Here is a 288,358-nt window from a genome sequence, read left to right as displayed (position 1 = left end):
TGTTTCAGAGAAGAGAAATGGCTTTTCAGGCAAAGGGAGGCACACAGAGGTATAAATAATATGGCTTGTTAAGGAATATCTGACTACACATATGGAGGACTGTTGTGGAGATGGGGTAGCTAGATTGGATCCTAAACACTAAGCTAAAGGCTTTATCCTATTGTTAAAGAAGGCAGTAAGTATGGAGAATGGACTGGAAGGAACAGGAAACTGGAGAAGCCATGAGGTAACTGATCTGGAAGTCCAAACATGATGTGACAGGGCCATAATCCTCACATCTTCAGGTCCCCCCTTGGCCAGAAGCCAGGTTTTCTCAGTGGGTCACTGTGGTTCCCTCAGATACAGAAGAGATCCCTCTTAGCCCCACACTCAGTTACAGACTCTGCTTCCAAGACCCTTAGCCTCACTCGGCTATGAGAGTGGGAAAGGCAGGGAGGGAGAACAAGCTCTCCTGGACTCTCACCCATGCGCATCACATAGATGCATTACAAGTTCTCACGGCAATAATGAGGTTAGTGCTGCTGTGCCCACCTTACAGAGGAGAAAAAGCAGGCTCAGAATTCACTAAATTGCCCAATTCTCATTCAGCTGGTTTCAAAACGCAGGGCTGGGAGGGTGAGAAGAAAAGCAAGGAAGGGAGAGAAAAAAAGTCTAAACCTAGAATTAGAACTAAGACCTTTTACCTCTGCCCTAGGCTTCTTCATTCCCAGCATAATTTTTTCTATCTAGTAATGTTCAACTCAATACTTCAATAACATTTTCCTAAATGCCATTTGTTTTCCCTCTTCCCTCCCATTTTTGTCATAGAAAATATATTTTATTAATGTCTGCCCTCTAACCCAAAGTCCCATAGTTTCTTTTTTTTTTTAAAGAGAGAGAATTTTTTTAATATTTATTTCTTAGTTTTCGGCGGACACAACATCTTTGTTTGTATGTGGTGCTGAGGATCGAACCCGGGCCGCACGCATACCAGGAGAGCGCGCTAAGGCTTGAGCCACATCCCCAGCCCCCATAGTTTCTTTTAAAGAGATCCAGAGTCCTCATTCAAGAGGATCCATATTTAAATGCAGGGCAGGTGTATTGTGGCCCCGAGTGAGGGTAACTCAGCCTGACTCACAGGCCCAGGTCAACTTCTCTTAGATATCACAAGGAGGGGAGCCAGGCTTTGGGCCCAGAATCCTCCAAAGAAGCCAGACATCATGGACTTCCCAGCCCAGAGTTCTCAGGCAGCAGTGATTAGTCTTAACTTAGTTACTCAAGACCAGGGTTTCTATGGCCCACTCGTTGCTACACAGAAAATTATCAACCTCTAGCCAGCAGCAGCCTTACAAGCGCTCTACTCTTGGCTGGATTTCAGGCTCTTCTTGCCCCTTGGCCAGGCACTTTTGAATGCCACCAAAAGCAGCAGCCTTCCCCTAACACAGCCACTGACCTGAGATCCTGAATCTAGAATCTATGTGTTCCTAGCTGGCAGGATCAGCCCTAGCCCCACAGTAGGGATGCATTAGCTTTTGTCTCTGGATCGATCCTTATCAGGCCCACGGAGCCCAGGAGGTCTATGAGGATTTGTCGCAACTCCTGATTCTGGACTTGTGCTCTTGGAGCACTGGCACACCCACTGGCCTAGAAAGCAAACAAGGATCCCTACCCTCAAGTCCTTCTCTTTCTCACATAAAGCTCTGGACTCCAGGGTCATCTTCCCCTTTAGGTCTTCTCTCACTGATAATTATTGCCATCACCAACTGGCCTTTGGAAACCCACTGTTCATTTTCAGGGTTCCAGATGAGCTCAGCAACCATTCCCTAATGTCAGCTACATAGTAGATGTAAGGCTGCAGTGTTTAAATCAGGCTTTCAGGCAGGGTTTCTGAGTAACAGCAAAGAGAATGGTAAGTGCAAGGGTTACTGAAATGCAAAGTAGATCTTCCTCAGTTCCAGCCTGGGGTCCTCTTAGTGGCACCTACCTGAATCCAGGGTTCATTTTAACTTGAAATGCTGGGGATCATCCTCTGGATCACTTTGATTCCAGGAAGTCTCAAATCAAAACAAGTGAGTCAAAAATGGCAGGAGTGTCCCATCCTGTCTAAGACCTACCTTTGAGTTCTGAATTTTGTAGGATCTCTACTTCTCCAAGTGATTGAAAATGAAACAGCCATTCAACAAATATTTATTGAGTCCTAGTACATTAGCAGAATAAGATGATGAACAAATGGACTCATACCAGCCAACAGGCCAAACTCCATGTCCTAAAACCATCCTTCAATTTTAATACATAAGTTTGAGCTTTTAAAACAGGCACACAGAGTAGCAGGAAGGGCACCATTCCCTTTTGACAATTTCCCAATGCCTTGACCCCAGAGAAACTTGAGTCTAGAGTCCCTGGGTAGAGAGAGCTAGTATCAAAAGACAGTCAGGAGGACCTCTGCCTTGTGGCCAGACACAATGTAACCACTGAGGGCAGAATATAACAGTCCAGACCTTACATAGTGTCAAGTTATTATCTAATGATAGGAATCTTGTAACCCATCCTCTTGATTCCTGAGTCTCAGTCTTGACCCACAAATCTATGGGGAGTTCAGCAATCTTTAGTTTGGCAATTCTCTAGACGACTCACATGCCCTGACCCTTATTCTCCCTTTTTGCAGGCATATAAAACCCCTTTTCACAGAACTGAGTCCTCAGCAGCTCAACTAACTCAAGGTCTCTTTGTCTACCGCCTACACAGTCCTTGGCTGAGTCCTGGGGCCATGTAAACCTGTCTTATACATGGAAAAGCACCTTGTACCCAACAGGCCCAAGTCTGTATCCAAACTATAGTATCACTTTTATAATCTCCATGAGATTAGGTAGGAATATTAGTAGGAAACCCAGGCAATTGCCAAGTCATGGGAAAGCTGACTTTCTAAAACAGCAAGAATACAGCTGACTGGCAGGCTAGGGACTCAAGTTAGACACCTATTTGGGAAATGGAGCTTGGTTTCACATGAATATTCAAGTAACAGACACTATTCCTCCTACCTCATGGGGAGTAGGAGTAGAAGGTAGGTGAGGGAATAGATGGAGAGGTAAGCATTGCAACTGAATTCTATTCAAAGTGTGGTCCACGGACATGCAGCATCAGCATTCCTTGATAGCTCATTATTAATGCTAATCCTCAGGGCCTACCCCAGATCTACTGAATTAGATTCTTGGGGAAGGAAACTTGAGGATGAGGGGCTGAGAATTTTTTTTTTTTAATCCACCCAGGTGATTCATAAGCAAGCATAAGTTTGAAAAGTACTGCTAATTACACTTAGTTCAGGCTGCTATAACAAAAATGCCTTAGGCTAGATAATTCATAAATAATGGAAGTTTATTTCTCACAGGCTAGAAAGTTCAAGATCAAAGCCAGAAGATTTGGTGTCTGAAGGTTTAGCAAAGGCTTGCTTTCTGCCTCACAGCCTGCACCTTGTAACTGCATCCTCACATGGCTGATGGACAAAGGGGCTAATAAGCTGCTTTAGGCTTTTTATGAGGGCCCCAGTCCCATTCATGAGGGCAAGCCCTCATGACTTAATTACTCCCCAAAGGCCCATTTTCTTAATATCATCACCTTGTTAAATTTCAACTTATGAATTAAGGGAGATACAAGAATTTAAGCTCTAGCACCCAATGTGCACATGTGATGGGCTAATATAATTACTACAGGAAAAAACAAAAGTCCCAGAAGCTTCCATTCTCTGGACACCTACTATGTACCAGACACTTTTAAACTTTTATCTAAGTTTTAATATTATATCACTTCATCCTCACAACACTATGAGGGACTTTTATTACCCTGGTTTTTATAGATGAAGAAACTATAAAGATACTTGCCAATTTAACCTTTTCAATGCTCAGTTTCCTCATTTGTAGCTTGGGGACAATGATGCCTTGCTTTTTTGGTTGTTACAAAGAGGAGAGAATGTGGAGGACCATTCACATCGGTTGGGAGCTCAGATCTAGCTACCGGGTACAGGTCAAGAGACTGGCCCACAGAAGGGAAAGACTGAGGCAGCACTGCTAGCTAAAGCCAAACACAAAAATCTATTTCCAAATTGTGGCTCAGAGAGCTGCCCAGTGCCTGCAGGCCCCTGGGCTTCCCATTGGCACTAAGTCGGCTTCACCTGTTATCAAGTTCTATGTTTACCCCTTCAGGGAATCCATGCTCTCATCTCTGGTTCTATTCCTAGTTGATGACAACAAAATCTATGTTTAGAATGACTCGGGATTTTGAAAAGGCAGCTGTTCTAAAGGTTGGGGGTACTGGGATATGATTCCAGTAAGTCTGGGCTTCCAAGGAGAAAAATAAATACATTTCTCTTAGATAAAACAGAAAAAGATGACTTTGGTTTGAGCACACAGTGAGACCCACTGCTCCAGGGACCATCACCTTTAGCTTCTTACCAGCTGCTAAATGCCCACCTTGCTCCAAGGATTTAGGCAACACCACTCTGCCTCATATCAACCTGTGAAGTAAGCATCATCCCACTTCTGCCTCTTCTTTGCTGAATGACCAAGACAGAGGTTTGGAATCAGTTCTGTCTTCTCCACTTACTGGGTGTTATACATTTCTATCTATCTCTAAAAGAATTAACAAGAGAATATATAACTCAAAGCATGCAGTAGGCACTTTACAAATGTTATTCTCCTTGCACCTTTCTTTCCTATAATATGCTGGTCTTCTAATAGGCATACAGGACAGATGAGGCAGACCAAGTCCCTTTCTGACTACTTGTGGCCTCTTCCATACCTAGATTAGGTAATTCCTCATAGTAAGGAAGCAAAAGATACGGAGAAAAGTCAGGTTGGTCAAAACCATCAGGCCTGCAGTTTGCCTTTCAGTGCCCTCCTCAGTGGGCCCCGCCACCCTCTCTCCTCTGTAAATCATTCTTAGCACTCAAACAACACATGCTGCCAGTGCTGAGGGTCATGGAGACCAAAGGTCGGATAAAGGCAATTTATCTTTCTGTTTATATAACATAAATTTCAGAATTTACTGGTCTAGCAAGTGCACACAATCCCTGGTGAGGCAGGAGGATATGGATGTGCTCATGCTATAGTTAAATAAACTGCTTTCCAGTGAGAGCCAGTAACTCACACAAAGCCATACAGCAGGTTAGTGGCTAATTCTAGAACAAGGATCCTGAGCTCCTTGTTCCTCCAAGTAAGGTCCTCTGCAGTCTACCTCAATGTCTTACTTGGTAACATACCTTTTACATAATACTGTCAAACTTTAGTAGACTGTATTGACAGCTAATTACTTATGGCTTATATTTCATCTTCAGGTAGTGACTAACAGGTCATGGTACCAAGTAATCAAATTTTCAGTGAGGATGGATATTTAAATTCTTTGGGTTGCAAGTTATATATATCCAACTCACAGTAGCTTAAAAAATAAAATAAAGGTCAGGGGGTCATTGGTTCCCACAACAGTGAAGGGCCCAAGTGGATGGCATCAGGATGCTTCCTGACTCTATTCTGTTTCTAATGCATGCAGGCATTTTTCCACTGGTCAAGGATATTTGTCTGTGGTTCTAGGCCACCAACTTACCAATTCAATGTGCCTACTGGACAGCTTATCTAAAATGGCAGTATTCTTTTTCTATGGTACTGCAACTTCCTAAATCCCTAGGAAGGTGAGAGTAGAGAGACCCTAATAAAGTTACTAAAAACCTGGGGAGGTTTAAAAATTCGAACTCCCTAAATGTAAAAGTAAATCCATGGCATCAACTCCTTGTACTCCATTTTGGTATAAGGGTATATTTTATGATAACTGGATTAGTTATATTTTATCTATTTTTAGATAAAAAGGATCAGCTCTAAGCCAGGTACAATGGTGCATACCTGTAATCCCAGCAACTCAAAAAGCTGAGACAGGATGGTTGCAAGTTCAAAGCCATCCTCAGCAATGGTGAGGCACTAAACAATTCAGTGAGACCCTGACTCTAAAATATAAAATAGGACTAGGGATGTGGCTCAGTGGTTGAATGCCCCTGAATTCAATCCCCAGTATCAAAAAAAAAAAAAAAAAAACTGAAGGATCAGGTCTACTTAATTTATAATTGGTATTTGTTTAAGGCAGTTTTAATCAAATTTGTTACTCTATAAATATTTTAAAGGTTTTAATATTTTGATATGAGTTTAATAATGTTCATTACTAAAGTTTACATCTTTAAATACTAAAGACTTGAGTATTCCTCTCACGCCCCAAAGCCCTCCAGACATTAAGCCATCTAATAAAACACGTAAAAATAAAACAGAGCACCAGATTTGTAAATGATCATATAAGTAACTGCTGTAAACTACTTTAAGAGGTAAATTAGTAGTTCTCCAAACTTTATTTGTTTGATCGTATGAGACTCTCAGTATTATGGCAAAAGATTTGCCCATTTGAAGCCTTTTCAAAAGTGAATTTAATAGATTGATCTGACAGAATATAAGAAGTTGTGCTAAAATATACAGCCAAATCCAGTAGTGCCTTATAAGCATCCCAATGGAACTAACAGAAAGTTGGGTTAACATCAGAAGTTAAAACTAAAGCCCATTCATTACATTTAGGTAAATATTTGTGGGCTTTTCAGCTACAGCTTGATAATAACTTTAAAGTGTTTTGAAATACATAAGACATGCAGTGATGAGCACTGGAGCTGGGGTCATTGTGACCCTGTACACCCTGAATCCTCTATTTAAATAGCCTGCTATTGAGTTAGTCATGATAAGCCCCTGCCCTGCTTCTCTTCACAGTCAACTATGTTCAAATGGCAATGTGTAAAGGCACAATGGATTGTTATTATTAAAGTTTTCTAAAAGTAAAAGTTCCTGTGAAAAGAACTGCCTCAAATTTATTTTTTAAGTTGGGAATAGATAGTAGGTGATCATCATCTCAGTTTCCTTAACCAAACAACAGTGGTCAACAAAATTAAGTTTTTTACTCTTCTTGCTTCCAAGAGTGGTGGTAGTTTTATGATACAAGGAGTATTTTTGGTACTTGGCATCATAAAGCCAAGACCACTCAGAACATGCCGAGTTTCAGCATCTTCCTTGGAGTTCTAGAAAAGTGGCAATTACAGAAAATCTAATCAGGGACAGACGGGAAATACCTGTGAAATGAGAACCCTGAATCATAGCTTGGGTTTAGGCTTGGGCTATAATTTGGAGAACATCTGGCAGGACCAAGCCAAAGAAAAGCCCATTCCCAGGAAATACTATGACTAACATGGAAGCAGGCCAGGGCAGAGAACACTCATTTAAGGTGAGCATTCAGCAGGTTTTGAATATTGTGCAACTATAGAGAGACATAATATCCTCCTTGTAGCAGAACTCCCTCTGGGCCTCCTTAGTTAGTTCCAGAAGGCTGACTCATTCATTCACTTAGCCTGTCTTTTTCTACTGTCTACTCTTTTCCAGACCCTATACTGGGTTCAGAGGACAAAGACAGCAATCAAACAGTCCTTACTTTAAGGAATTCCAAATGTAGTAGAAAAAGTATGTATTTATAGATAAGTCATTTCACATATATTTTTTTCAAGGTAAAAAGGACAGAGTGTAGTCAGACAGACTTGGATCTCAGAAGTCTCCAGCCTAGCAGAGGCCTAGAGAGGTATATACAGAGCAGCCTGTGGAAGAATCGAAAAGAAACTCAAGAGTATAGCCTCTGACAGCACAGAGATGAATGACATGACATCTCTTCTAATAATGCAGTAGGGAAACTTATAACCTACTGGGGAAGAGAGCAGCCAGATCCAGGTGGAGATATCAATCCTACAGCCTCGGGTTGACCCCTATGGGTCCTTTGGATTACCCAACAGGTAAAATGAAAAGTTTCTTATCTCTGGCTATAGTCACAAACATCTTTGGCCACCTGAGGGGAAACTGGTCACCAGGAAAAACAGGTACAAACAAAGCACAAAACAACAAGGACCTGAGATAAATATTAAAGAGCTGAGGAGTTAAGGAACATGAGTAGGATCAACAGTTTGAATGGGTGGGCAGTTGATCTGGGTGCACACCTAGTGATGGGTCGTGTGTGCTGGATGCATCCATTCTCTAAGGAACAGGATGGTGGGCTTTGGAGGGCAAAGGATAATTTGGTCCCAAGAGGTACACTTCTGCTTTCCTCTTTTCTTCACAGCTGTCACCACTTTCCCTATCTTTTCCACTCTACCATCCAAAGTGTGGCTGAAATGGGCTTACTTAGGGTAGGTCCCAGGGCCCTGAAGGCCTTGGGTGATTGGCACCAGCACTGGAGTGCCTATAGCTATATTTATTGTTCACTTAGCATGGCCAAGTTAAGCTAGCTTGGTATAGAGCTGGGTTGGCCCTCCTCTCAGGCCAAGCTGCAGGCCTGTGCAGGGTTTTCTCCCTTCCCATGGGTTTCAGGAAATATCCCCAGCCTTTTGTCATTTCTTCTTCACAGCAGCTACCACCTACACCATCTCTCCAGCCCAGGCTTCACAACTGGGCCACATTCTCTCTCTTCCTAAAGGTGACAGACTCATATCTGCTGATCTTTTTCTTCACAGCTGCCATCACCCACTCTAGGCCTCATTCTGGATTTCCTCATTCCTTAAGTAAGCACATAAGCCCTTAAGCCATTAAGGAGAACAAACTTGAGGTAAGGGAGGAGTACAGGGTGAGGGGCAATTAAGAGATGGATATCTTATGAATACTGATATTACACAGCTTTGGCCCATGCTGGCACATGACCAAGATCCCTTCCTTGACTCCTTTAGACAATCCTAAAGAAGTTTGGATGTTCCTTTATCCCTGGTTTAGAATTAGCCATCCTTCCAGTTCCTATTTAGTTGGGGTTAGTGCTCAGGAAAGCTTTGCTGAGCAAGGCATTTCTACCTCTTAGGAGGAGGTAGAAATGCTTTTTTAACTCTCCTCTTCCTCAATTCCTCCCTATACCACCAACTCTGCCCACCCCTAGGCCCCTGCCGCCCTTCACTTGTCCAGCTTGACAAAAGTCTTCCCTGATAGTGGGCTTCATATAAGGAAATAAAGGGAAGTAGTAATGTATTATTTTTATCCCCAAACTGGAAGGTCCTGCATGTCAGGCTGTCTAAACTTTAGTAAGCAATGGGAGCCACAAATGATTTTGAACCAAGAAATGACAACAGAAGTACCTTGCATTATGCAGAGCCACTCAAGAAATATTTAAATAAATGTACACACAAATGGATGAAGATCATAATTGTACTAAGAAGATTACTTTGGCAAATGTATGAAAGGCTAAGTGGATTTTTAAAATCCATTCAAAGTTACAGTCTTAAGTAATATGCTCAAGTATGACATTTCTTTACCTGCCTTGTATAACTACAACTCTAGCCTCCTAGGCTGCATCCCAAAACTAGGCTTACTCTTCATGGTCATTACCTAGCACCAAAAAATATTTAGCTGAGTTTAAGGCACTATCCTCCTTAAATAGGGAGAAAGAGACAAAAAATAAATCTAATGTTAAAATTTCTGTCATAATAACAGCCTATTAGGGAAACAATCTAAGATAGAAGCAACTATTGGAATATCATGTGAGATACCCATGACTGACTAAGTAAATTCAGCCCCAAAAGTCTTAGATGGAGAGTCATCCCCACTTCAAAAGTAGTGATTCCAATAGGTCCCAACAAATAGGCCTGATTTAGAGGTTTACAGCCCATGACCTTCCTAATGGGTGAGGACCTTCCTCAATGATAAAGGAGAGGCTGTGCCACAAAAACCAACTGGGGAAAACCCAGCAGCCTGGACAAGCCCTTGGACAGAGGACTCCAGGTATACTGAAGATGCAATTAAAACAATGACATCAGGAGTTACCATCATCCCAATTTAGAGCCCAATATCTACCAACTATCCACCATCAGCATTTTTTTTCTCAAATCTAATTCCTTTTCTAGCTCCATAAACTGTGAGCTCCTTAAAGGGACCATAGGAAGTTTTGTCCATTTTTTTGTTTTGTTTTTAGAGACATGGTCTCTCTATATTGCTCAAATTGGCCTTGAACTCCTGAGTTCAAGGGATTCTCCTGTCTCAGCCTCCTGAGTAGCTGGGACTGTAGATGTATACCAACATGCCTGGTTTGTCCAGTGTTCTAATATCCTAAACACATGTCCTTTTCCTGACAGGAATCACTCTGATGGGAAAATGAACATCAGGCTCATTTTCATCAAGATAATGATATCAGAAGCAGAAAGCACCATCATCAAGGGCTGATGGTTTCTCATTTTTCTCCCAGGAAATGTTTTCTGGATAAGGAAGGGAAGGTTGAGCAGAGCTGCAAAGCTGGAGAAAGTAGGCGACCTCATGATTCTGCTGTCTTGCTCAATTCCTCTAGGATGGACAGCCTGCAAAGCTTGGAGCATGATTAGAAGGGTAAGGGTGTTTTGTTATTAAATATGAAAAACAAATCCAGGTCTTTCTTCTTGCCTCGACCCCTGTGTGTAACCTTAAAGGATTATTAGGGAAGAGTCATTTGAAAAGAAAGTACTCTGACGCCCATTCTGAGCAGAATCCTTATGAAGCCAGGACTTGCTAATCATGGAACATATAGGTTCTCTGCTTCTCCTAGTAATGGGAAGACAAGAGATCACAGATTCAATTCTCTCATTTTACAGATGGACACTTGAGGCCCAGGAAGTTCAGGTAACAAGTCCAGTGTTCTAAATCCGGCCAATTCAGTGATCTTTGACTGAAGGAGCTATGGAAAATTTTTCATTTTGCTCTTTGGAGGAGAAATGAAAAAAAGGTCGAGAGTAGAATATTAAGGGTTTGATTCTCTGTATACCTCAGTAACCTCTATTATCCTGGCTGTGGCTGCCATTCTCTTCTATGGAAAAGTCAGTAAATTATTTGTCTTGAATTGGCTCAGGTTCCTATCAGGAATGGTGCAGATCCCCTATATGCAGCTCAGGATCTCTTGTTCTGAAAACAGACGGAAGGCTATTTGCTCACACTCACACTCGGTCCCACACTCAAACAAACATCCAAATAAGCCCTCCTCCTCCACAGCAGCCAGATCAGAGTAGCCACAGGGCCCACAGTGCAAGATCCAAGGGTGAGACCAGTGGGCAATCTCCAAGGGGTTCTGGTTGAGGTAGATGCCCAGGTCAACTCTTCGTTTCTTACTAGTTGGGTGTGAGTATAAGAGCCATGTTTCTGATGCTGTTCCAGCTCCTTCCTCCAGCCTCAGTGAATTGTCCAGCAGAGGGCTCTCCTGAATGGTAGGAGCATCTTTGCCACCTGTGTGCTGGCATCTACGTGTGTTCTCCAGGGGCCGAAAACTCACTACACTGCCTTGGCAGCCATGTGGGGGCTCACAGAGCTGTGGGCTCAGAGTCTGTTTCTGAAAACTTTCACCATGATCAGTGCTGAGAGCCTCTGCTCGGTACCTGTTTGGTGTCCGGGAACTGCAATAGAGCACAGGATGAGCAGCCTTCCTGGTCACCTCTGCCACTTGGCACTCCACTGTCACCAAAGGTCTAATGAGCTTACCATGATGCCATGTCACCCCGAAGTCATCACTATAGATCATCAGGGAATGAGGCTTTGTTTTACATGGTAGTGTGAAGCAAAGGTACCGATAAGGGAAATAGTAGGCATATGCAGGGATGACCAGCCTCCCTGATTGCAGCTGGATGCCATGCCCTGGGCCCACAGCAAATGTGGCCCAGTGCTTCAACTCTGAGCCGATGACATCTTCAGTCAAGTCCCTCACCTCACTCCACGAGCATCCAGCATCCTGACTGCAGACAAAGCAGAGGCGAGCAGCATTCTTGCCTAATGCAATCTGTTGACATTCGGTGACATGGTTCCGCACGCAGATGAAGAACAGATACACACAGCCACTCTTTTGCTCCCACACAGGACAAGGGTTCATGGTCCGATGCCCAGGTAAACTGGCTTCCACCAGTGGCTTCAGGGGTCCCCACTAGTCAAGAGGAAAGGAGAGACAGGGGGAGTAAAATGCTAATGTAAGATATGAGGCTCATTAAAAGCATTGGTACTTTTCATAAACAGAAAAATAAATAATATTGAAATATACAAAATTATTCTTTTTTTGTAGTACCAAACATTGAATTCATAGTCTCATGCATGCCAGGAAAATGCTCTACCACTGAGCACATCCCCAGCCCTAAAATCTACAAAATTCTAAAGGCCCAAGCAGTCCTCAAATTCTCAAGTATTGTAGGATGACCTATAAAGTTGGAAAAAGACATGGCTAGATATCATAAATGTGGTCCCTTCTGTCTGAAATGCTGTTCCTTGCTTTCTCTGGACTTCCAAATCATCCTCTAATACCCAACTCAAAAGTCACCTCCTTTGTGAAGCATTCCCTGTAAGTTACAGAAATTATAAAACGTTGCAAATTTTTTTGTAACTGTCTCCCTGCCTAGATTATGAGACATGGGAGGGTAGAATCCAAATTGTACTAATTTTGTTAAGTCTAGTGCCTGGCACATGGCAGTAACTAAATAAAATTTTACAAAAAAGACAGGCAAAAAAGGAAGGAGAATTGCAAAGAGAAGGAAAGAAGAGGGGAGAGAAAAAGAAAAGGAAGGAAAAAAGAGAAAAGGAAGAAAAGCAAGGCTAAGTGTAGTGGCACACACCTATAATCCTAGCTACCTGGGAGGTTGAGCAGTAGGATCCCAGGTTTGAGGCCAACCTCAATTAATATAGCAAATTCTATCTCAAAATAAAAATAAATAAATAAAAGGGCTGGGGATATAGCTCAATGGTAGAGTTCCTGGGTTAAATCCTCAGTACCATAAATAAACAAACAAACATATAAATAAATAAATAAGGGGGCTGGGGTTATAGCTTAGCAGTAGAGCGCTTGCTTCACATATGTGAGGCACTGGGTTCGATCCTCAGCACCACATAAAAATAAATAAATTAAATATATTTGAAAAAAATATACTCTAACATAAAAAATCTATAATTAAAAAATAATAGAAGTAAATAAGAAAGGAAGGAAGGAAAGAAGGAAGAAGAAAAGAAAGAAAGCAAAGCAAGGCCAGGCAGGAAAACAGAGAAATTTTAGGTGAATATAGGGAAATTTAAGACAAAATTTTTTTTTTCCTTCCTGTGCTACCCTGGGGAGGCAATTCACAACAGCTTTATTAAAAGCTCAAGCACAAAATCAGAGATATCTCATTCTAACCCTGCTTGCATTGCCACTGTGAGACATTGGGTGAGCTGCTCAGTCTTATTTTCCCTCAATGTTTTTACCAACTAAATGAAGAATTTAAAAACATCTATGCAGAGGAGTATTATAAGGATACAATGAGATAATGCCTAATCAGACATATCACAAAGAAAGGCCTAATCTCCTTAATATATTTAAAAAATAATACTAGAAGTTTGTAGGAAATTTTTCGGAACCCTAATAAAAATGGGCTAAGGACAAGATAATACAACTGAAAGAAAGAGGGAAAAAACTAAAGAATGATCAAGTTCACACACAAAAAAGAAATATAAATTAAAATTAAACTGTCACAATATTTTCATATCACAAAATCATATGGCAAAAACCATTCAGTTTGATAATATTCTATTGGTAAGAATATGAAGAAACAGGCACACTCATGTGTGTAATCATTAACTATCCAAGACAAAAAATAAATTTTCAAAAAATTTAATTTCTGCATGAATGGGCAAAGTTCAGCTCAGAATCTCAGTCATACTGGACCATAAGAGTTTTCTAGTGCTACTCCCATCCTGCAGAGGGATCTACTCTAAGACTCCTGGATTAAAAACCCTTCCTTGAACTAGGTTAGAGACAGAAAACTCAGGATTCTTGGGCAGCCCCTTCTGTATTCAGAATACCTTGCACACTCTAACCAACTCAAAGGTAAGGGATAAAGTCAACTTAATCATCGAGTAGCTGGGGAGTCAAAGAAGCTCAGTCATCCTTGTTGGCTAAGAAAAGAAAACGATTTGGGCCAGATATGTCTAATGCACAGTTGATACAAAAGTAGAAACAAAGCACTGAAACTTTAGAATCCAAAATGATCTAAACAACTGGAGCAATGAAGACATAACAAACAAGCTAAGGCTTGACAGATAAAACAGGTTGTGAGCTCAAGGACTGGGATAAGAAACTTGATTAAAGAATAGATATAGGGTCTGGGGATGTGGCTCAAGCGGTAGCGCGCTCGCCTGGCATGCGTTCGGCCCGGATTCGATCCTCAGCACCACATACAAACAAAGACGTTGTGTCCGCCGAAAACTAAAAAATAAATATTAAAAAAAATTCTCTCTCTTTAAAAAAAAGAATAGCTGTAAAGGCTAAAAAAGCATATAAAAAGATACTTACTGGAAAAAATGGAAAAAGGAAAAGAAAGATGGGGGGAACCTATAAAAATTGAAGGAAGAATAGAAGGGAAGAAAGGGATGGGGAGGGAGGAGGGATGGAAAAGGGGGAATATTGGGGAATGACATTGGCCAAATTATATTGTGTACCTCATTACATACAACTATAATGTACCAATAAAAAGTGGGGGAAAAAAGATGCTCACATCACTAACCATTAGGGAAACAAATTACATCCACACTATGGGGTTGTGGCATAGTGGTAAAGCATTTGCCTAGAAAGCACGAGGCCCTGACACAAACAAACAATAACAACAAAAAAACCAATAAGATCTCATCTCACACCCATAAGAATGGCTACTATAAAAAAAATAAGTTTGGGCAAGGGTGTGAAGAAACCAAAACACTTTTACACCATTGGTGGGAATATAAAATATTGTGGCCAATATGAAAAACAGTAGTTACTTCCTCAGAAAATTAAATATAGAATTATTTTATGTTCTAGCAATTCCCTTATGGAAATATATCACCCCCCCGCAAAAAAAACCAGAGTCTCAAAGAGCTATCTGCACACCCTTACTCAATGTAATGTTATTTATAACAGCCAATAGGTGGAAACAACTCAATGTCCTTCAACAAATGAATGGATAAGCAAAATTATACTACAATGGTATTTTATTCAGCCTTAAATACAAAGAAAATTCTGACATGGATGAACTCTGAGGATATTATTATACTAAATGAAATAAGTCATCACACAAAAAAAATGAACATTGTATGATTCCACTTATGTGGGGGTATTTTTAGTAGCCTAATTTTTAGAAATAGAAAGTACAGTAGTGGTTGCCAGTGGCTGGGGAGAAGGAGAAATGGGGAGTGTTTAATAGATACAGAGTCTCAGTTTCAAAAGATAAAAAAAGTTCTAGAGATTAGCTGTACAGTGTAAATAAAATTAACACTAAAATGGTTAAGATGTAAGTTTTATATTAGATATCTCTTACCACAATTAAAAAATGAAAAAAAGGAAAGAAAAAGACTTAAGAAGTTTCAGCTGACCATCTATTCAATATTAGTCAACTGTGTCATGCAGCTGCCAAAACAGTAGATGCAATTTTACCTTAGGCTGCATTAAAGGATTCAAGGTAAGACAGATATGAGGTAAATAGTCTACCTCATTGCTGAGCTGACCAGTCTATACTTGAAGTTTAACTTCAATTCTGAATACTACACTTTTAAAAAAAGACACTGACATCTCAGACCAGATCCCAAAGTCAGTAAGAGATTAGAAGTCAAACTAGGACCACTGCCTAAAGAGCCACTAAAAGAAATAAAGCTGCTTATCTCAGAAAACAGAAGACTCAAAGGGCATGAACACAGCTTCCAGGTACTTCAAAGAGTAAGCTCTCTGCCAAAGGGACTTTATCTATATTATGTATAGATACTGACCGCTCTAGAAGGCAGAACAAGATTGATGAATAATTATAGAAGAGATTACCTCATTTAAAAGAAAATTTAAGTTGTCACAGGATTAGAGTCCTCATTTGAAGAGTTATGCAAGCAGACAGCTAAGAGTGAAGTATTTAAGGTCAGAGAGCCAATAAATGTAGGTCTTTACTGACTCCAAAGAAACAACTTAACCCACTAAGCTATTATAGTTATCAGTGGAATACATATTTCCAGATTGGAAAAGACATTGAGATAATGATTTTTCTAACTTCAAGACTCTTTGGTTAAGTAAAACAGAAGATGAAAGTAAATAAAATAAGAGAGAAGAGTTAAAATGGACAAATTTTGTGAATATATTTGACTACTGTGCAGTGAGGTTATATAACAGATATGGTTTGATTACAAAAAAATGCTTAACAGTTCTCTGGCTTTGATAAGAAAGCAGACAACATCACCACAGGTCATGGCTGTCCGAAAGAAAATTAAATAGCTAGATATCCACATTCCGCTGGGATGCAGAAGTAGGCCTCTTTGGAGGCCAGTTATTCAAGAAAGGAGCCTTATCCTGGGGAGCCATGAAGACAACTCAAGATTTCAGGGATTGGAAGTTTGAGCCAATGACACCAAAAGCAAGAATATGGTTGTTGGCAAGGCCCATTTTAAACACAATAACATTTGCACCGTAACAGAAGAAGATATCTGCTATAAATCTGAAGGTTTAATGGTAAGATTTCAGATATCTGTAGGTAGAAAAGTAGGGTATGTTAGGGAGATTAAAGTACCTATTATGGGCAGAGACACAGTCATACATTTTTTTAAACAAGACTCTCAAAGCCATTATCTCCTCTGATCCTCACTTCAGCCACTCTGGGAGTAAGGAAGGCAACAAGAAGAAATATGGGGTCTGAAATAACTTTGGAGCTTCCATGCCAAAGAGCAGCAATTATTCTTTATTCCCTATATTTTTGGTAAAAATGTGCTACTTAAGGGCAAGGGTTCCAGCTTCAATTATACCACTTATTACATGTGTGCCCAAAGCAAGTTGCTTTAATTCTTAGGCCCAGTTTCCTCCAATGAAATGAGAAGAATAATACATACCTCACATTAAGCATTTAGTAAAAGTAATAATATGGCTAATATTGTTATTTACTAACTGTGGTCTCAAGTTTAAGTCACTTATTTTAGGGAATAGCAAAATTGGACTAATACTGTTTATTTCCTTGGGTGATTTATACAAATTACTGGAAATAGAAATGAAAAGCTCACCATATGTTAGCTGAATCTGAATGAGCCATGGAGGCCTCTGGAGTTGAGACTCACTTTGAAGCCTCCTCCTACCACTGTATTATAGCTGCTTGGCCTTCAGCAAAAGGCAACCTCTCTAAGGCTCACTTTCCTTATAGGTGAACCATGACTGACAACAGTACCTAGGACACAGAATAGCTGTGAAGATCAAATGTGTCCCTGGCACACAAAAAGCACTCAGTTGAGAGACACTATTTTTACTGTTTCTCCCTCCTCAGCTCCCCACACAGGGTTTTTCTAGCATTGATGGGAAAAGGCACAAATCCCAAAGTGCACTGAGATCTGTGGAGAGAAAATAAGGCCCAGGCCTAGATCTGGGATGAGTCACCTGTACTGAGTGCCCAGTCCTCAACCCTCGCCTCAGCACCAGGTAGAGTGCATCCACATCCCTGCTTGTTGAACGCCTCTCTGCAAAGGCCAGGAACGTGCAGGTGGGGGGCACATAGAGCAGGGCCGGGATCCGGTAGGTAATCCCTTTCTTGTCTTCCTGCTGGAACAGAGGATTGTTGAAGGAGGATGATGTCACTTCTTCCATGATCTCTGTAAGGACAGGAAGCAGCTCAATGTGTGTGTCCATATATAGATGCTGGCCTATATGCAAGTTTTCTTTCATTCACACAGATGAACTGAAAATAAGCAATATGCTTGCTCTGACGTTTCTGTTCTCAAAACTCTGTAGGAATCCTATGTAGCCTATGTCAAGAGTGTCTCTCCCCAGAGACATTCTGCATTTGTTCTGCTCAGAATCCAGGGGTCTTAACAGCCTGAGATGGTTTTAAATGTCAATTTCTTGGTGCAGGGTTTCTAGAGTATTGGGTAACATAAATATAAACCCAAATCCATTTGAGTGAATGTCTGTGATTAATAATTCTACTGAGAAACTTTCTCCCTGTACTGGAGCCTAAGATAAAAGGCAATCTTCTCTTCCCTTTTTTTTCCTTCTCATTTTTTATTGGCACATTGTAATTATATATAATAGCAGGATGCACTGTGACATATTCATGTATGCACATAATTTGATCAGTTTCCTTCCCTCATACCTCCCCTTACTCTAACCTCCTTCTTCCCAATTCCATTCTTCAACCCTATTGGTCTCTCTTCTTTTTTTCTTTTTTTAATTTTTCTTTTTTTAATTTGTCCTTTATAGATATACCTTCTATTTTCACAAGATCCATTTTTTCCTTTTCTTTCTCTAGCTCCCACATATGAGAGACAACATATTAAAACAGAGAGCTTCTGAATTTCTTCATGCTGAGGATAAAAACTTCCTCATACAAAGAACAGAGGCCAAGAAAACTGATAAATATCTAGCTAAGCATAGACTAGCTAAAATCTACATATGCATATCACTTAGCTTTTATTCTTTAATTTGTTTTATTTAGTTATACATGACAGCAGAATGAGTTTATACACTTTGATATATCATACATAGATGGGATATAATTTCATTTTTCTGAGTGTATATGTTACAGACTCATATTGGTCATGTAGTCACATATATACATACAGTAATAATGTCTGTTTCATTCTATTATCTTTCCTATCCCCATGTGAATTAGCATCCGCATACTGGAGAAAACATTCAGCCTTTGGTTAGAGAGCCTACAGACTGGGAGAAAATCTTTACCACATGCACCTCCGATAAAACATTAATCTCTAGGATATATAAAGAACTCAAAAAACTTTACACCAAAAAAAAAATAAATAACCCAATCAATAAATGGGCTTAGGAATTGAACAGACACTTCACAGAAGAAGAAATACAATTGGTCAAGAAATATATGAAAAAGTGTTAAACATCTCTAACAATTAGAGAAATGCAAATCAAAACTACTCTAAGATTTCATCTCACTCTTGTCAGAATGGCAATCATCAAGAATACAGGCAACAATAAATGTTGGCAAGGATGTGGTGAAAAAGGTACACTCATACATTGCTGGTGGGACTGCAAATTGGTGTAACCACTATGGAAAGCAGTATGTAGATTCCTCAGAAAACTTGTAATGGAACCACCATTTGACTCAGCTATCCCACTTCTTGGTTTATACTCAAAGGACTTAAAATCAGCATACTATAGTGACACAGCCACATCAATGTTTATAGCAGCTTAATTCACAATAGCTAGACTATGGAACCAATCTAGGTGTGCCTCAATAGATGAATAAATAAAGAAAATGTGGTATACATACTCAATGTAATATTACTCAGCTTTAAAGAAGAGTGAAATTATGGCATCTGCAAGTAAATGCTTAGAGGTGGAGAATATCTTGCCAAGCAAAATAAGCCAATCACTTAGCTTTTGTTTCTATAAATTGTATTCATTTCTGTAGTGGATTTACCTCGTTAGCTGTAGAATCCAGAGAGCAACATTCTAGCTGATTTTCCCCATTTTGATCAAACTGCATAAAATTAATTTTTGTTTGTACATCCATTGCCTATTTCTTATGCAGGCAGGTGGCCAACAGGGATCCAGGCGGTTACCTTGGTTTGGCTGCCAGTAACAATACAATCTTTGACTTTGAGTCTGGTTTATTTCACTTAACAAGATGCTCTCCAGCTCCATCCATTTTTCTGTGAATGACATAATTTGTTTTTCTTTATGGCTGAATAGAACTTCATTTGGTACATATACCTCATTTTCTTTGTCCATCTGTTGACAGATACCTAGGCTGATTCCAATTGTGAATTGTGTTGCTATAAACATATGTATGCATGTATCTCTATAATATGCTGACTTTAATTCTTTGAATAAACACCAAAGAGAGGTAAAGCTGGGTCACACAGTGGTTCTATTCCTAGTCTTTTGAGGAATCTCCATATTGATTTTCAACTGTATTTAAGAGGTAAATGGCAATCTTTGTCATCAAAGAAGACTGGAGATTTTTCCCTAGTTCACCCTATCAGAGGGTGTACACCCAACAGTGTGGGCCAAGTAACCTCCTGCCTCATATAGTTAACATGCTCTGCCTGGAGCTCTTTTTCTGATAGCCACAGAGCTCATTCTCTTATCTTCTTCAGCTCTATTTAAACATCATCCAACCAGTGAGGACTTCCCTGACAACTTCCTTGTCTTCTCTGTCCCTTTTTCCTGCTCTTTTCTCCATTTCTTTTTTTTTTTTCAGTTTTTTTATTGGTTGTTCACAACATTACAAAGCTCTTGACATATCATATTTCATACATTAGATTGAAGTGGGTTATGAACTCCCAATTTTACCCCAAATGCAGATTGCAGAATCATGTCGGTTACACATCCACAATTTTACATAATGCCCAATTAGTAATTGTTGTATTCTGCTACCTTTCCTATCCCCTACTATCCCCCCTCCCCTCCCCTCCCATCTTCTCTCTCTACCCCATCTACTGTAATTCATTACTCTCCTTGTTTATTTTCCCATTCCCCTCACAACTTCTTATATGTAATTTTGTATAGCAATGAGGGTCTCCCTTCATTTCCATGCAATTTCCCTTTTCTCTCCCTTTCCCTCCCATCTCAAGTCTCTGTTTAATGTTAGTCTTTTCTTCCTGCTCTTCCTCCCTGCTCTGTTCATAGTTGCTCTCATTATATCAAAGAAGACATTTGGTATTTGTTTTTTAGGGATTGACTAGCTTCACTAAGCATAATCTGCTCTAGTGCCATCCATTTCCCTGCAAATTCTATGATTTTGTCATTTTTTATTGCTGCATAGTACTCCATTGTGTATAGATGCCACATTTTTTTTTATCCATTCATCTATTGAAGGGCATCTGGGTTGGTTCCACAGTCTCTCTTTTCTCCATTTCTTACCCTCTGATAGCTCATATATTACACTTGTTCAGTACATACTACAGAAGAAAAGATCCAAAAAGAGCAAGGATATATCTATTTTATTCACTGTTATACCTTCATACCTAGAACCAGCCCTGGTACATTATAGGAACTCAAATATATGTTGAATGAACAAATGAGTTAAGTGGATGTTAGAAGAGAAGGAGAAGGGCAGAGCGAGTGGACCTGAAAAGCCTATAGGCAACAGAAAACAGCAAAGAGACTTTCAATAGTACAGTAGGATATAAAGACAGAATGCAAATGCTATGAGCAGTGATGGGGCTGAAGAGGTCAGCAGACTCCTGATCCTGGGAGGCTCTGATACCTATTAAGGTATTTATCCCATAGATAGGGAGCCACTCTAGAGCTTTTGGCAAAGGAATGGTGTGATTATTTTAAACCAATCTCTCAGGCAGCTTTCTGAGCAATGAACTGTAAGACAAAGTAGTACTGATTTTAGCTACAGTCCTTTAGTCAATTAGGAAAAATTTCCAATAGTGCATGAATGATTCATTTAGTCACTTGATTTTAACTTAGGAACTATGGATCACTATCATGGGAGTATGGGAGTAGGGGAGATGGCCTCATTGAGTCAAAAGAAAACCTACACCCCCCCTCCAATCTTGGGCTTTCAACAGTATAAAAAAAAAACAGGCCAAGGTAGAGTGTCTTCTTTATGTACCTCTCTCCCCCAGTTCAGGCCCTCCTGCCAGGGAGGGTCAAGCTTTCTTCTAAGTACACATCTATCCCTGAGCCAAGCTGGTGTAATGGTTAAAAAACTATTTGAACCAAGAGGACTACATACCCTTGGGCATGTTACTTAATTTCTATGCTTCTCTTTGCTTCAGAATCCATGTTACCTGTCAGCAGTCTCACAAATCTCATGTTTACTGAGTCTTCTGATTTATACCATTTTCTTTTATATTTGATTTAATCTCATGTTTTGTTCATCATAGCTCTAGGAACAATAGGCTACTGTGTGTGTGTGTGTGTGTGTGTGTGTGTGTGTGTGTGTGTGTATCTATCTCCATATCCCATATAGGTCATTCAAATATAGGTACCATATAGCCTACTGCTATTCCATCTAGGTTTGTGTATATATAGTCATGATGTTTACAGAACAAAACTGCCTAATGATGCATTCCTTCGTAGGTATTGCCATCATTCCATGATGCATCACTGCAATAACAACAATTATAATTCCTCTTCTTAAGAGCATTTAAATCCTTCTTCATCTCTGGGAGAGATACTTCAAACTCTTAGAAGTTAATTCTTTAATAATGAGTTATATCTAAGTATTAATCATTTAGCTAACATGACTATTAACATCTAAAAAGGATTTCTCAAGGTGATAAAAATGAAGCACTGGATGACATGGAGTGTGATAGAAGAACTAGGAAAAGGAAAGGGAGAGGAAGTGGAGAGATGACCAAAGGAAAAGCATTTGTCGTCTGCCTGCATTCATGTCCCACCTCCACTTGGTACTGTGACCTAGTGCTGGTTACTCAATCTCTCTAGGCCTTAGATTCCTTGTTTGTAAAATGTGGATAGTACCTACTTAAGACAACCCATATAAAGAACCACTCAAAAGTGACTTTCAAACTTTAAAGCACTATACAAATAGAAGTCTTACTACAAATTTAGATATCTTTACAATTTCATTTGTGGGTCTATCACTATAACAATTAGTTATTATCAATAATTTTTTATTTATTATTATATTGATCACGTTAGCAGTGTTAATACAGATAGTGACTCTGGCATGGACATCTAAAGTATTTCATACAATGTGCTTGGAAGTAAGGATGGAGAAGAATCTGACACAGGAATGCTTTGGAACTGTTCATTTTAGCAAAGAATTCAAATTAATGTCTGCCATAGAATCCTCTTCCTATGAAATGCTCCCTGCTCTTTTACCTAGAAATAGTACAGTGAGGAACAACAATAAAGTCTGACCTGGCTTTGGGGGTGGGGGGAGCTTATATAAGGACATTCAGTAGCAAAACATGGACCAAGCTCCAGATCTCCTAAATTCCAGCTCACAACTGTTTGTGCCGCCCACAGATACCTCTGTAGTAAGAGGGATTTTCCTTGTCTCAGTTCTCCTTCATCTCCACAAAGCTCATCTAAGGTTGAAGTTTGGCTTCAGTGGGAAGAAAACAAAAATAGCCAAGATTGCTCTCTGATTGTCAGGTCCTAGCCAACCGCATGGCTCTAACCCAACATTTCCCAAAGGCTGGATTTCCAAAGCGCAGATGGTGCCTTGGCATCTGACCCTACAGTGACAGGGCCCCATTTTCCTGCGGGATGGGGTGGCTTTCCTGTCTCCCAACCTCGCTCACCTGCGCGGGACCCAGGCTCCTCGGTGGCTTTGGAGGCTGAGGTGGGAGCGAGGGGCTCTTCCATGGGGCGCAGGGCAGGTCCTCAGGTCTGGACACCGAAGCCCGGGAGAATGGCTGGCACCAGGGATGGGGAGACGGTGAAAGAGAAGGAGAAAGTGAAAACCTGGAGACGAACCCCGAGAAGCGAAGAGTGAGGTGCTGACCGGAAAGAGGACACCGGAGACACACACAGACCCAGGACTGAAAGACGCTCCGCGGAGCTAGCCGCCGCAGTCCCCAGCCAGCCTCTGGCGGTTGGACTGGCAGTTGGCATCAGCCCCCGCGGGGCGGCCCCAGCCTCGGCCACGCCCCTCTTCTCCACCCACTCACCGCGCAGTCTCGGTCGTCCCTCCTCCCTTCAGTCCCGCATTCCCACGCTGGTGTCTATTGGTTGGACATTTGGGAGGTCTCACCGCTTAAAACTTCCCCGGACAGCCTGAAAGTGGAGCAAAGGTTCCAGGCTTCAGCGGGAACTGCAACAAGGACGGGGGACCAAAGGGTTGGGCACTCCTTGCAAAAAATACATGTAAAAAGATACAATAATACAATATATACGTGTCTGTATAAATACATTTGCATACTTGTATTTGACATGGAACACTAAGTTGATTCTCTTGTTTCAGTCATGGAAACTAAGGACACCCTCCCCTAAGATGAAAAAGACCCCTCCAAGGTCAGTTTTAGTTGGAGCCAAGAAAAACATAATGGCAAATGCTAAAAAAAGGGATAGACTGCTAACTTAGAGGATGTCAAAATTTTAAACTTCTGTAAGTTTGAATTCATGATGCAGAGAAAATACAGGATGTGCCTGGGATTTCCTCTGGTGCCATAAAGAACTCACAAAAGGGTGGGGTTTTCTCAAAAGAACACAAGAGCCAATCTGATGTGTTTTTCTTTTAAAAGGGGTGGGGTGGGGGGCACTAGAATCAGAGACCAACCCAGTCAGTACCATTGAGCTCCAAAATACTATTTCCACATAAAAGGAACTGGGATTCCATTGGAAGAAAAGGCTGGTTCAGATTTGGGGACGAAAATGCACTAGATTAACCTACCTTTTGTCTTGCCAGAAAGCAAAGAAGCCATAAACTGCTACTGAGATCATTTCACAAGAGTCAACCTGAAAGTGATCCCACTGGCTAAATACTGAAAAAATTGAGCATCTAAAAGGATGACTGGATAATATTAAATGTTAAATTTCATGAGTTCATCTTGACATGGAGAATAAAGTCTCTGGTCACCTCAAAGGTTGCTAAGGAAAGAATCAAGCGTTTATTCCAAGCCCTTTCTTATACAAACCATATTTCAGGGATAGGGAAAGTTTTTTATTTATAAAACACACAACTAATGAGTGCCAAAAGAATGATAGAACGCCTTCACTTTGCAGCCTCTAATGAAATAATGAATCTAGATAATAATTATCAGTGGATGTTAACACCATTAGATGAAAAGTTTGGTACAAAATTTTATAATAGATCAGGTCAAAAACACCAGAACACATTGAATAATTATAACATCACAATGCAAGGCAAGAAGATAATGTATGACAGTAAAAATTACACAACCTCCTCTGAAATCTTCTTGCCAAAAAAATCAATGAATTGAGTGAAAAACAAATGACGCCATCCTGATGCAAGTAATCAGATCTACCACCTGGTAATTTCTACAGGAAAAATGACATTGTTTCTCAACAAACGACAAGGGAAAAAGGAGGGGACTGTTATAAATTAAAATTTTAAATGTTATGATTTAGATATGAGGTATCCTCCAAATGCTCACATATGATATGATGCTAGAATTTTCAGAGGTAAAAATGATTGGGTTATGAGAGTCTTAACATAGTGGATTAATCCACTGATGTAGATTAACTGGGCAGTTAACTGTAAGCAAGTAGGATGTGGCTGAAGGAGGAAGGTCACTGGGGGTGTAACTTTATATTTGGTCCCTGGTGAACAGAGCTCTCTCTCTGCTCCTGGTTGCCATGTCCAGAACTGCTTTCCTTTACCATATCTTCCTGCCATGATGTTCTGTCTCACTTTGGGCCCAGAGCTATGGAATCAGCCAACCATGGATTAAACCTCTGAAACTGTGAGTCAAAATAAACTTTTTCTCTTCTATGTTGTTTTTTTCAGTTTTTTTGTTTGTTTGTTTTGTTCTGTTTTGTTTTTGTTCACAGCAATGAAAAACTGACTAAAATAGAAACCAACTAAAGAAAAACTGAACCTTGTTTGGATCCTAATTTGAATAAATCAACTCTAAAAAGACATTGAAACAATTGAGACAATTTTACCATTGACCAGACTTTAGGATATATTCAGGAATTGCTAATATTTTTAGGAGTAATAATGGTAACATAGTGATATTTTAAGAAAATCTTCCCAAGTACCAACAAGTCTCCAGTTTCCAGATCTTAATTTCTAACATTGTTCTTTTTAAAAAGAAACCAGGTTCCCTTGGGGAAATAATTGATTCTCAAGCTGGAACAGGGAAAAAGACGAGGTGTGGAACATTACATGATTCCATAAAGTATGAAAGAACTCAAAAAGGACATGCCTTTCTCACACAGGAGCCAACTCAAAGGATCTCCTAAAGGCCAAAGCTAGAACCAGTTAGGTGAGAAAATATTGGCAGTATTAGATTATAACCCATAGACTAAAATAAAAAAAACTGAACCTTGTTTGGATCCTAATTTGAATAAATCAACTCTAAAAAGACATTGAAACAATTGAGACAATTTTACCATTGACCAGACTTTAGGATATATTCAGGAATTGCTAATATTTTTAGGGGTAATAATGGTAACATAGTGATATTTTAAGAAAATCTTCCCAAGTACCAACAAGTCTCCAGTTTCCAGATCTTAATTTCTAACATTGTTCTTTTTAAAAAGAAACCAGGTTCCCTTGGGGAAATAATTGATTCTCAAGCTGGAACAGGGAAAAAGACGAGGTGTGGAACATTACATGATTCCATAAAGTATGAAAGAACTCAAAAAGGACATGCCTTTCTCACACAGGAGCCAACTCAAAGGATCTCCTAAAGGCCAAAGCTAGAACCAGTTAGGTGAGAAAATATTGGCAGTATTAGATTATAACCCATAGACTAAAATAAAAAAAACTGAACCTTGTTTGGATCCTAATTTGAATAAATCAACTCTAAAAAGACATTGAAACAATTGAGACAATTTTACCATTGACCAGACTTTAGGATATATTCAGGAATTGCTAATATTTTTAGGGGTAATAATGGTAACATAGTGATATTTTAAGAAAATCTTCCCAAGTACCAACAAGTCTCCAGTTTCCAGATCTTAATTTCTAACATTGTTCTTTTTAAAAAGAAACCAGGTTCCCTTGGGGAAATAATTGATTCTCAAGCTGGAACAGGGAAAAAGACGAGGTGTAGAACATTACATGATTCCATAAAGTATGAAAGAACTCAAAAAGGACATGACTTTCTCACACAGGAGCCAACTCAAAGGATCTCCTAAAGGCCAAAGCTAGAACCAGTTAGGTGAGAAAATATTGGCAGTATTAGATTATAACCCATAGACTAAAATAAAAGCTGATTGTATAACGATATGAATAATAGAATAAATAAATCTGGGAGAAAGCTTTGCTCTTTCTTATAGTAGAATTTCAAATAATAAAAATAGAAAATTATCATTAGGTTCCCTCTAAAGGCTTTCAAGAAGACTTTATTTGCCCTAACAAGATGACACAGAAAATATAATTGCATTTATAAAATACCAAAATAACTCAGACATTTTTCAGTGCTTCATTCTGAGTCTGAGGCTTTGCCACCAGGATGGATTGATTCTACTTTCCTTTGTGTGATGGACGTGGGGACACATTTCCCAAACCCTTCCTCAATGAAGGTCTGTGGCCACCACACCTGAGATATGCTGTTAGGAGTGTTGTCAGAATAATCAGCTGTCACATCTTCCAGGGATCTGCTTACAGCTGCTTCATCCAAGGTCATGTCCTTTTCCAGGTGGGCCCACACCCAACATTGCATAATCAACGCTGGGGCATGAAGGTCTGGCTTTTCTGGCCCAAGTTAGCTCCAGAGCAACCCATGAAGTCAGTTAAGATTGTCATTGGGGCCAAGTGTGGTGGTACATGCCTGTAATTACAGGCCCTCAGAAGGCTGAGGCAGGAGGATTGCAAGTTTGAGACTAGCCTGTGCAACTTAACAAGACCCTGTCTCAAAAACAAAATTAAGGGGCTGGGGTTGTGGCTCAGTGTAGAGTTCTTGCCTAGTACCTGTGAGGCACTGGGTTTGATCCTCAGCACCACATAAAAAAATAACTAAAGTTTAAAAATAAAAGAGGAACTCTGGGGAATTTAAAAAATTTAAAGTTAAATAAAAAGGAATGGGAGTGTATCTCAGTGATAGAGCACCCCTGGATTCAACCCCCACCACAACACACACACATACACACACACACAAATTGTCATTAGGCCAGCATATCTCAATTCCCTCTGTCCCTCTATACTACCTTGCTTGCCTATCCCTCACTTCCACAAATGATATCCTGGCCCACTACCACCAATGAATGGGTACGTAATAAAATGTCCAAATCTTTTCTGCTGAGTCCTCCAAGTTCTTTCTTTGGAATTGAAAAGCAATACACTGGGACATTTGCAGCCCTGGGATTGAAAAATTGGTATAATGGGCAGGATGCCAAAGAGAAACTTGTCAAGTTGACTTCAGAGTTGTGAAAGCGCATGGAGTCTGGGGGGGGGGGGGGCGGAACTCCGGGAGCCACTTAGGCTCAGCTCCAGGGAGTATAGGAAGAGTTAGGAACTAGAAGGAGGCTCATTTTGTACAGGTTGATGGCAAGGATGTGCTGTCAAGGCATTTAGAACAGACAACTTTCTACAGGTCATGGCTTGCCATTAGGCTAAACTGAGGGAAATCACAGGCCCAGAGTCCAGGGAAGGGCATTGGTGACTAGTGAAAACTGGGACTTCAGTGGAACCCACTCAGGAAATCCAGTATTGCCAGTCATTCAGAAGTGGCAGTAGAGGACCAAACAATAGTGGAAGCTAGACCTGTAATGGTTCAAAAGTTAAAGACCCAGCGGAAGCAGGCTGAGGTTTGAATCAGATCTGCTCCTTGCTCCACAGAGAGATTTACATTCCCCCATGAGACCATATACTCCTGCAGAGCTGGTAGAACTGGGGTCCAAGTTCAGGCAAAAAAATGAAAGGAAGTGTACCTGCATGGCTGCTCCACCTGTGGGACACTGGAGCAGATGGCATAATGTTGAATGGTACAGAATTGTCTAAGATGGCTTCAGTAACTGCTCACTCTGCTTTATGTCAGTGGCACATCAGGGACGCTGATTGAAGAGTAGGGGTCATTACTAGCTTGGCTTCTTCTTGCCACAATATGTGGCCAAATTCAGGAGCTATTTCTATGCTTTATGGGCCTCAATGGAAGAATCACAGAGCTATTTGTGAGAACTGGGAATGAAATATGCTATCTATGTGCAGCCTTTCCCAGGACCAGACAGTGTGGCTTTTACTGCCAGAGTGAAGGATACAGTGTCACATGCAGCCCTGCCATCCAGTTATGGTGCCCTCATGTCAATATTATCTATCCCTGTTAGTAGGGCAGCCCTCCAGCAAGTAGCATGTGATAAAGCAGATCTAGGAAAGACAGAAAGATTGTGACAGAAAGTAGGAGTCCATAAAACCCAGCCCAAATTGGCACCTCACAGAGTCTCCAATAAACAGATATGAGTAGAATTAGTATCAGCAGGAGTAGATGAAAGGAAAATAGATAACCTAATCCCACCTTGGTACAGTTGTGAAAACAATTGCCAAAGGATAAGTTTCCAGCCATTACCTCTCAATAAGGAGACAAAAGGGGAGGCAATCAGAAAGGTAGAATGGATTCCTACTGTAAAAAAGAGACAGAAACAAGCTTCTCCTATTAGGAGATCTAATGAAAGCAGAGCCCATGACTACTCCTGAGAAGTCTTTGAGTCCTTGGGTATGAATGACTATGGACCCAAGCCATGTCTTTGGACTAGAGGCTATATATAAAATTGGCAATACTTTGGTCTTCCAAAAATTTAGAGAGCGGGGCTGGAGTTGTGGCTCAAGCGGTAGCGCACTCGCCTGGCATGCGTGTGGCCCAGGTTCGATCCTCAGCACCACATACAAACAAAGATGTTGTGTCCGCCGAAAACTAAAAAATAAATATTAAAAAAATTCTCTCTCTCTCTCTTAAAAAAAAAAAACTAGAGAGCATCAGTGAACATGGGAGCTAAGTGAACACTGACATATGGTAATCCTGATAAATTCTCAGGTAGGTTAACTGCTGTTGATGGATACAAGTCGTAAACAGTGAGAGTCCAAGCCAAAATGAGTCTGTAGCTTGGACACCGGTCACCCACCCTCTACCAGTGTTCCTGAATATATAATAGGTGTTGATAGCTTGTGGGGTAAATGCCTGTAAGCTACCATAGGGAAATTCCATTTAAGCATATGTCAGCTGTAAAGCCAATATTGAGAGGGCATGCTGAATACCGCCTCGAGGTTTTACCTGTGATCCTGCCAAATTGTCGCCACTAAACAATCAATATCCACTGGCTGGTAACTATCAGAGACATCAGAGCCCATATACAAATTGGCTAAAGTAAACATAATTTACCCAATCCACAGCTCTTTTAACTCTCCTCTGTGGCCAATAACAAAGGATGGGGGTTGGGGCTGTAGCTCAGTTGCTAGAGCAGTTGCCTAGCCATGTGTAAGGCACTTGGTTAGTTTCTTAGCACCACATAAAAATGTAACAAAATAAAGGCATGATGTCCTTCTACAACTACAAAAAAAAATTTTTTTAAAGTAGGATAGAACTTGGCTTTATGACGGCAGGGTATAGAAAATTAAATAAGGTGATCCCTCCACTTATGCAGCTGTTCCTAATATAGTCAATATTCTAGAAGAGGTAGTACACAATAGGGAACATATCACTGCATGCTGGATCTTGCTACCCTTCTTCATCATAGATAAAGTCCTTGAGAGTAAAACCTCATTTGCCTTCATATGGGAAGGCCCACAATGGATGTTTTCGGTGTTACTTCAGGATATTTCCATTGCCCCATCTTGTGTCCTGGTATGATAACAAACCTTCACTAGTGAAAATGTTCACATAATGATCATATCTGATCCTTTTTCAGTGCTCACCAAGGCTACCCCCATTCTTTGACTCATTTGCAAAGACGGACCATAAACCTTGACAAAGTTCAGGGCCATAGCTAATTGTGAAGCCCTAAGCAACTCAGCAAGACCCTGTCTCTCTATAAAATACAAAAAAAGGCTGGGGATATGGCTCAGTGGTTAAGAGTCCCTGGGTTCAATCCCTGATACAAAAGGAAAAAAAATTCTTGGATATTGACTGGACAAGTAAGACAAAAGTTATATACCTCAGGTTGTAATAAAGTTCAAGCATTTTCACTTCCCAATACAGTAAGGCAAACATACGTGACTGCATGACCAATGTAATTCTGCAACCTGTACACTCAGAAAAATGAGAAATTATATCCCATCTGATTCAAATGTATGATATGTCAAGATCATTGTACTGTCATATGTAACTAATTAAAACAAATTAAAAAAATAAAAGAATTTGTGGGACTACTGGGTTACTGGAGGGCTTTAATCCTTCATTTGGCTCAGTTATTACAACCCCTATTGTCGTGAACCTGCTATGTCATTAACATAACAACCAAACACTTTTGTCTTTCCACAATGTCAGAGTTTACTAAATAACAGTAAGCTCACAGGCTATCTATCCCACTTTCATCAGCAGCGGTTCACTGAATATTTGTGGGTAACCTGGTAATCATAAACTGGGAAAACCCAAGTTCTTTTGTTCTAATCTTTCTAATATCTATAACATTCAAGACACACATACTTCACACAATGATATCTAAATAGGTCACAGGAAGTTTAAGAAAGGGTTCAAGCGACCACAAGGTTACAGAGCACAGGTAAAAAGAGAGAGAGAGAAATACAAAGAGTCACTATATGTGGTCAGATAAGGATTTTAATAAACCAGTTTCACAGAGTTGTCCAAAGCAAAGGGTTTAGATGGATGATAGTTTCACAGTGTCAGTTTGGTGCGTCAGTTGGGAATGGCTATGTGTGGTCATCACAGGGAGGAGAATGAAGATCGATGAGGATAGGAAATCAGAGATTTGTCACTGTGGTGATTTTACTGAGCAAGGCTCATGATGAGTGACCAGGTGATTAAGATGGGGCTCAAGATTCCACCATATTCAGTCTCAAGGGGATCCTCCTTTTATGGGTCTTGAGTGAACGGTTCTCATCTGGTGAGGTTTTATAGGCTCCCGTGTCTAGTGTTCCTGATATGATTTGGGACGTCCACGTGTCAGGGTGCTCCTTGATTTAGTTTGATACATTGGCATGTGTAAGTTATTAGTTTATGCCTTATGGTAGTGCCAGGCAGATGGTGGCTGTTTACTGTACAAACAGTTCTACCTTGGCACATGTACTAAAAGGGAGTAACTCAGGTTTGGCATAGCCTGAAAACTGCTTTATTCTACACATCAAAGAGTAATTCGGAGCAGAGCCTGGCCTGCTCTCAACACCTATATATAATTTGTGTAGCGGGTACAGTACGGAACTGGACTTACCAGCATACTGAGGCATTTAATCAAGCCAAATGAACAATAAAACAGGCACAAGCCCTTGGGACACTAGACACATCAAAACCTACTGAGCTTACCATTTATGTAACTCCAGATAGCTTTTATGGATTAAGGTACATAAGACCCCATTGGATTTTGGTCACAGTTATGGAAGGGGACAGAGGAATGTTAAAGCTTAGAAAACACCTGTGTGCCAGAAAACATACCTTTACTCCTTTCACCTGTACAAGAAGGCCATCCTTCAATACTCCCAGAGTCAGCCTGGTACACTGATGGATCAGGAAAATGGAACCCCCCAGAGTGGAGAGCTGTAACCTATCACCCAGGGACTGAGGCTCTAATTGACAAGGGACAAGGACACAGCAGCCAGTGGGATGAATTGTGAACAGTATGGATGGTTCTTGCTCAGGAAAGTGGGCCATTAACTCTCTGCACTGACAGCTGGGCCATACTTAGAGAACGCACAACATGGTGACAATGGCAGATGACTGATGGCAGGCTCTCTGCTATGGGAGAATATATGGTGTTGTAGTCAAACCAAATTTGTCACAATGTACCATGTGACTGTTTGTTGCCCTTTCCAATTTCCAGGATATGATGAAGCTGACCAACTGCAAAGGTAAGCTGCTAGGAGACCCCAGCAGAAAAAATTGCCAGTTGACTACGTTGTAAATTAAAACACTATGTGGATAACTGTGACACGCTGAGGGTGGCCCATAAATATATCTGATGTTGCTGCTGTCTACCAGAACTGTCTTGCCTGCTCTCAGCACTACCCGTGACAAATGGATGGCCACCAAGGGGCAGATGATGTTCCTTTTCAGCAATGGCAGATAGACTATATTGGCCTTTTCCCATCATCAGAAGGGGCCAAAGCAGTGGTTTGCCTTTTGAATACAGCCTTAGTTGCTCTGAGGCTTATTTTTAAAAGGACATGTGTTTTTTTCTCTCTCTTCTCCCCTTGCCATCTCCCCAAGAAGATTAGGGAGGTGGTATTTTCTTCCCTTAGTTATCTTTTTCTTGAACATACCCTCCACAGGAAGGAGATATTTGCCAGAGGATCTAAGAAGTGAATATCTAACATGCCATCAGGGCACCCTGTGACCCCCTACCAGAGCACACCTGGAATGCAGCCCTTGAAGAGCTTCTTTAAAAGCCCTCTGTTTTCCCTGATGGACCGAACCACAGCATCTGGGACTGGAGCCCCCTGTGTTTTCCTTTGCCAGCAAAGCAATAAACCTTCGTTTTCCTTTTTTCTCAAAACCATGTCTTCATTATTAAATTGGCATGACTTGGCACTGGGGACAAGGGCCAAGCATTCAGTAACAAAATTGGCACCCAGATGGGACCTGAGAGTAGCCCCCACTCCAGCTTTCTTGGGCAGGCCTGGCACTCCAAGCAACTGCACTCCTCTGCTGAGGACATAAGGCAAATTTTTTAAAAAAAATATTTTTAGTTATAGTTGGACACAATACCTTTATTTCTCTATTTTTATGTGGTGCTGAGAATCAAACCCAGTACCTCGTGAAAAGTGAGCGCTCTACCGCTGAGCCACAACTCAGCCCCCCACCTTCCCCCCCCACCCCAAGGCAAAATTTTTGAAAGCTGACTGCGGGAAAGTTAGAAGACAGTGTTGCCTTGGGTCAAACCAGCGGAGCTATCCCTGTTAGTAAAGGGAGGGACTGATGGACTGCCCCGGCAGCTGCCAAAATCCCTTTTGCTTCAGGGAATTCCCACCTTCCTTCCCTGCACCTTATGGATCGCTCCATCTTGGTCTACTTTGAGAAAATGGAAAGTCAATGCAGTGAAGTCACAATACCTTGGCCAGTCTGTAAGCTCCCCAGATGTGCACACCAAGACGGTTGATTTTACACATCTGGTTCCCCTTGTAGGATCATGTGGTCCCTCTCTGAAGATATCTGTGGCATCCCTGTTAAATGGGAGTTGGGAACTTGGGGAGATTTTCCCCTATGTGGTCTGTTTTAAAGGTGCCTGTCAGCCATAATGTGGGGAATCCTCTGTTTGTCTGCCTCTATGTTTTTGTTTTTGTTTTAATTTGTATCTGTTTCTGTCCTTTTAAGATGTGGGCAATTCTGTGTTGATCCTATAGATTGTTTCTTGGTGAAATCCTGGTAGAATGGGCTACCTATGGATATAAACCCGTCTAAGAAAATGATGATGTTTTACTGTAACAATCTGGTCTTTGAATGGCTTTCTGAATTGTTGTACAATCTTGCAGTTGGAGTTAATCTGTCAGATAAAATAAGTGAAAGATTCTGCATGTACAGACATGTATGCAATTACATTATGAGTCTAAACAGCCAAACACTAAATTGGATGCAAAAAGTTGCTGCCTCTAATGTGCAAGTAAACACAAAAAAGATTTTAAAAAAATTTTTTAATCATTTCAATCCAATGCTGACTGTCCGAGTATTGCTTCTCAGCCTGGCCCAAGGCAGCTGCAAATCATCCTGCTGTGGGTCAGAGACACCAGCCCTGGGATAAAGGAAAAAAAAAAACAAAATCCCAAGAAAACTGCTTGGTCTGTAGAGAAGCTTTAGAGGATCTGGCCTGTACCCTGCTTTCTAGCCACTCTGCCCATGAGAATAAAATTGGAGTTTGAGAACAGGGCTCAGTTCGCCACTTCTGGAGACAAAATGAAATCTCTGTGGGCTGTAGGCCTCACTGATTTTCTGTCTGGGTTTTTGTCTCATGGGTTCAAAGAATGAAATCCATAGGTGACAACAAAGGACAAAAGAAATAAAATTTGATTTGAATGAGAAGAAAATAAGATGAAACTCCCCATTATGGGAGGAGAAAACTGCCAGAAAGCTTTTCCATTTGAGGATACTAGTGTAGGCACTTAAGGCTTCTGGATAAAGGCATTGATCAGAGTCCATGCAAAAAGACATTTAAAAGTGTTGGGGCTGCCTTTTTTTTTTTTTTTTGCAATGGGTTTGCTGCCAGAACACAGGCAGAAGCTGCTGAGATGGGAAAGGGTTTCTTCAAGAATGCTGGGGTCTTGGATAAACTGAAATCTGAGTGTGAGTGTGGTATCACCATTGACATCTCCCTATAGAAATTTGAAACTAGCAAGTATTAAGTGACTATCATTGATGCCCCAGGACACAGAGACTTTATCAAATACATGATTAGAGGCACATCTCAGGCTGACTGTGCTGTACTGATTATTGCCACTGGTGTTGATGAATTTGACCTGGTATCTATCTCCAAGAATGGGCAGACCTGTGAGCATGCCCTTCTGGCCTACACATTAGGCGTGAAACAACTAATTGTTGGTGTTAACAAAATGGATTCCATCGAGCCATCCTACTGTCAGAAGAGATACAAGGAAATCATTAAGGAAGTTAGCACCTACATTAAGAAAATTGGCTACAACCCTGACACAGTAGCATTTGTGCCAATTTCTGGTTGGAATGGTGACAACATGTTGGAGTCAAGATCTAATATGCCTTGGTTCAAGAGATGGAAAGTCACCCATAAAGATGGTAGTGTCAGTAGATCCACACAGCTTGAAGCTTTAGATTGCATCCTGCCACCAACTGGTCCAATTGACAAGCCTCCAGGATGTCTCCAAAATTGTTTATATTGGTACTGTCCCTGTGGGCTGATTGGAGACTGGTGTTTTCAAGCCCAGCATGGTGGTCACCTTTGCTCTAGTCAATGTCACAACTGAAGTACGGTTCATTGAAATGGTCCATGAAGCTCTGAGTGAAGCTCTTTCTGGAGACAATGTGGGCTTCAATGTCAAGAGTGTGTCTGTCAAAGATGTTCCCGTGGCAATGTTGCTAGTGACAGCAAAAATAATCCATCAATGGAAACATCTGGTTTCACTGTTCAGGTAATTATCCTGAACCATCCAGGCCAAACCAGTGCTGGCTATGCCCCCATACTGGATTGTCACACAGCTCACATTGCTTGCAAGTTTGCTAATCTGAAAGAAAAGATTGATTGCCCTTCTGGTAAGAAGCTAGAAGATGGTCCTAAATTCTTGAAATATGGTGATGCTGTCATTGTTAATATGGTTCCAGGAAAGCCCATGTGTGTTGAGAGCTTCTCTGACTATCCTCAGGGTCATTTTGCAGTTCATGATATGAGAGCATAAGAGGGTCTCCTTGGCAGCTGTATCTGGAGTCTGGATGTTGCTCTTTTTTAGCCCACGACCACTTCGGCTTCATGAATGAAGGTTCGAGACGTGAGAAACCGCTAAGGGTTTTGAATTAAAGAGACATTCTAATTACCTTTAAACCAGCTCCAGGATGGCTCCTCCTTGCTCCAGCCGCCAGCCACCTATTACAGTAGCGAGATTTACTGAAGAGACCCGTGATCGAGAGAGAACACACCAGGGAGTGGACTTTTATTGGAGAAAAAAAAAATTCTGGGGAAAATCTCATCCAATGAAGATTAAGGGGGGCAGCATCCCAAGGTCAGGGGCGACGACTGGGTCTTCGGGGCAGTGGCCAGACACGACTCTGCACGGACAAGCCCTCGGGACTTGAAAAAGGTGGGGAAAGCTCTGACACAGCTGTGCCTAAGCACCTCTCACCCAGCCAGGGAGGTAACTCAAATCACATGTGAGGATGGCCTCCCAAACTCTTCAAAGACATTTAATAAAATCTTGTACAAAGAAAAAAAAATGGCGGGGGGGGGGGGCTAATTGTTGGAATCTATGCTGTACAAATGTTGAGAAGGTACCAAAGCTATTGTATTGGCTCATGACTTTCTATTTGGCTATGTGCTTTTAGTCCTTAAGTCTGATTTTTTATAACTTCCATTTGGGTTCCTCCCCATTTCCATTTTCCCACCACTTTGGGACAGAGGAGTGAACTGGAATGCTTAACCTCACAGAGTTGCCTTTACGTTTGAAAAAACAAACAAACAAACAAACAAATGTATCTGGGGCCCATCACACTCATTGTCTGATGATTAATAGCCTTTATTTATTTATTTTTTTATTTATTTATAGTTGTTGATGGACCTTTAATTATTTTTATGTGATGCTGAGAATCGAACCCAATGCTTCACACATGCTAGGCAAGCACTCTACCATTGAACCACAATCCAACCCTAACTAGGTTATCTTAATGGAGGTGGGAGATGAAAGCTGCCAGACACAAAGAACAGGTCAATGGGTTCCAATACTATTAAATTACGACCCAGTGGAAAAAAATTCTCTCCCTTTTTAAGACCTGACAGGATTTCCCATTCAGACAGGGGACACTTCTGGGTATAGCCCTGCCTGTTGCACACAGAGCTAAAAGACAGGGGCCTCCAAGAGTCCACACATATGCAAATGCCTGTGTCTTGGCCCTGCTGATATCTGCAGAGAGAAGTCCCTAATAATCTCTGTATGGTCAATGTGAACTTCATTGGACAGAGGACTCTAGATACATACTTATTTAAAGAGAGAGCCTCTGGGTACAACTGACAATGGGGGACCCACTTAAAGTTGATGATGATAAGGGAGACTGGCCAAACAACAATACCCTATGCTCCAACCCTTTGAGTGCAAAATGAAAGGAAAAAAAAGATTAAGGCTCAGTTTTTATTATATGCCAGACTGTGATCCCTCTTCTGGGATAAAATTTGTTGAGTAAATTAAATGTATAGATAATGTTCTCACCCAAAAAGCAACAACTTCATTTGCAAGTGCCTCTCAGGAAAAGAAAACAGAACCTGCTCTGTCAGAAGCCTTCTAGAAGTGAGTAAAGTCCTTTTAGGCCAAAGGGACCTTGAGAAAAGTGAACAATGTTATCTTAACCAAGATTTGTTTTAAGAGGAAATAGCTTGCCCTTATGGCGAGTGGGTGCACATTAAGAAAAAGGCATTAATTCTCTTCTGGACAGTTATTTAAAATGTGAATTGAGTCAGCTTTGCCATATATCTTCTGTGTAGTAGAACTATAAAATATTTATTAAAGTGTGATGTCCATTGCTTTTAGGATTTTTCTTTGTCAGAGAAACAGATAACTTAAAATTTTGACCAGGCTTGATTTTCATGAATAACCTAAACATATGTAACTATATATATATATATATATATACATCTGAAATATGTTTGTCTGAGCCTTATCTAAATGTTCTGTAAAAGTTTATAATGTGAAAGTTTATATAGGCTTAACCAATAAGTGTTATCTTTTATAAGTTGCATCTGGCATAAAAGGGCCAACTGCCATTTGAAAAACTGGCTTATGGGGCTGGGGTTATGGCTCAGTGGTAGAGCGCTCATCTAGTGTGGGTAAGGCACTGGGTTCGATCCTCAGCACCACATAAAAATAAATAAATAAAAATAAAGGCATTGTGTCGACTTACAACTAAAAAAAATTAATTTTTTTTTTAAAAAACTGGCTTTTAGGAGCTGAGGATGTGGCTCAAGTGGTAGGTAGCTAGCTCGCCTGGCATGCACGAGGTGCTGGATTCCATCCTCAGCACCACATAAAAATAAAATAAAGATGTTGTGTCCACTGAAAAACTAAAAAATAAATATTAAAAAATTCTCTCTCTCTCTCTGTCTTTAAAAAAAAACTGGTTTATATCTGTCTGCTTTAACTAAGTCTAGTGCTGATCATTAATACTGTTCCCTAAATGTATAAGAAATTTAAAGCTATCCTTGATTTTTGCTAGTACTGCTAAACTCTGCAACCCTGTAATTATCTGTGGATTCTAAATTTTACTGTGAATATTAAACCTGGTTGGTATGGGGATATCTGAGTAATCATGTTTTAAAATATAAAACTTGGATGAGGACTTTACCAAGCTGGTGTTCTCCATATTAAAGTTGTCTTTAATGATAATTTTAGATTTATAGAAACAGCAAATTTAATTGGGGATTTATTTACTCATTAATATTCTGTAACTGGATCTATTATCAATAAGATGTATGTACAATTTTATGTTACCTTTTACACTAGGGTGGAAATTTAAATGTATTTTTTGAAAGATAATGAGAGTTTGATTTGTTTAAAGGTTAATATTATGAAACATGGAAACATTTGGCACTTTCCCACAAAAAGAGGTTAAAAGTTCTCTTATCTTTTTTCTGATTCATGTTCCAGATATAATGTTGTATTGTGTTATCGAAAAATAAACAGGAGAGAGCTAGGGTTGCAGCTCAGAGGTAGAATGCTTGCCTAGCACATGTGAGGCACTGGGTATGATATACAGCACCACGTAAAAACAAATAAACAAGCAAATAAATAAAGGTATTGTGTCCATCTACAACTAAAAATATTTAAAAATAATCAGGAGATATGACTAAGTAAAATTTGGAATTATGAAAAATTATGTTTCTTTGATCATAAATTGAATATGTTTTTGCTCTTGTTAATTTCATTTTAGGTTCCTTGTGAACTTTAACCATTATGTTAGTGCCTTACAAAGGTGTAACTTCTAATATATAACACCTGAGTTAATTTGTGATAATAACCATCACCTATAGACAGACAGGATGTAAGGCTAACTCCCCATACTAATACAGACCCAAATTAAATAAAAGGAGTAAATGACTGTAAAGTTCTAGACTTAAGTTAAAACCCTGTATTCTTAGTTTAATAGTACAAACTGGTAAAACTGGCTTGTTGGATGTTTAAGACCAAAACTTGGAGACTAAAGTTAAGGAAGTAAAAAGGTCAAGAGGGAAAATAGCCAATATTTGGCTGTTACTCTCTGAGACAGCTTGAAACTAGGGAATAAGGCGCAACTTCTCTAAGGGCTTTACAACTCTGGGCCACATGCCCTTCTGATGATGGGGATCACTGAGACGCTGGAGAAAAGAAAGCTGTCTAGTGCACATTCTGCAAAAGAGGAATATCATTGGAAAAGGGACACATCCCTGATGCTTCCAAGGGAAGCCACATGGTCAGCAAGACCCTTTTCCTATTCTGACAAATGGCACTAAAGAGGCTAAGAGGCTGCTCTCAAGTTCCCCATGAGTGACCCCCTGAGGGAACACAGCTATCTCTCTTTTTTAAAAATATACCTTTATTTTATTTATATGTGGTGCTGAGGATCAAATCCAGGGCCTCACACGTGCTAGGCAAGCACTCTGCTGCTGAGCCACAACCCCAGCCCCCTCAGTTGACTCTTAACAATAGATAGGAACTAGGTCAATTTGATCAGCTTAATTTTGGCAAAAATAGTTATAACCAAAACACAGCCATCCTTGGACATTTAAAAGAAAGACAATAGTTTTTCTAATGTAACTTAAGATGTACACTTGTATTAGCCCCACCAAGAGTAAGAAAAGCTGGGGACTGTTAAGAAAAGGGATTTAGGGACCAGGGTTGTGGCTCAGTGGTACAGCACTTGTCTAGCATGCGTGAGGCACTGGGTTCGATGCCTGGCACCATGTAAAAATAAAATAAAGGTATTATGTCCATCTAAAACAAAAAATTATTTAAAAAATAAAAGAAAAGGGGTTTTATGGGAACGCCTAATATTTAACTATCACAAAGAGACTCTTAGAGACACAAGCTTGTCCTGTGTTTCAGAGACTGGTTGAAATACTAATTGCTTTTGTATTAATTGTTTAAAACAAAGTAATCCTTTCCTGTCTTGTTTATTGTTGTCCTAGCATGAACTTTGCCCTATGTATAAAGGTGATGCTAACTATTAGTTCTTGGTATATTAGGTATACTCATGTTCAGTCACCTGCCAACTGCTACCATGGACCACTGGACTACTGTGATGCTGAATACCCCTAACTGTCCATTTCCCACCTGACAGAAAATAAGAACTTTGGGTCAGCTCCCCTGCAACTTCACCCTCTTTCAGCAGGAAGCAGCTTGGAGATTTCATCACCCATTTTTCCATAGAAATGGAATGTAAAAATTGACAATGAAGAAATATATTAGTAGTTCACCTTTTGAATACAGCCCTGGTTGCTCTGAGGCTTATTTTTTAAAGGACCTTTTTTTTTTTTTCCTCGATTCTCTGCTCTCCACCTCCTCAACAAGATTAGGGAGATGGTGTTATCTTTTCTTTCCCTAGTTATCTTTTTCTTGAAAGCACCCACCACAGGAAGGAGATATCTGCCAGAGGATCTAAGAAGTGAACGTGTAACATGCCATCAGGGCACCCTTGAGACTACCTACCAGAGCACACCTGGAATGCAACCCTCGAAGAGCTTCTTTAAAAGCCCTCTGTTTTCCCTAATGGGCAGAACTACAGCATCTGGGACTGGAGCTCTCTGTGTTTCTCCTTTGTCTAGCAAAGCAATAAACTGTCTTTCCCCTTTTTTCTCAAAACCATGTCCTCATTATTAAATTGACATGACTTGACATTAGGGACAAGGACTGAGCTTTTGATAACAGTTTGATGCAAGTCTTCTCCAGCAAAAGAGCCAATCAGAAGACAACTACTAAGGGACTGATCTTGCTGAGTTCCATGTATGGCAGACCACAGGTAATTGAGTGAACAAGGAACTCATTTATAGGCCATCAAGTGGGTTTAAGACCATGAGATATTATGGATTTTCCATGCCTTGCAATCCAACAGGAGCTGGATTCATTTAAAGAATGAATGGCTGCTGAAACAAGTGTTAAGGACTGAGAATAACTATGCAGGGATGTCTGTTCATCTGCCTGAGGCACAGAGGACACTAAATGAGAAACTCAGACATCAGTAGCCTATAGTTATGTCAATTATCTCCTCCATGACCACCAGCATTAACATTATAAATAAAGGACACTTCTGCTGAATATTTTTTTAAACCAGCCTGGGGCACAAGGAATAATTTACTGCTGCCAATTCCTTGAGACATCACATCATAGACAAGAAGTCATTAGTTGGCCATTGACTGTACACCTCCAGTCGTATGCCTTATTGACTCCTTGCAGGGAGGGAATATCTAGATTTACAAGTAGAGCCTACTGTATTGGGAACCTGGCCCTCACAAGTACAGGTGATGTTACCCTAGGGTGTCATCACCGAGGAACACTTTGTATCAGTTTATGGCATTTACATATTCCCCCTAAAGAGCAAATAGAATGGTAGGGTACACTTGCCTTGGCAAGCCTATTGTGCAGGCTGCTTTACTAATACAAGATCATACAATAGCCTATGTACTGCCTCATAGAGCTGATCTGCCAATATTTTTGTCTATTAGACATTTGTCGTATTCTCCAAATGTTAGCAACAAGTACCCTGAATTGGGCAACAGAAGTTGCACATCATACCAACTAGATTGATTATTGGTTCTACAGAGAACTCCCGGTGACTGCAGTGCAAAGACTTCCCTGGGTAGTTTGAACTGGAAATGAGGTGGAATGGACTTGGATAAAACAGAACTGGACTAAAACAAGATCTCTTATCTATGCCAAGTGTCTAAACAAATTAATACTTTCTTAATTACCTGAGCATGCTTGCTGGTAGGTTCTTGCTCTTTGTACATCTGTTGTAAGATGTGGATAAAATGTGCCTCCAGAGCCCTGTCCTTGTGAAAGACATGGGATAGTCTGGGATTGTGAGGGACATGAAGGGGCTTCCAAGGGCAAACACTAATTGGTGCCTATCAAAGCTTGCAGTGAAATAAGATCTCTAAAAGAATGTGATAAGAAAATGAAAAGGTGGAGCTGGCCATTTTCCTTCTCTCCAATCTTTAAGAAAGGATCTAAACAATGACTTTGATTGTAAAGTAAAAGAATATACTCATAAAATATCTGAAGAATCCACCTGTGCAGTGGGCATGCAACCTGTCCTATATATTCCCCCTGCTTGTAGGCATAACATGAAAATGCAACTGAAAATGGAAATCATATCCACCAGCGGTGCTGATCCAGTGTCTCATAGGAATTTGAGCATCTGATCACATCAGCTTCCTCAAGTCTAATAATCTTCATTCAAATATTTTGTATCCTGGCCCACTGCCACCAAGGAGTGAGTAATGAAATGTCCAAAACCTTTTCATTCTATTCTCCAAGTTCTGTCACTGGAATTGGTAAACAGTATTCTGGGATGTTTGCAGCCCTGGGGTTGCATACACTAAAACTGAAGGTTCAAACCTATTAAAGTTCTGCAACAATCTGCCTGTTGTTCTCATACTAAAGATCACAACTTAGGTTGAAAGAGAGGAAAATCCCCAGTGGGCAGGAAGTGAAACAAACAGGAAACAAGAAATGATAAGGGCTGAAGCCACAGATGCCTAGAGACATTGCTGGTCCCCTAAAAGTAAAACAACTTTGTCAGTCTCTTATAGATTATTCTTATATTTTAACAACCATTTTACTATCCTGAAATGAAATTCATAAATAAGAGTCTACTGGGGCTGGGGATGTGGCTCGCCTAGCATGCGTGAGGCACTGGGTTGGATTCTCAGCACCACATAAAAATAAAGATATTGTGTCCACATGAAACTAAAAAAAGCAAATATTAAAAAAAATAAGAGTCTATATATTATAGACTATAAACTATAAATGCAACTGAAAATGCTGAAGAAATCATATCCACCGGCGGTACTGATCCAGTGTCTCTCAGGAATTTGAGCATCTGATCACACCAGCTTCCTCAAGTCTGATAATCTTGATGGAAATATTTTTGTACAACTCTCCAGCAAAATTGAGATCCAGTTCCTCATAGTGGTAAATTTGCTTGATAATGTTCCCTTTATTGACCACCTTCTCTTCCCTCTCACTTTTTCACTTCCTTATGGGGCTCCCTGCATATCTCATAGACCATTTGTACTCAAATCATTTTCATGAATCTTGCTCTGAGAATGAGGCCTCTCTGTAGGTATCTACATGAGACCTAGACATTTCAGTTAACAGCTGAAATTCATTTCCAGTGTGTGGATCCAAAAAAAAGAATTGTCTTTGACAGTCTTTTTAGTCTTCCAAGTAGCAAATAAGATTAAACCACTGGCAATGGCCCAAGAGTCAATAAAAACAAAACCCATCTGGTCCCTAGGAATACTAAGGCAAGGATAGCAGCTTTTAATTTAGCCCATTGTGCTTATGTTATTATCATGGCTGGTCTTGCAAATTGTCACAGGACACCATTGGCTTTTAACTTATCTGGACCATTAGTGAACCAGACCAAGGTATTTGGTTAGAGAAGTTTCTGTAAACTGAGGGCTCTGTTTTGTCAGTGGTTTTAACATGGTTGACAGATTGGGAAATACATGTTTTTTCCAAAGGAGTAGCTGTCACTTCTGAGACAGGACCTCACAATGTTGCCCAGGATAGCCTCAGACTTGTGATCCTCCTGTTGCCTTGGGCTTCTCAGTAGCTGAGATAATGGGCATGTTCTGCACATGGTTTAAATTTTGGTTTTGGTTTTTATCTTTGGAGATGAGGTTTATGTTGCCCAGGCTGGCCTCCAACTCTTCAGACTCAAGCCATTCTTGCTCTCAGCCTCCCTAGTAGCTGGAACTGTAGATATGTACCACCATGCCCAGCTTATTACTTTTTCAAGAAAAACTAAAATGACCAGGCTAACTATATCCCCACATACACCATTTTCACCTGACTAGGGAAGCCTGCTGGATCTTTTGATTAAAGTCTGCATTAGCCTGGCCCAAAATAGGGATGTTAGACCAGAGTTACAAGGTTAGATGTTGTCTCAACAAAAGCTCAATAGCAACCTTTCTTAAAAGGCTTATATAGTGACTGCAAAGCACCAAGTAGCCCCTCCATACTGTGAAAGATTTGAGTACTGCAGGAGTGGCTGAGTTTTCAACTAAGTTTGATTTTTCTCTTTTCCTCTTGGGATTCTATATTATTTCCAATAGACTACACCAACCTTTGTGCAGTAGTCTCTGAATGGAAACTGAAAGCATTCCATCAAATGTATAATTGGTATCAATAGCACACTTTGATACAAAAGCCATAAACCAGCAGTACATTAAACAGTTTGGTGACTCTAGGCACAAGTCATTTTAATTTCCCTTCCTATTACAAACTGATCAAGTTTAGAAAATCTATCATTGAATTGAGGTGTTTCTCCAGCATGGGAACCCAAATCAAGAAACTGACAATAGGTATGCTGGAGGCCCCAGCCAGGTACGGGGGGCACATCAAGGGATAGGAGGGCTAGCCTGTAGGGGACGGTTGTGCTAATGGGAAGGCCAGTGCTGCCTCTTCCTGTTTTGTACCTGAAACAAAGGCCTCAGAGGCTCCTTTTGTTTTTTGCTCTCCTGTATGACACACTGAGCATCTGCCCTATAGTTGTTGGCTTTTTTTTTTTAAATCTCCCCAATGCACAGGGCTTCCTACCCCCATGAGATCAAGTAATATGGTGACTTGAACATTTATATTCAACAGACAGAGCTTTAAAAGGAGTGAAGTCTCCACCCCCCCCCCCCAAAAAAAAACCAACAGAAAAAGGGATCAGAGATACAAAGGGAGAGAATAATTTTGTCAGTAGGCAAGGCCCTGTATTACCTGCTTGGACTCAACTGTCTCATGTTTTTGGTCTGGGGCTCTAAATCCTTATTGAGGCAATCATTTACTTCACTTTGGGTAACACTTTACTTATTAGCACAGGCCTTTCAGCTGGGCCCTTGGGCTTGCTGCCTCACTATCAGAACATTCTTTCCACCTCCTGCCCAGAAGCTGGGGAAGAAGGCTGAACTATTTGGGGAGTGTTTCAGTCCTCCCTCTTTCTGCTTAGCCTCAAGAGAGTAATTGGACAATGCGGGAATGGGGGGGGGGGGGTTCTTACTGCTCCCTTCACTTGACAGCATATGCTACCAGATCCCAAAAATCCTTATATCCCCTAACCTGGCCTATGAAGACATTTGTCCTTTCTCCTTTTGAAAACCACATGTTCTGATACCATTTTGTGGGGGAATGGGGAAGTGTGCCAGGAATTCAACTCAGGGCACTTGACTACTGAGCCACATCCCAGCCCCATTTTGTTTTTTATTTAAAGACAGGGTCTCATTGAGTTGCTTAGTGCCTTGCTGTTGCTGAGATGGGTTGGCTTTGAACTTGCCATCCTCCTGCCTCAGCCTCCCAAGCAACTGGGATTACAGGCACGTGCCACTAACCAGCCAGATACCACTCTTGTTAATAAAACTTTCAGAGGTTATAAAGGGTCTAGAATTTTATCCTACTTGCAAGCTAGTAAGTTAGACTGCTATTCTTTCATGATATTAGCAGAAGACAAGAGACTACTGGATCAGACAAAAAAAACTTTATTACTTATAGTACAATAAGAAACATGAACATAATGTTTGTGCCAGTTCCCCATGACTCCCATTCCCAAAAGTGCCACAGATGGGCCTAGATGAATTCCTCTACGGGCAGACCCTGATGTTGTAGACTCAACCCTTTTATAGTAAACAGTGCAAAACCCTGCTCACAAAGTAGTTTACTGCCAACAGAATACAGAGGAATGGCCTAGGAAGACAGTGACACGTTGCTTTCATACAAAGCAAGACTCTTCAGGGACATTCAGGCCTCATGCATTACCTTTCTCAGTTCCTTTTTCTCCAAGGTCACATAATCCAGTATTTGGTGACCAAATACTACTCACTCCTCATCAGTGATTTCCCAGAAAAGTCTGTTTCAGAGAAATCTCCCTGTAAGGCCCAAAGCTCCTTCATGTCAACCAAGATCCACTGCCAAAAATTCTGAGGCCTTTACTATTGTGTCTGCACAGGTCTGAGGCTGGCATGATAGACTATAGGAAGCTGGCTGTAAGACAGCTCAAAGTTGCCATTCTTTCTTACATACCTAGTTTCTTCCCTTCTTCTTAGGCTCATGTAAGTGCATGTCTGCATCTGTCTTTTTCCTCTCTCTATATATATGTAACTAATTAAAATGGGGCAGAAATGAGGCTGGTTGCCAGATTAATCAGGAAGTCCTCCTAATCAGAGGAGTTAAAAACAAATAACAACAAAAAGGGGCATCTTTTGAGCAATTATCTTTGATAGTTTTCTGTGTTGTGATAAAATAACTGATAAGTCAAACTTAAAGAAGGAAATATTTACTTTGGCTCAGTTTCAGAGGTTTTAGTTCATGGTCATTTGACACTGCTGCTTTAGGTCTGTGGCAAGGCAGAAAACCATGGGAAGGGAACCGAGGGAGCAAACTTCTTCACAAGTTTGGGGCAGGGTCCAGTATCCCCTCCAATTAATCACAAAGTAGTTTACTGCCAAAAGAATACAGAGGAATGGCCTCTGTAATAGCCTAATAGCCTAACTTCCTGCCAGTAGGCGCCACCTCCTAAAAGTTCCACCACCTTCCAATAATAGTAATATAGGTTGGGGAGCAAGCCTTCAACACATGAGCCTTCAGCGAACATTTCAGATCCAAATCAGAGCGATCTCTCAAGTTATTTCCCACTATTCAGCCAGTAACCAGTTCTCTAATTCCTCATTAACATGCAATGTTAAATTTAAGCATTCAAAACATCAGTCTGATAAGTGGACCATAGAAAAGAATATCAAGAAGATCCATGGCATTAAAAAAAGTTTATAAGAATCTCCGTTGATTTTTAAAGTAGCATGGACATCAGAGGAGTTACCTGCACATAATGTTCTTTCAGCTGGGTTTTCTATTTAATAGCAGAGAAGATTGATAATGGGGACAGGATATATTCAATAAAATCAGTGACAATGCAGCTTTCTTAGATGATTTCCATCAAGGAGACAATGGGATGTACAATGTGGTTAGTCTGGGTGGATATAAGGTAGAGTTGGTGAGAGGGCTCTAACCGGAGAAGGAACTCAGTTCAAAAGAAATACAACTTTGTGTGTACGCAAATAGAATCTGCATCTTTTATTTCCCAAGGTTTTTCTGAAGCAGAAAATACTGTTTCTAAAAAATAAACAAAAATATTACAAACACTAAATATGCATTAGCAACTGAAATTTGTAAATAACGAAAAACACTGGTAACCCTCTCCTTAGTGGTACTAAGTGTAGTTGGAACTGCACTTTTTTAAAGCTGGAGGAACAATATTCCTAAAGGTCATAGGATCTAGGAAAGGCTGAACTCTTCTCGAACTAGGTTGCAGAAATACTGCAAAAAAATTTGTTTTGTGTGTGTGTGTGTGTGTATGATGGAGAATCAAACCCAGGACCTCACACATGCTAGGCAAGTGCTCTAGCACCGAGCCTTTTTATTTTGTGACACAGCCTCACTAAATGGCCCAGGTTGATCTCAGATTTGCCATCCTCCTGCCTTAGCACCCCGAGTAGCTGGGATTACAGGCATGCATCAATACTCCCTGGTGATGCTCTTTTGTTATAGTAGAAACACAAACTCTGGTGCTACAATGGGATCTATTAAGTGTTGTGTGACAAATAATTCAAGTTTTATGTCTCAGCTTCCTCATCTACAAAACAGAGATAATAAAAGTACCTACCTCTTAGAAGTACCGTGGGCTTTAGTGAGTTAATACATGTAAGGTACTTGGAACACTTCCTGGGACCAAGTAATGAGTGTCCTTATTATTCTTACCAGAGAGCTACGAGTTTCTCAGTTATGAGTTTTCAGGGCTCTATGAATAGTTAAACAGCCTGTAAATGAAAAAAAACTCTACAGTAGTAGAGAAACTAATAACACTTGCTGCTCTGGTCCTTCCATCAAGACTATGACTCATTTTTTCACATCTTCTTTCCTTTTATTGAAAAAAATTTTAGAAAATGGCAATTAATAAAGGTCGCAAACAAATCAACAGGGATATACTATGGAAAACAGACAATATAAAATTAAAAATGCCACTGGCTTCTTCAATTGATTAAGAACACAAAATGTTTAACAGGCAGGTCTTTTTAGACAAATTTAAAAGCTATATTTTGTGGGTTTTTTTGTAGTTTCCCCAAGTCAGATATATACACACCCACAAAAATGGTGTGTGAGGAAAGCTGTCATACACAAGAAGTTGCATCCTGAATTCTTCAGGAAACAGTTGTTGAAACAGAAATTAACATGAAGTCAGCAACAGGTTAACAATTTTTTAAAACTGAGTCTTCAAATGCTGCATGGCACAAAGCTATACTATAGAAAGTACTACTACATAAAAAAAAAAAAAGTCTTATACAGCTTTTAGCAAGAATGCTTTTCCAAAGCAAGTCAAAACAACACAATCAGCAGACCAAGGAAGCTACAGCTAGAAATAAGAGCTACAACTTCTCATATCTGTGCTAGAAAATCCTATTTTTCCAGAAGAGACTAAAATTTCAGAACAAAAAAAGGGACATTTTAAACATTTCTTACTTTACCCATTTTAAGTTCTGTTTCTTCCCCCACCCATCCAGTAATTCAGCATGATCCAGCAGAAAGAGGGCTGCTTTTAGAATTGGCTATTTTATTTTTCTTTCTGTGGCAAGACTGTCATGGAGCCTGGATATTTCAGGCTCGTATGCATCCATGACCAGTGTCCCGCTGTGGTCAAAAAACTTGGCGATAGACTTAGTGAATTCGGCTTCCCGCTGCTGCTTTGTTCTCCCACTGATGAAGGTCAGTTTCAGTGTATATTTATCATCAAACCTAAGCATCAGGGCAAAAGACAGAATATCAAAAACAAACACATTTTAGAAGATATTATAAAATATTATGCATACTTCTAAGTGTGATGGTAGTATTTTCCTAAAGTTATTTGTGGATGACTGATTATGATATCCAGGACTTGTTTCAAAATATTTCAGTAAGAGAAAAAAATGCTACGTGCTTATGTCACAAGACTGGAAAATGCAGACAGTTACCGCAACTGGGAAATAAGCACATGGGAATTGTGTTATTTTGACTTTTCTATATATTTAAAAACATGTATAATAAAAAGCTTTAAAATTGAAGAGAAAGGGAAAAACAAACAAGAGCACAGATGCAACCAGTAATAATGGAGCACCAAGTATTTCTGAAAGAACAAGGTGGGCACTGGTGATATAGGGAACATGCAAATACTTTATACTTGGGCCCAAAACTATTCTGGAAAAGCCTTCTCAAACCCTCATCTGGGTTACACGTGTCTCTTTCTTCTTCCATAGCACCATCAATTAATATTCAATTCAAATACTAAATGCCTATGATATTCAGTTTTAAAGATAGCTTCCATGCTTTCAACAAAATTATCTGTACTGAAATGTGTATTTGTGTTTTTCACTAGACTGGGAGATTCCTGAGGGCAAGGATTTTTGTCTTAACTGCTTACTATCAGCATGGTACTTGGATAGGCAACCACATTTTTCTGAATAAAAAACCCTTGCTATCAAGGAGGCTCCCCAATTCTAGGGTGCTTAACCCTTGCAATCTGTAAAAATTGAGCTCTTGGTTCTACTGACTCCATACTCACTGCTTTACTACATGAACTCCAGAGATTCCTGTTATACTTTAAGGTACCAGGAAGGTCTTTACTATTTCCACCCATTAAGAGGATTTAATGATACCATTTTCTGGTAGTCTGACACCCCCTCACCACCTGCTTCTGTCCACTTATTAGGGCACATTCAGTGGATTATCATGCAGGTATTATCCTTAGGTGAAGAAGTTTCTTATACACCTATTTCTGCATGCTTAAAACAGAAACACTTCCACTTACTTTAAGGATTACTATCATAGTCAGAATGGTACCTACTATTTGACCATAGCCTCCCAAAAACATAAGTCTTCAATAAGTCGTTGAACGTTATCCCAACTTGGATAATGACTAGTGAAGTCCCTTGAACTATTTTAATCACCTCAAAAGATTTTTCTCAAGCTCCATTCACTTGTTGTTAACTGAATCACAGTAATTTTTTGACTTCTGGGCCCTGTTTTATTAGCAGTTACATTCCTTTGATGGCAGGACATGATCTGATGCGTTGTAACCTGATGCATCTTAGAAATAGCTATCCTTAACTCAAACATTTATTGAACACTACCTAGTTTTAGATACTAAAAATATACAGCAATGAACAATATATATAAACCTCTGCCTTTTGGGGATTTTCATTATAGTGTGTGTGAGGGGACCAAAAAAAATTTTTTTCTTTTAAATATAACAGGGGAGGAAGTTTCATTAGGCAAATGTTTGAGCAGAACCCAAAGAAGGCAAGAGAATGAACTATCAGAGAAATTGATATCCTGTGCAGAGGAAGTAAGTGCAAAGGCCCTTAGACAGAACATATCAGGAATAAAGAGTAGAAAAGGGTCTTGATGAACACAATGATGTGGGAGAGAATGACAACCATTGATTAGGGGTACAGACAATAGATACATATTAACTTCTAAACCACAGTTAGAAAGTTAGCTTTTTCCCTGCATAAGAGTTTTGAGCTGAAGACTAAGGTGATGTGACGTTTCAGATGGATCAGTTTGACTAGTTCAAGTACATTTCAGTCATTCACACAATAAAGCTTTCTATACATCTAAATTGTGCCAGACCCTAAGCTAGCTCTGAGGACCTAGAGATGGGACAATCCCTGCCTAGGCTTAAGTATTTAGTATGTAGTGAATGGTAAAGGGGCTCACACTGCGAAGGAGGAGGGCCTAGGAAGAGACAAAGATAAACAATATAGCTCCAAAGATGGCAGGGAATGCAGCTGCAGAAATTCATTATTACAGTAACTTAAGTGGGAAATGATGGTAGCATTGGAGATGGCAAATGGACAGACTGAATACATTTACACAGTAGGGTTAACAGATTTGTTGACAGACTGGAGAAACTTGAGTCAAAATGATCCAAAATTCTTTTAGAATGGAGATGCAGAAGAACTTAAAAAAAACAAAAACCAAGAAGCACAGGTCAAAGAGTAGAATATTTAAAATGGAAATTATTGAAAGTAATTAGTTATGGAAATTTCTAGGGCATATCCATGGAAATAAGTGTTTAAGACACGGTAGAAAACAAGGTAATTAGTGGAGAAAAGTAAAACAGAGAGGTCACAGTACTGGAAAAAAATTTACCTATCTGGACACAGAGATCACCAAGACCTAGGAAGGGACAAAAAGTTATCATCAAGAAAGAGTAAGTTTGCATTTAACTGCAATGAGGAAGATAAGAATGGGCAAATGTGAGAACATGCAGTTAAAGCTGGTGTTTTAGGGAGGGGGACCAAGGATGAATTGAAAGCAGCAAAGGGAAAACCTGCTCCCTTCTCTAGCACATGGGTAACAAATGCTATGAAACATCAGTCACCACTTGTAGCATGCAGGAGAAATATGTCTTCAGAGGTTATGGTCAGGTTTCATTTAGGGCCAAAAAGAGAAGGGAATGTTCAGAGAGGAAACTAGACATAGGGGATTTGTGGGTGCTGACAATGACTTGGCTGCAGGTTAGGAGGTCAAGGCTGCAGCCAAGTTCAAGTACATTTCAGTCATTCACACAATAAAGCTTTCTATACATCTAAACTGTGCTAGGCCCTAAGCTAGCTCCGAGGACCTAAAGTTGAGACAATCCCTGCCTTGGCTTAAGTATCTAGTATGTAGTGAATGGTAAAGGGGCTCACACTGCAAAGGAGGAGGGTCTAGGAGGAGACAAAGATAAGTAATATAGCTCCAAATGACCAGGGTAACAGAGATAAGCATAAGACACTCAAGAATACCTAGGTGTACCTAACCAGACTAAGCTATGTCAGGGAAGACTCCTTAGGAGGATAACAAGTAGGAGGCAGGTGACAGATAATCAACCCAGAGAAGACAATCTTGATTGAAGGCACAGGGTCAACTGGAAAACTCAGCAAATTAAAAACTCCATGATATTGCTAGAGTAAAAATACATGTTTTGAGAGGGGCACAAAAAGATATCATGAAGGACAGATACTGAAAGACTGCACATGCTAATGGAGTTCAGGGTATTTAATAAATGTGCTGAGAAGCAAGTAAACTGCAGAATTCTTACACAAGTCACAAAGCTTGTATAAATTTGAAGATGGCAAATGGTGGTCTGTGAAACCTTTCACTGCCATTCCATAGGGCAGTTATGGAACAAGATGTCAGAACCAGGAACTATTAAACTACTAGAAGAAGTTGGGAGGACAGAGAATGTTCTCCACCAACAATATGGCAACTGGCAAAAATGAGAAGGGAGTACAGAAAAATCAGAACCTTAATATAGTGCTAGTGGGACTGTAAAATGGTGCACTTACTTTGTTAAACAGGTTGGCAATTCCTCCAACAGTTAAAGAATTACTATATGATTCAGTAATTCCCCTCCAACAGAAATGAAAGCATATCCACACAAAAATTTGTACACAGATTTTACAGCAGAATATTCACGATAGCCCAAAGGTGCTGACAACCTAAATGTCACCATTAATTGATGAATGGGTAAACAAAACGTGATATATCTTTGCAATGGGATATTATTCAACCTTTAAAAAGAAATGAAGTACTGAAGAATGCTACAATGTGCCTAAACCTTGAAAACATTATGCTAAATGAAGAAACTAGTCACAAAAGGCCACACAGGCTATACATTCTAAAATTTAATTCACATTAGATGTTCATAGAAAATATTTACATAGTAAGTAAGTAATCGGATATTGCTTAAGGTTGGGGGGAAATGGAGAAAAAGGAGATAATAGCTAAAAGTTACAGGATTTTGTTTGAGGTAATGAAAATGTTCTAGGGTTGACTATGGTAATGATTGCAAATAATTGTAAATACACTATAAACTAATAAAATGTACACTTTGGGTGAACTATATGGAGGTGAAGTATATCTCAATAAGGCTGTTAAAAAAAAACATGTCAGAATAAAAATAATGAAATCAAGATGTTGCCAGATTCTAAAATTATGCAACTCTTCTTCAGTGGCCTGGGAAGAAGTTAAGATTCACAGCTGAGTAAAAAAAGAGCTAGAAGCCCTGCTCCAAGGATAAGCAAGAACTCAGCTATAACATCAGAATGAAGGTCTGTTCCCCTTCTTCATAGACATCTTCACAAATCAGCAATGAAAGAGAGCATTTATTTGGTGCTGATGCTGTTATCTTCATATATGTGAATAATTGTAACTTCAGGAACTACTTTTAGAAAGTATACCATGTATTTTTAGTTAATGACAAAGGCATGACTTCTGGATTACATGATGCTAGAAAAATTAATGTAACCTTTGGACCTGTGTTCTTATCTATAAACATATGTTTTAAAGTCTATTTAGCACAATACCTGAAAAACAATGAATGTTTAATAGACATTTGCTATTATGGTGACTGGTATAATAGACATTTGCTATTATTATAACTGCTATCATATCTTCCCAACAACTCTAAGAGAGTCCTTTTTGACTTCACTAAAGGCACATCGTTTACATGATTTATCAAAAGTCATACATTGAGAAACAGACTGAGCTGGCACATGGACTCCATTCTGGATACTTACATGGACTCTGGACTGTATTTTATAAAGTCACACAGAGCAATGTTCCAGAGATTCTTGACAGCATTTAGAGTGCAGTCAGGATCATAGAAGGCACAAAAACTAAACAGAGGTTTTTCCAAAGATAACTGATTTCATACCTTTGTCATTTGTTAACTTGTCACAAAGGATAAATTCTTTATCCTTTCACTAAAGTATTTTCTTAGTTTATCCTCAGAGGATTTCTGTGATAACCCAATCTCAGAACTGCAATGTTAGGAAAAACCTTTTAGATCATTCACATCCCTTTCTTCATTTTACATCACCAGCACTATGCATGATCTGCATAGAACACACATACAATATTTGTTGTTAATAATGATGACACCATGGGGCAAATACAACACCAGGATTTAAGAATTTATAAGGACCGTCATTACCTTTTGAGACTGGAGGACAGCTGCCAAATATCATCAGGATCCATCCCAGTAGGATCTTTCCTGTGAGCCACAAGAAAGATGCTCTTCTCCTTATATGAGGTATAAATGGTCAGAATCCCCATCATCACAAAATAGGTTCAAATAAAGTTAAGGGGAAAATACATAAACAAAAGAGAAGTAACACAAACTGACAAGCAAGAACACAAAAACTTTCATGATAGTTTCTTTAATTTTTTTTTTTTTGTAGTTGTAGATGAACAGCATGCCTTCATTTTGCTTGTTTATTTTTATGTGGTACTGAGGATCAAACCCAGTGTGCCTTACATGTGCCCTGCCACTGAGCTACTACAGTCCCAGTCCCTCATGATAGTCTTAAAGAAGATGGTCGATTTTGCCTTACTGCAAAAACACTTAAAATATAACTGTTTCATTTTCATCCTATGTTTATGTACGAAGAGATGCAAGGCATTCTCTGATAAATCCTCCAAACATCTCAAAGTCTGTCAAGACTTTGTCATAATTTGTGCTATTTCTGTATTTAAAAAAAACACAATAATCACAATGGACTTGACCAGGTTCCATCAATCTCAAAGGTAACTAGAATAAAAGTGACTTCAAATTAGTTACACTGTACAATTACTATTACATTCAGTTAACAGCATTGCCCACCATATCTGACAGGTACTTGCTGTACCTGGCCCAAGAGTTTTGTGTGCATTGTAATTAAAATTTCAAACACAGAAGTCATGAAAGTATAGTGCAAAGCATATAGACTCTAGAGTGAGGTGATCCTAAGATGTGAATCTTGAAGGCCTTCAACAAACATAACTGTGATAAATTATTTTTTCTTCCCCAAGTATTCTCACCTCTTTTAAAATGGGGATAATAGTGACTTTTTCAAACTGTCATGAAGTTTATGCATAAATATATACATATATATTGCGTCTAGCAAACAGAAGATACTTATAATAGTAGTTACTACTATTATATATAAAACTGACTTGACCTTGCTTTGTTTTAAACAAATATAACCAAAGTAGCATCAAAACAACTCTCCTGGAAGACCATATATTTGTAACATTTCTGTCACTGTTCAAACTTCTTTGGAGTTCCCTTAGGAACTGTCTACAGAACCTGAGTCATAATTCTTTTGAACTGCCTTAATAGTCAAAAACTCATATCGAGATCATCATACTGTCATATGCAACCAATTTAAACAAATTAAAAAAAAAAGACTGAGCAATAATAAAAAACAAAATTCATATCGAGATGATTGATCTGGTTACTAAAAGGGGTCAGGGATCACATAGTGCCAATTCTGCGGACTATCATTTGACACCAATTATAATAATACCATTTTTGATCAGGGCCTGCTTATAATATATGGCTTGCTAACTACCTGTGGGGATAGAACCTTTTAAAATATTTCAGGTAATGGCAACCGTGTTTAATAATTTGTTTGAACTAGTACAATGATAGCACACAGCAGACATACAGTGACAATTAAAAATCATGTAAAGATAGGAGTGGTGGCACATGCCTATAATCCCAGAGGCTCAGGAGACTGAGGCAGAAGGATTACTAGTTCAAAGCCAGCCTCGAAACTTAGTGAGCCCTTAAGGAACTCAGTGAGACCCTGTCTCTAAATAAAATACAAAAAAGGTTTGTGGTCAATGGTTAAGCGCCCATGGATTCACTTACCCAATACAAAAAAAAAAAAAGATATAGAGATGCATGTACTAGCATGGAAAGATGTCCACTATACTTTTCTTAAGTTAAAAAATAAAGTATAGAACAAATATACAGATGGTTTGGGTGAGGGGACCATATTAAAAAAAAAAAAAGTTTCATGAATATAACTTTTGTAGTAGTAGTAACAGCACAATAAAATTTCTTTGTTTTCAACCTCTGAGAAATAATCAAGCTGGGTAGGTAAGGTCACAACCATAATTCTAAACTTATATTAAAAAGGAGAGGGGAAATACTCCTCAACTGACGATGGAATTATGGAAACACTGTTAGGTCAAAAATGCATTTAATATCCCTAACCTACCAAACATCCTAGTTCAGCCTAGTCTACCTTAAATTTGCTCAGAACACTTACGTTAGCCTGTAGCTAGGCAAAATCATCAAACACAAAGCCCATTTTGTAATAAAATGATGAGTATCTTGGGTAATTTACTGAATACTGTACTGAAACCATTAAAAAAAAAATCCTTTCTTTTTTGCTATTTGTTTCAGCTATAACTTGAAAAGTCAAAAAATCTTAGATTGCAGGCTGGGGTTGTAGCTCAGTGGTAGAGCTCTTACCTAGCATATGCGAGGCACTGGTATTAAAACCTCAGCACTACATAAAAATAAATAAACAAAATAAAGGTATTGTGTCCATCTACAACTGAAAATAATTAAGAAAAAAAGGAAAATCTTAGATTGGACCATTTAAATTAGCAACTATCTGTATTCGATACCAAGTCAATTATAAAATCTCTCATTTAATTTTCATAATTCTGAATATTAACCATAAGTGAGATAAATTCAGTATCAAAAATTTAATTTCTTATTATCATAAGATTTCACACACATAAGATTTCAAATTATATTCTGCAGTTTCCCCCAGGTTCTTAACTCTACTGTAACACAAGTCAAGCTTATACCATAGTCAGTAGCTCCCAGTCCAGCCCCTCAACTTCAAGGAAACCTGACTTCTGACTCTTCAAACTCTGATGCTTGTCTAATATTCTGTGTAAGTGGCTTAAAGCAGCCTAGTCTAATGGGGAAAGTTTTGGGCTAGAAGTGAGACAAGCTGGGTCTCATTACTCCTGTATGTACTGCTATTAAGTGCTTATATTACAATTATAAGAATTTCTACATTAATAACTAAAATGAATTACAGATAAAACAACATATTAAACCTAAAATATCAAAGACGCTAAACAAATTTAAATGCCCACAGCTTATTATTTTAAATTCTAACATAAGCAGGTACCAAGAAGGAAAGTTTTTATGGGGAACAGAGAGGAATATCTCTCTGTAATATGTAAAGACTGTTATAAAGCCATATGTAAAGACCGTTAGTAGAAAACAAACCTGATAAGTAAAGGATATGATATGACGCACAGGGCTAAAACTGGCTTGGACTCTGGAAAGGGGTGCATATAATCCCAAATCAAAGCCACTATGGCAAAAAAACAGGAGATGGTACAGATGGTGAGGCGACCGTCAATTAGCCCAAAATTCTCCACATACTTGTACTTTTCCAGAAGTACCTAGTGAGAAGAAAAGGAATCAAGCTACCAGGAATGTTTTCTTCATGCTATGTGCTTTTATTCTTGATTTCTATGAAAAAGTTGTTAAAAATTATATGAATTAACAAAAAGTTCTCTCCAACAGGTATTTTACCATTCTAAACAAAGACAACTTAAGACATTTATAAAGGATCCTAGGAAAAAAGTCCATTAACTCCTTACAATATATATATTTTTTAAATCCTCAACTTTCCCCATAGGATACAGTTAAAACTTTTCTTTTCCCTTTTCAAATGGAGAAATGACTAACCATGGATAAATGACCAATCTTCTCTCAATCTTTTGTGCTCTAAGGGAATTAATCTCAAAAACAATAAATTACCAACTTTTCTGAGCTAGCCAACATTTAGATTTTAAAAAAAATTTTTAGTTGTTGATGGATATTACATACATTTATTTATTTATATGTGGTGCTGAAAATCAAACCCAGTGCCTCACACATGCCAGGCACTGAGACACAGCCCCAGCCCCAGCCCCAACATTTACATTTTAACATACACCCCCATCCCCAATTATTCTGTAAGAGTTCTGGAAACTGCTGTATGCCTTATTTTCTAACATTGAAAATTAAGGATACTTCAAGTTAACAGAGTAAAAAGATCTTCAGGAAATGGGCTGTCATCTGTATACATGCTCATGGACCCTCAAGAAAGTACCTTTTTGGCAGAATCATCCAAAGAGTTTTTCACAGCTGATCCATCCCATTTGTCAATTTTTACAGGCTTATCATCAATTTTCCACTGTAAAACAGAGAAAAATTGTTCATCAAGAAACCCGACATCTCAATTAAAATAAAACAGGTTGCTTTCTTAAGAGTATCCTCAAGTATACATAACATTTATTCTTTGCCTTTTGATGATGGAGAGCTAAAATACAAAACAAAACAAACAAAAAAAAGAGGTTGAAGAAGAGGAGACTAGGCCATTAGAATCAGTCAGTACATGTGATGTTAACAGACTCTAAGCAGAGAAGTCAAAATCTTGTACAAGCCCAGAACCAGAACACTTACACAGGCTAGTCTCTGTGAGTGTGTACTCATATTCTCCATCCCCATTTCACACAAATGTGAGTAAAGAAAAGAATTCCATTTGTTCATCCTTTCATTCTGTAACCACAAAACTCAGAAAATACATGCAGGAATTTATACAGTAAACAGAATGGGCAGGGTTTCCTTTAATAAATACTTCTTTGTCAGGGGTGGTAATACTTGCCTAGCATGTACAAAGCCCTGGGTTCAATTCCCAACACCATCACAAAATATAGACAAAAACAAGTAAAAAATAAACAACAAAAAAACCCCATTAGTTGTCCACTAACAACTTTTACATTTTAACAGGATGTCTTAATTTTAATTTTACAGCATATACAGTAATCTAGTACAATCTGTTAGAGCACTAAATTTTCAATCACAAACTAAGTCCCTGACCCAGTCCCAACATCAATTAGTTATATGACTTCGGACAAACCTGCTTTAATTTCGCTATAAACAGAGGTTTAGAAAAGTTTCCCACATATTGCTTGCTATTCAGAGATAACTGATTTCTCACATGTTGTGAGCAGATGTTAAAAATATTATAAGATCCACAAGTGAATTTAGCTACCTGGACTCAACATCCACTTCTGGAAATTTTTCTATAACTACACACATATGAAATAATATATAAAGCTACTCACGGCAACATTATAATATATAGCTTTATATATTACTTATATATAATATAAATAATATATTTTATATTATATAAATATATATAAGTATTATATATAAATATTATATATTTTCATATATATAATGTAAATATTATATATTTTTTTCATAGTAGAAAAAAAAACCTAGAAGTAACTCAAGTACTTATCTAAAGGGGCTGATTAAACCAACTATGGTACATCCAGATATTCTACATGGGTAGAGAGAGGAAAACGGGTGAAGAATGAGCCACTAAAACTTTTAAAAACATGTGAATGTAGTATATGGTTAAAAAAAAAATCTCAAAATTCAACTGATTAAGTGAATGCAGCTTAGGTGAAACAGAGCGTTTATAAATAATGAGAAATCTTGGATAGATCACATTAGTCAATATTTATTCTTTTTTTCCATTTTTTATTAGCAACTCTTACTTTAGATAGAGTGAACAAATATTGTATTTCATAAAAATTCGAAATTGATTTGGCTTCAGAATGGATTAGTTTACTGAAGAACGGAAAACATTTATATCTCATCAACTTTTTAAAATTGGACTGTGATTCTATACACCAGTACACAAAAAGAACTGTTCTATAAAACTTGTTGAGGGAAAACACCCATGAACTAGAACAGTCATGCTTAAAAGTGATTAAGTCAATCAAAAATTTTCCCTCTGGTGCCTTATAAAAACAAAATTTTTCTTTCAGAACATTACTCATGATAGCATGCTGCAATACTGATTCTTATAACCTTCCAACCTACAAATCATACATATATCAAATTCTAAAAATACCAATTGAATCATGAATTATAGGGTTTTCTAGCTACATAGCTAGATCACATGCACTCAGTCAAGTAAATCTCATTTTGATAGCCACAAGCAAAAGAAAGACCTTGCAAATTCACAATAAAAATTCAAAATAAAATTTATGAAATAAAATCATTTAAAAGTTTTAAGCAGGGCTGGGGTTGTGGCTCAGCAGTAGAGTGCTTACCTAGTACATGCGAGGCGCTGGGTTCAATCCTCAGCATCACATAAAAATAAATAAATAAATAAATAAGAGACCAACAGACCCTGTACTGTCAACTAAAAGACAATATCATTGCCTGCAGTACATCCCAGAAGAGAAACTTGCCTCTACAATTTATAGGATAATTTCTTAACAATGTTCAGGGATAACACAGAAGCAGGAGTGCTGCAGCACACAGCTGTAATCCCAGCTACTTGGGAGGCTGAGGCAGGAAAATGCCAAGTTCAGAGCCCGCCTCAGCAACTTAGTAAGATCCTGTCTCAAAATTTATAAAATTTAAAAGGGTTAGGGATGTGGCTCAGTGGTAGACCACACTTTGGTCTAATCCCCCAGTGCCAGGAAGGAAGGAAGGAAGGAAGGGAGGGAGGGAGGGAGGGAGGGAGGGAGGGAGGGAGGAAGGAAGGAAGGAAGGAAGGAAGGAAGGAAGGAAGGAAGGAAGGAAAGCAGCCATTTCAGCATGTGCTGAAATAGCCTCAGCACTAATTCCACTGTCTGGTACCTGGAAACAAGCAAAACAGTAATATTTCCAGTAAATGGCATAAGTTAAAGAAAGATTATAATTTGATTTCTGAAGAGATGGTAGCATCAGCCATTTTGTATGCCTGAAAAACTTAGCCCATTTCAAAGTAAATAAAGAAGGCAGTGACTGACGCAAGATGCTTATTTTTCTGACTGTTATTTTCCATCATTCTCAAAACTACTTTTTTTTTTTTTAATAAGGAAGTGAGTTACTTTGGAATTCACACTGTTCTTTTTTTTTTAATATTTATTTTTTAGTTCTCGGCGGACACAGCATCTTTGTTGGTATGTGGTGCTGAGGATCGAACCCGGGCCACACGCATGCCAGGCGAGCGCGCTACTGCTTGAGCCACATCCCCAGCCCCTCAAAACTACTCTTAAGACTAAAATATATGGTATTCTCCCTGATCTCTCTGCTGCTATTCAGAGTTATTTTAGAATCACTTTTCTTCACTCTTGTCTTCCTTCACACTAAGTTAAAACTGCAATAAAAAGGGAAAAACTCAAGTTGGGATTGTGGCTCAGTGGTATAGTGCTTGCCTAGCGTGAGTGAGGCACTGGGTTCAATTCTCAGCACCACATATAAATAAACAAAATAAAAGTCCACTGACAACTAAAAAACACTTAAAAAGGAAAACACATATGACCTCAGAGGATAAATTAGTGGAGGACAGTATGCAGAAAAGAGCATAAGAATGAGCCTGCTACCCTTAGAAAGGTCTGTTTGCAAAGTTGGTCTTGGAATGGCATCTGATAATAGTCCCTACAGTAATATAAAACATTCCCCAAATAAGAGTGGCTTGTTGTACATAAACTATTTATATAAATAATTCAACTATGCTGAACACTTTTCCTTCTGGGAATTTGGCAAACACCAGGCTGAGGGTTGCCTACTTAATCAGCCCTAATAAAAGAAACCCAGACAGAATCCCTAATAAACTTTCGGTGCTGACACTACTCCACAGGTACTGTTGCCATCTCGCTGCTAGAGGAAGTAAGCATGTCCTATGGGACTCCAACAGCAGAGGACTCTCAATCCTGTGCTTGCTTTCCTCTGCATTTCATTTGTGCAGCTTTTCTTCCTTTGCTGATTTTGCTTTGAATCCTTTTGCTGTATTAATCTTTCCTGAGTAGCAGTATGTGCTGAGTCCTATTAGTGCTTCTAGCAAATCACCAATCAGGGTAGTCTTGTGAACTTCTGATGGAGACAGTACTGTCCTGTGTCACCTAAAAGACAAATTGTATGTTGTGCTTCGTACACAATTCCTCTTCCCTCATTACCTCCAGTATATAATAGATACATGCATACTGGGCATAACCAATGATCAAATGTACTTACTTAGCCATTATTTGTACCAAGGTGATATGATATATGCACATGGTTTAAGGACTAAGAGTTCTTAGTTCTTAAACTTAGTTCAAGTTAGTTCTTGTGGAAGGCACGCAAAAACAAATCAAACCAAATAAAAAACCAACAACTAGCAATCTCTGCTTTGCCATAAGTCCATAGTCATTTCCTACTTTCCAAAGAGACACAACTATTCTCATCTCCTATAGTTGATATTTTGGGTTTTACCTCTAATATCCTTTCAAAATATATCACTGTGGTGCACCACCTGTGAAGCTACTTGAGTGGTCTTTTACTGGGTACTGAGCCATGGGGGACTTAGGTCTCCCCTTGGGGACGATCCCTGGCATTCCCATGTGTAGAATGCCCAAGGCGTGAGATCTCTGCCCCTGCTCTACCAATGGGACAGCCCACCTCCTGCCTTATTTGGCAAAGAACATTCTGTAGAACACCTTTGAAGTTCCTTTGTATAAATAAACCAAACTTGGGCTCCCACTCTTTTTTTCCATTGTGGAAGGTGGACCCCTAATGACAGAGCTGTCCTACCCTTGCTTTTCAAAGTTACTTCCCTGTCTTGTGGTCTTTTCGTCACCTTCTTTTTCTCAGCCTTATTTTGCAGCCAGTTCACTCCACATGGAGGAACTCGGATCCAACTGCCTGTGCCAGATGTGGGTGGGATATTGCTACTAAATTTTTCAGTTTTTTTGGCATTATATCTACTGATTCCTCACTACGAAAAATGAAATTTAGCCCCCTGCTACAGTTATTCTTCCTGCCCCTTCCCACCATCTTTTTGATACAGTCATAGATCAATATGGATTTGGTCTTATATAACACCTTAATTTTTGGCAGATCATGAACTCAGAGTTTACAACCATAAATGCTATTAACAAATGAGTCATATAGAATACTAGATTTACTTTTTATTTCCTGCATAGCTTTTTGTTTTATTTTTCGCTAGTTTGTTTTTACTATACAATATATTTATCAACAATTTATTCTTTAATTCTATGCCAACTGTTTAAAATAACCCCACAATATATGCAAATAGATTCAGCACTATATGAATTTCCTCTTCTTCGAGAAAATTCTTGGAGACTTCAGACTGGCTTCAATCTAAATGATGCTGCTCTTCAACATGCTGCATAACTATCATCCTGGACTCTCCCTTTACTACGACACTGGGGTTTTCCTTAATCGCTCTTGGACTGGATTGCCTTTTCTTATAATATCTTACTCTTTCCTTGGTTCACTATTCCCTTGATTTGGTGAAGCACAAATCTAGTGGTTTCCTTAAAAATGCATAATGGAAATAAAGTATGTATCTGAAAATGTCTCTTCTACCCTCTACACTTGAAAAATAAAAAATTATTTCTCTTTAAAAAACTGCACATAAATCAAAACTAAGATTTCATCTCACTCCAGTTAGAATGGCAATTATCAAGAATACAAGCGTAATTAGTGTTGGCAAGGATGTGGGAAAAAAGGTACACTCATACATTGCTGGTGGGACTGCAAGTTGGTGCAACCATTATGGAAAGCAGTATGGAGATTCTGCAGCAAACTTGGAATGGAACCATCACATTTGACCCAGCTATATACTCAAAGGACTTAAAATCAGAATACTACAGTGACACAGCCATGCTCAATTCACAATAGCTAAATTATGGAACCAACCTAGATGTCCCTCAACAGATGAATGGGTAAAGAGAATCGGTTTATATACACAATGGATTATTACTCAGCCTTAAAGAAGAATGAAATGATGGCATTTGCAGGTAAATGGATGGAATATAGATTATCACTTTAAGTGAAATAAGCAAATCCCAAAAAACCAAAGGCTGGATGTTTTCTCTGAAAAGCAGATGCTGATCCTTTGGGGGGTAAGGGTGGTAGGGAAGAATGAAGAAACTCTGGATTGTGCAGAGGGGAGTAAGGGGAAGGTGGGGCTGTGGGGATGGGAAGGACAGTAGAATGAGACAGACATTATTACCCTACATACATGTCTGTCTCTGTCTCTCTCTCTCTCTCTCTCTCTCTCTCGCTATATATATATATATATATATATATATATATATATAAAAAATATGATTACACTGCTGGTGTGACTCTGCACCATGTACAGACAGAGGAATGAGAAGTTGTGCTCCATTTGTGTACAATGTGTCAAAATGCATTCTCATATATCATATATAACTAATTAGAGCAAATTTTAAAAAGATAAAACATTCTAACATTTGATAGGATAATGACTAGAATACATTTAAATCTACCATCTATGTATTAACACTGAGTTGCATTTATCCTAAATAAGATAATCCCTTTGAAAGATAGTTGTAAAACAACTAAATATTGTCAAATCTGGTAAATAAAGAGAAATAGTCATGTTTTTTTAAAAGTTATTCATTTATTTATTTTTTGCACAGTGGCACACACCTGTAATCCCAGCAGCACAGGAGGCTGAGGCAAGAGGAACTGAGTTCAAAGCCAGCCTCAGCAACAGCGAGGCGCTAAGCAACTCAGTGAGACCCTGTTTCTAAAACAAACACAAACACACACACACACACACACACACACACACAAATAGTCCTTAGTCATTATTTGTACCAAGGTGATATATGCACATGGTGTGGCTCAGTGAGAGTGACCCTAAATTCAATCCCCAGTACCCCCACCCCACAAAAGAATTTCATTTTTGAAGTGCTTGAGAAGGATGTTAAATACAACCCAGGCTTAAAGGATAAATAAATAATGCAGGGAGTCATTTTCTGAATTAACTGATTTGGGGATTACTGCTTTCTCCTATTCCCCATGCACCTTTTGGCTTTAAAAGATTTGGGGATGGGGGAGACAGACAAAATCTTGGTCATTAGAGCATGCCCAGCAAATTGTCTTGAATTTAACATAACAGCATTTACACTTTCTATTCTTATTTTAATAACAGTGAAAACAGAAGTTCTGTAGTGATATCAAGGACCTCAGTGGACTATTTCATGAATTTTCTTTGCTTGACATCAGTAGTAAAACTCAAAGAATTCCTCAATTCACACAGGAGAGGTAAAGAATGGGGGCAAGAATGAGTGGTCAATGAAAGGACCCCATTCTGATTTAAAGAAATGTGCACGGCTCTAAGAGAAATAAACTTTTCCTCTTCCCTTCTTTGGTCTACCCATTTCAGAAATGGATATAAACTACAAGAGGGAAAAGTAGTAGGAAATGGGGCATATGAGAAAGAGACCATATTCTTCTACACAGTATTATTTACAAGGCTGAACAATTTGAACTTTATTCTGAAGTAGACAATGGACAATATTTTAAGCAGGGAAATGACAAACTTGTTTTTTTAAAAAGTCATTTAAGTGGCAACCTGGCAGATGGTCTTCAGAGGAGTAACCAACACAGACAAACACATCAGATGGTGCCTGATGTAAGTATAAAACCTGAATGCTCAACAAATAGCAGCAGGGGGACAAAAAGGGAATACTTACAATGTAGAACTGGCAAAGCTTAGTAACAGAACAGTTATAAGGAACGTGAAAGAGAAACAGATGACCACCTATTCAGAATTAGGGCCTGGATGACTTGTCTGAGTCATGTGTCATTTTCCAGGAAAAGGAACATAGGAAGAAAAAGGATAACTATCCCTTTCTATATATGGAACTTGAGATGCTTTAACTTATATTTTTCTTCCTTTTGATCTCATAAGGAGATAATGAAAACTAACTAAAAGTAGTCTCAGAAGCCGAGATTACTATTTTGAGCTATAAATATATATGAATCCCTACCTCCTTCACATGCCCACATTTAACAAGAAAAGATCAGTAGTAGTAAGTTGTTGGCAAGGACTTGCCTCGAACATGTGAGGCCCTGGGTTCGATCCTCAGCACCACATAAAAATAAATAAAAATAAAGATATTGTATCCATCTACAACTAAGAAAAAATTTTTAAAAAGAAAAAAATGTTACATTTGGGAAGAAAATGTCTATCTTGAGGATGTGCAGTCACCTTATTTAGATCTCAATTCAGAAAATGTCATGATAACCCAACAAAGCTATTATAGCTCTGAGCAACACACCAAATCTTCAATTTCAATTTTTTTAAATAAAAAATGGCCAAAAAATAATACAGTAAAGGAAATCACTGGCTTACTAGTGCTTATTAGTGGTTGCATTTATGATTATAATTAGTTGGAAGTTAAAATTACCATGTGGCAATTAAATTATGAACATACACATTAGTGGCAAGTCCAGAGAAACTGACTCAGATTTTTTTCATTTCTCTGCTCTGCCACAAACTATATTAGCAATGACCAGGCTGCTTCTACACCAGCCTGACTGTAACTTAACAAGCCTATACTACTACAGTTCTTTGAGAGCCAGCTCCAGATACTGAATCCATGATTTAAACATCTCACCACGGATTCCAGTATATATGAGGTCTAAGACTAAAAATGACTCAAAGTGAAACAACTGCAGTAAGGGTGTGAGATGAGTCCTTATTCTATAGAGGGGGCAGATCATATGTTCCAAGAACGATATTAATCTGTTCAGAAAAATGTAGCTGTATTGTAAATTCCTTCAAACATTCCTAGTAGGGGGGAAAAACCCAACGATTCCTACTGGGAATGTAAAATGGTTGAGCCAAAACAGGGGAAAACACTTTGACAGCTGCTTTCAACACCGTTATCTTTAGACTCAGTAATTTTACTCATAGGTTTATTATCAAGAGAATAGAAAACGTATAGCCGCACAAATGTCTACAGCATAGTAATCAAAATAGCCAGAAGGTAGAAACAACTCAAAAGTCAGTTGATAAGGGGCTGGGGTTGTAGCTCAGTGGTATAGCGCTTGCCTAGCACATGTGAGGCACTAGGTTCAAGCCTCAGTACCACACAAAAATAAATAAAACAAAGGTATTTTTTAAAAGTCAGTTCATAAATGGGTAAACAAAATATGGTACATCTGCATAATGCATTATAATTTAGCCATAAAAAAAGAATGAAATAATAATATATGATACAATATGCATGAATCCTGAAAACGTGCTAAGTGAAAGAAGAAAGCCACAAAAGGCCAAATATTTTATAATTCCATTTATATGAAATGCCCAGAATAGACAAATCCCTGGAAATAAACAAACAAAAAAGTTCTGTAGGGGCTGGGAGGTAGAACTTAGTGGCAAAGTGCTTACTTAGCATGTGTGAGGCCATGTGTTCAATACCCAGCATCACTTAATAAAAAATCAGAACTGGAGCTGGGGTTGTGGCTCAGTGGTAGAGCGCTTGCCTAGCAAGTGTGAGGCACTGGGTTCGATTCTCAGCACACATATAAATAAATAAAACAAAGGTCCATTGACAACTTAAAAAAAAAAATCAGACCTGTGGCTGCCTGAGGCTGAAGGAAGGAACAAGATATGCTTGCTAGAGTATAGGGTTTCTTTGGGGGGATTATAAAAATATTCTGAGAGCTATGGTTAGTGGCACACACCTATAATCTCAGCTACTCAAGAGACTGAGGCAGTAGGCCCTCAAGTTTGAGGCCTGCCTTGGCAACTTAGCAAGATCTTATCTCAAATTAAAAATAAAAAGGCAGGGGTGGGGGGCTTAAGGAATTTGGAGAATATAGCTCAATGATAGAGCTCCCCTGGGTTCAATCCTCAGTACCGCAAAAATAAATAAATAAATAAATAAATAAATTCTGAAATTAGATAGTAGTAATGGTTGCATAACCTTGTTGAGTATACTAAAACATAAAACAAAAAAAGGTGAACTTTAGCTTCTAGGACACGACTTGCCTTCCTCTCTCACTGAGGTCTGTCTTCTTTATTTGATTTTTGTCTTCTTCCTGATCTATAAATATTGGCAAGCTCCTAAGCTCATTTTAGGTCCTTTTCTCTGCCTATACTCATCCGAAGGTGATACCAAGTGTTAGGGCTTAAGTACCATGTACAGGTGGATAACTTCCACATTTCCAAACTGGACATCTCCTATACATCATTTGCCCTCTCCACTTAAATAGCCAGAGTCCAATTCTTTTATTTTGCTGGTACTGGGGATGGAACTTGGGCCCTCAGACACGCTAGGCAAGCACTCTACCATTGAGTTACATCCCCAGACTTTTAAAATGTTTTCTTTTGAGACAGGGTCTCAGTAAGTTGTCCAGACTGGTCTCAAACTTACAATCCTCCTGTCTCAGCCTCTTGAATAGCTGGGATTGCAGGTGTGTGTCACTGTACCAGGGAGAATCAAATTCTTGATTTGAGGGATCTGCTTATCCCTCAAAAGTGTTTTTCTCCCAGTCTTCCTCATTTCAATAAAAGACATCTCTACTCATCCAGTTTATGGAACAAAAACATGTTATCCTTGATTCTTTTCTCTGCCTTGTATTATACACTCTTACCATCCTTATATATTTTTGGCCATACATTCAAAATATACCCAGAATCTGACCAGTATTTCTCAACATGAAGAACACTGTTAAAATGCAGAATAAATACAAGATATGTGTGAAAAATGCAATGTCCAGGCCTTGACTCAACAGGATCTAATTCATGTGAGAAAAGGTCCAGAAATCTGTTATTCCTAACTAATACCCAAGGGAATTTCATGTAACCAGACCTCACACTGTGATGTTTATTTATCTAAGGAAGCTGAAACCCAGAAGAACCAGCTATAAGTGGGAATTATATATATTTGTACACGTGTACTTTTTTCTTGAGTGTTTACTTTGTGCCAAATACTAACTTTTAAGGCAAATATTATTATTATCCCCATTTTACAGGTGAGGCAACTGAGATGCAGAGAGATTTATTAACTTGCCCAAGAAGCACATCTGGTAGGTGGCAGAGCCAGAATTCAAAGCTAAACAGACAAGTTTAGCTCCAGAAATTAAGCTCTCAACTAAGATAGAAAATCAGGCTGACAGCTCAGCCAAAGACAGACTCTAAATATGAGGTTTAAAAAGCCTGGATACAGCTTCAGGAAAGCATAGTTTAACAAATCAACGTTAATAGCCAAAACAAATTATGCAAGCAGTTTTTATTTACAGCTGCCACTCAGAACAAAATGCCTTGATGTATTTTGGGTGAAGCAATTTTGTGCAGTAAACTAAGTCAAGTCATTATGTAAAGGGCACTGGAAGACTAGATTTGCATACTTATTTTAAAATCAGGAAACAAGAATTGTTGTGTTCTTAAAAACAGTTTCAGAAGAGCAGAAATTCACATCTGTTTAAGAGAAAACTAGAAGCATGTGCCTCACTTTATGACAATTCTTTATGGCAAATGAAACTTCAGCTGCAGAAATCAAAACCCTCCCCCACAAAATCAAGATACATCAAAATAAAGGACTATTAAAGGTACCAGTCTCTTGTTCCCTCAAACCAAAAGCTTCTCTATTCATTCCAATCCTGCTCCACTGAAAACAATTTTCTCATGCTCTCTCTCACAGTATTCATACAATTAAATACACCATCCTCTAAGCTGTTTCTGAACACTTACGTAGTTTTTTTCTCTGCTAAAATCAATGCTATAAGTAGTTACTGTCTTGAGCACTACAGAGAATCCTTCAAAGGAAACTGAACAAAACAAAATGAGTGAAGAAATAAAATACAGTATGACATATTAAGTGACAGCTTAATTCCCATGTGCAGTAAGTCAGCAAAAATTAGAATTCAATGTAAGGCTGAAATGAAATTTTCCAAGAAAAAGCACTTAAACAGTACCTAAGTACTCTCTCTCTTCTGTTTCTCGCTTATTGGTTAAAACTTTCAAGTGCTCCTGTGTGAGGCCTTTTTATCTATTTCTACTACTCAAGTTGGCGTTCTCATCACTTTTTATGTAGCCCTTTATAAAGAACACTTATCGATATTATATAATTTAATCTTTACAAGACTATGTACATCCACAATACTTATTGTGATAAGTTATATATTAACTTGAATTTCCTTATCTAAGGCTATGTGGCTTTTAGCATGCTACACAAGAATTCAAACTTACTTTTCTTTCCATGAAATCACTAGTATGGCATAGGTCCTTTGTTAGAAAACTTCTAATTTCTACCTCTCCAAACAATGTGAATGACTTCCTTTTAAATCACTTTATACAGTCTCAAAGACCATCAACAACTTCTACTCCAACTTCAAGCAAACCATGCCCACCCCAATCTGATTTTACTTGTCACTATAATCCCCTTGGAGAACCTTCCAGTTAACTTACTACCTGAGAAACCTAAGGGACCCTCACATTCTGATCATCTTCGCTCAAGGAGACTTTCTTAGCTGATATGCTTTTCCTCTCTCCCTCAAATTAAGGTCTGATCTCCACTCTCAGACCTAAGAGGCCTTCCTCTAGAGCCCTCACCCTTATCAATTAGATCTAAGGATTATTCTTTCTCACTTAAATTTCTGCAAAAGGTATACATTTGAGGCCGGACGCATCGGTGCATGGCTATAATCCAGCAGCTCAGGAGGCTGAGATGGGAGGATAGTGAGTTCAAAACCTGCCTCAGCAAAAGCAAGATGCTAAGCAACTCAGTGAGATGGTCTCTAAATAAAATACAAAATAGGGCTGGGGATGTGGCTCAGTGGTCGAGTATCCCAGAGTTCAATCACCAGTACCAAAAAGAAAGTATACATTTGAATACACCATATATTTCTTAAATATATTTAACATTTTGACTACCCCATCTCTTACATTCAGTTATTTAGTATTCTCTCTCTCTATCTATCTCTTTTTTTTTTTTTGATATCAGGGATTGAATCCATAAGCGCTTGAGCCATATCCTCATCCCTTTTTATTTATTTTGAGAGAGGGTCTTTCAAAGTTGCTTAGGGCCTAACTAAGTTGCTAAGGTTGGCTTTGAACTTGCAATCCTCCTGTCTCAACCTCCCAACCCACTGGGATAACAGGAGTGCACCACAGAAATAGTATTGTTGATGTATTTATTCCTCCACCATCACACATCTGTACTGGACATTACAGAAATCAGAGATTATTAATGTATATTGTCATATTTAATTCTCCCAAAACAATCTGTAGTGTAGGTGCCAGAGACCTAATATTTCTGATGGAGAAAAGAAACTTAGTGAGATTAACTGGCTTTCCAGTCTTCATATTATTTCCAAGGAGCAGATATACTTCAATCCAGGTTCTTCCCATAATATAATGATGCCATGTAGTACCCAGCTGGCCCTCCAAATCCAGACTCTATATTCACAGATTAACCAACCATGAAACAAAAACATTCTATAAAAAAAAAAAAAAACTGTCCTGAACAGGTATACTTCTTTTCTTGTCATTATTTCCTAAAAAATACAGCACAGCAACTATTTACATACCACTTACATTATATACTATAAGTAATCTACGGGTAATTTAAAGCATATTAGAGATGTGCAGCTCATATATAAATACCACACCATTTTACCTAAGGGACTTGAGCATCCTCCAGTTATCAAAATCCACAGGGGCTCCTGGAACCAAATCCCAGCACACACAAAGGGACACCTTATTCAGTAATCTCTGCCTCAGCAGAAGGCCCATGCTTAATATTTGATGATACAACTGGAAGGTAGAGGAAGGCTAGTGGGGAGGGGGGGAAACAATCACTAGCTGTGAGGTACTCAGAATTTGTATATAAAACTGTCCATCAATTCCCAATGCTCTCACATGTCTTGGAAAAATTTACCGTGCAGGCCTCCAGAATGCATTCCTGTCTTTAAGGGTTAAAAGTGTTAGAACCATGTAATTCAAACCTGGAAACTCAAAAAGACAAAAAGTTCTGGATCTGAGCCTCTCCACACCATCATGTATTCATTTCTTAAGCACATACTATATATTAGGCACAGGAAAATCTGACAGTTGTTGTACCCAATGAAAGTAAAAAATCTTGTTTACTAGATGAAAGAGACCCTAGGGTACATTTAGGTTAAATCCCTCGTTTTGCAGAATAAACGTAGGAAGAGCAAGCAAGATACAATCAAGGTCACTGAGCTAAACGCAGAACCAATACTAGGACTCTTGCTTCCCTGAAACTATTTCTTCCTGCATACTGTACAAAGACTAAGAAAAGACAACCCAGGAACAGTTCTACCTGCCCCCCCCCCCATTTTTCCCTTAAACCCTTGTTGCTGAGTGTGCAGTTAAAAAAATAAACAACAATTAAAAAAACAAACAAACAACTGGGAGGGCACAGAAGGAAAGAGGCAAGCAATAGTATACAGTAGGGCACTCGCTTGCAAACAGGCAGAGAAAAGAGGGCAGAGGGTAAAGAAGACATGAAGGGAAAAATCTTTCCTTTCATCCCAGCAGGTTAAGTCAACACTTAAATGTTTTCATTATTAGCGTGATAAAAATGCCCAGAAACTTCAGCAAAGACAGAAGGAGCGTTTGGAATCTGCAGCAGCACACAAGGGTGATGTAGTGAGGAGTTTGGGTTTACCAACTTCGAGTAGATTCCTTAATTTCTTTGGGCTTCAGTTTTCCCTGTCTGTGAAGGGCACTTTGTACGGGGGACACCAGAACAAGGGAAAAGTGATGGCCACGTTGATGTGTGGGAATAATCAAATTATGAAAAGCTGTGGTGGCCAGCATTAAGGACCAGGTACATTTCTGACAAAGAAACCCTGAAGAAGTGAAAGTTCGGGCTTGAAGTGGGGAACGTGCGGGCTACAAGCCCGTGTCGGTGGGCTAGACGAGGGTTTTCCTCAAGAGGCCGCAAAAATAAGGGGGCGGGGATGGGAAGGTGGTCTCGCCGCTCCCCAAGCCTCCCCAGGATTTGACTGTCCCCAGGAACTGACTCCTTACCTTATCTAACAAGCCGCTGCGGCTGCTGCCTGTCCCGCAGCTAGGGCCACCACTAGCCCCACTACTCCCTCCGCCACCACTTCTCCCGCCCTGTGCCGCCGCCGCCGCCATCTTGTCTGCTTCTGCGTCTCCCTCCCCTCCGATTTGTCCGAAGCCGATTGGCTGAATTTGCCGGCGTGACGCGCCGCTCGGAGTCCTTCGGGATCCGTAGTTCGGGGCGAGATGACGCGAGGTTATAAGCGGAAGTGACCGCGGAGCTTGCCGGGACTTGTAGTTAGAAGCTCCGGCTGCCGGTTGCTGCCTACACGGCCAGCCGCGGCGTCGCGGTTACTAAGGAGTAAGGAAGGTAGTGGCAAGCGCCACCGTGGAGCAGCTCCGAGATTTCCGCGAGCCTCGCAGGCGCGCGTCCCGCCTGACCCGGTCGTCGCCTCCGCGGACCCCTCGAAGGCGGAAGCGACGGCGGAGGCAGGTGCGGCTGGAAACTTCATTTGCGTAACTTAGTCTTCCCGCCCCAGATGTGGAGTCTCCAAAGGAGCGAGGATAGAGCTATCCTTCATCCTTTCCTACCTGTTAGGGCACTTAACCGATTATTCTCTCAAGCGACTGTCATTTTAGCTGTAAGCAATATTGCATGTAGAATTCACATTTCGGAGTGATAAATGTTTGCCAGGCCAGAACCACCCTGTCAGATGAAGAAACTGTATGTATCAAAACCCAGTTTGAAGCCAGGTTTTGTTGTTGTTGTTGTTGTGTTTTGTTAGAGCTTTTACAATTTTAGGATATAGTCATATTCTAGATTTTAATCAATTATCAATTTATTTTTCCACAAAGGTTTTCCACAAATATTTATTGAGCACCAATATTACCTGGCATTGTACTAAAGAATACAAAGGGAACACAATACACCTGGTTGAGCCAGCTTGGTGATACACACCTGTAATTCCAGTGACTCAGGAGGTTGAGGCAGGAGGATCACAAGTAAAGGCCATCCTCAACAACTTAGGGGGCCCCTCAGCAACTTGGCAAGAGCTCGTCTCAAAAAAAGTAAAACAAAAAAGAATTGGAGATGTAGCTCAGTGGTAAAAGGTCCCTGGATTCCATCCACAATACAAAAGGAAGGAAGGGAGGAAGGGAGGGATAAAATCAATTACTACTCTAGAGACCTAGAGTTATCACACAGTAGTATTACATTATACTCTGTTACATTTCATTGTACCTTTTTTTTTTAATCCCTGTGTCCCTGTCATAAGTATCCAAATGGAACAAATTCTTAATGAATTGCTTAATATGGAGCATGCCCTGTTCTAGTCAGTCAGGATACATCTCTGAATAAAATGGACAAAAACCTGTCTTGAAAAAGTTAACATTCATATGAAAATAATGACCATTAAATAATATCAGATTAGATTTCTTCACCTCTGTTGGGAGAGGAAGGCCACTTGGATGGATTCTTCTGTAGCTCTTTGTTGTTGCTGTTCATCTTTTGTAATTTCTCATTTTTCACATTTATTTCAGTGCAATATAATTGTACATAACAGTGGGATTTGTTTTTACATATTTGTGCATGCATACAATATGAATAATTTGGCCAATATAATTCCCCACTATTTCCCCTTTCCCTCCCCCCATTTCCTTTAGTCTACTGATCTCCCTTAAATTTTCATGAGGTCCCTCCCCACATTTCTTTTCCCTTTTTCTTTCTAACTTCCACATATGATGTCATTTCTCATTTTTAAATATCCAACTCTAATGTCACTTGCTTTGTGAAATCTTTCCTGACCTTTGTTTTTCCTTTTTTACGTATAGAATGAAGTGCTCCTATAACATTTTGTTTGTGGCTCAGTTAAGTACAGTTAACACTCATTTAGACTCCTTTGTAGGCCAAATCTTGTATGAAGTTCTGGGAATAGAGATAAGTAGGACCCAGGCCAGGTTTTGGAAGGACTCAGCCTGAGGTTGGGGGAGAGGAACAGTCAAGGAAGCAGGCTGTTATAATACAGTGTGGCAGAGTCCCATCCTATGGATCCCACACTATTCTTCCTTAAGAAGTGGGCCTGAGGCGGTACACTGGCAAACATTTGTCACTCTGAAAATGTGAATTCTACATGCAATATTGCTTACAGCTAAGATTACAGTGTGGCAGAGTCCCATCCTATGGGTGCCATCCTGTTCTTCCTTAAGAAGTGGGCCTGAGGTGGTAGCACAGAGAAGGGTCAACCTGAGACCTAGGAGGTACACGAAAGTTGTCTATGAGCTGGACAAAAAAATAAGCATAGAAGTGTGATGTCTCAAAGAAATTAAACAAGAACATATGTGCAGAAGCAGATGAGAATATTCCTGCCTCTTTGTATGTGTGCACATATACCTGCACAAGAGAAAGAGAATATATATTTATGTTTTGAAGACAGGAGGTACTACAGTCAGATTAGCATGAGTTTCAAGTTTGAGATAGAGACTGGAGGTAACTGACTTTAACCAGACAGGCAGCCTCAAGTCAGAAACTTTTGGTTTTCTACCATAAAGTTCACACTTCCCTTAGTATTACTTTCTAGCAAATCTCACCTGGGAGTTATGTCCCCCCTTGGCCCATTAGTTATAGATCCACACCTTCTCACCTAATAGTCCTTATAGGAAATTGGAATTTTTATTAGTTATGTCTGGGTCTGTATGCTTGAGTTTGATTTTCCTTTGCATTATATGCATAATAGTATCTGTTCCCAGACCAAATCTTATCTTTCAACTTTGACTTCACTATTTTTTTTAATTCAAGAGAAAACTGGGACTTTATTCAAGGACCTAACAGCAGAGTACAGTGAAAGTGTTGTTACTGAAATGTTCATTCACTTAACACCTATTTTATTGAGTGCCTACTAAGAAACAACCATTGTGCTGGCTACTGGGAATACATTAGCAACAAAAGCAGTTAGTCCCTGCCCTTGAGGGAGACTTCACTATTTTTATCTTATAGAAATTTGTTTCATTTAAATGATCATGTAAATGATCTCCTTTGCGCTTTTTATATCTTATTTAAACAATCCAGCCATACTTCATTGTCATTAAAAACTATCTTTCTATTCCTCTTCCCATCTGTGCCTCTGTCTCTGTCTGTATCTATATCTAGCTATTTCTTGAATCTTTTATCTTATGGTTTTTCCCCTAGGCCCTTGCAAGACAAATTTTGGACCAGAGGATCACAGTAGGATATAATTTATAACAAAGTTCAAAAATTCTGAATGACAGGGCTGGGATGTGGCTCAAGTGGTAGCATGCTCGCCTGGCATGCGTGCGGCCCGGATTCCATCCTCAGCACCACATACAAACGAAGATGTTGTGTCTGCCAAAAACTAAAATTTAAATATTAAAATATTCTCTCTCTCTCTCTCTCTCTTTCTCTCTCTCTCTCTCTCTCTCTCTCTCTCTCTCTCTCTCTCTCCCCCCCCCTCCCTCCCTCCCTCTCTCTTTCTCTCTCTCTAAAAAAAAATTCTGAATGACAGACTAAGAGGAATTATAATATCTATTTTACAGGTAAAGAAACAGGTCAAGAAGCACAAAAAAAAAGAAGTCAAAGGGCTATTCCCAAAGTCAAAGATCAAGTAAGTACTGTGTAGACCTGAAGCCAGGTTCAATATTCTAAAAGTTACTGGAAACTTCTCAAGCAGTCATTATCTTTAACATTTCTTGGCCAGTGATTTACTCATTCATTCTTTTCATTTATCTTTCTAGCAGATAGGTGTAGTTGGTCACTAGAGAGATTTCCTGAAAGACAGATTGAATCTGAATCTATTCCTATCCATTCACCTACCCATTAATCTTCCCAACATATTTTTTGTGAGTTCTAGGTTCTGCCAGGTACCAGAGTGACATAGGTGAATAAGTAATTAAAGGCCCCATAAACAAGTGGGAAATTGATGAGGGGAGTAAACAATTACAATAAAGTAATAAGTACCATATATACTAGTAGAAGTATGGGATATCATAAGAACACATGAGAAGGCGCTGGGGATGTGGCTCAAACGGTAGCATGCTCGCCTGGCCTGTGTGCGGCCTGGATTCGATCTTCAGCACCACATACAAACAAAGATGTTGTGTCTGCCAAAAACTAAAAAATAAAAATATTAAAATTCTCTCTCTCTCTCTCTCTCTCTCTCCCTCTCTCCCTCTCTCCCGCCTCCCCCTTCCCTCTCCCTCTCCCTCTCCCTCTCCCTCTCCCCTCCCTTCTCTCTCTTAAAAAAAAAAAAAAAAGAACACATGAGAAAAGCCTCCAACCCTTTGCCAGGGAGGTTAGGGATTAGAAATTTTATAGTGCCCCATAGTAAACCAAAGGAAATACCAACCTTTATTCATTTCTTCCATAGGTAGTTATGGAATATGTTATGTGCCAGATGCTGTATTAGGGATAGATTATTGAATACCATATATATGTTGTCCTTTCCATTAAGGAGCTTGAGAGTCATACACCCATGAGTCCCATCCTATTCTTCATTTGGTTCACACATGTCTATTGGGTACTTTTTATAAACTAGGTTCCAAGGGTGAAGAGAGACCATTGGACATGTTTGGACATGTTTCCAAACTTGGTTTGTAGTCCTTGAAGGACCTCCTTGTGAATTTTATTAATCTTATGATATATAAATCTCCCAGTCTATGAAATGTGAATAATAAGTAAACTGAAGAAATAACACCAGAGCTTAGCAAAAGCACAATTATTTCCCCCTAGAAATGTCAGTGAAAGCTTTATGGAAAGGATGACAACTGAACTGGATATAGAAATATGCTTTTTTCTATTCATGTTATTCATTATTTCATTTAATTCTTACTACAGTTCTCTGAGACACAGAATTTTTATTCTCATCTGAGGTACAAAGAGGTAAAAATGATTTTCCCAATTCATTGAACTTAGTCTTGGAAATTAGATTCCAACTTAAGCTTCCTACTGCACCAGTTAACTTTTCATATCAGTCACTTCCAGGAAACTTTTTCTCAGGACACCTTGATCCCACTTTTCCACCCTGCTCCTGCCTTGTACTGAACTAATAATCCCAAATCCTCCATTTCATGATCCTACATTTTTCATATGGCCTCCCTTACCCCAGCCAGGAACTTGCAGATTTCTAAATCTTTGCTATCTCAAATTGTCTGAAGATGTCCCATAGCAGATTTGGGAATGGCTAGAACCCTCTAAAGAGAAAACTGTAAGAGCTCAAAGTTTAAGAAACTTAGGTTTTTGAAGGTGGCACTGGTACTGAATGTTAAAAGAAAGGATCAGCCAAGTGGATAAGAAGGAAAAGGATTTTAAGGCTGAACAAACATCAAGAACAAAAACTGTGAAGACCAAATGTGAATGGTGTGCTTTGGATATTGAAAATGACCTCATAGGGGCTGGGGTTGTGGCTCAGGCCGTAGAGCGCTCACCTAGCACATGCAAGGCCCTGGGTTCGATCCTTAGCACCACATAAAAATAAATAAATAAAGCTATTGTGTCCAACTAAAAAATAAATATGTAAAAAAAAAAAAGAAAAAGAAAATGACCTTAAAAGCCCGAATTGGGCAGGACTGACAGGAACTGAAAAAGTTAGGACTCTGGACACCAGGGACCTTCAAGACTAGGCTCAGAAGGGGGTGTAACTCCATAGTAGAGTACTTGCCTAGCTGCATGAGACCCTGAGCTTAATCTCCAGTATTGGGGGGGCAGGGGGAAGGCTCAGGGATCTGCCCTTCTACCCAGTGGGCACCCAGTCAGAAGACAGTTGCAGTAGTCTAGTTGGATAAGCTGAACGTGGAGATGGAGAAGAGTAGAACATGACAACAGCATAGGAGTCAAAACAGTCACAGCTCAATGACCAGTTAAATGTATGGGATAAAAAAGCCAGGCGCTAGGTCTAGGATGATGTCCAGGCTGCCCTGGATAGTGCCCAAGTGTGCATTTACATACAAAAGGAAATGTTTGTTACTAAATTTGAAAAGCCAAGTAATGGGAGTTTTGTTTTTTGTTTTTTTTTTTTAAATAAGACATTGTTTGATTCCCACACTATGAAGACAAAAAACCTTCAATTAGAAAAAACAAAGTGAGTTGAATCTCATTCCCAGATATGTTTGGTTTGGCTGCATGTTGTTTCAAATGGCAGATTAGTTGTGGACACTCAAATAATCAAGGGATATCACATAAAAGGCAGATGTCTCTGGAAAAAATGGGAAGATCTGGTAACATTGACTTACATTTTTGCATAGCGACCATTGGTGCCAGCTGAACAGTAGCTGCTTCTAGGCATGTGCACACTCACTCCCACTTCCCCACTTTCCCTCCCTTCTCCCACATCCAGCTTTCATCACTTTTCTTGTGGCCTGGCTAACTCCTCTAAATGTAGGGTTTTGTGAGATCTGATATTAGATTGTTGAGGGGAAGGAGAAAGGGAAGGAAAGGGAAAAGGGAATGAGATTGATCAAGTTATGTCATGTACATGTACAAACATGGCATAATTAACCTCACTATAATGTATAATTATAACACACCAATAAAATAAACTCACAGTCTGTAGCAAAGTTAAATTTTTTCTTAACAAATTTGTTGACTTCATAATCCTTAAATGACAAATGATAAATATAATTATGTTTGGGGGTATTTACTTCTTTGAAGAATTATTTTTGTATCCAACTCTTTAAAGAGAAGAATATTTAATGAAGAAAAGCTTGAGTCAGGCCCTAGAGTCAGAACCATACTCTCTTCTCAACTTCTGTGCATGTACATGTGGGCACATGCATACATAGCAGATAGGAAGTGAAAAGTTATTTCCTTTGTGCCCTTTTTATTCTTGAGGTGTAAGGAAATAGGGCAAATGGGATATTTGAAATCTATTCCCCATCACACTGTCCCTGAGGGAGCCTCGCCTCCCTCCCTTCCACCAATGGAGGTACCCCTCCCCTTCCTCCTTCTCCTTCAGGGATGGCTCCATAGGCCTGCCCATCTTTCCCCTATACTCTGAATATTTCCTCCCTTACCACTTCTTCTTCTCAGTCTATAGATGTAGACTGTTAATAACCATCATAATAAAAAAATTATCAATATGTGCTAGCTATGTGCAAGTTACTATTCTAAGTCCTTTCACAAGCATTTTCTCATTTAATCATCAAAATAGCCTTATGAAGTCGGTTTACTTATTGTTTACATTTCAAAGGCATAGAGGAGTTAAGTGACATGCCCAAGGCCACACAGCTAGTTAAGTGGTGTAGCTGGATTCGAACCTGTGTAGTGTAATGCCAGAGTCCATGCTCTGTAGTGGTGCTGGCCAGGACAAGGGTGGAGGCAAGTGCTGACATTGCGTTTATCCCCTCTGAGAGAAAGCAAGTGCCTCCTTAAAGGCTCCCAAGGCACCACGCTCACTTCCTCTGTCTTGCCCTGCTGTCTACCCATCTCTTGACTTTGCCTTCCTTCCCAGCTGAATCTCTTCTCTCTCTCTCTCAGAGTCAACCTTCTTGGAAAACTTACACTCACTTTGTGCACTTCTTCACCTTCTACTTACTCTTCCATACATAGTGAAAGTCAGACTTTAATTCTATCCTTCCCTGGAAACTGACCTCCTACATCCTCACAGCCTCACCTTACCCAGCTTCTTAGCTCTTCACTTCCTTTCATTTATCTGACTGCTCCCTGCCCACCTTCTACCTCTAGGTCCTTCTACTTCTCTAAAAATTTTTTCAGAATCCTCCAGGGACTGCTCCTCCTTAGTGCTCATACTTCCAGTTGCTCTTATTCCTCTTTTTCCTTTCCCTCTCTTCCTTCCTTTTTTTTCTTTTTCTTTTTCTTTCTTTAGTTCTTCAGTTGTCTACATGGACCCTCCTCAGCTCACCCTGGAGTTGCCATAATCCTCCCCTACCTGCAGTCACAGTTGCCAGTCACTTTACTACTATTTTTGTCAGGCCTTTTTTGCTAAAAGCACAGCTTGAGTCATGGCTCTATTCAGCTCAGAAATCATTCATGGATCTCAGTCACCTACAGGATAAAGCCTGAGCTCCTAGCCTGACATAAATGCCTGTCAGGAGCAGGCACAATCCTTTCTGTCCAGCCTTACTGTCCAACACTCCCAAACACACATCCTTGCCCTTCCTGATATTGGTTGTTTCTTTACTGCACACCACCATGCTGTCCATCATATGGCTCTTTCTGTTTGGAATATTTATCTTTCTATCAATAAACTCAATTCATTCCTCAAATCCTATGTATTTGTTTCAAATCCCATGAACATATCATCTGTTATTATAATATGAGCCCCCTTTTCTCTCAACTCTGTTAAAACATACGCTGTCCATCATATGGCTCTTTCTGTTTGGAATATTTATCTTTCTATCAGTAAACTCAATTCATTCCTCAAATCCTATGTATTTGTTTCAAATCCCATGAATATCATCTGTTATTATAATATGAGCCCCCTTTTCTCTCAACTCTGTTAAAACATAGATAAGTTCTAGTGATGACTTAAAATGTGTTGGGCACCTTTCTTACTTGACCCTCTCATATCTCTATTATGGTAGGATTATCACCCTTGTTTTACAGGTGAGGAAACTGAGGTGCAGAAGGATAAGAGTAACTTGCTCAGTCATAATAAGGTTAAGACAGAGCTGGGAATCAAACCAGGTCTGTCTGAGCCTAAAGGCAATGCTCTTTCTACTATCTGTATTGGGACTGATTTGAGGTGGGAACCCAGGGCCTTGTCTCCCTCTTCATCTAAATGGCCAGGCCATTTCTAAAGCAGGGCAGTGGGCCTCCTGGGCCTCAGATGGAAGACATGGTGGTGGGCTCATAAGTTACGTTGGGGTGAGAGAGCTCTGCTGCCCCTTCTTGCTCTTCTGATTCCTTACTGTCCTTGCCGGCCCTCAGGGAGATGGCCTCCTCTGGAGTCTACAAGCTGGATGAAGGGAAGCCTTACGTCAGCAACTGCTTTCCAGCCAAAAGTCTACTTCGGATACCAGAGGAAGGTCAGGTGACTCTCAGATTGGTACCTTTTCCTCACATCCGCTCCTGCTTCACACTGCTCCTCATATCATGTCCTCCTTTCCGGCCTTTTTACTCCTTCCTGCCCCTCCCCGCCAGCCTATACCCTCTCATCCATCTTTTTTAAAATATTTTTTAGTTGTCAATGAACTTTCTTTTATTTGTTTTTATGTGGTGCTGAGGATCTAATCCAGTGCCTCACACATTCTAGGCAAGTGCTCTACCACTGATCCCCAGTCCCAGCCCCTCCTATCCCATCTTTCCCAGTGAGACTTCTATAGCGTGCATTTAACTACAGTGCCCACTTTTGTTCAGTGGCTCTCCTGCCTGACTCCTTTAGCAGGTATTCTGTCATTCCCAGCATAACCTGCCCTTACTGTCTTCTATGAACCCATTCCCATACCCTATTCCACAGTGCTATTTTCATGTGGCTTTTTTATTTTCCCTGAATGTTCTAGCCTTCATTCCAATTAGCCAAACTCTTTCCATCCATGAAGCACCATCCTTCTCCTACTTTTTCCAATAAGTTATCTGACTATCCCAGCCTTCATTCTTTCTTGTGTGTATCTTTCTGCCTTTGTCTCTTATTGATGATATTCTACCCAGTTTCTAAATAAAGTGGCTTAAGCTTGACTTCTGCTGAATAGAATTTCAAATGTTTATGTAGTTAAAAGCTCCCCATGGAGCAGGAACTCTTCCTAACAGTGAGCAGAAACCTGTAGATGGACTATGGTCATATAAATGAATTGTATTTGTTGCTTTGAAAGGGTAGGACAAGAGAGAAGTACATCTTGTTTATGCTAGAGTAAGTGACTTATTAGTCACTATAAGTAGAAAGTAGTTCCCTCTTATCTGTGGGGGATATGTTCTAAGACCTCAGTAGATACCTGAAACTGTGGAACCCTAGTTTGGTTTATAAAAATTAGATATAATATGAGATTAACATATACATTGTTATAATTGTCATACAGAACAATTTTAACAATATAGTATACTAAAAGTTGTTTAAAACTTGTGAATTATTTATTTCTGGAATTTTCTATATAATATTTTCAGAGTGCTATTGATTGCCAGTAACTGAAACCACAGAAACCTTAGACAAGGGGAAACAACTTACATAGAATGTTGGAAGAACTTTCTTCTCCATTTTTTTCTCCCCACTTCTCTTGAATATTTTATTTTTCACATAGGAACCTTCCCTGGCCCCTGCTTCCAATGGAGCTTATCAGTATAAATTCATGGTTGGTCTCTCTTCCTCTCTCTCTCTCTCTCTCTCTCTCACACACACACACACACACACACACACACACACACACACTCACTACAGATGGAGAGATACAGAAATAAATATAGGCATATATCTATGTGTGTTGTATAGATATGTTTGTCCACTGAGAGCAACAACACCTCAGTAGTGAAGAACGTAACTATTGCTTAGATCATGGTTTCTAAATATTGTCTGCGCTGAAAGGAACAAGGGATCCTCAGAGAAAACGATGTTTGCAGGGCTGGGGCAGGAAAAAATACAAGTTGAGCCTGGAACAGCTTGTGATGCCAGAAAATAAAGAAGTACTCAGAAAAATGACAGGAGCAGGTTGAAAGGAAACAGGAACCAAACAAGAGAGCTTATGGCCAAAGCTGGAATAATCTGGGCAATCAAATAAATAACGGTAGAAGTATATTGTAAACCATAGGATAAATAAATATTCATGAGTCCACACTGATGCAAATAAGTATTTGAATAAGTAAATGGGGGAGAAGGAAAAGCCCTTCCTTACAATATAATCCAATTAATAAATGTAGAAAAAATGAAATAGGAAATCACTATTCAAACATAGTAATTTTTTGCAGGTAACAACCATGGATGTTGTCTCAGAGTTCTCAGAGAATCAGGACTAGTTGGTGGGGGGGGGGGAGAGAGAGAGATGGAGAACCTCTGAGAAAGAGCTAATGCTATAGTTTTGAGTTAAGATTTCTTTTTCTTCCAGGAAAACTTGAAGGAGAAACCTCAGCTTTTGCTCATAGGGTCTTTCAATGGATTGAGTGATAGCCACCTCCACTATCAAGTACAGTCTCTTACTAAATACCAAGTGATTGTAGATATTAGTTACACCTACAAAATATCATCACAGCAATTCCTAGATTGATGTTTGACTGAATAACTGTATATTATACCCTAGTGAAGCTGACATATAACTATCGCAAATGATAAAGTAAGTTTGATGAGAAACAGGACATTTTATTAACCTTAATGTATATTAGTTAATTTTGAAGGGAAAGATAGTAACTTCTCAGTATAGAGACCAGGCAGAGACCACTTTAACTGATCAAAATTAACATCACCAGAAATAGGGTTCAGTGACCTTATGAACTCTCTGAAATGATGCTCTGAGAAAGGCACAACTTTGCTTCTGTGGTAGCTTTGCCAAGTGCAAAGCCTTAATCTAATCTTGCGGGAAAAAAACATCAAACAAGTACAAACTGAGAGACATTTTACAAAAATATTTGACAAGTACTCTTCATAAGTGTCAAGATTACACAGGAAAAAGAAAGACTGGGAAATTGTCATGAATTAGACAGAGTAAGGAGCCATGACAGCCAAATGCAATGTGAGATCCTGGATTGGACCTTGGAGCTGATGAAGGACATTAGTGAGAAAACTGGCAAAAGTCAAAGAAAGGCTCAGATTAGTAACAATACTGTACCAATGTTAATTACTTGGTGTTTAGTCATCTTTTACATTGCTATGACCAAAATACCCAACAAGAAAAACTTATAGGAGGAAAAATTTATTTTCATTCATGGTATCAAAGGTTTGCAGATGACTGACTCTAATGTTGTGGGTTCAGAGTAAGATAGAACATAATGGAGAAAGGGCATGGCAAAGAAAGCTGCTCCTCTCATGACAGCCAGGAAGCAGGGGAAGGGCTGGGGATGGAAGTGGTCACAGGGAAGATTCCTTCTTCCAGGCCATACCCCACTTGCCTGCAATTACCATACAGTCCACTCATTTCACCTCTGAATATTCATGCAGAAACACAGGAGCTTTGGGGGGACACCTCATTTCAAAACCATAATATTCTGCCCCTGCCCCCCCAATCTCAGTCTATCTCAAAATGCAAATGCATTTAGACCCCAAGAGTCCCACAGGGATTAACAGTGTCAGCATTGCCCAAAGCCCAAGTCCAAAGTCTCCTCTGAAACTCAATGTAGATAAGTTCTTTGCCAAATGTAATACAAATGGCCTCGAGTCCAATTCCCAAGAGAATCCTCATTTCCCTCTGAAACTCCATGAGCAGAGTCTGTATTCCTGTTGGCATTTTGGTCTTCTGTACAACCATAGGGATTGCCCATTAAGCTCTGTCTACAATGTGCTGAGGCTTTTCCAGCCTGCATTTCCAAACTTTTCCAAATTCATCCCACAAACCATTTCCAAAGGCTTTTGTACCACATGGTCATGTTAGTCTCAGCATTAACCCTGCTTCTCAGAATCAATTTCTGTTTGAGTCAGCTCTTTTATTGCTGTGAACAATATACCTGACAAGAATAACAGTAGAGGAAACGTTTATTTTGGCTCATGGTGTCAGAGGCCTCAGTCCGTAGGTTGCTGATTCCATTGGTCTGCATCCAAGAGGAAGCAGAACATCGTGAAAAAAGAGCAGCAGTGGAGGAAAGCTTCTCAGCTCACAGGCAGAGTCAGGAAGCAGAGAGGGTGGGGAAGGAGCCACAGGGAAGATGCCCTGAGTAACCTACCTCTTTCAACCACACCCTGCCTGCCTATAGTTACCACCAGTCCATTCAAACTGGGTGGACTGATTAGGTTATAGTTCACATAGTCCAGCCATTTCACTTCTGAATGTTCCTTCAGAAACACAGAAGCTTTCGGGGGACATCACATATCAAAATCTTAGCACTTGGTTTCATTATCTGTGTTATGAAAACATTAGGGATGTAAACATTAGGGAAACTGGGTAAAGCCTGCAAGGGAACACTGTATTATTTTTGAAACTTTTCTGGAAGTCTAAGATTATCTCAAAATGAAAAATTACAGAGGAACAAACAAATCAAAAAAGCTTCTCTCTGGATCCCCTTTCTGCTAGAAGCTACCCCATTCCAACCCTTTACCGGGCTTAGGGGACTTTTCATGACTCTGCTGACCTCTCCAGCCTCATTTCTTTTTCCTCATGTTGATCTCCTGACACACTTCAGGCCTTACCTTTTGGCCACATTGAGAATTTTGGCACCAACTTAAAAGTCTCCAGGAGTCAAGGATATGAGGATAGGGTAAGGGAGAATCAAAGTCCATACCCAGGACTTTAGGGGCAGCTTGTGAAACTGGTTACTTGGACTGCCAGGCCCAGAGTGACTCACAAAAGAAGCAGGATTGGCACCAGTGATCAGATTGGGGAGGGAGCCCCTGAGGCAAGGTAGGGGCTGCTTCAGAAAAGAGCTGGTGTTAGAGGCACCACACTGTTTTCCATAGCTATGCTGTTCTGATCTTTCATACCTCTAGTTATTTCTTATTCTTTTCGCTCTGCCTAGACCGCCTGTTTTGTTTTTTTTTTTAATCTCCATTAGTGAACTACTTTCAATTTACTAGATTCTGCTTATGTTCTGGGCTTCCAGAGCACTTAATATATTATTGAGTTTTGGGGGGTCAGGGCTTCTGTTTTATTTATTCATATAACCCTAGCTTCCAAAATAATGTAGATGCCCATAAAAGGTATAAATAGATTATTGTATTGTATTGCTATGTCTCAAGAGTTCATTAAGACACTCATTCAGCAACAGTCACAACATGATAAGCTCTATGCAGGTCTCAGGAATACTGAGATGAAGGAATCCGGTTAAGTCTCTGCTATTACAGAGCTTCCACTCTAGGAGGAGAGATGGATACTAATAAGCAATAAATAAAACAATCACAAATTGCAATGAAGGCCGTCAGTAAATAAACTGCTAATATAAGAGAAAGCAGGTTTCTGGTAGGTGGACTTACCAGTAAACTTCATACTCTTCTTTTTGCATACATAAATTTCCCACTTCTTTTGATAATGAACATTTATTGTTTATTTGCTTGTTTGTTTTAAATGCCAACTGCCCTGTCATTTTTCTATTTTGAGTTCCTTACACAGTCTTTCATGATGGTCTGGGAAGATGGACACCATTAAGGTCACACATTGGTTTTACCCAAGAGATGACAATAAGGGAGTAACTGGGACCTGTTTTCCTAAGAGGGGATTGGGAAGACTTTACAGAACAAGAAATACTTGATCTTGGGTCTCAAAGAAACAGTAGAGTTTGGATATAAAACACATTATGTAAAGAGTTGGGCAGTTTATTCTACCTCTTTTAGTCTAAGCCCTTTCATCTTTGAAATAAGGGCAGTAATATGTCCCTCACTGGGCTTGTGTGCCAGTTAAATGAGATAAATATGTAAACACCCCTACCCAGCAGTGGTGCAGAGTCTGGTGTATATTATGTAATCAAGAGCTAATTTTTATTTTAGTGTTACAGATAACTATCTTGTAATTGCACTCACAGCTTTGGAGGAGTGTACCCCTTCTCACTGAACTGATCTTCCCAACAGGACTAGGACATTGGTTAGTGACTCGGAAAGGTAATCTCAAGAAGAAGCCCAAGGGAATGGTTGAGGCACCCACTGAAGGTCAGGAATGCTCAAAGAAGGTTTCTTTTGATGGTGTGGGGAAGAAAAGGATTCAGCGGGAAAGTCAAGGGGACGTTCCTGGACATCTCCTGGATCGTGCTTTTCTGGTGAGAGCAAACACATCCTGGAGTGGCTGGCAGCATCAGCTGAGGAAGAGGGTGGAGTTGGGGGCAAGGAGTTGCTCTGCTCTGGTACAGCTACCCACAGCCTATTCCAAATTATGAGAGTAGTGTTAGCAAATACAGCCTGAATGATGGGGGGACCCAAAACTTCTTTAGATGGGAAGCCTTCTTTATGTTCACCCCATGAGATAGACACAGTATTGTCATCCCTATTATTGTTGTCATTGGGCAGATGAGAAAACTAAGGCCCCAAGAGGTAAATTGCTATTGCTGAGATACTATGGCCCGTAAGTAGCTGGGCCAAGATTAGAAATCTGACCTATACACTCTAAAATAAAATCTCTTGTTTGAGTTGGAGAGACAAAGGAGTAAGTTGTTTACAGGGAAGGAGTCCACTGAGAATCCCATTCCACACCTAATAGGTAGAAAGATTCCTGTTCTGTTCTGACATGCAGTGATTTCATCAGGACCAAGTGGGATTGGGAGGGCCTCCTTTCCCAGTCATTGTCTTTGGCTTTCATGTCTTGCTGAAAGCTAAGAGTTGACTAGGTATTACTTGAAGCCTGGGCCAGGCTTTATGAAGACAGCAGGGAGGCTGTATGGGAGACGGAGCAGGTAATTTCACATCTGCTTTCTGCAATGCTTCAATGGAGTTACAAAGAAAGACACATTTTGTATGTCAATATTAATGGCCAGTCCAACACTCAAAGCTCCCTGAGAAGAACTCTCTGGCAGCAACTTTGTTCCTAGATTCTACTTACGGTTCCCAAGAGATGGGTGTCTGCATAGATCAGAGGTTGAAAGAGATTTTGTTGGTTTTGTCTTTCCTCAGTTGGGTAATACCAGCTCTTTGCAGAACGTATGGAGTTTCATTATTTCCATTTCTCATTGAGAATGAGGAAGACTGAAACAGCAGTACTGAGGAGGGACAAACACTTTCCATAGTGGTCTTTCCCCTCCTCATATCCAAATACAGTTGGCCCTGCATGTCAATAGTTTCCACATCCACAGATTCAAAACATAAAAACAAAAAACAAAACAAAAATGTTGTCTGTATAGAACATATGCAGATTTTTTTTCCTTATCATTATTCCCTAAAAAGTTCAGTATAAACTATTCATCTATCATTTACATTGTACTAGATATTATAAGTAATCTAAAGATGTTTCAAGTATGTAGGAGGATGTGCATACATTATGTATGAATATTGTACCATTTTATATAAGGGACTTTAGCATCCTCCTGGAACCAATATGTAGCAGATACTGAGGGACGACTATACATATACATTTCCACATTTAATCAGTATAGCTTGCTACCTGAGTTGCCACTTTGGGTGGCAGAAGCAACATCAATGCTTTTTAAAGTAATGAGGTATCCACACTACCTATTGGATAGTTTCACTTGAGTTTTTCACTGGCAATTCATATTGAACTACCACACAATTGTCATACTCCAAGTCCAGGAAATTGCTTTTTCCATTATTTACTATACTATCTCTATTTTGGCACTACTGTCTACTCAAGTTACCAAGCCAATAACCTAGGGTTTCACTTTATCCTGGCCTCTCCTTCCTATCCAAGTCCTGGCAGTTAATAAGGAGTTATCAGTCTGTGTTTTCATCTCTGCTGTCATTATCCTTTACTTGGTCACCATCATCTATTATTAGGATAATCCAGTAACTTTCTAACTAGTTTGAACCAATTGTGATGCTTTTTTTCCATATAAAAACAAGCCAGAGACATTGTTTAGTGTAGACTAATTTACTGGTTTCATAACATCTTCCAAGAATCATGTTCCTTCCATCTTTCTGCTCTGCCAATCTCAGGACATTGATATGTCCTTTGGGCTAATTGACTTCATGGTCCCAAGATGGCTGCAGCAATTCCAGTCATTACATATAGAGGATAATATTCAGAGTAGAGAAGGGATGGTCATTGCTTTATGTCTATTTTTAGAAGTATTTTTCTGGTTACCCACCCCTACACTTAGCAGCCAGTATCTCATTGGCCAGACCTATATCACAGTCATCCATTAGAGGAATGAGACCTCTGACTGGCTTAGACAGATTAAAACTTATCCCTTGAAGCTGGGGCTTAAGAACATATCCACTTGGAGAAATGTGAATAACATTGGTGTTTGTAATAAGGAAGGTATAGAAAAGTGATTACTGGGAAGGTAACAATGCCTGCAACAGTGATGTTTCCTGTTCTTTCATCCTTTCAATGTGTATCAGACTTTTTTCCTTTTCAATGTGTATCAGACTTACCAATTTTTATAAAACTACTATAAGTCCCTGCCAAAAAAAAAATCTCTGACAGCTTTCTATTGGTTATTGAATAAAACCCACACTTCTTCACAGAGCCAACATGGACCCACATGATCTAAGGACTGCCTCTCTAACTTTGTTGTGGTTTTCATCCTCTCAAAAGCACCTCACTTTCTCTTGCCAGTCCCTACCACCCACTCTCATGGGACCAACTCCTATTTAGCTTTTAAGTCTCAGCTGAATTTTACTTTCTTAAGTATTTCCTCATTTTCAGGCTGAAGTTAGGACCTCCTGTTACTGTCTCCCATAGGATCCTGAATTTTTCCTTTAAAATATTTATCACATTGATAAATGCTTGCTTGCTACTTTGCTTCCCAAGAGATTGTAAGCTCCATGAAGTCATGACATGTTCCTGCTTTTTCTCCATTGTCTTCCCAATACTTAGTTCAGAGACTAAGTATAACAAAGAGGTATCATAATTAACAGAACAAAGGATTGAGGTTCCATTAAACACATATAGAAGTTCCAAAGCTAGGATTTACTTCTCTTTATTATGTAGTGTGATGTGGTAGGCAACAGAGCATAGTGTTTAAAGATTACAGATTTGGATTCAAATCATAGATCTATCAATTAGTAGCTGTAGGATCTTAGGCAAGACACTTTACATCTCTTAACCTCATTTAAAAAGGAAGATAATGCTACCTATGTCAAAGGGTGTGGTTAGGATTAGAAGAAAGTTTGTTAATATATTTAGCATAGGATATGGCCCAAAGTAGTGCTAAGTAAATATTTGGTGAATGAATAGATAAATAAAGAATTTTTATAGTAGAGCGCTCACCTAGCATGTGTGTGGCATTGGGTTTTATATTCAGCACCACATAAAAATAAATAAAGTCATTGTGTCCATCTACAACTTAAGAAAAATATTTTTAAAAATAATGAATGAATGAACAAACTAACAAGCAAATTATGACAGACTATGGGATTTTCCCAAATAAGACAACATAGAACAAAAATAGCTTAATTAATTACATTTTATTGTGGCCTCAAGAGCTGACTTTCTGTCCTGTGTCCCAGCTGAAGCACCACCATGTGAGGAAACCATCAGACCTGTGCAGCATCAACGTGAGTGGATTGAAGTTATCCCAGGTGAGGCCAGCAGCAAAGATGTTGGATGAGCCAGATCTGAAGTGGCACTTGCTATTCTAGTTTTATTTGTTATGCCTCCGAAGTCCCTGGGGGCTGAAAATATGGTCATGTGGAAGGAGGGCAGAAAAGGCCAGCAAAGACTCAATGAATGAAAACAGTACTCAGAAACAAACTTTTTTTTGGGTGGGGGTTAATGAGGATTGAACTTAGGGGCACTGGACCATTGAGCCACATCCCTAGCCCTATTTTGTATTTTATTTAGAGATAGGGTCTCACTGAGTTGCTTAGCACCTTACTATTAATGAGGCTGGCTTTGAACTTGCGATCCACCTGTCTCAGCATCCTAAGCCCCTGGGATCACAGGTGTGCACCATGCATGGCACCCATCCAGAAACAAATTTTTTGTTTGCTATCAATTCAGTATTGTCATTGTCTCATTTGATATGAATTAAAGGAACTTACCTTATGAATCTGGTTTTTTAGTTTGCCCTGTAGAATTTTGATCCAGTGCAATTCCTTGTATAACACTGAGTTTCCAACACAAGAGTAATCTGATAGGAGTATATCATTAGAGAAAACAATTATTAGAGAAACAATTATTGTAATAATGAAAAATTAGAAATACATTAAATGTGCATCCATTTGGAAAGGATAGCTTTTAACATACTCAAATAATGGAACACTATCAAGGAATTTAGATGGATGGACTAGGGCTACATGTATCAACACAAATAATGTCAAAAAAGCCACCTGTAGGGCTGGGGATGTGGCTTAAGCAGTAGCATGCTCGCCTGGCATGTGTGTGGCCTGGGTTCGATCCTCAGCACCACATACAAATAAAGATGTTGTGTCCGCCAAAAACTAAAAATAAATATTAAAAAATTCTCTCTCTCTCTCTCTCTCTCTCTCTCTCTCTCTGTCTCTCTCTGTCTCTCTCTCTCTCTCTCTCTTAAAAAAAGCCACATGTATCAATACAAGTCAATCTCAAAAACATATCAGTGAGTGAAAAGGCAGGTTGCAGAACAGATATCTACCATATGATTTACTTAATAGAAAGTTTTAAAGCATGAAAACAGTAATCCCAGCGGTCTAGGAGGCTGAGGCAAGAGAATCGTGAGTTCAAAGCCAGCCTCAGCAACAGCAAAACACTAAGCAACTCAGTGAGACCCTGTCTCTAAATAAAATAGGGATAGGAATGTGGATCAGTGGTCGAGTGCCCCTGTGTTCAATCCCTGGTACAAAAAAAAAAAAAAAAAGCATGAAAACAGCACTATTTATGGTTGCTGAATCTACCCCCATATTTGGGTATTTATACATAATACAACAGGAATGGGAATGATGATCATCAATTCAAAATTGCTATTATGGGATTGGGGAGGGAAACTTGGAGGGAGGTTATGATGGCAATAGTCACCCTCTGTAATGTTTTCTATCTTTAAAGAAATTTCAAGCAAAAAATTCATGTTTATTAAAACTGGATAGGTCTTTGGAGTATCCATCACTATGCTTTTCTTACATTTGAAATATTTCAGAATAGAAAAAGCATAGCAGAAAAGCCCTCACAGCCCTTAACACATAGCTGCTCTGTACTAAGGGTGGCTCTTGTCCCTTTAGGTCTTTGTTCATTCTGACAGCAGCTTTGAAGCTTCAACAAGGTTCTCTTTAGGGAACTAATGTTGTGTTTTTCCTGAAATGTCTTCCTACAGGTGAAGGAAAAGGACTTTAAGCACTTTACTTCTGTGATTTATATCAATGCCTCAGAAAACCTGCTCCCTCTAGGTGAGCTCTTTCTTCTTGAAAACTGTCTCCTACCTCCTGGCTAGCATAGTCAGTTACTTGTGTTAAGATTTGTGTCCATCCATCCATGATTGGCCACTTGTCTGTTTTGTGGAATGCAACATTCTGGGTGCGGGGAGAGCACACAGACCTCGAGGGCAGCCCCATATCGGTGCATTTCTCTGTGAGCTGCTGCCTCTCTCTCTGTAAATGGGGATAATTCCCTTCTTCCTCCCTTTGCAGGCTACCTTGCAGACTGAGATGAGATAGATGTTTCAGCCTGTAAGTGCTCCTAGAGGAACAGAAAGCCTTCTTAGTTATTTAGCAAATCCACAGTGACCCCTGCTGGTGAGTGCTTGGCCTTTAGAAGGGAGCGAGTTTCTATTCCAATGAACTTGTCTGGTGGGAGACATGGGCTTAAATATAGCCAGAGCAGTATACATATAAGCAATGATAGAGGGAATCAGGAAATGCTACACAAGCATATAAGTGGGACTTAACCCAGGCTGGAGAGTTAGGAGGAACTTCTGAGAAGAGGAAGAATGAATTAGGGCTATATGAATGAATACAAATGAAACTGAACTAAGACAAACAGACGGGGAAAAAAAAAAAAGGAAAGGAAAAAAGAAAGGGCAATAAGAGTGACTTAGGAATTTGAAGACTTAAGAAGGTGTCAGGGACTCTATCCTCAAGAGCCTTGAGTGACTCGGATTTAATCTAGCAGAGAAAGACAGTCTTGGTAGACTTTTAAATAGAGAAGCTCTTGGTGGCTGTCATCAGGATGGACTGCAAGAATAGAATATGAAGGCCAGGAAACCTGAGAGATGAGACCTGAGCCAGGGTATGGCAAGAGGAGTGAAGGGAATTGAAAGAGAAAGACTCAGGAGGAAGCAGAAATTATAGGACTTGACAGGCAGTTGGAGTGTGAGAGGATGGAGGGATCAAGGGGATACTCACTGAGATAGCATACTTGGAGGAAGCAGATTAGGAAGACATAGGATGAGTCCGTTTTGTCACATTGAGTTTGAAGGGTATTTTAACAAAACACCTAATGAGATCCCTGCCCTTGAGGAGACAGTGTAGTCTCTTGACTTACAAAGTGTGGGCTTAAAGTAAAAAGACCACCAGGCATGTGATTATCAGCAAGGCTGATAATCAAAACAACTCCAATATGCTATTATCTGCCCATCATATACTGGCAAAAATGAAAAGGACTCACAACTCATGTTGGTATGGAAATGGATATTTGTATATTCAACTGGTAGAAATATAGTACATCGTCATGACATTCTGGAGGTAGTTTTCCAGTGTCACTCAAAATTATAAGTAGGCATTGCTTTAATGAAATAGTTCAGTTCCAGGAATTTATTCAACAGAATCACTCTTGTGCAAGGAAGTTCATTGAAATACCCATAGAGCAGTCATTTATTAGGCCTTGCTGAACCTTTTGACTCACAAGCCTATTGTAGGCCACCCTGGACACTAAGCTCACTTAGAAGGCTCAAAATAATACTACACAGTTGTGTAGTTCTCTGTTGTGGAATCCTTGTAGCCATCCATGAAGCTGTCCCCATGGCCATCTTGAGTCATTCTCTAAGGCCTGCCCCAGGTGTCACTTCAGGTGTGAGACAATGAGACTTTTATTGGGTGGATGCAGGGGTCATCCTGGCTTAGAAACCTCATTACCCCTGGGTGCAGTGGCACACACCTATAATTCCACCTACCCAGGAGGCTGAGGCAGGAGGATCCAAAGTTTGAAGCCAGCCTGGGAAACTTCATGAGATCTTGTCTTGGAATAAAAAATTAATAAATAAAAAGGGCTGGAGATGTACCTCAGTGGGAGAGCACCCCTGGATGTAACTCCAATAGAGGAGAGAAAGAGGGAGAGGGAGAAAGGGAGGGAGTGGGAGAGAGACAGAGAAAGCTAGCTAGCTTATTGCCTACAGGAGTCAAAATATTCCTTGTGATACTCCATAGGCATAGCTAGACCCCCCCACCCCCACAAAGGATATGTTACAGAAGTCACCACGTACAGGGAAGCATCTTCTTCAGGTATTTATAGTTTATTCATAGTCTCTCCTGCTTCAGATGCAATATACCAATCTGGAGGCATTTTTACCAAAGCATTATTGCCTAGTAACACAGTTACCATAGCATTTGTTTCATGTTACCAGAGAAACGGGCAGAAAATTAACCCAAGGTCCAGTTCTCATGCAGAGGGAGAAAAGCTCAATTACCTTTTAACCACATAGCCTAAAGCCTATCAGTAGGAGAATTACAGAAAATAATTAAAGCATTAGATAGATCTATGTATTTTAATGTGGAATAATGTTCACATCATACTATTAAGGGGGAAAAAAACATCAGAATACAATGTGTATGGTATGATTCCATTTTTGTAAAAAGAAGTGTGTGTATTTTTTTGGTAGTTGTAGATGAACAGAATGTCTTTATTTTATTTGTTTATATTTATGTGCTGATAAGGATCAAACCCAGTACCTCACACATGCTAGGCAAGTGCTCTACCACTGAGCTACAATCCCAGCTTAAGAAGTGTATGTATTTTAATATATGCATGAGAAAAAGTGTGTGTATTATACATGAAAAAGTGGTGTATTATACATGAAACTTTTAATCATTATCTCTGGGTATTGAGATTAAAGGGAACTTTTGTTTTTCTGTGATGTTTGACTACTTTGGGTAGACATGTTTAACTTCTGTAATCAAATAATAGAGATGGGCTCAGTGGTAGAGCACTTGATTGGCATGCACAAGGTCCTGGGTTTGATCCTCAGCACTATAAAAATAGGTAAATAAAAAAATTTTAAATGGATAGACTTAGATTCAATTCTTGTTTTTTCCATTTACCACCAATTCCATTTCTAGAAAATTATTCATCTTGTCTGAGTCTCCATTTCCTCAGCCATAGAATGGAAGTAATAATCCCTGTTTTTGAGCGTTATTAGAGATTTAGAGGTTGTATACATAAAGCACCTTCCACAGTGCTTGATCTGATCCAGGGGGAACCCAGTGAATGGTCATTACTAATACATTTCTCCTAAGTCCTTTACAAGCTGCAGATTCTCTCTTTCTTTTCTCCCATGTAGAGGCATTTCACTCATTTCCAGCCTTAAAGGAACTGGAGCTCGCATTTAATGGCATCAAGAGAGTCTACGTGAAATATGGAGACTTTAAGTTATTAGAAGTAAGTTGGAGGTAGGGAGATTTTGGTGTCCACCTATTTCCCTGTAAGGTATGAATATGGGGTTCTCTACTAGTTACGGCTTTGCGAAGAGACTCTCTGGGCCTTTACATCCAGACCTTTGCTTCATGGCTGGATTCCAGAGATGATGGTGGTGATGGTGGGGCTATAGGTGTGGTGGTGATGATAATGGTAGTGGTGATAGCAGTGAGGAAGATGGATGATACCTATGGCCATTAGTGTGTGGTCCTAGAAAATAAATGCTAAGGGTCGTTCATGTTCAAGAGAGTCTGTGCAGTAAAGTGAATTTAAACTGAGTATCATAGGAGGAGGAGTTTGAGGGGAGATCTGGATCCAGCAAGAGTTGAAGAGCCATAGAGGTTAAAAGCTAGGTGCAACATATTGGACCAGCTAAAATGGTGATATTATGGACTGATGTCAAAGACCCATCCTGGGCTGAATGAGCTGGATCATAGTGGCCTGGGGTAGAGCAGTCTGTAGGCCTGGTTCATAGGCCCAGAGATAAGGATGAAACAAAATAGGACTCCTGTGAGTTCTGCAGCAGACTCTAGACATATGCACATCTGCAACTATTCTCTAAACCCCACATCAAAAATATAGAAAATTTTGTTTCTACTCTTGTTTTTTTTCCTAAATTAAATTTCCATAGTAAGACATTTTTCATGCATGTCATCATACTTCAAGTTAATTGCTTTTCAACTTTCACAGAGTCACGAGGGCCACTTTTCATGAAGGAATTCAATTTTTGTAACTACCTGTTGGTCACCGCACATAGAAAATTAAGAGCAAGAGCCAGGATTAGGGCCGGGCACCTGGCCAGGCTCATTCTCACTCACTGGGTGGCCTCTTCCCCACATGCTGACCTCATGATAAAGCATTGCCAGTTCACACCTTAGAAACTGCCTGCATGTCATGATCTTAGTGTTCACCTAGGAATTGGTAATTTCAATGATTTAACCTGAAATCATCAAGGGTCAATTATATACACAACTCTCACTTACCTTGGTCTTATCAGAGAGAAGGACCTTCCACCTTCCACAAGACTGACTTTTTTCAGTTGATGGCCTTTGTATGCCAGAGTTTTTTAAAAGTTTTAACCTCTTGAAATGGCCATCTCCTAAGTTGAATTTTAACCACTGAGTTACATTCGTAGCCCCGCTTTTTTTTTTTCCATTTTATTTTGAGACAGAGTTGTGCTAAGTTGCTGAGACTGGTCTGAAGCTTGCAATTAGCCTCCCAAAGAGCTGGGATTACAGGCATGTGCCACCATGCCTGGCTGCATTCTTAAAGAATGCTATATTGAATGTAATGGTAACTTCTCCCCCATGACTTCAAGCCACATTTAAGATAGGAGTGATTGACTATGTGTTGAGACAGGAGTGGCCCTCAGACTTGTCCTGGAAGTCAAGCTCTGGAAAGTCCAAAAAAATCAAGAGAAAATAAATTTACTACAACTTATGCAGTTTGGTGCTATGTTAAAAAAAATTCTTGGTAGATTTTAGTGTAGAATGGGAAATGGGTCCTAGATGCTCTAAAGATACAGGAAGCTATTTCTAGCACTTTAGGCCTGGGGGCCTCTTAAGACTTTTCATTTATGCGTTTTACTTTTTCAGAGAATAGTCAGTGAGCTCTTATGTGATGGTTATTATGCCAAGCATCATGCCTTCCTTCATCCCACCATTCCAAACCCTTGTTTGAAGTGCCATTGGCCAGAGTGGGGGACTCAACCACAGGCTCTGCAACTGGCTAGTTTGGGATCTAATAGTTGCTCATGGTTGAGTTTTTGGGTAACCTACTTCATAGTTTGATAGAATCTGATGAAGATTATTTAGCTAGCAGATCCAACCTTACCCAAGGGCATTTATTTATGAGAGAATAAACCAAAGTTAGGGTATAGAATACAAATGAGAAAATGAAATCTCCAGATTAGTCATTTGTTTTCTTCTCTGTATGATTTGCAAGAGCTCCCCAAGAAAAAAGGATAAACCTGTCATATATCATGAATTTGCAGCTCACAGTAATGAATACTTTGATGTATAATAAAACTTGATGTGACTCAGCAGATACACTAGCCAAGTTAGGAATCTTCTGTCCTTGTTTGTCAGAAAGGCTGCCCAGAGTAGATTTCTTTTTTTTTTTTTTTTCAGTTATAGTTGGACACAGTACCTTTATTTCACTTATTTATTTTTATGTGGTGCTGAGGATCGAACCCAGGTCTTCCACGTGTGAGACAAGTGCTCTACCGCTGAGCCACAACCCCAGCCCATTTAGGAGTTAATTTAGAAAAACTCAACTTTACCATGATTTGATTCTCTGCTGACATATCTGAAAACAGTGCAGGTGGATCCCTCCCCAAGCAGTGAGAAGACCTTGTTTCTAATCAGTTCTGCCAGTATTTTGACATGCTTTCTTGACCAAGTAACTCACCTTCTCCAGAACTATTCTGTGTCAGCTCTGAAATTCCATGACCTGTGATTTTAAAAATGTTCATTTCTTTGAGCTGCCCTTAATTTCATGGAGAGCAAATTTGGATCCAACATTAAATCACCAAAGCAACTAGAACAGGAGTCCACAAACCTTTTATGTATGAGGCCAGATAGAAAATATTTTAGGCTTTGTGGTCCATGTGGTCATAACTAAGCATACATAGTCATACCTGTCATATCTATCAGTTCTGCTGTTGTAGAAGGAAAGCAGACACAGATGATAGGTACACAAAGACCATGGCCATCTTTCAAAAACTTTATTTATGATGCTGAAATTTGAATTTCACATAATTTCTACATGTAACACACGGCTCTTCCTTATTTTAATTTTTTAAATGTAAAAATCGTTCTTAACTTATGCCATGCAAACAGGCATCAGGCTGGATTTGGCTCACAGGTGTTGGCTTGCCAGCTCCTTTTGACTTGGAACACTGATGAAACAGCTCAGCCTGATTGGAATGGAGAGTGAGACACAGTGTAGTGTAATGACAGAAGTGCCTGGAGAGGTGGCAGAAGAGAGACTGTGGAGAACATTGGAAACCTTGCTAAGGAGCTAAGACCTTATGGATAATAGGGACCCATTGGAGAGTTTTAAGCTGAGGAGTGGCATGGTTAAAACTGTATTTTAGGAAAATCATTCTGACTCTGTTCTAGGAAGAATTAGAGGGAACAAGTGGGAGGGGTCTTAAGGCAGTTGATAAAATCCACAGGTCTTGATGACTTCACATATGAGTTATGAGGGAGAGAAATTCCCTCACTTTTACCTGGGCTGATCTGAGCCAACTTTCCAGGCCTTCCTCCTCTCTTTGCTTCAGCCAAGTGGGAAAGGCCTCTTGTGTGAACCCTCAAATGTTCAATTTGCTGATGAGGGTGCTTGGTGCTTTCCATGGCCTGATGTATCTTATCGAGCCTTGTCTCATCCTAGTAGCTCCTGTCATACCTCAACCACTGCAGCTCTCAGAGCAAGCCAGGCGGCCTCCTGCTTTATGCTGCTTCCCAATCCAAATGTCTTTCTGCCCTTTACAATATAGTGAATACCTACTAGTCTCTGATGACAGCTCCGGTGACACCAGCTCTGTGACACTTGCCCTGATCCCTGATAGACCTGATCATTTTTTCCTTGTGCCCTATGAGTCTGTGTCCAGACATCTGTCCCAGCAGCATTGCTGCTTAACAGACATGTGCGTGTGTATAGCTGCTCAAGCCATCTGAGTGCTCCCAGAGGGCAGGGAGTGGTCTGAAGGAAGCCTTCAGCATATAGTTGACCTTTGAAGGGATGATGATGCAAACCAACATTAATTAAGCACTTACTATGTATTAGACTCCAGGATACAGGCTATAAGTACTCAAGAACCACTTATTTCCACACTATATAGCTAGGAATCACAGGTTATGTAATTTGTTCAACTCACATAGACATGACTTACACCTTGATTTTCAGAGCCAATCAGTCAATTACTGCAGCAGAATCAGACCAAACCCAGTGACCTGCAGCATGTCTGACTGACTATGTGACACTGATGAGGCTGATTAGAGACCTTGCTTGTGCTCCAGTTGCATAAGATACCGAAACAGCCCATTCCATAGGCTTCAATGTGGAGGGGCCATACAGGGATGAGCACAAGAAAAGGGGTGGAGGGAAGGAAGCGAGCTTGTATAGAAGAGCTGAAGTAAGTATCTAGAGAGGCTCAGGAGAGAGAACAGAGATTGGGCACATGTCATTTATCCTACTAGCCTTTATCTCTGTGGAGAGAAATGAAATAGCTTCCCAGCTGGCCCCTGGACCCCAGGCAACCATATTATGACTGGATGTGGGCAGTTAGAAGGCAGTTGCTACTGGGGTGACCATTTGGGGACTTTATAAAACAATTTCAGATAATTTTAAGTATTTATCTACTTTGTGCCAAGTCCTGTGCTAGATCACAAGAATATAGTGATCCAGTGGCCTGACCCTTGACTTCAAAGGGTTTCTAGTCTACCACTATGTGCTAGACATTATATATGGCACATCCATATGTCTATAGTATAAAATATTCCTATTATACAATGTATAATTGTATCATTATTCCCCATACATATATTCAGCTGTCTCAGATGGCCAACGTTGATAAATAACTGGAGCAGTTCAGATAATACACTCAAAATCAGGGGAGAAAGAGATGCCATCTAGCTGAGGAATTAGGAAAGGTTTTTTTTTTTTTAATTTTATTTTATGTAAGGAGGCAGTTTTCAATTGGGGCTGGGGTTTGGATATATGGAGGTTTCAGTGAAAAGCACAAGCCAGGAGCTGTAGGTGGGATAGGTGGGGCAAAGAACAGGGAGGGATCAATCTGGCCTGCACCATAGGATAAACAAAGGTTTGCAGTCACAGCTAAGGCTGGAAAAGAGGCTGGGAACTGGCTCTAGTAGGCTTTGAACATTAATCCAGAGATGCTTTTGATCTTGTGGGTGGTAATAGTGCTTTCCAGAAAGGGAAAAAATGTAGCTAGCTCTCACCTCATGTAAGAACATTATGGTTATGCACAGTGCTTCTTTCCCCCCACCTTTTGTCTTCACATGGTAGTTCTTGGACCTTTCCTTCAACAGCCTGACTTCAGAGGCCATCTGTGATCTGGGGATTCTGCCACGCCTCCGTGTCCTGCTCCTCACAGGCAATGGGCTCACCTCCCTGCCACCCAATTTGGCTGTTACCGAACAGTAAGTTCTATATCCTTGAGTCTATCCTGTGTGTTCCCTCAGGAGCCTTTGTCTTGGAAGTGCCAAAAGACAGGCCATGAATGCTCAAAACAGGGAAGGCCACTTACTGAAGCTCCCAGGGAAGGACTTGGATAGGTTCCTCCTCTTTCCTGTGTAATGTTAAGAGAGACCCAGGTGTTTGGTGAGCTGCTTCCTTTGCCTCTGCTGGTCATTTGTAAACTGTAGATATTATTCTTGCCAGACACTTCCCCTTAATGAGCTCCAGCTGAGTAAATCTATTTACTAGTTTCTAAATAAGCTTTGTATGTTTCTACTTTGCACTTTTGTTGAAGACATTCCTTCTGGCTACAATGTACTGGAACTTCCTCTCTTAATAATAACACATATGAGGTGTTTGCTATGTGCCAGCCACTATCCTCAGCACTTTACATATGTTAGACCATTTAATCCTCATAGTGACTATAAGGTACGTGTACTATTGTCATCCTCATTTTTTAGATTTGGAGATTGAAGCACAGACAAGTTAAATGATTTCCCCAAAGCTACAAAGTTAGTGACAGAATCAGGATTTGAATTAAATTCATCTGACTTCATATTCTCTCTTTATTTTTTCAGTATTGGGGATAGAACCCAGAGCCATGTGCATGCTAGGCAATACACTGCCACTATGCTAGATATGCCCCCCTGCCAGCCCTTCTCTTATATAAATTCTGTTCATATTCTAAAGCCGAGCTCAGATTCTCCTACTTTCCTTGCCAGAAGCCTTTTCTGATTGCTTCAGCCCTTGCCACTTCCTCCCTTCTCTAAGTATCAGGTGAATTCAGTGTTTTCCCAATTAGTCTAGTCCTGAGCATGCTCTTTTGTGATTTATGTTTCATAAATGTGTGTGTATCTTTTTTAAAAAAAATTTTTTTTGTAGTTGTAGATGGACAGCATGCCTTTATTTTATTTATTTTTTACGTGATGCTGAGGATGGAACCCAGTACTATACATGTGTAAGGCAAGTGCCCATCTGTGTATCTTTATACTAGATAGATGTGTGGATGGTATATATAGCCTCCCCAAGAAGGTTAGGAGTTCTTCAAGGGCAGGGGCTCTGTCTTGCTATCTCTGATATTCAGCTCTTAGATACAAATCCAGTGCTCACAGTAGCTAGCCAATGAATGCTGATGTTGATAGTGAAAGTCATGTAGTGTTAATATTCATAGCCACAATGGAAAATTTGATGGAGATGATAGTGATAATGGTGGCTGGTTAGTTGCTTAAAGGGGGTTGGGATCATTATATTCAGATTTCATTAGATTCATTCTTTTGTTTTAAGTGACATGAGTCCAAGTCTAACTAGTGTAAACAGAAGGGAATTATTGGATAGTATCTGAAAAGTCCTAAAATGAACCTGCTGAATTCATTTAGCTAGATATGAGTGGACAGAATGTTGTCAGGACTCTATGTACATCTCTTGTCTATTTCTTGGTCATATGTGCAACTTCTTTCAATCTGTCACCTGCTCTCTCACACAAATGAACAAGTTTTTATTTTCCTTTGTGTTGGCTCTATTTTTAAGCAAGCTTTCTCCCTGACAAGACATGTCTCAGTCAGATTCTACCACTCAAGGTATTACAAATAGCAGGATTTCTGCTTTCTTAAGGAGAGAGATAATAGTTGATATTTTAATATGAAAAATTCAAACATATATAAAAGTAGAGTTAATATTAAAATGAATTCCCATGTACCTATCACCCAGTGAGTATCACTTGACAGTTATGAAGTCATAGCCAATCTTGTTTTATCTGTGCCCCATCATAACTCAGTCTAGATTATTCTTAAGAAAAATCTGGAATGTAACAAGCCATAAATGAATCCAGCTAAAAATGAATTCAGCCATAAATGAATCAGTAGATTAATAAAATTTTGTGTATAAATGCTCTAGCAGATGTCCCTAAAAGATAAGGGCTCTTTTAAAAATCATACCCAGTGGGGTTTGGATTGTGGCTCAGCAGTAGAGCACTCGCCTTGCACATGTGAGGCCCTGGGTTCGATCCTCAGCACCACATAAAAATAAAGGTATTGTGTTCAACTACAACTAAAAAATAAATATTTTTTTAAAAATTACACCCAGTGAATCTTTATTTCACCTAAAGCATCACAAATGATAAAGGAGGGAGTTGGTTACTTAGTGTTAGAAGGTCTGGACAAGCAATTAGAGAAGAGGGGCATGGATGAACAAAAAGAAAGAAGGATTGATACCTAGAGATCAGAAGCCACTAACATTGTTGAATTGGAGCCCACAAGTCTGTACCTGCTGCTGTGTTTCTAGAGAGGTCATTGCTTTAATTCTAGATATACTGAAGATGTGCTGCCTTGACCTCTGCCAACACAGTTGCCACTTTAGTACTACCACTGGGGTCATACAGGAAGAGATGCCTCTCCGCTGCTCTGCCTTCCAGTCTCTCTCCAGTCCCTTCCATTGACAATACCTAACTGGAAACCAATTGGACAGTCAGTCTGGGAAGTATAGTTAGGGGGTATCTCCATATACATAGCAGAACATAGAGGAAGGGGTAATAGCTGAGAGCATATAGTCTGATGACTAGCACCACTGACCCCTAGGAATCCTAACATCCACTCTCCTTTTCTCCATGTTTAATTTCCACACAACAATAGTAACCACAATGTGCTTTGACCTAACCTAAAGAAACTTTTCCTCTAATACTAAAGACCTCTCTAAAAAGGGATGAGACAAGGTTTCATCAGTTACTGTATTCATCTCTGAATGACATTATGTTCTCCTCCAAATAAATTTATGGTTATTTTATAACCTAAAAACTAAGTTGTAAAATCAATCACCACTAACAATTTATATATGCAGTATTTACCCATATGCACATACATATGCTTACAATAAAACTAAAAAAGAAGAAATGCATATGAAAATATTCCTACTTATTGCAATAGTTTCTTCTTAATTGATCAGGAAACCACAATGGATATTGGTGAAGCCTTCCATCACCCATTCAATGCTCCTTTGCTTTCTCCTACCACCTCAGCTGATTAGGGTTTTTTTTACTGGTTTAGTATTCTAAACCTTCACTCCTGAAGGGAGTCCTGCTTTTATTGGGTTGCTTATGGCTCTTTACTTTTAGCAAAGGACATGGAATTGAAGGTGAGCACCAGATAATTCCCTAGATTTCAGGTATATATATATTACCTTCCTCAGTGTATAACAACAATCATGTTTACTTTAGGAATATGTATCAATCACCCAGCAAATACAGTAAGCCCTTCTTTGCCTGACTGTTAGTTTAGTGAAATAAGAGACCTAAGTGTCCAGTAACAATCTCAATTTCCAGTTCAGGTAACCATTCTTGTGTCCCTCGGAACTCTCCTCTTGTAAATTAAGACTTTTAAATTAGAAATGCCTTAAGTTGCAGAAATGAAAAGCAGAAATTCTCCAAGTGGATTATTAGATATAATTGTAAGAGGAGCCACTTCCACTTTTGTTAACTCCTAAGTCCTTGCTATTAGAAAAACAGCATCAGTATTGGTTGCTGGTTTATGTGATGCACTATTCTATCTGTCAGGGCCCCAACTTCCCCATTATAGATACTTGGTGTAGTAAATAAATTATCAAAGGCTATTTCACCAGAAGATTCTGGGAAGATGGTGAAGTAGGAAGCACCAGAAATCTGTCTCTTGACCTAAACAACAAATGCATTGGTAGAATCTGTCTGATGAAACAATTTGGGGACTCTAGAGTCTACTTAAGAATTACATCTTCCAAAGGAATCCTTGGACAGCAAACTGAAGATAATTTCAGTTTGTAGCTTATCCCCTAAGCCCAGTCACATGGCAGGTAATCATGCATGTATTCTTGAGGTAACTCATGTGCAGTTTGTGGAAACAGGTGGAAAGAAACGTCTCTCTTCTCTAATTGTTGTGGATCTATATTCTGATCATCGATTGCTACTTGTGATCATTAGGTGCAGACACAGGTTGGGCAGCCATTGGGACACACATGCACAGCTGTTGTAAGCCCCTTCTTTCCCAGCTGAAGACACTTCCAGAGAATTTAAAGAACTGACCAGTTTTCTTTATCCACCTTCATTTGTCCCCTCACCCTTGGGAGCCAGACATTAAAGTCTAAGACAATCAAAAACAACATTATGTATGAAATACAATAGAAAGTTACCACTAACATAGAAGGAAAGGCACAGATTTAGAAGAGACCTAAGACCTTAGGTTTTTATCTTGGAATGATTCTTGGCATGGAAACAGCCTACAACAGTCAAAAACAAAAACAGAAGACAGCCAATCTTGGTGAAAGAGGAGAATCTGACTTCAGAGTTACCATATTAATAGATTCAAATACATTATTTGAGATCAGTCTCCAGCAGGTCTGGAAAAGTTTTGAGAATACATGACTCAAATTCCAGTGGCACCTATCATGATTTTGCATGATATGCTGACATCAACCAAAAGTGAACTACTGAATTATTATAGCCCCACACAGTAGCAATCTAAAAGACAGGGTAAGATAAATCCTCCAGGTAGGCAAAACTTAGAGCAGTATATATCTGACTGTTATATTTGTTGGTTGGAGAAATAGCCAAAAGCACAGATCTGTGCTGATTCATGGGCAGTGACATAATAGTTTTGTTGAATAGTGAAAGCTTGGAAAAAATGAAAAATGCTAACAGGGAGGTCTGGAGAAAACTTACATGAATGGACTCTCAGAATGAAGAGAGAATATGAAGATTTAATTGATAAAGAGAATTCATCTGACAGATTCTTAGCTGTATCCCAAGTGCCAAGAACTGTGTTGATTTAAAAGATTAAAAAGATTCCAGGGGACTGGGGTTGTGGCTCAGTGGTAGAGTGCTCGCCTAGCACGCACGAGATGCTGGGTTCGATCGTCAGCACCATATAAAAATAAAATAAAGGTATTGTGTCCAACTACAACTAAAAACTATTTTAAAAAAAAAGGATTCCAGGACTGGGGATATAATTCACTGGTAGAGCATTGTCTAGTATGCATGAAGCCCTAAGTTTAATCCCCAGCAAAAGAGGAAAAAAACCCACTTCTGAAACAGCAGCTAAAATTGGAATTAGTGCATGATTAACCTCGTAGAAATCTACAAGTATTCTATAAGACTTGTCTTCTGCCAGATGTGATGGTGCATGCCTGTGATCTCAGCAGCTTGGGAGGCTGAGGCAGAGGATCTCAAGTTCAAAGCCAGCCTTAGCAACTACCAAGACTAAGCAATGTAGCAAGACCCTCTCTCAAAATTTAAAAAAATAAATGAACAAATAAATAAAGGGCTGGACATGTGGCTCAGTGTTTCAGCACCCCTGGGCTCAATCCCTGGTACCAAAAACCAAAAGTTTTCACAAGTTAAATAAACACTGGGTATTAAACAGGAATATCATAGGAATCACTATCCTTCCATCTTTATTTATTTATTTATTTATTGTGTGCTAGGGATTGAACCCAGGGCCTCTACCAACTAAGCTATATCCTCAGCCATCTTTCTAATCTTTAGTGCTTGTAGTCATCTCTGTAGTTATCTAGGGGCTATAGTATTATTTTTGATTTACTGTTGGGGAAGAAAAGTCCCTGGGGTTTCAATTGACACTTTCTTCTACCTCTCTCACTTCGTTGGTCAATAAACAAATACAGGTATTCTACTGGTTGTTTAGTATGTCTGTTTCAATTACACATTTAGGAACTGAGAAATAATTACAAAGAAGGTTTTTGGCTTCACTGGGTCTATTGTGAAACTGACTCAGGCTAAACTTATGTTCTTTTGTCCGACCTTCATCCCCCGCTTTGAGTGATGGACCACCATGCCATTCATATCCCCAGACATTAGTACCAATTTGCAGATATTGTCTGGTAAATTTTATAATCCTAGTTTAGCACTGCTCAGTGGAACTTTCTGCAACATTGGAAATGTTCTATACAGACATTGTTCAACGTGGTAGCTACTTGCCACATTGCGTAAAAAATGGTTAGTGTGAGGGAGGAGCCAAATTTTCAATTTTATTTAAACTTAATTGGTTTAATTTTAATGTAAAAAGGAAAGTGACTGAGAGGCCTCTCCTTGTGGGCAACTTGGATTACTTTTTTCCTCACCAGATTAAGAATTTCTGGTGTTCTACACTAATAACTCCAAGTCCTCTTAATCTCTATAATTAAGTTATAGAGATTGAAATTGTTGGGGCTGGGGTTGGGGCTCAGTGGTAGAGCACTCACCTTGCACATGGGAGACCCTGGGTTCGATCCTCAGCACCACATAAAAATATATGAATAAAATAAAGGTATAAAAAAAAGAAATTGTTTGAAGGTTGCCTTCAGCTTCTGAAAGGACTGCACAGTTTCTAGTGCACACTTCCTCCCAGGGTATGTCTTCAGTCCCCTGAGAGCATGGCCATTTTATAATGCTTCCATTCTGTGGCATACCTTGGACTTCTGTTTTTGGCCCTTGGACTAGTAAAGTTGTTAGAATCTTTGCTCAACTTCTCAGCCTCTCTGCCACTTCTTGAGACAGCAGACAGCCCTAGGGAAAAGTGGCACAAATGTGTCACAAACTCCTTTGGATCTCCTCCTCCTTTCAAATCTTGGTCCAATAATTCTTCATAGCTCATTATTTCCCAGGTAATCTTAGAGCATATTGCTTTAAAGTATATTTTTGGCCTGGTTTTTCTCATTTTTATTCAGGGGAGAGATAGCCCACATTTTGTAGTTTGTAGTATCATAAACCTTTCCATTTATTTTGGCCAAGTGTTTAGGGGCACTCACAAACTAAATTTCTGACCAGTATTTTGGTGATCACTCTGACACATTTGGGCTACAGTTTTGCAAGAGGACCAATCTCCCCAACTCCCCTTCTCTGTTCACTCTAAGATAGTTTTTCCTAGCTGTGGGTTAAGGGGAATGGATTCATTTCTGGTTTATGCCATCCTGAGGTTTATTGCTTTAAGATCCCAGATTCATGTTGGTCGTCTCTGATTAGATGCCCTACCATCATTGTGCCCCGGGGCTTTCATTCTTTGGCCCCACTAGACTATTAAGACACAGTTCAATTTCAATAGGATCAGCAAATTCCTCTGAGGCCCAGCTGACTTCCTATGCCTTTTTCTCTCTGGCATACTCCTTCTTGCTGTCTTCATATCTCTTACATCTTTTTAAATTTTATTCATTGTTCTAGTTACTGTCAGTAGGTAGCCTTGTTGCATAAAGTGGGGCAAGTCTCCACCACCCTGAACTTCTATTTCCTTGTGTAAAGATGGGGAGAATAAACATACTTCTGTCTACACAGAGTATCAACTGAGCTCATTGTGCTTTGAAGGCAGGTTTCATTGTCATTGTTTTCTTCACAGCCACCTGTCCTTGCTCAACATGCTCTGAATTTCTCTTCTTCTGCCAGCCTCTTGTATATTAGTGCTCTGCAGTTTCTACCTTTACCTCTACTTTTTAAAAGTAATTTTTTTCATCCTTTGCAGGTATATGGCTTATTTTTCTACTTCACTTCTAAGTGAACTGAACTCTAAGCCCATATTGCCCACTTATACCAGGCTCATCACACACACCCCCATGCCCAAATCTCCTCCTCGTCCCTCCCTGGCCCTAGTGCCTGGCACTGCTCTCTTATCTGCTATGCCATTGTCCAGGCTAGAAACCTGGGAATCCATTTGAGCACTGCCCTCTCTGCCCCCAACATGCATTTCATCACCAGATACTGTGAAATGAACTTCATAAATGTTTCTGGAGCCTGTTCATTTCTGTTATCCTCCTGATTGATCTCAGTCTCTAGCTTCTCACTTCCCAACCCATCCTTCCTCCTGTCAGCCAGGGTGAGCTTTCTAAAATGCCCTGTTTAGGGTCCTTCCGCAGCTTCCCAATATCCTAAACTCCATTAACATTGCTCACACAGCTTTTCACGGCCTGCCTTTTTTATCTTCCTTTCTCTTCACTAATTTAAGCTAAAACTCATCTGTTCTGAACTCTTTGCAAGTTTCTTGACCTTAAATCATGCTATCATCCTTGTCTGCGTGGGTTAGGGGAATAGTATCTGACCCACTCCATCTTTAGACTGCTCTACTCCTTGTTTTGAGCCCAAATCTGCTCTCCCAGTAGGCCTATTGCCTTTCTGCCTTGGACCATGTAAGGTTCTTGGGAGTGGCCAGTACAGAGTAGAAGGAAATTGTTACCTCCTCTTTTCTAATCATTCTATTCCTAATAATGCCTCATAAACAGCATTGGCTTTTTAGCAGCCACATCATGAGTCCTCTTTTATGCAAATAGTCTGTTATGCTGTGTTTCCTTGTCCTGTGTTTGCATCCTGGTTTTCTGTATCTTCACACATTTATACTGATATTAGAGGTTTCTCAGTTTCGTTTTGCTTTCTGCAGTGCTTAGCTCCGTTCATTAAGCCAAATATTTTACCTAATTCAAACTTTGAGAATGTAAAATTTTAAAAAATCCCCTTTGCCATGTACATAGAGGATCTGAGCCCAGAGATGCTCAGCACCAGCTAGAAGTCATGCAGCAAGCAAAGCAGCAGCAGCACCAGAGCCAGAGCTCAAGGCCCCTGATCGCCATTGCCTTGCTTCTTCTCATGTGACATACAAATTCCCCTTGCTGGATCCAACCACTGGATATACTCTTGGCTTCTTAAAAAAAAAAATTATGTTAAATCTGTCACATTTTAATTGGTATTAATTCTGTTTGCTGAGAGAAGGGATAATAAAAATCTATCCCTCTGAACAACTGGAAACATCAGCTTCTCTACCTGGCAGGCCCTGTCACTTCAAAGAGTTCTTCTTGCGAGAGGCTGCTGCAGGAGAGCCTCTGAAGCCCGCAGCCTCGTTTTTTTAAGACACCTATTTTATAGACAAAAATGAACCTTTCCCATGTTATAACTAGGGCAGAACTTTCAAAAAGCAAGGCAGTGTAACTTATCACAGAGACAAGACAGAGCTAGCATCTCCATCATAGAGTTCAAGAGGAATTTTTTTTAATCTTATCTCTTTGCTGTTTCATTGGAGTAAAATAAAGATTGGCCAACTATCATAAATCTACAGAGCTGCTGCACAGTGTTCTGTTCTTGTTCTCAGGCAGAGATTTAAAATTCAGTATTAAAAGTTGGTCCTTCCAGGAAGGGGAAAAGCTCACCTGTGACCTTGAAATACCATGAACCAAAGGCTCCTGCCTTCCCTGTTGAGTGTTTCTGTCCTTGGACTTCAAGCCTATTTCCCACACTGCTGCCAGGGCTCTTCCTGAATCCTTTTCCACCCTGCCCCCTTTTTTTGAGTTAGATCTATCATGTTTATCATCTATAGAAGTCAGAAAGTTTTACAGAAAGGGAAATTCCTTATAAAAACACTGGGGAATCTTACATCCATGTATGAGAGACATATTTAGAGAACGTAGGTCCTAAGTACTGTGGAGCAGCCTGGAAGTCCTGTCTCTCAATCTCACATCTGCTCTTTTCTGTAACTTGCCCCATTTCTCCTCATTGCTGGGATGTGTTTGTACTTCTGAGCCCCATGGTAGGAAAGATGCCTGCCCAGCACTTCTAATTATGTTACAGATCCAGCCATAAAGAGGTGATTTTCTCTTCATTCTTTTTCACAGTGGTTAAGAGCATGGCAGATTCCCTCTCATTCTTTATGGTCTAACTTAAGTATTGCCTTCCCTGAGCCTTCCCCACCTGGTTCTGTTAAAGCACTTGTCCTACTATGTGCAGCGTATCTGTCTCCTCATGAGACTGTAAGCACCCTAAGGGGAATAATATATTATTTTTCTTTTTGTATTCTTAGTACCTGGCTGTACAAATGTATGTTAAAGAGACTCATGAGTGTGAATGAATGAATAAATGAATGAATGATTTCTGTTCCCCTTTATCAGTGAACTCTCTTGATTTCTGTGTATGTTCCTGTGCTAGGTTTTGAACACTGTCTACCTTTGTTAAACTCACTCTTATCTAGCCCAGGCAACAGCCGCCCCTCCATATCTACACCATTTAAACCCACATGTGGTTTGAAGATTGGCAACTGTGATAAGTGGACAGCAGGAATGGAAAGAGGCTGGGTTTTGGAGTCAGGGAAAACTAGATTCTAGTTTTCATTCTACCACTTTCTAGCTCTGAGACTTTCAGCATGTCACTCTGAGCTTATGTTTCCTGATCTGAAAAGCAGAAGAATAATATTCATCCTCCCCACCGAGATTCTGTGATAACACATAACATCTAACACAATGCCAGGAATATAGCAAGCTCTGAAGGAATGTTTGTTTCCCTTCTTCTTCTTGTATTTGTGATTGTGGCATATATAAATATATATATATTTATATATGTTTGTGCCTTGTCTCATGTCCATGGGTGTTTTTATCTTGGTGTGTGGACAGGATTGAATCTGGAAGGAGGAATGAAAATGGGATTTGAGTCAACTGCCTGTGTATTTACATTGAGTTACCCAGGCCTCATTCAGCTGGAACACAAGATCACATTAATAGTTGTACCTAAAATGCCTGCCTGTGCAATTCAGGACCTCAGCCTCTTAAATCTCATTCTTAGGTTTTTCTGGAATCCTCTGAGAGTTGAGTTTAAAAAGACACTTCTCATCTACTAACATGTAAATTTTATAGAGTCACTCGAGAGGAGATCCTCACTACAGCCAGGCACAGTGTCCTTTATCTAGACTCCCTTAACCCCACTTGGTGGCAAAGCTGTGGTCCAAGACAATACTAAAGGTATTGTCTCCTGGTGCTTATATGGTTACCAGTCCTTGGGGTGACACAGCATTCCCAGGAGTCAGCTCTGAGCCACAACTGTGCAGTGTTCTACCTGCAGGATGCTTCCCACTCCTTGGCCATCCATACCTTGCTGACCCAGGTATCTTCCAAGAACACCACCAGTGCCCCTTACCCTTCCCCAGCCTGGCCTCATGATGTGTGTAAACTTTCTCCACACAGAAGATTTTGTGTACAAGTGAGGCTTGGGAAAGGGGTCAGTGGGGAGGAATCTCACCTGTCTATCTCTATAGGGACCTCTCTTGGGAACTAGAGAAGTCCCCAAGCTGGTTAGTCCTCCCAGGTTATTCCTTGTCCTCCATTTCTTCCTGGGGATGGTAGAGCATGTGTCCCCTGCTCTGCTCAGTACCCAAGATCTTTACACTCACAGGGAAGCACCAATAACATCGCTGACAAGCAAGAAGTATATCCTGAGGTTCCCGGCACTGGAGACACTGATGCTGGATGACAACAAACTCTCCAACCCCAATTGCTTTGCCAGCCTGGCAGGGCTCAGGAGGTAAAGCCACAAGCCTGCCTCCTTAGGGCCCGCCCTCTCTCACCCCAGCCATGCTCATGCTCTGAGTGCTTCTCTGCAAACCCAATGGCCTGGTTTAAGGCCCAGCTCCTCCACTTATCTCTGCTGTGTGGCCATGGGTAAGTGATTTCTCCCCTCTGAGCTTTAGCTCATCATAAAATATATATATATGGCATCAGTAAGAACATTTATGATCATGTGACTGGATGAGAAGCAGCAGAGAGAAAGGAGGGTAGGAGGAGGTATTACCCAAGACAGCATCCTGACCCAAGGAAGAGAAGGACAACAACAACATCAAATCAGAAAGAGAAGTATAACTGCTGAATTCTATGTATTTGGTTGAAGTAAAGAAAAGTCTAGCATTTAAATAGCTAAGTTTTAGATCCTTAAAAATTTCCTTTGGATTCAGGAAATTTTCTGACTTTGTGCCAGGACACTTACATATTATCTCATTTAATCTTCACAAGAACCTTGGAAGGTTAGAAGTATTCTCCCCATTTAGAGAGAGGGATATTGAGACCCAAAGAGGAGAAGTCACTGGCTCAAGGTCACACAGAGAAGGAGGTATCCAAGATGGATTCCCTGTTCTTTCCCTAAGTTGCTCGGTGCATATCCCTGAGGTGTCATTACTGCTGTGATTCTGTATTCACTTTCCTTAATTGAAGACTGAAGAAGTTAAGCCTGGACCAAAACAGGATTTTCCGGATCCCGTACCTACAGCAGGTTCAGCTCCGTGATGGGTCAGGGGACTGGGTTGGAAGCCATATAAGTCCCCAGAAAGAGTCCCAGTGCACATTACAGCCCAAATCGTGGATCTATGAGCCCTCAGATGAGCATCCGGACTATACCATACTGCCCATGAAAAAGGATGTTGACCGGACAGGTGAGTGATGCCCCTGTTCCAGTCGCTAGCCCCATAATGGGAGTAAATGTCTGGGAGTTTATCCTGAAAGTCTGTGGTTTCCTGGGGAACTGCTGCATTTAAACTGAACTAGTTGATGACTCCCCAACTGGTTCTGTCGGATAAGGTGCTTTTGAAATCCAGTGAAAAGTGAATAATTTCTTTGAAATCTGAAGTAACAAGAACTCAGAAGAAAGGCTTTCCAGAGATGGTTAATTCTATGGTGTGTCAGTGTTCTCATAGAACTCGTACCTTCTCTGCCATCCTCAGCCTGCCCAGTTGTTCTTTCTTTTAGCCTTGTTTCCATTGAGGTCTCAAGGTGGCTACCACAGTCCCAAGAATCACACCCACATAGCAGCATTCAAAGGCAACAAAAAGAAATGTTACCTGTATTATAAACCAAAATCCCTTTAATGTAGGAATATATTTCTGGATTATATGTTTTGTTCCACTGATCTAGTTATATGTTATTGCACCACTACCATGCTGTTTGATTTTTTATATCTCTTCTAAATTGAGAACATAATTTACTTTAGGTAAAATACAGAAATATTGTGCAGGGCTTGAATTTTTACATATATCCTTTTTGTACTCCCCATATTACAGTACAGAACATTTCCAGTGTCCCTTCCAATCAGTACCTCTTCCAAGAATAGCCACCATTCTGACTTCTAGCACCATAGATTAATTTTCCCTGATTTGAAATTCATGTATATGGAATTGTATGGCATGTGCTCTTTTATGTCTAATCTATTTCACTCAGTGTTTTACCTGTGGGATTCATTAATGTTGCTGCATATATAGGTAGTACAGTCTTTTTTCATTGTTCTTGTTTATTCCACAATTTAATGACCCTTTTTACTGTTGACAGACATTCTGGTTATTTCTATTTTTGCTATTATGGTAAAGCTGCCGGAGCATCCTCTTCATATTCTTTGGTAGACATAAGCACCAAATTAGTGGGTCATGGACTATAAAAGTATGTTGAGCATTAGTAGATACTGCCAAATGCTTTCCCAAAGTTGTGCCTGTGTTTACTCCCACATTGATCTAAGATATTTCCAATTACTCCAAATCCTCACAAATGCTTGGTAATTCAGTCTTTGTAATTGTAGCTGTCTTGGTAGCTATACAATAGTATTTTGTTGTGGTTTTAATTTACATCTCAGATAGCTAATGATACTGACTACCTTGTCATGTGTTCATTGGTCACTTTGGCACCCTTTCTTGGAATTGACTGTTCAAGGATTTCTATATACATATTGAGTAGTCTGTCTTTTTCATGTTGATTTATTGGGTTCTTTATATATCCTGGACACAAGTTTTTCATAGATGTGTATATTATAAAACTCTTCCAGTGTGTGACTTGTTTTTTCATATTCTTAATGGTGATTGTGTGTGGAGTGGAGGATACTGGAAATTGAACCCAGGGGCATTCTACCATTGAATTATACCCTAAACCTTTTTAATTTTTATTTTGAGACGGGATCTTGCTAAGTTGCCAAGGCTACCCCGAAACTTGCAATCCTCTTGCTTCAACCTCTCAAGTTGCTGGGACTAGGTAGATGCCACCACACCTAAGTTAATAGTGACTTTTAGTGAACATAAGTTTTAATTTTAATGAAGTAAAATTTATCAGTCTTTTATTTTGTGGTTAGTGCTTTTCCTTTCCCATTTGAAGAGGTTTTTTGTTTGTATTTGTTTTTGTTTGTTTGTTTGGTACTAGAGATTGAACCCAGGGGTGCTTAGCCATTGAGCAACATTTCTAACCCTTTTTATTTTTTATTTAGAGAGGGTCTCCTAAGTTGCTGAAAGCCTTGCTAAATTGCTGAGGCTGATTTTGAATTTGGGATCCTCCTGCCTCAGCCTCTGGAGCCACTGGGATTACAGGCATGTGCCCACATCTGACTATAAACAATTTTTGATACTTAGTAGTAAAGTCTTTCAGCTAGATCATTGTCCTTCAGAATTACTGTGCATACTATAAGGCTTTTGCATTTTCACATAAATTTTAGAATCAGCTTTTCAGTCCCCATATAAAATTCTGCTGGAATTTGATTGAAATTTCACTACCTTTTAAGTCAATTTGGAAAGACTCAACATCTTTGCTACCTGGAGTTTTCTAACACATTAAATAACATATCCCAGGAGTTTTTAGATCTTTTCTCAACAATACTTTATATTATTCAATGGTGAGATTGTACATATCTTTAATTAGGTTTATTCCTGGGTAGTTGTTTTGTTTATACTGTTGTCATTGATATTACTTTTTTAACATTTTATTTCCACTTATTTATTGCTAGTACATAGAAAGACTGAATTTGTATCCAGTAACCTTTCTAAATTCATTATTTATTTTTTCTAATCATTTGTAGGTTTTTATGGATTATCTATGTTCACAACCATGATCTCTACAAATGATGATCTTTGCCAATCTTAATACCTCTATACCTGTTTAATGCCTTATTTTGCTGGTTAAGACTTCCAGTACAATGTTGAATTGAAGTACAGGGCATAGTGGCATACGCCTGACTTGGGAGGTTGAGGTAGGAGAATCAAAAGTTCAAGACCAGCAATACTCTCAGCAACTTAGTGAGACTGTGTCTATAAATAAATTAATAAATAAATGTAGCTCATTGGTAGAGCACCCCCTGGATTCAGTCCCTGGTATCCCCTGCCTCCAAAAAAATGTCAAATAGAAGTGATGATAATGAATATTAAAGAAATTTTCATGCATTCCTAGAGAGGTTTTTTTTTTTATTGTGAATGGGTATTGAATTTTGTCAAATGTTTTTTCTGGGACTGGGACTTTAGCTCAGTGGTAGAGTACTTGCTTAGCATGTATGAGGTCCTGGTGTTGCTTGACTGCTGATATCATGGGAGCTGAGAACCAGGTCTCTGAGGACAGAATACTGGCTAGTAGGTCAAAATCAGACTGATTTATAAAAGTGAGAAACATGCCAGGTGGACTCAGGTGCTGCTGGGGTAGAAGCATGACTCGGCCAGCATTCATAGGAACTGCCAGCAGTCAGGAAACTCTTGGGAAGCAAAGGAGGAAGCCAGCCCTTTCTCTTCTAACTCTGCAGTCTTCCTCTCCAACCACCCTATTGTCAGAGTCTAACAGGAAACCAACTGGCAAAAACCTGGCTTTCAGGTTTTCTAAGCCCCAGCCAGCATCCCAAAGCAGAATAGAGAAGAGTTGATTTGCAAGTCAAACTTGGAAATTAATAATTGACATGATTATGTTATTCAATGAGTTTTCCAATAAAATTTTTCAGCCTACTTGGTTTGTTAACTTTGGAAACAGGCATACTAAAGTCTCTCACCAGCCAGGCACAGTGGTGTACACTTACAATCCCAGCAATTTGGGAGGCAGAGGAAGGAGGATTACAAGTTCAGAGCCAGCCTCAACAAGATCCTGTCTCAAAATAAAAAATATTTTTTAAAGGGCTGGGGATGCTGGACATGGTGGTGCATGCCTATAATCCCAGCAGCTTGAGAGGCTGAGGCAGGAGGATGGAGAATTCAAAGTCAGCCTCGGCAATTTAGTGAGGCCCTAAACAACTCAGTGAGATCATGTCTCTAAATAAAATACAAAAAAGGGCTGGGGATATGGCTCAGTGGCTAAGCACCTCTGGATTCACTCCCCAGTCTCAAAAAATGGGAAGGGGGCAGGGGATGTGGCTCAGTGAGCTCCTGAGTTCAATCCCCAGTACCTAAATAAATAAATAAATAAAGTTTCTCACCACTTATATGGATTGTCAATCTGTCTTTGAATTTCTGGCATTTTTTTACCATGAAGTTAGTTATCTGTTATTAGGTTTACAGCTTTTATCTCAGTAGATTGTGCCTTTAAATCACTGTAAAGTGTCACACCTTATCTTTTTTGGCCTTGACTTGGCTTTTTATTTGATATGAATACCTGTGTTAATGTATCTCAAAAACAATATGGCATTGCACACTCAGGGGCACTTTACCATTAAGCTACATTCCCAGCGCCCCCCACCCTCTTTTTTTAATTTTTTTTTTTTGAGAAGGGTCTGTCTACATTGCCCAGGCTGACCTTGAACTTTCAATCTTCCTGCCTCAGTCTTCCAAATTGCTGGAATTACAGGTGTTCACACCAAATCTGATTCTATTGGTCTTTAGTATATGTTTCTATGTACCTTAAGTATTTTTCTTCTTTTGTGCTTTTTTGTGAGCATTAACTCTTCTTTTAATTCCATTTTTCCTCAAATTGTTAAAGGTAATACATTTAATTTCTGTATTTTTAGTGGTTATCCTAAGATCCTATTTATATATTCAAACTTACCTTTGTCTGTCAATAACTAGAATCAACCAAAAGTAAGTCTTCCCTTTAATAAGAAGAAAATCTTAATGTGCTTTTATCTGCTAAACCCCACCCCTGTTGCTTCCCATAATGTAATAAACTCTAATAATAATTTATATTGGTTTTGATTTTTTAATTATATATAAACTATTCTTTAGTTGAGATATTTAACTGTTAGTTTTACTTCTTTCTTACCCCACTGTTTGTATCTCAAAGCTTCCTCTGTTAGATTCTTTATTGTGTGTATAACTTAGGTGCAAAGTTGAGTCTTTATGGCTGAATAAAACTCCACTGTGTATATACACTACACTTATCTATTCATCTGTTGATGGACACCTAGGCTGGTTTCATAGTTGGGCTGTTGAGAATTGTGCTGCTATTACAGACATGAGTATGCCTGTGTCACTACAGTATGCTGACTTTAATTCTTTAGGACAAATACTGAGGAGTGGTACAGTTGGGTCATATGGTGTTTTCATGCCTAGTCCTTTTTTTTTTTTTTTTTTTTTGGACTGGAGATTGAAATCAGGGGCACTCAACCATTGAGCCACATCCCCAGCCCTATTTTGTATTTTATTTAGAGACAGGGTCTCACTGAATTGCTTAGTGAGTTGGATAGCCATTGCTGAGGCTGGCTTTGAACACTTGATTCTCCATTCTCAGCCTCCCGAGCAGCTGGGATTATGGGCGTGCACCACCATGCCCGGTTCCATGCCTAGTCTTGTGAGAAACCTCCATATGGATTTTCATAGTGAAACCACACATCTTTGAATTCTCAAAAATGAAATTATATCCTTTGCAGAAAAATGATTGGAACTATAGACCATATGTTTAGTGAAATAAGTCAAACTCAGAAGGTAAAGGGTCCTATTTTTTTTTTCATATGTGGGAGCTGGAGAGGAAATTAAGGGGAGATCAGTAGAGGAAAAGGACCAGGGGCAGGAAATGGGGAGGGAGAGGGGAAGTGCTGGGGAATGATAGTGTCCAAATTATATTGTTATATTGTGTGCATGTATGAATATATAGAACAAATCGTATCATGCACCAATAAAATAATGTGGGGGGAAAACAGGAAAAAAAATGTGTGGTTTCCTTCATCTTGGAGAAAATCTTTTTATTTCCCTCTTGATATTCTCTATATGGTCTTCCTCTGAAATTCTCTCGGATTCCACAAGTTTTGGCCTATCTTCAGCTACTGTTTTTTCTCATGCTTTGAATTTCTTTGCATTTTGTACTGTATTCTGAGAGAGTCCTCAGGTCCATCTTTGACTTTGTGAATTAGCTCTTTAGCTGGGTCTGTTCTTATATCCAGCATATTTATTCAGTCCTTTATTGCATTACCATATTTTAAATTTATGAAAGTGTTAGTAGATTCACTTCCACAACAACCTACTTTTATTTTAGAAATGAAATAACTTTTCAAATTTCTCAGAGGATGCTGATTATTCTATTTTAAAGTTTTTACTCTTTTTGTTAAACTGTCTGTTTTTTTTCCAGTGCTAGTTTCATCTATATTTCATGATTTTGTTCTCAAGGTAAATTTTCATGAAATATTTGGAGATTCTTGATTGTTCCTTTTTTCACATAAGAATCCCCAATCAGAAGCTTAGAATGCAGGTTCTGACATCCAGAGTCACTCTTGACGATTGTGGGAAGGGGCAGGCTTGTATGTAGGCATGGTGTAGCCCACCTTTCTAGAAGGAGGTGCTCTCTGTTTATCAAGGGATTATTGCTCAGGACCCACACTTGCCACCATGGCCCATCCACCTACAAACTCCCAACTTTGTTCATTGTACAGACCTTTCCCACATGGCTCACAGACCCTCATCTATGGCAGGCATTGTTTTACTTCTTACTATTTATTTATATGTGACCTTTCTCATTATAATATCATTAATGTGGGGAAGGGGTCTCCTTCACCCGGGTGAAGACAAGTGACATCTACACAGGACCCAGTCTCAGTGATTATTTGTTAGGGTGAACTCAGCTATTTATTGGCACATCTTAGTCAGATGGTCCCAAGAAAGAAATCTTTCCACATCCTCCTCATTTGGCCCATGTGGCTGACTGTGCTGGCTGTCTCTCCTGAATTCACTGACTTAACACATTCTATTTCTACTAAAATGACAAAGAGTATTTTCAAATCCTCTGCCAGGATTTTTATACATATATATTTCTCTCTCCTAAAACAGCTGGTTAGCTTTTTGCTCAGTGTGGACTCTAATAGCTCTGAGGCTAGAAAGAGCTTGCATGTTGCAAAGTCAGAAAGAAGGTCAGTGTGGTTGAGATACAGTAATGAGGGCGAGGTAGCATGGTATGAGATGGGAGGCAGGGCGGGGACCGACCTTGTGGGGCCTCCCAGGCCTGGTGAAGGAGTTTAGGGCTTCCCAGGCCTGGTGAAGTCCTAGTGCAAGGGGACTTATTTCCTGATGGATATTACAGCTGTTCCTTTTTCCAGTTAGCACTGGAACTGGTCTAGAGGGTATCCTGCTGATGTAGTGGGGGGCAGATGTAGACCCTGGCCTCTCTGGGAGTCACTCTGTGCTCTTACCAACCTTCATTCTATTTCTCTTTTGTTTCAGAGGTTGTGTTCTCATCTTACCCAGGATTTTCAACCTCAGAGGTAGGAACTGCCTAATTTATATTTGCATACTTGAGTTAGAACAGCATTTCTATTTATTTAATTACAGTCTCACATATGCTAAGTAAGCACTCCTCCACTGAGCTACATCCCTAGGCGAGGAACATTAATTTTAATAGGAAAAAAAATGTTAAAAAAATAAAAGGAAACGAAAAAAAATGTTTTTTGGTCCCTGAGAGGCATTTCTATAGACCACACTGAGAAAGGCCATTCGTTGAACAGATGTGTGCTAGGTACGAGGCACCGTGCTGGCCCCTAGAAGGGCAGTGGTGAGCTGAGCAGACAGGCCCTGACCTTGTGGGCCCACAGTCTAGTTTTCGCTGTCCTCAGATGCCATTCAGCATAACATACTAACAGTGGCTGCTTCAAGTGACAAAGCTTGCTGAAGTGTGGCTGCCACCAGCATGAAGCCCAGAAGGTCTCTAACAAGAATCTCCAAGAGCTGGAAAAGTTCTTGCCAAATATACCACTACCCGGATCCAATCCTTGTTGTCAAAGGCTTGGATGCTTGATTTTTGTCAGCACAGAAAATTGGTTTTTCTTTCAGGGCAGATGTTCACAGACCAAGCTCATGGAGACTCATGTACATAAACTAAATATTGATTTGTTCACTTAAAATAAGAAGTACAACTCTACATTTACCCAGCTAGTTCCTTGAGAGGCAGCTCAGTACACTGCCTCCCCACACAGATTTTTTAAAAAAGTATGTGAGAGATTGTACCAGTTTCTAGAATAGAAATATTAACTATTAACTATTGCTGCATAAGATACCCAAAATTACTGACTTCAAACAATCAGTTTGAAGGCACTTATTATTTCTCACAATTATCTAAGTGAGTTGGGTGGTTTTACTGGTTTCACCAGCTCATTCATGCAGCTACATTCAGCAGGCAGCTTAGCGGGGAGCTGGACTCACTCAGGTGGACAGATGACGTGGCTTGGCCTTTCCATGTGGTCTTTTCCTTATAGCATGGTGGCAACTGGGTTTCAGGAGTGCACAAGAAAATTTCAAGATTCTGAAATTCAAAGAATGTCACTTTACCACATTCTCTTGGCAATATAATAAGATTACATACAATACAATTCTGACACTGACTGTATCAGAATTAGTACAGAATTAGTAACTGCTCTCAGTTTACATACCAGCTACAAATTTGGGGGTCCCCAAGCTGTCCACAGATGAGCTGAATAAAAAGACACATGAAGTGAGATTTAGAAGGGCAAAAATACAGAGCTTCTACACTCTCTCCCATGGAATCAAGATACCTCACCCTCCCAGAACATGGATGTGCCCACCAACCAGGAAGGGCACCTGAGCCTGAGCCAGAGCTTTTATTTATATATGTATGTTTCTCTCTTCTAAGACAGCTGGTTAGCTTTCTGCTCAGAATGGACTCTAATAACTCTGAGGCTAGAAAGAGCTTACATGTTGCAAAGTCAGAAAGAAAGTCAGTGTGGTTGAGATACACTGATGAGGGCGAGGTAGCATGGGATGAGATGGGAGGGGGGGAGGGGGGGACCAACCTTGTGGGGCCCGTTGACTTCATGCTTAAACTCAACCTCGAGCTCCGTTTTCCTTGCAGGTTGTTCTTTCAAGACTGGTTAGCCCCCATCCTGAGTCATCTCATCAAATTCTGGTGTGATAAGTAACAGAGGCATTCCTGTCACTTAGGAAATTCCAAAGGTTCTAGAAACTATGTCCCAGGAACCTGTCACAAAGATCAGACAAATTATTTATATATAGTCACCAGTCAAGGAGGTAGAGATATGGATTCCCCTTTGAATGAGAGGAGCAGCAAAACCACACTGCAAAAAGGTCACGCATCTGGGGATGAGGGGCTTGTGAACACTGAACTGTGTCCCATGGAAACTGAAAATTGGTAGGATTGTTCAGTGATTAGATCCCAGCTGTCTGGATCTGAGAATCTGGAGGATGAGTTAGATGGTTGCATCAGAGAGGTCCAGGACAGGGCCCTCTCTGTCCTCGGGAGGCCAGTCATGCCCTCATGTCAGGAAACTCCGGCTTTTCTTTTTCTGTGCTCTAGTAGGACTTGCCCACCTTCAGCTCACCCAGTTCCCTCTAAGCAGGGAGTCGCATGGAGCTGGCTGCCTTATTGTTACTGGATTCAGGTCTGGGCTGCTTGCCACTTGAAGGCCAATATTCAGGAGAGAAGAGTTGGTAGGAAGGAATCAGGTTTTTTTCAGTGGCTGGCACCTCGGAAGATTGGGAGGGGTGTCATCCTCAAAGCTCCATCTTGAGGAACTCTGGAAGGGAAATGAAATCCAGGGAGACAGGGGGCAGAAGGCTGTGTGCTGAGCAGGGTATTCATCCTCCGGGCCATTTTATTTTTTCCATTAGTCAGAATGTCACAGTGGACCTTAGAGTCTAGGGGCCAGTTCCTATATTTTCTTAAAACAGATATATTATTTTCCTGCAAGTTAAACCTCACAGTAATTTGCATGCTTTGTGTTATGTTAGTTGATGTATACAAGTAAAGATTAAGGAGGGGATGACAAAGGTCACCAGATGTTCTGGGTTCTGTAAATCTAAAGAAAGATTATTTATCAGTTAACATCTTATTAACATTTTAAGAATTAAGAATTGAGAATTGAGAATGCTGGGGAAAGGCAGGGTATAACACACTCAAAAGGACCAGGGAGAGGAAACAGCCTTGCAGAAGGGCACAGGGAGGCGGCCACTCTCACATGAGCAGACTGTCACCACAGTCGCTCTCTCAGGGCTTCATGTTGGGATCACCTGGTCAGGGGAGTCATGTACATTTCCAAACAGTATCATTAATTTTACTCTTTAGCCCATGACTGATATCTCAATTGTATGGCTTCACAAATTGACTCAGAAGGACAGAAAAATATTTGTCCCAAAGTGGGTGCTCCACAAACACTTATTGAATGAACAAATGAAAATTGAAAATTTGCCCAGGATTATACAGTGGTTAATGGAGCTCAGGACAGTATTTAGTTCCTCCTAACCTTACCATCAGCCCAAAACTTACCCTGTAATGTCTTTTGGTCTCATATAATTCAGGGCATCAGTGAATGAACTGAGTTAGTAGGCATGATTAATCTAGCAGTTTCATTTTTCTGCTTATCAAATAAATATGTTGGCCCTGAGGCAATCTGAGTTGTATGAGAGACCATGCCCTCAGGTGACTCAGATGGACCAGGCCACATTCAGACCCTAAGGCCTGACTCAAGTCATTCAGGATTTAACTGTTGTTTCATCCTTGAATGAAGAACCTCCACTGGGGGTTGGGACTGGCTAGTCAGACAAGTGTCAAGGCTGCTCACTCCTGCTCTCCCTCTCTCTACTAAGAAAAAGGTCCCTTAACAATGCAAGGGGCTTCTCCAAAATATGAGCCCAGCTGCATAGAAAGGCCAATTCAGGATCAAATGCTGTCGTCAGAGGGTGGGCATGAGGCAGAGTGCTAATGAGGTCTGCAGGGGTTCACTAGTGTCCTGTGTGGCCCCAGAGAACTTTGAACTGGGTGTTGAGAGTTTTCCACGTGTGATCTCAGAGAACTCAGAGCCAGAATTCTAGGCCCTTGGTGACATCTGCCCTTGTGACCCTAGAGGTGTCTATGGCCAAGCCTCTCTAGGAAGGTTGTTCTTTTTACCTCACTCAATAGGAAGGTCTTTGGCCATTGGCAGCCTCTACTTCCTTATGATTAGGGCACTTTGACCTTGACTTTTTTTTTCCTTCTAAGACAACCAAGGTATGTTCACTTCCACCCATATTCGAGATTCTTCCAGTGAAGTCACTGAAGGCCAGGAACCAGACACTGGCCCCACCCTTCCCGGAGCTGAGGTACCTTAGCCTGGCCTACAACAAGGTGACTCTCTGTTTCTCTACCTGCTTCCTTAGGGGCATAGATGGGAGGTGGGATGGAGAGCATTATGGCCTGAGGGCGAATCCTTCCATTCCCTGCTTCCTTCAATTCCACAGTCCTTCAATTCCAAGGAATTCTCAAGGTGGGGAAAGTAGACAGAGTGCAGCCAGGGCAGGAATCCCTCTATCCAGTCATGGATTTATACTTAGCGATTCCCATGTGCCAGGCCCTGAGCTAGGCATTAGGGATATAGCTGTGAAAACAAAGTCTTGACCTCTGATCTTTTGGAGCTTATCAACTGAGGGGAAGATGGGTACTGGACAGTCAGTCATTATAATCATCAACATAAACATGCTTAGTGTTATAAAGAAATTCCCAGTCATATGATGAGGGAGGGCAACCTCATATTTGGCATCAGGGAATTTTCTCAAGGAAAAATGGTGTTTGAGCTACGATCTGAATCAATAAGTATAGTCAAGTGAAGAGGGTAGGAACAGCAGATATAAATCGCTGGGACAGATATCACAAGTTTTTCCTGTATTTTTCCCAATATTCATAGCCTATTTGTTTTTCTGTAAAATTCCACTTATTCATTTATTTGGGGGTACTGGAAATCAGATTCAGGACCTCGTACATGCTAATCACATGCTCTATCACTCAGGTACATGCCTGGTCCATGTTTTTATTTTAATTTAATTAAAATATTTTCAGTTTTTCTTGTGATTTTGTCTTTGACCTATGTGTTGTTTAGAAGTCAGTTAATTTTAACATCTTATATTTGTTGATTTCTTTGATTTAATTCTCTTGCAGTAAGATAACATAATCTGTAAGATTTCTTTCTTTTGACATCTATTTAAATTGCTTTGTGTTCCTCTTTATGGTGACTGTCCCATATGCATTTAGAAAAACTGTGTCTTGTGCAGTGTGAGGGGAAAACATTGGTGAATGTCAGTCAAGGGGCAGCTGGTGTGGCTCAGATCTTCTGTGCTGAGGAGAGTGTTAAAGTCTCTGGTCGTTAGTTTGGCTCTCCTTGCATCTCATCTCAGCTCATACCCAGAACCTGCTTTCTCTCTGCTGTTAGTCGCAATAGCCTTCTTTCAATTCCTCAGCCGAATGTGGGCCTCCCACATGCCATTCTTCTTGCCTGTGTTACAGTAACACTATCTGATGCAACAGACTTAACATCTCCATCACATAACGTAACGCAATAAAAGTTTATCTCTTGCCTTTACAAAGTCCACTGTGGATAATCCTGGTTGGCAGGTGGTGGCCTTCCATACGATTATCCAGAGACCCAGGTCCCTCTGGCTATGGCTGTGTCATCATGTGGGGTCTTAAGAGTCCCTTCCTGGTCCTGTGTATCTGGTAGGTAGATGGTCGGTGGTAGGAGTGTGGTGAGAAAGCGGAGGCTCTGCGGGAGGTTTGGGTGTGGGCTGTGCCTGACTTGTGTCCACATTGCACTGACCACAGCTGAGTCACATGACCACACCGAGGGGCCCCAGAAGCTAGCTGCTGTGGGCTGGGGGCCCAGAAATGGTTTTGATGCAGATGTGTCTCCGTGATGCACTCTATCCTCCACTGCACTCACTAGTAACCTCCCGCCCTCCTTCAGATCTCAGGGTTGTTTTCTCTTACCCTCTGGCTGGGTCGAATGGCCCTAGCACTTGGTGCCCCTCTCTTTTGCGGCACCATCACAGTAGTCAGGCCACTCTCCTTTGTGTTACTGTTCCTCCCGCACTGGTTTCTCAGTACACAGCGCTCTTTGACAACAGGCTTCCTTGCTGTCTCACTCACTGCCAGCACAGTGCTTGGCACACGGTAAGTATTCAGTAAATATATGTTGGTTGAATGAATAAAAATGGACATGAACATATAAGTTAATTGCCCCGTGGAAATTCAGGGTCATCCAATGAGGCTCCGGAGGAGTCCAGCTCAGGCGTGCTCTCTTTCCTGCCCTTGGAACCTTAGTACCTTTGATGGATCCTGCACCCCACCCAGCACCTTGCAGTATGTCCAGGGGTCTGAGAAGCCACTGCTCCACTCCTGGCCCCTTTGATATCCATTGCCCCATTACTGCTTCAGTGCTGGTAGATAGCTTCCCCGAGGTAGTCCCCAAGTGTTGCAGTCACTCTGCTCAAAAAGGAGTTTGTAATTTTTGTCTTCAAGGCTGGTTTGGCCAAAAAGCACTTTCTTAGGAGTAGAGCAACCTCTGGGCCCCAGATAGCCATGAGATGTCCCTCATACTGGCTCTGCTTATCCCTTAGTTTGGGTAGATTCCCTGACAGCCTGCCCTCTGCCCTCCCCAGAGCAGTACCTAGGACTGGCCTCAGGAAAGAAGCCCTTGGGAGTGCTATTGACAGGCTGGGTGGGGTGGGGCATAGGGGGTGGAGGTCTGCCTTGCGGAAGGTGAAATGTCAGGTTGTATACTGAAATCAAAGTCAGTGCCTTTGTCCTTCTGGACTCTGTGAGACAAGTATTCTGTGTGTGTTCTTATTATTTGTCACCGTCATCCCTAAGACTTGTCATGGGCTACATATCCAGTATGATGAAGAGGGAACATTCATAACTCTAAAACATGAAACAGGGATGGTGGAACTTGAGACGGAGGGCAAGGTGTTCTGAGCATGAGCGGCTGATAGTGCAAGAACAGGCACTTCCCAGAGTGAAGTCCAAGCACAGCAGTGTCTCCTCCTGACTCTGCCCCCTTCTGTCCCTGCAAAGCAGGGCCTATCCCCTGTATCCTTGGGTGGAGGTGAGGAACTGGTCCACCTAATGGTCTCCTCCTGCATTTGTTACAGATCGCAAGGGAGGATGCCATTCTGCCAGTAGCTCTCTTTCCATCTCTCTGTGAGCTCATCTTTCATAACAACCCTCTGGTGGCCCACACACGAGGTATGAGGCCTGCACACTTGCCCCCAACTCAGTGTTAAGGAGCAGTGGAGGCCAGGCCCGGGCCCTGCTCAGTGTGTTGGAAAATGGAGAAAATACATAGCTATGCTGCTGTCTACTGGATATCCAGCAACTGTGTGATGCTGTCATTATTGTCCCCATGGACTTTGGTGGAAACTGAAGCCTAGGAAGGTTCATGATCTGCCCAGGGTCACACAGCAAGAAAGAGTTGGGAATCCAATATTGGAGGATCCCCGGCCCTGCATTAGCTCTCTAAGCTACACCCTGGTTTGCAGAGCAGGTCTGTGTGGCCTCATTTCCTACTTCCCTTCTAGGGAGGGGAGTGGGCCAAACCGCAGTGCTCTCCCCTCCCACAGCACACTGAATGCCGCAGTGCTGTGTCATAGGGGACACCACTGTCCAAGATGTGTCAGCTGGAGACATGCGGTCTTGGGCCTGGAGTGATACCTGGGCAGTCCTAATCCTTGCTCCACACTGTTACCCTGGGACTATTCTGTGCCTCAGTTTCCTTAACTACTGAATGGGAATGATATGGTACCTACCTCCTAGATAAGAGAATGAAGTAAGTTACATAAACACACATGAAGCAGTTGAACTGCCTGGTACATGGCAGTCCCCAGGAGATGCCAGCTAATAGTCATCTTATTTTCCCATCATGGCACCAGGTGTCCCTCCACTGCTAAAGAGCTTCCTCCAGGAGCGACTGGGGATCCACTTAATTCGAAAGAAGGTATTAAAGGCTAAGCATCACATTTTGATGCCTCGGAAGGAAACGCGGAAGGTAAGTCTTCCAGGACAGGACCCAGCCCCAGGGGAGGCATAGCCTGTTTTAATGCCTGCGGACTTACCTGGCAGCAGAACCCCCCCCCACATGCCTGAACCCCTCCACTAGATACAGGATTGCCTCCTCCCTGCCCTGCTCTGATGAATAGGATAGAATCAGGAGAGAGAAGACGGTCAAGAAAAACCCCAAAATGTAGGCAGAAGCCTCGGAGATTATTGAGTCAGTGACTCCCTAGTTTTACAGAAAAAGTAAGGCCCAGAGAAGAAGCGGGGAGGAACCTGCCTTGAAGTTGGAAAACCCAGGGCCTGGCTCCGACACCTCCCGCAGCTACCTGATCCTGGGTGACAGTTGCAAATTCTGAGCTTCAGGTTTCTCAACTCTGAAACCTCCCAGAGTTTCTGAGAGGACTGGATGAAACAACAGACATGAAACCATATTATAGACTCCCCAGACTCATCCCCATGCAAGTCACGTCCCTCCAGCTGCTCCAGGACCAGAGTGCCTCTCCTGCCCATGTCCACTGTCCAGGTCGGCCGCTTCCTCTGCAAGTGTAGCCAGAGCTCTTAGGCTTGCCTTCTAGGGTGCCATGAAGTCAGTCAGATCTCTCTTTCATCTGAAGAATCTCAAAAAGTTCTGTGAAATGCTCCTCCCTCCTGAACTTTAGCTTTTATACAGTCAAAAGCTGGACTAGTTTGCTGATTCCCAAAGCTACATACAGTTGGCCCTTGCCCTGCCCCACACCCTTTCTCTGTCCAGCCACGTCTTGTCCTGAGAGGACAAGAGCAAGCATTTAAAGTCAGAAACAGACAAATTCCAAGGATTTCCATAATCTTCCCCCAACTCTTGCCTTCTCTAAGGATTTCCTACCTCCCAGCCCATCCACCAGCTGGGAAGGAGGAAGAATCCAAGAGAGCTGAGTGCTGAGTACACAATCCTCTCCCCACTTTACAGAGCACCCAGCCCAGCACTCTGCTGAGCACTTGCACACATGCTGTCACATGATACTCAGCCTGTAAGGAAAGATTCAGAAAGGTACGCTAAACTACTCATTAAATGTTAGTACTGGCAGCGGCTAGGGAGGCTGAGGCAAGAGAATTGCAAGTTCTCTTGCAATTCTCAGCAACTTAGTGAGGCCCTAAGAAACTTAGTGAGAGACTATCTCAAAATAAAAACAAAAGAGTTGGGATATGGCTCAATGGTAAAGTGCCCCTGGGTTAAATCTCCAGTACCAATAACTAAATAGATGATAGATGGATGGATGGATGGATGGATAGATAGATAGTATTGGGATCCAGAGACCTCTCCTCCCATCTGAGGTTCTGAATAGTAGAGTTAGATAAACACAAACTTCAATGGCCAAATGGGAAACAAATCAGTGCTTTATTACTTTGGACAAATAACCTCTAGGCTGGACTGCAGACCTGGCTTAGGCTGGGGCCCACCTAGGCATACTTGTCATCCCCACCATGCTAGGCCATCTCCTTGGACCTAGGCATGGGCAGGTCAGGGGAAAATGGAGAACCTGCTGGGGCAGGCCTGTAGTCCAGAAGTGGTATGGGCCCTTTGCTAGTGAGAACAGAAGTGGAAGATGGAACAGCTGCTGTTAATGTCAGGCAGTCCAGCCCAGCACGATGCCAGGCCAGAGACTGTCAGCCTCTGACCAATTACAGTATCCATTCTTCCTGTAACCGTGGGCTGGGAGTAGTGGAGGGATAGAGAGTGCACCATCCTACACTCCTCCCCAGTCCAGGAGAGAGAGATGAGTATTTTTTTTTTTTTTTACTCTGCATGCCTTAGACTTCATTGAGGTTTTATGTATTTTCAAAAAGAAAAAAAAAATTATTCGCACCAGGGATTGAACCCAGGATGCTGAACTAGATCCCTACCCACCCCAGTCTTTTTTTTTTTTAATTTTTTTATTTTAAGACAGGATCTTGCCAAGTTTCTGAGGGTCTTGCTAAGTTGCTGAGGCTGGCCTCCAACTTATGATCCTCCTACCTCAGTCTTCTGAGTCACTGGGATTACAGGTGTGCACCAAGATATTTTCTTTAAAGAGAAATTTATTAAAATGACATCCATCATACTCCTGTCTGTTGAGTAGCCTTGCATATATCATCCCACTTGGGAGGACTCTGAAATTTGGGCAGTGTGGGAACTGTCTCTCCTTCATGGGAGGAAGTGGAAGTACAAAAGGTAGAGCTATACTCCAGCACCAATGTTCCTGACTTGAGTGCTTGGGATCTTTCCACCACACTACTCAGACTGTAAAGGTATACATATAAGTGCACCAGATACCTTTGAAAAAGAATGTAAACAACCTACCATGTTACAGGGAAGGGAGGAGCACAGGGGCCTCAGCTTGGAGTCAGAGGAGGAGAGGACGGTGACAGGCTTTTGCTGGTTAAGGAAAGGGAGCAGTTCAACAAGAAGGAAATTATTTTGGTCCTAAGCCCTGCAATAGATTTGCCTTTTGGATCTTTACATAAGGTACACAGGTCTGGTGCTGCCACCTTCCAGAAAATGCAGGCCACCCCTCAAACCCCACCTGGGACTCCCTGAAGAAAGTCAAGGGCATGGTGGTAAATGTTGATTTGAAGAGTAAGGCTGCTGAGGGCAGGGATGCACAAGGCCTGGAGCCAGGCTGGAATTAGTCAAGCCGGCCACTCGTCACTCTGTGACCTTGGCCAAGTCATTTCGCCTCTGTGTTCCAGCTTCCTGATCTATAAAATGAGGATAATTATTCCCTGGATGGTTTTGAGGGGTACATTTTTGGGCATGCAGCAGATGCCCAATAAGTGTGACCCCCACCACCTCCCTGAGCCTTTACCTGGTGCTCTGGCCACTTGTGTAGTGCCCAGAGGCTGGCGACGCTCAGGAGCAGAGACTCCTCACTTGCAGAGCAAATCCAACCCAGTCTTTCTCCCTCGGCAGGTGAAAACCCAAATCCCCAAGGTGCCAAAGCAGCCTCTGGTGCCCCGTCACCAACCTTTGACTACAATCAAGTCTCTCTCAAGGGACACACCTGAGGCAGAGCTGCCAGAAGAGCTGCACCCCGCCAGGAGCACCTCTCTGAAGGCACAGATAGCCATGGAGGGGCTGGAAGGCTCCAACCTGCCCTGTCGGACTTTTGTGCCTCTGCCTCCCATCTGCTCTGACTCCACTCTGCATAGCGATGACTCGAGGTCCCACGTGAGCGATGCAGCCAGCCATCCCAGCCCAAGTCACCTGTCAGAAGAGGACACCAAGAGCACAGAGTCCATCTTCCTGACCCAGGTGCCTGTGTCCAGCTGCCTATTGTCAACAGCACCACAGGCTCCTGCACAGCCCTCAACTGGCTGGACGGCTGCGGGCAGTGGGGGCAAGCACAGGGGGGACTGGAAACCAGAGGGCAGCATGTTTGGCATGGCCCCAAACCTCCTCTGGGAGATCCATTGATCTGAGGCTACTGGTGGGGACAGCCTGGGGGACATGTAAAGACCCTGTGGCCCAGACTGTATGTGGGATCTGGCTAGGGAGTGCTGCTGTCCAGTTTTTAGAGAGCTTTGTCCCTGCCTCTGCCTCCCTGCTTGAAGTCCTCTCACTTCTGATGCTGCCTCTGGATCCTGGGCAGATGGCCCAGATGTAGGTCCTGCCTGAACATCGAGGCGTTCACAGTCTAATGGGAAAGATGGACAGGGACAATACCTGTGATCAGTGCTGAGACCTGGGGAGACCCAGGGCCTGGAGCTGGAGGAAGGAGGGATGCCTCTGCCCCAGACAGGAGGGCTTCCTGGAGGAGGGGAAAATGAGCTGAGTTTTGCAGGCTGCGTGGTCAGCAAGGGCATTTTAGGCAGAGGGAACGGCAGGAACAGGATAGAGAGGAGAGAGATTGGAATGGAAGGGGTAGGAAGCATGAGTGTTCAGTGTCACAGATGCAGAAGGGGAATGTGTAGGGGAAGGGAATTACAGGTTGAGCACCCCTGACCCCAAACTGAACTCCATCATGCTCCAAAATTTGAAACTTTCAAGTGTTGACATGACCACAAGTGTAAAATTCCATACTGTGGAACTTCGTTTCATGCATAAAATCATTTAAAATATTGTACCAAGTTGCCTTCAGGCTGTGTATATAAGGTGTTTAAGAAATGTTAATAAATTTTTTGTTTAGACTCAGATTACATCCCCAACATATGTTATTGTGTATACGCAAATATGCCCCAATTCAAAACACTTCCGGCCCCAAGCATTTCAGAGAAGGGATGCTCAACCTGAGTAAGGCTGGAAGAGGACTCTGTTGTTATTCCATAAATTTCTCCGATCTCCGATCTCCCTGGCTCCAGTCTTGCCCCTCTAACATACCCACTGCCAGATCTTTTCAAGTACATATTCATCCATACATTCATATCTCATTCTCACCTGCCTCTTTCTTTACTCCACACAGGACGTGTAAATTCATTCAGAATAAAAGTACTACAACTCAGACTATAATCAAATAGTATTAAAAAAATAAACCACCTAGTTTAGAGGAAAGGAAAATATGGACAGGAAAGGAAATAGTCCAATGGTAACCATCACTCAAACATACACTTCCTACCCTGCTCTCATAGTATGGGTATTACCAAAAGGCAGTTCTGAGCTTCCTAGCAGCCAGAGCAATACAATCACCTGAGTCAACATGTTGTTTAAAAAAAAAAAAAAAAAGTCTTAACTTTTTCTTTTCTTTTTTTTTTTTTTTTTTAAGAGAGAGTGAGAGAGGAGAGAGAGAGAATTTTTAATGTTTATTTTTTAGTTCTCGGGTGGACACAACATCTTTGTTGGTATGTGGTGCTGAGGATCGAACCCGGGCCGCACGCATGCCAGGCAAGCGCGCTACCGCTTGAGCCACATCCCCAGCCCTTAACTTTTTCTTTGCCTAATTTCCATGGCTATTTTCTCCAGTTCAGTGTTGGGTAGAAGTGGCAGAAGCAGATATCCTTGTCTTCTTCCTGATTTTAGGGAGAAAGCATTCAGTTTCTCACAGTTAATTAGGACAGTAGATGCCCTTGATTGGGTTTAGGAAGTTTCTTTCTATTTCTAGTTTATTGCATATTTTTTAATCACGAATTTTGTTTTCGTATGAGCTATTGGAGTAATCATATGGTGTTTATCTTTTATCCTATTGATACAATGTATTGTATTAATTGATTACTAGACGTTAAGTAACCCTTGCATACCTGGGATAAATCCTGCTTGGCATGGTGTTTAATCCTTTTTACATGTTGCTGAGTTTGATTTGCTAGTATATTTTTGAGGATTTTGGCATTGATATTAATAAGTGATGCTAGCATCTGATTTATTTTCTTGCGATGTCTTTCTGTAGTCTGGGTTTAAGGGTAATACTGTATGAGTTGATATGTGTTCTCTCTTCTAATTGCTTGGAAGTGTTTGTGAAGGTTTGGTGTTAATTCTTTCAGTGTTTGACTTACCAGTGAACCTAGCTTGTGGGAAGTTTTTAAATCATTAATTCAACCTTTTAAGTTATTATAGGGCTATTCAGATTTCAGCAGAGGGTGTAACTACATCCCCACATTAAGTACAGGTTCTGTCTGATAAGACCAGTGGGGTAGGCTCAGATCCTCCATAGCTTGCTACAGAGTAAAGACAAAGAACATGCAAAGCAAAGAAAATACCCTCGATGTGGGATTGAAAAGTCCTGAGCCTTGCTTACCACTATAGTCTGTCGCTCTCCATTGTTCTCCCACTGGACCCACCTTCCATTCCCCTAAATGCACTGTGATGTGTCCTCCCTCTGCACCTTGACATGCTGCTCCTGGCCTGCTACATTCATCCTTTTTGTCACCTATGGTCCATCCCTTTCCTCAACCTTGCCTGGAGACCCCCCTTCTGGCTTAAGACTTAGCTCAGGCTAAGGAATTACTTCCTCCAGCAAGCTTCCTGGCTGTGTTACCGCCTCCTCTAGGATCACCCAAAACCACCATTCACCCTTCTGTTAACGGCGGTTATGAAGCTGTTTGGTCCTCACCTCTTTTCCTATCTGCCTCCTTCACCTGTGTCTTAGTCTTGCCTGCCACACGGGCCCAGCACAACACGGAGCTTGGAAGCATGCAGGGAGTGAGTGAGTGTGTTTTCTTCCTGGCACAGGTGAGTGAGCTGCCTTCCCACATGACCCACAGGGGCGATTTACAAGTGAAGGAGAAAGACCAAAGGAGACCAGCCACAGCACCCAGAGAGGTGAAGAGGACTCGGAGGAAGCTCCCCTCTACCTCCATCCCCAGCAAGTACCAAGGCTATGAGGATCTGCTGACAGCTCAGCCGGATTCAGCCTTCATTGAGCCAAAGGGTATGTGAGGGTCGGGGCCTTCTTCACTGCCCAGAGAAGGCATGGCCAAAGCAGGACTGGTGCCAAGCCTTCTTTTCTCAGCCTGGTGCTGTCCTCTGTCTAAATGTCAGAGGCTCCTCAGGGTGTCTTGGCTTGCAGCCCTGCATGTCATGACCCCTGTCCTTTATTGGGCTTTCACTGGCTTGGGGAAGACACTACTCATTGGGAAATTCCAGCCAGGTTGGCCCAGCTGCTCTGGTAGGAAGTCTTTCCTCAGGAAGGGCTTCAGGAACAAACACCAGGACTGTCAGACTGAGCTTGTCCCAGTCCCCTTAAATTCAAAAATGAACATCCCAAATCCTCTTTGGTTGGTTTGAGGCAAGGGAAGCAGCTCCCTCCCTGAGCCCCTTATTTCAGTCTGCTGTGTTAGAATATCTGTGCTTCTAAAGGAACGGCTCTTGGGTATCAGCCCCCACAGTGTGATGCCTGAGGTTAACAGTCCACTGGGGTGGCCTTTCCTCCACACTAATGCAGTGTTTCCATTAGGATCTGTACTCATAGGGGACATATTTACCAACTGAATGATGGAACTTCAGAAGTTGGAACAAGATGAAGGAGGTCTGGGAGTAGAGCTCTGAGGTTGGGGAAGGCAGGAGTCAGGAGCTGTGTCTCTGTCTCCCCTTTTTGCCCTAGGCATCCAGAAGAACGCACAGGCCCTGCAGCACATGCTGAAGCACCCTCTCCTCTGCCACCCCTCCAAGCCCAAGCTGGACACTATTCAGAAACACTATGTCCCTAAGGAGAAGCGGGTAAACATTCAGCCTACTGAATATGTGCATGATCCCGGAGGACCCCCACAGGCACAGATGTTGCTGTCACTTGGGATCCTCTGAGGCCCCAGTACTCCCTGCCTGGTGCTGTGATAGCATGAGGTGAGGCCAGGAGACCCTGTGCCTGAGCCTGAGATAAGCCTCCTGCCTACCTTCTGGCAGGCTCAGAGGATCCCAATCCCAGCCCAACGGAAGACTCGAGCCCAGATGTTGGACGACATCCTCATTCGCATGCGGGACCCCCGGAACGTTACGGAGGCACCACTAGGTATGGCTCTCCTCAGCTGCCAGCACCCAGTCAGCAGTTGCTCATCTGCTGGTGTGAGGCGGAGAGCGAGCTTATGTCAGAGCCAGAAGGGCTCTTGGAGGGCATCTGCGCCAACCATTCTGTGTGCAGATGGAGAAACGGAGAAGCGGTGTGAGGCGGGGAGTTTCTCAAAGTCACATAGTGTGACAAAGACCTGAATCAAGGCTTGAGATAGAGTGGGGGTGGCGGTGGGGGATGCCGCTGACTTCCCACTGCCCCAGGCTGCAGAGGCCATTTTCAGTCCCTTTAACCTCCTCTCCCCCGCTCTCGTCGGGGCACCCCGGGATGAGAAGCCGGCGAGCTGGGCGCTGATCACTGCTTTTGCCCCCGCAGGCGCGGTGTTGCGCCGGCGCGCAGACCAGCGCCTGGTGAACCAGAAGCAGTACCTGGAGGCCAAGCGGCTGCTGAAGGAATACCGCGCGCGCTACCGGCAGCTTGTGCGCGGCTCGCTGCGTAAAGTGTTCCGGGCCACCCCGCCGCCCCAGGAACCCCCGGCGCTGCAAGAGAGCCAGCCCAAGTTCGGCCGTTTCCTTGAGTTCATGGATGAGTTCTGCCAGGAATCCACGGCCAGTGACTTAAAAGGCTAGGGCTGCGCACGGGCCCATCCCGAGGGCTCTGCGCTCCGGATTGCCGAGGCTGCTGGGTAGGGCGCAGGCCTGGGGCCTTGACTTGCCCTCGCTGGTCTCAGAGCCGGGAGCTCGCGGGAACCTCCTGCCTCGGGCCAGGCAGGACCTGAAGCCTAGCTCAGCAGTAATAAAGAGTGGGCACATAGCGCAATCGAGTGGGTGCCAGGCTTTCTTCCTTGGAAGCCGGCCCAGGGTCACAGCAGTGTGGTCCCACTGGAAAAAAAATCCGTTGGTTCATGCATCCCAGCAGCTATGATTGGTGCTAGGAGTGTTGAAACAGAAGTTAATTCTCATGTCCTTTACCAATACAAGGCAGAGGGGCCAAAACCAAGGTCTCTAAGGCCCAAATTATGTGCTTTTTCTGTTGGGCAGCTTTTCCCGTTGTGTAGGGGCAGGGTAGAGAAGATTGTGTTCCTTTATTAGATGGCTATGATTACAGAGGTGGGATGAGCCGAGAGAGAGGGTTTACATGGAGTTTCCCAAGGTTCTTTAATCCAGAGCACAAGTTGAAGGCACGAATACAAAAACATGGAGCTAGGGCTCCAAAATACATACTGGGGCTATGCAATCACTGGGCTCCTGGTAAAGTAACGCTCTGGCAAGGTACCCTGTGGGTTGCCCCATTCTTGATGGGTACAGAGGAGCATCTGGAGAGGGCCCCCTGGGCTGGATTGCAGGATGCACATCTGGGATAAATGCTGAGTGTAACATAATCCCCTGGGCAATCCTTCCTCCCCGGGATTCAGACATGGGTAACAGGGGGTTTCCAGGACCTGGGAAGCAGTTATAAAGATTAATAGCTTCAGCAAGGCAGATTCCCATAACCTAAACTGCAGCTAAATATTTACATACTATTACACTCAACTGCACAGTCTTAACACAAGTGGCCAACTGTTTACTCCTAGATACACACACTCATCATCACAGCATACTATACAGGTCACGCCAAGTGACCTGCATCTTGCCCATTCACACAAACATCTGAACAGATCGGAATGCAAACACACTGTGACCCACCGCAGTCTTGTACTGGGGCATAGTGCTGACTCACCAGCTTGGATCTCCTGCCCCCAAATCACCCTTCCTCTATTGTTAGGAGAATCCACCCCAACAGTCACACTGTCAACTTCACTGGTTCCACCTGGACTACTTCCTTCAGTCAGAAATCCCATAAAGTCATAGGCTCTTGGGCCTAAAAGGCCTGCAGGCACGTCTCTGTCACAACACCCATGCCAACAGCTTTTTGCAGTCTCCCCAATAACCAAGCTCCTGTTTGCATATCTAGTGATAGGGAGTTGTGAGTTGTGTCCTCCAAAGGGTGACCCTTCTTTCTCAGGAAGGCTGTTGGTGAGTTCTAGCACCTGACTATGCTATCTAAGTCCCTCTGCCTTTTTTTTTTTCTTGGTCCTGGGGAATGAACCCAGGGGTGCTTAATCAGAGCCAGGTCCGCAGCCTTTTTTTTTTTTTTTTTTTTTTTTAATCGAGAGAAAGGTCTCACTGAGTTGCTTAGGGCCTTGCTATGTTGCTGAGGCTGGCTTTAAACTCACGATCCTCCTGCCTCAGCCTCACAAGTGGAGGGATTACAGGAATGCGCCATTGTGCCTGGCAGCCCCTCTGCTTTTTGGCGAAGAGTATATCTGCTCTCTGCCCTCCCAGACCAACCCTTCATTTATATGAGAAAATCCTGAAAAGGTGACACCTAGGTGAGCCAAACAATTAACTTTTCAGTTAAGGACTGTCACCTCTCCTGGACTGTGCTAAATTTTTGACGATCATTCTGAATTCCTGATCTGATTAGCTTCCCCATCTTGGAGAATTTTTAGCGAATAGTAGAGAACTGGCTCCTTCTCCCTTACATATACCCAAATGTCATCAAGAGTGTCCCCCAGAAGGGGGGCCACCATGAAGTACAGTGACTGCTATCCCTCTAGTAAGACCATATGGCAGCTCATATTTTTAACTCATCCTTTCAGCTTCAGCATGAACTATTTTTCTAGTCACTTGTCCAAGTTGCCAGTGAGCACCATGGGAGTCAGATGTGGCCAAAAGAGAACTAAAGTAGGTACAGATCATGCTTCACATCTCATGTTGCCTCCTAAAGTGGGGGTGCAAAAGGAAAACAGCCTGGTCTCTAGCCCCCCAGTTCCAGTCCAGAGGAGGGGACACCTATCCCAGAAAGCAACCAGTAACACAGTTAAGGCTAGAGGTAGAAGGTGGCAGAAAAACAAATTGGTAGCTTTGGACTGAGATGCTGTCAGGGCCAGTTTTCATGTGTAACTGAAGACCTCCCTGCCTGCCACACCTGGCTATCAAGGAATTAATGAGTGGTGTGTAGAGCATTTGTTACTCAATGGGCCAATAGATATGTGAGTCCTGTTTCCTAGCTACAACTAGCTATACTGTTCATTTTAACCATCCTACTTTTGAAGGTCTTGGCCAGATAATTTAAAAAATCCCTCACATGCTGATTTAATCATGTATGACACCAATTCTTCCAACAGTCTTCCAAATTGGAAGAAATGAAACAGGATACGTTTGTTCACTGTTGGAAAAGAAACTGATAAATTCCTGAACAAAGATTCCAAAAATGGGGTATTTTTAAAAATCAGATTTGTAAGTACAGTCCTAATATGACAGTGTCATCTCATATATTCTTTCTTTACTCACACTTTTTCTTGGTGCCTTCATTAGGCGTATGAATGTGAGGATGACAGTAAATTGTAAATTGGTGATAACTACATCATGAGTTACATCCGAAGATATAGCACCATGGAAGTCCCATCCCAGCTCCTAATCTCCCCATCATTGTGAATGGCCAGCACAGAACATTCTAACATAAGGTATCTCCCTTTGCAAAGGCAGCAACAAAAATCAAATAACACGTAGTCTAAGCATAGCCCATGTTTGCTGAGATTACTCTCCAGAGACAAGACTTTGATTACAAAAGAATACTCAATTTCATGAATTTTTTTTTTTTTTACTGTAGTCTTAACTTGGGTCTTGCCTCAAGCATACATACATTGAAAGATGCACTTTGGTACTGTGTAAATAAACACATCATCCCACTTGATTCCACACCATTTTGTTGTGGCAGAAGCATCCCTGATGGGATATGCCCTGTTTGAGTCCTCTTTGTCAAAATGCTCTTTATGATGAGTTGGAGGGGGAACAGCCAGCAGTAGCAGTCCACAAGGATCCAGGTTCCCTCTCCAATTGTAGACAGCAGGTTGAATAAATTATAATCACTGGACCACCAGGGAGCCACAGCAGGTTGAATAAAATCAATAGATAATGCATTTCCTGTTTTTAGGTGGGAGGGGAAAAGGCCCTTAGAGCAATTGTATTTGTACAGTTAAACAGCACAGCAGTTGCAAAAAGAAAACCCATTGGTTGGCATTTAAGATAATAATTTCCCCCCTTTGCATAATACCTACTCTGTTATTCCAACTTTAACTGCTCTGCTGGGAGCTCAGGGTTAGTGATGATTAGTTTGATTCAGACGTGACTCTGAGGGACAGCTCTATTCCCATCTGGCATTATGGCTTGATAGATGGGTGGTACCAACCAGGGAGAAATCTGGCTGCCACCATGTTAATTTGGAACCAGGGTCAATAGCTACTCTTGAGCTCTAACAGCATGATATTTGAAGAGTGCATTTTCTGGGTCTCATTAAATGAAAGAAAAATAAACAAGCCTTGACCTTGGCTTTTTCTGGTGTCTTAAGACACAGGAAAAGGTAGGGAGAGAGCCTGGCCAGAGTTTGAGGTTGCCTCTCACTAAGAGTTACCACTTTCCAAGCCATTAAGAAAGCATTTACTTAACAAGGGGTGCCCCCTAGAAAGGAAAGGAAAAGAAAATACTGTAATACATAGAGCAGTCTACACATTCAGTCTTGGCACTTTTCCTTGTCATCCAATATGACTAATCACTAAACTGATGACCTCTGCATATATTTAAGTCTCTTTTCTATAGAATAATTTTCCTCAGAAAGCTACAGTGGATAATAATTGTGCAAAGATGCACTTCTGGATCATCTTCAGAAGAAAATCAGTTCCCCTGCCTCTTTCCCTAGAACCTGTCCCCCACTGGCCTACTTTCTCATCACCACAAGAATTCATAACCAGCTATGCTAGAGCTAAAGACCTGGCCAAAAGATCACTCTGTGGGTTGATGGATAACTAAAAAAGATCTAAGACCCTAAGGAACTTCTGATTTTGAAAGACAAATGAAGGGCTGGTTAGCTTTTAACCCTTAGTAATTAAAATGACAATCATCCCAACCAAAACATATTACTTCCCAAGATTCCCCATTTACATTACTCAATACACTGTGGGGAAAGTTTTCCCTACCTCGTATGTATTCAGGAGATATAGGAACATTTTCATTTTAACTGAAAACATCAAAACAAAAAACTATTATAACTTTCCACATCATTGGCGTATCCTCCTCATTCCTGAATTATGTGTGCATAGACATCTGTGTGTAATTTTAAGGGTTATTTATTCAGGTCCTAGAAAACTAGAGGATAAAATAGTATACAGGGCACTGAATCCTCATTTGTTAAGAAAAAAAGGGGTGGGGGGGGCTTTAACTTGATTTGCATGCCTACTCCAACCACATTTTAGAATTATGATCCACCCTCCACCCCCATCCCGGCACTCTCCTGCTGGCCCTCCACTTTAGTGAGAAGCCAGGTAGGAAAAAAAAAGAATCCCAAGTTGCCATCAGCTCTTGATGAGAGGTTGGGCTGGGAAGACATTAGGATGTTACTGAAGCGAGGGGTGGGCCACTTTTGACCACATCAGTGATCCACAACCTACCTCATTTCTTGGCTCCTGAGCTAAAAGCTACTAGTGAAGAGAGGCCATTGTTCTGTAATCACAACAAAGATGATTCATTCTCCCCTTGTAAAATTACTTAGGAAATGGAAAGTAGTGTTACAATCAAATTCATGAATCTGACTATCTCTAAAAGTTCCAGGCAGCCTGCTGGGTGCTGAACATCCTAATGAGACCTTTGAAGAGCACTGCTATTAAAAAAAAGGAAAAGAAAAAAAGAGCCTTTCATAAGACCATTAACATAGTCTCCAGCCACACACACATTCAAATACATTCCACTGGACATTGAACTCCTCAAGAGCAGAGACTGTCCATCATTGTATTTCCAGCACAGGGTTGGCACGAGTTTAAGAGTTCCGGAAGCATCTGTCAAATGAGCAGAAAGGATGAAGAGCACAGCCTTCACCAGACAAGCATAGTGGCAGCTTCCCATTTAGGCAATTTGCCAGTTTATAATAAGACAGCAATTAATTAAGCAGCTTTTAACCTCCCAGAGGCATTTTTTCCTTTAGGTAAAAAAGAATAGAAACCTACAAGGCATTATTTATGATTAATTCTTCCTCCAGGCAAAAATTTAAAAATTAAAAATCGTAAAAATAAAGGAAGCCACTTAGGAAAGGTTTCCTGGGCAAGCCTCAGCTAAGACTTACCAGTTTTCAAAAAGAAAGAATAAAAGGAAAGGGACCACAGGCTGGGTACGTAATCCTTTGATCTGTTACCAACCCAACAGACCCAGATGACTTCTACTACTTGATACAATCAATGGTTGTAGAACATGTTCCCAGTCTTTCCTTCTCTGCAGAAACAGGCTGAGAGCCCTCTTCTGAGGGGGCCACATTTCTTGGATTTCCCGTCAGAATGACACCTACTCTCCCACCTCTCATAACTTACCCTTAATAAGAAAAAACAGAAAGCCTATACACAGGAACACATTGGTAGGATGTGGGAAATCTGTATGAGTTGGACTTCAATAGTAAGAACATATGTTTTCTGAAATACTGTGTGTCTCATTCAAGTTCATTGCCCGATCATTCTATTCTCCTTCCTTGTCTTTTTTCTCACTTCTGTCCCCTAAAGAATTCATGTCAACGACTCTATTTGTGACCAACTTCATAGGCAATAAGAAATGAAATTTTTTTCAGAAAGAAAAAGTGTTCAGATTTTAGTTTAAGTACGTGAAGCATCTTAAAATACAGATAATACCTTAGTAGTTTTTTTTTTTCCTCCTCCAAAGCCAAGCAGATGAAAAATTAATAAGTCTCTTCCCTCCTTAACCTAACCTGCTATGCCTACATTTAAAGGACTACTGCTCAGCAGAAGTGTACAAGGCAGCTGTCATACCATCCTTGGCATCACAGTAGGTGCACGGGGGTGGTCAGAAACTGGGACTGAAATGTCCGCCTAACAAGAAATAGCTTTTTACTCTTCATCTGAAGTCTAAACTTGTTGCTACTGCTATGCAAGTTCTTAAAATCAAAGTATTAACTTGGGGAAATATTTAAAATATATATTTTTCATCTATTAAAAATATTTATCTTTTTTACCAAAAACAAAAATCAATTCAAACTGAAAATGTTTTTCAAATTATTGGTGCTATAGAAAAAGGTGGGAAGTGGAAAAATAAGTATCTTTACCACTACCAATAAGACTAGCCTTTCCAATAATATTTATGAAGATCAAAGAGGAAATACATCAAATGGCAGTAACTGAAAAGTTTTCTCTATGGGCATTTAGTAAGGTCACCGTCCCTGTCCTCTGCAGACCAGTGCCAGCTCTTTTATTTTGGGCACTAATTCCACAAGTTACGCAGGACCTAGAACTGAAGGGGTGTGAATATAAAGTCACGAGATTGATGTATGTTTTTTAAACATACATCTGCACATGTGCGCACATGCAGAATACATACATTCAGGTGAGATGCTCCCCACCAGAGTTGTCACTGAAGAGGTCCCATATATATCAGTAATGACCATAATGCTTCAGTCATCTCTGGAATTTCTCTTTGGGAACTATTTGGGAACTGTGAGCTGCACAAGAAAATGGCTCTGTTTTTCAGTGGTACCTCATTTATGACTCCAAACCCTATTCATAAATTTTCTTTCCCAGAGGCTTCAAATAGCTTCTGGCTAGTTTCAAACTTAAAATTCTCTCTCCTGTAACTCCAAAAGATTTAGGATCTGTCCTGAGAAGAAAGTACTATAAATTACTTCCTTCAACAGTGAGTCTGATCTGGACCCCATTTTTTGCCTTAGTAGAAGGAGGCTGGAATACATGATCATTAAGGTGCCTTCCAGTTCTCACATTTTGGGAGTGAATCTATGTCTCTAGAAATTTCTAGACTTTGAAGACAGTTTTCGGAAATGTTTCACCAAAGACAACATCATTGGAAAAATTATGCATATGCTGTGGGGGCTAGTCAAAGGAGATATCATATATGGGAATATATAAGCTCTGGAAGGTTTGTTAAAATGCCAGTCATGTGACTATAGTAACAGCTCATACATACACAGGGAATGCCAGCCCATCTGAGATTCCCTAAAATTTTCTTTATCTCTATTCTCAATGAGCCCAGATGGGCAGAAGCACCAAGCACCACCAGGGATGCAAAAGACACATGGTGTCAGCTGCTAAGGAAAATAAACCCCAAAGGTCCATGGGACTGAATTTACCAGCTGAATCCAGCTAGATACCTTGTTTCCATAGTATGGAGTTTCAGCATCATTCTTTACCTGACTTCAGGGAATTAAGGATTTTAGATCAACATTGCAGATAATCACTGGCCATGAGGAAAGTGTTAATGAGGCCTCACTACAGTTGGTCTCACGGGCTGAAACCCCTATGAAAACACAACATGTAAACCGGGGGAAGGAGAGGATAATGGCATATCCTGTCAACTTAATTACTTGCATATGGATTTTTCAATGTTCAATGTGCAGCCTGCTTTTCTTCAGTGCCCCTGGGTTGCAGTCTGTTTGGACAACCTGTTAGTATAGAATACCCATGGGACTTGTGGTCAGTCTGGGCAATGCCACTTAGTTGCTGAGAGAATATGAACATCTGCACTTCAGTTTCATTATCTGAAAAAAGGTACCACTTTTGAGTTAGGTCTCTTAGGAAGACCAAATTAAGCTGTTTGGAAATGTCAACCATGCAGCATTAATCACATTATTTTTTAAAAAAGAGAACGTAAATTAATTTTTGTAGAAGCACATGCTCAACTGATTTAGGTAGGTAAAGGTACTTGTAGCAAAAGCACAGAGAAAGAGGGATATAGCAATATGATTTTGGGTCTTCCAAAGTACTACACTGCTCCACTTCTTTGAAAGACATGGAATTAATTTTTATCTGCAAGATTGATTTAAAACAACACCCTGTTGAAAGACGTCAGGAGGTCTATCAGCTTGAGAAGGTATCTCCTCTTTCCTCTACCATTTCTAACTGTGTCAATTATGCTCCTAAATGAGGCCATTCCAAATCTCACTCCAAGTGGGTGCTGTTAGATTTGGCCCAGAAGCCCTCAGAGGTGGTCACTTCAATGAGGATGGTTTGGCGGTGAGGAGTGCTTCTGGTCTGGGTCCCAGAGAAACAGACACAGTTCCCTTGTACTTTGACTACCAAGGTCCTGGACCCTCTCAGAACCATATTAGACAGTGTTTTGCCATAAAAGAAACCCAAATGAGAACACTCAGCTCTTCTGGATAAATGATCAAGGTCAAAGACCTCTTAAAAATAGGTAACACTGTTCATTAAGTGCTACTTGGCCCCAGCCATGCTGCTGGACCGTAGGAGATATTGATCCACGCTTCCTTTTCGACGACTCACAGTCCGCCTCTCACTGTCAAACATACGTTGCAACTGCAGAGCCAGCTGTCGGTCCTCTTCCTCCTGCTGTAATTTCTGCTCCATCTCTCGCAGTGCTGGGTCTGTTGGGGCCAGACCTACCTCACTGCTGGTTTGTCGCAGTTTCTTAAGGGAGCCATTTTGTTCCAAGTGTTTGGTCTTACAGCGTCTTTTTCGACCTCGCCGCAAGGAAGGAAGTGGCTCTTCACCCAGGCTGTCTACCAGAACACCATTAGCCAGATCAAAATGATTTAATGTCTTCAGCTGTTTCTTTGTTTTGAGGACTCCACCCAAAACATTGTTTTTGGGTAGCAATGAATTAACTGTTGAGATTTTCACAGCTGTGCTTATGTAAGTTTTGTCTAACCTGGTATCTGGGATTGACCCTGACCCCTCAAACTGTTCCCCCTCCAAAGTCCCACTGGCTCCCCCTTTGAGTTCTGAGGAATAGCAGGTTTCCAGTGGGATCTCAGTGCTCCTTTTACCATCACTGTCCTCTTCAGCTTTTGTTTGGCTAACTGAGGGGAAATACTCAAGGTCAGTGGGAGTGGGTCCAGTCTCCTCAGAGAGTACCTGCCCACTGCGGAGTCTTGTATTTGAATCCAGAAGTGGCTTTTCCTTGCTAGAATGGATAATTTCAGAACTTAGTAAGTCTTCGCCTGTTTCAAATGCCAGGGAAGTTAGAGTGGCCTTTGAAAGGGTCTTTTTGATTTGCCGCTCTTGAAAGATCTGTTCCCACTTTTTGAGGATCCGGGGACTAGCCTCATAAGAAGTCTGCTTCTGCAGGCTTCTGTTTAGGTTGCGAGGTGTTGACTTGATGATGAGGGGACTTAGCACACGGCCATCAGGGAGTCTCTTAGGAGGAGTACATGGTGAGCAGACAATGGGCTTGAAATGGTTCAGTTCTTCAGAGATGCTGTCATTGCTCTCAGGACTGATAGAGCGCTCTGGCTTATGTAGGGAAGCCAAGGAAGAGAGGGAGCTGAAGGGCAGACGCTTTTCGATGGTTAAGTCAGGGGCTGAGAGACAGCGGTTATTTTGAGTGGACAAGAGGACACCAATTATGGGGTTGGAGGCTGGAGTAATAGTTGTGACCTGAAAAATATTTAAAAAATTACATAGACATGTATTTTTTTCCACATAATTTTTTCAGGACAGCAGAGAACAGGGACAGAGAAGGAAATAAAAAGAAAATCAAGGAAGAGTGATGTGAGACCAAGAAAAGTGCATTCTATTTAACAGAAACTTCTATGCACTTGGATCAATTAATAACATTAAAAATCTGAAGTAAAGAAACATCTAGAGCTTTTAAAATGCTTCCCTAATGGTTCTGATATCACTCATGTGGCTATTAATTGAAACCTTCTTTCACATCTGTGTATAGAAGTTTCCAACATAACTAATATAATATGCCTGGGACCCATTCCCCATTCTGCCTATTCTCAAAGAAATTGTTTCTTCCACATGCAGAGGATGCTACAGAGAAGGACTAGAGAGCCTCAACAGCCTGTGGCTGTGATTGTACCTTGGCTTTGATGGTTGGAGCTGCTCTGAGTCTGTTCTTCACTCTATCCTGAGCTGTGTCACTACAGCTCTGACTCCTCTGCACCTTGGAGTTTAGCTTTCTAAGAAAATAAAGAAAAGACAAAAAGTGAAAATTAGTTCACACTAGCTTAGGAAAAAAGATGACAAGCTCTTTTGTGCATTCTAAACCACTCACCAAGAAAGACAAATCTCTTGGGCAGCTACAATAGAAAATGAGTTAATTTATTAACAAAACACATTCCAAGAACAAACCTATCAAAAGAGAAGGAATGCTCCACAGAGTACATCTGGTTCAAGCTTTTGTTTCTAAATTAGACCCTGCCTAAATGAGGCAAGACCAATGGCTATTTTAGAGACATGTAGGGATACTTTCCTTAACATACTACATTCAGCATTAAACCACCTTTACAAACAAAGTTTCTTTTTATTAGACCCAAACCCCTTGTCAAGTAATCTAAATCAGCCATGATAGAAATATTGAAATATTTCTAAAAATGCAGAGCGGCACACTATATTTTTATGTAGGGAGTCAAAATTAAATGTAGTCCCTCCCTTAACCCTTTTACATTGAGCTTTCTAGTGACTTAAGAGACTTCAAGAACACATGATTTTCTTTCTTATTTCCTTCCTTCCTTCCTTTCTTTTTTGTAGCATTAGGGACTGAACCCCATAGCCTCACACATGTTAGGCAAGGGCTCTCTATGACTGAGCTACATCTCCAGCGCTTTTTTGTTTGTTTGTTTTTAAATTCTGAGACAGTCTCTAAATCGCCCAGATAGGCCCTCAGATTTGCAATTCTCCTGCCTCAGCTTCCAGTGTAATTGCAATTACAGGTGTGTACCACTACACCTGGCTAAGAACGGATTATTATTCTCTTATATATTACATCATGACTTTACAATACAAATCAAACTCCACAGTACCTGTATTGTATACTGAAGTCTACAACACTAAATTTTGTATATAATGTGAGAGTGGGGTCTACCTTCATACCCAGCACTATATATGAATTTTACTCTTAGAATCACTTTCAAGTAACTGTCACCTGCCCCACAGACTATAATTGCTTACCTTCTCCAACTCCTCCCTAATATGTTGCTCATCAAGCTTTTGTCATATACTTACTATATGCCAGGCACTGATGAGCACTATCCAGGCACTGGGAATACAGAAAATAACAAGTCACAGTCTAAAACTTCAAAGAATCAAAGTTCAGTGGGGCAGATGATTAAATAAGGGAATACAATACAGTAAACGGGCACACACAGAGGAAAAAGTATGCTTGAGGGGCAGAAATGGCATTAAAGAGAAGGTTATTAATAACCTATGATGGAGTAAGAACAAAGTTGGAAAAGTCTTTCTGTAGCATGTGCATTCTGTTGGATAAGTGTTTGCTGTAAGTCAAGAGATGATCCCAAAATACAAATTGTCTCCTCAAGTGACTCTATTCAGCTTTGGAATGAATTGCATCTTATGTAGCAAAATATCTGCTTTTAAATTTTTTACTATGTCAGGATTAGCTCAGGAAAAACTTATGAAGGAAGTAAGGGATAACTCTATATAGAGTTCCTCTCCTCTCTTGCATCTCTAGTCAAAGTCAGCTACACCTACCCACAATGGCTTCTATTCCAACATCTCTGTGATGTTCCTTCCATTAAAAATCCTCCCATCCTATGTCTCATGGCCACATGATATTGTCAAGAGAAAGGGAGGGCCATGCGTAACCAAGTTCAACACTTAACCCAACCCAAATGACTAATATGAAAATTGTACTACTAATGGAAGGTACATTTGAAGCAGATGGAAATTTTCAATGTCATCCTATGAAGGCAGCTGCTTAGAAGTCAGCCTGATAGGTATTTCACTTAGAAAAATATTAAAATTCATTTGCATTCCTAGAAGTCACACTAACTGCCAGCTGTGTAAGCAACGAAAAAGTACACTGGATGACATATTAAAATACTATGGTGAAATATATATTTCTGGTCAGGAGAAAGGGATATAGAGCTTGAGACAGGCAGCATTATTTCAAACATATGAGTTTTTGGTGAAAATCCCATGGAAAATCAAGTACACAATATGAAGAAGAGATTTTCTGATCAATGTAAGAAATATCTTTGTAATTTTTATAATCAGACTGATTGCTGTCCCAGCAGATACTGGGCTTGACTCCATCAAAAAGATGTTCCAGCTGAGGATGGACCTAACCTTAAGTTTCAAATACTCCATAATTAAGAACTAAATTAATATAATTTTTAAGAACTTAATATAATTTATGAGTCTATCTTGTTAAAGGTAAGAAGGTAAAAGCCACTGGTTCCATGTCCAAGCTATTGGGTACACAAATGACAACTAATAGTAGCTGGGAGAACCTGTTCACATGCCTCCTGAACTTCACTGTGGTGAAAGAAAAGACCCAAACTCACACTTACAGTGACCAAGCACACACTGAGGACACCCAAAGAGTTTCAAAAATCTTTTTGGTAAACCTTAGTACAGCACATATTATCACTGTCTCTTCCATTCATTTGGTTAACACACTTTACAGAGCACCAATTCTATACAAAAAAATAGAGGTTGATAAGAAGATAATCTTGACCCAGAGGAGCATGAATCACTGAAATCTACTACACTATAAAAGCTACAAAAAAGACACAGATAACACATACAGCTAACCTCTCCAGGTATTTTCTCTTAAGAGTTTTATCGAGTTTTAGCTCTTATATTTAGGTCTTTGATCTATCTTGAATTCCTTTTTGTCTATGGTGCAAGGTTGTAGTCCAATTTCATTCTTTAGAATGTTGATATCCAGTTGTCCCAGCACCATATGTGAAAAGCTATTTCTACTCCCCAATGAATGGTCTTGCCATCCTTGCTGATAATCAATTGACCACAAATATATAATTTATTTCCAGATTCAATTTGATTCCATTAATCTATATGTCTACCCTTATTCTAGTGTCACACTGTTTTGACTGTTACCACTATGCAGTGAATTTTGAAATAAAATAGTATGCGTCTTCTACCTTTTTCAAGATCACTTTGCATATTTGGGATCCATGCAAATTTCATACATAAATTTAAGCATTAGTTTACTGATTTCTGGAAAAAAAAAAGCCCATCAGAATTTTAATACACATCACATTGAATCTGTAAAACGTTTTGGGGAGTGCTGCCATCTTGAAAGAATTAAATATACCAATCCATGAACACAGGAGGTCTTTCCCTTCATTTACATCTTACATTCTTTCAACAATGTTTTGTAGTTTTTAATGTTCAAGTCTTGCAATTCCATGGTTAAGCTTATTTGCAAACATTCTACTTTTTTGATACTAAAATTATATTTTTAATTACAGTTTTGGATTGTTCACTGCTAGTGTATAGAAATGCAACTGAGTTTTCTGTGATGCATCCAAGGAACAGGGCCAAACCACAGACTGAAACCTCTGAAACCATAGCACACCCCTATAATCCCAGTGACTCAGAGATTGAGGAACAAGGATAGCAAATTCAAGGCTAGCCTCAGCAACTTAGCAAGACCCTGTCTCAAAATTAAAAATTAAACAAAGGGGCTAGGGATGTAGCTCCAGAGTAGAGTACCTCTGGGCTCAATCCTCCAGTGGAAGGAAGGATGGACAGAGAGACTGAAGGAAGGAAGAGAGAGGTAGAGGTAAGGGGGAGAGAATGAGAAAAGAAGGGGTAGTGGGGAGGAAAGAAATCTCTGAACCTCTGAAATTATGAGCTCAATAAACATTTCCTCCTTATATCTCTGCCTCCTAATTGGTGAAGTTATTCAATTTACATTTAACACAATTACTGATAAGGAAGGGCTTCTCCCATTCTGTTATTTTGCATTTTTCTTTTTGTGTTGTGGACCAAACTCAGGGCCTTATACATACTAGGCAAGCACTAGCCAATCCCTCATGTCTGTTTGTTATTATACTTTTTTGTTCCTGAATTCCTCCATTAGTGCCTTCTTTTTTGTTAGATTATTTCCTAATGTACCATTTTGATTCTTTCTTTTATTACAAATGCTTTTATATTTTCTTGGGAACTATAATTAACATCTTAATTTATAACAATCTATCTTGAATACTAATTTGGTTTCAATAGTACACAAAAACTTTGCTCCTACAGAACTATGCCTTCTTCATGTTGTTATTGCCACCAACTTATAACCTGTACCTATCAACACTATAATCAGGGGGATAATAGAGGATAGGAAAGGTAGCAGAATACAACAGTTACTAATATGGCATTATGTAAAAATGTGGATGTGTAACCGATGTGATTCTGCAATCTGAATTTAGGGTAAAAATGGGAGTTCAAAACCCACTTGAATCTAATGTATGAAATATGATATGTCAAGAGCTTTGTAATGTTTTGAACAACCAATAAAAAAACACTATAATCACTATTTATGCATTTGCAGTTGTCTTTCCCCCCCCTCAGTTCAAATATACGATAGTACAAAAAATCATTGGGTTGATGCCCCACTACTTGTACAACCTACACATCAGATGGCTTGCTCCACAACACAGCTCAGGCTATTCCCACCAATGGAAAAAAATCTGGCCTCCCAATCCCTGTAGAAAAGGCATGTTTTGATCCTCACTGCATCTTGTGTTTTAAACATGAACAAAGTACAAAAGGGTTTTTTGTTCCTTTGGCCACCCACTGCAGCCTGGCACTAAAATAATCTAGCACTCACTTCTGCTTGGAGAAATATTCTTTGCTCTTTTGGTCATCCGGCTTGATTGATATCACTGCTAGGCTTTCAGCTAGCCAGGTACACTTTCTCATATTTGTCAGTGAACTGGAAAGCCTGAGTCTTATCCACAGAGTGGTCCACATGAAAGTCATTTACATTGATCTGCTAAAGAATATCCTTATTATCAATGTCAAAGAGGCACCTGAATGAGATGCCTTCATCAGCTTCTAAAAACCCCATAATCTTGAACAAGAGTGCATTTTGTGTCTGATACTATGGGAATATTCATTGGTCTCAGTCCTCCTTGTTTCTTGCTTGGGTGTGTTAAAAGCAGACCAGATGTTAGAGATGAGAATTCACAGAAACAATAATTACTTAAAAGCTGAGTTTCTTAAATTCACCTGCCCTATCATTGAAACTAATGATCAGTGGGAGGTATACACAGGTGAAGTCAAGAGTGTAAAACATACACCATACTTTGCTCTGTAGTTAGGCTGATATCCTGGGGATGGTGTGTTGTTGTTTTGGGGATGCCGAGGACTGAAAATGCTAGGCAAATGCTCTACCACTGAGCTACACCTCCAGTGGCTGACATCTTTCTCTTGTTTTTCCTCCTTCCCCCCTTCCCTCCCTCCCTCCCTCCCTCCTTCCTTCCTTCTTTCCTTCCTTCCTAGTGGGGGGAGGATTGGAGAACTGGGGACGGAAATGAGGGTGCTTTTACTTCTTTCTATATTTTATTTTGAGATAGATCTCAGTAAATTGCCAAGGTTGGCCTCAAACTTCTGATCCTCCTACCTCAGCCATTCCTGGAATTATAGATGTGCACTATCACACCAATTTGATTGATATCTTTGAACTGACCATCTGGGATAACAGTTGTGACTTTGAAGTTAGAGGTTGGGAGCCCAACTTTGGCATTTCCTAAAAACATCTTGCTACAGGCAGTACTGACACAGAAAGAAGAAAGACATTAAGACCAGCCAATAATAGTATTTTTTTTTTAAAGTTACATACTGCCAGGTGTAGTGACACATGCCTGTAATCCTAGCAGCTCGGGAGGCTGAAGCAGGAGGATCTCAAGTTTAAAGCCAGCCTCAGCAACAGCGAAGCACTAAGCAACTCAGGGAAACCCTATATCTAAATTAAATACAAAACAGGGCTGGGGATGTGGCTCAGTAGTTGAGTGCCCCTGAGTTCAATTGTAAAAAAAAAAAAAGAAAACCCTCTTGGCCTCTTAGCAGTGGAAATTTTAAGCCAGTAGATTAATATATTTATAATATTTCACTGAAGGATTTCCTTTTGTATTTCTTGTAGGCAAGTCTACTCATGACAATCTCTCAATTTTTGTTTATTTGGAAATATTTTAATTTTTCCTTAATTTTTTTGGGGGGGTCTGGTACTAGGGAATGAGCCCAGGGCCTCACATACACTAGGCAAATGCTCTCCACTAAACTATACCCCCAACCCTTTTTATTTGTGACAGGATCCTGCTAAGTTGCTCAGGCTGGTCCCAAACTTGCAATATTTCTACTTCAGTCTCCTTAGTAGCTGGAATTAGAAGCATGTACTACCATATCTAGCTATTTCTTCTTAAATTTGAAGGATAGTTAGTCTGAATACAGAATTCTTGGTTGACATTTTTTCTTTCAGTCCTTTAAAGATGTCATACCACTGCCTTTTTGCATCCACAGTTTCTGGTGAGAAATCTGCTGTTTAGCTTATTGAAGCTCACTAATAGGTGGCGATTTGTTTCTCTCTTGCTGTTTCCAGGATTCTGTTTGGCTTTCAACAGTTTGATTATGATGTGTGTTGATGTAAATGTCTTTATCCTACTTTAGGGGTCTTTGAGCTTCTTGGATGTGTAGATCTATGTCTTTTATCAAATCTGTAAGTGTTTGGTCATTATTTCTTCAAGTATTCTTTTGCTTCTTTTTCTCTCTTTTCCTTCCGGGAATCCCATTTTGTGTGTATTGGTATACTTAATGGTATTCCTCAGATTTCTTAAGCTCTGTTCATTTTTATTCATTCATTTTTCTTTCTGTTTCTCAGACCAGACCATCTCAATTGACCTATCTTCATGTTTATTGAACTTTTGCTTGCTCAAATCTACTCTGTTATTGTACTTTTCATGTCCCGAATTTGTATTTGGTTCATTTTTATAGTTTGAAATTCTCTATTGCTCTCAGAGTTTTCTTTAGTTCTTTGTTCATGAGTTCCTTTAGCATTTGAGCATACAATCTAAAGTCTGTATTGGAAAATCAAATACCTGGGCTTCCTTCAGGAAGTGTTTCTATCCATTTTTTGGTCTACATATGAGCCACACATTTTTCTTATCATGCCTCATTAATATTTTGAATAGTTATGCATTATTTAATGACAGGGGTATAATCTGAGAAATGTATTATTATGCAATTTCATCACTGCAAAACATCATGAGTGTGCTTACCCAAATCTAGATGGTATATAGCCTAATACAAACCTAGGGCTATATGGAAAATACAGTCATACATGTGGTCCATTGTTGACTAAAATGTCAACTGTACATTGCATGACTACATCATAACATGGCAACTATGAAAATCAGACTCTTTCCCCTTCCCTGAGTTTGTTGTTGCTGTATGCTGTTGTTGTTTGCTTGTTTACTAATATTTTAAAAACTGATTTTATAAGATCTATCCTTTAAATGTCAAAATGCCAAGATCTGCATTTTTTGCTTAAACATGACTTATTTGCTATCAACTTTTGATTAATTTCAAGAGTCCCACAAAAGTTAATTTTGACTGTTTCTGCCAAAGGGATAGGCTTCTGGAGTTCTCTATTCTGTCATTTTTGTTAATATCACCAAGCAAAGTATCTTTTTTAAAAAAAATTTTTATGGGGCTGGGATTGTGGTTCAGCGGTAGAATGCTTGCCTTACATGTGCAAGACCCTGGGTTCGATCTTCAGCACCACATAAAAAAATAAATAAATGAAATAAAGGTGTTGTTTCCAACTACAACTAAAAAATAAATATTAAAAAATTTATATATATTTTTATAGTGGTAGTTAGACACAATTCCTTCCTTCCTTCCTTCCTTCCTTCCTTCCTTCCTTCCTCCCTCCCTCCCTTCCTTCCTTCCTTCCTTCCTTCCTTCTACTGAAGATTGAACCCAGGGCCTTGATTGTGTGAGGTAAGCGATCTACCACTGAGCCATGACCCCAGCCCCACATAGTATCTTTTAAAATACAGATAAGAGAATTATAGGGTAAGAAAGAGGTATTACCATGGCACTGCTCTGAAACCCAAGAAGTACTTCTACAGATATGGGGTTGTGAATTCTGACACTAAAACTCTCAAAAATAAAGAATGTAGAAACACTATATAAAACAGAAACATATTTTACAGGTAACATCAGTATATTATTTGTAATATTATAACTATTAATACTATTATTGTTGGAGCATTTGGTTAGATCAGAATCTTCAAAATGCTGGCTCAAATAGTCAAGAAGAGTAAACTCAATTTTCCTAGGATTCAAAGAATTCAAATAACAGCCTCACTAAAAACTGAGGAAGGGCCGGAGATATAGTTCAGTTGGTAGAGTTCTTGCCTTGCATGCACAAGGCCCTGGGTTCAATCCTCAGCACCACACACATAAAAGAACAATAACTACTACTCTGTCATTTATGTACATTCATTTTGTATCCCTAAACCCAAAATATATTCACAATAAATATACTCAATAAATTTCTTATAAATGAGTAAAAATATGTGCAGAAATGTCTCTCTCCCCTTGGGAAATACTTTAACATTAATCAGACCCTGTTATCTGTCAGGCACGTTGCTAAGTGTTTTAAATATATTGTACTGCATTTAATCCATACTGAAACTCTATGGGATAGGTATTATCATCCCCAATTTATAGAAAGGAAAATGAGAGACATAATCTTCCCTTTAGTACACACATAACTGAAACAAATATTTAAACCCACAATATCTCTCTGATTCTAAGTCCTGTGTTCTTACTGCCACAGCACACTGACCTAACATTTTTACTCTGCTCTGTCATAGAACAGACCAAACACATCTAGGAAAGCTCTTTCTATTTGAACACAAAATGAGTCATAAATAAGAAAAAGCAGCACTGTAGGAAAGTCAACTGGCTTAAAATTTCCACTGCTAAGAGGCCAAGAGGGTTTTCTATTTTTTTTTTTTTGAGGGGTACCAGGGATTGAACTCGGGGACACTCAACCACTGAGTCACATCCCCAGCCCTATTTTGTATTTTATAGAGACAGGGTCTCACTGAGTTGCTTAGCACCTCACTTTTTTCTGAGGCTAGTTTTGAACTTACAATCCTCCTGCCTCAGCCTCCTGAGCCATTGGGACTACAGGCATGTGACACTGTGCCCAGTTCCAAGATGGTTTTCTGGGATGTTTAGTGAGGCTAAAAAAGCCCCTCAATTTCAATAAGTCTGACTTACAAAGAAAAGAGGACCAGTCAGTATAAACATTCATCTGGAAAGCTAGAAGTTTTAGTAGTTATAAAACACTGTTAAAAGGGTTTCAAATGATAATACATGATATAAAATTTGGCTTATGCTCTTGATTGTCTATTTATTACTCTGTCTCTCACATACTTATGCTACATTAGCTTCTTAATCATATCTTGAGGGGACACATACACACAAATGAACATGTGTTATATTATAGGATTATAACAGAATCTCACCCATTTCTGCCACGTACCCAGAAATGGGTGAGATTCTGTTATAATCCTTCCCTGTATATATATCATCTGGTTTACCTACTTTGTCCATATTACCATTTTTTCTTACAAGTGTACAATTAAATGGTTTTTAGTATCTCCATAGAGTTATTTTTTTTAATTTTTTTAGTTGTAAATGGATACAATACCTTTATTTTATTTATTTTTATGTCGTGCTGCGGATTGAACCCAGTGCCTCACACATACTAGGTAAGTGCTCTGCCACTGAGCTACAACCCCAGCCCTTCCATAGAATTCTTTTAACAATCACAACAATCTGAAAATATTTCCCTGACCTCAAAAAGAAAGCCTATAACCTTTAATTATTGCCCCCAAATTCCCCTCCTCCAACCTTAAGCAATCGTTAATCTATTTTATAACATATAAATTTGCCTATTCTGGAAATGCACTAATATAGTAGTCCCCCCTTATCCATGGCTTTGCTTTCCAAGGTTTCAATTACAATGTGGTCAACTGAGGTCCAAAAATAATAAATAGAAAATTCCAAGAAAAAACAGTAAATTTTAAATTGCTGCCATTCTAGTGGCAGCAATTTAAGATTTTGTTAAAAATCTCATGCCCTCTAGCTCCATACCACCTGGGATATGAATTGTCCCACTGGTTAGCATATTCATGCTGTATATATTATCCTCCTGTTATGGTTTAGATATTAGGTATTCCCCAAAAAACTTATGGGTGAGATAATATAAGAATGTTTAATACGGTTATAAGAGGTTTAACCTAATCAGTGCATTAATCCCTGGTAGGGATTAATTTGGTGGTGACCTTAGGTAGGTGGAGTGTGACTGGAAGAGGTTGCATGCCTTTGGAGTTTATATTTGTCCTTGTTGACCACAGTTCTTTCTCTGCTTGTTGAATGTCATGTCCTTAGCCACTTTTCTCCACCAAACTCTTCTGCCATGATCTGCCTCACCTCAAGCCCCAAGGAATAAAGCTTGCTGTCTATGGACTGAGACCTCAGAAATTGTGAGCTTCAAAATAAATTTTTCCTTCTCTACAATTATTCTTGTCAGGTTTTTAGTCACAGCAGTGAAAGAAGTGACTAAAAAACTTCCTATAAGTCACTTTGTAGCTGTCTTGGTTATCAGATTGACTACTGGGGTAAAACAGCGCTTGTGTTCAAAAAACTGTTATGCACTACCCCAATGCACATCATAATGCCTGTGCCATTCATCTCATTCTGTGTTGTCACGTAGGCATTGCTCGTCTCACATCATCATGAGAAGAATGAAAGTAAATAGTATAATAAGATGCTTTGAGAGACAGAGACCACATTCACGTAACTCTTATTATAGTATATTGCTAATTGTTTATTTTATTGTTATTTTTGTTAATCTTTTGCTGTGTCTAATTTAAGCTTTATCATAGGTATGTTATGTATAGAAAAGAAAAACAGCATATATAGCATTCAGTACTATCCACAGTTTTAAGCATCTACTGGGGATCTTGGGATTTATCCCCAGCAGGCAAGGGCAGAGGGTCTACTGCATTCTCCTTGTGGACCGAAAAACTCTGTGTTTTTATAGCTCTATTTCAAAATTCCTAGCATAATGCAAAAGGATTTATTCATACCCTGGCCTCACTCCCTACATCCTTTAAAACTGTGCTCTAAGTCACTGTTAAGGTTTAGATATGAAGTATCTCCCAAAAGCTCATCTATGAGACAATACAAGAATGTTCAGAGGTGAAATGATTAATTAATTGAAAGAATTAACTGGATGGTAACAAATGGGTAGGGTTTGGCTGGAGGAGATGGGTTGCTGGAGGCATGACTTTGGGTTATATAATTTGTTTCTGGTACACAGAATCTCTCTTTCTGTTTCCTAACTGTCATGTTCTGAGCTGCTTTCCTACGCCACACCCTTCCACCATCATGCTCTGCTTCACCTTGAGCACAAAGCAATGGAGTCTGCTGTCTATGGACTGAGTCCTCTGAAACAACTGAGTCCCAAAATGAACTTGCCCTCTCTAATTATTCTTATCAGGTCTTTTGGTCACAGAAGTGAAAAAAACTGACCAAAACAGTTACCTATAGACATTTTGATTTTGGAGATGACAAGAAAGAAATCACTGAATAAAACCATCAACTTAGCTTGCAGGTAGGTCACAACAACCTACATTTTACATAAATGAGACAGAAAGTCAACGGATTTCATTCAGGGTCCATCTTCCATAACCTCCCCTAGGCCAACATACCCTTACCAACTCTGGCTTTGCTTGCTTTTATCAATTCTACAGATGGTTCTTCAAAATCATACCACTTCCACATCTGCTTGTTTTGTGCTACCTGAGAGTTTCTGTATTCCATTTGTTCATTTTAAGGAAGCAAGATATACTTCCAAGAGGGTGTGCATATTTTAATGCACTTCAACACTGAATGGGCATGCATTTGGTATCACTAAGATTCTCAGTCTCTGTTTTTCTCCTTATACACACAATTTATAGAAAGTACAGCTCCTCCAGCTCTCATATTGCCACACTGTGAAGCACAGGCTCAGGCTTAGAGTATATAGATATTAGAAAACAAAATGGTACAGCTATAGTTAATTTCTGCTAAGTGGAATACAAATCATTTTTATAAGACTATAAAGTATCATCAAAACCACTGCTAATGCATTAGAAGGCTATAAGCAACTTCACAATATAAAAGTTTTATCAATGTGGTCACTAGACTCCCCCTCCCATCCCATATTACTCCTATAAAACTGAATCTAGAAAACAGCCACTAGCCAATCTATCTTTCCATGTTCCCAGAGCTCTCCTCCTAGAAGCCCTATGCTACAACTTTGACAATCAGTTCTGACAAAGTCCCAGAAACTCAAGGCCTAGCTCACTCAAACATTCCACAATATTTCTGAGGATCCCAACTATATGCCAGCCACTATACTAATACTGGAATTATAATGATGGAAAAGATGTTGTTCTGCCTGCAAAGAGTTTAAAGATTAGTTGGGGAGATAAGCAGAGGCAGCACAGGGACCTACACAAGAAGGTTTGGGCACAATGGAGTGCAGTGGAAAGGACACTCAACAACAAGAAGCCTCAGTTTTAACTCAGTTTCCTACTATTCCAGCAGTCTAAGATTGGCAAACCATGTTCTCTCTTTGGGCTTTAGTCTTCCCATCTAAAACAAACAACAAAAAAGGGGTTGATAAGGGCTGGGGCTGTAGCTCAGTGGCAAAGTGCTTGCCTAGCATGTGTGAGGCACGAAGCACGATTCTTAGCACCGAATAAAAAATAAAAACAAAATAAAGGCATTCTGTCCATTCATAACTACAAAAAAAGGTTGAAAAAGTTTATATGTCAGATCCTTTTTGATATGTCATGAATCCATTTTTCAAAAAATAGCAGCAGCACCAGCAATAATACTAAAGGTTTATCATGTGCCAGAAATCTTGCTAGGTACCATTTACTTATGATACACTTTTTGTGTGGCAGTATTGTCATTACTGTATCACTTGTTTTTCAAACTAGAAAGAAGATGGCAGATTTGACTATATTTCTTTTTATGGTTACACCATATTTCCAAGAACAATTTGAATTTATTTAAAGTAAAAGATCTATAAAGACTAAATCTCAGTGGAGTAACAGAGACCACTTAGCAAATATAAAAAGGGTACATAAAAAAATACATTTTTTAAAAAATTGCAGGCCATGTTGGAAAGCCACAGTGATTGAACTAATCCCAATACTAAATTGACAGCCAAAGCAATGAGAAAAATGCAACTGGATATGGAGCTCTTGTGGAATAGAAAAACAGTAACTCAAAAAGATTTTCCAGGCTGAGCCTTAAGAAGAATTTGCCCTCTTGGTTTTAGTTTGATTCTGGTTGAGAAGATAGGAATGAGGCAAGAAGGGAAATAAATTTTTTGAAATGACTTAATAAGCTAAACCAGTTTTCAGTTAGCTAAAATGAAAATTTAATTTTACAATTATAAACCATTTACTATTCAAATTAATTTTTTCAACTAACAAATATTTTGAGATTAACCTAGAATTGATCCTGGATTAACTATAATTCTACTGGCCTATTTAAAATAAGTTTCCTTTTCAAAGGGCTACAGAACTTTATCAAGTGACTACAAAGCCCTCTTTGAATTTTTAAAGTAAAAATTAGCTGATCTGCTGGCAAGACTCACAGCCAGAATCTACTGATGTACTTTTTCAAAATAATATTCCTATCATTCATGCCTATTCACTATTACCCTCATGCTTTTATGCTTAAGAAAAGTTCATAAAGTAGGTATGAAAACAGATGGTAGGGATTGGGGCTGTACCTTAGTGTAGAGCACTAAATAAACAAATAAAGGCATTCTGTCCATTTACAACTATAAAAAAAATTCTTTTAAATGGCAGATTCATTTGATTCAAATACACTTATTAAAAACTTAAGTTTTTTACATATGATCTCTTTTCAGAAAAAAAACTTGCAGAGAAAACTTATTCTTTGGTTGTTGCTTAACAGAAAAAATATATTTGAAATATTAAAAACTATGAACAGTGCTTAACTTTTATTGTGGTAAAATACACATAAAATTTACCGTTTTAACTATTTTAAAGTTATAATTACATTATTGTATAACCACCACCAATTGAATTATTTTTAAATATGTCTATAATGCTGGATTTTCTTGTCAGCACTAACAATTCCATATTGTTCTCCTAAAAATAATTTGTAGCTGAAACTTAACATTTTCTTATCTAAGGAAAAAGTACATTATAAATAAGAGATACAATTTATAGTATTACCATAATTGATTTTCCCACCTAAAGTTTCTATGACATCAGCAAACTATTTCACTAAAGGATAACTCTACCAACTAAATTCAGCTATTTTTTTAAAGCCATATTTATTCAGCATATAATCAGGATATTAAATTTAGCAATCAACAGCAAGGGTGCCAAAAAAACCCTACATCAAAACCCTTTGCTGGAAAGCTTTACATGTTCCACAGAACAGAAACTAAAATAATCTGTTATACAATTAGTCCTAAACACAGTCCTTGAAGGTTATTTGCCTACACACATGAGTTTTGTCTAAAACGTGTCTTCCTAGTAGCAGTTAAGACCTACCACCATGGTGCCTGGCTGAGTTGAACAACTGGCTGTAAACTCTTGCTTCCCTGTCACTTCTCTGGCTCTCCTCTCCGCCTAAGCTTTGAGTCAGAAAAATTAAGACTTTCTGCCACTACCATGGATGGCTACTGCGGTTGCTGAAACTGCTACAGCCACGTTGGTTTCAGGATTTGACAAAGTACTTTTTGGCCTCCACCACAATAGAGGCTAGAGCTTCTGCAGTCAAAGTTTCCTCCCTCATGGGTCCAAAATTCAGACTGATTGTTGTTAACTACCAAATCACGGTAGCTACCACCAGCTCCAAAATTGCTTCTATCGTTACCAAATTCACTGTAGCCACCTCCACTGACATTATATACACCACCACCATGGCTGTCACCAAAGCCACAGGATCACTGCAATTTCCTCAAAACCAAGTTGTCATTATCAATAAAACCACCTCCACAGCCATCACCAAAGTTTCTAGAATGACTTCAACCTCTTTGACTTGACAAAGCACTCATCATCTCTTCCTTTGACAGGGTGTTCCTCTACTCATAGATGTGGCGATTCACAGTATGATGTTTCTAAATGACAATCTTATCCACCATCAAAGGTTACAAAAGCAAGGCTCCCCCTTCTTGCCACTGCCTTGGTCAGTCATGATTTCAATCACTTCAATTTCCCAAACAGTTCAAAATAATTTCTCAGGTGATTTTCTTCTGCATCTTCTTTAATGCTACCAAGAAAGATCTCCACAGCCAAGTGGGCACCTGGTCTTCTCTTGAGACAGCCCTCTTTAGTTCTAATCTTTTCCATATACCTTATGCATCCATCTCTTCCACAGTATCTGAGTGACAAATCCCAAACCCCTAAAGCACTTGGTGTTTGGATCTCACATTACCACACAGTCTTTGAGTATTCTCCCTTACTCACAATAGCTCCTCAGACTCTCATCAATTGTTTCAAAGCTCAGTCCTCTGAGGAGAAGCTTCATAGCTATTCAGGTTCTGTAGGAGAAGATATGATGGCACTGGGATGGATCTCACATTACCACACAGTCTTTGAGTATTCTCCCTTACTCACAATAGCTCCTCAGACTCTCATCAGTTGTTTCAAAGCTCAGTCCTCTGAGGAGAAGCTTCATAGCTATTCAGGTTCTGTAGGAGAAGATATGATGGCACTGGGAAGACAGACTCTAATGATTTTTCCTGAGGATGTCAACAGGCAGAAAGGACCCAATTGAACTCAACCCAACCTGAACATATGGAAGAAAATGAATTCTGAATCCAGAAATGTCAGCACTAACAATTCCATATATATGTATAATACTGATCACAAACTTTCTTAAAGTCAAAAGTGAATATCTTCCTTTATTAACTGGCTCAATGATATTCGGTAAGGGCTAAAAGAAGCAAAAGAAGATATATGACAGATATTCCAGAGACACACATAATCAAAAGCACACTCCTCTGAGTAGGCTTTACAATTTTACCCTTTAGAGAAGACTCTGCAAAGCATTTTACGTAATGACATATCAATTTGCTACCACCCTTTAAAAGAATGAATTACAAGAGTACAAGGGTAGAGACAGGAAATACAGATAAATAATTAACCCATTCAAATATCTACTCAAATAACTGAGATGGTTTTACCTCAGTATAATATTTGGATTTTAATATAAATTTATCTTTTCTAAGTTATTTCAAATTACAAGATATTAGTCACAGGTTTCATAAGGCGACATTTATTAGCTTCAAAGAGAATTTATTTTGACTTGATTGAAATGAATGATTTGCTTTTCTTCACTTTTCAGCAGACCCCTTTTATAATCATTAAGACATGCCTGTTATAAACGGTGGGGGGGATATTCATAATCAGTAAGTGACAATTTGTAGTCAAGCAATCTTCAGTTTTTTAACTTTGGAGGGCATCTATAGTTTAGCTCATACACACAATGTTAAAGTCCCATCTTCATCACATATGGAAAGGATGCTGGCTTACCCACCTACTAGGTCCAGATTATATCAATTAAGCCTAAATGGTTATGGTAACAGTGCCCATTAAACAAATGTCAAACAAGTGAATAAATATTCTGGGAGAGGCCTTCATGGAGAAGGAGCTGCCATTACCTAGAGAAGGGGAGGCATCTCAGAGAAAGAGAGATCTGGTGAATTTATACTTGGAAATCTTCAAAAGAGAAAAATTAAATTGCTCCAAAAGAACATCCACAAAATGTTCAGAAATATATACTACATCACAGATCATGGTAGTAAGCATTCCATAAAATTCTTAAACTTTGGTAGCTTTTTAATGTCTTATTTGTGAGTGACTAGCAGTAAAATTTTTAGGATAGAAAGGGTCCAGTTGTGTGTCCACAGAGGTAGCAAGAAAGAGAGAGCTACTACATTGTGCTGATAGGAAGGAGGAGCTGAACCCTAGGGATGAAGGTAAGCAATGCTAGCTTTAAACAAAAAAAAAAGACAACAAACTAAAGATTGTGCCTTTGCATTTCCTTTTTTAAAACAGAGTATGGCACATAGTATCTGCTGTTTCCAAAACATCTACTGAATAAATGATTACTTCCTTCCATCCTTTCCATCTAGCCCTTCATTATCCCTCCAGCATCTAGCATCCAGCATCCATTCAGTTTCTCCCTAGGACCTGCGAAATCTAAAGGATCAAGAGGTTTTAATAAGCGTCTTAAAACTTTTCAGTCCACTTTCTTGAAATCCATGAAAATACAGTTAGACCTAGAAATTGAAAAATAAAATCAACTCTGAATTCATTTCCTACTGAGTTTTTTAAGTTCAGAGGGAGAATCCATGGCTATTTTCAGAGTGAATAAGATTTTGTTATTGTATTTTCCCAGGATAAAAGATTTAAACTTTGCAGGAGAAATTAGCGTAATTCTACCTTAAAGATGTGATAAATGGGTAAATATTATTTTTCTTTGAAAATTCAGATTGACCCTTTCTGATTCATATTTAAAAATCCAATTCCCACCTCTTTTTACCCCTTCCACCTCCCCACAAAATAGCTACAACAAATACATTTGCTCTCCCAGTTCCTTTTGTCTCACACCCCAAAATGGAAGAATCCTGACTGAATTCAGTATCAGTTTCTTACCCTGCCAGGAAAGCTAAGGAGTAGGAGTTGTTCTTGGAAACAAATGCCGAGCGATGTGTCTGGATCATCTGGCCTCCAGAAGGTTCTTCATTCTCTGAATCTGAGAGACGTGCAGGACACTGTCAAGGAGACAAGGGAGACAAGGGAGTCCATGTAGGGTTCCTGTGTAACCTAACCTCGCTTTGTTTCAAAGCTCTTGTTCTCTAAGTCTCTTTAAGTTTCAATCTGTTTTCCAAATGCCTCCTAAGGATCCCAATCTCAAATGTAGCTTAAATTCAAAAGCTACATCAAAATCACTGTTTTCCCCACCACCAATCCATCTAATAAACCTCAATCCCATATATGATTCTTTTATTTCCCTTAATTCTAAGTCATAATAACATGTGTATAAAGGTTTTGTTATTTCAATACTTCTAAATATTTATTTTATTAATTATTTATATCAGTCCCATTAAAACAGATTATTATCTGTCACTGATGGCTAACAAGGTCAGAGTAGCTAATTTGCCTAGATTAGGATTATACAGTTTATGAATGGCTAAAAAAGGTTCCTAAATTCAGAGCAACAGTCTCTGAGCAATTTATACTCTATTACTAAAATGTCTCTCAAATTTAACTCCTTCCATTTATACAGACTGGCATTGCCTTACCTTATCATCATCATCTTTGCTTCAACTATTACAATAATGTATTTACTGGTCTCACTTCCTTCAGGTTTTCTTTCCTTGAACACCCTTCATACTACCAAGAATTATCCTTTCAGCACATGAAGAGAATACTCTCACACCCTTGCTTAACTGTTGGTTAACTCAGGATGAAGGCTAAACACTCAGCATAATTCAATAACGTTCATAACCTAGACCCAACATTCTTTCACATTTTTTCCCCACCAGTTCCTCATATGAAACTCCATGAACTCCAAAAAAAAAAAAAAAAAGAAACTCCATGAACTCCAGTCCAATCAAACTGCTTTCACTCTTTATATGTACCATAGCCTTTCAAAACTATTGTTTTATATTTCCTTTTCCTAAAATTCCCTATCTGCATTCTTTTGTCAATAAAAATACTTATCGGTCTTTCAGAGTCATCTGAAAGTCTACTTTCTCTACAAAGGCTCTCAAATTCCTCTAGACTTGGTTTTATCTACTTTGTCTATATTCATTCATTTATCTTCATTTTCCTTTGTAGTCCTTTTTTAGACTTTTTCAATTCACATTTGAATTATTTTATTTTTAAATACACCTTCTGCATACAACATATAGTGAGGTTGTATGTCATGATTTCATGAGACCCATTTCATGAGTAGCAACTAATTACACTGAATTGTAGCTTCTTATTTAGGAGTCATTCTTCATTAGACAATAAACTGTAAGAGCAAGTGATCACCTTTTCAAAAAATTTCCTATACTACTATATAGTAGGTAAACAAAAAAATATAATCATCTAATGATTAACTCTCTCTGATCAAATGATTACCAAAGTGAAAGTTACACGCATAGGTATGCCAGGCATCATGTGGGTCACAGTGCTCTGCATTCCTTAAATACACTGTTACTCTCTAGTCTGGTATACACAATAGGCCTTTGAGAGAAGAGTTGAAGGATTACAACTCACAGTTTCAAAGGATATAACTCCTTAGAGAACTCTACTACCCAAAATATTCACTGAAGAAACTTTAACAGCACTGACCCATTATCAAATTTGATATGATATTGTCCTCTTTGGAAAAACGAAAAAGCTTCGATACCAAGAGACTCAACAGGGAATAAACAATGGCAATTCCTATTTGGGCATCTCTTTGTAATCAGATCAGTACTAAATTAAAGACTTCAAATCTTGGCTCTATTACTTGCTATCCCCATCAATGTAGGTTAGGTGTTTTATCTTTTTGAGCTTCAGTTTCCTCATGTATAAAATTAAGATTGTTCCACTTAGTTTCTGATAAGCCAATAAAAGTACCTCATACATTAGCAAACAAATACTAAAAAAGATATTTATTTGTTAATTTAAGTACTATTAATATTTTTTAAATTTTAGCTTTATAGCAAATATTCAAGTTTATTTTAATTGTTGAAAATAAATTTAATTATTATAAATAAGTATCTATTTAGACAAAAGCTATGCTACCCCTACACATTTCTATAACCAAACACCTTGAACCTTGAGAGAAGAAAATATTTACCTCTCATCTTTCCCTTAGATAAAAGTTAATTTGGGGGAAGGGGAGTTTACAGAGAAAGTGACCTTCAATATGACTCTGAAAGGTCAATGAATAGTTTATAGGCAGAGAATGAAGATAGGGAATTTTAGACAAAAGTAATAGCCTGTCCAAAAGAACGGTTTTGAAAGCTCTGGTACATGTAAAGAGTGGAAAGTTGTTTAGTTGTGCTAGAGTTCATGGAGTTCCAGTGAGAAACGCAGAGGAAAAAAGCAATGACAGAAAGTTATTGTATAAAGCACTGTGGATTCTTAAAAGGGTACAAAGCATGCATAAATGGAACTCCTGCAGCAATATGTAAAAAAATGCTGAACCTAAAAAAATTAAGAGACTGAGCCAGGCACAGTGGCACATGCCCATGATCCCAGTGGCTAGGAAGCTGAGGCAGAATTATGAGTTCAAAGCCAACCTCAGCAACTTATCCAGGCCCTAAGCAAGTTATAAAGACTTTGTCTCAAAATAAAAATAAAAAAATAAGAAAGGCAGAGGATATGGCTCAGGGGTGAAGCACCCCGAGTAGACAAGGAGTGAGGAAATTAGTTTAATACTCTCCTGTACTACTGGAAGTAGTGTAATTATATACAAACTAGTCTAGAGGCCAAATGAGTAATAAATATTAAAAATGTTAAAAAGTATATTTCCTTTGACCTGGTCATTTCACTTCTGGCCATTTATTTCTAAGGTACTAATAAGACAAATGGATTTCATCACTATGGTATTTAAGATAGCAAAATATCAACAGATTAGTTAAATAAACTCTACAGTCAAGAATACTAGGAGAGGGTTAAATCTCCAGAATCACACACACATAAAAAAAGAATACTAGGAGATCATTAAATAATGATGTGGATTCTTAATTTACAGGGAAAGATGTCTACAATTTATAGTTAACTAAAAATAGGTTATAAAAGGGCTGCATTTTCTGGAAAGGCAATAACATATAGTATGTATATCATGCATGCAGAAAAGAGTTCTGAACAGATATTTACCAAATGTTTATAAGGATTACTTCTAGGTTATACATAGTGATTTTTCACTTTTGCTTTATGATCTTTAGTATAACTGTACCTATACTGAATCTTTTTCCAACAACTCATACTATTATTGGATTAGCTTCACCATAACAAATTATAATAAACATTGTGTCTATTTTATTTCCATTCTGAAAAAAAAAACCACATGATAATCTCTGCTTTGAGGAAAAACTCTTTCTCCATCTAAGTTGTATTGCATAAACATATTATCAAAATCTTGTCATGTACAAGGTACTTCAGGAGATTTAAAACCTGGTAAGACATATTCCAACAAATTTGTGGTCCCACAGAGAAATACAAACACACACACACAAAAACACAATGCAAGGGAGAATGAAATACTTTCTGTAAGTTACAAAGTGTGGGGGCAAAGAAGGGAGGGTGGATGACAGAATTGGAGAAACAGGTGAAGAATCCCTTTAGCTTCCATGAAGGGACTACTTTTGAACAGGACACAGGGAGTTGAATAGCCTTTCAACAGGTAGGATGGTGACAATGTACCTTGAAGAGAGAAAGCACAGCATATATATTTTGGAGAAAGCAAATACCTCTGTTCCCTAGAGTTTTGGGAAATAATCAAGGATGGAAAGATAATCTAGAATCATAGTTAAAGAAGGACCTAAATACTGGGGTAAAAAATTCTCATTTAATTCCATGGAAAAAATGAAGTCACTGAGGTTCTGATTAGGAGAGTGATATGATCAGTCCAGCTCTAATCAGAATACTACCTATATAAAAAAAGAATCACTGAATCATTCGGGCTAGCTTTCCTCTGGGACCACTGGAGATTCTCTTGGGTTCCAATTTGAATATAGCCTTGGCTAACTAAATGAAATTATTTACCCAATACCAAAACTTTAAAACATATTTAAAGTACAATTAGGATCATTTAAAAGTCCTCAAAAATATAAAAGTAAACAGGAAAAAAGGCAAAAATCTAAAACATGAAGTGTTCATAGGTTAGATTTTATTCATTGTGGTTTTGCAAGGAAAATTTTGTGAAGCTGGCTACTACCAATAAAGGAATCTGAGAATTTGAACTTTCTTATTCCTTTTAAGATTTCAATTAGGTTGATGCACTGGCTTTCTAAATGAAAAATAGTAGTGGTAAAAGAAAATAATTAGAGCAAATTCCCAGTCTTGGCATGCATTAATATTAGATCAGTTCCTAGAGAAAAGCTGAATCTGGCAGGCCAGGCACAGTGAGCTCTTTCTGTCAGAGGACTATGGTGAAGAATAACTCTATCAAAGCTGGTTTGTCCTAAAAAGAAAGGCACTTCTGGGTTGTTTTGCCCGAGGGCTCTACATATGGTCCTGATGAAGTGAAGAGATGGAGCTGCAGTCTTCAGAGACCACATATCATAGCCAAGAATACAGGTCAGAAGACATACTATATGCATAAAACCACCATGTATCTTATTCTTGCCTTTTTAACTAAACTGTATCCTCATCCAGTAGCAGTCTTTTGACCTTTGTGGTTCCTTCAATACAGAGCATTAAAAGTACATAGCACTTCATGCTTGTTAAACTGAATCTTTCAGAAGTATGGAATCTTCTAAAATCAAAGTAACTATTTTAACAATAATTACTATTGTTATTATTATTGGAATCAGAAACCCTGCTGTATGTAGCAGTCAACAAATACCAATGACCCAAGAAAGCTTAATTTCAATATTTCGAGTTCAAGAAAAATACCTTCTCAAAAATCAAACTAAAAGCTTAGATATTAAGTAACCTAGCCTAAGTTGTACACTTAACTATAATGCTGGAATCCAAGAGTTAGACTTCTGGGCCACAGATTATTTTTCTACTCTGCTATATTGCCTGTCATTATATATGCTAAAGCTTTATAATTCCAGTTCATTAGAAAGATAAACTAAAATAAACAAGGTGAATCAAAGTATTTTAGAAGTTATAACTCTAAAGATATATTTAGTACGTACAGCAAGCAACAGATGTCCAATCCAATATGACTTACTAAAGAAATAAAACTCAATTGTAGGGGATAGGATTGTGGCTCAGTGGTAAAGCACTTGCCTAGCACATGTGAGGCACTGGGTCCAATCTTCAGCATCACATAAAAATAAATAAATAAATAAAAGTATGTGCACATCTACAACTAAAAAAAATTTTTTTTAACTCGATTGCAATTGTCCATTTGAATATAATTAGTGGATCTTCGCAAAGTGCTTTCTTTACAAGTTAAGTTCATAACTTACAACTCTTTCCAGTAATTTACTTGGTAAATAAGTAGTGAAAAAATTCAGTCAAGATTTGACTCAATTGGGTTGACTGGGTTATGAGCCTTAACCTAATCAACACATTAATCCACTTGAAGGATTAACTGGATGGTAGAGATAGCTGAAGGAGGTAGATCATTGGGAGCATGCCTTCAGAATATACATTTTGTCTGTGGAGAGCAAAGCTTTCTTTCTGGTTCTTTCTTGCCATGTCCTGAACTGCTCTCTTCTAACACACTCTTGAACTGCTCTCTTCTAACACACTCTTCCGCCTTGAAGGTTTATGTCTCCTCAGGCCCAAACCAATGGAGTTGGCCATTTATTGACTGAGACTTCTGAAACTATGAGCCCCAAATAAACTTTTTCTCTTCTATGCTATTTTTGCCAGATCTTTTGGTCACAGCAGCAAAAAAACCTCACTAAAACAAATCTATAATTAGATTAAGCTTAAACTAATATTGAGAATGTACCTTATGTCTAACCATTGTTCTATCTAGGGTATTCTAAAGAATAAAGGCAAGTGAAATATAAGCTTTAAGGAAATATAATTGAAGATATACAATGTATAAAACTGAGGAGCTAAGCTTAGTGGGGCACATCTATAATGCCAATGACTCAGGAGGTGAGGCAGGAGATCATAAATTTGGGGCTAGCTTCAATAACTTAGCAAGACCATCTCAGAAAAAAAAAAGAAAGAGAGAAAATATAAAAAGAAAGAAAGAAAGAAAGAAGAAAGAAGGAAAGAAAAAGAAAAGGGCTGGGGGTGTGCTGGGAATGTAGCTAGTGGCAGAGTGCTTGCCTAGGATGCATGAAACCCTAAATTCAATCCCCAGCACCACAAAAACAGACAAATAAAAAGGGCTGGGGGTGTAGCTCATGGGAGAACATTCCTGGGTTTAATTCTTGGTACTGCAAAGAAAAAGAGTATAAAACTTAAATGTCAAAGAACAACATGGAGTGGGGGGGGACTGGGGTTGTTGCTCAGCGGTAGAGCACTTGCCTTGCACGTGTGAGGCTCTGGGCTCAATTCTCAGCACCACATAAAAATAAACTAACAAAATAAAGGTATTGTGTCCATCTACAACTTAAAAAAAAATTAAAAAACAACAACATGGAAGTTAAAATGTCAATATGCATATAAAACATAACCATGGTATATATACTAGACTAGGTTTTTCATCTCACTCACCATTTCCTGCCCCCACACTGTTCCAGATCTCATATTCCATTCAAAAATTATTTTCTCCACCTCTCATCCAGAGGCTACAATATTCACAGCATATAATGGCCATTACTGAACTCATAGTTCACTAGTAAAACTTTCAGATCCATTTCCCCTGGGTAATTGCTGATTTTTGAGGCAGATGTCCATCAAGAAGGTGATCTACTTACATGTTCCAGATTTGTTTTCATTACTAATGGCTCATCTCTTTTTTTCTGTTCATCCATTTTCCTTTTCCCTGTTTCTGTGTCCTCTGGTAACAGCTTGTGGATTTGGTCTTCAGAATTTTTTTCCTCTTGCAACTTCTCTTCTCTCAGCTAAAAAATGCAAATTACACAGACAGTAGTTTTAAGTAATTCTAGACTTAAAAACCTCTTTACTCAACAGAGTACAAACAGATCACAAGGCAGTTTTAAAGACTGCTTTTCTTATCAGATATAGCCTTCTTGATTTTCAAAATGTAAATCTGCCTTTACTTGGCTCTTACCAAATATATACTTCATGATTTAAAAGATTTAACTGCTCTGCATTTTTTTTTTCTTTTCTTCTTTTGGCAGTGCTGGGGATTGAAATTCAACCTATGGTCTTGTGCTTGCTATACTAGAGCTCTACCATTAAGATATATCCCTAACCCTGCTCTGCATTTTTAAGTAACATGAAACCATTAGCTCTTATGCTAATCAAAAAAATAGCCTCACACAAAAAAGTAAACCTAAAAATTCTCCACACTTCTATAAGCCCAGTATAACTATATTGGACAAGAGCAGAAGCAGCCAAAAACCAGAGAAACTGGACTAAATCTCATTAGCGACACCAAAAACATGACTTATTATAGTTCCAATGTTCTACATTTTATGCTCTTATCCTATGGTTACAGGATACATTAAGATCCATGGTCTAAGATGCATGCTTATAATCCCAGCTACTCGGGAGGTTGAGGCAGGAGGATTGAAAAGTTCAAGGCCAGCCTGGGCAACTGAGAGAGATACCCTGTCTCAAAAATTAAAATAAAAATAAAAAGGGATGGGGTGTAGCTCAATGGCAGGATGTCCCTGAGTTCAATCTCTAGTGCCAAAAAAGGACACAGGCTCTACAAAGAAATTTAAAGCAAAGGCATATGTTCCTCATTTGGGGGAGGTAGCATGGCATTTATGAAAATAACATGGATTTGGAATAAAAATCTGGGTGATATTGAGGCAAATGAATCACCATTTGCTTACTCCAAAGTAGGAATAATGCTTTTTTCTTTGCAGAGCTTGCTGGAAGGAGTAAATGAGATAGCATAAAACACTCCGCCTGTCACCTTTTCTCTGTTGGACCTGACCCTACAGAAATTCTCTTGCTTACTTTGTCTAATAGTAGACCACACAAAGACCTCTCCATTTCAGGAGGAGTCCTACCTATACCCAGAAGGGCTACACAGAAATGCCAAGAAGAATGAACAAACAGGCCTCGATAAGTTTCCCCAAGTAGTATAATAGCCTTACGTCATACCTTTTTTGCCCACTCACATTTGAACACAATTGTCCATGTTTCAATCATGCTCCACATGAGCATGATTGAAAAAACCTGAAAGTACAGGGTTCAGAGAACTTCTGAATAGCTAAGCACAGGAAGGCTCCTGTGGGATAGGATATCTGAGAGGGCATGGAAGGTCCACATTCCTTTCCACATGATTGGCCCTATGTATCTCTTCATTTTTATATCCTTTGTGATATCCTTTCTGCTTCTTAAATTTTTTTAAGTCATAGATGGACACAATGCCTTTTATTTATTTATTTATTTTATTTTTAATAGATTTACTAATTTATTTATTAATTTTTAAATACAGAGAGAATTTTAATATTTATTTTTTAGTTTTCAGAAGACACAACATCTTTGTTTGTATGTAGTGCTGAGGATCGAACTTGGGCAGCACGCATGCCAGGCGATCGCGCTACCGCTTGAGCCACATCCCCAGGCCAATTTATTTATTTTAATGTGGTGCCAATGATTGAACCCAGTGCCTCGCACATGCTAGGCAAGTGCTCTACCACTGAGCTGCAACTTCAGCCCCCTATGATATCCTTTCGAATAAACTGGTTAACGTAAGTATTTCCGTGAGTCCTGTGAATCACCCTAGCAAAATAATCAAACTATTTTAGGAGGGAGTTTTGGGAACTGCAATTTACAGCTGATCAATTAGAAGCATAGGCAAACCAACTAGAGGCATCCATGGGGATCGATCCCTGAACATATGGAATCTGACACTATCTCCAAGTAGACTCTGTCAAAATATAAATAAATTAGGGGATACCCAGCTGGTATTCACTGTAGAACTGATTACTTGCTTGGTGACTGGAAAAGCGTCACAGGCTTGATGTCAGAAGTGATCTATGCTGTGAGAGTGTAGCAGGAAAAAACAAATCTGAGTTGGAGGCTTGTTTTCACTATATCCTCATAACCCAGTTATGTAGAAGGTGAGTTTTTTGTTCCTTGGTGGTCATTTACAAAGATATGAGAACTTTGCTAGCCATGGTAGTGTACACCTATAATCCCAGCAGCTCGAGAGGCTGAGGCAGGAGGATGGCAAGTTCAAAGCCAGCCTCAGCAACTTAGCAAGGCCCTAAGCAACTTAGTGAGACCCTGTCTCTAAATTAAATACAAAAAGGGCTGGGGATGTGACTCAATGGTTAAGTGTTCCTCGGTTCAATTTCCAGTACAACCCCCACCCCCAACAAATGATATGAAAACTTGGGCTCTAGGAAAGTATTTTTACACTGAAAACTTCTCAGGGAGGGTCAGAAAGTAGCATAATAAACATGAATAAGAAATATCAATAGCTACTATTTACTGAAATCTTCTCTGTTCCAGGTATTAAGTTTATAAAGCTTATCTCATTTAATCTTTATGGACTGTATTTGTATCTATTTATAATTACCATTTTATATACCTGAAAAGTTGACTCTGTGGTTATTTCCAAAGTTACAGAGACTGAATACTGAAGATTTTAAAGTAAACCTCTTGATATCAGATGCTCAACTTCAGAGCTGCAGACATTTTGATTTAGGTGATTTCTATGGTGGGACTAGAGCAGTCTGAGAAGGTATTTTATACATTAATACTTTCTTGGGAAACAGGACTTGAGGATGTAGTAGCATAAAAGGGAAAGAGAGAGCCAAAACAAAGTGGCACCAACAGTTGGCTCAGCCGTCAGGGACAATATGAGAAACTGTAGGAAATTCATTACAAGATAGTAAAAAAAAAAAAAAAAAAAAAAAAGATAAGCATAATCATTCAAATTAGCCAAGAGGGCGGAGAGGGCGGAGGGAGAGGGAGTGAGGGGACAAAGCCTTCCGAACCTCAGCAGCTTCCTTTTCCTCCTTCCCCAAGCAGACCCCAGAGCCCCTGAAGCCCTCTCTCCATCTTTGGAACACGCTGGTAATAACAGGAAACTAAGAGGGACCCTGTGAGTAGCCAGTACCGCTCCTTTCTTTTCTGGAGGACGCCTATACCAGAACTGGATCTGTTGGAGCTGGAAGGCCTGGGTCTGTCAGATACACCCACCTAAAAGATCAAGGACAGCAGTGTTGGCAAAATGACCTGGCAAGCAACAGGAGTAGAACATTAGAAAAAGGCAGAAGGTGATACCCTCCTAGAGTACAGCACCTTCAACTTCTGGAGAGCTCCCATTGCCAGCACCCACTCCTTGGAATTGGACTTGCTCTAAGGCCAAGACTTCTCTTTCCCACCACCTTGCCCTTATTGTCTTCTCTTTCAAGCCTTTTCTTTCTCATTCCTTTCCCAAATTAATCTTGTTCTCTTCCCTCTATTATGTCGATAGTGCTGATGAGTCTGCCAGTTGAGTTTTATTTATTTATCTATCTATCTACTCTGTTTCTCTCAAAAACCCTCAAACCAAAGTAAAAGGTTCAAGCAATGGAGTATAGGATCACAGAAATCCCACCCCCACCCCCTGGATTATTAACCCCAGAAAACAGGCTTTGTGGAGACATCAAGGAGTAGTAGAGTAGTACAAAATGGAAGACAGTTTTGATTCCATTTTTAATCAGCTTCAAAGATTGCTCAAAACAGAGGGTAGAGCACTTGCTTGGTATATGTGAAACCTTGGGGTTTGATCCCTAGCACCACAAAAAAGAAAAAGATTGCTCAAACCTTTGTAAATTTAAGTATTTTTTCCCAGGGTTAATGAAAACCTTCTAATTTTTAAGATGATTTGCCACAACAGAATGATTTCCAAAATGTAAGGTGACAATCTTCTTTTTTAATCCTGCTTCTTCTTATAATACATTCTTTTCTCCAGAGAAATTGGGGTAAAAGTATAAAACAAGGAAACAATACATTATGAAAATATGGAAAAGCACTAAATCATTTCAGAAATAGTTGAAGCTCTTTCCTTCTAAAAAGCATTCTTTGTTTTCTGCAGTACTGGGGATCCAACCCAGGGGCATTCTACCACTGAACTACATCCTAGCCCATTTTATTTTTTTAATTTTGAGACAGGGTAGGGGTAGGGTCTAAGTTGCTGGCCTTGAACTTGTGATCCTTTTGTCAGCCTCCAAAGTCCAAAAGGATGTTCTTCAGCTTACTCACAACTTTGCTAATTATGGATTGATAATTCTGAGAAAAATCAGATTTCAAATCTTAAGAAGAAACCTTGCTATTAGGATAATTTGCAAGGTTCTGATTCAGTCTTCTAAAAAGCATAAGGCTTGGTCCTAAGTATTTAGTCTTGCCCCTTCCTCATTTGCAATATATAATACTACTAATCAATGAGCCTGATGCATAGTTCTAAAGCTACCTTAAGACCATAATATGATTACATTCTGCTCCTACACCTTGTTCCCACTCCTTCCAAAATTATTGCTGCTGATTTGTGCTATTTACTCATTTATTTAATAAAGACATTCAATCCTCCCCACCCACCAAAAAAGAGAAGCATACATCTATTGGCTCCCACATCCCACCGATCAAAGTTCACTCCAAGGAATGTTAAGTATCCCTCAGAGTAACTTGTATAGCCTGAGTCAGTTCCCATGATGGGTCCAGTAGCAGGGATAACAGAGAAGTCCTGGAGCTAGAAATAAGATGTAAGCAGTAGGAACCTAAACAATAAGATATAATGTAGCTGCTCCCTACTATAAATGGAATTATTTTTATAACTTCTATTTACAGGTGCCAATTACCAGAGAAAAAGTTTACTTCGATATGTTAATCTCATACTCAGCCACACTATCAAGAATACTAGGGGTTGCATTGTGGCTCAGTCATGTGTGAAGCAATGGGTTTGATCCTTAGCACTGCATAAAAATAAACAAAATAACGGCATGCTGTCCATCTACAACTACAAATTTTTTTAAAAAGAATATCATACATTTCCTGAAAATATCTTTGCCTATTTTTAAAATTTACTTATTATTAATAAATCAATTTATTTTTGCAAAAACTAGGGATTGAACCCAGAGGTGCTCCATCACTGAGTTAGATCCTTAGCCCTTTTTGTTTTTTATTTTGAGACAGTCTCAAATGTTCAGTCTTTCTAACTCAGCCTCCAGAGTGCTGCGATTATAGGCATGCATCACCACACCCAGCTAAAAATTAAACTTTAAAAAATCAAAATATGAGGCTGGGGTTGTGGCTCAGTGGTAGAACGCTTGCCTAGCACGTGAGAGGCCCTGGGTTCGATCCTCAGCACCACATGAAAATAAAGTTATTATGTCCAACTACAACTAAAAAAATAAATATTTTTTTAAATTGTATTAAAAATCAAAATATAATATACACACAGAAAAGCACACAAATCATAAATGTAAGGCATTAAAAATTATACAAAATAAATATACATACATAGCCACCACCCAGATAAAGAAATAGCTTAATACCAGTACCCTTTGCGCCTCTTCCTCACTCAAAAGTAACCATGATTCTGGCTTCTAACACTCTAAAATCATTTTAGATATTTCTGAATTTTACATAAATGAAGTTTTATGTTTACTGACTATCTTATATCACACAACATTCTATTTGTATGATTAACCCATAATTAACCTACTCAAACAGTAGCTTATACCTTCCCATTTTGTTTTATTGTATTCTATTATTGTATACAAATAATTTAACCATTCTGTTGGTGACAAATATGAATTCATAGTTTCTAGTTTTGGGCTATCTATAAATAAATAAGGATTTATTATATGGATTATATAAGGATTTATTATATTTGTTATTATATAACATTTTAATCTACAATTTACTTGGAATTGACTTTTTAAATTCAGTTATGTTAAAGTACATACTCAACATATGCTAAAGGATACATAACATCCTTCAGTATGTATGTATCCAGGCGTATGTGCATTATGGAACAGTGTCTAAAAAAGAAACTGCTAAGACATAAGATGTAGGCATGCTGCCACAGTTTTCAAATTGAACATACAAGTTACATACTCCCACCTTCTAGTGTAGAAGAACAAGAGGTGCTTCCAGCTTTACTAACACCCAATACTGTCTATTTTAGCCATTCCAGTGGGTTGGTACTGCATTATTTTAATCTGCATTTCTCTAAAAACTAAAGGTACAGAACAATCTTAAATTTACTACTTGGAAATCCCCTTTTATGAAATGGCTATTCATATCTTCGCTTTCTTAGATGTTTGGGTTTTTTTTCCTTTTAGTAAGTTTAAGTTTTATTCTTTGGATATGAGTCAATTGTCAGGAAAAATACACAGACATGTAAGATATGTAAGTATGCTACAATTTAAAGGTGTTCCTCAAAAGTCCAAGTGTTGGAAACTTAATCAAATTCATATGTTAATAGTATTTGGAGGCAGGGCCTTTGAGAGATTAGGATTAGATGAGGTGGTAAGGGTGGAGTATCATAACTGGCTTTATAAAAGGAAGAGAGAGAACATACTTACTGTCTCACCATGTCATGCCCTATGTCACACTGTGACACAGCAAAAAGGTCCTCACAAAATAACAGGCAGATGCCAACACCATGCTCTAAGACTTTGCAGTCTCCAGAGCCAAAAGCCAAATAAATTTCTATTCTTTATAAATACCCAGTCTCAGATATTTTATTATAGCAAGAGAAAATGGACTAAAAATGAAAAGACACACACATGTATGTGTATGTATGTGTGAGTGTGTGTGTGTGTGTGTGTATATATATATACATTTTCCCCCCTTTCACATAGAAATTTACCTTTTTCACTCTTAGTACTATCTTAGTACTATCTTCTCCACCCACGCCCTTGGTACTGGGGATTGAATCAAGGGGCACTTTACCACTGGACAATCGTTGTCATTTCTAATTTTTTATTTTAAAAATAATTTTTGAGATGAGTCTCACTAAGTTGCTGAGACTGGCCTCAAACTTGGATCCTCCTGCCTCAGCCTCTTGAGTAGCTGGGACTACAGGAGTAACCACCATACCTAGTTTGGTACCATCTTTTGAAGATAAGAAATTCCAGGTTTTAATGCAGTTAAATTTATTAATCTTTTATATTATGGTTAGTGCTCTTTATACACCATTTAAGAAATTTTGCTTTCCATGAGAATATTCTCCCATGTTATCTTTAAGGAGTTTATTATATGACATTTTAATCTACAATTTACTTAGAATTAACTTTTTAAATTCAGCTATGTTAAGGCATATAATCTACATATGCTAAAATGAACACATGGAATGTATAATTCAATGGCTTTTGACAAATGTATATATCCATGTAAATATTTGCCTAATCAAGATATAGAATAATTATTACCACCCAAAAAAGTCCCTCTGAGCACATCAGTAATCAATCTCCTAACCCACACAGCACTAGGCAACCACCAATCTAATGACTACAGACTAGTTTTGCCTATTATAAAATTATATAACATGTATTCCTTTGTGTCACATTTCATTCACTCAGTATATTTTTTGAGATTTGTTCACTTTATTAAGATATCCCTTTATATGAATGAGATATACTTCATTGTGGAATATACCAAAAAAATTTTTTTTATCCATTCAAGTATTGAACAATTGGGTTGGTTTTTCATTTGGGGCTATTATAAATAAAGCTATGAACATTCATCTCTCTTCATGGACCAATGTTTTTGTTTTGGTTGGCCTAACAGCTGCAAGTATAATTGCTGGATCACATAGTAACTATGTTTAAATGTATAAAGCAACTGCCACTTATACCATTTTAGGCTCCCACTACCAATGTGTAAAAGCTCCAGCTGATCCACATTCTCACATTTTCTTGTCACACATGGGAATTGTTAGTCTTTTAATATTAGCCATTGTAGAGGATATAAGGCAATGTCCCTACGGTCTTAATTAGTATTTCCTGATGGCTAATTATGTTCACTGACTTTTCATGGGCTTACTTTTATATCTTCTTTTGTGAAATGTTTGTTCAAACCTTTTGCCATTTTACTATTCATTCATTATTTATTTATTACCTTATCAGTAGTTACAAGAGTTCTTTTCTAAAAAATATATACATATTTTTTAATTGTAGATGGACCCACTACCTTTATTTATTTATCTTTATGTGGTGCTGAGGATCAAACCTAGGGCCTCACATATGCTAGGCAGGCACTCTACCACTGAGCTACAACTCCAGCCCTACAAGAGTTCTTGAAATATTCTGATAAAATACACATTTTCCAAATATTTTTTTCTAGTCTTTGCTCTTTTTATTTCCTTAATGACAGATTGTTTTTTAACTATGACAAAGTCCAATATATAATTTTTTTTCTTTCTATGATTATAAAGTCTAGAAAGTCCATGTTCCTTCTAGAAAATCTTTGCCTATCTCAATGTCAAAAAAATTCTTTTTATTTTATGGTTTCTTCTGCATAGTGTTAGCTTTTACATTGAGTTTTTAAAATCATCTTTTACATATGGTATAGAGATCAAGATTCACTTTTACTAATTCATAAGATGTTCAGTTTATTCCAGCACTATTGTTGAAAGTCTTTTCTTTACTATTGAAGTATTTTTGTGTCTTTGTGAATACCAGCTGACCACTGTTATACACTGTAAGTTTTTGTCTCCCCAAAATTCCTATTTTGAAAACCTAACCCCCAATGTCATCATATTAGGAGGTTGGGGCCTTTGGGAGATGATTAGGATACAAAAGTGCAGTTCTCATGATGGATAAAGACAAACTGTGGAAAATATACACAATGGAATATTACTCAGCATTAAAAGAGAATAAAATCATGGCATTTGCAGGTAAATGGATAGAGTTCAAGAATATAATGCTAAATGAAGTAAGCCAATCCCAAAAAAAACAAATGCCAAATGATTTTTCTGATATTATGATGCTGATTCATAATAGGAATGGAGCGGGGCATGGAAGTAATAGATAAACTCTAGATAGGGCAAAGGGGAGGAAGGGGAAGGGAGGGGGTATAGGGGTAGGAAAAGACGGTGGCATGAGATGGACTTCATTACTCTAAGTACATGTATGAAGACACAAATGGTGTGACTCTTTGTTGTATACAACCAGAGATATGAAAAATTGTGCTTTATATGTGTACTATGAGTTGAAATGCATTCTGCTATCATATAACAAATTCATTTAAATTTTTAAAAATAACAAAAAAGAATTTTAAAACTCATATCCACTCATACCCAGAATACACAAAAGATGTCTCAAAATTTAACAGCAAGAAAGTAATCCAATTTAAAAACATGCAAAAGATTTAAACAGACATAATATCTAAGAAAACAAACAGAAGACAAATAAACATGAAAATATGCTCAAATTATTAGTCATTTAGGGAAATGTAAATTAAAACCAATGAGATGCCATTTCATACCCACTAGGATAACTATAACCAAAAAGCAGAAAATAGCAACTTTATATATGACAAGTATTTTTGTTTATATATATATATATTTTTAACAGCACACTTAAATTTTCAAGTGTCATACAATCTGTTCTATAAGTATCATCAACTCACTATCAGCTTTCTATTCTTTTAAACACTACAATAAACATTTTGCATGATAGGTTCATTAAGGCAATATTTTAGTAACTGAATTCAACTGATTTTCTAGTTGTAATCAGCTAGTTGAATTTTCCACTAACAGCCAAACACAGAATAAGTCTGTGCTCACTAAATTACTTTTTCTAGTTTTTTATTGTGAAAAAATACCCAAATGTAACCACATTATTGATATTCTTTACGTTTTACAGCCATCAGCAACATCTCCAGAACTCTTTTTCATTTGTATAACTAAAACTATACCCATTAATTAAATAATACCTCCTATTGTCCCCTTCCCCAACCTTTTCAACCACATTTCTCATTCTGTTTCTCTGAATTTGACTACTCTGAATACCTCATTATGTGGAAATCACATAGTATTTGCTTTCTTGTGACTGGCTATTTCATTTAGCATAATGTCCTCAAAATTCTTCCATGTTGTGCCATGTGTCTTTCCTATTTTATTTTGGAACTGGAGGTTGAATCCAGGGCTTTTCGAATGCAGGCAGATGCTTTGCCACTGAGCTACATCCCAGCCCAAGATTTTTAAAACTGAATAATCCACCATTGTTTACATTTTGCTCACCCATTGACACTTGGGTTGCTTCCACACTTTAGCTGTGTACTGTGGGAGGTTGTCCTCACATGTGATTTGAGTTACCTCCCTGGCTGGGGGAGAGGCGCTTAGACACATCCTTGTGTCCAGAGCTTTTCCCACCCTTCTCAGGTCCGAGGGCTTGTCGGTGTGGAGGCGTGTTTGGCCACTACCCCTGAAGACCCAATCATCGCACCTGACCTTGGGACACTGCCCCCATTAATCTTCATTGGATGGGATTTTCCCCAGAATTTTTTGTTTCCCAATAAAAGTCCACTTTCTGGCATGTTCTATCCCTCTCTCTCTGGCCTCTTCAGTAAACCTCGCTACCCTAATAGGTAGCTTGAGGCTGGAGGAAGGAGACGCCATCCTGGAGCTGGTTTAAAGGTAATCAGAATCTGTTACTTTAATTCAAACTCCCTTCGGATTTCTCATATAAAACTGAACCTTCATTTATAAAGCCTGTGAGGGCTAAAGTATACACAACAGGTGTACCACTTCAAGTCCCTGCTTTCAGTCCTTCTGGGTATATAATAAGAAAGACAATTGCTGGATCATATAATAAGCCACCACATTATTTTCCACATGGATTTTATATTTCCAACAACAGTACACAAGAGTTCCAATTACTTCACGTCCCTACCAGCACTTGTTATTTTCAGGGTTTACAGTAGGCAACCTAAAGGGTGTGAAGTTGGCATTTCATTGTAGTTTTTAACTTATATTTCCTCAATATTGGTGATGTTGAGCATCTTTTTATGTCTTTTGGCTTTTTGATATCTTTAGAGAAATGTCTATTTAAGTTCTTTGTCCATCTTTGAATCAGGTTGGGTTTTTTGTTACTGAATTTTAAGAGTTCTTTATATATTCTAGATAATCCCTTATATTAGGATTGCAAATATTTTCTTTCATTTTGTAGGTTTTCTTTTTACTTTGTTGATAATGTCTTTTGATGTATTTCAACAATTTTGGGGAAGTCCAATTTGTCAAATTTTTCTTTTGTTGACTATACTTTTAATGCCCTATCAAAGAAATCACTACCAAATCCTATGTCATGAAGTTTTGCTGTATGTTTTTGTCTTATTTATAGTTTTAGGTCTTTACTCATTTTGAGTTAATTTTTGTACAAGTTTTAATGGTCCAAATTCACTGTTTTTCTTAATCTCTGTTCATACAAGAGCATGGATGCCTATATAATACTTCTACACAACCCATGAATCTGGAATAATGTTCAATTCACAATAAAAATTATTGTTTGTCAACCGATTATGAATCTGAATCTAGGTTATAGATACATGGAAGTTCATTTTATTCTCATTTTTACATTTGTTTAAATATTATAAAAATTAAAAATTTAGAAATTATTTATAACATTTATTATGTTAATTAACAAGCCTCACAAGCTGGCTGATAACAAAAATAACTGAAGGACTTAGCCCATGAAATGCAAGTTCTGATTATGGTCTTTTGAATGCTAAGTGAGGACTCCAGAGTGAGTGTATGTGTGTGTGTGTGTGTGTGTGTGTGTAAACACATCCCCAGCATCTCCAGAGACACACAGACATACACACATACCACTATTTCAAATGAGACCCAATCTTAAAATACATTTAATAGTACCCAGAACACTGACCTATCGTGGACTTTCTTTTCCTCACATTTTCTATTGATGTATTTAGTTGTACATACTGGTGGGATTTGTTGCTACATATTTATACATGAACACAACATAATAATATAATTTCAATATCATTCCTCACTATTTCCCCTTTCCCTTCCCTCTTACCTCCCCAGGTTCCTTTCCTCTATTCTACTGATTGCCCTTTGATTTTCACGAGATCCCTATCCCCACCTTTCTTTTCCGTTTTCTTCTCTAGCTTCCACTTATTTATCATGGATAACACTATCTGTGTTCAGTTATGTTGTTTCCAAATCTCTATTCTCCCAGACTCTGTGAGCTTCTTTTGATCAGGGACCCTTTATTTCCAGATACTGGGTGTACAATAAATTTAGTTTCACAAATATTTACAGAGCACCAGAATGTGTGTGTCTGGCAAATGTCAGTACTGAGGATATAGCTCTGATCAAAGAAGCTGAAGTTGTTCACATAGGGCTTACATTCTAGTAGAATGCTATTGAAGTGAATGATGAAATTGAACAGACAAAAAAAATTACATGACACTATCAATTCCACTATAAAAGGTAACCAATCTGACCATGAGCCCTGAGTCCAGGGTTGGTGGAGGAGTGCTACCCAATGGCAATTAGAGACTAGAAGATCACTAATCATTTTCTTATCTGAATTAGTAAAATAGTCTACTACCTATGATACTAAACTATCTTATGAGAACTGTAGGCTCATACAGCTCCATGTTGTTTAATTTTCCTCTAATAAATGATATCAGATTTTTCTTAGAAAAATATGGTGTGAAAGTATTCAGTAAATTATGAGTTATGCACATCTCCCTCTCTAGTCATCTCTGGGCCAATACTTCTCAAACTGGGACTCCAGACACCTAGGGTGCTTTACAAAGAGAGTATTTGGGAAGCTTTAAGTTAATTTTCAATATATTTTTGGAAAATATAACAAATAATATGCTTATATTCCATAAGATTGTACCCACTAAACATCACCATCTCAATAAACAGGTTTAATACATTTTTTATTGATTTCTAGGGCTTATTCTCAGTAGAAGATATTTTTAAGTATTTTAAATTCATACAGGAATTTTATAAAAATTATATAGGGCTAGGGTTGTGGCTCAATGGCAGAGTGCTTGCCTAGCATGTGTGAGGCACTGGATTCGATTCTCAACACCATGTATCAATAAATAAAATAAAGGTACATTGACAACTAAAAAATATTTAAAAGGAGAATACAAACTGGTTAAAAAAATAAAAAGAGGTGGGAGCTGGGTGTGTAGGCACATGCCTATAATCCCCAGCAACTCAGGAGGGTGTGACAGGAGGATTGCAAATTCAAGGCCAACCTCAACAATTTAGTGAGACCCTGTCTCAAAATAAAAAATAAAAAGCACTGGGGATGTGGTTCAGTGGGTAAGCACCCCTGAGTTCAATCTCCAGTACAAAAAAAGAGTTGGGGTCTACTACTTCAAAATCATGCTTCACAATATAATGAAATTATTAGATAATCAAATAAGCATCAGAACATTTCAATTTACTTTGGTATCTAAAGCAATCAATACTTTGTATCCTCTGTCTGGTTCCTAGGCTCTCATTTGACACCAACAACTACCATTTCTATTGGGTCTAATAGCTGACTACTGTTGATGTTGTCCACAAAAACAATGTACTATGGGTGAACTAGGACTATTCTCAGCTTCAATTTCACAGTATCCTCAAATTCTAGTAAATGCTCTCTGGCACACATGGTAAAGCCATGCCTTTACTTGAACAATCACATAAAGAGCATCAAAGCAAATGATTTGTTCTTATGATTCTTACAAAATTTTAAAGACACCACACCGATGATTCTCTTTTCTTTAAATTCTCGAACACCTTCATATTTAAAAGTTAGAATTAAGCATATCTGAAACAATTAAGCTAAAATAACATTTTTCTAATTTTCTCGTTTATGTAATGAATAAGGCATTTAAAATTATCTCAGTACCAGTTTTAGATTCTTACATACATTATGAAGAAATGCATATTAAATTAATTGTAGGTGTTTAAGTTTACTCATAAATTGAACCAGCAATTACTGTATAACTCATATGTTCAGCTGCCAATCTAAAAGGTTAAAAAATGAGGAAGACACTTAGGTCAAGTATTAAGAGTTCTAAGTTGTTGATCATTAAAAGGCAAAGACAGGCCTTCACTCCTCAAAGTTCAAGGAAATTGGGAATCCATTTGTGCTTCACATCCCTAACTTTTCAGCTTCCAACTACAATCTTTTGTCAATCTTCCATTTTTTATCCAAATATATTTATAGCACCAATGGTGAGGGTTACTTTGTAGTAGATTTTTTAGAATTCCAAGTAATAATAATTAATACTTAACATTTCTATGTGCCAGCACTATTTCACAATAACCTTAACAAGCAAGCTACTATGGAATACATTTTAGAGACCAGAAAGCTGAGACATGGCAAGAGTAAATGTCCCACTTCATGTACAAGGAAGTGACAGTTGTAGGGATTTTAATATAGGCAGTCAGCTCTTATTTACTATAATACTGCCTCTTACCTTAGGGTAAAACAACCACATAATCTCTATTGTGATTTATTAAGCACTTCAATTTTTTTTAAAGTCTTAGATAAACAAAAAAATGATTCTCAGATATAAATAGTAAATAAGTCTTTAAACTCTCACTTAAATCTAGAAAAAATATAATGAAGTCCCAATTCAGAGTAATCAATACCTAAAGCAGATTACTTGTGAAGTTTTTACACAATTTGGCTAGAGATGGGATGATGAAAAATCAATTTACCTGTGGAATATTTTTATATATTGTCTTTTTATTTTTTTAATAATTTTTTAGTTGTCGATGACCTTTATTTTATTTATTTATATATGGTGCTGAGAATCGAACCCAGTTCATCTCACATGCCAGGCAAATGCTCCACCACTGAGCCCCAGCCCCAGTGTGTGTGTGTGTGTGTGTGTGTGTGTGTATTCTTTTTAAAAGTTATTCCTGATTCCTGAATGGTTTTGGCTTTAAAGAAAACACATGCATATATATATATATATATATATATATATATATATATATATATATATATATATATATCACAATATTTTCTATAATTCTATACAACCTTTAAAATGTTGACATAGATCTATATAGAAAGCTAAATTAAAAGGGGGCAATAAAAATAGCATGTATAGCTGATCCTAAATCTTTTTTTTAAAAGGTCTTAAGCTTAAATTTAAGACATTTAAGTATGGTTATCAGGTATCAGGATTACTGGTAATTTTTCTTTTAAACCTTTTTAATAAACTGATATTTTGTGGGGTTTTTTAACAATTCTTTTGTAAGTATGAAAAATAAAGCTATTTTGTTTATTAAAAGACTCACTAATTGGAAATTTTAACAAAATATTTTATTTTTTATAAGAGGATAGTTGCAGCTACTTCTAGAAGATTCCTTAGTTTGGTTTCCATATAGAAATCAAGTGGCTTTATTTAAATTATTCTCTAAACCTTGAAAACAGTTATAATAATTTACTTAAATGTATAACTGCTGATCTTCCTCATAAATATAAAAGTAACAAGGATAAATAGCACAGTATAAAAATAACCTAAAGAACTTTCTCCTCTAATTAAATTTATTTAGATCATGTTTTGAATTTTCCAAGTATGGATTTTTTTTTTTAAAAAAAGTTCATTACTTGATAAAGCTGTTTTTTCCCCATCTGGGTAGCTGTGAATACAAAAATGATTAACATTCTTCAGACTTTGAGCATCCTATAGCTAACCATTTTTCCCTTATGGAGTCAAAATTAAAATTTTTAATATTGAGAGTTTTTCTTTCTCCATGGTTCCACATATTTTATCTGTTTTTAAAGATATGAGATCCTGGAACTATTTTCTGGTTCTAGAAAGAAGCATGCCAACACATGCCAAAAGTGGGCATTTCTTCAAATATTATGTAACATTTTAGAGGAGAGAAGAAAAAAAATAGCAAATAGTGTAGCAACAAAAACCTTAGAAATCTTAAAATGCATCAAGCTCTATCATGAACCAGCTGTACATCTATACATAAATCATTTGTCATAAAAGATGAGGCTTCAAAATTAGATGATCAACAATTTAATAAACATTTGATGAACACTTATATGGAAGATATTAGATGTGGTCGAGATAAAGAGACTAAAAAAATAGATCCATCTTGAAAGATTTTACAATCTAATAGAAAAAGACATGTTTACATAAACCCACAACGTGCTTTCTTCTTTAGTGTGACAAACATATTTTAAAATTTCTAGGTAAATATAAGCTTATTTTAAAATACATAAACGAGAAAAAAGGGGACGTTAGTTGAACATTCTGGCATAGACAAACAGATTTAAGATACATTGCACAGCCAAACAGATTTAAGCGAAATGTTCAAGTTTTAATCAAGTACAACTTATTTTACGTTCAAGGCAGAAAGATAATAAATTTTTTTAATATAATTTCAATTAGACCCTAAAACTTTACATTCTTTTTTTTTAAAACTTTACATTCTTTAAAAAAAAAAAAACTCTTCACAAAAGATAATGACTCCCTTATCACGCTATTTATTCACTTCAGCAAGCTGACCGTATCTTATTACTCTTGTTCTCTGGGTAGGGGCTATAAATGGCATGTTTACTATTTAAATAATATAGTCAACAGTGAGGAGAAAATATTTCTCAAAAACAAGGGGAGAGGGGAAAAAAAAAACGAACCAATTAAGAGAAAGCCTATACCATTCATGTGAAGCACAGAATTCTAAAAAGCAGTTCTATCTTTTTCACTACAGAAACAAGGGAGATATGCATAAAAAGACTGGTTTTGGGGTATTTCCCCCGATACATTCAATTTCTCAGAGTCCAGTAATTCAAAGAAGACAAACAAGAACACACTGGATTACATGTTTCCCAACTCCAATGTAAAGAAATTATTATGTAACTATATGGTCGAAATCCAGCATCTCACAAGCTGAATAAGCAGAAGAAATAATGGTATAAGCAATAAACTAATCTAACCATTTATTGTAATCCTTTATGTAACAAAAATGAATACAACAAAATTCTTTCCCTTAATCAATGTGTCAAGATGGAGGACTGAGCATGTGTTAATACTCTCCTTCCACTTAGAGAACCCAAAAATGTCAGAAAACTTCTTTTAATAATATAATAAAAACAGAAAAACAGCCAGGTGTGGTGGCATACACCAGTAATCCCAGCAGTTTGGGAGGCTGAGGCAGGAGGATTTTGAGTTCAAAGCCAACCTTAGGAACTCAGTGAGGCCCTAAGTAACTCAGACTCTGTCTCCACATAAAACATAAAAAAGGGCTGGGGAGGTGGCTCAGAGGTTAAGCACCCCTGGGTTCAATCCCTGGTAACAACAACAACAACAACAACAAAAAAAAAACCACACACATACAGAAAAACAAAATCATGCCATCAGAAATCAAGATCACAAATACAGAAATGGTTTTCACATCTAAATGTAATAAACAAGAAATCCTAGACAAAAATAGATGTATCATTTTTCTTTTCTTTTTAAGAGCAAAGTAATAGAACTTATTTTTGAAATAAAAGGAACTGGAGCTACCAAGGTAGGGGGGATTCCCGGGTGAGTTCCCTTGTTTTTTAATAACAGTATCAAAAAAAATGAAAAAAGTCTGGTAAAGATTTGAGGGAAAAGAATTATCTTCAGTATTGGTGAAAGAATAGTTTGAAAAAGTCTTTTTAATGAAATGGTTAAGTGAATTATGCCTCACCTATACTATGAAAAATCATGCAGGATAAAAATTGTGTTTTTTTAAAATTGTTAAACAAAAACAGCAAGTTACAGATCATAATATTCCTCAAAAATCCTAGCTCCTGTGAACTATTTACCATCATATTATAATACTCATGACCCCTTTTTGTCATTCTCCCCTCATTCAAAGAAAAACTAAATTTCACCTAAATTTTAGTCTCTGTTCAGTACAGTATTACAGTGGTCATTCCTGAAAACTTCTTTATCAGTTCCTTCACCTCTTCCTTAAACCTTTTACTCTGTCTACTTCACCTATTAACTCCCACTTTCATACCTTAAACCTTGTGCATGATATGCAATAACATAACACCTCCCAATTTAACTACTTCCCATTTAAGCCTCTCACATTTAAACCACCACTTCCTAGTTTTCCAGATTTATTTGTTCAGTAGTGGTCTTCCTTTTGCAATTCTTTCTCACCATCAATACTTCCCATCAACTGGCCTCAATCCCCTCCTTAAATAACCTGGATTCATGAACCAAAACTATAACTCTCTTATATACATCTTCAATTTCACTGTATCTGTGTCATACTTCTGACAAAACTAGTTAATCTTAGCGTATTGCTTACCTCCAAAATATCCTAACTGGTCTTATTTATATTGTTGTTCCACAATATAGAAACTGCTAGTTACTTAGCTCGCATCTATTTTGTCTTTCCTTACTACCCATAGTAAGGATTTTATTTAGTCAGGAAGATAATGTTCCTCATCTAACACTATGTTTCCCAGCCTCCTTAACAGCAAAAGGGAGTTTGTGACAGTGGACAAAAACAAAAAAATTTAGGTAAAGGCAGGAGGTTTTTAGGAAAAGTTCTTTAAAGGAACTTAAATTTGAGTTCCTTTAAATTAAATTAAACTTAAACTTGAATTAACAATTCAGCTGACTTCTGCCTACAGCCTGAATGTGCTTATAGAGAACATCAGCCATCTCTCACAAGGAGACAGGCACTCTTGAAGATGTCTCAACAGAAAAACAAAAATTCAAATTACAATTTTTTTTTTTTTATACTGGGGATTGAACTCAGGGGCACTTGACCACTGAGCCACAACCCCAGCCCTATTTTGCATTTTTTAAAATTAGAGACATCTCACTGAGTTGCTTAGTGCCTCGCTTTTGCTGAGGCTGGCTTTGAACTCGAGGTCCTCTTGTCTCAGCCACCCTAACTGCTGGGATTACACCTGGCAAGTTCAAATTTCTGATGTCACTGAGCTGTCTTATCAGCTCTACATTGCCTACTTCTCATATTCTTACACTTGATGAAAATAAAACCCTCATTTGTTGTTGTTTTGAAATAAATTTATTGTGCATATTTAAGGTATACAACATGACATTATGGGATACATACAAATAGTAAAACTTTATTATAGTAAGCAAGTTAACATATCCATTATTTCACATAGTTATCCTTTTTTTTTTTTTTTTTTTTTTTTGGCTAAAGTAGCTAAAATCTACTCACTTAGCAGGAATCTCAAATTATTTAGAGATCTCTGCTATTTACAGTAAATACAAATTCTGACTCCTAGACTCACTATAGTGTTTTTCTCTCATAGCAACATAAAACCTTTTAAAATTATAAGTGAGATTGTATTGCCTGCTTCCCATCACACCTAAATTAAATTGAGGTCCTTTAAAAGATAAACTAGGCCTTCTCTGACCTGGTCCTTCAATCTCTCCCAACTGATCTCTTTCTAAATCCCACCACAATTCTGCTTCCACTATTCAGCTCCAGACATACTGAAACTCTTTAACACTTGAACAAGCCAAACTTTTTGTGTCTCAGAGCCTGTGTTAGTCGGCTTCTGTGATAAAATACTTGAGAAAAACAAAGGAGAAAGGTTTAGTTGCTCAAGGTTTTAGTCCAAGGCCACTTGGGCCCATTGCTATGGGCCTGTGGTAAGGCAGAACATGATGGCAGGGAACACACAGCAGAGCACAGCTACTTAATTCATGGCAATCAGGAAGTAGGGGCAAAAAGAAGAGGCCAGGGACATGATATACCCTTCAAGGACATTCTCCTAGTGACCTACTTCCTCTAACTAGGCCCCACCTCCTAAAGTTTCTACCAGCTCTTAATAATGCCATCAAATTGTGAATTCATCAATGGATTGATGAATCCATGATGAGGGTAGAGCCCTCATGATTCAATCATTTCCCCCAAAGAAGCTCACCTCTAAATACTTCTGCACTGGGAATCAAGCCTTCAACATATAAGGCTCTGAAGGACATTCTAGATCTAAACTATAACAGAACCTTTGCATTTGCTGCTTCCTTTGCCTGGAATACTCTTCCCTCACTTCTTTACTTCTTTCACATCTCAACTCAAATGTGTCTTCTCCAAGAGACTTCTAACTTTTTATATGAAACTGACTTTTTGTGTCTCCTCCCACTCTCTTACAATTCTTCTTACCCTGCTTTATTTTTATATGTTAAATATTTGTTTGCTTATTTATTTTCTGTCTTTGTCCCTAATTTTTATATGTTAAATATTTGTTTGCTTATTTATTTTCTTTGTCCCTAGAAAGAATCTCACTGAGGTAAAGGAACAATGTTTTCTTCAGCACTATATCCTGATTAATCACAAAAATCTGATTAATAAATGAATATACATAATGATCTCATTTAAACTAAAGCAGACTAAATGTGTGTGTGCATGTGTATAACACATAAACAGTCTAAGATATACAATATTAATACCAATAACCTTGGGGAAGAGAGTGGGAAGAAAAGTAAAGAGGGACTTTCACACTTTGCATATTTCTGAATTTATTTTTAAAAAAGACAAAATTAAGTACAACACATAACAGGAAGAAAAGAAAAATTAACATATTTAGAAATACAAACCTATCTTTAGGATCTTAAAATTTAGAAACTCATACTAACTTCAGTAAGCATAAAACTCAAAGGTCCTTGGTTAGAAAAAACATTGAGAAACCCACCTCTCTATCTATATAGTAAGCACCTAGAACCTGCTTCAGTGTCTGAAAAGAATCACTTTCATTCCATAGTAATCCACTCATTCCAAGCTTGTTTTCCCCAAATCTCCCATGAGTAATAGATTATCAAATAAAATCAATGCCCTTTAAGCAAACTAGAATTATAGGAATAAAATTTCTTGTTAAACTTCTTATAACCCTCATAAAAGTTTTTAATGTCACTTAAAAACAGTCTACTAAATAAAAAGTATATATATATATATATTTTTTTTAATTTTTTGTAGTTGTAGATGGACAGAATGCCTTTATTTTGTTCATTTTTATGTGGGGCTGAAGATCAAACCCAGTGCCTCATGCATGCTAGGCAAGCACTCTACCACTAAGCCACAGCTCTAGCTCAATAAAAAGTATATTAGTAGTTTGTTACATATCAAATTAATAATGAGTTTTATAGAAATAATTACCATCCACTTACTATCCCATGCTCAGTAGAAACATTCAAAGGTGTTCCTCTCCAGAGAATTCATCTTGATAATTACTGTTTGGTCATAAAATATGCATCCTAAGAGACATCTTTTTTCTCTATCTAGTTCTCCACCCAAATTTAGTGCCTTTTAATATTTTTACAACTTTATTATATGATATCTTACATATCATATAATTCATCTATTTCAAGTTTACAATTCAGCAATTTTTAGTAAATTTACTAAGTCGTGGAACATATCACAAGTCAGTTTTAGAGATCTTTATCACTCCAATAATATTCTTCATGTTTATTTACTACTAATTTTTGTTCCCACCCCCTGTTCCAATCAATCACTAATCTATCACCTGTCTCTATATATCTGTCTACTCTGGACATTTTCCATAAATAGAATCATACACTATATGATTTCTTGGATCTGACTTCTTTCATTTAGCATCTTTTTGAGGATCATCCACATTGTACCATGTATCAGTGATTCATTCCTTAATATTGATGAACAGTACTCCTTTGGGTGGATGTGCCATATAAGTGCCCTTAGATCTTATGATTTTAATGTTTATTTTCTAAGTTGTACAATGGATGCAAGATAACTTAAATAATTAGAATAGGAGATAGGGTTCCAGAGGTTTTATGGTTTTGTTTGAGTATGTTTTTTTTTTTTTTTTTGTGAGGGGGGGACCAGAAATTTAACCCAGAGGCACTTTACCACTGAGCTACATTCCCAGCCCTTTTGGGAGTTGTCAGTTTGAAACAGGGTCTTCCTAATTTGCTTAGAGCCTAAATTGCTGAGTCTGGCCTTGAACTTGTGATCCTCCTGTCTCAGCCTCCTAAGCCACTGGGATTATAGGTATGTGCTGCCACACCCAGCTAGAGCTAACTTGTAACTAACCCAAAATAACATAGGTGAGTGTTTCTCAAAACCAATCCAGTTTACACAGAATAAGATTGTCCTAGCTTCACTCAACATCATACCATCAGGTATGATGTTTTTAATATGCCTGCCCTGTCCCTTTCTCAAGACAAAAACAAAAGGATAGTTTCTCTCCTATGACTCTTACTATGCCTCTGGTTTCTACCCCCAACTCCTTGTTTTCTCTCTCTTTAAAATTATCTTCAAACTAATAGCTTTAAAATGTCCATATTATCAAAGTTTCTGAAAAGACATATTAGAAGTAAATATCTACATATTTTGGAACTTTAAGACAATCTGTTGGTCTTCAGATGTGTGATACCTGTAAATACTTTCTTCCTATATAGAAAAAAAATTACGATTTAAAACCTCACAGTAAAAATATTAAAAAATCATAAGGATCAAATCAATACTTGGCACTCTCATTTAAGAGAATATCAAAGAAAATATAGTAATCAAGCACAGTTTTCCATTATTTTCTCTTTTGCATGATCTTATTACATATTTTTTAATTCAATCCTTTTGAAAATGCTACAGTATCATTATTGTCTCACCTGATTTATGTTGCATAATTCAGGTTAAATGGATTATTTAAAACATTAGGTAGAATGATTACCTAATCAATTATAAAGCTAGATGAGCAGTAGTAGTGCAGGGAAAGAGCTATACAAATCCAGTAACATACATCTTATTCCTAGACTTTCCGAAGTCTGTCTTCTACAGGTAGTTCCCAGTTAGTTTGAAAACAACAAAAATAAAGATTTATGTGAATATAGCCAAAAGCTTCCTCAATATAAAACATTTTCTAATTAAGAAATTATTTAACTTCCCTTACTGGTCTCCATTATAATTCTTTTGGAGTACTTAATAGAATAAAAGCAATAAAAAGACAGTATTAGCTACATGTAATTAGAGTAACCTTACAAGATAAGAAAAAATAATCAAAGTGAGTATTAGCAAAGAGAATTGTTAAAGATGCCAAGAAAAAAAAAAAAACACATGCACACAAATATATGTTGGGGGTTTTTTGTTTGTTTGTTTGTTGGGTAGCCTGTTACTGTTGCAGGTGTGTGATAGGCCCTATAAGCTACACTTCCATTTTTAAAAAGACAACTGAAAAGTTGTTCTTAAAGTTTATTTCTATTAGAGCTCCAAATCTAACCGGGCTAGAATAAATATTATGAAGGAAGACAGGTTCTGCATTGTAAATTTTTAAAAACTAGTTAACCATACTCTCATTAAACAATCTTTAATGTCATTATTTTGATTTACTCTTAAGAAAATTAATGTCCCGGGGCTGGAGTTGTGGCTCAGTGCTAGAGCACTTGCCTAGAGCGTGCGAGATCCTGGGTTCAATTCTCAGCACCACGTAAAAAAATAAAGGTATTGACAACTACAACTAAAAATGAATAAATAAATAAATATTAAAAAGGAAAATAAATGTCATGATAATATGTATACTATACCTTTCTCAAGCATTCATATTCCTCACGAAGTTCCCCAGGCTTGCTTATTTTGATTGGTGCTCTGAATATAAATTCTAAAGGTGAAAGGAAAATAAAAATACTTTTAAATAGGATTTTCTAGGAAGGAACCAAGACCTTGTCATACTGTTACCCCCACATTATAAATTACATAAAAAATTGTGATCTTAATTTGAATATTAATTCATTCATTTAACAAATATTTATTAAAGGTTATAAATCAAATACTATTCTAAACACTGGAAGAAGTACTCAGCAAATATAATCTTTGCTCTTATAGAGCTTACAACCTCATGGTAGAAACAGATAACAAACAAGTATGTATGTATGTATGTATGTGTGTACGTGTATACACACACACATACACATTCACACACACAGAGTAAATGCTATGGGAAAAAAAATAAAGGTAGGGTGCAAGGAAAAAGTTGTTTCATATAGAGCAGTCTAATAGGAGCTCACTGATAAAAGTAACATGTTAAAAGACCTCAAAGAAAAACTATATTTAAAGCTCTTAGTTTAGCAGTACACAGTAATGCACGTCTGTAATTCCAGCTACTTGGGAGGCTGAGGTGAGAAGATCTCAAGTTCAAAGATAGCCTCAGAAATTTAATAACCCTGCATAACTTTAGCGAGAATATATCTCAAAAAATAAGGACTGGGAATTTGGTAATGAACTAAAAATAAAATAAAATAAAGTTCTTGGGTTCAGTGTTACCAAGAAGCATTTTAAATGAGCTAAAGTTTTACTCAGAACCTTGTATTTTTGTATTTCTTTCTCAACACTGCCAAAGTATTTTCCTGCATATAACCTGTATACAATCTTTTATATATTTTCAGTATGTTACCTGATATTTTTTTATCCTTAAAGCTTTCAGGGGTTTTGATCATACTACAAAATAAAGTCAAAACCTCTCAATATATCCTTCAAGGTTCTCCACAGACTGATTACTAATTCTTTCCAAAATACTGTTTTCTCTCAACCCTTGACTATCTAATCACGATATATATATATATATATATATATATATATATATATTTATTTATTTATTTATATATATATACACACACACATATACACTGTTAAATTTTTATGTTGTTTTCTCAGCTGTAGTTGTCTTCTCTCCTTCTCTAGATAATTTTAAATCTGAGCCATTAGGTCTATAGAGAGCACACATAGTTAAATATATGGTAAAAACCAAACTGCAGAATAGAAATAAAAAATGCTATCAAAAAGGAGAAGAAAGCACACACCTTTCTCTCCCTAATCGGGTATTACATCATTTCTATATATTTAATTATCTAACTATAGTCATAATTTTAAGACTTCCTGATAATTCTATATCCATTGAGATTGAGAAATGTTTGCTCTAGAAATATAAGCTCCTCAAAATGTTGCCTTTTATCTTTTTTCATTTGTCTCAATTATTTTAGAAAGAGTATTTCAGTAGTATACTGAAGAAGGCTGGGGCTGGGGCTGGGGCTCAATGGCAGAGCACTTGCCTCGCACATGTGAGACACTGGGTTCAATCCTCAGCACCACATAAAAAGTAAACAAAAAATAAAGATATTTTTAAAAAAAGAATGCAGAAGACACTCAGAACCATTAGATTAAGAAGAGGAGGAGGAAGAAGAGGAGGAGGAGGAGTCTTCTGTATTATCTTTAGGGGAAAAAAGGAAGGCAACTCATAAAAATAATATTCATGAATTTGTACAAATTCACAACACAGAAAAACAAATAAGATTATAAGAAATTAATCCAAAATTATGGTAGGAAGTTTCAACATATCACAATTAATAAATTAGGCAAATCAAGTAAGTAAAAATATACAAAAACTGGGACAATAAAAATCAACAAATTTAATCATGTATATTTATACATACATACACATATGTATACACATTTTTTACCCAACAAATAGAATACATATTCCTTAAAGCAAAAAAGAAACAATTTAAAATGCTGATGATACACTAAGTCACAAAGCTATTTCAAACAATTTCAAAGAATTCACACTATTCAGATTTTAATCTTTGATCCTGGCTGCCAAAATATTTCCCATGCCTCGATTTCTAACTATCTGGTTGGTGACTATATTATACAATATTCTTTCTCAATAAATTATTTTTAGAAATAAGTTTAGTTGTAGATAGACCCAATACCTTTATTTTATCCACTTATTTTTATGTGGTGCTGAGGATCAAATCCAGTGCCTCACACAGCTAGGCAAGTGCTCTACTACTGAACTACAGCCCCAGCCCCTCAATAAATGATTTGTATTATTAAACTTTCAGAACAGATTTCTGACTAACAATTTTGGCTGATCCAATTTTGTACTTGGTACTTTGAAATAACCAGTAAACAGAATTTAGAAAAACTGGTAAAAGAAAAAAAAACAGAGAAAATAAAATACTCAAAACAAAAAGAAGGACTTATATATAGACACTTCTTCAGAGATTATTAAAACAATGCTGTAATGAGTGATACTATATATAGATCACTTTGCATGTCTGCAAATACATCCATATAGAGAGTGCTGGAATCAAGATCACTGGGTCAAAAAATAATGTGCTTTTTAACAGACAATACCCAATTGTCCTTACTAAAACCTTTATCAAATTAATCCCACTAGCAATATATGAGAGTACCTTTTCTTTTTTTTTCTTTTTTTAAAGAGAGAGTGAGAGGGGGGGGACAGAGAGAGAGAGAGAGAGAGAGAGAGAGAGAGAGAGAGAGAGAGAGAATTTTAATATTTATTTTTTAGTTTTTGGCAGACACAACATCTTTGTTTGTATGTGGTGTTGAGGATCGAACCCGGGCCGCACGCATGCCAGGCGAGCGCGCTACCGCTTGAGCCACATCCCCAGCCCAAGAGTACCTTTTCTTCACATCTTTTCCAAAACAACTATACTGAAAATTTTAACTTTGTCAATCTAAAATGTGAAATCATTTATTTAATTTTGTGAGTGAAATTGAGTACCTTTCATCCTTTATTCTATTAACTGTTTCTTCATTTGTTACAGAGATCTATATTAGAAAAATTAGTTCTTTGTTACATGAACATAAGTGCTTTTCCTACTGTATCAATTGTCTTGACTTTTCTTAGAGGTTTTTTTTTGTAGTTACATTATTCAAACTTTTCTTTTATGTCTTCTGCATTTTGTATCATATTTGCAATGACCTTTTTCAGGTCACAATATAAAAAAATTTGCCATAGTTTCAAACCGTAAGTTTCAACTCAGATCTACCTTTAAAAAAAAAATCTAAATTTTTATTTTCATTTGGGGAGCAACACAAGGAGAATAATCTTATTCTGGCTTGTAAATAAGTCTACTATCCAACATAAGAAACCAAAAATATTGTAGAGATATCCTTGCAAAAAATGATGATTTTTTAGGGCTAGGGATGTGGCTCAAGCAGTAACGGCGCTCGCCTGACATGCGCTGGGTTCGATCCTCAGCACTACATAAAAATAAAATAAAGATGTTGTGTCTACTGAAAACTGAAAAATAAATATTAAAAAATTCTCTTTCTCTCTCTCTCTTCTCTCTCTAAAAAAAATGATAATTTTTAACTAACTGTTAAAGAATTTGCTCTAAAATGGTTCTTGGCAGGCATTGCAGTACATGCCTGTAATCCCAGCAACTGGAAGGTGACACAGGAGGATCATAAATTCAAAGCCAGCCTCAGCAACCTAGCAATGCCAGCCTCAGCAAAACCCTAAGCATCTTAACAAGATCTTTTCTCAAAATAAAAAATAAAAAGGGCTGAGGATGTAGCTTAGCGGTAGAGCACCCCTGGGTTCGATCCCCAGTTCTTAAAAAAAAAAAAAAAAAGTCTCTAGCTGATTTTTAGTACAAAATGTCTCAAGAGCTTAATATCTTTCCCAGTGCAGCGCTGCACGCCTCTAATCCCAGTGCTCTTGAATTATATTCATCTTTTTTTTTGGGGGGGGGGAGGGGTACCAGGGATTGAACTTAGTAGCACTCAACCACTGAGCCACATCCCCAGCCCTATTTTGTATTTTATTTAGAGACAGGGTCTCAATTAGTTGCTTAGTGCCTCACTTTTGCTGAGGCTGGCTTTGAACTCATGATCCTCCTGCCTCAGCCTCCAGAGATGCTGGGATTATAGGCATGCAACTGTCCCAGCATCATCTGTTATATAATATAAATAAAATAAAGTTAAAAACCTGAACCCCAGAATATAAGGTTCAGTGCCTTGGATAAGTCAGTTTCAACTTACGTCTTTTAAAAATCAGAATAATATTGAAAATAATTCTGATTAATAATATTATGACAGGATATAATAAGAGTGAAAACATTCTGTAAACTATTTTAGCAAGCAGAGTGACATACAGCATAATCTATTAGGCATAAAATTGTCTCTGGTGTTAGTGGGATCATTCTCTTTAAATTGTGATTTGGTTTGATTTATTTGCATGTACAATTTATAAGAAACAAAGATAATGATCTAACTGCTTAGATACACATATTACAAGAAAACTTAAATTCACTTTGGGACAGTTACTAAGAAACATCAAAGTTTATATAATGCTATGTAGAAACTAAGCATACTGACTGAAATCTCATTATGCCTCTGATGTGAGATCAAAAGTTAAAGGATGGGCTGAGGCTGTAGCTCAGCAGCAGAGCTCTTTGCCTAGCATGCGTGAGAAACTGGGTTCGATCCCCAGCATCACATAAAAATAAACAAATAAAATAAAGGCACTGTCTACAATATCTACAACTATAATAATTTTTTTTAAATGTAATGGACAGGGGTAAGGGTAGGATACCAATTTATACTCACAAGAATTAGTAACAATATAAATAATCTTGGGTTAGAATATAAAATGCTAAATAGTCAAGATCATTTTTGCCCCAACAAGATTATACTACATTAAATGGGAAAAAAAAAGCTTAAGAATAGATAGCTTAAGGTAATTCTTGAATACCAAAACAGTTAAGCATAAAAAATTGTGAATGGATCCAATGTGACATTAACTTAAACATTTAATCCTATTTCCCACTTTAGAAATGCCTTCTAGCAATGCCAAGATGGAAAAATAACCTCTTTTTCCCCTCCTCTTTCCCATTTAGGCTTGGAAAAGGGGGATAATATTAAGTTCAGATACTTGCTCTGTCAATTAAGTGAAAGTATATAGAAATGTTATTTTGGTCTCCTCATCTTAATAGATATACATATTACAAAATATACTGACCAACATATACAAAAATACTGACCAACATAACTTCAGAAAGCAGGAGACCACAATTAAAAGTATTAGTAGTGGTGGTAATTGATGAAGAATCCCTATAATAAATAAAAACAGCTAATCTTTAATGATAGCACACTGTATGCTAAGTGTTTCATTTATACATACCCACACATTGCAGAAAAAAAAGAGTTGATATAACATATCTAACTGCCTAGTCAATGCTTATAAAATTGGCCCTTGGCCAGTGTCAAGAAATATGGATTTCAGGAGGGCTCTTACCCTCCCTAAGTGGCAATAGTAGTTCACTAAACCTAAACTGTTTATAGAAACAATATAGCTTATGCTGAACATCTGCTTTCCTGCTAGGATATGAAATTTTGGTAGGTGCCAGGCAGAGAGTATTACATGATCAGCTTTCTATAAAAACTCTAGGTACTAAGACTCTAACAAGGATCCCTGGTTGGCAACACTTAGTACATGCCATCACATCGCCTAGCTGTGCCTCCACTGAGAGAAGACTCTAGAAGCCTACACCTGCTTCCCCTAGACTTTGTCCCACATACCTTTTTCCTCTGCTGATTCTGTTCAATATCCTTTCACTGTAGTATATCGAAGCTGTGAGTACAACTACCGAGTCCAAGCCCAGCACAGTGGCTCAGGCATGTAATCCCAGCTACTCAGGAAGCTGAGGCAGGAGGACCATAAATTCACAGCCAGCCTCGGCAACTTAGGGAGACACTGTCTCAAAAAATAAAAAGGCCAGGGATATAGTTCAGTGGTAGAGCACTCCAGGGTTCAATACCCAGTACTGACAAAAACTAAACAACTATGTAATGAGTCATATAAGAGTACTTAGTGAATCACTGAAACAATAGGTAGTCTAGATCTTCCAAAACATACACACATACATATGTCATAAACTAAAAATCTCTTTATATCTTGGTTTCTGAGAAATGAAGACAACACATTAGATAACTTCTAAAGTTAATAATTCAGTAATAATATTTTTATTTTACTTCTATTTCCTACTCAATATGTTTCTCTAAATTCTATAAAACTCATTTGAGTTTAATATTATAGGTTAAATAATATTACAATTTCTATAATTTATATAAGAATAGTTATACTATCAAAATAATTTCTTTGAAACCTTATATAATGTTTCAATCCATCTAGATTAGTATGGAAAATGGACCAGAAAATGGCCAGAAAAAGTTAAAATCTCCCTTTAAATCAAAGTCTTTCACAATGTCTCTTACAGCCAAATGGAAAATATATATGTAGCATTTAACATTATTAATTATACTAAGACAATATTAATCTTTCAGGTTCTCTGAATTTTAATAGAGAAAAGAACAATCATCTACAATCAAAGTCTCTATCAGCTTATGTGGGACTTAATTCTCTTTACTTTCCTCACCATCCTAGGATCATATGTCAGCTTCCTCCTCCCCCAAAGAGGAAATGTGACTGAAATGTTAGCAATGCTACTACAAAAACAGAGCAATAAAATGTCAATTTAGAATCAGAAAAAGGTAGCACAACCTTCTTAGTCAATCCCTCCACCAGATGTTATAGGAATTTCAAGTGTCTCAGTAGCACAGAAACAATCACTCATGCTTCTTTCTCCTTAAAGAAAAGAAATCCTGAGCCAGGCACAGTGATACACGCCTGTAATCCCAATGGCTCAGGAGGCTGAGGCAGAAAAATTGTGAGTTCAAAGCCAGTCTCAGCAATTTAGCAAGGTCCTATGCAACTCACTGAGACCTTGTCTCTAAATAAAATACAAAATAGGGTTGGGGATATGGGTCAGTGGTTAACCACCCCTGAGTTTTTTCCCAATACAAAAGAAAAAAAAAAACAGAAAAGAATTTCCAGCCAGGACTGGTGGCACATGTTTATAATCCCAGCGACTCAGGAGGCTGAGGCAGAAGGATCTCAAGTTCAAAGCAAGCCTCATCAACTTAGAAAGGCTAAGCAACTTAGCAAGATCCTGTCTCAAAAAAAAAGTGTGTGTGTGTGGGGGGGGGACTGAGGATGTGGCTCCCTTTGGTTCAAAAACAAAACATTGGCTCTGAAGCCAGACTCTGGATTTGTGCCAATTTATCCCTTTCCAGACTCTACTACAGTACATTTTTAAAAAACAAAAAAAAAATTTGGAAACTACCACAGGTGTCATGAAATGCTGAATATCTTAACATTCATAAATGAATCCAAAGTTTGAAATATTTTCTTAATGCCTATCCCTCTGACTACAACTGTACCTAACAGGAAGAGAAACTCTCTAAGGATATAATGCCTTAAGAATGACACACATCTATGGCCAGTGACCTAAACTAAGTATTGCATTAAGTCTAATGTGAATTGTTGGAACAGTCATATTTAGGTCCTTCCTAAAAGAGGATTTTCTTTAGGGTGTGGTGACTAGTTATTAATAAAGGCAAACAAAACAAACTTTAAGACAGGCATTTTGTTAAAGGCAAACAAAACAAACTTTGAGACAGACAACACACTAAATGTCATTGTCAAAGCATACACACAAGACATTAGATAAAGAATCTTACTCAACTATACTGAGAAGATGCTATGCTAACAACTCTCAAATCCCCCCCCAAAAAAATCATTTTTTGGTACGTTGGATATGCTTCATTTTTTATTCCCCCCAGGTTTAATTTCTTGTGAGTACATCAGAATGAAAAAGAATTTTGGACTTATTGTGTCTTTTGTGTATATATGTGTTACAGGAGATTGAACCCAGGGGTTCCCACATGGCTAAGCAAATACTCTAGCACTGAGTTGGTGAGCTACATCCCAGCCCTTTTTACTTTTTATTTTTGAGACAGGGTCTCACTAAATTGTCCAGGCTGGCCTCAAATTTGCAATCATTCTGCCTCAGCCTCCCAAGTCAATGGGATTGCAGGTATGGACCACTATGAAATGTTTACTGAGTCTTAAAATCTACTTAATCTTAGATCCTCATTTGAATATTCCTATTTATTAGTTATGTGTCCTTGGACATACAAAAAAAATCTATTTGTACTTGAATCTCTTCATCTATAATTTGGCAAGAATACAACCATATCTTCAAACCAAGAACAAGATAAAACTAATAAATTCAAAAGCTTTTACACTGGAAGCGTACGGTGAATTATTAGTGTGATATGCAAACATACAGTTATACTAATATCTGCTGTAAAACAGCCAGGGAGTAATGCATTTTCTTTAAATGTATAGGGATAACTTTTGGTAATCATAAAAGTTGATTTTGCATCACTAATATTTCATTATGACATCAGAAGTGATCCAAGAAAAGGTCTCTGCCTACTTCTTCAGTTTTCTATCACTTCATTCCCTCCCTACTTTCTATTCCATCAACAGTTTAAGGTTTCTGGGTCAAACCAATCTTTCTACCTCTAGACCTCTTCCTGAAATGCTCATATCTTCTACCCTTACTCTCCACAGCCACCTCATACCAGGCTAAAAGCAACTTATCCTTAAACCTCAGTTTAAATTTCTGCAAAGCATAAAATAATAAGACAAAGCTGAAGATAAATCTGGAAAAGGTATTTGCCACACATATAATAAATGGTTAATTTCCATTTTTATTACCACCAATAGCATCATTATGATGGCAGGTAGTTATATAGCATTTATGGTATGCAAGGCCCATTTCTAACTCATTTAATTTCCATAATCTCTTTAAGGAAGTGCTTTTATTATCACCATTTGATGATGAAATTGAGATACACAGAGTTTAAATTGCCAAGCCCACACTGCTATAAGCGAAAGGTATGACTGAAACCCAATCTAGAAAAGAAAAAAAGTTTGATAAAGAGCTGGGAAGGATATTTTTTATCTTAAAAACATATTATAGCTGGATGTAATCCCACCAGCTCAGGAGGCTGAAGGAGGAAGATCAAAGGAATTCAAAGTTAGCCTCAGCAAAATCGAGGCGCTAAGCAAGTCAGTGAGACCCTATCTCTAAATAAAATACAAAATAGGGCTGGGGATGTGGCTCAGTGATTGAGTGCCCCCAAGTTCAATCCCCAGTACCAAAAAATTTATGTATAAGAATGTTAACGCCAACAGCAAATGTAGTAGAAGACAAGAAATAATTAAAATCAGAGCAGAAATCAACGAAATTGAAACAAAAAAAATAACATTGAAAAAATTGATAAAACTAAAAGTTGGTTCTTTGAAAAAATAAATAAGATCGACAGCCCTTAGCCTTGCTAACGAAGAGAAGAAGAAAGAGAACTCAAATTACTAACATACAGGATGAAAAAGGCAATATCACAACAGACACTACAGAAATACAGATGATAATTAGAAAGTATTTTGAAACCCTATATTCCAATAAAATAGAAGATACTGAAGATATCGATAAATTTCTTAAGTCATACGATCTGCCCAGATTGAGTCAGGAAGACACACACAATTTAAACAGACCAATAACAAAGGAAGAAATAGAAGAAGCCATCAAAAGACTACCAACCAAGAAAAGCCCTGGACCGGATGGGTATACAGCCGAGTTCTACAAAACCTTCAAAGAAGAATTAATACCAATACTTTTCAGGCTATTTCAAGAAAGAGAAAAAGAAGGAGCTCTTCCAAATTCATTCATGAGGCCAACATCACCCTGATCCCGAAACCAGACAAAGACACTGCAAAGAAAGAAAACTACAGACCAATATCTCTAATGAACTTGGATGCAAAAATTCTCAATAAAATACTGGTGAATCTAATACAAAAGCATATCAAAAAAATTGTGCACCATGACCAAGTAGAATTCATCCCTGGGATGCAAGGCTGGTTCAATATACGGAAATCAATAAATGCTATTCACCACATCAATAGACTTAAAGATAAGAACCATATGATCATCTCAATAGATGCAGAAAAAGCATTTGAGAAAGTACAGCATCCCTTTATGTTCAAAACACTAGAAAAACTAGAGATAACAGGAACTTACCTCAACATTGTAAAAGCTATATATGCTAAACGTCAGGCTAGCATCATCCTAAATGGAGAAAAACTGAAGGCATTCCCTCTAAAATCTGGAACAAGACAGGGATGCCCTCTCTCACCACTTCTATTCAATTTAGTTCTTGAAATACTAGCCAGAGCAACTAGACAGACAAAAGAAATTAAAGGCATAAAAATAGGAAAAGAAGAACTTAAATTATCACTATTTGCAGATGATATGATAATATATCTAACAGACCCAAAAGGGTCTACAAAGAAACTGCTAGAGTTAATAAATGAATTCAGCAAAGTGGCAGGATATAAAATCAACACGCATAAATCAAAGGCATTCCTGTATATCGGCAACAAAACTTCTGAAATGGAAATGAGGAAAACCACTCCAAATCAGCCTACAGAGACACAGCTACATCAATGTTCATAGCAGCACAATCCACAATAGCTAGACTGTGGAACCAACCTAGATGCCCTTCAATAGATGAATGGATAAAAAAAAAATGTGGCATTTATACACAATGGAGTATTACACAGCACTAAAAAATGACAAAATCATGGAATTTGCAGGGAAATGGATGGCATTAGAGCAGATTATGCTAAGCAAAGCTAGCCAGTCCTTAAAAAACAAATGCCAAATGTCTTCTCTGATATAAAGAGAGCAACTAAGAACAGAAGGGAGGAAGAGCATGAGGAAAAAATTAACATTAAACAAAGATGAGTGGGGGAAGAGAAAGGGAGAGAGAAGGAAAAACATATGGAAATGGTAGGAGACCCTCAATGTTACACAAAATTACATAGAAGAGGATGTGAGGGGAAAGGGGAGGAAACAAGGGAGAGAATTGAACAACTGCAGATGAGGTAGAGAGGGAAGATGGGTGGGGAGGGGAGGGGGGATAGTAGGAGATAGGAAAGGTAGCAGAATACAACAGTCACTAATATGCCATTATGTAAAAATGTGAATATGTAACCGATGTGATTCTGCAATTTGTATTTGGGGTAAAAATGGGAGTTCATAACCCACTTGAGTCAAATGTATGAAAGATGATATGTCACGAGCTTTGTAATGTTTTGAACAACCAATTAAAAAAAAAGAATGTTAAGGCAGGTTGCTCACCATACCCAGACCAGTAACAACCTAAACAATTTTCAAACAGAGACTGATTAAATAAATTATTAGATGACTAGGACACCATGGATCTATTTCTATATTATCTGTTTTTATTCCAGGTCTGGTTTCTTGGTTTACCTGAGGATTTTGGTTAAAATGTGTCTGATTTCTTGGTTCACTTGGCAAAAATCTGAAAGGTTGTAAAGGCTTTGGATGATGTTATTTTCCTACAGAAAAACTACTATTTCCTCCTCAACTCTGACGAACTGCTAAAAGTCTGCCCCCTCAGACCCCTCAATAGCTTTCTGTGAGGCTTCTTAGCCTTATATCCTGATTCACTTAAAAACCAACAAATGCCTCAGGGAAAAAAAAAAAAAAACAGGTGGAGGGGTGCACATCCTTTATCCCTGGGATCTTGGCCTCTCAGGTTCTGGTTGCCTTGGCGGCCCTCCAACTAAAATTTTTGTATCTCAGTTCCATGAAGAAAGCTCTTCTGACTTTTCTAACTCTTCAATAGCTGCTCTCTCCATTTGGCAAGAATCCACAAATGTCTAAAATCCTGGCTGCCTTGGCAACTTACAGTGCTTTCATATAGTTTTTTTTTTAATCATGCTTTTTCTAGCTGTTCTCAGTAGGAGTTTTTGTCTGCTAGAATCTGCTTTATTGCAGCCAGAAGCAAAATCTACATACTTCATAAGCAGTGAAGAAAAAGATTTTCATGATGAAACTACAAACCAAAAATCAGGCAAAGTATTTTTAAAGTATGAGATAAAACATATCATAAGGCAAATGTGCATTCATAAGTAAATCTGAAGGAAGAAAAAAAAGATCAACAAGGGCTGACTTAATAAAGGCAAGGTTTCCTGGAGGAGCAGAATTATGTTAAGCATCAAGAAACAGTATTTGCAATGAAAAGAAAGCCATTCCTACCAAAGAAAACCGCTTCAGCAAAGGCAGATGAATGAAGTGGAATATGGTAGAGAGTAGTGGGAGGCAATGTTGGATAAATGAGGTGGAAGCAGAAAAGAAAGCCTAAATGCTTACCTCTGGAGCCTGAGGATTAATTCCAGAGATAAAACAATTACTTATATATTCCTAAGTCTGAGGGTATAGGTGTAGTATGAAACCTTTCTTTATTTCTTTCTTTTTTTAAAAGAAGGAAATGGAAACTTTATTCACCAGTTGGTGGTCTGGATGCACCGGCTGGCGGGCCAATGGTTAGGCTGCAAGTCTGCAGCCTTCAACACCCTCCTGGGGTTTGAGTACACCTTTTATAGTTCAAAACCATATTAAAACATAAGTGGCTGTTGCTATGATTTAAAAGCATAAAAAAAGTTCATGAGATCTATAATCATAAGCAGAAAAGAAAAAGGGCCAAAATGTCCCTAGTTGTGTACAGTTAAAAAATGGTTACTGGGCTGGGGTTGTGGCTCAGCGGTACAGTGCTTGCCTCGCACGTGCCAGACCCTGGGTTTGATCCTCAACACCACATAAAAATAAATAAGTAAAATAAAGGTATTGTGTCCAACTACAACTAAAAAATAAATATTGAAAAAAATGGGTACTAACATCTAGACAATCAATCTCTGACAGGCACATTGTCCAAGAAAAGCAGGAACCAAAGAGAGAACACTTTTATACTGTATAAGAATTGTCATTTTGTGATGAAGCCTTTCTTTAAAATTAATCTAAAAATAAGAATGGAATGGAGTGGACAACAGTCAATCATTATTGATTGACAGTAATAATAAAGACATAAGGTAAGAAGAATGAAGGAAGGAACAGGTCTAACAGAACTATGGGGAAATGGGAAGAGGAAGTAGTCTCTAAAAGGGCTAAAATGGTGGTAGTAAGAATAGAATAGAGGAAGCTAAGAGAGCCTACTTGGATCTTATCCATAAAGAAATTCTGATGAGAAAGGAGATGAAAACAAATATCTTATGGCAGCTGAATAAAGTACTGGAACTAATTTAAGAGGATTAGAGCCACATATGTTGGCAGGTTCACTTAGACATATTACCAAAAATTCTAAAAGCAGATAAAATTGGATGAATCCTAAAAGGAATAATAAGAGTAGAAAAAAAAAAAGAGGCCTATGGGGTTTTCAAGTCAGGTAAGATAAGAAACCAGTAAAGAATAGAACAGGAGAAGAGCTGTTAAAAACTTAAAAAAATAATTATACTGTTTCTCAACTAGAGCAGAGAAATTGATCAATGTGACTAGAAGGAAGTTCTTATTAACAGGTCATTTATGAAGATGTAAATAATTGCCAAGAATTAAGAGGTCAAGGAGGGAATGAGAAAAGAAGAAAAATACAGAAGTAAAAAATATTTCTTTGAGAATGTCAAGGAATATTATAAAAAGTAGAACATATGTAGTCTAAGTCCCAAAGATAGTTACAACATTACAAGGGAAGAGGTAAAACAATCACAGAATGTAAACCTTACAAAACTAAATACCTCATTGCCGCATAGCACAGCAAGAGGTAGAGGCACACAACAGCAAAAGAAAGACAATGACTCAAAGTTTAGTAAGGGTCTGCCCTTTATCCACAGTTTCACTTGTCATGATTTCAGTTACCCCTGGTAGACTGTGGTCTGAAAATATCATATGGAAAATTCCAGAAATGAACAATTTGTAAGTTTTAAAAAATTTTTACTACATATATTGTTATAGTTGTTTTACTTTTATTTTTGTTTACTTTTTTTAAAAACATAAACCCAGGGCCTGACACATGCTAGACAAGTTCTCTATCACTGAGTTATATCCCCAGCCCTTATTTTATTACTGTTGTTGATAATCTATTACTGTGCTTAATTTATAAATTCAGCTTTATCACAGACATGGACATACAGGTAAATACAGGGTTTGGTACTATTCATTGTTTCAGGCATCTACTGGGTTTGTTTTTGCTTTCTGTGTGTATGGTACTGGGGAATGAATCCAGAGGCACTTTACCACTGAGCTCTTTTTTATTTTTTTTTACATAGAATCTGGCTAATTGCTGAGGTTGGCCTCAAATTTGCAATCCTCCTGCCTCAGCCTCCCAAGTCACTGAGATTGTAGGCTTGTGCCACCACACCCAAGTGATATTCTGGAACATATCCCCAGAAGATAAAAGGGGATTTCTATATCTCTTAAAAAATAAAATATGCATTAAATACTGAGATACCCAGAAAACAAAAGGACATCATCAATATCAGTCTCAAGTTAACCTTATACTATCTACCACACTTCTGAGAACCACTGCCAAATGGAATATGTAAACAAAGAAACTTCAATGTTAATGTAAGCATATCATTTAGAAGAAGGCAGAAATATAGGAAATGAACCACAAAATGAACTAAAGTGGTTTCCACTTAACCTGCTACCAGGTTAAGATGTCAATTGAGTATCCACTGCTATATTAAACTAATACAACTTCTCATTTACCCACTGGACCAAGACAAAGAACAATTTACAGTAGGCAATACCAAGAGTGTTTACCTAGGAAGAACAGGAACTGCACAGAGAAAAAAATTAAAAGCTAATAAAATTTAATATTAAATGTTATGACTGCTTACCTAAGTATCATAATTAACACCTTTGAATACAACTACATTAAATTTCACTGTTTTACATCATCCTTTGGCAAAGAATTAATCAAACCAAAGTGTCACAGCCCACATACCAAGAACTTACAAGCTCTCTTTTGTAGCTTTCAATGTAATAATTTAATGCACAGGAATCTAATAAAATAATTTGAAATATAGAAAAACTTTTACATAAAAATATTTTCATTGCAACACTGTTCATAATTGCAAAATAAAAAAAGAATAACTACAATATCCAAAATTGAGGCTATAATGTTCATATATTACTCATTTATTAAAATTATATAGAAATTTTTAAATGAGGTATTGCTTTAATAAGATGGGAAGCCAGTTAGACTGAAAGATGAAAGATGCCAAATTGAGCATGCCTTATAATCTCAAATATGAAAAAAATTAGACATAGAAATGGCAATAACATAATAGAAAAAAAACAAAGATATAATAGAACTCACAAAGCAAGAAATGCAAAATAATAGTGATAACATACCAAGTCATCATAGGTAAGTGTGTAAAAATAATGGAAATAGTCACCAGGGATTAATACAGAGGGAAAATATGAGCAGTTAGGAAAGGAGGTGTTGTGGGAAGGAAAATACCCAAAGACAAGGCAGGAGACTTTTTCCCCAAAGCGTTCATAATGTAGTTTATTAGCTAAGACAAATTCATAACAATTTTTTTCATAATAAGTTTTTAAAAATATACTTAAGTAACTATTGAGATGACAGATTCACAAATAAAAGGACTGCCAAATCAATCTTACAAAACAAATATTGCAGTAAGAATCTATAGGAGGAAAAGAACAATGCTGGGAAAGAGAGCAATGTTTTTAGAAGATGGGATGAAGCTGGATCTAGTAGCCTGCTGGCCATAGTTTGCCAATCCCTAAATTAGAGAAGGCAAAGACTGACAAGATCAACAGGATTTGCAAAAGCAAATAACACAAGAGTAGAGTCAAAGCAAATAAATGTTGTGTTGACTCCAGAAATGGCCAAGCATCAAGGCTTTGTTGTTAGATAACCTGCACTGGATCAGTACAGCCAAAGCAACAAGAGACACATGATCCAAGACATCACAGAATCAAATGGAGGTATAAGAATGCTGCTGAGATGAAGGGCTTAGATCTGATGGTCTTTTACTAGGTGGACAAAAACCTTGTGGCTGTCCCTACCACCACATCCATCACCAACATGTTACAAAATCCTTTGAACTTCATTTCTACTGTTTGAAGCAAAGCATCATTTACAATGGTCCATAAGAAAGAATGATACCAAAAATCAGAGAGTGCAGTATTTGAAACCAGTCAAACTGCATTCAAGTCTACTACCCACTGGCTATGTACAGTATTTGTCTTTTGTAGGACTGGTTCTACATTCATAAAATGGAAGAAACACCTACCCTAACAGAGTTCTTCATCTCCTGTAATCCTCCAGTACTATTTGGTACAGTTTCTGTGTCCATTAAATGGTAACCTTACCTGGCCTCCCTATTTCTCAAACTCTGTCTTTCCTTTTATCTTCAACATTATTGCCCTACTTCTGTCTAAAGAGACAAGACCCTATGACCTTCCTGCTTAATAAATTTTAATGGCTCCCCGATGCCTCCAAGATTTATAAACAGGACCCAATCTACCACTCCAGCCATATCTTCAACACACCTTTAACAGTCCTTTCCTCCCCAGCCCTCATGCACCTCACTATTCCTAGATATGTCACATCTTATCTCCATTGACTATATTCGCCACTTCTTCCCAGAATGCTTTTTCTGCCTTTCACCATATGATTTCCTGTTCATACTTCACAACTCTGCTCAATGCCCTCTCCTATGCAAAGTTTTTTCCACTTACCCACAGAGAATTACACTGGCTCCTACAGGCCCTCACAACATTTTATACTTAATTGTTAAAGTTACTTAAATCTGTTTCTGACTCCCTAAACTTGAAGACAGGAATGATCTCTAGGTCTGTATCTCAGTGCCAGACAGTGTCCTTAAAAGAAATTTTGTTGAATGAACCAATGAGAAAGCCTGCTTTAATACCAGCACCATTTTGCACTATAATCTTTTAAAGAATTTGTTGTCTGGAGGGAGATGAATTCAGTAAAGCTTTTCTTTTTTTAGAGGCATGTTTAAAGATGACCAGAATGGTAAAGGAATTATGACATATAAAGAAAAACTTTTTTAGAAGTTTTAGGAATCTCTTTCCTTCATTAAACATTTACTAAGTGTCTAATACATTCTAGGTACTATATTAAGTGCTTAAATTCACAAAAACTTACTCTCTGACCTCTGGGACCTCAGTGTAGTGCCACAGACACAGAAAAAATGAACTGATATCTAATGAAATGAGGGATGCACAAGCTCAAGCGTGGCACAAGTAAAAGAGTAAACAATCCCTGAGAGTGAGAAAAAGTATTTTCAATAATACATTTCACCTTGGTCTTAAAAGATGAATATAACTGTGTATGATGGTACATACCATAATCCCAGCAACTTCAGAGGCTGAGACTGAAGGATTGCAAGTTTGAGGCCAGCTTCAGCAACTTAGTGAGACCTGACTCAAAATAATAAAAAGGGCTTGGGGGCTCAGGAGTGAAGTGCCCTTGGGTTCAAGCCCCAGTGTGTGTAGGAACACACAAACAAAAAGAAGAGGAGGAGGAGGAGGAAGAAAATAGAAAACTTCCACAAAATTAAAACTGTCCAAAAATAGAGGCACAATAAGTACAAATTCATTAGAATGGGAGAAATATCCCTATTCATGAATATAATCACTCTCTCCACTGGTGTTCCAAATTCCGTTTTCTCTTAAAGAACTTAGCTCAGTGTTCTCCACTTTCTGCCGCACCATCAATTTCTCCCTCTCTATGATACACAAATACAATACATACTTTTTCGGCAAGTTGATATCAGGTATCTTAAAAATAAACACTCTTAAGCTCTAGTCCCCTTGCAGAGCCATTTCTCTGTCCTCTTTACAGAAAATTCCTTTGAAGACATCTACATATTCACTGTTTCTACTTTTCATTTTAACCTTATTTCAGGGTAAACATAAAGTATGTAGGCATGAAAGAGTTCAATGGATGGTTATAATCTCATATGTGAACAGAATTCTTTATTTAAACTAAGGACTGAGGATTTTTTTTAAAAAAAATTAGTTGTAGATAGACACAAGATATTTATTTTTATGTGGTGCTGAGGACTGAACACAGTGCATCATGAGTGTGAGACAAGTGGTCAACCACTGAGCCACAACTCCAGCCCCAGAACTAAGGATTTTTAAAGTGAAAATAATGCTAGCCTATTGAAGTTACCAATATGGGATAAGTTGGCTCAGCTTTATCATACAACTATCTTTACAATAATACTATTCATTTCCTCCAGTGAAAGAACAGCAAGAAAGAAGAGTGAGATGGTGAAATTCGTATCTTTGCATTATCTTCATCAGTGTGAATAATCAACAAAGTGTTTTTTGCTTCTACATCATCACAACTGTCTTTTTTTTTTTTTTTGAGAGAGAGAGGAGAGAGAGAGAGAGAACTTTTGATATTTATTTTTCAGGTTTGGCGGACACAACATCTTTGTATGTGGTGCTGAGGATCAAACCCGGGCCACAAGCATGCCAGGCGAGCGCGCTACTGCTTGACCACATCCCCAGCCCGGTCACAACTGTCTTAACACTATTTGTAATCTAACAGACTAAAGCACACTTATTAAGTGCAAAAGATAATTATTCTTTCAATGTTCCTCCTTCTTATACATTCTTACTCTTTTCAAGTCTGTCCTTTAAAAGAACATACTTTAATGCCTTACACGTAGTAGAACTCTGTGTCTATTAAATCTAGTATAAAACCTAGCACATAGTACAAAGTAAATTTCATAAATGTTAATTCTCCTGTCTTCAAAACTATCCTGCCTTTAAGAACAATTTATCAATCTGATAAATCCTTCTTATTCTACATGAACAAGTTTATCTATTTCTATGTCAGAAGTACCTGCATTTTAAGAGAATCCTAATAATAGGGAACCTACAGTTATTTAATTTCAGATACTACAAAATACATATGTGATATATTAAACATAAACCTCACCCTACTTACCAGAAGAAAGTAAAACCATTTCTTTTAATAACTTTTATAATTGAAAAGCCATATATAGAATTTATACATATTTTAAATACTTATGCATATTTTAAAAGTCTGGCAAGTTGAGGATGTAGCTCAGAGTTAGAGTTTAGAGCTAGGATTGCGTAGCAATCCCCTGTATCACACACACACACACACACACAAAAGGTATGACAGGAAACACAATCATTAACAATGGTTGTTCTCTGGAGTAAGATAATATTACATAATATTTCACTTCATTGTGCTTTTGTTTTGCAGTACTAGGGATTGAACCCAGGGATGCGCTACCATTAAGCTGTATAAATTCCCAGCCACTTCTATTTTTTGAGACAAGGTCTCACTAAAAGTTGCCCAGACTGGTCTCAAACTTGGGATCCTCTTGCCTCAGCCTCTTAAGTAGCTGGGATTACAGGTATTCACCACCCATGGCCGGCTGTGCTTTTCCTTATTGTTCAATTTTTCTATATTGAATTCCAAATGACTAGCAAGCCTCTCTAAATCCTGGATTTGCTTTATATAAACCCATCTTGCACACTTATTGTCATAAACAAGCATTGCTGTTTGTTCATTTTCCTGGTACCAGGAATTGAACCCAGGGGCACCTAGCCAGAGCCACACCCCCAGCCCATTTTGTATTTTATTTAGAGACAGGGTCTCACTGAGTTGCTTAGGGCCTCATTAAATTTCTGAGGCTGGCTTTGAACTCATGACCCTCCTGCCTCAGCCTTACAAGTAGCTGGGTGCATCACTGCGCCTGGTGATAAACTTCGTAACATTCTTTCACAGAAGTTCCTGACTTACTTATCTTTGTACCCCTTATCACCTAGCAGAGTGCTTTGCACAGGAGACATGCACTCCATAAATGTGTACAAAATGAATGCATATAATAAGAACTAATTTCTTAGGCATTTCACACTATAAGTACTTTACCTGTATCATCTCATTTAATTCTCACAACTCTGCAACATAGTTGCTATTATCCACATATTAACAAATTAGAAAATATGGCCTTTGCATATTTGTATTCCCAGTGGCTAGGGAGGCTGAGACTGGAGGATTCCAAGTTCAAGGCCAGGTTCAGCAACTTAGCAAGGCACTGAGTAACTCAGTGAGATCCTGTCTCAAAATAAAAAAATATAAAAAAGCTGGAGATGTGGCTCAGTGGTTAAGCATCCTTGGCGCGGTTCTGCAGCTGATGAGGTACCGGGGTTTCCAACTCCCCCACCCCCAGTTTGATAACTCAAAGTTTTCCCACAGCTTTTGGGGGTTGTAGCTATCAACGCAGAACAGTAACTGTACAAGTACCTGGTTTCCAACTCAGAGACTAAGAGAAGAGAAGCTCCAGGTAGAAGCTCAAGCCCTCTCACACTGGTTACCTCCACCACCCTGAATGCAGAGACTCAAGCTAGGAAAAGACAACTCCACCTACTGCAAGAAAAGAAAACAGATTTCTGAGACTTCTTTCTTTCTTTCTTTCTTTTTGTTTCTCGCTCTTCTCATCCAATCTCCTCTACCCTTCCCCCTCTGGTCCTCACAACCTCAACATATGTGAATCCAAGAACTTTGCATGAAATTAGACTTAAGGACTGAATCACCAGAATAATATAATATAGAGGAATTGCATAGGCCCCACCTTACCCCCCCCTTTTATTTTTTTCTTCTTATTTTCTTTCTCTCTTTCTGACTTTGTTATTTTTTTATCTTTTCTTCTATTTTTTCTTCCTCCCTCTATCCCACTTTCAACCTCCTATCTTTTCCTATTTATACATAGGGTAATGTTCTAAATAGAGATAAAGGAATTTGAAGTTATATATTCTTCCATAAATTATCTATTCATTACAGTTCTTCTCTAAATTGCTAAGTTAGAGTAATCCCATACCCTCACTCCTTTCCCCCTTAACATTATGTCCTACACCTGACCCTAAGTTCTCTATATGTCACCAGACATGGTATGCCTCTTATGAAACTAATGACTATATTCTAAATAACAAATGAAACCAACATTTGTAGACACAGAGTCTAACTATAAATGTATTAATAATGAAAACTTGCTCATAGATGATGTACTATTGATATTAAGAACTGTTAACATTATTTTCCTCCACAAAGGAGAGATTTTGGAACTATACAAAAGCAATATAAATATACAGAGGGAAAAATATTAACACAACAGTCATACAGAGCTGGAAAGAAATGTAAGCAATATGAAAAGACAAGGAAAGAAAGGACCACAAACAATGCAGGACATGTCAACATTAGAAGAGGTAAAATCTGCAGTAGAAGGAATGTCAGATAAAGATTTCAGGATATCCATGGTTCAGATGATCTGGAATCTTAAGGAAGACATTAGACAGCAAATGCAGTCAATGAAAGTTCACTTTGACAATGAATTACATAAACAAATCAAAGAAGCAAAAGATCAACTCTACAGGGAGATAGAGGTTATATTAAAAAAAAAACAGAAATTCTGGAAATGAAGGAAATTATAAACAAATTAAAAATTCAAATGAGAGTATCATCAGTAGAGTAGACCAATTAGAAGTCAGAACATCAGACAACGAAGACAAAATATATCATCTCGAAAAGAGCTTAACAACTCAGAAAAGCTGATAAGAAACCATGAGCAGAACATCCAAGAAATCTGGGATACCATAAAAAGACCAAATTTAAGAGTTATTAGGATAGAGGAAGATATAGAGGTCCAAACCAAAGGAATGAGCAATCTGTTCAATGAAATAATTTTAGAAAACTTTGCAGACATGAAGAATGAATCAGAAATCCAAATCCTAGAAGCCTACAGGATGCCGAATGTACAAAACCACAAGAGACCCATGCCAAGACACATTATACTGAAAATGTCCAACATATAGAACAAGGAGAGAATTTTAAAAGCCACAAGAGAAAGGAGGCAGATTACATTTAGGGGTAAACCAATTAGGTTAACAGCTGACTTTTCAACACAGACGCTGAAAGCTAGAAGATCCTGGAACAACATATTTCAAACGCTGAAAGATAAGGGGTTCCAACCAAGAATCTTGTATCCAGCTAAATTAAGCTTCAAGTTTGACAATGAAATAAAAACCTTCCATGATAAACAAAAGTTAAAAGATTGGGTTATTTGTTATCTTATTGTTTAATTTTTTGAGTTCTTTGTATATTCTGGATATTAGGGCTCTATCTGAAGTGTGAGGGGTAAAAATTTGTTCCCAGGATGTATGCTCTCTATTCACTTCTCTTATTGTTTCTCTTGCTGAGAAAAAACTTTTCAGTTTAAGTAAGTCCCATTTATTTATTCTTGTTATTAACTCTTGGGCTATGGGCGTCCTATTAAGGAATTTGGAGCCCGACCCCACAGTATGTAGATCGTAGCCAACTTTTTCTTCTATCAGATGCAGTGTCTCTGATTTGATATCTAGCTCCTTGATCCATTTTGAGTTAACTTTTGTGCATGGTGAGAGAAAGGGATTCAGTTTCATTTTGTTGCATATGGATTTCCAATTTTCCCAGCACCATTTGTTGAAGATGCAACTGGTTCCCAAACCAATACATATCTATTTTATTTGATAGTACATATCTCTTACAGATTTAAAAATTACTATTGTCATTAACATTTACTCATGTCATAGTATGAACTGCCAGCTAGTAGCTTTCAAACATTTTGAACACAATCCACAATATGAAATACATTTTAGGGCTGGGGATGTGACTCAAGCGGTAGCACGCTCCCCTGGCATGCATGTGGCTGAGGGTTCAATCCTCAGCACCACATACAAACAAAGATGTTGTGTCTGCCAAAAACTAAAAAATAAATATTAAAAAAAATTCTCTCTCTCTGTCTCTCACTCTCTTTAAAAAGAAAAGAAATACATTTTATATTATTCCTTAGTTTATACCCAAACACACACATAAAACTTAAACAAATCATACTATTTGTATTCTATTCCTTCCCTCCCCACCCCCTACACTGTGTTGAATGCCAGGGCACTCTACCACTGAACTATACCACTGAACTATACCCCCAGCCCTATTTTATTTTTGAGACAGGGTACTCAAGTTGCTGAGGCTGGTCTTGGACTTATGATCTTGAATTACTAATGACAATAATAATAGGGTCAATCAGAAAATCATAGCAACGCTGAGATTCAAATCCAGGTTTTCTGACTTCAAATCTACTTCTCTTCCCTAAAACACATGACTTGAAGAAATAAAAGTGAATTCCATGAAAAAAAAAAAACTTTTCCTTAGATTAGGTTAGAAAATAATTTATAAAGCTTTGAGTTTTATAAATTTACAAAAATTTGACCAGAAAAATCTTTTTATGTTTTCCAAACTAGTTTATACATTACAGAAGCATTTTTCATAATGCTGAAAGTAGGCAGAGCAAATATCTCAAAAACAAGCAAGGGGCTTACAAAAGTTTCAGACACTTTTATAAAAACTCCAAAATTCACTACACAGGAGGGAAGGCAAAAAGATCACAAGTTTGAGGCTAGTCTGGGAAATTTAGCAAAAACCCTGTCTCAGCCAGGCCCAGTGGCACATGCCAGTAATGCCAGCGGCTCAGGAGACTGAGGCAGGAGGATCATCAGTTCAAAGCCAGTCTCAAAAAAAGCAAAGTGCTAAGCAACTCAGTGAGACCATGTCTCTAAATAAAATGCTGGGGATGCGGCTCAGTGGTCAAGTGTCCTAGAGTTCAACCCCCAGTACCAACTCCCATCCCCCTGAAAAAAAAAAAAAAACCTGTCTCAAACATAAGAAGAGGGTTGGGAATGTATCTTGGTGGTACAGTACCTCCAAGGTTCATTCCCCAGGACTGAGGTGGTGGTGAATCTACATTCAACACTAAGTAATATCAAAACAAACATGTGGTCATTTCCCTAACAAGTAAATTTTATGTTAATATGGCTAAATACCAAAAAAGCAGACAATATGTCCCCAAGCAGGCAGAAAAATGGATGAAAGAAACATACAATTGTAATATTAGAGTTTACTGATTTAAGTGACTTGTTAACAAAATTCAGTTCTTTCTAGTCATTTATCTAGGTGCTATCTAAAACAGCAAATAAACATATTCATGTACATTATTCATGCAGGAACTACAAGTAGTTACTCCACAACAAACAGCTACTGGTGGATATGTTAAGATGCCAATAACCATGTATCCATATCATCTAACAATTTGGGAGTGCATCTTCCATATCTACAGCTAAAATGAATTTCAGACAGCTTCAAGAGTTTTAGGCCTAGTTCTGACCTTCTGCAGTGAATTATAACTCATATCTATTATCTGCTTTCTACCAAGATAATTATCTCCAGTGTCTAGAAAAACTAGTGGCAACTTATACCCAAACTCGTAGTTATTGTTGTTCCTTCAGTATATAGCTAAAAAGAAATATAATTTCTATCACTTGAATATTTTCAAGTTCTGCTCAAACTCCAGGAATGCGGCTCTCCAAAAGTACCTTAAATCCAAATTCTGAGTAAAATTTGTTCTGCCCTCGATTCTGTACAACTGTATTTTTCCTCCCTCTTCAAGCACTCTATTGCCTTCCTTTCACTATCAAAATCCTTGAAAGAATATGTTGGCTGATTTTTCCCTTCATTTTTCACTCCTTAACATATTGTGATTATTTTATGGAAGTTCCTCAAAAGACTAGGAATGGTATCACCATATGATCCAGCTATTCCACTCCCTGATGTCTACCCTGAAGAATTAAAGTCACCATTCTGCAATGATACATGCATACTCCTGTTTATAGCAGCACAATTCACAATAGCCAAATTATAGAATCAGTCTAAGTATCCATAAATTGATGAACAATAAAGAAAATTTAGTATATATACACAATGAAGAGAATGAGATTATGTCACTGGAGGAAAATAGATGGAACTTGGAGAGCATTATGGTAAGTAAAATAAGCTAAACTCAGAAACTGAAAGGTCCTGTTTTTTCTATTTAGAAACTGAAGGGGAAAAGGAAAAAAGTAGGTAGGGAGTTGTCTCAGGAAAATAGAAGGGAGACCAGTAGTAAAAGGGTAAGTACAATAGCCCTTTATAAATGAAAATGCATGTACACCTATGTAACAAATCCCATTACAAATAATTATAAAGCACCAATAAAAAATACCAAAAAAGAAACATGACTATTTTGTGTACCTGTTTTATTTATAGAAATGATATAAAGTGGTACATATCCTTTGGCAACTTTTTCACTTAACATTTTTTCAAGACTTATCTATGTTATTACATGAGGACCTAATTCATTCATTGTAATAATTCTAGGATCTCTAGTTCATTCCTTCTATCAAGGACAACTGTTTCTTTTTCCAGTACTTCAGTGCTGTCATATGCAATTGGGAGGGGCGTACATACAAGCTTCCCTAGGTCAAATATCTATCAATGAAATTGCTGCAGGGTAAGGAATGTATCTCTTCAATTTTACTAGATATAATCAATATTTCCAATGAATTCAATTTTGGACGTGTTAATCCTCTTCTGTTTTCTATTCCATTGATTTCTGCTCATATCTTTATTCTTTCCTATTTCTTACTTCCTTTGGGTTTAATTTGATGTTACTTTTCTAACTTCTCTGGTTGACCACTTGGTTTTGTTCTTTAACATGTTACTTCAAAGTTGGCTTTAAAAAAAAAAATTTCAAACATGGATTGAAGGAAAAAGAAACTGCTTATATTTCACTTATTAATATCTAATTGTATCATACTGGGATCAGATGATGTGGTTTCTATAACTGCTCAACTTATAATGGAGTTGTATCTCAATAAACCCATTGTGAGCTAAAATAAGTCAAACATATATTTAATACACCTAATCTACTTAACATCACAGCCACAAAATGCACTGAAGAGTAACCATTTTTTTACTGTTGTGATGGCATGGCTGAGTGGGAGGTGCAGCTTGCTACCACTGCCTAGCATTGCAAGAGAGTATCATACTGCATATGAGAAACTGATGTGACTCCATTTTTGAGAAACCAGCTTCTACCTCAAGGCCTGTCCTATGGAAGGGGGCATGACCCTTGTCTGGGAAAAACCCACAGAGCACTCCTAAGCACATCCCTACCTGCTGAATTGTTTGTTTGCAAATAACAAGAGAGATCTGTGGCGCCAGGTGTCCCTCACTCAGTTAGGCTAGGTGAAGACCCATAGCAACCCCCTAGCAACCACCAATCAGCATTAAACAGGGAAAATACCTGGGATGCCAGATGACCCCCCAGTAGTTTACAGTGGTTGATAACATGTTGGAAAACCATGTAGTTTAGCACATACACCACTCGTGGTTTAAACCAATCAGTTCAAAGGAATCCCTCTCATTAACCAATCATCCCTACCCAACTTGTGAATGTGCTAATCAATGTTAAGAATTGTTGTTTTGACTTTCCCTCGGTATGGAATGATTTGCTGTGTGATGTTGTGATGCACAGAGTATACCTCCAAAACTATAAAATCTCACTGAACAAAGGACCGGGACTCACTCCCTGGGACTGCTGAGGCGGGAATGGTTGTGAGTCCAGGCTCGAGCTTGCAATAAAGACTCTTGTGTGATTGCATCAGATTAGGCTCCTGGAGGTCTATTGGGGTCCCACAAATCTGGCATTACACATATCACTAGCTTCGGAAAAAAATCAAAATTCGAGGTATGGTTTCTGCTGAATATGTTTTACTTTCATCATAAAGTCAAAAAATCTTGTCAAACCATTGTAAATAAGGGAACATCTGGTATTACTATTTCATATCTGTTGAAACTTTCTTCATGCCTAATTATGAGTCTTAAAAAGGTAACATGTTGGAAAACCATGATGTGTTGTTTAAATTACATGGTCCACATTTGCTTGTACACTTCTTAATTTGGATAGTATATGGTTCTATACATAGAGAGAGTAAATCAAGTTATCTACTAGTTTTTTTTCCCCCAGTACTATACTGGGGATTGAACACAAGGGTTTTTTACCAATGAACTCAGCCCTCTTTTATGTTTTATTTTGAGACATAGCCTTGCTAAATTGTTTGGATTAACCTCAAACTTGAAATCCTCCTGCCTGTAAGGATGGCCTTAGGCCTTAGCCTAAGCAAATCCATTTTAAAAACTCCACTTTGAAACCTGCAGTCTCACCAGGCACACCTACAGAGCCCTCCAATATGGCCCTCAGGTACAAACAAGTCACTTCTCCCCACCCTGACAAGCTCAGAGTGGAATCTCTGTCCATAAGGGGGGAGAAGCAAAAAAATCAGGATGGGAAAATCAGACCAGATGCTTTAACCCCAGGGCAAATGACATCACTGAGAAATACAGTAGCAGCTGATAGGGACTGAAAGGGTAGTCAGAAGCCCCCAAATTTAGTATAAATGATGGACCAACCTTCACTGCTACACACAAGCCTGAGAGCCTGATGAAGACCTGGACTGAAATCCCAATTCTTCTCATCCGCCTGATCCTCTACATTGTTCTCACACAGCTCTCAAACTCTACAGCAATCTCTTGACTCTGGTAAGAAAAGAACTCCTTATGACCGCCTTCTCAGCCAGCCATCAGCTCCATCCCAGGAGAAGCCTGCCTTGGTTCCTGATCTGATCACCACAGTCTGAGTGAGTATGCATCTATCTGCTGGAGTCTAAGGCTTGAGACTTTTGATCTGACACTTGGGCTTAGCATGCAGAGGGAATGTCTGTCATAAACCTATCATGAGTAAGTATGTTTACAGTTCTTAGAGTTAATCTAGAATTTTTGCTGTGAATTGACTGTGTCTATTGCAGTGCCTAGCATTCAAGATTGTCAATTTCTTGATTAAGAACTTATAAGGTAAAATTGTATTGAGTGATTTGAGTGAATAAAGCATTGGAAAGGGCAGAAGCATGTGGACATTCTTCATTTCTCACCTTCTATTGTATAAGTTGCACCTTTGCTCATTGCAACACTGTCTCAGCCTCTTGAGTCACTAGAATCACAGGCATTCACTAAATCCAGCTAACCTTAAAGTCTAAAGTTAATCACTATCTCTATTATCTTACTGACCTATATACAGAACTTTAGAACCCATTAATAATGACCACTTTTCTTCCCCATTTACATTTTATCCTTGCCTAGTATTTTATTTCCACCTTGGTTATAACCCCTTACAAATTAGTCATAATTATTTTTTCTTTATATAGTCAATGTTGGCTTAGTTTAACTACTGACTTCTTTGTCCAAATAACTACTTACATCCTATATTCTCCCCTGGGATACATTTCGTTTCTTCTGCAGGACATTATTTATTATTAACAGTTCTTTTAGAAATAGTACAGTAAATTTTCTACATTTTTGTCTGAAAAATATTTTTATCTTGCCCTCACTCTTAAATGACAACTTAGGTACCTGAGTATGAAATTCAGGTTTCTCACAACACTTTGAAGATAGTATTCAATTTCTGTGCTCTATGATCAATTTCTCCATGATTAAGAGAGCTCTGCTCTCAATCTGATTGTTGTTCCTATTTAGTTGCATTTAAAAGAATCTTTGGTCCTACAGGGACACAGCCACATCAATATTTATAGCAGCACAATTCACAATAGCTAAACTGTGGAACCAACCTAAATACCCTTCAGTAGATGAATGGATTTAAAAAATGTGGCATATATACAAAATGGAATATTACTCAGCAATAAAAAGGAATAAAATCATGGCATTTGTGGTAAATGGATGCAGCTGGAGTAGATAATGCTAAGTGAAGTTAGCCAATCCCCAAAACAACAAATGGTGAATGTTTTCTCTGATATAAGGTGACTAACTCATAATTGGGTAGGGAGAGGGAGCATGGGAGGAATTGATAAACTCTAGATAGGGCAGAGGAGGGGAGGGCAGGGGAGGGGGCAGGGAGTTAGCAATGATGGAGGAATGTGATGAATATCATTATCTAATGTACATACATGAATTGGTAATGAACATACTTTATATATTCTATATATGTGTAATAAGAATTGTATGCATTCCGCTGTCATGTATTTAGAAAAATAAAACCAATAAAAATAAATAAATAAATAATATCTTTGGTCATAACAAAACCAGATAACGACACATTAAAGAAAGAAATGGGGCTGAGGTTGTGGCTCAGTGGTAGAGTGTTCACTGAGCACGTGTGAGGCACTGGGTTCAATCCTCACATAAAAATAAAGACATTGTGTCAGTGTAAAACTAAAAAATAAATATTAAAAATAAAACTACAGACCAATATCCCTGATGAACTTAGATGCAAAAATCCTAATTAAAATATTAGCAAATCATGTTCAACAACATATTAAGAAGACTATACACCATGATCAAGTTGGTTTTATTCCAGAGATACAAGATGAAAGTTTAATAAACACAAATCAATAAATGTAATCCATCACATAAATAGAATTAGAGACAAAAATCACATAGTCATCTCAATAGATGCAGAGAAGGCCTTCAACAAAACTCAGTACTCATTCATAATAAAATCACTGAAGAAACTAGAGACAGAAGAAACCCACCTCAACATCATAAAGACTATACATGAAATATCCAAAGCCAACTTTATAGTAAATGGGAAAAAGCTGAAAGAATGTCTTTTAAAATAGAGAAAAGCCAAGGATGTCCACTCTGACCACTCCTATTTAACAGAATATTAAAAATTGTAATCAGAGCAATTAGGCAAGAGAAGGAAATAAAAGGGATAAAAATAGGAAAGGAAGAAGTCAAATTATCACTATTTATCGATATAATGCTATACTTGTGTTTTTTCTTGTTGTTGTTTTGTTTTGTTTTGTTTTGTTTTGCTTGTGGTGATAGGGATTCAACCCAGGGTCTTGTGCATGCAAGGCAAGCACTCTATCAACTGAGCTATCTCCCCAGCCTGATACTTGGAAGATCCAAAAAACCTAAACCAAAACACTGCTAGAACAGGTTATAAAATCAACATACAAAAAGCAAAAGCTTTCCTATATACCAACAATGAATCTGCTGAAAAAGAAATCAAGAAAACAATTTCATTCACAATAGCCTCAAAAAAAGAAAAACAAAAACCACAACACCTAGAAATAAATCTAACCAAGGGGTCAAAGACCTCTACAATGAAAACAATAAAACACTGAAAAAAAGAAACAGAAGAACAGGGAAAGACCTCCCATGTTCATGGATAAGCAGACTTAATATTTTTTAAATGACCAAATTACATAAGCAATATACAAATTCAATGCAATTCCCATCAAAATACCAATGACATTCTTCACAAAAATAGGAAAAAGTCCTAAAAGACTATTTGAAAGAAAAGATCCAGAATAGCCAAAGTAATTCTAAGCCAAAAAAGCAATGCTAGAGGCATCACAATACCTGACTTCAAATAATTCTATAGAGCTACAGTAACAAAAACTGCATGGTACTAGCAAAAAACAGATCAACGGAACAGAATAGAAGACAAGAGACAAACCACATAACTACAAAAACACTGGAGAAAAAAAACAGCCTTTTTAACAAATGGTGCTAAAAACACTGGAGAAAAAAAAAAAAAGCCTTTTTAACAAATGGTGCTAAGGAAACTGATTACCCTTATGTAGAATGAAACTAGACCTTTATCTCTCACCCTGAATAAAAATTAACTCAAAGACATAGGAATTAGACCAAAAATTCTTAGAAAACGAAAGGGTCAACACTCCAGCATATAGGCACAGGCAACAACTTTCTCAATAGGACCCCTAAAAGCTCAGGAAATAATGCCAAGAGTTAATAAATGGGATGGCATCAAATTAAAAAAATTTCTACACAGCAAAGGAAACGATTAGGAATGTGAAGAGAGAATCTACAGAATAGGAGAAAATCTTTACTATCTACTCTTCTGACAGAGGAGTAATATCTAGAATATATAAAGAACTCAAAAAACTTAACATCAAATAGCCCAATTAATAAATGGGCAAGTGAATTAAACAAACACCTCTCAAAAAAAAAAAACACAAATGGCCAACAAATACATGAAAAAATGTTCAACATCATTGACAATTACGAAAATGCAAATCAAAACTACACTGAAATTTCATCTTATACCAGTCAGAAAGGCAGCCATCAAGAACACAAACAATAATAAATACTGGAGAGGATGTAGAGAAAAAGGAAGACTTTTATACTGTTGGTGGGATTGTAAATTAGAAATTTACAACTTACAATGCATTTAATAACCACTATGGAATCAAGTATGGAGGGTCCTCAAAAGACTAGCCATGAGGGCTGGGGTTGTGGCTCAGTGGTAGAGTGCATGAGGCACTGGGTTCAATCCGCAGCACCACATGAATAAATAAATATAGGTTAAAAAAAAAAAAAGACTAATCAATGGAACTACCATATGATCCAGCTATCCCACCCCTAGGTATTTATTCTAAAGAATTAATCATCTTACTACAGTGACACATGCATACCGATGTTTATATTCCATATAGCCAAACTATGGAACCAACCTAGATGCCCATCAATGGATGAAGAGATAAAGAAAATGTGGTATATACACACAATGGAGTTTTTACTCAGCCATAAAGTAAAAATTATGTCATTTGAAAGAAAATGGATAAAACTTGAGATCATCATGTTAAGCAGAATCAGCCAAACTCAGGTCAAGAGTCATATATTTTCTCTCATGTGGAAATTACAAAGAATGGACAGGTGGATCTCACTAAAGTTAAAGGGAGATCAATAAAGGAAAGGCAGCAGTTGTTGGGGGAGGGGGAGGGAGTGCTGGGAGTAATGTTAGCCAAATTACATTGTTATATCATGTGCATGTATAAATATGTAACAATCTGGTCACTATGTACAACTATAATGCATCAATAAAAATTGTGAAAAGAAAAAAATATCTTTGATATTATGTAGTTTCACTACAATGCATTTAATTGTGGGGATTTTTGTTGTTGCTGCTGCTGTTTGCTTACTTTTAAATTCTCGCTAAGGTCTCATGATGTGAGTCTTAAACCTAAAAATTCAGGTCTTTTTTTATTAATTCTGAAAATTTCTCAAGTCATCTTCTCTTTATTTTTTTTAATATTTATTTTTTGGTTTTCGGCAGACACATCTTTGTATGTGGTGCTGAGGATCGAACCCAGGCAGCACGCATGCCAGGCGAGCGCGCTACCGCTTGAGCCACATCCCCAGCCCCAATCTTCTCTTTAAATTCCATAACTCCCTCATTTTATCTACTTCCTCCTGGAATTAATACTATATGTTGGAACTTTTTGATCATTCCTTTTCGCTTCTCTTTCATATTTTCCTTTAATTTACTGTTTTTTATTCTCATTTTACCACCTACTGATTTTTTTTCTGTGCAAACTCTTTCTTACTGAGCTTTTTAACCTCATGTTTTCGTGTTTAGTTATTTTTCAAAAGTGCCCGTTTCATAATTGACATTCCAATGAATGAATAAGATTAACATATTTAAGTGACTAAATATGTCACTTAAATATGGTAATTTAACTTATCTTTCAATTATCTTTAACTTATCTTTTAACTTATTTGCCAATTCTACTATCCTAGTCCTCCTTGATATTTCTGTTCTCATGTATGGCATAAAACTGTTTGCTCCCATGCTGTCATTTTTTTATTATTATTATTATAAGCTCATCTTCAGTTAGACTTATTTCTTCTGCAAAGAATCCCATTTAGTTAAGGTATGGGAATACCCATCAGAGTCTTATTTTTCTCTCTCTAGGTGACTCAGGTTTGTCAATAGTGTGGAGTCAATTTTTATATTAATTTCTTGGCATAAGGATAAAAGATCTCAAATTCGAGCAATTTCTCAGGGAAACTTTTTTGTTTCCCCCATCTCTTCTTTGCATAGAACCCAGGTAAATCCTAGTTTATAGGGCCATGGGCATAGGTCAGTGCATAGAGTATTTGCCTAGAAAGTGCAAAGCCCTGAGTTTAATCCCCAATACACACACACACACACACACACACACACACACACACACACACACACTCCCTCTCTCTCTCTCTCTCCAGCTTTATGCATAAAAGTCATCTGTTTCTTTTTACACATAGCTAAAACTCAAACCCCTAAAAACAGAAAACCAGAATATTACTCCTCATTCAGAAAACCCTCACTTCTGGTGCTTCAGCCTGCTCCAAGGGTTCAATAGTTTATAGTTTTGATTTTAGTTCTGTTTCTGGAACTAGAGAGAACTCTGTCATTCCTGCAAATTCAGGAATGCATTTAAAAGACTAATATATTATCCAGTTTTTCTGGATATTTGTAGCAGAGGCACTTTCAGCTTATCATGAAAATAAAATTTGCTCTCCAATCCATTTGTTATATTAACCCTGTGAAAGTGATCTCTCTAAAGTGTAAAACTCTTCAACAGATTGTCTCTGGCATAGTATTAAAAATCAACTATTGCCCAGCTCCTGCAAATCCTTTTACTTCTACTCTCTCATGCACACTCTTATGTTCTAACCACTCCTATTTACAATTCCTAGAACTCTCCTTGTTGTTTCATGCTTTTTTTTTTTTTTAGATTTTATTTTTTTGAGAGAGAGAGACAGAGAGAGAAATTTTTAATATTTATCTTTTAGTTTTCGGTGGACACAACATCTTTATTTTATTTTTATGTGGTGCTGAGGATTGAACCCAGTGCCCCGTGCATGCCAGGCGAGCGAGTTACCGCTTGAGCCACATCCCCAGCCCCTGCTTCTGTCTTTAAATGTACTGATTTCTCTCTCTCATCTTTATCCTGCTCTCATCCACCTACTGAACACTCATGGTGAAATGTCTTTCACTGACCCATCTGAGTTCTCCTTTGTAAAAATAAGTAACATTTATTGAGCTCTTTATATGCCAAGCATTGTAACAACTTATTTAGTGTTAACAACAACCTTACAATTTTGCTGTTATTACTATCCCTGTCTTCCAAATGAGGAAACAAGATACAGAGAAGTTAAGCAATATGTCCAATAACATGCAGCTAAAAGTGGCAGAGCTGAAATTTGAACCCAGAGAGCTGTCTCCATACCCCTTCTGCTAACCTATTCTATTAATTTATATTATATTGCGTTCTATAATTATATCTTATATTACAGATATTATTGTACTTATATTTTACATGCACATTTACATGCCAATCTTTCCAACTATACTTTAAGAGATAGAATCATGGTTTTATCTGTTTGTAGCTCAAATGCCAAGTACAAAGGTGGCCCTCAAATGGTTACTAAATCAATGAATGACTGAAAGTAACATCTCCACAACCACAATTTTTGTCTAGTCCCTCTTCATCTCTTGCCTGAACTACTAAAATACTCCACTAAGACTCCCTCCCTTCAGTTTCAACTCACAGCTTTCCTTCTCCAACAAATACTGTCTTTCTCAAGCATATTATGATCATATCATTCACTACTTACAAATCTTTAAGGGTTCTATACTATATATAGGATAAAGTCTAAAATTCTCTTAGCATGACCCACAATGCCCTTCATCATCTAATTTCTGTAGTCTCCTCTTCCCGACTCCAGTCTCATACTCCACCTTTATTTAACTCCTTGCAGTTTGTGAATACAACAGCCTTCTGTCTTTGGCTATGAAAGCTTTTATGCTTGAAATGGCCATCCCTTCTCTTTCACCCAGTGAAGCCCTATTCTTTCTTCAACATGAGGTTTAAATGCCTTTCTCAGGTTTCCTCTACACTGTTCACCCATTACAATACCATTAGCATTATGTATTTACTTCATTTACCACTCAGAATTATCTGACTGTGTATTTCCCCAATATAGAGTCTTAAAGAACAGGAACCAGCCAGACATTGGCACATGCCTGAGGCTAAGGAATGAAGATTTCAAGTTCAAAGCCAGCCCCAGCAATTTAGTGAGGCCCTAAGGAACTCAGCACGAGATCCTGTCTCTAAGTAAAAAAGAGTAAGTAAAATATAAAAGAGTAAAATTAGTTAAGACATGTCTTACTAATCTTTGTAACAGTGTATGCCAAAAGTGCTCATTAAATTAATGCAATGAAATTTGCCTAATAGATATTATATCAGATATTTAAGAAAACTCAGATATAAATTCAAGGTGGGTAATTCAAGATTAACTGGAAGTTAGGGAATGGAAATATGAATGAATAAACAACAATAAAAAAAGAAAACACCTCTTAAATTCCTACTGCTCAATCCTAAATTCTATAAACTAGAACAATTCCTTCAATGTTAATTATTCTAAGTCACAAAATATATGGTGAGGTAATCTAAGCATGAGTTTTGAAAAACATAAGCAAACACAAGGCACATGTTTCCAGCATTAGTATAATACATAAGGACATTCTCAAATTCTAGAATATGTGTCATTAAAAATAAAAGGATGAGTCATTTTATACATTTTGAAACAAATCCTTACAGACCAGGGAAATTCCTGTCCTTTTACACTACAATCAGAAGGTTTCACTATTCATCAGTCCTAAATACAATTTAGGGTACACACATAGCAAACACTTTCTGTCAATTGAGTAATAAACAGAACTCTCTGCATATCATAGAAAGAGGAAATTTTTTAAATGTATGTTAATACTAAGTGAACAGGGAGGCTAGGGTAAAGAAAAAGAATAAATGAGGCACTATTCAATTTTTTAAAACCTATTCCATTTTTAAAAAATATTTATTTTTTTAATTGTAGTTGGACACAATATCTTTAATTAATTTATTTATTTTTATGTGGTGCTGAGGATTGAACCCAGGGCCTCACCCATGCTAAGACAGCACTCTACCGCTGAGCCACAACCCCAGCCCTTGATCTATTCCATTTTGAAGTGTACTTTGACACAGAAGAAGGGGGAAAAAAAAACTGTTGATTTTTTTCTTTTTTTTTTTTTTTTTTGGTACCAGGGATTGAACCCAGGGGTGCTTAACCACTGAGCCACATTCTCAGCTCTTTTTTATATTTTATTTAGAGTCAGGGTCTCACTAAGTTGCTTAAGGCCTCATTAAATTGCGGAGGCTGGCTTTGAACTTGAAATCCTCCTGTCTCAGCCTCCCAAGCTATTGTGATTATAAGCATGCACTACCAACCATGCCCGGCCAAACTGTCAATTTAAAAGATTCATCAGGCTTTGTCCAGCTTTTCTATCATTACCTATGGTAAAAGAAAAGAACTGTCCAAAATCCACGAATCATTTTCAATGAAGCTTCAGTGCAGCTGTCATGTATAATTCAAAATCAACCTGTGTATGCCTGTGTGGTAAATGTTTTTAAAAATCAATAGATCAGGACTGTCTCTAAATTTAGAATGCAAGTTCTATGAGAGAGTTATCTTTAATATTTCATTCAATAATGTTTCCCAAGGACCTAGTATAGTGCCTGGCACAGAATAAGCACTCATTGTAACATCACTGAATACTGCTCAAGATGGTCCAAATACTTTAATACATCAATATAATGATGTGCAGCAGATACTCAAAGAAGATGAAGTTTTTTGACATTTTGACATGATCACTGACATAGCCTTCATAAAAATGTTTTCATAAATCAACAAAAACTTATATCTATACAATCAAACTGACATACATATTAAGAAATAAACCATTTACACAAGGGTCATTAAGGTTTCAAAACCTTAAAGCTGGGCTGGGATATAGCTCAGTTGGTAAAGAGCCTGCTTTGCATGTACAAGGCCTTGGGTTCAATCCCCAGAACTACCAAAAAAAAAAAAAATTAAAGCTGCTGGGTGCAGTGGTGCATACCTGTAATCCCACAGCTCAGGAGCCTGAGGCAGGAGGATCGTGAGTTCAAAGCCAGCCTTAGCAAAAGCGAGGTGCTAAGCAACTCATTGAGACCCTCTCTCTAAATAAAATACAAAATAGGACTGGGGTTGTGGCTCAGTGGTTGAATGCCCTTGAGTTCAATCCTCGGTACCAAAAAAAAAAACCTTAAAGCTTACCAAGAAGTTAGAACAACACAAAAATCATCAGTACAACCAAACTTTTCAGCAAGGACAAACTCTTGCACTTTTTCCAGACAATACAATTCCAAAACACTGGATGTTAATTAATTAAGTCAAGTGTAATAGTGGTGGATGTCTGAAGTCTTCGCTACTCAGGAGGCTGAGGCAGGAGGATCACTTGAACCCAGGAGTTCAAGACCAGCTTGGGCAATACAGTGAAACCTTTTTCAAAAAAAAAAAATGCAAGGCACAATGGCACACACCTATGATCCCCGAGACTAGGAGGCTGAGGCAGGAGGATGATAAGTTACAAACCAGCCTGGACAACTCAGCAAGACACTTGTCTCGAAATAAAAAATAAAAAAGGACTGGGGATCTGGGGATATAGCTCAGAGATAAAACAGCCCTATATTCAATGCCCAGTACCAAAAAATTTTTAAAAATTAAGAATTTCAATATAAACATCAGTGCATTTACTACAAAATTTCATTTTTCCCAGTATTATAAAGCTCTAACTTTCCCTTATCAGTTGACCTAACTATGCCAAAATACCAATAAGCTATATACTTCAGAATATTCCTAAAATTGCTATACTGTTGCTGTTTGTTATTCATACAAGTGCAATGTAAATATTTAGGAATTTGGTACTTGTAGTTTTCTCTGTAAAAAGCCATCATGAAACTTCACTGTGAATTAAGCTGTGTTTCAGCCCTTTTTATAGGATTACTCTTTCAGCCCTTGTTTACCCACTCACAAAAACCTACAACTAGTAACTTTCTTCTCTGTTGTGGTGTCACAAGTTTTCCCTTCTATATAATGAGGGACCTGGATTAAAACAGTAGTTCTCAATTTTTATTTATTTATTTATTTGTGGTGCTGGGGATTGAACCCATGGCCTTGTGCATGTGAGGCAAGTTCTCTACCGAGCTATATCCCCAGCACTCAACATTTAAAAATTAGGAGAATCAGTTGAAACCTACAAATGACCTACTCATAAAAATGCAAACACATAAAATTTTATGAAAAATTATTTATAACAGCAAAAGGTACGAATCAACCTAAATGTCTACAAATAGATTCTTAAGTTAGATCTACTCAATGAAATTCCATTCACTGTAAGAATGAAAACATTTTCTATATACTGATATGTAAAGATTTTTATCATGTATTGTTAAGCAAAAAAAGCAATTCACAGAGTATGTAAATACAACCTTTTATCTAACAGGGACAAAAATCAGTTATTCTTGCATTTTCTGTAGAAAAATAAAGAAGAATCTTTGATGGAAGTAGGAAGTAAGGGGTAGGAGGATATCTTTTATTGTGTACTTTCTCATACTTTTATTTGAATCATGTGAATGCATATTATTTTAAATTAAATTTTTTAATTAAAAAAATACTATATAGGGCTGGAGTTGTAACTCAGTGGTGGAGCACCTGCCTAGCATATGTGAAGCACTGGGTTTGATCCTCAGCATGACATAAAAATAAACCTATCAAATAAAGGTATTGTGACCATCTACAACTAAAAAACAATTTTTTAAAAAGATACTTTATAGGAAGAACTTCAGTATATTCATGCAACCCACTGAAGCTAAAAGATAATCTCCAAACCTCATTCAGGAATATATTTCAATCCTTTATGACAATTTTTTTTAAAGACAATAAATTTGCACAAATTAGCAAGCCATACTTCCTTTAAGTGATTCAAATTTCAGACCTGATACTTCTGTAGTGATTTCCAGGCTTAGAAAATAAAATTAAAAATTTCTAACTGCCCGCATGGTGGCCCACGTCTGCAATCCCAGCGACTATGGAGGCTGAGGCAGGAAAATCAAAATCAAAGCCAGCCTCAGCAACTTAGCAAGGACCTAAGCAGCTGAGACCCTGTCTAAATAAAATATTTAAAAAGGGGCTGGAGATGTGGCTCAGTGCTTAAGTCCCTGAGTTCAATCCCTGGTATCTCCCCCTCCCCCCCCAAAAAAAAATCTAACCTATTTGACCATACCATATAGTCAATAGTTCTGATAGGAAGACCAAAAAAGTACTATCTTATATTTTGACCCTAATCTCAAAATCTGAAGCAAATTAATTGAGCAGGAATTAGATGGATCTGAATTTTCATCATTAAGTAAGTTACTCAACTTCTCTGGACCTCAGTTTCATTTATACAATGGAAATAAAAGTACCTATCTTATAGGGATGTTATAACATTTAAAAGGAATAACAAGGAGCATTGAAAATAAGATGTAGGGCTGGGGATGTGGCTCAACCGTTAGCGCGCTCGCCTGGCATGCATGAGGCCAGGTTCGATCCTCAGCACCACATCAAACAAAGATGTTGTGTCCGCCGAAAACTAAAAAATAAATATTAAAAAAATAAAATAATATAAAATGTAGATCCCCTTCAACCCAAGAAATCAAGGCAAGGTTTCCTAGAATCGTGGCAGGTGTTTCTGACCGGTTCCTGAAACAGACTGCTTTTAGGAACCCGTAATTTCTAGGGGCTGCCCTTTCATACACAATGCTTCCCTTTCCCTATTTAAAATAATACATAGCAAAATTCCTAACATATAAGGAGCAAATATCTGATCCTTTTTGATTTATGTTTCTTGAAAACTCTCTTCCTTGATAAATATTTTTTTTTAATCAAACAGAGCTGTAGATATGTTGACTGGGTGTGTCTCCAAAAGAGTCCTAGGTTAAACACAAATCTTGGTTTGTGCTTTAAACGGGGCGCAGGTTCTATCTCAAAGCTCAGCACCAATGATTGGTAGGCTATTGATGATAAGAAAGGAAAGAAGTTGAGGCAAGGGTCCTGCAACAAACTTTCCAAGTGCCAGGTTAACAGGAGGAAACACACATTGCTAAAAAATTAGCTGCGGCCCGCGGCCAACCAATCTTCATTTCCAAACCTTTTAAGCCCCACCCAGCTTTTTTGTGGAGCACTACTGGCTCTTATTGTTATAATTAGCATAAATATAAATAGCTGTCAATTATCGCTCCCTCATTATACTCCACGCTCTTGTGCTAAGCATGCACTTTTCGAGATGTTATGAAAAACTGCACGTGGGTTTATTCTCCAACACACTCTGCTCTCAAATCTAAAATTCTTCTTTCACATCCCCAAATTCAACCTGTCCCCTAAACTCCAGCTACTCCACACCCCTGGCCGAACAACTCAGGCCCAAGACCCACATGCCTCCAAGCAGCAAGACCCCAAGCTGTTGATCCACCACTAAAACCAAGTGCTTCTGCGATTCTCCAGAGCCCCTCCCCTCCACACACTAATTCCAACCTGTCCCTAACTTGTTCCAAGAATTGTTTCCCTCCAAACTTATGACGTACGTAAGACGCGAGGTCTCCTCACTGCCCCTCTAAATCCAACTTGTCCGTAGTTCATTCCAAAGTTCAAAATTCAGAAACACATATTACACCTGGGCAGAGCCCAGTTGCAACTCCATAAGAACTCTCCACAGCCGCCCGAGTGGGGCCCGGGACTCACCACCCCCTAACCAGGCCAGGCCACAACAGCCGGACAGTTCTCCCGACCCCTAGGGAAGGAGGGGAAGCTCCACCTGACTCCGCGGGCGCGGTGCGAGGTTCCTGCTCCGGCCTGGGCCCCGCAGCGGCCGCGCCCCCGTCCCGGCGCGGGCGGCAGCGCTCTGGCTGGCCGCGGCGGGCGCGCTCGCCCAGCACCTCCGCGTCGGCCTGGCCGTCGTCGCGGGCTCGACGGCGGGCCCAGCCCGGGCCGCGGGCGCGGCAGCGCGGGCAGCCTGGGCCCGCCGCGTCCGCGGCGCGTTGGGCGCAGCCTCGGCACAGCGAGTGGCCGCACGGCAGGGCCGCCGCTTCCCCTGGGGTCTCCAGGCACCCGGCGCAGCTCGACTCCTCCGGCAGCGGCGGTGGCAACACCAACAACGCAGGGCCAGATCCCTGACCCGGGGCCCCACTCTTCGTTGCCGCCATCTCGTCACAGCGGCCCCGCCGGCCCCGCCGACTTAGAGCCGCCGCTGCCGCCGCGGAAGAGGCCCGAGTACTCGGACCTGCCGCCGCCATCTTGTTTCCCGTTTGAAGGGAGAGTCCGTTGCGAGGGAGAAGAGTAGAGGGCGGGGCAATGCGCGGCGGGCAGCTCTATCTGCATATTCATGAGAGGGCGGGGCTCCAATGGGCCAGGAAAAGGTTCTCCCTCGACCTGATTGGTCGGAGGGGATACCTCATTAATATTTATTAGTCATTCTTTATATATCCGGGCTTTAGCCTCGCCTTCTATAATCTTGGCAGTTTCCTACTACTGAACCCAAAAAGGATGAGAGTTGGAGGGATTTATTTGGAAATTCTAGACGATGGATTTATTTGGAAATTCTAAACTTTCTGAAGGAATTACACTTGTTCTTCAATACCCTGATAATAGGTTAAAGTGAGTGGGGAGCCTGTGAAGTATCCAGAAACCTGCCTTAGTACTTCATTTGATGTGAGGGCCTGTGCTTTCCCCTAAGGATTATGTTGATTTGTGACCAAAATGAGGCCTACCATTGAATTGTCTTCAATTCAGTAACTGATTGCAGAGAGTAACAACCTCTTGTCAGCCCTCATCTCATCTTCTGTCTCCATTTCCCTTAAACTCTCCTCCCTTGACTGGCAAAACTATACTTTTCCATCCCCCCCCCCCAACACACACACACACCTTTAGCTCCTCTCCTTCCTTGAGTAATCTCTATATATCTGTATCTCCCTCTTCTTATCCGCCCCCAGCTTAAATGCAAATGTTCCTCCAGGCTCAGGACTCCACCCCTTCTCTTCTCACTCTGCAAACTCCCCTGGTTTACCTTGCCCCTTTCTCCTGAAATTCAAAAGTGTTATCTGCAACCCGGACTCTGAGTCCAACCCTGCATATTCAGCTGCCTGATGGAAATATCCTTGGAGGTCTGCATCCTTCATGTACAAAACTAATGTCACTGTCTTCCACCCTTCTTTCAAAACAGCCCTTATTTCCCTCATTCTGTTAAAAGTCCCATCCTCCCAGGTCCTCAAGCTCTAAACCTGCTCATCTTTAACTTCATCCTCATCTCCCATATCTTTTTAGTTCTTAGTCCTGTCAGTTTCCCACTAAAATGACTATTTTCCCACCTATTCCCTCCTCTTCATCCCACTCCCACTGCCCAATCATTGTCTGTTCCCAAGATTATTGCAGTAGCTTCTATTGATAGTCTCCCTTCCCATAGTTTCCTTTCTTCTAATCCATCCTCCATAGCTCTTAAAAGTTGCTTCCTAAAAGCCAGCTCTAACCATGCCATTCCTTCTTGGGCTAGGGTGAGATGCTCAGACTTTGATGTCAGTTCCTTTTCTGGATGCAAAGGGTATGGGGAAAATGGCTCCCCTCTGATAGAGTTCTACAGCAGAGCTCCCACTCTTTGCTTTCTTTGCCCTAACACAGATTTTGCAGCAGGAAGACATTATATAAATGGCATTTCCTGTTGGGAATCTTTATAGAAAAGCAGAAGTTTAGTAAAGAGAGCAAAATTAAAAAAAAAAAAAGCAACTTAATGTAATTAATAGAAGGCATCAGAGGCCCTGGGTTTCCATGAGATTGCCCAGAGCTGGTGGTAAATCAGTCCAATGAAGTGATTGGTCAAAGTCAGAGAGCAGAAATAAAAGATGGATTCTCATGATGAGAACCAGATGGCTAAAGGACACTCAAGAATTGAAGAAGGGTCAGTGAATAATTGAAACAAATATTGTGTGCACAAAGGCCCAGAGACAATCCTGCCAGACACAGAAGTGTGGCCTTGGCTGGGGGACTTCCTCACTTTCTTCCCCACTTAAGGTTCTTAAAGACATTTTCCCCAGTTCTACCAAGGAAGACCTGTGTTCAGAGATCAAGCTGACAACCATTAGACACAGGCCCTTCATGTGGGCTATTCATTCTTGATGTCTTGGGCCTCTTAATCTGAAGGACCTGTTTATTGTTGGAGGAACTGAGCCACGACAGTGTAGCATACTTTCTTCAATACGAATGAAACCAGGAAATTTTCTTTTGCAGAACGGAATAGCAAGAGGCCTGAGTAGCACTAGACCAGATGCCAGGAGATCTGTGCTTGCTTCTGACCCTTTTCATTAACTAATGGTGCGATTTCAAACAGCTACCTCAGTCTCCTCATCTTTAAAACAATTCAGACACATAAATATACACACACTGTCTGTCTGTCTGTTTCTCCCAGCCTCCCAAGATCCTACCTCAGATCTACTGAACCCAAAAAAACAGATGGGGAGGGCCAGGATGTGCTATAAAAATTCTAATACTTACTCCTATGAAATACCATTTTTTAAATATTTATTTTTTAGTTTTAGATGGACACAATATCTTTATTTTATTTTTGTGTGGGGTTGAGGATGGAACCCAGCACCCGCGCATGCCAGGTGAGTGCGCTACCACTTGAGCCACATCCCCAGCCCTGAAATACCACTTTGTTAAGTTCAAAGGTCTATCCGAGCTCTAACACTCTAGAATTCTGACCCCTGATTTCTTATTCCTCTATGCTTTAGCAGTTGCTAAAGTAATGTTACTAAATCAGTAGTGGTAAGAAAGCAAGGCAAATCCTGATGAGAAAACAAAGGAGATGAGGATGAGTCTAAAGCTTTAACCTAGGAGCCTGGGATTGTGATCACAATTGACAACCGGCCAAAAAAAAAAAAAAAAAAAAAAAAAAGGAACTACCAAGAAAGAGCAATATGAAAGAAGAGGAAAAATGGGACACGGTGGACATTTTATTTTGTTTACCACCAGATCTAAACTCCTTCCTATTTGGGGAATACCCCTTTCTATGTAGTATCCATGCCATGAGGGAAGCTGGAGCAGGGGGCTACTGTCTCTCCCTGTTCTCAGCAGCTAGAACATGACACAGGGCCTAGGCTCAGCAACAACCCCCCCCCCACCCACCCTATCACTCTTGAATGTTCAGCAAATGGAATCTTCAGCAAATGATACACAGAAATAAGGGCTAGAAGCATAACCCAGAGAGTGCTTGCCTCACTTGCATGAGGCCCTGGGTTTGATTCCCAGCACCACAAAAAGAAAAAAAGAGATGATTTTAGAATTTGTCATAGCAACAGAGACAGTAGGTGTTCAACAGCAGTGACTCTCAGGTGGGGGTTGGGGTAAGGGTGGTATCCCTATCGTGGTGATGGTGGCATGCCAGATTGTTCCTGAGGCAAGGATAGGATTGTGATGCCTGCTGCCTGCTGCCTGGGCCTTCCTAGATTATTGCCCCATTGCATATCTGACTCTCCAGGCTTTCTGTCAACTCTGTATCCTTTTAGTAAATTCCTTCGCTACATCCCTCATCCCCATACTGGGGATTGAACCCAGAGCTTTGAACATGCTAGGCAGGAGCTCTGCCATTGAGCTACACCCTCAGCCCCCACTTTTTTCTTAAATCATTCACAGTTTCTTCATTTGCATTGCAGTACTCTGAGCAAGATATTGGCTTGTTGTTTTTGAAGTGTCATCTGAAAATGCTTGTTAGGATGCTTTGTAGATTATAAAATGACACAAGAAGCTTGGGCCAACAGTCTAGAGCAGAAGTCCAAATAGCATGTGTTGCTCTTTTTTTTCAGCCCCACTTGTACCACAGGCCACCAGAAGTGGGACTCACAGACTCGCTTTAGTGCAGGATGCCAACTAGAACAAATGGCAGTGCAGTCACATGTACCAGTGATTCCTCCAGCTGCTTTCAGTCTGCTACCCTTGCCATACTTTCTGAGAACTGCATTGCTGCCAGAATTCCCTGCCATCCTTCCCACAGTGCCTCTACCCAAATAGCTCTCCATGGTTCCATACCACCACTAACCCTTCATCACTTCTCCTCCACATCACTGCAAATCTTTTCTCTTCCCTGCAGCTGGTGGCTCTAGCTTCTCTCTCCCAAATTGACAGAATCTGATGTGAATCAAGGCAATCAGTCTAGTTCCAGGTGGAAAGGGCTTTTTCTCTTTGCAGGACCAAGAACCCTTCTGGCCACCCCAGGCATTGCTGGTTACATTCTGAGACCTCACACATCTATGAAGAAAAGGGGTCAGACCACACCATGTGCCACTTCTCCTTCATTCCCCTTATCTCTTCAGGTAGCCTCTTCTTCCTGAGGTCTTCCTCCCTCAAACCAGATTTCCCCTTGAGAGTTCACCCCTTCCTTTTGGGTTTAAAGGTGCTTGCTACACTCAGTAATAGAGCACTTGTCTAACATATATGAGACACTGGGTTAATTCTCAGCACCACATAAAAGTAAATAAAATAAAGGCCCATCAACAACTAAAAAAAAAATGCTTCCTACATTCTTACTATCAGACATCTACAGTTCTTTCCCTTTTGTTTCAGAGGAAGAATTTGTCCTTTTATGAAAAATTAATCCCTCTAACCATGATTCTCACATCATTTTCCCAGCCTCTTCCAGACCCTTTCCTAATGCTGTATGAATACAAATAAGACTTGATCTCTGCCTCCTCAAAATCACAGCCTAATAGAGAGGCAAAAATATAAGTAACTATAGCAGACTTTCAAGGGCTATAACAGATGTATATGAGATGTTACAGAAGCTGAGAGCAAAGGTGGGGGTATAGGGGAAGGTTTCACAGAGGAAGGGAGATTCAAGTTGTTTTGAAGGAAAAAGAGGTATTCACCAGGTAGAGACAGAGAAAAGTTTTTCAGGTGGAGAGAAAACAAGAAGATACAAATGTATAAAAAAAGTTTGGGGTCTATATGGGACTGATTAAGGAATTCAATGTGCTAGAACATTGGGTTGGATTATGAAGCTAGAAAATGGGAAAAAAATTTTTGAGCAATTACTATGTGACAGCATAGTAATTGCAATAATATACCTATCATTTAAGCAATAATATACCTATGATTTAAGCCCATAAAGTGAGTGTGTGGATATGTGTGTGTGTATACACACACACACACACACACACACATATATACATACAAGGGATTGAACCCAGGGGTGCTTAACCATTGAGCCACATCCCCAGCCCTTTTATGTATTTTATTTAGAGACAGGTCTCACTGAGTTACTTAGGGCCTCACTAAGTTGCTGAGGCTGACTTTGAACCCATAATCCTCCTGCCTCAGCCTCCTGAACTGCTGGGATTACAGGCATGCACCATCATGTCCGGCAAGGTGGGTATAATATTAACTCGATTTTATTGAGTTGGGACCTTGGGAAACAGTGAAAGATTCAGTATATAGACCAAGGGAGTATTATCTATATTTTATCAGGTTAATTGTTCATTCTATAATCATCAGTGAGGAATAAAAATCATCAAACTTCATCCCCCCTCATAGAGTCAAGATATCATTGGAGAAAGCATGATGTAGCTAACATTTACTCATTCAACAAATATCTTTTGAGCACCTATGAAATGACAGGATAATATAGCTGCTGAGAATTCAGCAGCAAACAAGGAAGGCAAAGTATGGATGCTGAACCAGTTTGGGTGGGGTCCACTTTACACATGGTATTTGGAACATTCCCAATGATGTGGAATGATTGGATATTATCCCTTTAGTCATGCCATTAATGAATTTCAAAATACAGTGCATAGAAACAAAATTCTATTTAACCAACAAGCACAGTGATGGTACAAAATAGTTCTTTTATGCCTCTGAATTTCCTATTCAGATACTATAAATCCACTTAGAATTGCAGCTGGTCTCACTTTCTCTGCATCTCCTTCCCATCCCATCAGTCTTTCTCTCAGAGTGTTGTTCTTCCTGTACACTCTGGCCAATGATTCCAAGCAACCAATTACCTCTTCAATTTAGTTGTTCTTTTTTTAAAAAAAAAAATTAAATGATTAGTAAAAACTCTATATATGTATGATGTATAGTTGTTCTTTTAGCAGAGTAGATAGAGGTGACTTTAAGAAGTCCTTTAGCAGCTGCATGTGGTGGCATATGCCTATAATCCCAGCTACTCTGGAGGCTGAGTCAGAAGGAGGATTGCAAGTTCAGGCCAAACCTAGGTGAGAACCTGTCTCAAAGTCAAATTAAAAGGCCAGGCATGGTAGTGCCTATCTGTAATTCCAGTCACTCAGAAGGCTAAGACAGGATGATCACAAGTTCAAGGCCAGCCTCAGCAACTTAGTGAGACTCTGTCTCAAAATTTTAAAAAAGGGCTGGGGATGTGGCTCAGTGGTTAAGCCCCCTGACTTTAGTCCCTGATACCTAAAAATAAATAAATATATATATATATATATATTAATAATAAAATAAAAAATACTGGGGATGTAGCTCAGTAGTAAAGTGCCCCCAGGTTCAATCCCCAATACGAGGGGGGAAATAAGTTCTTTAAGATTCATGATATAGAGAATAAAGGGGGAAGTGGACAACCAGCTCTCCCCAATTGCATTTCAGAGTGAAACATCTAAAAGACAAAGCTCTGTCTGCTCATATTGATCACCTTTTTCTGGTGTAAATCACATGTCCTATTTTAAGTCTGTCTCTTTTCCCAATGTCACCAAGAAATCCTTCTACTACCTTCACTTTGCCCAGACCGAGTCCCCAAGCAAAAAGTGAGTCATGGTCCTACTCCAAGAAAAGAGAGTCATTGAAAACCCATTTTGTCATTAATAAATGGGTGGATAATTATATGGAGCAGAATGAAGAATTTGCCTCAGAAGAAAACATCAGGGGAGCTACAAAAGAGCCTCTCAGGGCTTGACCTTCTTTAATTTGGAAAGAAACAGATACAAGATGAGTTCCAATGAAGGCTGAGAATAGCATAATCTCCCATGTTCCTTTGCTCTGGAGGGAGACAGGATTCTATACCAATTTACCAGTAATCAGTGAGGAATCTGGCTGATTCTGTTCTAGAATGGTCATTGTCCCACAGTTCTTTGTTTGCCAGGCTCTGAGCTCCTCTACCCCATCCTTGGGAACAGATGTCCCAAGTCTGTGATGTCACCTAGTGACCACTAGGGGGCAAACAGAGACTACACAGCCTCTTCCACCCAGTTTCCATGGAGCCAAACTCAGAATGGCTGGAATCAGCTTTAGAAATATTCTGAGGCTTCTGATCAAACCTCTTTGTTTACAGAGATGGAGGGGGGGAAGCAACTAAGGTTTAAATAGGGGAAATAATTTGTCAAAGCTATATAGTGAGTTGTAGGAACTAGAAACCAAGTCTTCTGACTACTCCAATTCTATATATGTTCCAACACACTAAGCTTTCTCCTGTCTCATATTTAATTCTAGAATACACTGAGTTTTTTTGAGGGGGAGGATGGGGCAGGACATACTGGGAATTGAACCCAGAGATGTTCTACCACTGAGCTATATCCCCAGCCCTTTTATTTTTTATTTATTTATTTTTTTGAGACAGGGTCTTACTAAGTTGTATAGGTCCTCGCTAAGTTCCTGAGGCTGGTCTGGAACTTGCGATCCTCCAGCCTCAGCCTTCCAAGTCTCTGTGATTACATGCCTGATTATACTGGTTTTTAATATGTTCTCTATGAAAGGACTTGTCTACCGAATTTGATTTTAAGAACATGGGATCAACACTGTACATCTTCCCTCCAGCACCTGTTACATTGCTCTTTGGGAAACCTGTGCTTAATACAAGATGGAAGATTTCAACAAACACTGTGAAATTTCTACGTGACAGGTTCAGCAATGGTTCCTGAACACACAGATTTAAAAATATACCATTCCTGCACTTAAAAAGCTCAATTACTAAGAAGGAATACAGATGTGAGTTCAGGAGAGGAGAGGTGAATAGTGGTATAAACAATATAGAAGCACAGAAAAGGAAGTGACCAACTACTGAATAGATATAGAATTGAGTCAATGAGAATTCATCAAAAAAAGGGGAAAGGGAATTTAAACAGAAGTAGCAGCAGAGGAAGCCAACACAGAGACATGAGAATATGGTGTGTCGGGTGAAAATGGTTGGCTCTGAGCAACCAGAGCATACTATGTGTAAAAAGCTGCTCCGGGGGTGGAGGAGGAGTAAATAAGACGACAAAACAGGTTTGCAATCAACTGTAAAGTTGTTGTTCACTCTTCATTCATCATTCAATAGGCATTAAGTACTCCCGTGTGCAAACAGCACTGTTGTTGAGAATGATAGTGGGGAATGATAATAAAAAAGTGAGGATAGTAATAATAATGAGGGAAATACTATGGTCTTGAATCTGGGATTTAAGCCTCATATGAGTCATATAACATAAATCAGTGTTCTACCTTCTGTTTATTTTATTTTTAATTCACTTTTCCAGCTGCATTGCTTCCACATATATGATGAATGTTCCTAAAATCCACTGAACTTTCCATGAAAGTGTGGCAAGCCCAGACTCACAAAGTGACACAGTACAAAGAGGTCAAGGATTCTCTGTGTGTCCAGAGAGACTGGAGTTATGACAGGAAGCAGAGTGGCTAGGGTGGGCAGACTAACTTGATTTCTCAGGGCAATGAAGATTGGGCTGAAACGTGGTTGCATTAGTCCAGCTGCAGACCTAGGAAGTAAGGCTGGCTATTGAGAGATACAAGCATTTGGGGGTTTGTTTGTTTGTTTGGGTTTTTGTATTATTGTGGTGCTGGGAATCAAACCCAAAGCCTGGTACATGCTAGGCAAATGCTCTACCACTGAGTTGTATCCCCAGCCCATGAGATGCACGCATGTTGAACTAGGAGGAGATAAAAGGAGAGAGGGATGAGTGATCCAATTCTGAGCTTTATTTTTTGTTTAATTTAATTTTTAATTTATTACTTATTTTTTCAAGTACTGGGAATTGAACCTCACACATGTAAGGGAACTCCTCTACCACAGAGTTACACCCCCCATCCTTTTTTTAAATATTTATATTTTGGTTGTAGTTGGACATAATACCTCCATTTTATTTATTTATTTTTATGTTGTGTTGAGGATCGAACCCAGGACCTCGCATGTGCTAGGTGTGCGCTCTACTGCTGAGTCACAATCCCAGCCTCCTTTTTTGTTTGTTTTTTAAGACTTTTCTGAGTTGCTCAGGCTGGCCTTGAACTGTCAATCCTACTGCTTCAGCCTCCCCAATAGATGAGATGTGTTAGCCAGCTTTTTGTTGCTGTGATCAAACTAAGAACAAATAGAGAACAACTTCTCTAAGAACAACTTCGAGAAGAAGAAGTTAATTTGGGCTCATGAATTCAGAAGGCCAGTTTATGGCTGGTAGACTTCATCACTCTGGGCCCCAAGGGGAAGAGCACATCATGGGAGCACAGCTCAACTCATGGCAAGTTCATGGAAGCAGAGAAAGACAGCAGGAGCCAGAAACACAATATCCTCCCGAAGGCATACACCAGTGTGCTACTTCCTCCAGCTACACTCTACCTACACTCCACCTGCCCACAGTTACTACCCAGTAGTCCATTCAAATTATTAATTCATCAAATGGATTAATAACCATAGCATGGGATTACGTCATGTGCCACCACACTTGGTACATTTTTCATTTTATTTTGAAGACAATAAAATCGTGAGGTACACACACACACACAATCAGTAAACCCCTACTATGTGCTAGTTCCTGTTCAAGTTGCTAAAGATATAGCAATGATCAAGAATTAAGGTCTAGCTGGGCACAATGGCACACACTTGTAATCCCAGGAGCTTGAGAGGTTGAGGCAGAAAAGATCATAAGTTCGAAGTCGGCCTCAGCAACTTAGTGAGACGCTGTGTCAAAATAAAACATAAAAAGGGCTGGGATGTGGCTCAGTGGTTAAGTGTTCCTGGTTCAATCTCTAGTCCAAAAAAAACATGAATTAAGGTCCAGCCTGTCATGGAGCTCTCATGCTTATGGGGGAGAGAGATCATATATAAGTGAAAAAATAGACTTCAAATAAAAAATGACACAGAGGAGAAAAAACAAGGCAATATGACAGAAAATGACAGGAAGACAGATATTGTTAGAGAGGTTAGACCAGGAAACCTCACTGAAGATGTGACAGTTTAGTTTACTGAAGTATCAGCTGTGGAAAAAGCAGAGGGAGGAGTATTCCAAGCAGGATAAAGAGCAAAGGCAAAGCCCGTGAGGAGGGACTGGGTGACTTGGCGTATCCAAGGGGATAGTAGAAAGGCCAGTGTGCTGCAGCACAGGGGAGAGAGAACTGAAATGGGAGGTCAGGCAGGGGTAGGTCCTGGAGGGATTTACAAATAGTAGTGAAAGATCTGGAAGGTGTTCTACCTGCCATCCAGAGGTTTAAGGTTTATCATATTTACATTTTTTTAAAAGAGAGAGAGAGAGAGAGAGAGAGAGAGAGAGAGAGAATTTTTAAATATTTATTTATTTATTAGTTCTTGGCGGACACAACATCTTTCTTTGTATGTAGTGCTGAGGATAAAACCCAGGCCGCACACATGCCAGGCGAGTGCACTACCGCTTGAGCCACATCCCCAGCCCTATCATATTTACATTTTTCAAAGATAACTCTGATGGTTCCTCAGTCTCACCTTTGGGCTCCTTAGTCTCGCTTTGGCTGTGTGACCTGAATCATATGGTACCATTATCAGGCATTCTAGCTACATCTTTACAGATCTACTGAAAGAAGCCTGAGGACAAACTGCTTTTCTAAAGTCCCTCTGAGTGTGGAGAAAGTGGGAGCAGAAGGTTCCTGCTCCATAGTTCTAGTGAGAATGCCTGCAGTAGAGGAGGTCCTGGGGGGTGGCAGAGCTTAGGACCTGGCCCACTAAGGAAGGAAAATCCCACTTCATGGATGCTGTTAAAGACCTTTGTCCCCACCCCATTCTCCTCCTCAAAGGGCTCTTCAAAATTAAGGGCTATTTATGTGTTCTTCCACTGTGGTTCCTTGATACAACCTTGACCACACTTGGATTGTCCTGGAAGAAAAATCCCATGGAGGGAGGAAAACCACCTAGGAATGTTTACATAGTCCCATAAAAACCATAGAGAGATGGGCTGGTGGTGCACACCTATATCTCAGCTGCTCGGAGGCTGAGGCAGGAGGATTTTGAGTTCAAAGCCAGCCTCACTAACTTAGCAAGGCTTTAAGCAACTCAACTTTAAGAAACTCCTGTCTCTAAATAAAATACAAAATAAGGCTGGGGATGTGGCTCAGTGGGTGAGTGCCCCTGAGTTCAATCCCTGATACCTCTCCCCCGCCCTACCCACCCAATCCCACACAGATAAATAAAGTGAGCTTCACTTTAAGAAGATCCACTCACTCATTCGCATAGATATTTATTGAGCACTCAATGCACTGGTCATAATTTGGGTGTTGAGGATTCACTCATCCCTTCTACAAACATTTACTTAGGTCAGCTAAATGCAAAATATCTGGATATCCAAATGAACATGTCATACAGTAATGGTGAGTTTTGAATAAATATGTACTTGATTGGGAATTTAGGAGTAGGATGAGGATTATTCACTGTACAAATTAATTATTGAATAAGCTCCTTGAATAAGATTTTCCTCATAACATATAAATTGGTCCCAGTTTTAAAGAATCAATTTAGCCAGCTGTGGCTGTACATGCCAGTAATCCCAATAACTCAGGAGGTTGAGGCAGGAGGAATAAGTCCAAAGCCAGGGTAACTTAGTGAAACCCTATCTCAAAATAAAATTTAAAAGAGGATGTAGCTCACTGGTAGAATGTCCTTGGGTTCAATTCCCAGTACTAGACACACACACACACACACACACACACACACACACACACACACACACGAGTTCATCTGTTTACTCCTTTGTAGGACATAATCAAGTAAAGGCAGTGTATAGTCATTCTTTACTTTTGATGCAAAATTGGTTTCAGGACCCCAGTGGATACTAAAATCCATGAATGCTCAAATCCCTGTCATAAAAAGACATAACATTTGCATATAACATACACACACTCCTCCTGTATGCAGACTTTAAGTCATCTCTAGATTACCTATGATAGCTAATACAATGTAAATGCAATGTAAATAGTTGACTGTATTGTTTAGGGAGTAACAACCAAAAAATGTCTGTACATGTTCAGTCCAGACAATGTTTTTTTTCTGAATATTTTAGAATCACAGTGAGTGAATTTCTGGATGCTAAAACCATAGCTAGGAAGGGCAACTGTGCTACAGTCGGCTCAGGAGAGCCAAGTGTTAAATTTTCAGACATTTTGCAACCTAATGACTAAACACAATTAGTACCAAAAATTAAATTACAAAACCTACCATTAAATAAGTTATATTTAAAACAGAGGTAGTAAATACTCAAACACTACTACTATCATGCCCTGAAGGCTATAACATCTCTTGTGTCTATATAGAAGAAATACTGTATAATAGTGTCCTACTGTGCATCTCTTCTCAACTCTTCAGTGACGTCACATAAATAGTTTCAATTCACCATAGTGGGAGTGGTTATACCACCATGAAAATAGCAACTGTAAAATTCAGAACTTTGCAAGGGGCAGTAAGTGGTACAAAACTGTAATTCCAGGGACTCGGGGAGGATGAAGCAGAAAGATTGCAAGTTCAAGGTCAACAACTTAGTGAGACCTTGTCTCAAAATAAAATATAAAAAGGACTGAGGATATATCTCAGCTACTTAATGAGACCCTGTGTCAAAATAAAAAATTATAAAAGGGCTGGGGATGTCATCTCAGTGGTAAAGTGCCCCAGGGTTCAATTCTCTGTACCAAAAAAAAAAAGAAAAAAGAAAAAGAAAGAAAGAAAAAATTCAGAACTTTTTTTTTCTACTAGAGAGTTGGTTGTTACACATTTACCAGAAAAACACCAGTGTAGTCTCTAGTATGTAGATCTCTTATATTTACTGCCTTGTGATAAATCTTCTTTTAGAATTTTATTGATAGAATTAAGTGGGACTAGTTTGAGAAGTCTTTCCTTGACTCTGATCTCTATGATTCATACTGCTAGGCTAATTTTACATAATTAAACAATCTGCAGCCTAGGAGGAAACTTTTAAGCCATAAATAACATGTTGTAAGAAGACTTTGAAGGAATAAGGATATAACTTTCATTTAGCAGCTACTATAGGCAAAGATATGTGCTGAAGGCTGGGGGAGATATGAGATGAACAGTAGTTTATATTCTCAAGGAATTCACTGTAAACAGGTTATACAAAACCTGTGGATAACACAATGTGGTCAGTGCCATACTAGAGAAACAGAAGTGTGGAGAAGCTAACTCAGAGATGATCAAAGAGACTTCAAAGAGATCCTGGACCCTACACATCAGTATCTTGTCTTGTTCTCTGTTGTGTCCCTAGCACCTGGCACACTGCTTGGCACAGAATTGCCACTCAATAATTGTTGCATGAAGGAAGTAGATATCAATGGCATTGATCTTTGAAAAATAAGTAAGCTTACCAGACAGAAAAGAGCAGGTACAGGAAGAGCACCCCAAGCAGAAGAAACAGAATGTGTAAACCGGGCATGCCTGTAATCCCAGCTATTTGGAAGGCTAAGGCAGGAAGATCACAAGTTGGAGGGCAGCCTCAGCTACTTAATGAGACCCTGTGTCAAAGTAAAAAATTTTTTAAAAGGTTGGGGATGTCACTCAGTGGTAGAGTGCCCCTGGATTCTATCCCCAGTACCCATAAAAAAAGAAAGAAAGAAAGAAAGAAAGAAAGAAGGAAAAGAAAAGAAAGAAAAAAGGAAGGAAGGAAGGAAGAAACAGTATGTGCAGAGGCATGAAGGGAAAAGAGCTAAGCATATAAGGACAAAGTTTAATGTGGCCTAGGGGTCCAAGGCCCAGAACTGGTAGAGGTTAAAGCATGAAAGAGGGATTCTCTGCTTCAAATCTCTGCAGAGCTCTCAAAAGACAAGCATTATACAGAGCTGTGAGAGCAGAGCTAGGCGCAATGTAGGGTGCCACCGAGAATTGGATTCCAGTTTTATATCAAGAACTTCACAACAGAGCTGTCCAACAGTGAAATGGGCTGCCTTGGAAGCAATGGGCTATTCCTAGCAAGGAAGCAAGTACAGTCTGATGAATTCTTGGTGCAAGAAATCGCTATGGGTAGATGAATTTCCCTCCTAAGCAGATTTCGGAAGAATTTATCAAATCTCCTTTTCTAAAGGAGATTAAATAATAGATGGACATCTATCTTCAATAGTATTACTATAGAAGACCCAGAAACTTTCCTCAAGTGCTTGTATTTTGGTTATGGTTTTGCAATGCTGGGGATCAGCCTACAAGCTAGATAAGCACTCAACCACTCAGTGAAGTCCCCAGCCAAGAGCTTGTTTCTTATGCTTCTTATTGATGAACACTGAGGTTAACAGTGGTGCTAATGGCACTCCCATGAAAGAATGATGTCTTTTCAAATCACTGAGGTCTTCAGCCCTTCCTACACTAACTATTTATTCAGTATCTTTGTGTGTCAGAGACTTTGCTAAGTGCTGAAAACAGATACAAATGAAAAAAGGGCATCCGCTCCCACAGAGCAGGGTAGAAATACAGATAAATATTTGGACTCCAGTAGCTACAATACCAAGAGTTGTGAGACACACAGGATTCAAAATTATTCTTTGAAGGAATCAGGGATGGCCTCAGAGGGGAAGTGATTCAGCTGACTCTATTTATTTATTTGGTATTGGGGATTGAACCCAGGGACACTCAATCACTAATATATATCCCCAGCCCTTTTTTTGTATTCTATTTAGAGACAGGGTCTCACTGAGTTGCTCAGGCCTCACTAAATTGTTGAGGCTAGCTGTGAACTTGTGATCCTCCTGCCTTAGCCTCCAAGTCACTGGAATTTCAGTCATGAGCCACAGTGCCCACCTCAACTAACTTTTGATAAGAGGAATTCACTAGAAAGAGGAAGAAAAATATTGTCTAGGCAGAAGGAGAATATTTGCAAAGATATGGAGACATGAAAATACATGGCCACTTTTGGAAGGTGAGTAGTAGGTGAAAGTGTAAATAAAGCAGGCAGCAATGACAGGAGGTAAAATATGTATGGTCTTGAATCTAATGTTGAAATTGTTGAATTTTAATATGTAAATGATAGGAAAACCATAATGGGAAAATAATGCACTCAGATTTGTAGTAGAAATGATCAGCATACCTCTTTATGGGAGATGTGAGAAAAATACACTGGAGGGGCCCACACTAAGGGCAGGAGACCCCATTAAGAGGCTGTTGGAGTGCTGGGGTTATGGCTCAGGGGTAGAGCATTCACCTTGCACATGCAAGGCTCTGGGTTTGATCCTCAGCACCATGTAAAAATAAATAAATAAAATAAAATAAAGTTATTGTGTACAACTATAAAAAATAAAATTAAAAAATTTCAGAAAGAGGCTGTTGGAAAAGTCCAACAAAAATGATGATGGGAGCCTGGGGTTGTGGCTCAGTGGTAGAACTCTTGCCTAGCCTGCATGAGGCACTGGGTTCAATCCTCAGCACCACATAAAAATAAATAAAGATATTGTGTCCATGTATAACTAAAAAATATTTTTTTAAAAAAGAAGAAATGATGATGGTCTTAATTATGGGGATAATGAAGATGGAGAGGAGAGTTGATTTGATAGACACACTTTGTGACATGAAATGAGAAGGATGCAGGGAAACCAATTGTAATTCACCTCTTACACCTAAGGCATGAAGCACTAAATTTAACTCAGAGTTCCCTGAAAGCCAAGGCAAGAAGGGAAATATGATGACATACGTAGCTCTCACTTTTAAAGTGTTGTACCTTTATGGGAGAACATGATTGGCCAGATTCCGGGGTGGGGGGGGGGAGAAGGCAAGTGGAAGGGCACTGGGGCCATATCATGTTTGCCCCTGATTCTGAGAGTGGGAAAGGCTATTTCTGGGGTCACTGGTTCCTCCTACTGTTCACTATTGGGCAATGAGTGGCCAGCAGCACAGTGGAACAGGCAGCCCAACACTGGCCCAGGATGGTATCTCTACAGACAGGCAGTCAGAAATGTTTGAACTTGGAAACCTGCCTTGGTAGGAATCCATTTCAGTGCTTTCTCCTCCCATTTGTTCTCCCTCTAGCACTCACCACAGCCTCCAGTGCCTCTGCAAGAGAAGATGGGGAGAAAGTCACAGTCAAAAGCAAGGATGGATGTATTTATCTAAAGTGGCCCAGCAAGTTAGGGATAGAGCCAGGACAATGACTTTGCCTTTTTGATTCCAGAGTATTGGCTTTTTGTTTCTGTGACCAAAATACCTGACAAGAACATTTTTATTTTGACTCATGATTTCAAAGGTTCAGTCCATGGTTGGCCCACTCCATTGCTCTAAGCCCGAGATGAGGCAGAACATCATGATGGATTGTTATAGCAAGAGAAAGCTGCCCAGTTCATAGCATCCAGGAAACAAGGGAAGAAGAATGAGGAGCCAGAGATAAAATATTGTCTCCAAAGGCATGCCCCTAGTGACCTACTTCCTCCAGCCACACTCTACCTCCCCACAGTTACCACTCAGTGATCCATTTAAATTATTAATCCATCAACTGGACTAACCCACTGATGAGGCTACAGTTCTATAATCTAATCATTTCACCTCTGAACATTCCTGAATTACCACATGAGCTGTTCCAGAGCCATCTCATATTCAAACCATAACAGGGTTTGGGTGTTTCTTTAGCTCAGTCCTCATTAACTTAGTTCACACAAAACGTGGTACACAAAACTGGGCTGGTGTAAAGCTTTGCTCTCAGGGAGCTCACCTTCTGGTGGGAAAGACAACACTTTTGACAACTTTAACAACTGAGGATGCCATTTCTCTAAGGGACATGTGTGCGGGCCTCAACTGCTCAGGCAAAAGAAAGATCATGTTGTTTTAGGAGTGGGAGGTAAAGACCCAGGGAAAAGTCAAAGGATTCCACTGGGCTCCCTTTCAGCCAAGGCATGGCAAACAGGGGTAAAGGCAGGGATGGAGAGCAACTGGAATCCTAAGCACCTGCAATTATGACAGCTTCTCAATGAGGTTTGAGTGCTTCAACGTTCATTATCTCATGATTTTCACAACAATTGCGGGAAGATATTAAATATATTTTTTAAAAAATTAAAACTCCCATTTTAGAGCTGGGGGAACGGACTCAGGTGGCATGCAACTCAATTAAGAATGGCAAGTGTCCTGACTCCATCCAGATGCTGAGTTTTGTGCATGCATCACTAAGCACCCTGCCCAGAGCTTTCCCTTTCCAGCTAGTCCACTTCCCCACCTCGACCCTGACATCTTATCCTTTGCCACCTGAAAGTTCCACCCTAAGTCTAACCGGGCTCCGCTCGCCTGCACTCTGGGCATCGCGGGGAGTCAGGGGTTAAAACCCGTGGCCCGGGTGGCCCCTTCCCCCTCCCCAGCCCCCTCGCTTCACTCGGCGCGGCGCCTGGAGCGTCGGTCACTGAGACCGGCACGAGAAAGGAGGGGGGAAAGTGGGCCTGTTTCTCGAGTGGCCAATCCACGAGCCCGCGGTGCCCCAGAGGAGGCGCCAGCGCTAGGCCAGCGCCAGGCCGGGGCAGCCTGCTTCCCGCGGCAAAGTACAAATGCGCCCGAGCACGGCGCCTGGCGCCCTTGGCGTGCACAGCCCGCCCGCGCTCTGCCTCCCCCACGGCCGCAGCGCCGCCGCCGCCGCTGGGACCGCCGCCCCGCCGGGACCCAAGCCCCCGAGGCCTGACCCCCAGCCCACCGAGCAGGGGGCGCCGGCTGCCTCCAGCCCGCGTGCCCAGAACACCGCTGGTCCCGGGCGCCTCGCCCAGCGCCGCGCTCCCGGCAGTCCCCTGTCCTCGCCCCTCTTTCTTCTCCTCGCCCTCTCACCTTCTCCAGATCTTTGATTGCCTTTTCCTCCTTGCCCCTTGTCCTCTGCCCACCTTTCTCTTTTTCACGCCTTAGACCTTCTTTTCTGTCCTCCTTTTTTCCTCTAGTCCCTTCCCTGACTCTCCTCCAGCAGCAGCCCTCTGTGGGTCTGTGGAGTGATTTGTGCCCCTGAGCCTCAGTTTCCCTCCCATCTCACTTCCTCCCGGCTCCCCTTCCTGCTCAGTGCCGGGTGGCCGGACCCTGGGGAAGGAAGGATGGTTCCCCAGGTGAGGGTCCTCTCCACCTTGCTAGGACTCGGGCTGCTCTGGTTCCCCTTGGACTCCCACGCTCGAGCGCGTAAGTAGAAGTGGGAAGCTGGGAGTGTCGAGGAGGGATGCGGGCCCCAGGGATGTGCGGGAAAACACCAAGATCTGGGACCCCTAACTGTTGTGACAGCTATTCGGGCAGCACCTGTGCCGGAGGGGTGGAGACTCCTCTGCGGACCTGGGCTGGTGAGTCTGGAGGAAAGGGGATGTTGACAAGAGTCAGAGCTGAGGGAGCTGCTGCCATAGACCTGAGGATGTGAGGACTGACAGCAGGAGCCAGAGGACAGGACGCTGTGCTTTGGGGAAAGGGACTTAGTAGAGTGGGGTGTGTTTGACTGCAAAAAGCCGCTGTGCTGAAGATGCAAAGGCTACTGCCCTTGGAAGGAAAGAACTAAGTAGAATGACCTTTCTAGTCCCTTATCTCTTTTGATCCCAAACTCCTGTGCCCTGGGTAGTGGCATTTACATTTTACAGATGAGCAAACAGGTTGAGCAAAGAGAAGGAACTTGCTGGAATTTACAGTTATTAAACCATCCAAAGACAGAACTCTAATTCCAAACCCTGCCCCACAGTGTCTGGAAGGGACCCTGATTAGGAGTTGTGACACCAGGAGGCAGCAGGGCATAGTGAAATAGACCAGGGTCTTCATCATCTCAGCACCACTGAATACCAATGGGTGTGAAGCAGGTAGGGAGGGAACCTCTCTGAGCTTAGTTTTCTAATCTATAGAATGAGAGTAAAAACATCCCAAGTCTGTTATGAAGATTAAATTATAGGAATTAGTAAAGGAGCTAGCACAAGGGTGGTACATGGTAGCTCCTCAAAAAAAAAAAATCAGTTGCCTAATTCACACTTTCCTACTTATGAAACAGTGTAACTTCAAATAGGTTATATAATCTCTCTGGTACTGTCCCAATAGGCTGGTGGACCCCTTCTGCATACCCTGCCAATCTCTTAGAATGCTGTGAGTATGCAAAATCAAAGCAAAGATTCGCTTAATGAGGAGGAAGGAGCTTAGTACAGACCCTGAAATACCCGATAATGAAACCAAGGCAAACGAGGAATAGTGCCTTGCTTCAGGTCACACAGGACAGAGCCTAGGATTAATAGCCCAGTTGCCCAATGCCCAGCCTGATGCTCTTTCTTCTCCACCTCTCAGCTCTCCTTTCCATGCCTTTCTTTTGCACGTGACTTTCTGGCACTGGTGTTGCTGGATTTTGTTTCAGTCTTGTCTCTACTCCTGAAGTAAAGCCTGCATGTCTTTCCAATGCCCCTGGCCTGCCAGTAGCACACGAGACTCAGAAGTCCTTGGAAACAACTAATAAAGAGGGTTTGGTATTGGTTTCAAGTGCTGGCTCTGCCTCTTAGAGTTGTGTGACTCTTCCTAAGTCACAATTTCTCTGAGCCCCAATTTCTTCATCCACTTAAGAGAGATAAAAACCTGGAAACTGAGGGTCCTGGTGAGGATTGAAGGATGTAATGTGTCCAAATACTCTCCTGTAAACATCTCCTTCCCCTCCTTGAACCTTGCAGATTTCCTCCTAACACCTATCTGTCCCTGCCTGTTGTTCCTTGAAAGAGACAGCCCAGGAGGCCCTCCTTGTCTGACTGCTTTCCACTTGACCTCTCATTCTCAGCCCTCTTGGTTTTACTCCAGTTGCCATTGCCCTTGGCCTACACTCGAAAGATGTCCTAGAATCAGATCACTGCAGGATTGTTCATGTCCTATTCCTGGTATTCTATGTCTTGTCAGCCTGTCACGGCCTCACTTTGGTCATCTCTTCCAGCAAACTCTCCCTGGTGACGTGATCCACTCTGCCTTCCCCTCCTCTGTGCCTCCACTGGCCTTTAAGTCCATACCTCTCACGAGGTCCTGCCAGTATTCCATCTCCCTACAGCCTTGTAAATCCAGGGCTCCAGACTTGAGAGAGAAAGACTTGGAGCCAACTCAGTGGGTTAAGGTGAAATGGACTGTCATTCAGGGAGGAGTGTTAAGTTTCTTGGTGTTGGAGCTGGAAGAGCCTTCTCATCTGCTTCTGCTCATCAAATGACTTAAACTGAAGCCCAGAAAGGGAGAATTATTTGTCACAACCTAGCACAGTGAATTTTTTAAAGAGAAGAACAGGGGCTGGGGTCGTAACTCAGTGGTAGAGTGCTTGCCTAGCGTGTGTGAGGCACTGGGTTCGATTCTCAGCACCACATATAAATAAATAAATGTCCATCGACAACTTTTTTTCTTTTTCTTTTTTTAAAGAACAGAGGATTGATTTGTCACTTACTGGCTTGTGAATTGGGACAAATCACTTCCCTTCTCTGAACCTTGTTGTCTAGTGTTGACTGTCTATGAAATCATCCTGTAGTCATTTCCCAGGCTCTGATTTAAAGGTCTCTTCTGAAGGGCCTCATCTTAATTTAAGTGAGATCTCAAGCCTGCTGTGGGTAGCAGGAATCTCCTGCTGACATTCTAGATGTTTTAAGAAGTCGTGCCAACAGATGGGAATTCTGAGGTCTGGATGGTGTCAGACTCCTGAGGTGGCCACGCCCTGCAGAATGCTGAGGACCTGTGAACAGATCCTGTGAACAGGGCTTCTGGTGTGTTCCTCTGTTAAAGTCGAAGACTGCTCAGCAAAGATTATTTTCTCTCTGGTTCCATTTCCAACTGTAGATTGAGCCCCAAAGCAATACGGCCTGAGTTTTAACTCCAGCCACAGGCTGAGCACCAATCCTCCAACCCTGCTCACTGACTGAATCCCAATTCTACCTTAGGCTGGAACCCTTACATAGGCTGGGTCCCTGACCTTGTCACTCACTGGTATTGACCCCAGGCTGAGCCACAGCCATGTGTAATATTAGCCACTCTATTCTGGTCCTTCATCCCCTCTAGGACCCAGAAGTGACCTATTTTTTCACTCCTTTTCCAATGTTCTTTTCCCTACATTGGCTTCCCTTCTTTGTGTTTGTCCCTTGGTAAGTGTCCCTTTTAGATATGCTTCTGCTTTATCTTATTTTATCTTCCCTTCCTCCACCCAGTGCTGTGCAGGAGAGTCAGTTACCACATAACACATCAACCGTTCTATTCTTTCTTCAAGGGTTTGTGCATGATGGGAATTGAAGCTTTGGTTCAGAATCCCAGACCCTAGAAGCAGGCCTGGGGCAGGAAGGGAGCTCTCCACGGTATGATGTGGTGCAGAGGGAAAATTTGGAATCAGTTCAGGGCTCCAGTCCTGGCTCTTCCACTGACTCCCACAGTGGCCTTTATCTGCCTCTCAGTTTTCCTATCTGGGAAGTGGCTGATCACTGAGGACCATTCCAGCTTTAACAACCCAACATTCTAAGTCTCTAAGATCCAAAGATTGCCTTGGTTCTGAGTCCACTCTGACATTTGGAAAGAAGAAGGAGCTGGGGCAGTGTAGGTACAGGAAGGAGTGGACACACAGATCCTTAGATATCAGGAAACAATCCCCGGAGGGCCTGGGGCACTGGGAGAAGTGCAGCACCCACCAGAAGAGGTCCTGCCTTTCTGTTCAGCTTCGTGGCATCCCCAAGCAACTGTCTAGATGGGCATGAGGCAGAGGGGCACTGAATGAAGGTCTGAAGTCCAGCTCTCTAGGCAACCCCATCTGGGTCTTCTGCTCCGAGATTCTGCACCTCCTCTCTCCCACCAGTAGAGGTCTCTGCCTCACTCCCTGGCTTGCCGGCTCTGAGCCCGCCAGAGACAGCTGCGCAGTTGCTCCAGCTGTTACACCTGTTTCAGGACTGGCCTCTCAAGTTCCCCAGCCGTGGGCCAAGGCATCAGCTCTGGGAGAGAGCCTTGGAATCCCTCCGATTCCCAAAAAGAAGAACCGGCGTGAGAGGAGAGTTCCTGGGAAGTGCAGCTCAGAGATCATTCAGGCATCCCCCTGCCTTTGGACAGGACTCCATCCCAAACAAGGCTGTTCCCCAGCTTCTGTTGTCTATTCTTATATACAGAATCTTTATTATGTCTTGCCTGAGTCCTTTTGTTTCTAAGTTAAAGCCATTTCTTACCTGTCCCTTAGAGGATGGATAGTCCTGTAAACATTTCCTGATCTTCCGACTGGCTTTGGAATTTGTGCTGGTATAGATCAGCAAGTGGTCTCAGGCAAGCCCCTATATAGATATGTAGAAAGAAGGAATTGAATGTCAGCTCAGCCCCTCACCTTCTAGAACTCTATGAATGTAAGTGTGGATATGCAAGGCATAACAGAAGGCAAACAGTTGTACTCCTGCCCTGCCCGCAATCAGTAACAGAGATGCCTTTCCTGACTTGACCACTGTCTTCCCTGAGATCCTTCTGAGGTCCTGTACATCTGTTGTGTGCCAGGTAAAAGGAGTCAGTTGCAGAAAAGTGGGTCCCTTTTTCTAGGTTTCACAGCTCAGACACTGAGGTACATAGGTTTTTCTTCTGATTCCCTTAAGAGGCTTCCCCCATCCTGTGCCAGAGCCCCGAGTGGAGCTGATGTCTCAGAGGGGAGCAAGTTTGTTTGTGTGAAGAGGGGACTATAAATAAATAGAGAAAGTATGGCTGCGTGGGTGTGAGGGAAGAGATGTAAAAGTTCTCACATTCCTGAGCAGCCTGGCTCACTCAGGCTTCCTGAGTTGTTGCAGGCTGGGGACAGGCCAGCCACGATTCCAGACCTCTTCTCTCACCCCAGGCCCTCCTGGTGCATTTTCATGGCCTACAATCAGCCTCACCTCCAGCCTAGCTTCTTTCTGGTTGTCTTGAAAGAGTTTCCAACTTCACTACCCACTCTTAAGTGACACGCTGAGAGACCTTTATCATAGCACAAGAATTTCAAGTCAGATCGTAGGACACATTTGGATGGGGACAGTTTGGATTACTCATGAAGATTATGGAATCGCTTATCCCTTTATCTGCCCCAGGCTCCTGACCTTTTTGTACATGGTGTTCTTTGGTTTGGCAGGTGGTTTGGGAGTCAAATGACAGGGAGCCCGAAGGGAAGGTCAAAGGCTAATTCCTATTAGGTGGCAAGGTAAACGTGCTGAGAGGGACTTGGCTGTCCTTCCGTACAATGCAATTCTTGTTAAAGAAAGAGGTTTCCAGGATTAAGAACTGTCAGTTGGCTCCTCTTCCAGAGTTGCTCCCTCTCTGTTAACTCCATTCTTTCTTCATTCATTAATTAATTGAGCACAGAGCACAAAATGAGATCTGGTCCTTTCAAAAAGCTCACAGTGACGTGAGGAAGACACACTCACTTAACAAGTACTTTTGTTTCATGGCAATGAGAATTTTAACAGAGGACTGAATCCAGTACCAAAGGAGAGGCCAGGGTATGGCAAAGTTGGGGCAGCTAGAGACAGTGGCTGTCTTTGGAAGGGTGAGGAGGAGTTGATGAAACTGGAGACAGGGAATCTCATTCCAGGCAAGGAAACTGCACGATGCAGGCTTCCACCTGCTTTTGCAGCCAAAATTTTTTTTTGTGGTGGCCTGTTTTGAGCCTCCCCTCCTCTTGCTGGGTTTTCTCCACCACTTCACCCAGCTCCTTCACTCATCTGTGCCTCTTCTGTTAAGTGTCCCACATTCACTATGCTTTATTTTCTGATCCCTGCCCAGAAGTTGCCACCACTGTGGTCACCTTGCACCACCCTCATCTCCACTTTCAGCCACCAGAAGCTAAAGGCTGCTGTGTTGGCTTATAGTTCTCTGCAAAGGACATGCTTTGGGTCACCATGACATCAGATTCAGGGTGGCTCCAAACCTCTATCTCATTCTTGACTGGCTCCTTCACCCTCTCTACTATATCCTATCCGTCTTCCCTGTACCTATAACATGTTCCTCAAATCTGTATTTGTGTCCATTAGTACTGGGTCCATTTTGGCCCAGGCCCTAGGTCCAGGTGCAGCATTAGCTCAAACAGGTGACTGCAACAGCCTAGCCTCTCCCCAGCCTCTGCCCGCAGGCTTGCCTCATAGACCACAATTCTAAAATGCAAACCTCATCACATGCCTCTCCAGGGTAAGGCTTTTCCACAGCTTTCCTTTTCCCTCCATGTTCTTAAGGTCCTTTGTGAGCCTCTGCCTCTCCTTCCTGCCTTCTCATTCTCTGCACCAACCTTTGAAGCCACTTTGATCTCTGAATCCCAGCCCGAGGTTTGTGTGGGCATGGGGTGTTGTCGAGAAAAACTAGGCTAGAAGAGTGCAGAGAGCCACAGGAAAGAGGGTGGGTGTGGCTGTGGGACCTGGGAGATTTGACCTCAACGATATTTATGCTCTGAAAAACACACTATTAAGGAAATTAACAGCACCAGATCTGGTTTTTGTCTGTTTGTACTATTTAAATGAGTATCTAATATGTATCAGACACTAGGAATATTACATATATTATCTGATTTAACTCTATAATAACCCCAAGAGGTAGAGATTATTACTAGTCTCTTTTAACAGCTGTGGAAACAGTCCTGGAATGGTTAGTTTATCTTAACTCAGGCTGAAAATAAAAGCTAAATCCATCATTTGAACCTTGGTCTATCTGACTCCAGAAGATCCTTAAGAGAAGACACCCTTGACCTGAGCATAGATGGCTGGGATGACAAATGGTGGAGGGTGAGAGAGGAAGCTGGGAGGTCTAGAGCCGGGATAGCAGTGAGAAGCCTGAGGTATGAACGAAGTAGATAGGAAGGGAGGGGGAGGGGAGTCACCAACTGCCTCCTTCACAGTGTCACTCAGGATTGGCTCTAGTGGCTCCTAGAACCTCACTCTAATCCACCTTGGAAGCCCTGAGAGCCCCGATGGGTGGAAACACTTCCAAGAACATGGAATCTTGGAATGATCAAATCTTAGAACCACGGCTTCATACAATTCTAGAAACTGTGTTCTAATGAAATTTAGGCTCTCGGAAACATGGCATTGTCAAATTTTGAATCTTAGAAACCTAGAACTTTGGAGTCTTTGCATCTGAAATTGTGGGTTTGTAACTATGTAAAAACCCTTTGAAGATCATACCCCACTCCCCTAATTTGGACAGGAAACAGGCTCACAGAGGGAAGAAAGACCCTTCCCTGGATGTCACTTAGTACAGTTTAGAGCTGCTTCCACCAGCCATAATGCAAGGACTGGGGCTGCTGCCAGGGCCTCAGGAATGGAGGGTGCTGGGCTTGCAGGTCCTCTTCCCGTCTAGTTTTGGCATGGCCTTGGGCACTCACCTCCCCAGGGGAAGAGCGCTCCAGGCACTGTCACCTTCTTAGGCCTCTCACCTTAAGGGGCATGGCACAGTGGGGCTTTGGCCACAGGAAGCCTCCTGCCAGGCCCCCCATGTTTTCAGTCTTCTCTTGGTGGGGAAAGGGGCCTCCTTGCCTGAGCATTGGCTGAGACACTCCCAGTCTTCACCATCTGAGCAGGCCAGGTGGTGAAGGGGTGCCAGTTGGCACAGGGGCCCAGACTGTAGGGCTGCCCCAAGGAAGGTAGGACAGGGTTTCTTCAGCAAGAGGCTGAGACCTAAGGTGGCCACAGTGTTGCAATCATCCCCTCCCTTGTGGGGGGAGGGGACTGAGGAAGAAAGACATTATTCAGTCCTTGGAGAGTTGGGCTGGCTCTGACCAGCGTCCCAGCTGGGCCTGTGTTCCATCCTCTGCCAGTGGAGGCCCAGAGATAAACACAGCCCATTTGATACGGCCGACCAGACAGCCAGCTGGGCCTTACTGGCTCACTGGGGAAAGGGATCTGCAAATGGGTCACTCCCTGCACTGTGGGGTGCTGGTATGGGGGTAGGGAGAGAACTAAGCTATGTGTTTCTGGGGTCTTTGGTGGCCCACTAAAGCAGACAAAAGCACCTTGACAGTGGCCTCAAATCTTTGCCCTGGGAAGGAGGCCCAAAAGGACTGAGCAGGAGCAGTGTGAGGAGCCTGATATCAGCTTCTCTTTCTTTTTTCTTTTGTACTGGGGATTGAACCCATGGGTGCTTAACCACTGAGCCACATCCCTGGCCCTTTTTAATATTTTTATTTAGAGACTGGGTCTCACTGAGTTGCTTAGGGCCTGGCTAAATTGCTGAGGTGATCCAACCTACCTCAGCCTCCCAAGTCACTGGGATGATAGGTGTGCCACCACCCCTGGCTTTATATCAACTTCTTACAGAGACAACATTCCTAGGTTTAGATGGCCTATGAATTCCTGTTCTTGTGCTCCAGCCCACCATCAATGGTTAGGGGGATTCCCTGCAGCCCGGTGTGAGCCCCACCCCACCCAACTAGTTGCTGCTGCCATGCTCTGCCACTTCCTAAGCTTGAACACTAAGAGAAGTGATTCAGAAAGTGTGAGTCCACATTTCTGACACTATAAAGTGGGAAGGGGGAGTTATGAAAGGCAACATCTAGATTCTAGACCAACAGAGGTTTAGGAGACAAAAACAGGGAATGGGGGATGGTGGCTGGTGCAGCAGAGACAAGTGAAGTTTTAGGCCTGGAGTTGGGTTAAAGCCAAAGTGATGGGTTGAGCCCAGAGGAACTTGGAGCCTGGAGCCCTGGGTTCAGACCACTAGCTGGAGGACTTCAGGCACTTCACTTGTCTCTGTGAGCCTTTATTTTCTAACCTAGCCTTCTCATAATTAAGATAACTATCAGAAAGCCACAGTAGGATAGATATTATCATTCCAGTCTAGATTTCTTGTTTTGTGTATGTGTATGTGTGTGTGGGGGGGTGATTACCGGGGAATGAACTCAGGGGCACTCACACTGAGCTACATCCCCAGCCCTATTTTGTATTTTATTTAGAGACAGGGTCTCTAAATAAAATGTTTGTGATCAATGCTGTAATCATAAGAGTAACACTCAACTAAGAATTGGGAACTGGGCTCAGTAAGCACTTTCCAAGCATTACTCTATTTAATTCTCAAGACAGAATGTTGAGATCATTAACTTACAGAAAAAGTGTAACACAGAGAAGTCAATAAATGTTTTCATTCTCTAGTTTTCATTTTCATTTAATTCAGCATGCTTTTGCTGGTACTTAGCTTGCATTGGATAATGGAGAGTTTTCTCAAAGGAATGAAAGTATCCCTTTTGGGATGAAGCTCATCCATGGAGGATGGCTGATGGAGACAGGGCAAGAGGCAGAGTGGTCAGCAGAGGGTACAGTGTTGGATGGGGAAGCCTGACCAGGGCTAGGTAGGGAGGGGTAAAAGAAGGGGCAGGAGTGGATTGGTTATGAGAGGTGAAAGGGACAAAGGAAAAGGAAATCAGTTATTGTGAGAGCAAAAGGAGCACTGGACAGAGAGTCAGGAGACTTAGGCTCCTCTTGTCCCTGCTTGATGACTGACTTGCTCTGATGCATGAGTAATATAATTTATCCTCTCTGGGCCTCATACTACATACTACCCATCTACCATTTATACCACTACTTAAATATGTAAAGCTTTTTTTTTTTTTTTTTGTGGGGAGAATACTGAGAATTGAACCCAGGGGCACTTTACCACTGATCCAGAGTCTTGCTAAGTAGCTGAGGCTGGACTTGAACTTTCCATCCTCCTGCCTCAACCTCCTGAGTGACTGGGATTACAGGCCTGCACCACCACACCTGGCTGTAAAGCATTTTTACTGCTCCATCCCCTCACTGCCCTGTAAGATAACTGTTAAAGCTCAGAGAGGGGCAGAAACATGACCGATGTCGCATAGCAAGTGTGTGGTCAAGATGAGATCCAAACTCGGACATTCTGGTCCTCTGACTGGGAGAGCAGTTTCAGTGGATCTCTTCTGCCTGAAGAGAAGAGACCATCTGAAGGAGCTCAGATGACATTGTTCCTAAAGTTAGGAAGGAGAAGGGATGAGGCCGGTCTTGGGGTTGGCACCTCCCAGGACTAATAGCGATTGTTGGTTTGTCAGGCCCAGACATGTTCTGCCTTTTCCACGGGAAGAAGTACTCCCCTGGCGACAGCTGGCACCCCTATTTGGAGCCACAAGGCCTGATGTACTGCCTGCGCTGCACCTGCTCTGAGGTAGGTTCCTCTGGCCACCCACACCTCATTTACCGAGTTCTCAATACATAGGAGTAGAGGTCCCTGGGTGCCTCCCAGAGCTAGGTCACAGTGGGTCAGGGGCTTCTTTCCAGCTGGTGCTGGGGCCATCGTCTGCCTCCCACACAGCCGAAGTCAGAGCCTTTCTGACCTTCCCTCCCATTCTTTACTTTCCCATATGACTCCCTCCAGCCACCTCTCCTGCCCTGCCCCAAGATGCATTCCCCCAACTCTACTGGCCCAAATATTTGTTTTCCTCAAGACTGCCCAAAAGGGCAGATGACGACTGCCTGAAAGTAGTTTTTCCTTCTGGGATTCCACACAAGTTTCTTTGTTCCTTTTACTTATTTACTATTCATAGTTTATTTGCATCTGTCAGTTACTGTACCTCCAAATTGAGTCCCCAAGAACAGGTCTTGCTGGACCCTCACAGGTGTCCAGTGTGATGCCCTGCCAAAGGCTGAGCCAACTGAAGCAGAGACCACAAATTTGTTCTCACTTGTCTCCTCTCACCCACCCCAACTGTATTCGTCAACTTTCTGTCACTATGAAAAAATACCGAGATAATCAGTTTATAAAGAGAAAAGGCTTGTTTTGACTCGTGGTTTTGGAAGTTCTAGTCTATGATAAATCAACTCCATTGCTTTGGGCCTGTGGCAAGGTAACACATCATAGCAAGAATGTATGGCAAAGCAAAACCTCTCAATGTGTGGCCAGGAAGCAAAAGGGAGAAAGAAGCCAGAGTCCCATAATCCCTTTCAAGGGCATATTCGAAATGATCTAAGGGCCTCTCACAAGACCCCACCTCCTACAGGTCCACAGCATCTCCTCAGAACACCACCCTGGGGACTAATCCTTTAACCCATGGGCCTCTAGGTAATATTTAACATCCTAATAATAACACCATCCCAGTGTCTCCACAGGGCGTTGTAAAATCAATTAGGTAGAACAAATGACACCCCCTTGTGATCCAGAGTCTCAGGTGAGGTGTGAGGTTGGAAAGGTAGGAGATGAGGGAGTGGCTTAGGAGGCTTGAAAAACCCTTGGCTTTGGTTCAGTCACTGGGTGCCCAGTCCAGAGGTCCCAGCTCTCTGCCTGGGCGGGAAAGTGTAGCTTAGCTCCTAGCTAGAGCCAGCCGTCTGCCCCTCTGTAACCCTGCACAGATCAAGAGTGGAAAGCAGAGCCTTCCTAGATAAGGCAAAAAGAGGAAGAGAAGAGTTCCTGAGGAGGCCCAGGGTGAAGGAGCAGGTGGGCCAGCCCTCAGCTGACTCACCCAGGGGCTCCTTCCTACTGGTCTTTTCCTGATTCTCCCTTGCTTCCACTGTTTCTCAGGTAGATTGTTGACACAGACAGAGACACAGCTCCCCCATGGCTGCCTCCCTGTGGTTTTCCTTAGCACATCTGAGGCCAGTCAACCTTTTCAAGAAGAATTTTATGAAATGTAGCCAGAGAACAAAACTAAACCATAACAGAAAATTCCAGACATATCATGTGGTCCAGTTGACAAAGTCCAAGTTTTGTGATCCAATGGAGCTCTCTCCTTCCCCAGAGTTCACACACGCAGTTTCTTCAACCCAAAAGACTGTTGCGAAAATAGTCCTGTGGTATCTCCAACGTGTTTGGAGTGCCTCCACTTCCCGCCACCATCACTTCCTCTGACCTAAGTCATCTTCATCTCTTACTTGAGCTGCTACACCAGCCTCCTAACAGTCTCTCTGTTCACCTCCCCAAATCCATCATCCACACAGCAGTTAGAATGATCTTTCATGAACATGAAATTGATCATGTCATTGCACTCTTAAAACCCTCCAATGGCTTTTGTTGCACCTACAATAAAATTCCCTCTGCTGCGAGCTCTGTGTGATCCCATGTCTGTCTGATTCTCCAACTTCACCTTATGCCTGCTCTCTCTGGGGCAGCCACATTGGCTTGAAACTTTCCCATGTATTTGCTCCACCTAGAATGTTCTTCCCTGGATTTCATGAATGGCTCTTTCTCTCTTCCAGTTCTTAACATGAATGTTACCTTCTCATGAGGCCTTCCCTTACAGCCATTTCTAAAGTAGTCAACCTTGTCACCTAAACTTTACACTGCTTTATCAAGTCACAACTTTAACATTGGGAATTCTCTTGTTCCCACCTGATTACATTTTTCTAGTCTAACTCCAACTGCTAGAATGTGAGCTTGGTGAGAACAGAAAGCATGTCATCTTACTCTTCTGTGTTCCTAGTGCTCAGAAGAGGGCCTGGCTCCCATAGACATGTAGCATACATTGAGTGAGGAAGTCCAGGACCCATCCACCCTAGGCAGCTCAAATTCCTGGACAGTGCAGGGTCCCTGGCGATGGTATTTACCTGCTCTGTGATCTCAGGTACTTCACCTCTGGGATACTCTTCTCATTTCAAAAGTGGGAATAGTAGTACTTACCTGTCTGTTTGTTGTTCGGGAGAGGAAATGAAATAATCTATGAATGTATATGTATATGTATGTATAATGCAAAGTCCCTCCCTAGTAGCCACTCAATACATAGTGGCTGTGACTTATCTGAGAGGTTTCTTTTGGTCTCAAAAGGCTTTGCCCAGCCTGTCTCCACCTCATTTCCTGCTGCCTGCTGCTGGTCACCTCCAACCCATGGCTCCTCCAAGGCCACAGTCAGCAGAGACACTCTAACTCCTTAGGCCACACAGTCCTTCACACTCCACCTAGTTTGTCATCTGAGGGGATCAGTTTACCCTCCTGATGTTGATTAAGCACTCATGTGTGCTGGGCTTCTGGAAGACCCCTATTAGAGCTCAGCAGTCCCTGTGGACTCAGGGATGCTCCTCAACATGGAGATTAGTCCTGGTAATTATCTCTGGCCATCTTGAGCAGCAGTGACCTCAGAGGGACTAAGACCTGTCTCAGGTCTTCCATGGGGCAAGAGGTGGCCTCTGGGGAAAATACTGTCAGGGACCTCTGCTGAGAAAATGGCAGTAGGAAGGACCAGGATATGGGACCTGGAAACAAGTTACCAACTTCACAGTTCTGAACAAAGCCTACTATTCATCTGAGAGAGAACATCTGTGCCTCCTCTCCTTGTGCCCCCTCTCATCCATCACTCACTCATTTGTTCACTGGGACTTGAGTAGGCACTCAGAGCAAGGCCCTGTGCTGATCACTCCTTTGGGTTCATTGTTGAATAGGTGAGACAGATATTGATGGCTTCTGGCCACACAGTGCAGTGAACCTGTAATGAGGGGAGAGTGAGAGGTGGGAAGGCTGAGGAGGGGCTGAGAGGCTGCCTAGTGAACTGGAAAAATCTCCAAAAGGGGTGGTGGCCTTTCTTGCAGTTTCTGCTGGTCTCTCTGTGTGTGTATGTTTGTGTTTCACTGCCTGATTCTCTCTCATGTGCTATACCTGAAAAAGTAAAAGAACTTTGGGTCCCTCCTTCTCTAGTGCTAACTCCAAAGGCTCTGTCCAGGATTTCCTGGACCTCCGGAGATTCAGGGGATGGAATCTTAGTACCCTGAGTCTTCTCCACATCAGGTATTTAGTCTTGTCCCCATCCTGGTCACCTGCCCTCAGATGTTACATTCCTCCCTTGACAAGAAGGCTCAGGGTCAGAGTTAAAAGCCCTACAGTTAAAGATAGCAGTGTCAAAGCACCCAGATCAATGTCAAAATAACTCAAGGCTATTACTTGTATTTCTCACACACTATGAAGGGACACAACATCTGGGAAAATTCACAAGCAGGTCTGCCCTTCTCCAGGGTGGAAGGGGGATGCGGATGAGTGGCCAAGTGAGATCTCCACAGTGGGCAGGGGTGGGGAGGGACTGGGCCCACTGGAGTTCATTGGTTTTAATCCCGTCACAGGCTTAAAATGAGGCAGAGAGTTCCCTAGTTGGGGTGGAGGTTTGGGGAAAGGACCACCAGTGCAGGAGAGAGGCATGGTTCTTCAGAGCCAGGGTTGACCCCTGTGTCCCCTTTAGACTGCCCAGGTGAGTTGTTACCGCCTCCACTGCCCACCTGTCCACTGCCCCCAGCCTGTGACGGAGCCACAGCAGTGCTGTCCCAGGTGTGTGGGTAAGTAGCCTCGCTCTTCCCCTTGCACCAACATCCTCACTGCCTACTGCCCTTCACCTTACTCCTGATGCAGTTTCCAGCTGAGCAGAGCCCTTGGAAGGAGAGCAGCAGTCTCTGCCCACTAAGGCACTGAGAAACAGAGAATCTTAGAGGAGGAAACACGGATCCCCATGCAGGGCTGAGGTAGCAGCTAACTTCTCATTCTTAAGTAGGTGTGCCTGGCAGGAGGAGGTAGAAAAAGTAAAAAAAATAACTGGAGGAGATAGGGGCTTGCTTGGCCTGTTGACTGGCACACTTGGGCTCCAATCTCTCTCTAGCTGGCCAGGATTGGGGGAAGTGGACACATCGTGGGAAGTGACGGTGAGTGATCGTGGGCTGGAAGGCTCTTATATGGGCTCTGTTTCTGTAACAAAATACCTGAAGCTGGATACTTAAAAGATTATTTGGCTTACAGTTTTGAAGGTTGAAAGTCCAAAATCTTGCAGCCTCCTCAGTTTGGCTTTTGGTGGGGTCCCTCTCAATGGGGTCACAACATAATGTAGAAACAGAGAACTGACTTGACTGTGTGCAGAAGGCAAGAGCACAGGTGGACTCACTGTGTTGATTTATTGGTTTGGTACCAGGGATTGAATTTAGGATGCTTTATCACTGAGTCACATCCCCAGTTCTTTTTATTTTTTTATTTTGAGACAGGGTCTCACTTAGTTACAAAGGGCCTCACTAAGTTGTTGAGGCTGGCCTTAAACTTATGACCCTCCTGCCTCAGCCTTCCAAGTTACTAAGATTAAAGGTGTGCACCACCATGCCTGCCGGGCAGACTTGCTTAATAACAACTCACTCATAGGAACTAACTAGGTCCTATGAGAATTACATTTTTCTCTTCTAAGAACGCTCCTCATGACCTAATCGATTCCACTAGGCCCCACCTCTTAAAGGTCAGGCCATTTCCCAAGCTCAAACTTCCAGCTCATGAACCTCTGGGGGACACAGTCAAATTGTATCCAAAACCACAGTAGTCCTGTTGGGGAGCCCCCATGATGACTTTCCTGGGGCTGGGAGGGAGCAAAGGAGTTGGTGCCTGTACTCCAAGATTCCTCCAATGCTGAAATTAGGTGACTCTATTTGTCCTAATGCTAAATGTCTGTGATTCCATGGCTTTAAGACTAAGAGCCTCTGAGACTAGGATACTAGGAAGTAAAGGCAAGAGAGAAGAGAGATGGCTTGAGAACAAATGGCACAACCAAGGAGACTAGGAGAGACCAACTTAGAAGGACCAGTGAGATGCTCAGAAGAGAATCAATGTTCAGAAACATCAAGAAGGTGACAAGGAAGGGGTTCCCTATGGAGACCTCATTCTGGGCTCTGGAATCAGGCTGTCCTGTGAGCTGCAGGGAGGTTCGTGTGGAGAGGTGCCCATTTTCTAAATGGGAGCCCAGGAGGGCCCTAACATGAGTCACAGAAATCCCTGGCTTTGGGTTCCTTAGGGAGCAGAGGCTCTCAGCGTCACCTTCTCTGAGGGCATCATGCCCCTTCTGTATCTGTGCTGACTCCAGGGCCCCCACCTCTCCTGGCTGACTGTGGACTTTTCTGTGCCTTGGCCTAGGTCCCTCCCTACTCCAAGTTTTTTACTGCCTCTCCCCACCCTCTGCCCCTCCACCTGCTTAGCTCCATTTGTTCTTCTATTTTTTTGGTACTAGGCTTGAACCCAGGGGCATTAGACCAATGAGCCACATCCCTAGCCCTTTTTATTTTTTTTATTTTGAGTTGCCCACTAAGTTGCCCCGGCTGGCTGGCCTTGAGCTTGCAATACCCTGCCTCATCTCTCAAGTCGCTGGGATGGGTCACTGGGCTTAGCTTCTCCTTGTTCTTCAAGACTCCATTTAGCCATCAGCCCCCTTGGGAAGCTTTCTCCTCTTTGCAGCCATTTCTGACCTTCCACCTGCCCCAGCCCTCACCATTCTGCAGTTCTGTTGCCTGTGGCTTGTCTCTCTCCCCCATTTACATTGTGGGACTTCTGATGGTAGGATCTGGAGGAATCTGGGTCTTTACTCTATTCCCAATGTCTTGCATGGTGCCTGGTCCAGGGAAGGTGCTTGGTGAAGGTTCTTGAATGAATGAGTTGTCTTAGGCACAGTCCTCTGCCCAGCAGGAGGACTGACTTATTGGCAGGTGATGGGGTGGGGGTCCTGGCCCTCAGTGAATGGTGGAAGTTTACCCCATTACAGGGGCAGTGGAGATCATTCCAGCTGACTCTGAGAACATAGCTCTCTGAGGATGGGGACTTTTTTCCTCCCAGCTGTGGCCCTTGGCACCTAGAACAGGTCTTGGCACCAGAAGCTGCTGCGTGAGCGCTGTGCACCTCAGTGGGGCTGAGGCTTCTGGGCTTTCCTTCTCGCTTTGGTCAGGACCAGCTAAGATGCTGAGGGGCTGCAAGGCTGTGGTGGAGGGCGAGGGAGGAATGTGGTCAGCTGTAGGTGTCAGCAGGACCCCTCAGCGGGCTGATGTGGGGAATGGCTGGGAAGGCAGATGCCAGGGTTCATTTTAAATGCCAAGAAAGGATAATATGCAAAATCTTCAGAAGAGTGGACTGTTTAATTCTAGCAAAAAATCATAGGTCCACATAAAGCCTCATTTTCTTCTTCCTCCTGACCCTCCCCACCTGCAGAACCTCATACCCCCTCTGGGCTCCGTGCCCTACCAAAGTCCTGCCAGCACAATGGGACCATGTACCAACATGGAGAGATCTTCACTGCTCGGGAGCTGTTCCCCACCCGCCTGCCCAACCAGTGTGTCCTCTGCAGCTGTACCGTAAGACCTTTACTGTCCCTCTGGTGTCCAGGCCTGGAAAGAGCACAGCAGTATGGATGAGGGTGGGAAGGATTTTTTCCCTGGTCTTAAAACGGAAGAGCTTAGAGGGAAGGGAACCTCTAGGGTCTGGAATATCCTGCCTTATCTGGGTCAGGTGACCTTTCTGGGCTTCCACACCCTCCTAGTCTTCCTGTTACAGCACTGATCACTGGTACTGAGTAGCCCATTTCTGCTTCCCTCAGTGGGCACTGCACTCCTTAAGAAGAGGGAATATAACTTTTTTTGGAGGCAGGGCAGTGCTGGGGATGGAACCCAGGGCCTTACATACACTCAGCAAGCACTATACCACTGAGCCCTGAACACACCCATTTTGTTTCTGTGTCTCTGCTGCTCTCAGCCCAGGATGTGGCATGCAGAAGATGCTTAGGAGAATTGCAGAATGAAAGAATGAATGATTGTTCATCAGTCCTGGGGTCCAGAGAGAAGGCCAGATGGTAGCAAATGGAATTTAATCTGAAACTGCTTCAACTCTCCCTGCCTGTGGTCAGGGATAGGCAGGATGGACTTGGCAATATTACCAGAGAACAGAGAATGGCCTGGAATGGCTTGGCCTAGAAAGTCTTCGCCCTCTTGCTCAGAGCCCTCTAGATGGGGCTCTCTTTTGCATCTAGAGAAATCTCTGCTCTTCTGACATCCTTACTAGCTGACCATCCAGTTTCTCTAGCCATAGTTCCTCTAAGAGGGAGTCTGACTTGGTGCTGTCCTCTCTAGGGGAAGTCTCCCTAGGGGAGATGAGGTTTGAGTTCCAGTTCTGCCTTGGTTCCTTGTGTGACTTTGGGCAGGTCATTTCTCTCAGGCCTGCCTCCCCATTTCTTCAGTGAAAGCCCCATCAGTCTGAATCCAATCTGTTGCTGCAGAGCAAACAACTTATAAATACCTGGGAGTGACTATGAAACAACCTTGCAAGTGGCCTGGGCCTCTCTCAGTAGTGTAGTACATTGCACCATTAGATTAATAGAAATGCCATATATATCTACCTATAGGAAATAGAAGGAGCATATCACTATTCCTATTCTTTTTTAAAATATATATTTTTATAACTTTTTTTATGTGGTGCTGAGGATTGAACCCAGTGCCTCAAAGGTGTTAGGCAAATGCTCTACCATTGAACCTACAACCCCAGTTCACTATTCCTATTCTTTAGGAAACTGGAGCTAAGATCAGTCAAGTGATTTGCCTAAGGTCACACAGCTAGTAAGTGGCAGAGCCATATTGCAGATGTAGGGCTAGGTCACTCCAAAAAGCTCACATTCTTTTCCCTGTATCACATTGCTTTTTGTGTAGGGAAGGCCTGGATTAGTACAGGTGTGGGGGAAGAGGCAGAAATGAGGGTAGCAGGCTGGTGAGAACATTCTAGTGATACTTTTGTCCATTCTAACTGGATACTAGAGTCCCCACTTCTTTCTTCTCCTCCCTGCTTATGAGACCGGCTCAATTCCTGGCTTCATCTGAGGGATAGAGATTCTTTCTTCTTAGCCTCATTGGGAGGAGCAGGAGGAGCACTCCAGGTCACATCACTTTCTCTGGGAACATTAGCCTCACAGTTGGTTTTTGTAACCATTCCCTTGGTTGATCCACAACCTAGATGGGTGTGCCCCCATTTTACAGAAGGGAAAAATTAAGCCCAGAAAACAGAAACCCTCACCAATGTCATTTGGCCTCCTTCCTCTCAGAGGGCCCTTTGCCCTGTGGTCTTGTCTTTCAAGGCTGGTACCAAAGTGGGAGGCCAAGGACTTTTAAGTAAGATCAAGATAAGCCCCAGGCATCACTCATCTGGACCTCCACCCATGCTGGGGCCCCTGTTCCAGGCCAGGAGATCTTGATTTTAGTAGGAAAAGTCTAAGGGCTGGGCTTCAGTCCATTCTGCCCCAACTGTCTCTCTGACTCCATGAAACAGGCCCTCCTCAGGGGTCCTCTCATCTGCGAGGGGAGAACTCCTCTTCACAGGTTGCTGTGAGAATCCAGGGAAGACTAGGTGTGAAAAGGCTTTAGAAAAAGATGATATTACCTCCAGGGGCCATGGGGGGAGTGGAAATGGCACAGGGGACATCCCCCTGCCCATCACCCCAAGCTGGCTGGACCTCGCCCAGGAGCCTCGTGTTCTCCTCCCCACACCTCAGGGGAGACCTCCAGCACATTTGCTCTCAGGGACCAGGGCTCTCCTAGCTCCTAGGCTGGTTCTCTTCAGAGCTCCTTTCAGCGGCCATTTGTTCTGTGTGTCAGGAAGGCCAGATCTACTGTGGCCTCGCCACCTGCCCTGAACCCGGCTGCCCCGCACCCCTCCCGCTGCCTGCCTCCTGCTGCCAGGCCTGCAAAGGTGAGTCTGTACCTAGATCCGCCAGCCACCCCGGGCCCTCCTCTGTGGACTAACCATGAAGTGTCAGAGCTAGAAGGAACCCCCGGTACACCCAGCATACGGGGACCATTCCTCCAAGGCAAAGGTGGCTTGGCCTGGACCCCTACTGGAAAATAGAGCCCACTGCAGAGACCAACGTGCCATTTACATTATCATCGCAACCCCGGAAGCAGGGAAAGGGAGAGTGGGGCAGAGCAGGAGAGAGAAGTAACACAGGGATGTGTTTGGGGTCTGGCCTCTGCTTGGCAAACCAGGGGATCTTGTGTTCTAAGTGATCTTCTTAGAAAAGCCCAGGGTGGGGCTGGGGCATAGCATAGTGGCTACCTATGCACAGGCCTGGTTTTAATCCCCAGCACCAGGGAAAAAAGAAAGGAAGGGAAAGAAAGATAGATAGAAAACTATGGGGGTGGCAGAGGAAGAGGTAAGAATTTATCCACCCATGGTCAAAGGTTCACCCCAAGGGTGGGGAATTCCTTTATGCTTCCCTGCCATGCATTCGTGTCGGTGCTGGGTGCTGGGTACTGGGTGCTGGGTAGCACTGGGAGTGGCAGGCAGGAGTGGAGTGAGGTAAGAAGTCAGGACACTGGCCATGAACAGGAGGTGCAGGCACAGGAGGGGTGCTGCTAGGTTAAGGACCTGTTGGCTGGAGCAGAAGCGGCACTGCTATAGTGTGCCAGTGGCCATGTCGCTAGATCAGAAGAGGCTCAAAGGGGCGAAATGGCACAAAAGCAAGGACTAACCCAGATTGGGACCATGTCTCTTCCTGTCTTCCTCGTGGCAGGGTGGGGCACAGGATTTGGCTCACCGGGGTTCAGAACATGGCTGTAGAATCTCTGGATGAAAGAGAGGCCCACACACAGGCTAGTGAAGGGCAGGCTGGGCTTGAGCAGAAGGAAGTAGCCAGGCTGTTCCCTGTGTGCTGGGTAGTCAAGGACAGCTTTCTGGAGGAGGCAGCACTCAGGGCAAGGGAATGCTTCAGATGGTGGCATTTTGGAAGATGCACTGGACCAGGAGTGACTCAAGTGTAGTCCCGGTTCTTGAAGCTAACGCCACAAATTTCTTGCCTTCTCTGGGCATCAATTGTGCCCACAGAAGTTGGCCTGTGATTTCCTACAGATATTAACTCCAATGTCTGATTCTGGGAAGTAGGAAAGCTCAGTGGGAGCTAGATGGTAGAGGCCGGCCTAGGAGAGAGATGGCACTCAGGGCTATAGGAAGCTGTGGGTCTCCACAGGGCTCTGTGAGCTGGTTCCCTAGGGGAGTGGAAGCTAGAAGGTCCTGCAGTGTTCAACTGGAGGGGCCGAGGGGCTGGAGGGTAGGGACCTGGGAGTGTGGGGTGAAAACCAAGGCCTCATACTTCAGTGCAGCTGTAGGTAAGAGGGGTGGCTGTCCAGGACACTGTGGCTAAACTGGCTACAGGAGTGGGATTCTGGGTCCTTGGACATCCACGATGGCTCAGTATCCCAGAGAAGTTGTCTTTTTTTTTTTTTTTTTTTTTTTTTTTTTGGTACCAGGGATTGAACTCGGAGGCACTCGACCACTGAGCCACATCCCAGCCCTATTTTTTATTTAGAAACAGGGTCTCACTGAGTTGCTTAGGGTCTTCCTAAATTGCTGAGGCTGGCTTTGAACATGCAATCCTGCCATCTCAGCCTCACAAGCCACTGGGATTACAGGCGTGTGCAACCATGTCCTGCGTGATTTGATTTTGTTTTTATTTTCTTGAGACAGAATCTTGCTATATTGTCTAGGCTATTCTTGAACTCCTGGGCTCAAAGGAACCCTCCTGCCTTATTATCTCAACCAGTAAGACTATAAGTGGGCACCACTGTGCCTGATTTAGAGACTTGGGAGGTTAATGCAGGCAGATCACAAATTCAAGGCTAGCCTCAGCAACTTAGGAAGGCCATAAGCAATTCAGCAAGACCCTGTCTCTAAATAAAAAATAAAAAAAGAGTTGGGGATGTAGCTCAGTGGTTAAGCACCTCTGGGTTTAATCCCCAGTACAACAACAACAACAACAACAAAAAACCCAAGATTAACACAATGCTCTGGCCTGGTCAAGCAGTTCAGTCTTAATGGTGACCAGGAGGTCATTGTGGGAAAATAAGGAAGAAATCCAGGATGAGGGGAGGCTGAAATGGGAAGTAGGATGAGTTACCCCTGGGCGGAGGATCCTGCCGGTAGGCTGGGTCTGTGGAAACGCACTATTCTCTGGAAAGGGCAGAGTCTGTGGGTGGAAGCCTCAGGGCCGGAGCTAGCAGGGCTGAGGAACTGGAGGCTGACCTATCTTCCTTTTGAGTTTTCAGATGGAGCAGGTGAGACATCAGCTGAAGAGGATCCCACGCAAACACACAGTGGGATGGTAAGTATGTAGCTTACCCTAGTAGGGAGGATAGAGAGGCTGTATCTGGACCTAAATCCGCATGACTCATGGATCATCAGTGCCTTGGGTCAGCTATGCTAGCCACCTCCCCGTTACCCCAGTCTAGTTCCTCTCGCTGCACTCCCATCATGGCTGATGGGTCAGGAAGGAGCCTGGGAGAAAACAGGTATCCACACGGTCTAGGAGCAGGACCTAAACTTCCCTACTTCCCTCTTGGGGATCTCTTTGTCACTGTTCCATCTGTCCTGTCCTCAGGCTGCCTTCAGGAACATGTTCTCCTAAGGGAATGACCTCTGGTTTGAATCAGGCGCCCCTCCCAGTTCTTGGGGCACTGGTTCTTTGTCTGGGATCTACCTCTGTGTTTTCCCTTCCCAGTCCAGTCTGCAGTTAAGATGGGCTGAACTGCTCTCTTGCTGGTCTGAGAGGAAGGAGGTGGGAGAAAGGGCCAGACACTGACTCCCATTGATCCTCTGGGCTAGGAGAGGGTGGAGAGGGCAGTACTAGGTTCTGTCCCCTGTCCACTTGCTCCTCTCCCATGGTCTGGAGCTGCCAGTTCCCAAACTTAACTGCAAAGCCCATAAGCTATCCTCGCTTCCCACCCTTTGCCGTCATTGCTAGACCAGATCTGATCTAGAGGGGCAGCACCTTGGGCTCTTGGATTCTAGGAGCTCAGGAAAAGACTTTTGAGCATGAAGACTTTTGTCTCTGCATGCGGCCTGATCTTAGTCTTCTGCCCCATAGGATGCCCATCCTTTTTTCATACCAACTAACACAAAAGAGAATTCCTGGTTCGTACTCTTACTATGTACTCACCTTCTTTTTTCTTTTCTTTTCTTTTCCTTTTTTTTTTTGCACTGGGGATTGAACAGGAGCATTTTACCACTGAGCTACATCACCAGCCCTTTTAATTTTATTTATTTTTAAACAAAAATTAGACACAGAATCTTGCTAAGATGCTGCATTTCTAAGTTGCTGAGGCTGGCCTTGAACTTGCAATCCTCCTGCCTCAGCATCCTGAGTTGCTAGGCCTGCACACCGTCTTCACTTTCTGTTTCTCACTTAAGTTCTCCACATCTTTCATCAGTTATGTCTCCCAGATCAAAACCCCAGCAGCTTCTACTCACTCCAGCCCCAAGGTCCTGGCTCTGACGAGGCCTGGAAAGGTTTGATGGAGACTGGATTTTCAAATCACTATGCTCTGAGAGTTTTCAAAAATCCACTGAGAACATCCTAGACCCCATCCAGATCTTTCTATCTGGAGCCTATGCCCTCTCTTCACTGGGAAATCTGTGGTGTTCACCCTCAGGCCTCTTGCTGCAGCCTTGCCCATGGCTCCTCCCCCATCAGTAGACTGTGGAACTCAGAGAGTGAGCCATGTTCTTCTTGCCATTTGCAGAGACGTTCTCAGGATCCATGTTTAGGCGATGGCGGGAAAAAGAAAGGCCCTGGCACCCCAGCCCCCACTGGCCCCAGCTCCCCTCGGGGCTTCATCCCTCGTCACTTCCGACCAAAGGGGGCAGGCAGCACAACTGTCAAGATTGTCCTGAAGGAGAAACATAAGAAAGGTGGGGCTGGACCCTGCTCCAATCTGTTGATGGGTGCAGGGGACCCAACTGTGTCTACCTCCTGTACCCCTTCTTCTGGTTCCCCGAACTCAACTTGGCCATGAGCTTGTAATCTCATAGAATATCAAAACTGAAAGTGCCCTTGGAGGTCAAGGGGTCTAACCCGCATTTGACAGGACCTTGAAGGGCACAGCATTGAGTCAGAGATAGAACCAGTCCTAGAACAGTACAGCAATATTTTTTGAGTCTCTGTCGTGCCTTTTCTAGTAAATGGAAGAGACAGAACAGAGAGGTGAAGAATGGTCTCTGCCCTCAAGTGGTTCATGGGCTAGCTGGGGAGAAAGATGAATAAATTAATATCAAGCAGTGCTGAGGAAATTTTTGACAAAGGAAGAAGGGAGCTGGGCTGCAGAGAGACCGTCGGGATGGAGTCGGGGAAGCCAGGGCTGCATAAGGGTCTGGGCCTCACTGCAGGGGTCCCCCACTGGTGGTGATGGAGAGCCATGTGGCTACCAAATCCCAGCCCATTGCACAGATAGGACTCTGAGGTGGGGAAGGGGAAAGGGACTTGCCAGAGCTCATGCGATCAACAGGTGTCAAGTTGATCTCAGTTCTCCTACCCCCAGGCCAGCCCTCTCCTTACTCCCTAAGCTAGGGGAGGGCTCTCCATCTTCAGCTAGTCCCTACTGGGGCATCTCAGCCCTGGGTGCTGAGATGGGGGAGTGTCAGAGGACAGGTGTTACACCCTGGCCTGTGCTTTGCAGGTCACACTGTTGCGGGGAGGGAGCTCCTCCAGGGCCCATCCCATCTGCTGCTGCCCAGAGAATCTGGCTGGGCCTGGGGCACTGACCCTTCACTCTTCCTGTCCTGATCTAGCCTGCGTGCATGGAGGGAAGACATACTCCCATGGGGAGGTGTGGCACCCTGCCTTCCGCTCCTTTGGCCCCCTGCCCTGCATCCTATGTACTTGTCAGGATGGCCACCAGGACTGCCAGCGTGTGACCTGCCCTACCGAGTATCCATGCCATCACCCTGAGAAAGTGGCTGGCAAGTGCTGCAAGATTTGCCCAGGTACAAGGAGGTGCTGGGAGCAGGGAGGGCACAGACACTCTCCCCAGGGCCACAGACACTTGGAATATCTCAGACCTGGAGGTGCACACACTCAGAGCCACAGGACGCAGGGTTTATAGACGCACAGACTGCAGGAGCACAGGAGGGGAAAATGTCAGACCGTAATGGAACGATGAAATGTTACAGTAATAGAATCAGGTGCCTGACAAGACTCATATAATGTCTGGACTCCATCAAGTCATAAAATCTTAGAACCTTAGAACTTTCAAGAATAGCCTTTGCTGATTGAATACTTCACGAGTTCCTTATCTCATCCAGAGGACAAGGCAGACCCTGGCCACAGTGAGATCAGTTCCACCAGATGTCCCACAGCACCCAGCCGGGTTCTTGTCCATACGTCAGTATCCCCAAGCCCAGACACCCTGCATCGCTTTGCCCTTGAGCACGAAGCCTCTGATCAGGTGGAGATCTACCTCTGGAAGCTGGTAAAAGGTGAGCAGCTCACTCTGGGCTGGGGATACCTCTGGCCTTTCCCCTTCCTGTCCTCCAGACCCCCCGGGGCCTTAGATGTGTTTTGTTGATCAGGTGCTTCTGAATGCCCTCTCAGGTGTAAGAGTCCCTGATTCCAAGAAGCAGGGAGACCAACTTGGTCTGTGATTCTCTTGACAGTTCTGATAAATTCCCTCACTCTGAGATGCCAAGGCCTTGAAGTGCTCCCTCTCCTGGGGGGAAGGGGTTATTGCATCTTGCAAGGAACCTACCCTGATGGAACTGAGAGACGGTTTCATGGTAGGATTTCAGGATTTCAGTGGCCCCTGAGGCAGATCTTTCCAGGCAGGACAGCATCCCCAAAGCACTAGGCCTTGAGGCTAGTTTCACTCAGCCTTTTCTCAGTGGTGGATCCTATCACTTCAAGGTAAGTTGGTGTCAGAATTCTGTGAGAAAATTGCCCTATTTAATAGGCTGCTCCTATTACCAAGTGAAGATCAGGGGGAGTTTTCACTGATAAGGGGGTTGCTGAGAGTTTGGTTTGTATGGCTTTTCCTAAAAAACATAAGTCTCTTGGGTAGAGTGAAACATTAAACCACGATTCAAACTAAAGTCTTTAAGTGTGAATTACTGATAGGGTCACTTTTCTCCACTGATGGGTTTGGCTGAGGGAGTGGGGTGGAAGAGGAAGAGGGAATGATGTTAAGAATGATGAATGACCATGACAACCAATGTGTGTCGCACTTTATAAAGTGCTTCCACATTCACTATCTCATTTGATCCTCAACGATCCTGAGAGTTAGATATTATTATCCCCATTTTACAGATGAGGAAACTGAGGCTCAGAGAGGTGAAGTACCTGGCCCAAGGCCACACAGCCAGTAAGTAGAGGACGGGAGCTAGAGCCCATGTCTTGTGACGTCAGATGCGGCTCTTTCCCTGCTCTACTCTGCCCCCTGTCGTAGGAGGAATGGACGAAGAAAGTGGAGCTGTTCAGCCTGGAGAAGAGAAGACTCAGGGGGCCAGGACTGCTGGCTTCATGGTTCTGAAGGGCTGCCCCAGGCAGAGGGAACAGCCATGTTCTGAGTGATCACAAGGGTCAGACCACAAGCATGGGCTTTGGAATAAGGCAGACCTGGGTTCGAATCCCACCTCTGCCACTTCAAATCCTGATTCTGCTCTTTCTTAGCTGTATGAACTTGGGCAATCACTTGACCTCTCTGGACCTCAGTTTTCTCTTCTGTTAATCGGGGAAGGGGGTTTTGTAAGATTAAATGAAATGATATAAGGATAACCCCTAACCTATAAACATACTGCAAATGTCAGTTTCCTCCTCCCACCCATGGGTTGGTAAGAATTGCAGAGAGGCAGGTTTCCTATCAATGAGAGGAACTTTCTCATAACCAGAGCCTTCCTACAGAGGAGGGAGGGAACAAGCTCTGCTTAGGAGTAGTGTGTGAGCAAGGCTGGGAGGTCTGTCCTTTCCATTGTTTTGAGTCTGAAGATTCTGTCAGTCCCTGGACTGGTGCTGGCTGCATGTTTACTCTAGGCCTCCCCAGAATCCACACTCTCCAAGCAGGTGCTGGGGCCATGGAAAGTAATAAGCCCCAGGTTCTGTCCTCAGGAATGCATGGCTTAGTGACCCAAGTTCAGTGAGAGCTGTCGGGGGGCTGAGCTGGCCAGGAAAGGCTCCCAGAGGTGGGCCTCCACAATGTAGGGGGCTGAGAGGGACTTCAAAGGGGTGCTTTGCTGGCAGAATGGTAGCAACAGCCTCAAACTTTAGTTCCAGAGCCTACGATCACATTCCCTGTGCTCTGTGACCTGCATGTAGCAGGCACTATGTAACACGCGCCTCATCTAATCCTCGTGAGAAACCTAAGGGGTATGTATGAATGCCCATTTTGTAGATAAGAAAACTGAGCCTGAGAAATCAAACAACTTGTTCAAAGTCACACAGTTTAAACAGTAAAGCAAGGATTCAAACCCAGGTCTGATGTCCCCTGTGTCACCTCCATAGAGGTGCTTTATGTTTTTAGGGAGCCACTAGAGGAAGGCTAAGCTGTGCCAGGATGGCACAGCAGGGCTGTAGCTCACTGCCAATCACACCAGGCCCCACAGAGAAGAAATGAAGTATGTGTGGGACTCTTCACCTTCCCAATGCCAGGCCATCCTCCTGTCACTACCATGTTCCCCATGGCCTGACCCCTGAACTGCATAAATGTTAGATCAGCTTCCTCAGTCCTTCCCTGTCTCAGACCAGGAGAGTCAAAATGAGCATTCCTAGGGCTGATTGTCAGGGGACACCACTCACTGTCCTCACAGAGGAGTGAAAATAGCAGGCAGGTGGGTGTTAGGACTTGTGCTAGTGAGGCCTCCCCACGGAGGGCCAGCCCCAGGCACCAGAACCCAAGAGAGAGCTGGCCTAAGGGAAAGGACCTTGGATATTCTGGAGCTTCAGGGTAGGGAAGACCTCAGAGATCTCAATCCTAAGCCCTGTCTGGGAAAGAAATGTCCCTGCAGCCTCCTGATGATCTCTGGTCCAGTGTGTACATGCCCCCAAGTGACTCAGTTCCAATACTGTGAATGGCTCAGCCCAGGCATAGTTCATCTTCACAATAAATGGAACCTGTCCTCTTTCATCTACCAAAGCCAGTTCTGCCCTTGGGGACCACAGGGCCCAGTTACCCTCAAATCTTCATAGTCCTTCAAAGGACAAGAGACATTACCATGGCCCTCAGGCCAGCTCTTGATTCCAGGTCAAGAGCCCAGTCTTCCCATTATGCTTTAGAGACTATAGTGCGGGCCCTCTCCCTCATTCCTGTCACTCCCTCTCCAGGGGCAGGCCTGTGTAAGGAACAAGTCCCTTCCTCATCTCATGCTTGTAACTGTGATGTAGCCCTGCACTTTTAGAGTTATATCCTGGTCCTTGGCCTCTGGGCTGGGGGTACCAAGGACAGTGCTAGGTGTCAGTGGAAATGGCACTGGGGACAGTTTCCTGGTTCCTAAAACTCAGTTCCAAGATCAGTATTTTCTGTTCCCCTTGATGGGGTCCCAATCCGATTCCCATAAACCTGTTTAGTTCTTGGTTTTCTTGAAGGCGGTGCTGGCTTAACAGAGGTCTTGCTGGTTACATCTGTTCTTTTTGGCCAGAGGCCTTGGTGGGTAACAGCTGGTACGATGTCACTGTGCTCAGGGCCTAGTCTCATGTGTGTTGCCAGGGGCCAGCTCCCCATGAGCTACAAACCTCAGGGGATCTAGCCATACTTCATTCCTCCTCAGAGCAAAACCTAGCCTGGGCACATATGTATTTGTTCATCCTCTCACCCATTTTCCATCCATCTATCCTCCCATCCATCCATCCATTCATCCATCCTCCCATCATCCCATCCATTTCTCCATCCATCCATTCTCTCATCCATCCATCCATCCATTCATCCATCCATCCTCCTATCCTCCCATGAAACCATCCATCTTCCCATCCTCCCATCCATCCATCCTTCCATCTATCCTTCTACCCACCCTCCCATCCATCCATCCATCCATCCAGGGATTCATTCATTCTACATGCCTGATATGGGCCAAGCTCTGGATCCAAAGAGGAAAGCCCTCTAGAAGTGGAAATCTGGCAGGGACACTGGAATATACATAACAATAGCACCTTAGAAATGGGTACAATGGCAAAAGCCAAATGCTATGGTTGTCCCAAGGAGGAAGTTCTCACTGTCTCAGGGGTGGATTAGGGAAGACATAACAGCCAAGCTTGGTGAAATGGTCAGTTCACCTGGCAATGGGAGAAGTAGAAGGAGCAGAGAAGGTGTTCCAGTAAAGGGGCTGGCATTGGAAGGGCTTGGCCCCTCAGGGAACTTCAGGTGTTTGCTTAGAGCTGGACCACATGCAAGGTACTACCATTCTGAGTTCTTTAGTGACTGAGTAAGCACAGCTATTGGTCTTTACCATATATTCTCTGCCCAGAAGAATGCTTGACCAGTCTATATGGGCCAGCCACCCACCTCCACTCCCTCCTTCCCTCTCTCTGTTCTGGAACTGTGGCCAGGTAGCTGTGTGAAAGCAGATGGTGCTAGTGACAGGAGCAGGGTCAGCAGAGAAAAGAGATTATGGAGTATGGACCTTGTCTTAGAGGTGAAGTGAAGGTCATGGAAGGGGAATGGCAGGGTTCCATACACATGTTAAATGACCACCATTAGGATTACAGTTAGATGGGCAGTGGGAGGAGCTAGGCTCTAGAATAGTGAGTGGGGCAGGGCAGTGGAGGCCTGACTGAGGACAATGGCAGTGAGATAGGAGAGCAGATGGAAATATTCAGATTTATTCCACAGGATTTGGTGACTGATTAGAATGGGGAATGGGGAGGAGGTGGCTGGGTTGGTTTTAAGTCTAAGTCACTGATGATAAGGTCCTGCTTTTCCTGCTCATGCCCTTGTCTCTGCCCTCAGGAATCTTCCACTTGATTCAGATCAAGAAAGTCAGGAAGCAAGACTTCCAGAAAGAGGCACAGAACTTCCGGCTGCTCACCAGCACCCAGGAAGGTGGGACCTTGGGCTGAGAAATGGGGCCTCAGAGGAGAGCAGGGATGGAGGCAGGACCTCTTGGGGAGTTCCCAGGCTGCTAGTGCCAGGAGGAGGGGCTGTCAAGGGGGGGTGTCAGCCATAGACGTCAGTTCCCAGCACAGGAATCCAGTGGGCGGCTGGGCCAGATTTCTCAACTCGGAAGCCAGAGAGGGAAGGTGAAGCAGAGCTGGCTGGCTTTGGTCTTGGTGTTGAGGGTGGGGGTGAGAGGACAGAGCTGTAGGAGGGAGGTTTAAGCCTCCAAACCCTGGTGCTTCCCACTCCCTCTCTACTGGAACATTTCCCATTGAAACCCTCCTACTCACTGTCCTTAGTACCCTTAATTTGTTCTGCATTACTTTTAGGAAAATGGGCCCAGGTAGGGGTAGAGGAGGGCAGGGCACAGATGCGAGTATTACCAACAGGAGTCAGGAACCATCCCAGTCCCAAAACACACATTGTCTGAAGGCTGGGTCATGGACCAGAACTGTTATAATGAGGATGTCACCTCTATCCTCCAGCCCCAGCTATGCAGCTCCTCCTACCCTCAGCTTTCCCCGTCCCCAGTCACTGCCTCTGTTGTACACATGCTCACACATATGCCCTTTTCTCTCTTCTGCCTCCCTCTATACAGGTCACTGGAACGTCTTCCTAGCCCAGACTCCAGAACTGAAGGTCACAGCCAGTCCAGACAAAGTGACCAAGACCTTATAACAAAGATCTAAGCAATTGCAGATGTGAGCTTTATCATTTTTGTTATTATATATTAATAAATAAGAACTTGTATTACCCCTCAACCCTGTGTACTGCATTTAATCCAGTCCCATGTGTGCTCTTCAAGGGCTCCGCAAGTTAGCCCAGTTATCCATATTTTACAGGGGTGAAATCCAGAAGGGGCAGAAAGGAGCCCTCATCCTCATGGTGCGTTGCCACTGGAGCCAGGGAGAGTTCCTCCAGCCTCGTAGCCCAGGCCCTTGTCTGCTACAGTGCCCTTGTCCTCTGCCCGGCATTTCTTCTATCCCAAGCCCTCCACTAAAGCAGCTCCTGCTTTTACGAGCAGTTTCTTCCCCCACCCCAACTCTCCTGGCCTCACCTAAGTGGCACTGAGCCCAAGAAGGGGCACTGACTCATTTAGCCAGCAGTGTAGCAAACAGAGACCCAAAGCCCTTCCCCAGGAGTCAGGGGCCCTCACCATTTTCAGTCCCTTGATAGAGACAAAACTGAGTTTAAGGAGCATAAGCAGCATTTGCCAGAAGGCACAGAGCTGGTTAGTAGCAAAGGTAGAACTGGAAGCCAGGGCTGTGCTCAGGCTGGCACTCCTTCCCCAGCTCCATGCTGGGACTAGTGTTAGAAGCCCAAATATTCTCAACTCTGAGGCGTTCCAAAGCTTTGCAGTCAGATGGCCAACTTGGCGTCATGAGAAGAAGGACTAACACGTATAACGAAAGACAGATCAATAATTGATTCTGTCCGCATGCACAAGTCCTTGCAATATCAAAAATGTTTTAAGGTCCACAATTTCCTTAAGGTTAGTAGTATAGGATTTATGCCCTTTGTAGAGAGGAGGAATGGGAGGCTCAGAAAGGCGTTGTCTTCCCCAATGCCTCACAGCATTTGGAGTGTTGAAGCAGGACCAGAGGCTCTGGTACAGTTGGTCTCAACTTCCTGCCTTGGACACCTTGCCTAGGACTGGTTGAAAGCCCTGGAGAAAAGGTGGAGAGGACACTTATGCAGCCACTTAGAGGGCCTGACAACTGTTCTCGTAGTCTTGGCCTCCAATCTAGGGTTCCTGAGGTCCAGAAAGACATCGAAGTAGCCCACCAATGTCACTCTCACTGAGCAAGGATGGGTGTCCAACTTCCTCAAGCTCCCTTTGCCAGATCTGGGGCCCCTGGTTTGAGATACTGGGAACTGAGAAACAGGGCAAGAGCCTTACCCTCATCCCCTGAGTCAAAAGACATTTATCTCCTTCCCCCGTAGCCTCTGCATGTCCCTCCTGAAGAAGACTCTTTACTTCAGCCTGCCTTGTTCCCACACAGGCTTAACCTAGAACTCAGAATGGGCTCTGAGCATCCCATATTTAAAGTAGCACAGGAACTGCAAGGCCCAGCCATTTACGTGGTGAGCTTTGGTCCTCTTTCAAGCTAGCTTGGATGTGTTCTTCTAGTGAAGCTTTCCCTGACACCATCCCCAACCCTGCCCTGGTGCCAGGCCCCTCCCCTCTGCTAGAGAGTGGTCTTGGAGGTGTTTACCTCAGGGTCCCCGGACAGGAATGGCTTCCCCTGTATAGTTATCCTGCTGTTGCAAGCCAATCTGCCATCCTGGTTGCTTTAATGGGCTTATCACTTATCTGAAGCCTATGCTGTGAATCCCATGTTCCACCACAGTAGGGGCACATCAACCCCTCCTTAAATCAGTCTGGGCCGTTCTCAGTGTGCAAACACAGTGGTGTTAATCTAAGAAGCTCACACCATTCTAGTTGTCTTTTCCTTCCATCATTGTTCATGAAACATTTTCTGAGCCACTCTGCCTAGGCCCTGTGCTAAACCTTTGACACAGAGCAAGGGGTCAAAATTGCCCTTCCCATCCTGAGGAAGCCCCAAGTCCTGAGGAGATGGGGGAGATGAAAGTGTTGTGACACCTGAGTGCTGAGGGTGGTGTTGGCAGGAACTGTGGGGAGTACAGTGCCCTGCCCAAACTGAGGAAGTACAAGATGGCGCTAAAGGATGAGGAGGTGGGAAAGGGGTGGGGGTGCCAGGTGATGGGGTGCACACCTGTAATACCAGTGACTTGGGAGGCTGAGACAGGAAGATCCCAAGTTCAAGATAAGCCTCAGCAATTGAGCAAGGCCAGCCTCAGCGAAACCCTAAGCAACTTATTGAGATCTTGCTCAAATAAAAAATAAAAAGGTCTGGGGATGTGGCTCAGTGGTAAAGCACCCCTTGATTCAATCCCCAGTCCCAAAAAAACAAAAAGGAAAAAGAGGAAGATGAAGAGAGAGGAGGGCTGGTGATAGCCTATGTAGAGAAAACTCTGTGGAAGATGAAAAATAGGGAGAATCACAAATAGCTCACTGTTGTGAGACAATTTTGAGGCAATGGGCAAAGGGAAGTGAGGTTGCCTGTCTGGCTGAGTCTCTGACTTTATTCTAGAGCACTGGGGAGCCTGGGTAGCACTGTGGTTGGATGTGTGGTTTAGAAAACTGGAAGGGGCTTAGAGGTTGGGAGAAAGAGGCTGAGACCAGGTAGGAGGTAGTTGTGGGAATCCAAATGAGGGATGATGACAATGGCCTGGTAGGAGGGAGGTTATGGGGAGGCAGAGAGGACGACCAACTGACTGGATGTAGGAGTGAAGGAGAGGGAGGAGTCCATGTGTTCCTGGAGTTTCACCTGGTGACAACAGGGAAAAGGACCCAGAAGTTTCAGCTGGGCACACCTGGAGTCTCCAGAGACAGCCATAGTTCTTTGGGCATATTAGGGAACAGGAGAGAAGGCTGGGCCAGAGATGGGGGTGGTCACTGTTGGCCTGTGGTGGTAACTAAAGCCAGCAGAGTGATTAAAGAATGAAACAAGAAGGGGGACAAGGACAGAGCCTTCAAACATCAACAAGGGAACAACTGCAAAGGCCAGAGGGAAAGCAGGAGGAATGGAGGTTGAGAAGTCTGCTAGATGAGGTCTTAAAGAGCCCTCTGTGAGGACAAGAGGGCTCTGGTGACCATGGCAATCAGCAATGTCAGGATTGTTGACAGGGAGATGCTGGGGTTTGTTGGGTGGGGTTGCGGTGGTATCTGGGGAGAAAACTGAAAAGTCTTTTAAGGAATCTGGTATTAAAGAAGGGCCAGGCTGGTGGTGCACGCTTATAATCCCAGCAACTTGGGAGGCTGAGACAGGATCAGAATTGTAAGTTCGAGGCCAGGATCAGAATTTAGGGAGACACTCAGCAATTTACAAAGCCTCTGTCTCAAAATAAAAAGGGCTAGGGATGTAACTCAGTGGTAAAGCTCTCCTGGGTTCAATCCCCAGTACCAAAAAACCAAAAACTAAGCAAGTAAGCAAGCAAGAGAGTAAATAAACAGATAAATAATAAAAGAAATTTGGCTATAAAGGAGAGAGGCAAAAGAGTGGTTGGCTGTGCACATGAGATGGAAGAAGGGTTTTCTATGGGAGATTCAAGCCAGTCTCAGTGATGAGAAGAAAAAGAAAAAAACAAAAAACAAAAAAACAGAAGTAGGAGGGAGGAAGATGAGGTTGAAGGACAAACTAAAACCCATTTTTCTTGGCTGCAGAATTGCTGTGTAACCCTGACTTGTCTCCCTTGACAGAGATGGGGGAGACAGGAGGGGTAGTCTCCAGGGCTGCCCAGCTCTTCCTCTCCTGGGGCTCCCCAAGGGTCCAGCAGGGAGTCCTATATATCCACTATCCTTCCTGGTGACCAGTGACATCCCTTTCCACATGAATGGCCATTAATAAACAAAGTAGTCTCATATTCATTGTCTTTTCTGATCCCAAGGACAACCCAGTGAGGTGGGGCTTGTTAACAATATCATAGAGATGAGGACATTAGGCTCAGGGAAAGCGACCACATAATAGAAAATGGAGGAGTTTGGTTCCAACTGAGGACTATGGTACAGTATCCTTAAAAATCCCGGAGCACTGGAGGGGGCCAGATCCTGGGTTGAGTCAGGTGCAGCACACCTGGGCTCAGAACCTCTCTCCCACTTGACCCTCCTGACCCCCAAACTGTATCATCCTATTACAGTGCCAGACCTGGCCTCCAGGTTTCCTGGGGAGGCTTCCTCCTCCTCTTCCTGCAGCAGCTGTGAAGCCATGTCCTCCCATCCCCCCAAGAACACAGGGCTCTGGGAAATGGCAGTATTTCTGGGAAACAGGACGTGGCCTGTGGTTTGGAGCTGGCCTGGGGGTAAGGGAAGGCCTGGGGCCCCACCAGGGACAATGGCATCTCTTTCTAGGGCTGGCTCAGCAATCCTTCTTCCTTCACCCTGGTCCTTGGAAGTCTTCCCTGCCTGCCTTCTCCT

The 288,358-nt window shown here is 40.3% G+C and overlaps 5 protein-coding genes, 1 long non-coding RNA gene and 2 pseudogenes across 15 annotated transcripts; 4 read left to right on the top strand and 4 right to left on the bottom strand.

Annotated features, from left to right (window-relative positions):
* Positions 1-2,150: 2,150 nt before the first annotated feature.
* Neu3 (neuraminidase 3) lies at positions 2,151-23,575 on the bottom strand. Its single transcript, XM_005323320.5, has 3 exons — positions 23,226-23,575; positions 17,407-17,618; positions 2,151-11,943 (listed from the first exon to the last, which is right to left on the bottom strand). The coding sequence occupies exons 1-3, from the start codon at positions 23,287-23,289 to the stop codon at positions 10,912-10,914; spliced, it is 1,308 nt and encodes a 435-aa protein (XP_005323377.3). The 5' UTR covers positions 23,290-23,575; the 3' UTR covers positions 2,151-10,911.
* An 8,969-nt stretch (positions 23,576-32,544) lies between these two features.
* On the top strand, positions 32,545-36,073 carry LOC101968720 (elongation factor 1-alpha 1 pseudogene; annotated as a pseudogene).
* A 10,009-nt stretch (positions 36,074-46,082) lies between these two features.
* Spcs2 (signal peptidase complex subunit 2) lies at positions 46,083-73,472 on the bottom strand. The gene is made up of 5 exons (XM_078046676.1): positions 73,318-73,472; positions 58,588-58,671; positions 57,733-57,892; positions 54,627-54,762; positions 46,083-49,402 (listed from the first exon to the last, which is right to left on the bottom strand). Exons 1-5 carry the CDS (start codon positions 73,426-73,428, stop codon positions 49,216-49,218), a joined length of 678 nt encoding a protein of 225 aa, XP_077902802.1. The 5' UTR covers positions 73,429-73,472; the 3' UTR covers positions 46,083-49,215.
* A 105-nt stretch (positions 73,473-73,577) lies between these two features.
* Xrra1 (X-ray radiation resistance associated 1) lies at positions 73,578-136,646 on the top strand. Of its 9 annotated transcripts, XM_021725091.3 has the most exons (19): positions 73,578-73,786; positions 76,843-76,910; positions 82,190-82,287; positions 87,891-88,075; positions 91,437-91,508; positions 93,215-93,287; positions 96,392-96,489; positions 101,557-101,690; positions 112,874-113,002; positions 113,686-113,903; positions 120,834-120,874; positions 124,618-124,743; positions 127,539-127,632; positions 128,316-128,431; positions 131,366-131,707; positions 134,555-134,753; positions 135,426-135,541; positions 135,725-135,830; positions 136,203-136,646. In XM_021725091.3, the coding sequence occupies exons 3-19, from the start codon at positions 82,194-82,196 to the stop codon at positions 136,454-136,456; spliced, it is 2,397 nt and encodes a 798-aa protein (XP_021580766.1). In that variant the 5' UTR covers positions 73,578-73,786; positions 76,843-76,910; positions 82,190-82,193; the 3' UTR covers positions 136,457-136,646. The 9 variants fall into 9 exon arrangements, with proteins under 9 accessions (XP_021580766.1, XP_040140877.1, XP_040140879.1 ...); XM_040284943.2 differs by lacking the exon at positions 82,190-82,287; XM_040284945.2 differs by lacking the exon at positions 87,891-88,075.
* On the bottom strand, positions 91,378-122,403 carry LOC110597920 (uncharacterized). The gene is made up of 4 exons (XR_002483721.3): positions 122,036-122,403; positions 121,809-121,908; positions 91,971-92,059; positions 91,378-91,601 (listed from the first exon to the last, which is right to left on the bottom strand). It is a non-coding gene; the product is annotated as an uncharacterized LOC110597920 (long non-coding RNA).
* Positions 136,647-136,892: 246 nt separating the features above from the next.
* Positions 136,893-236,003, bottom strand: Rnf169 (ring finger protein 169). Its single transcript, XM_021725168.3, has 6 exons — positions 235,481-236,003; positions 194,955-195,028; positions 171,266-171,412; positions 164,382-164,500; positions 146,699-146,798; positions 136,893-146,268 (listed from the first exon to the last, which is right to left on the bottom strand). The coding sequence occupies exons 1-6, from the start codon at positions 235,956-235,958 to the stop codon at positions 145,087-145,089; spliced, it is 2,100 nt and encodes a 699-aa protein (XP_021580843.2). The 5' UTR covers positions 235,959-236,003; the 3' UTR covers positions 136,893-145,086.
* LOC101958382 (protein AF1q-like) lies at positions 173,455-174,896 on the top strand (annotated as a pseudogene).
* A 17,233-nt stretch (positions 236,004-253,236) lies between the features above and the next one.
* On the top strand, positions 253,237-284,120 carry Chrdl2 (chordin like 2). 2 transcript variants are annotated; one of them, XM_040284939.2, is made up of 12 exons: positions 253,237-254,005; positions 263,829-263,941; positions 267,930-268,023; positions 270,689-270,831; positions 273,115-273,208; positions 275,557-275,612; positions 277,030-277,198; positions 278,075-278,269; positions 278,588-278,761; positions 279,585-279,639; positions 283,213-283,305; positions 283,958-284,120. In XM_040284939.2, exons 1-12 carry the CDS (start codon positions 253,924-253,926, stop codon positions 284,046-284,048), a joined length of 1,359 nt encoding a protein of 452 aa, XP_040140873.2. In that variant the 5' UTR covers positions 253,237-253,923; the 3' UTR covers positions 284,049-284,120. The 2 variants fall into 2 exon arrangements, with proteins under 2 accessions (XP_040140873.2, XP_005323252.2); XM_005323195.5 differs by lacking the exon at positions 279,585-279,639.
* Positions 284,121-288,358: the final 4,238 nt, after the last annotated feature.

This window comes from Ictidomys tridecemlineatus, chromosome 4, assembly GCF_052094955.1.
Source record: "Ictidomys tridecemlineatus isolate mIctTri1 chromosome 4, mIctTri1.hap1, whole genome shotgun sequence".
Lineage (NCBI taxonomy): Eukaryota > Metazoa > Chordata > Mammalia > Rodentia > Sciuridae > Ictidomys > Ictidomys tridecemlineatus.
Note: the sequence above shows the minus strand (reverse complement) of the source record. Positions and strands in the feature narration are given on the sequence as shown.

Bases quoted from the DNA above. Each gene is read 5' to 3' on its own strand.
- Neu3 (XM_005323320.5), bottom strand. From the start codon at position 23,289: ATGGAAGAGCCCCTCGCTCCCACCTCAGCCTCCAAAGCCACCGAGGAG. The intron at 17,619-23,225 runs GTGAGCGAGGTT...CTGTCCTTACAG, and splicing joins GGAGCCTGGGTCCCGCGCAG to AGATCATGGAAGAAGTGACA. The intron at 11,944-17,406 runs GTGACTCATCCC...CCTCTTGACTAG, and splicing joins GGACTGGGCACTCAGTACAG to TGGGGACCCCTGAAGCCACT.
- Spcs2 (XM_078046676.1), bottom strand. From the start codon at position 73,428: ATGGCGGCGGCGGCGGCACAGGGCGGGAGAAGTGGTGGCGGAGGGAGT. The intron at 58,672-73,317 runs GTAAGGAGTCAG...TCTGTTTTACAG, and splicing joins GCAGCGGCTTGTTAGATAAG to TGGAAAATTGATGATAAGCC. The intron at 54,763-57,732 runs CATATCCTTTAC...ACTTTATTTGAA, and splicing joins TTTAGCCCTGTGCGTCATAT to CCTATTTTGTGATGATGGGG.
- Xrra1 (XM_021725091.3), top strand. From the start codon at position 82,194: ATGGCCTCCTCTGGAGTCTACAAGCTGGATGAAGGGAAGCCTTACGTC. The intron at 96,490-101,556 runs GTAAGTTGGAGG...TTCACATGGTAG, and splicing joins GAGACTTTAAGTTATTAGAA to TTCTTGGACCTTTCCTTCAA. The intron at 135,542-135,724 runs GTAAACATTCAG...ACCTTCTGGCAG, and splicing joins ATGTCCCTAAGGAGAAGCGG to GCTCAGAGGATCCCAATCCC.
- Rnf169 (XM_021725168.3), bottom strand. From the start codon at position 235,958: ATGGCGGCGGCAGGTCCGAGTACTCGGGCCTCTTCCGCGGCGGCAGCG. The intron at 164,501-171,265 runs GTAAGTAGATCA...TCTCCTTGACAG, and splicing joins TGAAAACAAATCTGGAACAT to TGTCCTGCACGTCTCTCAGA. The intron at 146,269-146,698 runs GTACAATCACAG...AATATTTTTCAG, and splicing joins CTCCAACCATCAAAGCCAAG to GTCACAACTATTACTCCAGC.
- Chrdl2 (XM_040284939.2), top strand. From the start codon at position 253,924: ATGGTTCCCCAGGTGAGGGTCCTCTCCACCTTGCTAGGACTCGGGCTG. The intron at 268,024-270,688 runs GTAAGTAGCCTC...CCCCACCTGCAG, and splicing joins GTGCTGTCCCAGGTGTGTGG to AACCTCATACCCCCTCTGGG. The intron at 270,832-273,114 runs GTAAGACCTTTA...TCTGTGTGTCAG, and splicing joins GTGTCCTCTGCAGCTGTACC to GAAGGCCAGATCTACTGTGG.